The sequence below is a fragment of the Amblyomma mixtum genome, chromosome 3 (genome assembly GCF_055824585.1).
Source record: "Amblyomma mixtum isolate Tamu chromosome 3, ASM5582458v1, whole genome shotgun sequence".
Lineage (NCBI taxonomy): Eukaryota > Metazoa > Arthropoda > Arachnida > Ixodida > Ixodidae > Amblyomma > Amblyomma mixtum.
The window spans coordinates 122,203,653-122,468,156 of record NC_143014.1 but is presented as its reverse complement, the minus strand read 5'-3'; the positions used below and the strand labels follow the sequence as shown (position 1 = coordinate 122,468,156).

The 264,504-nt window shown below is 47.8% G+C and overlaps 4 protein-coding genes across 6 annotated transcripts; 2 read left to right on the top strand and 2 right to left on the bottom strand.

Annotated features, from left to right (window-relative positions):
• Positions 1 to 74,777: 74,777 nt before the first annotated feature.
• LOC149351661 (synaptotagmin-15-like) lies at positions 74,778 to 167,909 on the top strand. 2 transcript variants are annotated; one of them, XM_089580999.1, is made up of 9 exons: positions 74,778 to 74,954; positions 136,177 to 136,336; positions 138,577 to 138,807; positions 147,063 to 147,203; positions 153,559 to 153,689; positions 154,917 to 155,050; positions 156,390 to 156,551; positions 161,158 to 161,275; positions 161,827 to 167,909. In XM_089580999.1, the coding sequence occupies exons 1-9, from the start codon at positions 74,945 to 74,947 to the stop codon at positions 162,171 to 162,173; spliced, it is 1,434 nt and encodes a 477-aa protein (XP_089437125.1). In that variant the 5' UTR covers positions 74,778 to 74,944; the 3' UTR covers positions 162,174 to 167,909. The 2 variants fall into 2 exon arrangements, with proteins under 2 accessions (XP_089437125.1, XP_089437126.1); XM_089581000.1 differs by lacking the exon at positions 147,063 to 147,203 and having other exon boundaries at positions 74,786 to 74,954; positions 161,827 to 166,323.
• LOC149351662 (uncharacterized) lies at positions 119,303 to 120,368 on the bottom strand. The gene has a single exon (XM_089577071.1). The coding sequence runs from the start codon at positions 120,308 to 120,310 to the stop codon at positions 119,453 to 119,455; it is 858 nt and encodes a 285-aa protein (XP_089433197.1). The 5' UTR covers positions 120,311 to 120,368; the 3' UTR covers positions 119,303 to 119,452.
• Positions 167,910 to 171,978: 4,069 nt separating the features above from the next.
• sfl (N-deacetylase and N-sulfotransferase sfl) lies at positions 171,979 to 218,848 on the top strand. Of its 2 annotated transcripts, none has more exons than XM_089580997.1 (17): positions 171,979 to 172,153; positions 177,316 to 177,410; positions 181,445 to 181,530; positions 182,637 to 183,262; positions 184,289 to 184,518; positions 185,866 to 186,069; positions 188,137 to 188,263; positions 188,365 to 188,480; positions 188,634 to 188,819; positions 191,060 to 191,188; positions 195,176 to 195,358; positions 195,769 to 195,865; positions 202,039 to 202,162; positions 203,692 to 203,866; positions 204,620 to 204,790; positions 205,535 to 205,644; positions 208,936 to 218,848. In XM_089580997.1, the coding sequence occupies exons 4-17, from the start codon at positions 182,695 to 182,697 to the stop codon at positions 209,156 to 209,158; spliced, it is 2,643 nt and encodes an 880-aa protein (XP_089437123.1). In that variant the 5' UTR covers positions 171,979 to 172,153; positions 177,316 to 177,410; positions 181,445 to 181,530; positions 182,637 to 182,694; the 3' UTR covers positions 209,159 to 218,848. The 2 variants fall into 2 exon arrangements, with proteins under 2 accessions (XP_089437123.1, XP_089437122.1); XM_089580996.1 differs by having other exon boundaries at positions 181,442 to 181,530.
• Positions 218,213 to 248,433, bottom strand: LOC149351659 (S-adenosylmethionine synthase-like). The gene is made up of 9 exons (XM_089580998.1): positions 247,995 to 248,433; positions 241,436 to 241,513; positions 241,195 to 241,317; positions 235,626 to 235,738; positions 233,363 to 233,506; positions 232,488 to 232,706; positions 230,625 to 230,807; positions 224,678 to 224,811; positions 218,213 to 219,454 (listed from the first exon to the last, which is right to left on the bottom strand). Exons 1-9 carry the CDS (start codon positions 248,116 to 248,118, stop codon positions 219,352 to 219,354), a joined length of 1,221 nt encoding a protein of 406 aa, XP_089437124.1. The 5' UTR covers positions 248,119 to 248,433; the 3' UTR covers positions 218,213 to 219,351.
• Between the last annotated feature and the right edge of the window lie 16,071 nt (positions 248,434 to 264,504).

Below are 264,504 nucleotides of genomic sequence, written 5' to 3'. Positions count from 1 at the left end.
TGTAGTACGCAGGGGAGAGCAGCACAAAACACAACATAAATTTTCAAATTTGCAAACGCCCTCATCAAGTGTTCCTCTGGACGATTCCTTGCCATCGGGGTGCCAAAATTTTTACTTCGGCGCACCCGTTTTGGCCAAAACAAAGAGCTCACTGCCCGCTGAATGCTGATGTGCACAGTCAGCGCTGGCTGCGCATCAACAGAGTTGCCAAGGCCATTAGAGTGCATTCTCGAACCTTCTCGCTGCGCATGGTCCTCTGAGAGCACGTGCTTTTCTCGGGTATCGTGTGCAGTTTGTTTTCGCGGCGTAGTCACATGGTTTGACCATTCGGCAGTTTGTTTGGTGAGCTTGACGGTATTGACGCTGTGCTGGTTTCATGAGGTCAATATTAGTGGCACTAGATAATTGCCGTTGACCAGAACGTGGCCATGATCTCTTGTATTTATGCGATTCTAACGCGCTCCTGTTTTTTTTGGAAAAAACTTGTCTAAAAAAATTTGCAGTGGTTTAGCTCTGGTTAAACCTGGAGGGTTGCGAAAGCAACGAGGAGAGAGAGAGAGGCGATGGAGAGCGCGCGGCAGTGGCGGTGGCCTCGGCACGCTAGCTATGCGCCGCTACTGCGCATGCGCAACTGGCGAGCGCGGTGGCGGCACCTCTGAGTCACCCCCGCAGCGACGGCGGCGGTGCGCCAGCTGTGCGCCGTGTGATGTCACTTCTCCTCCCTCATGTGCAGTATGGCCTTTCCTCAGCTCCGCGAAATGGCCCGGTGACTCGCGTAGTGTTGCTTTTGCAACAAAATGATATACGCGTTAGAATCGAGTACGAGAATGAAACTACCAGCAACACCCTAGTGTCATCGGCATCACAAAATTGCAGCTTGGTACTTATTGCCAGTATACTTACAGGAAAGAAAATCTCCGGTGGGCGCGTAGTCTATAAAGGAGAAAGTCTGTACGTCTCCCACGTGATTGCTCGTGGTGATATCTAAAAACATTGCGCGCACGCATACGCGGACCAGCGCAGCAAACTGGCTGCAGATCAACCTCCTCGCTGCTGGCGCCCGCGCAATGGGCCGCGCAGGCGCGCGCACTGAAACATACTGACTCCAAAACATTATTAGGAGACTGACCCACATTCAGCCTCTGCGCTCAGAATTTCTCCACGACGAAAAAGTAGTCCACTGCTTGAACGTTTCTTGTTACCTAAACAAGAAGCCTATCACTAGAAAAAAATTTGAGCGCTAGAATTTTGATGCATGGATTGTTTGATATAGTCAAACATTTAAAAGTTGATTTCGTTTACTGTTGCGATTGGCCAGTGTAGTAATACAGGACGCCGCGGCCCAGTGTTAGCAACTGTTATTTTTTTTAAGTTTTATGCTATTATAGAAACTAAAAACCAGGGTAGAGGGACCAGCTTCATGAGCACTTTGCTTGCGATGGCTGGCCGCATGACGTCACGCTCGTGAGTTTTTTTTCTCACCATGCCAGTATGTTAACTCTGGCTTATTGTGCGTCGATGCATTAAAAGTTTGTTAATTCGACCCCAGTTAGAAATCCGTATAATTCGAACAGCCGGTGCGGTCCCGGCCAACGCCTTTGTATTGGACACTCGCTAATTCGGACGATACGCGTCTCGAACCGATGCCGCCTTTTTTACCGAATGTGGTGCCCTCTGGGGTGTGGCGAAAATTCGTCTGCTACTGATTGAAAACAAACACGTGGGAGGCGTAGGCGCCATCCGGTTCCATTTGGAGCGACGAGCTGTGCCTGCGAAGTGGAAAGTGTGCGCTTGACAGCTGCCGCCATCTGTCGCATGCACCCGTCACTAATATGAACTGCGAATGCACAGTAGGGGCTGGAGGTTTTGTTTTCAACTAATGGAGTTGGAGGAGAACAGGCGTGCATGCGTAGAGCGACTGTGTGAAAAAGGCGGATTTGAACAGCTTCACGAAGGGAGGCCGCGACCAGGTACGACTAAAGTCCCTTGATTCTAAAGTACTGCCTTTCTGTGAGCTTTGCCGCCACACTGCAGACCCTCGCACATCCTCCTCGCCCGTCTCTCTACTCGGCGCTTTGGGGGGGGGGGGGGGGGGGGGGGGGTAGACGCGTCAAAGGCGAAATCGTTGATATACTACAATGAATGATTTTTTTCTAAGTAACAGTAAGTGAGCCAAGCCAGGCTCACTTGTGCAGTAGTCAATAAAACTAACGCAAAAATTAGAAAATAAAATTCTTCTCTTTCTAGCAGCCGTGAAATTTGTATTGACCAGGCAATAAAACCGTTGCACGTGCTTTAGCTTAAATTTTTTGGTCTGAAACTTGCTTTAAAAAAGTGCTTAACGTTGAAGAAAATGCCCCAGTATTTTCGCAGCCAAAATCGTTCACCTGAAGCTTCACTTATGAAATGACATCTTTGACTAAACTACCGCAATTTTTACCCGCTCGATTGCAAAAGAACAGCGTGATAAACAGTATTTTCGCGGAAATGCAGCGCTAGGTGAAATCTGCATTCAGGGAAGGGTCAGTGTGCTGAACAATATTGAGGAATATACAAATTTAACGTAAATGTTATGCTCATAAAAACTGCCGTATTGAGGAGGACCGAGTACGCTTTTATTATTCATGCCGCAAGCGCTCGTGTTTAGCGCTTTCATTGCTCAAACGAGAAGGGGCTAAATGTGGCTCGTGGTAGAGTCAAACATGTCGCATCACTTTCTATTGGTTGCGTTTTACAACAGAGCGGAGAAAAAAGCGCAAACTTACACGCGCTCAAGTGTGCCAGCGAACACATCGGGCCGGCGAGCGCGCGATGGCTTTCGAAGCGTGCCGTGCGCAGCCAACGCGCAGCGCGCACAGTCGACGGGCGAGGATAATCGAGGAGGGAAACAAGGGGGTGGAGGAAAGTGTCGCTACTTTAAATATCAAGGGGCTTTAAGTATGACGGCACGGTAAGCGATCGTGAAAACAGCCCTACTCAAACATGAATTGCATGCTGCAGAGTTGCCTGCGTACCCCTGATGTGCGCGCCATGGAAGGCGTGACGAAAAACGGACGGCCGCGGCTTCTGAGAACAGTCCGACCGCTTAGTTTCGGTTTCGCTTTTCTGAGCTTCGCCCCAGCCCTCTGCAAACGGGGGCTACCGGCTGCGTGCCTTTCAGAATGCTGATTTGCACCTCTGCGCGTCTTTCTTGCTTCCATCCTCGTGGTTCTTGCATTGCGCCAAAACTGCGCCCTCGTCACGTGCTGTCTGCTCTTTGTGCAGGAAGCATGAAAATCTGGTGCGCGTTATAGTCGAACGCACTGCGCTTTTTTTTTCTTTTCTGAACGTGAAAAGCGGGTGCGCGTTAGAATCGAGTAAATACTCTAAGCGGTTGCATCAGGTACGAAGTGTTAGGTAGTGAAGGACTTTCACGTAGCTCCGATCACACTGTTCACAGTCTTCGGCAACAAAGAAGCAGTCATTATAAGGACGCTGTGGACAAATAGTAGTTGGCCTGTAACAATAGGGTATACTGCGTTCCAATCACAGAAACCACTCTCACCGAAAGCGGCTCAAAAACCAACACGGGTGTCGCTGTCACCGCTCGATTTCGCAAATAAAAAGCGTGAGCTGACAACGAACAACCTCCTTAGTCGACGCAGATTTTTCGCGGATCCCTGACGCTACGCTACATCGCCATTTACTTCAAAACGGTGGCAACCCGTACTCTTGAGTATACGACCACGAGTTTAAATGTAACGGCGGGAAGGTTTTTAAATCCAATTTTCTCGGCGTTAAATGCGTCTTTTGATTCCCGAAAAACTTCAGCGCCGCCATAAAGACCCAGGTAACCCATCTCTACTGAGAACAAGGATTAGATGGAATTCTCCTCGGTGTCCCTCTAACACCGTACCCCGTTGTGCGAAAGGAACAAGGAAGAAGCTGAGATTATTTGCGTTAATTCATAACAGTTGAGGGAGCTTTTATCCAATTAAACGATTAGCCTTCGGTCTGGCCTACTCGTTCTCCACTGCGCACATGTCATGCGGTGAGGGGAAGTAAACCAAAACGGGTGTTCCCGAAGGAATCGCAGCCACGTGCCCACTGTCACCGCGACCCGTATCGGCTTCAGCGCCGCAAATATTCTGGATATGCCTCACCTGTTGTGTGCGACATTATTTCTCTAAGTCTCACTTTTTAAGCTCCGGGGAAAAACTTTAGCGCGTTGGCGGAGCTGCATGACATGTTCGGTTGGTATACGTATATTCCGCCGCGACAGGGGGATCATTGCACGTGTTGAGGGCTCCCTTCTCACAGATTGGCGGCAGGCGGAACACACGGCGACAGGAAGTCAGTTGTGCCCAAGTTCACCTAAGGCGTCAAAGAAGAAATTACAGGTCCCCTAGCTTCGACTTCGGCATAACGAGGTTCAACTGTAAATAAATACCTACTTTAATCCAGGACGCCTGCTCGGAAAAGCTGCGCAGTGCCCAGAAAAATAACGTACAGAAATTCGCGCCTTTTCATCGGCTTTCTCTTTCACGAATCGGTTCACTTCACAATTTTTTTCTCTGTTCGGAAAAGACCAGTTCTGACAGCCTTGACTGCTGCAGTGGGCTTGTGGCGGGTCATGCCGACTAAATGTCCATTTTTTTTTTATTTGCGCATTTGAAAGTTCAGATTTTGCCCCCACTAGGAATGCATTTGGAAGGGGCGTGGTTTGAGAGGTCCATGGACTGATTTGCCAGCCTTGCTGGTTTAAATGAGCTTTTATGTGTGTGTCACTCGAGCCAAATGTCGGCACACATTCATTGCTGTTTTCCTCGTAAAAGTGTCACCACAGCCTGACAGGTTATTCTGAATCCTGCACTGCGTGCTCAATAAGCGGTGAACAACGCAAAAATGTTTTACGCGTGCCGTACTCAAACGTGGGCAGATTGTGCCACTTCGCCGTAGAGCACTGCACGGGCCTCAATCTGAGGCCCGGCCCGGGACCGAGACCTGAAGCCCGAGCCCGGCCCAGGCCCGCGGCTTCAAGCCCGGCCCAGGCCCGCTAAATTATCGCTCTAGTGAGCCCGACCCGGCCCGTGAATCCTGGAGTGGGCCCGGCCCGGCCCGTTTCACAGTAACGCTTGAGGTATACTGCTCACTCTGAGCAAGTAGACTGCTACTAGACCGATAAGAAACTGGCCGACAAAGATTCTGAAACCACAGTTTGGCTTGCAGGTAGTTGGTTCTTTTTAACCCAGAAGGAAGTGATTAAGAGTAGTGCTCGCCAGGCCAGTATTTTGGTCAGTGATATTGTGTAGGTGCGCAAAGATAAACTCGGAAGTTCCGAGAGCCCAATAAAAAGGGCTGCATACGCGCGTAATAGACTACTTTGCATTCCCCCATGATTTTAATCAGTTATATTTTGCCGCTCGGAAGTATGAACATTAAAGCTGCCTAGCAAGCAGTGGGATGACATTTTTTTTAGTGAACGCGATCTCACAGGTTGAACTCATAGCCGAACTGGTCGCCTTTCAGCAGAAACGAAAAGCTAAAAGCTTGAGTATTTCACGGTGTTTGTTTTGAAGACTATAAGCGTCCTAAACTAATATGCTCTTAAGAATGAATTTCTGATAGTGTATAGGTATGTTTTGGGATAACGAACGATCAATGGCCAATTAAGACCGGTTGAATTTTACTCTTACTGGTGGAGCAGAAGATAACGCGCGAACCACGTGATAACTTACAGGGCAAAACACTTGCCATGACAACCAGGCTGAAGAAGCGAGGAGGGATAGATGTGGTTATGAGATGAGATTTACAAACCCTCGCGAGCTTTTGTGGCTATTTCATGTACGAGACGTTACGGTCAGCTTATCAAAAAGAAAACCAAACGCGCTTTAGTTTGTGAATTTTCTCACATGAGAAAAATATGCCTATAAAATAAAAGCTATGTTTTTGGGACTTAAGGGCCCAAGGGGAGTCAGGCTGTGACTGAGCGGAGGGTTCCGGATCATTTCGACCACCTGAGTTTATTCAACGAGCAATGATACTGGCTGTCATGCTTGCCGCTTAAATAGAAATGCGGCCGCCGGGGCTAGGAGCAAACCCTGGTTCCCCGGCTCAATAATCAAGCGCCTTGACCACTAAGCTACCGTGGCGTGGAAATAAGGAAATAAATAAGTAGCTTACTTTTTTTTTTCTCAGCGCGTACTATAACCCATAACTCATCCATGTCGCTGCTCCTATGCCGCAGGTGTGTACTTCACTCTGCAATAATGAATGAATAGTAGGACACCAGCCGTTTCTGTACGGACCCAAGCGCGACTCGAGTCCACAGCTTTAAGCCCGAGCCCGGCCCGGGCCCGCAACTTCAGGCCCGGGCCGGGCCCGGGCTTTCGGGCTGTCCCGAGCCCGTGCAGTGCACTACTTCTCCGTGCACCCTCTGCCGCGAAGCTCCTTTTCCGTGCTTGTGTGGGGCACAGTCTGCTGCCAAAGCGCGCAGCATTCCCACAACTTACTGCTGAAAACTTCGTTACTGTAGAACCTCGTTAGTGTCGTTAGTTCAAATTCTGTCAAAGCGCGTGAAACTGCCTGGAGGTCCGGCAACACCGCGCCCATAGCCTCCGGTTGCCTTCTCGGTTGGGCTGAGCAAGTGCGTCATGGAAGAAGGAAAGAGTTGCGTCATTTGCACGGTCATTTAATTGCTAGCGTGCTTTCTTGATATCGGTGGAGCTGTCATGAATAGCAAGTAGAATTTCAAAATGGAAGCTTCAGCCGCTGCACTGATTATACCGCTCATCTTTTACCAAATGTACTGGGTCAATCACACTTAGAGGGAACACGGCTCCGCGTGGCCACGTGCCTGCGGAATGCCATTGCATCTAACCCGTTCATTAATCAAAGTAATGGCGCACGAGAAGAGGGACCTCGACGTGAGGCCTCGTGTAATATATTAACTCTATGGTGTAATCTGCCCCTTTGCATGGGTTTGCTACCGGCTTGGTCGCAATGGGGCTCCGCGTGTGCGCCGCTACGCGGAGCTGTGTTCCCTCTAAGTTTGATTGGCCCTGTACGTCCTTTGTTGTCGTCTAGTCGGCGCCAGCATGCATCTACCGCTTCCTTTGCTTCGTTTTAAGTTTGGCCCTGAAGATGGCAAGAATCGACACCGGGAAGCGCGTAGAAAAGTAACTCTGTGCCGTTGATGATTTAATGCGCGCATTTAGGCACCGGTGCGCCGCACTTTATCATCACTGTTTTATTTCCTAGTGGGCGAAAATTTGCCTAGTATGGTAGCGAGCGGTTATTTTGTGCTGCGTGCACACGTGTTGGCCTGGAGCAACTTCTGTGGCACTGCGAACTTTCATCGCTGTTTTATTTCCTAGGGGGCGAAAATTTGCCTGATATGGTAGCGAGCGGTTATTTTGTGCTGCGTGCACACGTGTTGGCCTGGAGCAACTTCTGTGGCACTGCGAACTTTCATCGCTGTTTTATTTCCTAGGGGGCGAAAATTTGCCTGATATGGTAGCGAGCGGTTATTTTGTGCTGCGTGCACACATGTGTGGGCCTGGAGCAACTTCTGTGGCACTGCGAACTTTCATCGCTGTTTTATTTCCTAGGGGGCGAAAATTTGCCTGGTATGGCAGCGAGCGGTTATTTTGTGCTGCGTGCACACATGTGTGGGCCTGGAGCAACTTCTGTGGCACTGCGAACTTTCATCGCTGTTTTATTTCCTAGGGGTGAAAATTTGCCTGGTATGGCAGCGAGCGGTTATTTTGTGCTGCGTGCACACATGCGTGGGCCTGGAGCAACTTCTGTGGCACTGCGAACTTTCATCGCTGTTTTATTTCCTAGGGGGCGAAAATTTGCCTGGTATGGCAGCGAGCGGTTATTTTGTGCTGCGTGCACACATGTGTGGGCCTGGAGCAACTTCTGTGGCACTGCGAACTTTCATCGCTGTTTTATTTCCTAGGGGTGAAAATTTGCCTGGTATGGCAGCGAGCGGTTATTTTGTGCTGCGTGCACACATGTGTGGGCCTGGAGCAACTTCTGCGGCACTGCGAACTTTCATCGCTGTTTTATTTCTTAGGGGGCGAAAATTTGTCTGGTACGGCAGCGAGCGGTTATTTTGTGCTGCGTGCACACGTGTTAGCCTGGAGCAACTTCTGTGGCACTGCGAACTTTCATCGCTGTTTTATTTCCTAGGGGGCGAAAATTTGCCTGGTATGGCAGCGAGCGGTTATTTTGTGCTGCGTGCACACATGTGTGGGCCTGGAGCAACTTCTGTGGCACTGCGAACTTTCATCGCTGTTTTCTTTCCTAGGGGTGAAAATTTGCCTGGTATGGTAGCGAGCAGTTATTTTGTGCTGCGTGCACACATGTGTGGGCCTGGAGCAACTTCTGTGGCACTGCGAACTTTCATCGCTGTTTTATTTCCTAGGGGGCGAAAATTTGCCTGGTATGGCAGCGAGCGGTTATTTTGTGCTGCGTGCACACATGCGTTGGCCTGGAGCAACTTCTGTGGCACTGCGAACTTTCATCGCTGTTTTATTTCCTAGGGGGCGAAAATTTGCCTGGTATGGTAGCGAGCGGTTATTTTGTGCTGCGTGCACACATGCGTTGGCCTTGAGCAACTTCTGCGGCACTGCGAACTTTCATCGCTGTTTTATTTCCTAGGGGGCGAAAATTTGCTTGGTATTGCAGCGAGCGGTTATTTTGTGCTGCGTGCACACATGTGTGGGCCTGGAGCAACTTCTGTGGCACTGCGAACTTTCATCGCTGTTTTATTTCCTAGGGGGCGAAAATTTGCCTGGTATGGCAGCGAGCGGTTATTTTGTGCTGCGTGCACACATGCGTTGGCCTGGAGCAACTTCTGTGGCACTGCGAACTTTCATCGCTGTTTTATTTCCTAGGGGGCGAAAATTTGCCTGGTATGGTAGCGAGCGGTTATTTTGTGCTGCGTGCACACATGCGTTGGCCTTGAGCAACTTCTGCGGCACTGCGAACTTTCATCGCTGTTTTATTTCCTAGGGGGCGAAAATTTGCTTGGTATTGCAGCGAGCGGTTATTTTGTGCTGCGTGCACACATGTGTGGGCCTGGAGCAACTTCTGTGGCACTGCGAACTTTCATCGCTGTTTTATTTCCTAGGGGGCGAAAATTTGCCTGGTATGGCAGCGAGCGGTTATTTTGTGCTGCGTGCACACATGCGTTGGCCTGGAGCAACTTCTGTGGCACTGCGAACTTTCATCGCTGTTTTATTTCCTAGGGGGCGAAAATTTGCCTGGTATGGTAGCGAGCGGTTATTTTGTGCTGCGTGCACACATGCGTTGGCCTTGAGCAACTTCTGCGGCACTGCGAACTTTCATCGCTGTTTTATTTCCTAGTGGGCGAAAATTGCCTGGTATGGTAGCGAGCGGTTATTTTGTGCTGCGTGCACACATGCGTTGGCCTGGAGCAACTTCTTCATGCGCTCCAGGTTAGCAGCTGCGCGCGTAGCAGGGTACTCACTCACGACACACAACCAGCTGCGTAGTGTCATCCCTTTAACTATAATGTGCCATGCACATCCCCACATCAGCGTCAGCGTTACGAGCCCGGCGCAGTTCATTTTCCCTGTCGTAGCTTCCAGCAGCACATTTTAAACGAAGTGGAAGACGCGTGTAGCGTGTATTGCAATGTTAACAGTCAATATTGCAAGCAAAGACAAAGTTTTTTTCCTCTATTTGTGATGTGTAGCGACCTTTCTTGCTGCCATGAAAAGCGCGCTTGGCTAGGGAAGCGCCTTCATTTTTAGGACAGACTTACGTTGCGTGGACATCGATTGTAGAAAGCCTGAAATAAAGCATTCGCACATCAATTTTTATACATAGCGTACATTACATGGCAAGGACGCAACAGCGCGCATAACATTCGGGCGCGATCACACGGCAGTAGCGGAAAATAGTGTCTGGCACCTTGCGACAACAGCACGGTCAAGAGAGCTTTGCAGGGCCGGATCAAGAAAAATGGGGGCCCTGGGCTAATGCGCATGTAGGCCCCCTCTCCCTTTCCCTCCACTGAACACCCCTGCTACACTACTGGAATATATCCCATGCTTAATTGTAATTCCACCTAATTAAAAAGAACGAAGTGCGATCCATGGGGTTCATGCAACAGTAACGCATTAGCATTAGTTTTACAGCGCACAAAACACAACGCGACACTTGGAACGCGCGACACGTGTCCGTCTGTGGCCGAGCGCCGAACGTCACGTAAGAACCACGTGAGCCGACTGACAACTTGCGGGGCCGCCTACTCTCCACTTTCAATGACACTGGAGACGGAGGGGTCCTGAAGTTGACTGACTCGTTCAGCCCCGCAGGTCACGGCTCCGAAAGACGGTGTCGAACTCCGTTATGGAGGAAACCGCACAGAAGGTTTATTTTACATATTTGCAGTCGAGATGGGAGTGCTCCGGTCATAAAACAACATCCCGTTAAATAGGGTTCAGATTCCCCAGATCCCTGACTGGGGAATAAAGTTCGGAGAACGATGACCAATCAGGCGGGCAGATGTAGACACTGGTGGTACCACACACGGCAGGGGGCGGTGCTGGGCTCTCTCGCTCTCTCTCAGCTAGGTCGATGGGAAGGGGAATACAGAGTCATCAAACACTGATCCGTCACCTTGACCACTGCGGCAAGTCTTCTGCGCGTTGCCTCCGCGGGAAAGGAGTCTCCTGCAGTCTCCCCGCAGGTGAATGAACGTCCTCGAACTCCCCCGCCGGATGGCCGAAGCACGAGACCTCTGTCGAGGACACAGCCGTCTTTCAATTGGCAGCCTCAGCTTGACCTTGCGTAGCACCACACCGTCCGGCGACCCGAGGACAGACTCGGCCACACTACCGCCGCTGCCATCGTCTGCTTCCGCCGCTGCTGTCGCCAGCCCGCGCCGCATCTTTTCTTTGCGATGAGTCACTTCCGGTACTAATTCTTCCCAGGCCCGTGTTCGCCGATCTTAACACCGTACACAAGCAGTGAGACGGGTTTTTGTTCGCAGCACTGTTGTAATGCGAACGCATGAAAGAAAAGCAGGCTGAGCTAGCTTCCTGCAGTTGAGCTGCGTGCTCCGGCAGCGACTAGGAAATAGGAACACTAGTTAATTAGTGCCCAGAGAGGGTATTATTAAAAGTTATTACAATTAATTTGATTACACGATGAACATTTACTACTGCCCTCATGGGCCACATTTGAATTGCAGAATTTAAGTCCTGGATCAGTGGTGAGCGTGCTCGGCGCTGAGCCGAGTACTCGGGTTCAAACCCAGCCGCACGGCGGCAGCGTTTTGATGGAAGTGAAATGCAAAAAGGTGCCCGTATGCTGTGCAATTTCAGAGCATGTTAAAGATCCCAGGTGGTCGAAATTATTCCTGAGCGCTCCACAACGGCACCTCTTTTTTTTTCTATAGAAAAAGCAGCGCACTAGCACAAACACAGAGAAGAAGGGAACAGACACAGCGCTGACTAACAACTCAAGTCTTATTCAGAGTGCCTCTGTTTAAGTGCAAGTAGTCACATCTGAAAAAAAATCTCTGCCTCTTCCGTAACCGAGAGTAGAGTAAGCATGACATGTTTACGGGCATAACACATTGGTTGTAGATGGTACTAGTCAAAATCTTGAAATGGGTCTAGTGTTCAACACACCACACCACACTCTTCTTGTTGCGTCGAAGCGATCGCCTGCAATAGTGCGGGCTTAGGTCGGTAGCCGCGAACCGTAGCGGCCTTGTCGCTTTCGAGAGCGGTCGCATAATCATGGCGTTGTCGGCAGGGGCGAGCAGTCTTCTGTTGTGGCGTATCACTCGCTAAGCGATCGCTTTCCGCAAGACGCTTCCTACCTCTCCTTTCATCAGGATCCATTGCTCGGCTTAAGCAGCTGCGACGGTGGCGGTATTGAAGTGCAGGACGATGCAGAAGCGTACGCGGACACGACGAGACTCAGGCCTGACAAGAATGTACAGTCTCTGTCAAAAGTAGTCAGGCTCTATGTTTTGCTTCTCATTCGTATAACAGAGCCCTCACGGCTTCCCTAAAGATCAAAAAGTTCTTTGAAGGCGTGAACAGGGGTTCTTCATACACTACAGAGATTTAGAGCTTGAGGGCTGTCATAATAGCTTTAATATACGACTGAGAAGAAAAACGTGCAGCCTGGTTACTTTTGACAATGACTGTACATATATGCATCGCTCGCTCGCTGTCCGGGCAGTTGGTTTGGTTTGGTTTATGGGGTTTAACGTCCCAAAGCGACTGAGGCTATGAGCGACGCCGTAGTGGAGGGCTCCGGAAATTTCGACCACCTGGGGTTCTTTAACGTGCACTGACATCGCACAGTACACGGGCCTCGAATTTCTCCTCCAAAGAAATTCAACCGCCGCGGCCGGGATCGAACCCGCGTCTTTCGGGCCAGCAGCCGAGCACCATAGCCACTGAGCCACCGCGGCGTGGCTGGCACATGCGCGCGCTCTAAGTTCGTGCTTTTTTCACGCTCTTTTATTGAATAAAATCATGAGAAAGACATGCGACACGCTTGACTACCACGAGCCACATAAATTAGCGTCTCGTACGCGCAATGAAAGTGCCAATTACGAGCGCTTGCGGCACGAACAAAACCACTTGCTGCATACATTTCACATTCCTTTTGACTTTTCAATACCATCTGTCTCAACACGGCAAAATATATGAAGCACAATATTTACAATATATTTGAACATTCCTGAATATTTTCACCATACCAATGTTTAGTTAAATGTAGATTCACTTCGAACTAATTATCGCGGAAGTACAGTTTATGAAGTTATTCACGAGTGGAGTTTCAGAATTGGGATGGTAGCTGGGAACAAGCTGGGGCATTAGCTTTGATGGCCGTTTTAAAATTTTTCATTAAGGTTCAGTCTGAGTTTGGCACCGCGCAGTGCACATGCAACGGCTTAATCGCTTTTGTAGTTGAGAATTTTCGCGGCGGCTTGAAAACGAATATGAACTTTTTTCTATTAAGCATGAAACGGCTTTAGCTCCCGCTGTCGGCGACCTTTAGGTGATGTCGAGCCGAAACCGAGAGCCAAAGATCCGCGCACCGATTTCCCGTCATCCAAGGAACACACCCCAAAATTTGGCCCTCTCGACCACCGAAATTTGACCTTGTCCGAATTTCATCAAAATTAGTGTCAAGCCTAATTTTAGTATGACCAATTCAATGGTGACCTCCAAAATTAGGTGGGCTATCCCCAAAATTTGTCTCTCTGGAACCCATAAATTTGACGTCGTCCATATTTGGCCTACATTGGGGTCCAACCTAATTTGACTATGCGAAACTCAGTGTTGGCTTCCAAATTTAGGTAGACCACCCCCAAAGTTTGGCACACTTAGGCATTTACCGCCCACATTCTATTCCTTTTTAAATCCGCTTAAAGAGATGTTACGTTAGGAAAGAAAAAAACTGATAGCAACGACCGTGACAAAACCGAAGAGAAAGTTATAGGGTCTTAGCATTTTGGTCAGCCACAGTCAAGGCTATCCTAAAGCGAGTGCCTGACTAATATCAGTCCTGAGTATAAATACAGTCACAATATGACACAGACAGACAGTTTTTCAGATACAATGTTTATTACAGATGAGTCGTGTAGATTTACACCGAAAATATACATAAAAACCCCGAATAAGCCAGCTGTGGACATCTGTCACCGGTTGGGTGCAGTCCTCAAAACAAAGCACAGAAAACAAAAACATACTTAGGGAAATGAAACAGCTCAGATATAGGCCTATAGTTTTTGAGCGGGTGATGTATTCAACAAAAGGCCACGCGACCATGCTCAACTAAAGCAAATGATCACAAACTGTAGAAATGAATATACAAAAATGGCATGCATTGGATATTTACAATACTTGAGTACATTCAGGCAACACTTTAAAAGCACTGATGTGATTAAAAAATGAATTATTTTTGTGAATGCAATATGAGGTCTTTTCCGAGAATGTGGAATTGATACAACTCACTTGATAGAAGTGTAACGGTTCAGCAAAACAACGAATAAGCGTAGATCGTTAGACAAGTTGCATTCATAAAAAAAAAATCTAGGTTAAATCTCGCTCGGGACATGCGCCGCATTACCGCGATGTGCACTATTACCAGAGGTTCGAAAAATTTACAGCGCCGCCAAGGGCGTCCGCAGAATTTTTTGCAGGGGGGGGCCCCGTTGGTGCCCCGGGGGGGGGGGGGGGGGTATGTTCGTAGCAAAAAGGCGCTATTTGCGGAGTAAATTTATTTATTTATATATAAATAAAAATTAAACAAAATGCACACATGAAAGAAAAATTACAAACAGCAAATTAAAGCGCGGCTAGGAGAGGTACATTGGAGTTTATCAACGAAGAAACAACTAAAATTAATAAAAAATGCAAAAAGATGCTATATCACTTCGTGGAGAAGAGTGCTCAGTCTTCCTGCATACGGGTTCTCGACTCACCCGGATTGATGACCAGCACACAGCACAATATGTTCGCAAACACGCAACTACAGTCACTCAGTCAGTCTTCCTTGAACAGCAACTGTAGGCGCCTCGGATTTTTCTGGGCGAATTGCGTAATTACACGTGTGATAAATTCACTTCTGTGCTTCATTACACGCTCTCGGTGCACACTCATCATACACATTGATTGGAAAAACTGTTGAACGCGTACGTTGAAAACAAAAGATGACTATATATACAACGAAAACTTATTTACAAGATAAATGCACGCTCGCAGCTTCATACACCTCGCTCCATCTTGCTTGCGCATCCGCACAGTCGAGCAACCCCACACACACTGCTCGCCGCTCGTCGTTTTCTCGTCCGCTGTCTTGGTTGTTCTCAGCTTCGCTGACAACCGGCCACTAAAAACACCCAAGCACAAACACAGAGGCGCGCACACGTGCGAGGGCTTACTTGCCGCAGTATCCCCGAATGCGCACTTTGGGGGTGAAAGGAACGCCGCGCAACTACCGAGGGGAAGGGACACTCGCCACTCCGGTCGGAAAATTTGTTTTTGTGTTTTTATGGGGTTCAGAGCCCCAAAACGACTCAGGCTATGAGGGATGGAGTAGTACAGAGTTCCGGGTAATGTCGACCACCTGGGTCTCTTTACCATGCACTGACACGCACAGTACATGGGCGCTGTTGTGATTTGAGGCCCAGCCAGAGGTGACAGGCGAGCCAGGCAGGCGCCATCGGGCTGCGTTGACCAAAGGCGCTGGTTTTCACAGAAGACGCAAAGAACGCTGGTGTGGGGGCGCCTCGGGAGACTGCGTCGCCGTGAACAAAAGCAGCTAATCCCCTTTGCCGGAGATTCTGAAAGCGGCGCTTCTACCGAACTGCGCTACACGTGGATCGGAGGAGACAGCGAGCGGCGGCGGCGCCAACTCATCGCCCGCTTGCCCCTGAGCAGCCCGACAAAGCGGGGGTGGACACGGCTGATTTGTCCTTCCCTCCTTAAGAATTCATCGGTGACCGGCGTAACGACATAGGCGAAAACAAGATGCCCCGTGCACTGTCTGCCTCCGTGTCGCTATCTCTCTAGAGATCAAAGAAACAGACACCCATCTCAAGGCGGCTCGAAACACATGCTCGCCGGTGCCGCTGTATGTCTGGAACAGGTCGCCCTTCAGTAGAGCTAACGATGGCGTGGTTTGAAAACGGCGGAACGACGCACGCCCGGACGCGGCATTTCGCAGATGTGACCATGCGGGGCTGCTTTTACCCTTTTGACTGAGCGCACCACCGCCCCTGGTGTGCGGCCATCACTCACGGTTCGAGTGAGTGATTTTCCAGGGGGGTGCAACCGCCCCCCCTTGCCCCCCCCTCCGGACACCCATGAGCGCCGCGGATACCGCTGCACGCATACCAACACTTTTGCTTCCACACTTGCTAACGCATGCACACACATTATATGCATCAGCCACCGCTATTATAGCACGTTGAGCGGAACCATGAAATGAAAACAATAACACGCATAACGACGCAAAATGATCAGTGAATTAAGTGAGATTGTCAGCTTTGTGATGCGCTTGCATGCAGTTTCAGTATACACAGTCGCTTGGAAGAAATGCATAGTACCTCGCAGAGGTGGGCAGTCTTCGTCGGGGTAAAGTTTTCGCGGCTGATGTTGAGCAGCCGCTATTTAAGCATGAAATGCTTTTAGCTCCCGTTGTCGGCAGTGTGGTGACATCACGCCGAGACCGAGAGCCAACATCCGGGCACTGAATTCCACTCATCCGGGCACTGAAACGAGCCGTGAAACGAGCCGCGCCGTCCCCATGGATGGCGCTGCGGTCCCACGCTCACACATGTAAAAGACCGGCCGCTGGGCCTTCTGCTCATGAAGTTTCCCCCTTTGTAAGGCAGATGTATGCACGCTCGCGGAGTATTCGAACGCGCTGCAGATACATTCTTGTCAGGCCTGCGTCTCGTCGTGTCCGCGTACGCTTCTGCATCGTCCTGCATTTCATTGCCGCCACCGTCACAGCTGCTTAAGCCGAGCAATGGAGCCTGATGAAAGGAGAGATAGGAAGCGTCTTGCGGAAAGCGATCGCTTTGCGAGTGATACGCCACAGCAGAAGACTGCTCGCCCCTGCCGACAACGCCATGATTATGCGACCGCTCTCGAAAGCGACAAGGCCGCCACGGTTCGCGGCTGCCGACCTAAGCCCGCACTATTGCAGGCGATCGCTTCGACGCAACAAGGAGAGTGTGGTGTGGGGTGGTGTGCTGAACACTTGACCCATTTCAAGATTTTGACTAGTACCATCTACAACCATTGTGTTATGCTCGTAAACATTTCATGCTTACTCTACTCTCGGTTACGGGAGAGGCATAGATTTTTCTTCTAATGCTGTCTTTCTTGAAGCTCGGAATCGCGAAAAGAGCAAAGCCTTTTTCACGCCGGCTTGTGCACTAAAATGCGCAGCAACTCGGCATAGTGCTGCACTAAAAGAGCGCGAATAACGCGAAGTGCAAGCGCGCAATGCTAGGGAGCTCGGTCGTAGCCGTGGCGGCTGCCTAAAAAATGGCGCCGATGAAAAATGAAAACACAAAAAGAGCGAACTTTTCGCGCGCTTTTGCCGGAGACCGGCCGCGGAGCCAATCACCGTTGAGAAAAGCGCCGATGGGAGAGGAGGATCGGTGAGGGTGCGCGGCGCGGCGGAATAGTTCACAGAAAGACGTTACTTTCAAATTATCGAGGGGCTTTAGTGAGTGTGGGACCGCGGCGCCATCCTTGGGGACGGCGCGGAAGCAGTTTTTCCGCCCAAAGCTCTCCTAGCCCTGGAGCGCCCCTCTTTTGCTCTAAGCGGCCCTCTCTCAAAGCCCCTAACAGATCATGTACAGATCAGAGTCTCGTTAAATCTCGTACGGTACCCGGATGCTCTCGTTTCAGCTCCCGGATGTGTGGAATTCAGTGCCCGGATGTTGGCTCTCGGTCTCGGCGTGACGTCACCACACTGCCCACAACGGGAGCTAAAAGCATTTCATGCTTTAGCCGCCGCGGTGGCTCAGTGGCTATGGTGCTCGGCTGCTGACCCGAAAGACGCGGGTTCGATCCCGGCCGCGGCGGCTGGAATTTCTTTGGAGGAGAAATTCTAGAGGCCCGTGTACTGTGCGATGTCAGTGCACGTTAAAGAACCCCAGGTGGTCGAAATTTCCGGAGCCCTTCACTACGGCGTCTCTCTCAGCCTCAGTCGCTTTGGGACGTTAAACCCCATAAACCAACCATTTCATGCTTTAAAAAACACGGGAAAACGAGACAATAAAATCTACGATGATACAAGAAACTCGTTTTCTTTTTTGATATGGCGATGGATGGAGTGCTAACGCATGCCGGACCTAGCTTCGCAATTTCTGAAGCCTCACTGATCTCTCTTGTGACCGTATCTTTGTGATATGCGACAACTTCACATTTCTCGACCTGCGGATGACAAGCACAATCACGGCAATTAATCCCTCAGCCTGTCGTTAAGACAACGACTAGTTTTACGAACATAGTTGCCACAGGACAGGAGAGAGTAGACAATGGTGCCTTTGAAGGGTACAAACTTGCTTCTGTGCTTTTTCATGCAGACGGGGACAGTTTTTACGTGCTTTTCCGATGCATTTACACGTGCGCACAAGCTACCCAATCGCAGCGGAGCCGAAAATATAACGTTCACTCCCGCCTTTTTCTCAATACTTTTCAAATTGTGAGACACGGCATGAAGGTCCGGAATGACCGCCACATTTATTTATTTTTTTATTATTAATACCTCAAATGCCTCAGGAATGGGGTATTACATGAGGGATGCGCTGAATGTTTCACTAATGAGAGATTGGATGGCAGCCTTGAAGTGCAGTGGATCGGAGTGGTGCACGGTTTGACTGCTAGGAGAGGAAGTGCCACATTTCAACTTTTTTGGCATCCCCTCAGCTACAGAGGCGAGAAGGTTGATGGGATAACCGGAAGCAGTGAGCCTGTCAGCCTGGATTGAAAAACTGTAACCAATCATATGCAAACACGATTTCTTGAGGGCATTGTTAAATCAGGACGCAGGCCTCATTTTACAAGTTTGGAGTGGCTGGAACAGTACGGAAGTAACGGCTTTCCTCCCCTAGGTTAGAAGAACTAGCACACATGTTGAGCAGTAAAACAAGGAGTCAAATCAAGGAACTTGATGCAATCATTAACAGGTACTTCTTGAATAATAACAAGTGGCTGAAGGACATCAGAGCAAACAGAACAGATCGAATTCACTTCTATGTCAAAAACTACACGGTCACATTCAATTAAAACCAAGTAATCATCAACAAAACGGAAAACCTTTGTGACGTTGGAACCGCAGAAACAATCTAAGTTTTCTATCATGTATAGCTAGATACAAGTCACGGAGCAACGGTGCGATGCACGCTCCTATGCAGACGCCTTATTTTCGGATGAAAATGCGGTCATCCCATTCTGCATAGGTGGATTCAAGATAGGTTTGCAGCAAGTTTAAAAGGTTATTCACGGAGAGGCCTGAATCATTCTGAAAAACTACAGCTCCGTGACTGTCAATCGCGTCACTAATGCAAGTCATAAGTTTGTCATGAGGAATAGAGAAATATAAATCTTTTTCGTCAATGGAAAAAGCACACAACCGCTTGTCTTGGTTATCCTTTAGAAAATCAACTGCGTCGTCAGATTTCTTGACCTGGAAGGGATCGTAAATAGTTAGCAAAGAAAGTTTCTCTTGTCGAAATTTCCGCAAGCACTTCTGCCACGCGCCATTCTCAGACACAATGACGCCTAAGGGGACATCAATTTTGTGAGTTTTTGCCGCAAAGAACATATTCAGGCTTAGTTTTTGGCACTTGTCAATTGAAGAGTACAACTTTTCTAAGTTGAAACTTGAACATAGTTTTTTAGCTCTCTTTTTAGCTGTTACGAGACAGTCACGTTCACACTCTTTTAAAACCGAAGACTGTGCTTCGTTTGCTTTTTTCTTAAAGCCATCCTTAGAGAATACAACAAATCCCTCTTCCTTGTTAGCTGTCAAGAAAACCAAGGAATTGTCTCGCAGATACCTGATGGAATGTTCAATTGGCAGGTTCTTGTCCCGCTTCCTCGGTCTTGACACAACGTCGACTCCCTCAGTGATACACCTGCTCTCTTCGGATTCAGGGGCACGTCGGGATATGCGCCTTACCATAGCTAACAGTTCAGGTGGACGCAAATTTGGCTCAACCGCAAACTTTGACCAGAAGAGTAGGACCCACTGAACGCCTTCCGGGATGGGTACACATCAATGTTGTGAATCTTGTTGAGGATTCCTGCTGCTCTCCTGGGTACGCACCTTCGATGGAGAGGAAGTTGTTGCCGCCACAAAACTCGGTGATGCTGTCTATGAGGAGGCTGGTTCCGTACTATTTTGTCCTCCAAGCGGCGGGAAGATTAGATGACTGTAGACAGAGCCACAAGTGATCCTTGCATAGCCTGACTTGTCGTTGCCATTCAGACCTCAGAAACTTGCACATCCTCATGCCATGGCTCAAGGAAGGCAAAAAGCCTCCAAACAAGGCCAGGACTTCAGGTGGTAGAATGCGCTTGCGGATGCAGCATCCAAGCGTACGTGAAGTCCTTTGAAACTTCAGGAGATGCCTCAGAGAGCACCAGAACGACGCCCGAAACCAAAAAAAATTGGAGGCTTATCAAGGTTAAGCCCAGTGGATGCGAAGCATGTCCTTAGCGTTTGGAGGCATCTTGACCGCATACACGCCCGGCGCAAAGACGCTGGCGCGGTTGCGGGCACAGAGACTGACGCGACGGCGGGCGCGCGCCGCCTCATCCCTGGCGTGACGTCACATATCACGTGATGCAGCGATGGTGGCGCCGCCGCCGCGTCGCGCGCGACGGCGCGAACCGAAGCGTGGAGGCCTCCGCCGGGCGACGTCCGACGGCGCGATATGAGGCCCCATCTGCAGCCGGTGTGACGTCATCACGTGACGTCACATCATGTGATCTCACTTCAAGGTCAATGGTGGCTACCGCCGGCGCGATATGAGGCCCCATCTGCAGCCGGTGTGACGTCATCACGTGACGTCATGTCACGTGACCTACTTGAAGGTCACTTGAAGGTGAATGGTGGCCACCGCCGGGCGTCGCGCGAAGGCCCGAAACCTACGTTAATATGCTTCGCATAAAAGTAACAACTAACGCCATCGCCGAGCATGTGCAAGAAACAGGCCACGAGATTAACTGGGATGAAGTTAAGATATTGTCAAGAGAAAAGAATTAATCAGCATGGCAGAATCTTGAGTCCCTTATCATACAGACATCGTCTAACACGCTAAACAGGAAGGACGGAACTGTGCATCCTATCTATGCTAAACCATTAAAAACGCTGCTGGGAGCTACAAAAGAACGGATCCGTGCGCCGGTTGCTTCATAGTGAACAAGGGAGCCGTAGTGCTCCCGAATCGTCAAAGTTTTCATCTTTATTGACCTTGGCCAGTGACCAGTACTCCTCATCACTTGGTTCAAGTTACGTGAAACGCCCTGTGCGTAGATACATACTTTTAACTTCATACAGCTTTAGACTAGCAGTGACTGTGCAAGTTCGGATATACGAGGTCTGTTAGAAAAGTATCCGACCTTTGGTCGTAGAAAAAAAAACTTGCATAACTGGAGCGTTGCAAACCTAGTCACCTTCAAAGTAGTCTACTTGGGACTCCACATACTTCTCCCAGCGGTGCTGCCATTGTTAGAAGTATTCCGAAAAGGCCCCTTTCGGAATGGAGTTGAGCTCAGCTGTCCCTTAATGTCCTCTCTTGTCTGAAGTCGCGCTCCTTTCAATGGCCTCTTGATTTTGGGAAACAGCCAGAAGTCACAGGAGGCCATATCAGGAGAGTAAGGAGTCTGTTGAACTACAGCAGTCTAGTTTTTCGCGAAAAAAGTGTGAATTTAGTGCGAGGAATGTGCAGGAGCATTGTCGTGATGGATGCGCCAATTTTCTGTTGACCTCAACTTCGGCCTCGTGCGCCGCAGAGCACCACGCAGGCGACGGAGGACATCCCTGTAGTACTCTTTGGTCATTGTTTGACCCTGTGGAGTGCGTACTCGTGGTGTGCCACACAGAGGGTGTCAAAGAAAGCAGTCAGCATCACTTTCACATTGCTGCGCACTTGGCGGGACTTCTTAAGTCTTGGTGACGTGGAATGCTTCCACTGTGACGACTGGGATCTGGTTTCCGGGTCATACCTGTACACCCAAGACTCGTCACCAGTTATTATGATGTTGATGAAGTCAGGGTCACTATTTGCGGAATCCAGCATGTCCGGTGAGACTTCAACACGAAGCTGCTTTCGCTCCACCGTGAGCAGCTTCGGCACGAATTTCGCCGCAACTCTCTCCATGGCCAAATCTTCGGTGATAATGGAATGTGCGGAGAAATTGTTCATGTCCACCTCTTCCTCAATTTCTCGGATAGTCACGCGACGGTCCCGCATCACCATAGCGTTCAGTTCGGCAATGTCCTGGTCATTTTGACATGTTGATGACCGATTGGAGCGTGGCTCGTTCTCCACCGATGTGCGACCATCTTTAAACCAATTATACCACTGCTTAATCTGTGTGCTGCTCATAGCATGGTCACCGAAAGCCGTCTGAATATTTAGAATGGTTTCCACTCGGCTGTCGCCAAGTTTATGGCAAAATTTGTTGCAGTAGCGCTGCTCCTTTCACTCCGCCATTTTCCTTGCAATAAATAACCGACGAGAGCACTGCGCACTGCCTCACTCAAATGCTGCGTCCCAGCGACTGACGCTATCGGCAGGCGGGAAAAAATTCGTGCATGCGCATGAAGGTTCAAGGTCGCCTGAAGCAAGCGCGCTTGTTTCATATCCATCAGGTGTTCGCAAAAAAAAATAAAAATAAAGTCGGATACTTTTCTAACAGACCTCGTATACTGCTCTGAACATATTTTCTTCAGGAGCCGTTTCAGGTATCGGGTCGTAATGCAGGGGCCCATAAGGATCTGGCCATTCTAAAAGCCGATTTAGTACGTTTCCATGGCAGTCTGCCTGGATCAGGAGGACCGTAGCTTCGCCAGTGCCAGCCAGCAGAATGATGATGTTGCGGTTCATTTAGAATAACGCGAACAGCAACTGTTTCTCGATGACTGAGTATTGTGTTGCTGGGCTTTGGTTCCGCCCTCGTTCGGACTTTCACTACCTTAAAAGGCGGAAGGCTTAAATTTGTCGAGACCACAACTTAGTTAGGACTCGCACTCCAGCTGTGCTTGCTTGTACGAGGACTGAGCGTAACCGCAGCTTGCTGCACATTATTCGGTGAACTCTTCACCACATAGACAGATTTTTTGTTTTCCCAGCATTGGCGTTCTCTCATAATCGCCGGGAAGTTCAAATGCACTGCATGTTTGGGAATTCGCCAGAAAGCAGTTCAAGACGGCGACGGTCAGAAAGTATAGCTGTGTTTTCCTTTTACAGACTTTCTATTGGCAGTTAAGTATTCTAGCGTTAAGTGGCTTCCGTCCATCTTGCCGAATAATTAATTACTCGAAGAGACCGTGACTATCGCGAGCATGGTGAATTTGGTAGCAGACCTTACTGTCGGCAAGCCACGTTTAAACCCAAGCGGGTCTCGAATACACAGCGGTCTTCGACGTGGGCGCTTCCTCTTCTTCCGATTGATCACCTGGATATGGAAACCTATAGCTATTCTGCTACCTACGCGGCCATGTAGCAGCGTACGCTTGCTACGTGGTCTTTGTCGTTGTCCAGGTGAGCTTGGACTTGAAGTGTCCAAGCATCATGAAATTATAACCTCGAATTTTCTCATTTCTCAAAAAAAAAAACTCCGGAAAACATTCTCCGAACCCGCCTGAAGATCAATTCCTAGAACAAAGGACACTAGCTATGGCTAGCCTCTGTCGAGGGCGCCGGATTTTTTGCGACCAACTGGGATTCTTTAACGCGCATCAAGTTCCCGACACATGGATGTTTTTGCATTTCTCCTAGTCGAAACGAAGTAGCGTTGGCGGCCACACGACCGAGGTCGAACTAATGAACCTGAATTCTGGAGCCGAATGCCAAAGTAACTAAGCCACCACGGTGGGTGGATCCTTGAGGTTTGCTCGTAAAGGCAACGCTTTGGAAAGCACAGTTCGCAGGTGCGAATAATAATGCCTTTTATAGCCATTGTTTTTTCATTCTAACTTTTTTTTACATGATAATGACAACTAAACAATCATAGCGTGATGATTTGAAGAATTGTTCAAATTCTTCCTTCAGCAAATTAATGCAGAGTGCTCAGATATCCAAATTTCAATTTGGTGACAGCGAAACATGTTCATAAGACTAAATTTCTGCCGATTTTAAGGCTAAAATCGCAAAAAAAAACTGCCGGTTACAGTGTCATCTTTTTATCCCTCCAAAAAAATAATCTCTCGTGGCAGGAATATTTCCCGCCTCTTTTTCCGTGTGTAAATTTAGGAGATATTCCCAAAACTTTTCGATATCAGTGATTTTCAGCCCCTTTGCCCAAATGGCGTCTCTTACTAGATTGCGTATGCGAGCGCTTTTCTCTCTTTTCTTTTTTTTTCTTTTCTGAGCAAACGAACTGGAAGTGCACGCAAACAGGTGGCGCAATGACACGAGCAAGCGCGTTTTTCGCCGCACAACTGATTTTTGTTCGCTTCCGTTACCGACAGCCTGCTGCTGAGCTCTCATGGCGAACAATATGGAGATGGCGCATCATCTGCGGCGCTGCGCACCTGACGGATGTTGGAAATATCGGTCGCCATCCCTCTCCTCCTCCTCTGCTGGCACACTAGAACATCGCTGTGTAGTGGCTCATCCCCTTTCCTCTGAGCACATATAAAAATAAAACACGGTTAAAAAAAGCAGACAGGGGTCTCTCCGACGCCGAACATATTCCGCTCTGAAGCTTGGGCTCGCCGCTCGGCCTGTGCCAGCGAGCGCGCCGCCCAACGAAGCCACAGGGGCGCCGGCCCTCCCTCGTTGAGTTTGGATGGCGCCAACTTCTTCGCGGCTGTCCGGTGAGCAGCTGTGCTGAGCATCCAGCCGACGTCGCCCGCTCGCCTAGGAGTGAGCTTCGTGGCCCTGAGCCTCTTTCCTTTTCCTTGTGTTTTTTTTTTTGAATGCCGTCGGCGTTTTCGCCACTTCGATCTCTCTCTTTCTCTCGCTAGTCACCACGAGTGTGAAGAAAAGCGGGAGATGAAATACTCGAAAGCGTGGCAGTCTCGAGAAGCTGAAGATCATCGTGGCCCTGCTACGTACGAATTGCATTGTTTTACGTTGTCACTTCTTTCTGACCTGTAGGAATGTTGGAAGAAAATTTTAATCTCGCACTGCCCATTTGCGCTCACCGAATCACTAGCGCGGTAAGTGTCTGAAAGTTCCCTCGAATGCGATAGAGCGGGTATCCAGAAAATGAGACAGGAAAACTTTTTGGGCGAACTTTTTGTCAGAACCGTCTGGATGATTAGAGCTGCGGATGACAAGCTGACATGTGCCCTTAATATTCCGGGCGAAAGTTTTGAGAGAAAAGTGCCACAATGACGAAGAAGTTTTCATGTCTTTACAGCAAGAGCTGTAATAAATTTGTACAAGCCATTTAGTAGCAGCAATTTAGGGGGTACAACGGCGGCCGTCTAACGAGTCACGCGTAACGCGTGAGGTGGCCACCGCCGCCTCAAAGCGCGATTGAGGTGTTCACTTACCCAGTGAGCCAAGAACTTTCCGGAAATGGCTATCCCAACCGTCTTGTTGCATGCATTGAAAAGTAAGTATTCCAGCCAAAGACAACTGATCCGAGAAGTCTTTCCGCCAGCGTAGACATTCCTTATGTTCTCGGGATAAGGGAAACTTTGACCGACGTGTTTGCGAAATATGACTTACGCATCGAGCTGGTGCCAACCTGCAAGCTACGGATCATGCTTGTCAACGTCAAGGACCGCCTTCCAGATACTAACTGCGCTGGTGTTGTCTACCAGATTCCTTGTAGCGGCTGCAGCCAGGTTTATATCGGCGAGACAGGCAAGTTCACACGGCCACTCAAGGACTACCAGCGTGACGTCAAAAATGGAGGTATCGCATCAAGTGCACTTGCTGAGCACGCGCACAAGTCAGGACAGCAGATTGACTGGGACAACGCAGTAATTTTAGCTAAAGAACGAAATCTGACAACGCGGCTTCTCCTTGAATCATCCGTCATCCCATCGGCGACCGGGACCAAGAACCGCACGGCAGGTAGCATGCCACAAACCTACACCCCGTCACACGTCACAAACTTCGCTCTTTAATGCCACCTACTCGTCTTGTCCGCCTCATTGTGATCAATGGACACGTAGGTAGTACGTGTTCCGAAACGTCTTTCGTCATCGTTTGACTTGGTCACTGAATGTAAATCGTTTTCTGGTTTGGTTCGGTTTATGTGGTTAACGTCCCAAAGCGACTCAGGCTATGAGAGACGCCGTAGTGAAGGGCTCCGGAAATTTCGACCACCTGGGGTTCTTTAACGTGAGCAGACATCGCACAGAAGACGGGCCTCTAGAATTTGGCCTCCAACGAAATTCGGCCATCGCAGCCCGGTATCGAACCCGCGTCTTTCAGGTCAGTAGCCGAGCACCATAACCACTGAGCCACCGCGGAGGTTGTAAATCGTTTTCTCTCAAACATGTATAGCCCGCGGACTGTGTACCGGAAATTGCAGTAATTGCTTCATTCGTGTATAGCATACGACAGACATTGCAGTAAAATATGTTGGACTGTTTCAACTGAACCGCAGTTATCGCGCTATTGTGGAAAGGGCTGTTGCAGCCATCTATTTACTAGAAACTATTAATAAGTCATGTTGTCATGCGGTTCAGAAAAGTTTCGGCTCATATATTTCTGGGCTGCTGTCAACCGGCTTTCCTTTGATCCTTTTATCTGCAGTGGCAGAAACAATGTTGCGAAAAATTAAGAACAAGGAACCAGCAGTGGATACAATAGGTAAGAAAGGGAATGAAATGAGAACTAAGAAAAGGCCTCAGGTAATACCATACTCTCACCCGAGTGGCCCACAACTTTAAAAAAGTGGCCAACAAAAACCAAATTCGAACTGTTTTTTTCAGCACTCTGCAAGCTGAAAAGCCTATGCTTTAGGGTAACGGGTGAATGAAGAACGAGAGGATGCCTAACGAAGTACAAATTCATATATGTTGGTTGCAAGGTTGGAACCATTTATGAAATATCTCTCACTTGCGGAAGAGTGTATGATGGGCATTCTGAACGTTGTTTAAATAAACGCTTACGGGAACATGAAAATGCCTTGAGCAGGGGACCGGAACGAACTTGATCGTTCATTGTATGTCTTGTGATCGGCTGGGGACATGCGCGCCGTTACTTAAACAGACACGGGTAATCGGAAGAGGCAATGACGAGTCAACGCGGGTGTTGATTGAGGCGTTCTACATCAGAAAGAAAGGGTCTGACTGTGTCAGTAGCCCTTCGGTGAAGCTGTAGTCTAACGAGTAGAAGTTTTTGGACAGGCTTATCTGACGAGGGCGTGTGATCAACAGCCTCTTTGGCGTGTGCGCATGTACGCAGTCTGTGGCATGTGCGCAGTTCTTGTACATGGAATCAGTGTATAAAATGATTGTTTCTTCTGCCTATAACGATTTGTTGAGAATAACGCTCCTTCGTGTCTTGTGTTCTGTCCTCGTCCTTTTCTTAGTTGTTTCGCGCTAAAAGTATTTCTCTTCCCCGCTATAAAGATCGGCGGTTCGCCCTAAATGGCGTTGTTCGACACTGTTCAAGAGCGGTGCTGATATGACTCGGTTGACAGGGAGGGAGTTGCTATAGTTGGCGAAGGAAGATACGTGAGCCTTGATTTCAGACGCAGGTAAATTGAATGCAGAGAACCATGTTGGTGAGACGATGAAATTCTGAGCCAAGCATAGATACGTCAGGTTTTGTGAAGATTTTGCTCAAGTTCTTGTAGTAAATTGCGGGTCGCTTCATCTGCCTCTCCGTAGCTCGAAATGTCATAGTGTGTAATATGCTGGGATCTTCTGAAATACACTTTAGAGGTCAGCAGCGCTAGCAAAATGGTGCATACAACCGATATATCGGGGACAGGTAGGGGATTAAGCGTTCGGTCCGTATTAAAAGGGTACTGCAGAGCTGTACTGGAGGCTTTGAACATCGTCCATCGTCTTGCTATCTGCCGGAGGACACAGGGAATGGCTTCTTTGATTCCATGTAGCTGCGGAGGAAGTGTGTGTAATTGAAAGTGAGTGTGTGTGTGTGTGTGTGTGTGGGGGGGGGGGGGGTGCGGATGAGGTAGAGGTTGTTTTTACTTCTGCCTCCCTTAAGGAGATAACTGTTCGGTGAACCACCGCGGTGGCTGAATGGTTATGGCGCTCGGCTGCTGACCCGAAAAATGCGGGTTCGATCCCGGCCGCGGCGGTCTAATTTCGATGGAGGCGAAATTCTAGAGGACCGTGTACTGTGCGATGTCAGTGCACGTTAAAGAACCCCAGATGGTCGAAATTTCCGGAGCCCTTCACTATGGTGTCCCTCATAGCCTGAGTCACTTTGGGACGTTAAACACCTGTAAACCATAACTGTTCAGCGCCCCACTCAAGGCTACACAGGAGCGTCTTTGGTTTGCTGAGGGCGCACAGAGATTACAAGAGAAATTGATGGTGGTGATGATTATGATGATTGTGATGAATTTCAATGGCGCAAGGGCAGCATTAGCCAAAGAGCGCCGTGGGACAAGGTATTTTTTAGGTGGGGTAAAAAAATTGCCGACGATTATGGTGCTTCCTAATGCGAAATTTGAGCGCAGCTCATCAGCTGTTCCAGCATTTCGATAGATTGAGGCAAAGAATTCAAGCAAGGCATGTATGTGCAATTACATACAACTTGTTATTTTTCACACACTTTCCTTCTTCAAGAAACACTCCACTAACAGTTCTTGATTGTCATGAAGGAAGCTTTGTGGACGGAGGAATAGATGGATATAAGCTCGACTTGCTGCACCAATGCTTGGTTCTCAAAGACGAGGCCTATGCAAGTATTTCGCGAGGTTGTCACAGCCGTGTGAGGCGTTACGAGCGAGAGGAACGGGATGTTCTCCCGCATAAGTGGAAAAAAATTCCTGTTTGTTTTTATATGTATACATAAAAGTCCCCACCCAATCTGCCACCCTGGCAGGTGGCAGTTAATGGTTGATCGCGAGAGTTCGCTCACCGTTGTCAGCGCTAACACATGCAGCGCACATCTCTCTCTCATCAGCCCACGTATGTACCTATAAGCGCGATTCAGGCGTCCACTGACCCAGGGAGCCAGTTATGCGCGCTTCCTTTGCTTAAAATGATCGGAGTGTAAAACGTTGTCAGCGCCAACGCCAATGAACACAATGAACGCCGACGGCCTATGGCTTCAGCGCTGCGTTTCTGGCACATTGTTGTCGATGCCTGCAGCCCACATCTCTCTCTCCTCACCCCATGTACCTATAAGCGCGATTCAGGCGTCCATTGACCCAGGGAGCCAGTTATGCGCGCTTCCTTTGCTTAAAATGATCGGAGTGTAAAACATTGTCAACGCCAACGAAAATGAACACAACGAACGCCGACGGCCTATGGCTTCAGCGCTGCGTTTCTGGCACATTGTTGTCGATGCCTGCAGCCCACATCTCTCTCTCCTCACCCCATGTACCTATAAGCGCGATTCAGGCGTCCATTGACCCAGGGAGCCAGTTATGCGCGCTTCCTTTGCTTAAAATGATCGGAGTGTAAAACATTGTCAACGCCAACGAAAATGAACACAACGAACGCCGACGGCCTATGGCTTCAGCGCTGCGTTTCTGGCACATTGTTGTCGATGCCTGCAGCCCACATCTCTCTCTCCTCACCCCATGTACCTATAAGCGCGATTCAGGCGTCCATTGACCCAGGGAGCCAGTTATGCGCGCTTCCTTTGCTTAAAATGATCGGAGTGTAAAACATTGTCAACGCCAACGAAAATGAACACAACGAACGCCGACGGCCTATGGCTTCAGCGCTGCGTTTCTGGCACATTGTTGTCGATGCCTGCAGCCCACATCTCTCTCTCCTCACCCCATGTACCTATAAGCGCGATTCAGGCGTCCATTGACCCAGGGAGCCAGTTATGCGCGCTTCCTTTGCTTAAAATGATCGGAGTGTAAAACATTGTCAACGCCAACGAAAATGAACACAACGAACGCCGACGGCCTATGGCTTCAGCGCTGCGTTTCTGGCACATTGTTGTCGATGCCTGCAGCCCACATCTCTCTCTCCTCACCCCATGTACCTATAAGCGCGATTCAGGCGTCCATTGACCCAGGGAGCCAGTTATGCGCGCTTCCTTTGCTTAAAATGATCGGAGTGTAAAACATTGTCAACGCCAACGAAAATGAACACAACGAACGCCGACGGCCTATGGCTTCAACGCCGCGTTTCTGGCAGAACGTTTTCAGTGCCTGTAGCCTTCATCTCTCTCTCTCACCACCCCACGTACCTATAAGCGTGATTCAGGCGTCCACTGACCCAGGCAGCCAGTTATGCGCACTTCCTTTGCTTAAAATGGCACGTTTTCTCTGCCAACGCATGTAGCACACATTTGTCACTACCGTCACGTAGCTTAAAGCACGATTTAGGTGTTCACTGTTTCAATAGGGCAGTTATGCGCCTTTTTTATTGCTTTCCAAGCTCCTGCTTTATTGGTTTCGCAGCTTAAAGCGCGAGTAAGGTGTCCACTGCTGGTTACAACGGACAACGGCGACGCCGAGAAACGCAGAAACTGGCGCCAAAGAGCTGCGCTCTAAAACACATTTTCCAAGCTTTTCACGCCATAGAAGCCGAACACCATTGCAGGGGAAAGGTTATATCCGCTAGAAACCGGTGGGTACTCGGTGGCACTGGGGATCGAACCCGGGCACCTCCCGCATACGATGCGGATGCTCAAACCACGAGGCCACGCTTGCGGTCCAAGATGAAGTCCTGTGTAATGTCGAGCCGTCACTAAAGAAGTGGGTATCTTAAATTTCAGAGCATATGGCAAGGGCAGAAACTTGGGCGGGGCAGATGACAAAAGGATCGCGAAAATAAGACGACGGACGAAAACAGAACACACACCATATAGCGCTCATTGCGTGTGTTCTGTCTTCGTCCGTCGTGTTTTCGCGCTCCTTTTGTGATGGACCATATGGCAAGGACCTGCTAGCCGTACAAGCTCTCTCTGCAGTTTGTCCCGTAGATGGCGGTAACGAAAACTCGCATTGCCAGCCAGCGTTCGTGCTTGCCATTTTACTTGTTCGCATTTCTGCGCAGCAGACAGAAACACGAATGAGTAAAAGGAAAAACACGAACGCTGGCTGGCAAAGCAAGCTTTCTGTCAGCGTTCGTGTTTCTTTTTGTTTCTCCTTCCGGCGCTGAGGAGGTCTCCGTCGACAGAGTAAGCCAGTTACTGCGCCTTTCCTTTCCCCAAAACCAAACAGAGAGTCTAGACTACGAATAAGACTAGGCTGGGATCGAGACTGTCTAATTTGCTCCGTGCAAGCGGGCCGCAGGAATAGGCCGTGGATTTGGAACTCCTGTGAAGAGTTTCCAGCAAAAGCAACCACAGCTTCTTGGACGTAAGGGACGGCAGAGACAAGGTACAAGTATGCCCAATAAATGTACAACGATTAAGCCTTGTATACCACTGTGTCGTATAGGAAGTCATCGTGCTTTAGCGACCGTAATCCGTATAGACCACTATCTTTCAAAGATAAAATATTAACACTTAATTTCCCATTGATCAACACCAAAATTTAAAAAAAATCGAAACATTCCCCTATGCTCCTTGGTTTCGGTGACTGTTTGCTTCCTTCATATGCACGCCACGGAGTAAGGAATATGAAATTCTTTCCGCACACGCACACGCGGGTGTCATTTTATTTCCGTGAAGAATGCGGGTATACTGATATACTGTCAATTGAGAGTCGTCTCTGTTGGCGAGCTTCGTTGTGCGTCGACAGGCTAGCGTTTGCACTGTGCATTTGGCCCGCACTTACTTCGCGTCAGTTTACAGCGGCGGCTGCGCTGTTTCAACGATCACAGCTGTCGCTGTCATACGCGTTACGTGAGAGCATAAGTGCTCCATTAATTTGTTCTTTTCTTTCCATTCCTCCCCATAATTCGTGGTTTCTACTACGCATAGATGTTTGCTGTTGCCGCCTGGCCATTTTTTTTTTCTTGCGCTGCAGAAGCGGTGAAATTATCGCATGGCGGTGTTTTGTATATTTTTTTCGACGGTACGTTTATTAACAGGGGCTATGAACTAAACTCCTGGGCATTTAATTTCTTTAACACAACCAATTGACTGGATCCGTCGCAAATGTTTCCCCATATGCTCGGCGCGAACAGATCTTTCTGTGGCCAAGACCGTGACATTAGGGTAGGCCGAGCCGCTCGGTTTTGAAATAAATCGCAGTTCGATCCACAGTGGTCGTACTCATGACGTGAAACGCGACGCCAGGCCACCACATCGCGGGCGCCACTGACCCTATAGTGATGCCTCCTCAATGGGCATCCCCGCCTTTTCACTGTGAGGAGAAATACGGGGGTCATCCCAAAATTAAGGTCTCCTCTTCTTTTATAAATCTAAAGAAACGTTTCTTTTAAGCATTTACAGACCGCTTTAAAGCCAAACCATTCTTCTACTTTTCCACATAATCGCCGTTGCGGTCTATGCATTTTTACAGACGCTGGGGCAGTTTTTGTATGCCCATGTCATACCAGCTCGCCGCCATGCCGTTGAGGAAGCGTTTGACCGCATCTTTCACTTCGTCGTCATCTGTGAAGCGCCTTCCAGCGAGATGTTCTTTTAGCTTTTTAAACAAGCGGTAGTCACTTGGTACCAAGTCCGGACTGCAGGATGAGTGGCTGATGAAGTCCCATTCAAACTGTTGCAGGAGAGCGAAGGTTTGGCAGGCAATGTAGGGGCGAGCGTTGTCGTGAACAAGACTGACGCCCTTGCTCAGCATTCTTCTTCTGCGGTTTTGAATCGCCCGTCTCAGTTTTTTAAGGGTCTCACAATATCTGTCCGCGTTTACTGTGGTGCCATACCCCTTTTCGATCCCAAAAGTATTCCTGAGATACATGGACGACTGCTTTTGTATCCTGAAGAAAAAAAATTGCACGACTGGCTTGGTTCGGTTTATTGGGTTTAACGTCTCAAAGCGACTCAGGCTATGAGGGACGCCGTAGAGAAGGGCTCCGGATAATCTCGACCACCTGGTTTTTTTTAACGTGCACTGACATCGCACCGTACACGGGCCTCTGCAATTTCGCCTCTATCAAAATGCGACCGCCGCGACAGGGACGGAACTCGCGTCTTTCGCGTCAGCAGCCAAGGACTATAACCACTGAGCTACCTTGGCGGCGCACGACTTTACTGTTCACTTGAAAAACTTGGAGCCTGCCGTACAGTTCATACAGTTCACCGTTGAAGAGGAAGTCGATGGTCTCCTCCCGTTTTTGGATGCACTTGTCTCCCGGTACTCCTCGCATCTAAATTTCAGCGTTTCCCGAAAACCCACCCTCACTGGCCGTTATCTTCATTTCAAATTTCAAGTCTGTGCACCCTGATTGCCAAAAACGTTCTGTGGTTTCCTCGCTTCTTCGTCGAAAAAAGCCTGTTCCAGACAGGAAGACCACGGGGCTGAAGCTGAGCACGTACGCCGTGATTTGTCTACTCGTGGCTATCCTGATCACATCGCTGACTCGGCACAGTGCCAACTTGAAGCCCCAGGTGTCCAGAAGCGAGCTGCTATTCCATATGTTCCAGGCATCTGGCGCGTGTATTACACTCGTGTAGCGCACAGACCGTGCATGTGCCAGCTCTAAAACTGAAGAGACAGCGCAAGTAAAGGGCAAGCTGAAGAAAAAAATCCAGGCCTAGTGTATACAATTCCACACGCCGACAGCCCGTCTGCGCATACCGGCGAGACAGGAGACTATGAACAAAGACTACTTGATCACTTGAGTGACGTCGGGAATAGGCGCACAGATAAAAATGCATTTGCCGAGCACTCCATGCCTGCCAAACACAATATAAACTGGGCAGAGGCACGTGTGATTGCGAAAGAAAGGGAGAAGAAATCGCGACTCTATCTTTAATCATTGACTATAATATTCAGACCACAGCGCATACGCTTAATCGCAACGATGGAAATTTACCTCCAATCTACGCAAGATGCCTGCATTCGTTCATGCACCGCATATAAAAACGACGCTGTGTTTTGTCCCATTTTGAACAAGGCTCCCGTGAGCGAGCCAGAACGCCTTTTTATCGACGTTCTTTTGGCCGGCGCCATGTATACTTTCGTCACGACGAGACATGCCGCCAAATGATCGGCGGCCGCGGTATGATACGCTCATTAACACTGGCATTGAACACACTAGAAGTGTATTTTAATCTGAATGCACCAGTGTTTACGCTCTAGGCCATGAGAAGGTATCTTAGCCAGGGAAGAAGCTACAACGCATATTTTGCTTGACATTCAAACTCTGTCAGGCGCATTCTCGAGGCCAATACTCTTTGAAAATATTCCAGACCACCTGGTATGTTGAAAGTTTGATTAAAATCACACTTGTCGAGAATATGAGTGTCAAGAGCACAGCAGACTTACTACAGAAAGTACGGGGTTAAACGCCTGCTGCCGGATGTCAGAATTCGCCCCTGAAAAGGGCAGCCGTCGCGAATTAAAGAGTCCGGGCATAGCACGCGGTAAGGGTCTGTCGTGGGGTCGGTGGCCGCCAGCCGTGCCCTTTTTTTTTTTTTTCATTTTTTCCTGTGAAGATTCACCTCCAGCCAGGCTGAGTGCTTTGCTGGTCAAAGGCCTTTCTAGACATCGATCTTCAACTAATCTTTTTATTTCATCTTTCTGCCTGACTCCCTGCTTCCTGCTCCCCCCCCCCCCCCCGGCTACTTTTCTCTTTCCTTGATATCCACTCGGTTGCTCCCAGATACTCTCATCTGTCTGTTCTGCGCATTACACCTACAATCCAAGCCCGTTTCTTCCTTCTCATTTAAATACGCTCAGCCGCAGCGATAGCTGCGCCGTCCGTAACTGTTAAGCCTAACGCAGAGGGTTTGATTCCGGCTGCGGCGGCTGCATTTTTACGGAGACGAAATGCAGAAACACCAGCGTACGGCTGCGTACCGATGATTTGTTTCACGTTGAAGAGCCCCGGATGATCGAAATTAATCCGAATCCCTCCACTACGGCGTCCTTTGTAAGCCGCGGTGTTGCTCTGCCACCGTGCAGGTCATTCAGTCATCATACAAGCTGGGTAACCATTAACTCGCAATTCTTTTTTCAAATTGCTTTTTAACGCTACCCAGTCCTATCATTTCCTTTTTCATCGCTCGATGCACTGTGCATAGTTTCTTCGGAGTTTTTTCGTTAGCCTCAAGGTTTGCTTTACAGGTGAGCAATAATAGGATACGTAAATATCTTTTTTTACGTATATAGGATAGGTAAAAATACTTAATATGAAGCGAGAGCGAGTTCGATTCTGCTATCGCATTCACTTCCTCGCCATACAGAAGAGCGAAAAGTGAGGAAGTTTGTTAAATTTGCCGGAGCAGTAATGATAGCTCTTCTCTGTCAAGAATAGAGCCCTAAATTTTCCTGAACCACTGTGTACGCTTTTATTTCCATGTTTATTTATTTTCTCTTTTTTGCTTATCTTATTAGAACTAAATTTGGACTGCCCGTTCTTGAATAGCGTTCTTATTTTTGCGGTGTATTGACAGTGATCATAGCATGAGTTTATTTTCAGTGAGGCAGCTCCTCGAGAAAGATGAATGCATTCATAAAGAACACTGTCCGAATGTCAGTGTTGCGGTCGGCAGCATGCGTTTGTTCTCGCATTTGCCACTAGGCATCGGGTTTGACGTTTTTATTAAAAAAAAATATGATAGTTAGAGCTCGGTACAGAGTTATAGCTGTCGTATTGTTTTCACAACTTTAGCAGCAGTTGAATACTCGTTCGAGAGAAGTGGCAGGAGAGCATACATAGAACTCCAAAGCATAGGTACAGCTCATTTGACGTCACTTATCCAGTATCACACCTCCAATGGTGGTATTACTACGCGATATATTCACATTCTTGTCGCAAGCTGGAAATTATCAGAATGATTACAAGCGTAAGTGCATGTAGCTTAGAAGCTGACCAGGCCGCGATTTTTACAGCGTCCGTTGCCCCCCACAATGCCGACATAACACGCCCGACTCGTTCTTTGCACCTCACGCATTCATTTTAGGATCGATGCTTTCCATCGTTTACCTCTGTTCTCGTGTATCGTATTGATGCACTCAGATATATAGGGTTTCACCTGAGCACATGAAGAATACTCTGTGCCCGCTCAATGGTAGCTGTTCATCCTGTTGTACACACTTCAACATACGGGGCAATGAAAGAGCATGTCCAAGTGCGTAGCGCTGTAGGCGGAAGCCATTCTACGTGTACATAACATTTTTCCTTGAAAAAAAAAAACGAAAATGCAATACGCATACTATGAAATTCTTAACGTTTCTTGTGGTCCCAAAACGTCTCCAGCCCTTTCAGCTCTCTATTTTGTTTTTTTTTTTGCAGTCCTGAAGTTTTTTCTTACCTTACTTCTTTACCACCTATGTAACCGAAAAAGTATAAAAATATCGCTCCATTCGCGAAGGTGGTGTAATGGGACGCGGTGGCTCAGTGGTTAAGGCGCTCGTCTACCGAGCCGGAGTACCCGGGTTCAAACCCGACCGCGGCGGTCGCGTTTCGATGGAGGCGAAACGCAAAAGGTGCCCGTGTACTGTGCGATGTCAGTGCACGTTAAAGATCCCCAGGTGGTCTAAATTATTCCAGAGACCTCCACTACGGCACCCCTTTCTCTCTTTCTTCTTTCACTCTCACCTTCTCTCTTCCCTTACGGCGCGGTTCGGGTGCCCACCGAGATATGTGAGACAGCTACTGTGCCATTTGCTTTCGTCAAAACCAATTTTCAATTTCTTTTCACCGTGCCCTGATATGAGAATGTCAGGTTCAAGTGGTTGCACTCGGAATGTATTCCGAGGGCACATGATCTTATATCATACATGCCATTCGGCACAGAAATATTTTCACGGGACGAAACCAACTTCATGATGAACCAGAGCATAACTGATGCTTAGGGGAGCAATGAGCGCGCATGAAAAGTTTTGAAACAGTCTTTTTTTTTTTTCAGATGCTCACGCACGAATATGAATATACTTTATTCAAATTGATCCTGAGTGTTCTGGTAAAATCTTTAGCTTGTAACGTTTCATCTTCGTGCTCGCTAATAGCCAGTAACCGATTTGATCGTATTAAACATCCTCCTTCGTTGACCGCCCAAAAAAAGCTGGGTCTTTTCTCTGGGTGCAGTGGGGACAACTGTCGTTTTCCGATACTTCTGTGCTTGTACTTATTTATTGCCAGTGCGTACACTACACACGCGTTGAATGTGAGCAAGCCCAGTTGAAGATGATGATGATGATGTCCTCAGGCTTAATGGCACATACCCACGGCGGGGGATTGGCCAGTTGCCGACTTTTCCTTCTTTGACTTCTTCGAGTTGTAGTTGTGACTCTTCGTCTTCCCTTACTCCTGGTTCTTTTCTACCTCTACATCTCCTACTAATTCTGCACCTTCTGCAACTTCTACTTCCACAAACCCACGCGTACCACCACGTTTTCAAAGGCTTCTGCTAACTTCACTTGCGCGACAGGATAGCCACGAAGTCCCGATATCATGTTATGAGGACATGTGAACAATCGTGCTCTATATTTGTTATTATTATTAGGGCAAAAGGCTTCGTTGGAGTCTATACAGTATTCGAGGATGCGCTAGTATGTGAGGGGCTCTGCCGGTAGCGCGTATTTGAGGTGTGACCGCCCGTCGCCTGTCGCCCGGCCTGCAAGTTCTCGGGCGAGTGCGCGCTCGTTGCCAGGAAGGGACGCGTGGTCTGGAGCCCGGACGATGCGTGCCAAGGGGGGTGGGCTGGGTTATCGACTACAGTAAACTAAAAAACCAGTATGAAATGATCAGCATGCCTAAAGAGTAGTTAAGGAATTTGAACCTCGTTATAACGAAGTTGAACGGGCCCGGCGATTACTTCGTTATAGCCGTAGCTTCGTTATAGCCCGTGTTAACCGAGCTTCCAAGGGGAATCGTCATTCCTTCACAATATCCATTATTTTGTTATAAACCGTTTCGTTTAAAATCATCAGAACATGCAAGTATACCTACTATTTTTTGTCGTGCGCCATCTTCCTCGTCGTTTTCAACCCCAACAAGCAGCAAAAAAAAATATGAAAGGTGAGCCGATATCAGTAAAAGGGCAATTTTTTGCACCGATTTTAGTTCTGGTCTTTGTGACTTTCATGAATATAAACTTCAAAAAAAACATCGCTCGTTTGTCCTCTATGTGAGAACACCAGGGCTGAGAGGGCTAAGGATTTCTTTTTCTACTGACACATTCGCCTTGCTCAGCCGTCCACCGGGGCTGAGATTTGTTGTGTGCCGAGGCTAAGCCCTATTCCGCGGTTTCTTCGCGGGTTCCCACTTGTGGCGGACGATCAGGCTGTGCTAGCCGAGTCGAAGTTTCATTAACATCCTGCTGCAACCCAGCGAAACTTGACCCTTTATCAGATGTTGGTCGATGGCAGCCGAAGACTGCTGAAGTTGCCGGCTTCAATCGGCTCACAGCTTCGGGGCGAATCACTGAAAACTTACAAGCTTTTCACAAGATCCCTGCGTTCAGCCAAGTAGTTCTCCGGTCCGAACTTTTAGTAATTTTCTACGGCGAAGAAAGTAGTGGAGATACCTTTCTGTGAATTTGAAGTTAACTCAGAAGAAATACCACACGCGCACACACACACACACACGCACACACACACACACACACACACACACACACACACACACACACACACACACACACACACACACACACACACACACACACACACACACACACGCACACGCACACACACACACGCACACGCACACACAAGCACACACGCACGCTCTGTGCCACATGCTGTCCCAAAAGCTTTAATTACCTGGTTACATTCGTTCCAAAGCATTCCGAACAACGTACCGACCGCTTATCGCTCTTTTGGCTCTATTACAAGGATTTGAAACCAAGGCGGCGCTTACTCAGGTCGAGTGGGTGGTCTGTCTGAACGACTTTAACTGTGCGCCATGGTTGCTCGCGTGTACAAGTGCTTAACGAAGGGGGGGGGGGGGGGGGGTGTAACTGAACAAGCAATGGCCACCCTGGTCATTTGCTGTCTTCCACTCTTACACTGCATTTCTCAGCGCTCGCTCGTTTTCACCTGGATGAAAAACACAGTGAAACGGGAATCCGAACATGGGCGAACTTCTCACTTGGTGCTGGCACCACCATAAGTGAGTTACGGATATCAGAATTTGTTTCGAAAAAGCTCAGCGTGGAACGAGCCGCAGCACAAAGGTGCAAAATGTGGCCGCGGGGACTCTTTCATTGGAGAGCAGTTCCATGAAATTTCTGGGTTTCGCTTTACCTGCTTTCTTGATTAGGTATACTAGGATTAATGATTTAATGAATGGATTTGCCAGTGTCAAAGTCACACCGGGGGTGGTGTGAGGCACGCGTTAGTGGAGACCTTGTCGTCAATTCCAAGCACATGTGGATCTTAAATGCACACAGAAATCTCTATGCACGGGCGTTTTCACACCTGACCTCCGTCAGTAAAAATGACACCTCCGCGGCCGGAACCAATCACGCGACCTCGTGTTCGGTGGCAGCTAGCCAGTGAGACGGCTAGCACTGGAAATATGCGACCTCATTTGCATCAGCACGCTACGACTAATGCGAATGTTCCTATAGGCTTCTCCTGCAACGTTCGTGTTTGCGTCTTTACTGTCCTGCAGCGACGGGTGATATATCACTGATTATGCGTTTACTACAACACTTTCTATTTTTCGATAAATTTTGATGAGCGTTCTGCTGAAAAATAAAACGTTGTACGTTTCGAGATAAACTTAACGAACGTGTAGAAATGTGTATTTCCCGCAAAATAATAACGAAGAATCACGATTGGTCATGGTACAATCATGAAGTACAGTGTTTACCAAAAAAGGAACGGCGGTTCTATAGGAGGGCAGTATAATGTCAAATACACCGGAAAATTGGTTGTCCTTGAGTAAAGCTTGCAAGTAGCCACGGCCTTGCAAGTAGGACACGCGAAAGCTTTTGCTCACGGATGGAAGTTCATGGAGACGAAGATGTGCAATGCAGAGCACGAGAGTGCGTTGCAGTTTAACACGAGGCGTGTTCGTCTGCGGCGATAGCGTAGGGCTCTCGTGCACTGGCCAGCGAAGCTGATCTGTTCGCGCTGCCGCGGGTTCGAATCCCAGTCGCAATATTTATTTCATTTCTGAAGGTTGCCCAAGGTCAGCCCCAAGATCATGCAAGCCAGAAGATTATTGGTTGGGTTTGACCGTGTTTAGTAGTGCTTCCGCACTAAAAGAGCTGGGGGACAAATAACTACAAGGACACGAATGAAATAACACAGGCGCAACATTGTTTGTGCAGTTATACTTTTCTCGACATTGGCCAACTAGCCCGCAAGTTGGCTTTATTAAAGGCAACATGTTCGCAGTATTTGTCAAGACGAATGCGACGTGTGTTGACCTTCGTGAGGCTCACAGATTCGCTCCATCCCCGATTTCGTCCCTTCCATTCGCGCGTGTGCCTTCACTTTCTGTTCGCGTGCTTGCATCTTCGAGGATTCGGGAGGTATCCCTGTCACTGGCGCGGCCTGCTGCTGCCACGCACGACCATCCCGGAGTCAAGATGCAGGGACGCCGAAAGGGGTCTTCATTGTCCTTGCAGCCTTTCGCAAAAAAAAAAAAAAAAATTGCGCGTGCAGCTGCAGCAGGCACGTAGCGCGATGCAGGGCAAGGCGCGGGCGATAACTCGGGGCTTCCGCAGGATGCCGCCGCGGGGCTTACGCAAGACCGTGTATGGCGGTCGCCAGCTGTCGCCGAGTTCGAAGCATTTCGCTGCTGCCTTCGTTTTGAAAGATCGGGCCTTGCGACATACTGCTCATCCGTGGGTGTGCCCGCATTGATATCGAATTGTTTCTTGAGCTTATGTTCCCTTTCTTGTTTTTAATTTTACAGCATGTTTTTTTTTTTTCCTGCCAGTGAAATGATGGACGTTATTACACCTATCGACCAGTGTGGAATATATATGCAGGAGAACGTTGTAGGCGGAGACCTTAATGAGTACAAGGTACAAAGAGAGAGTTGGGACTTTTGTGCACGTCGGGAAATTTTATTGTAATGACGTTCGCGCGGCTATCGGATAACAAGACGCGTTGCCATTGATTGCGTATGTCACGAAAGTAGCTGAGGGATGAGTATTTCAGTTCCTTGGACCAATCATATAGTTTGGACTCCTTGCACTTCTGTTCATGTTCGTCCGGCACATGGTACAGCGTTTTAGCCGAGGAATTTACAATTGAACGAAATAGTTTCTTTTTTTTTTTGCGCCGGGATGCCGACGCTCTTACAACAAAACGGCGACTTGTTTGCGCGCCTGACGTCATAAATACAGACTGCTAGGACAAGGATGCGGTAAGTGATCGTGGTACATCGCGGGAAAAACGTGCAGACTATTTATTTTTGTGGCAAAGATGGATATAGTCATAAGAAAATGGAAAAGAAACAGGCCTTGGGAGCTTTTCAGAACAGGCATAACCCCTGCCTGCTTCAACAAAAAAGAAGAGAACGAAGGTTAGAAATAAGAGAAGAAAATGAGAACAGGAGAGAGAGCTTAGAGGATAACGACGTATGCAGCGACGAAAGTAGCGCAGTGCACGTTGGCACAGAATGCATCAGCTGCACTGTTTGTTGTCTGAGAACTCTCTGCACATGGTAACAGCATAAAAGATTGACAGCCGACTGAGCAGGAGTCGCATACCACGTGACCAGCTGTTCCAACAAGGCATTCCAACTTTTCAAATCACTCCCGTTGGTTCAACACCGACCGTGCGCAGAGTACTTCGCTTTCAATACTGCCGCTGTATCGTGCCCACCTCGATTCTCCTACTTTACGCCCATTGTCCAATCAGCACAGATAACACGATTGACTTGCAGGCCATAGGCGCGCGCTTGGCCGGCGGTTATCTACAGTTTCGATGCTGCCTCTTTTACTGCCTTTTTGGGTCGCCATGTTCTCTTCTGGGCGGTGCAACGGGGGTTGAGAGACGCTCATGGGTAGCCGCACTTGCTGGAAGCGCAAGTTTTAGTGAGAAAGTGCTATTAGCCTCCTACTCCGCAAGATACACCTGTTTGCGTGAAGCCTCAGCGAGAGTCGCGAAAAGAAATGAAAGGCGCAAACTGGCTCTCTGGGTCGGTGGACACCTCAATCACGCTTTGAGCGTGGCGGTAGTGCCAGACAGGTTTGCACTGCAGCGTTAACAACGTTATGGCGGGAACGCGGCACTGAAGCCATAGGCCGCCGGCGCTCATTGGGTCCATTGGCGTTTGAGTTGACAACGCTGTAGACTCCGTTGATTTTGAGGGAAGGAAAGGCGCATAACTGGCTCCCTGGGTGAGTGGACACCTCAGTCGCGCTTTGTCGGTGGTGTCCACCTGCAAATAACCGTGATTTCGCTCTATATTCCGTGCTTAGTAATGCTAAACCGCCAGCCAATTTTTTTCGACTCCGGGGCAAGTTTACGGCGCCTTTTCGTTCGCTATAACCGAGCGGTGCGACCGCAATTGTTCGTTCTACCTGAGATGCATTGCCATTGCCCTAAAACATAATTAGACGGTAGCATGTACCGCCCTCGTTCGTATAATAACCGAGCGTTCGCTATGCCTGCGGCCGTTATAAGTGGGCTAGACTACATCCAATTTGCCGCGCCCTTCAGGAGCAGCCTGCGTCTCCTCTCTCTTTCCCCAATACTTTATTGGAACGCATTTTCCTTACAGCTTTAAAGCAGGAATCTTGGTTAAAACTACTGTCTTCGGTTCGTTAGGCTGTGCTGTACTGGGTGAACCGCTGAGAAGTAACGAAGATTGGGGAGGACATTTAAATGGACTATGCAGTAAATTAATTGAGATCACGTGAAGCAGACGAGAGATAGGCATTCCATCACTCGTCACCCACGTGAAAGAAATTTCGAGCTAACATCAATAACAACGCAGTTGTAGACGATTAACAATTACGCTCCTCCCCTCCCCCCTCAACTCGTACACGCGGGGCGCCAGAAAAAAAATAAAGAAAACAGCTCTGGGACTGGGCCCCGCCCATGAATACGTCATTCGCTGACGTTCGGTTTGCGACTTGCGGTTCTCGCACCCAGCGCTGACCCAGCACCCCAGCAGCAGCGTCGGCAGCACCTCTCCGGTCTCTCTTCGCCTTCCTGGATTACGGCGCGCGTCGGATTTCTTCGCTTGTCACTACGACAAAGGCACTGTGAGTGGCTCCCGAACTCCCGACAGAAAGAGGGGGCAGAGGTAAACTGAAACCACATGCGCGAAGGCAATGCCCTGGCTCACGCATGCCCGAGGGGGTCGCGCGGCGGCACGAGCAGACGATTTTCACGGCTACCGGAAGTGTGCCCGTGACGTCGTGGCTGCCGTGGCTCCAGCGAATGACAGCGTGTGGTGACCTGCCGAGTCACGGGACTAGTGAAGTCTATTTTCCAGATTTTAGTTTCAAAATCGGTCACTACGAAAACACCAATCGGCCCGCGAATTTTAAAAAACACGGTTTTTAAAAATTCGTAATAAATTGCCGGCTCAGTTCCGAAGACTCATACTTGGTGTGAATGCTTCTTAGCATCATTTCTAAGCATTGAAAACATTTACAAGCGGCTTTTAATTCTCTGCATAGTCCCTTTAAGCTCCGCCTTAAGGGTATGACGCAATAGCGTTAAAGGGCAACTCCGGTGATTTTTCAGCCATTTTAAGTTAATGGCTGTTTTGTGTTCCTAAGAACCGCCTGTAATGTGTACGATACACGGTTTTCAAAAGCAACCCCAAAATAATTTTTAAACAGCAAAAAACGCAAAACTCGAAACCGAAACCGCAAAACCGAAACCGGAGAGGTGCCTTCGTGCGGTATTGACTGTGACGTCACTAGCGGGTTCGCCGCGCTGCGAAGTTCGGAGCCGCGCTGTCGACATGGCTGAAGCGCGGAGAACAGCTTTTCCTAGACCAGCGAGTCTTTAGAAGACGACTCATTCGACGATTTCGGACTAGACGAGTCGCCTTTCAGGTATGATCCACCGCCGCGCGAGCTAGCCGAGTCACGCCACAGGCCGCGTCACCTGCAGCATGGAGACGGTCTGAACTCGGAGAAGTAAGTATTTTAGTCATTTGTCGTGCATGCAATTCTGACACAGTCGTCAGAAAAAAGTTAATGTGATGCTCCCGCTGATAGCTGTTCGTGTGGCGAGTGCCGGCCGACCCAGCCTGATGAAAGAATCTGCTGCCAAAACGTTGCCGCGGTGCACAACGTCCTTACAGGGGAATGCATAACCAAAAGTCCTCTCTTTGCGAAGCTTTGTCTCGACGGCGAGCTTTTGGAAGTGAATTCACGCCAGCTACAGTCCTACAATCTAACGTACTTTAAGCGCGCTCTCCGTGGTCCGCTTCCTCTTGACGGCCGCGCTTCGTGCAGCTGGCCGCTGCGATGGGCGTTTGTACTCGAATAACGTTGGCACAGAATCTGCCTTCAAGCCCCGGTTGAACGAAGCCTTAGCGAGTTCAAAGCTCCCTCTGAGGTACACGCTGTCTTCATAGCAATCTGGCGCAAACTTCCGAGCACAAGCGGGAATGCTTCCTCGAAGACCAGCTGACACGCCGGACAGCTGTCACCCAATTGTCGCGAAGGTTCTTATCGCTAGGAAACCTATGTTAGATCACGCCCGTTGTCACAGATGAATTTTGCAGCCCACAGCACATCAGAAGTTGCCGTGACCCATCACTCTGGCGTACACATCACATCAGGCAAGTTGAGATGGCGCGAAATTGCACAGGTGGTCGAAATAATTCCGGAGACCTCCACTACAGCACCTCTTTCTTCCTTTCTTCTTTCACTCCTCCATTACGTCCCGGTTCGGGTGTCTGTTACTGCGTCATTTACTTTCATCAAAATCAATTTTCAGTTTTCCCCTGCACTGCCAACGCCGGCGCGCGCCCGACCAGCTTGACACGCATGGAGGAAAAAAAACTGAGGAGGGAGCGTCCGGCGACAACCTTGAAGCCTAGCCTTAATAAGTAAAGATATAGCAAAAAAAAGAGAGTGTGTCCCCCCCCCCCCCCCGTGATCGCACCACGTGATAGCGTGCGGTAAAGTCTAGCCCCGCTGCGCGCGCGCATGCGCCAATAAGCGCGGCAGACTAACTGTAGATCAACTTCCTTGCTGTAGACGCCCGCGCCGCGGGTCGTGCATACGCGCGCACTAAAACATACCGGAATCAAAACATAAAGGACCGGCTCGGAGAGCGAAAAACTGAGGGAGAAAACGACTTCAAAACACTCGGCTTGCGAACGCTGGCCGCGTGACGTCATGCTCCCTCCATAGTTTTTTTTCCTCCATGTTGACACGCATGGAGGAAAAAAAACTAAGGAGGGAGCGTCCGGCGACAGCCTTGAAGCCTAGTCTAAACAAGTAAAGATATAGCAAAAAAAAGAGAGTGTGTCCCCCCGTGATCACACCACGTGATAGCGTGCGGTAAAGTCTAGCCCCGCTGAGCGCGCGCATGCGCCGAATAGCGCGGCAGACTAACTGTAGATCAACTTCCTTGCTGTAGACGCCCGCGCCGCGGGTCGTGCATACGCGCGCACTAAAACATACCAGAATCAAAACATAAAGGACTGCCTCGGAGAGCGAAAAACTGAGGGAGAAAACGACTTCAAAACAACTCGGCTTGCGAACGCTGGCCGCGTGACGTCACGCTCCCTCCTCAGTTTTTTTCCTCCATGTTGACACGCCGCCCCGCCAGTGACGTCACAGTACAGGGTGGCCTGTAGAAGTTGCTCGATCAATGGGTGCCGCTCGCGTCGAGGAGCGCTTGTCTTCAAAATTCGCGTGCGAAAAAACTACGCCGCTTTCAGGTGCGAAATTTTACGTGAGATATCAGACTACCATAAAGAATACAGTCTTAAAATTTCATTTCGATCGATGAACATCGAAAAATCGCCGGAGTTGCCCTTAATGGGTTAGTGCCCACATGTGAGAAATTGGTAATTCTTGAATTTACATTCATAGATCCCTGGGAGTCCTCATGCCACTGCTGGCGCTCTGGTGCAGCGGTTAAACGGTGCGCAACCGCCCTGCGAATGCAGGTGCTGCCACCGGTGGCATTTATGCGACCCAGGTTGCTCTTCCCTAGCGACCAATAGTTAATATAACTGCCGCCTGCCACGGTGGGCAGTTTGCTCACAATCCGGTGGGCAGGTTGGGAAGATGCCGCAATGTCACGTGACCTATAGGTGTGGCCCACCCAGGTTGCCCTTCTTAGGGGATTTTCCGCTCACAGCGCCAACGACGCCAACGCCGACGTCGTCGGATTTTCTGTAGGAGGGGAGCCTAAACGTTGTGGCGTTAAAACGTTCTGTCATCATAGCAATTCTTTCTTTGTCACAATACCCCTGTGCTCCTGGGAGAATCCTATGGCTGCACTGTTTTATCATTTCCATATCAACAGTGGCAACGTGGCGCCTACGATGGATAGTGAAAAAGTGGGGATAAATGATTCTTAGCGTTTTTTTTTTCATCTCTGTTGTAACTGCTTGTGGTTTTTATTGATTTTGCCATTGCCCCTGCGAGTGCTGTCGCAAGGAAGCTAAGATTGCTGGTCGAACGTGAACTCAAGAGCCGCGACGTTTAGTTGGTGCTGCTGGTCTGTTTCTAAAGCAACCCATCCCCTTCCTACAGCTCCAATTAATTTATCACCGCCAAGTGGAAGGGGGATTTATGCTGTTTCTGTTTTTACGAATTTCGTTTGTTTGTCCCGTGCTTCTTGTACAGGGTGTCCAAAATTAGGCTGTGTGCATTTTTAATAACAAACCACGAGGAATACACCAAGGCTGTTTTTGCACTACGTTATCCGACCAGGTGGATACAAATTGAGAGAAAAATAGCCGTCGCCAATTTCATAACGAACAAGAATTCATTGACTTTTAATGCGGCAGCATTTAGGCGGTCGTGTAGGGAGAGGTGTGGGGAAAACAAGGTGGTCACAATCCCGGACTACTCTATTTTGCATGATTCTCCTAGAACGCCCGTTTTCTGAGACCTTAGCCTCCGAACTCCCAACTCATACCGCATAAGTAGGCATGCAGCTCTAAGCGCATTGCGTTTAGTGCGTCAATGGCGCATGGCAGTAGGTGAAGGTTTCAAGCGTTCCCTTTTCACTTTCGGCAAGTGAAATATGTATGAAACGCTAAGCTTCGCCACACCGGGGTGAGTTTTGCGCCGTTCGTCACCGCCTTGCATGCCTGATTTCGCGGATTGAGCTGGAAATTTGGGAGAGCAATATCTCGAAATACGGGCGTGCTGCATGAATTCTACCAAATGGAGTAGTCTATAGGAATACCACGGACTGTTAGTTTCCAGTACAAACATGCTCGCTAACTGCAGGGCAAAAATGTTTTTTTTGCGCCGCGCCGCAGCATCCGAAATAGACAGTCATTCGAGGCAGTATGAAGCAGAAAAGACTTTATTGTTGACTAACCACCGCTTTTAAACGGTGCGGCCGGCATACGCTGTTCGGAGCTGCGATCGCCCGTGCCGAGCCGGACGCTGGCACCGCACGATGATCTGGCGAGATGCGATCGCGATACAGCAATTTTGGTGTCATGTATCAAAATAATTCAGGAAACTGCTAATCTGTTTGTAAAAATTCGTAAAGAACTAATTTTGAACGCCCTGTAATTTGCGCCGATGCTTTGTCTGCTGTTTTAGTCCTGCATCCACGCTGTTGGGCATCATGCATGATACGCGATATAGGTACGTACATCACTGATAAAGTATATTGGACGGTGGATAGTGGGGTTTTAACGACCCAGAGCGACACGGGCTAAGAGGGACGCCGTAGTGGAGAGCTCCGGATTAATTTAGACGACCTGGCGTTCTTTAATGCGCGGTGATATCTGACAGCACACGGGCTTTTTTTTTTTTATTTCGCCTCCATCGAAATACAATACAGGTTATAGGCATATCTGCAGCTCTTAGAGAACCAGGATTGGAAACATTGTTATGCATGGTGTCCCAGCGTGAGCCAGTCAGTTTGTAAAACTGGTAGGTTGGGGGAATTAACCTGAAGCAAACATTCCTGGATATCGCTTAGTGTAATCAGGCGTATGATTCACTGCACAGTTTTGAGACAAAGAATAACTGCGTCAACCTTTAAACGCCTAAAGGCTCTGGGAAGGCAACCTTAAACCTCAGGCAACCGGAAGAGGTTTGGATGAGGAAGTTGTGGAGCGGCGATTATCGGAATGCCCGCTTTTCTTTGGTGGGACATACAGCGCGTCGCACAACGCGCACAGTTCATTTGGCGCCGCGGTGATCCGAAAATGGCGTCGTTGCAGAAAAAAACGCAGAGTAAAGGTCGTACGAATTTTGGATCATGAACAGACTCTTCAATATGTTCGCTTCCGTTTTAAGTTGCGTAGTATCAATGAAAGTGTACGGTGAAAGCGAATTCCTCAAACTGGTTGCGCCAAAGTATACAGGCACGATATGGTAGTTTAGGCATTCGTAAATCATTTCGGCCGCGTGTTCGAAACAGGGGGAGGACTCCACTATGAAGATGAAGAACTACGGAGGGCAAAACGCATGTCTAGAACACGTTCTGAGCCTGTTTCGGGCTGATCACGCGATAGCTAGCGATAAGATTTGGTTAAAAATGGTCTCGATGTAAACATGTGCAGTTAAACTCATAGAATTTAATCGTCAATTTTTTCCTTCTTTGTCCCAGCGGCTTTGGGAACGGCGGAACACGGAGTTTGGTTGTTCTAGGCATGTGTTTTGCCCTCTGTACACAACTTCCAAGATGCTCAAGCATTCGTCTCGAGACGAACATAGCTCGAGGCCACAGTTTGGGACTACGTCAACGTGAGCGTTTCTCATCAAATCTTTCGCAAAGCGTTCCGTACACCGCCAATGGCTGTTTGCTAGCACATCGTCCTTGGCGCGATTGATTTCCTCTTTCTCGCACTCGCTCATTATCCAGACAGCTGGGCTCGTCTTGTTCAAGACGATACGATGCAGATCTGGCGGGGAAGGGGCAGGCGCTGTCTTCGTACAGTTCTGGTGAGGGATGACGACATCGGCGTCTTGAGTGAGAGCCATGGTCCAGCTGAAGAGCGGCACAGCCCTGCGGACGTCCTGCGAAGGCTCCCCGAGAGGAGAACCAGTCGTCCAGAAGACCCACAGTTGGCCCGGGTGCCGGTACGGTGGAAGGTCGGCAGAACTAACGCTGTCATCGAACACGACGGCGTCGCTCTTACTGACGAGGTTGCCGTCCCTAGTAACATGGCAGATGTCGGAATGGCTGGCAGGCGGACATCGGGGTGTTTCGAAGTCAATGTACTGCGGCGACTTTCCTCCTCTTTGGTGAAGCGGCGACCGCAGCAAAATTCGGGGGTGAGATGCATTGCCGTCTTCACCGCGCGTCTGCCAGGGCGACCAATTCTCAAGGATTTTCTTCGGGAGGGTGCAGAATTTAATGGCGTGCGTAAAGCCGTAGCCACCCCAGAACACCACGAGAACAGTGATGAGTGACCAAAAAAAGAATAAATGGTTGGGATGGCGCTCCTTCCACGAACGCAAATAATCTCTGGCTCGTCGTAGTTGTCGTGCAAGTACGTCTCGAGCGTCCTGCATCGCTTCGCACAGGGGATCCATGACAAGGGGTACACCCTGAAAAAAAATGTCACAGTTAGGCTTTCCGCTATTAGGAAGCACCACTGGGTACTGCGCATTCAGTGAACACATGCAGATCCTTGTAGTCGTAGCGATTTGTAGTTTGCGCTCACAACTAATTACGTATACTAGAACCTATTTTTTTTTCTCAGGCACTGTAGATGGTGCAATATAATGCTTCGATCATGACACAGAAGGGGCAGCTGAGACAAAGGGGCTGCGACACTTACCGAACCCTTGAGGAAAGTAGGTTTAATGAAGGTGGATCGACGTTCGTTGTTACTTTGGTGGAAGGCTTGTTTCAAAACAAGAATAAAATTACACGGTATGCTTGAGGGGACTGAACAATGTCGTGCCTAGATGACCCGCTTTCTTGGCTCCTGGAGGGCTACTATTTGTTGTAAATTATCGCCGAACAGAAGTGAACTCACGTTCACGGCACTTTGCATCTACGTGTTATCGCCAACATGGTTTTTAGGCATGAGAAGCGCACGTGATTACGTCAAATAAACCGTGAAGGATGGCATGATTTCTTGAACAGTTATTAAAAAAGTGGAAGCGGAGTTCTCTGGATTTCTGTTATCACAGGTTTAAGTTAAAAAAAATTAAAAAATCGTGACCGCAGAAAGCGGAAGAGAAACGAGAGTCTCAGGGGAAGCGCGGGCGTGGTGTCTCTAGCATTATCAGTGTTATCTGACGGGGCTGCGAAGAACATGCGCACGTGCGCAGCGCGTGTCAGACGCCTTTCTCTCTTTTAATCAGGCATAAGATAACGGAGGAAAGAAGCTTGTTTGAAGCGGGTAGCCTGTCTTTGGGTGCAGTTAAAATAAATTTCCCACCTAATTGCAAATGAATATCATCGGCGCGAAGAACGTGCCCAGAACGCATTTGCCATTGCTTCGTCAGGCAGCACCACTGTAGGAAGAAAGCGAAGAACATGCCCTAGTGGGAAGAGCGGGGGTATGCTGTATGTGAGGTTCAAGGTCCTTTAGTGACATATGGGCGAGGAGGGATGCCGTAGTGAAGGGCTCCGGATCAATTTAGACCACCTGGGGTGCTTTAAAGGGTCCCTGAAACGGTGTCCATGCAGGCAAAGAGAAGTCGAAGTATTGATAGATATTGAACGATCCATCATCCTACCGCAAAAATTTTTGATCTACCTCGTGTGGAACCAGAGATAATGGCTATTAAAAATGACCACCAGCCTTTTCCCTCTCAACTCGTACACCGGAGCGGACCATAAAAAAAAAAAAGATTACAGGCCGGGACCATGCTCCGCCCACAAATACGTCATCGACGAGATCGGTTTGTTTACTTCCGGTTGACGCGCTCTTTCGCTCGCTCGCTCGCTTTCCCGCTGTCTGCTGTGTTCACCTATCTCGCAACCGTCGCTGCGGCTTCTCTCGTACTATGGACCCCGAGCTGAAGGAACGACTTTTGCGGATGAGTGCCGAAATGGGATTTCAGCCTTAAGGCGGGGACATATGTGCGAAAAGTGTGTGCGATTCGCTGCGGCGCGCCGTTGTGAACGACGTCGTAACGACCGATCGCAGCTCGTCTCCTGCGTCCAACCTGTTGGATGTCAACGACGAGCCGCGCGCTGAAAACGCAACGACGGGAAGCGGGAGCCAATACGAGCTCGGAGAGCGGCAGCGTCATGGTGCCGTACAGCGCGCTGCTCAGGGCGCTCGGGGCCGAGCCACGCCGGACCGGCCTGCCAGCCTTGATGCCGGCCGCCTGCGACTGAAAAACGCGCTAGTATTGTTTGTTCTCGTCCATAGCAAGCCCTTGGATAGATGCATGTCAAAAATGCATAATTTCTGACGATCGTTGGCCAATACCGAGTAGCTGGTAATAGTGATGACTGCGATACAAGCAAATTTCATCCCACAGCCGCTTTGGTGCTGCTGCTACTTGGTGCGGTTCGCCTACCGTACGTCTGCTAGCTCCGTTGCTGAAGGCATTGTGGAAATCGAACATATCTTTTATTATGGGACGAGTTCGCAGTAAAGCGATGTGAATAGTAGGCCTTTTATTATAGCGCAGGCGACTTCCGAAGCGCCGTCAGCTGCGGTTTCAATGCGAAACCAGATAGGCCTAGCGACGACTAGGGCAGCCTGGGACCAGCGCGCAGTTCGTCGCGCGGCGTTGCCGCAGGCGGTGTCGTTGCCGAAAGATCCACTTTTGCACAGACATATTTTCGTTGCTCGAATCTAGGAAGCATCCTCTCTGGTATCATGGCTGTTTTGCATTTTCTTGTGCGAACGTGATGTACGCCGAGCATGCCGGCCGGCCGGCCAGCCTGGGTCCCGTCTGCCGGCGTCATAAAAACGAGCTAAAGTGTGTTTTTGACGTAAATAACAAACCCTGGGATAAGAAATGTGAAAAATGTGTCATTTTTGAGGATCGCTGACCAATACTGAGCTGCTGGTAAAGGTAACAACTGTGATACGAGCAAATTTCTTGCCAGAACCGTCTCGCAGCTGCCGCTGGCCCGACGTGGGGTCCGGCTCGCCTGGCGCCCGCTCGCTTCGCTGCTGAAGGAGTCGCGAGAAGTGACCATACTATTATTTTATTGTGAGATGATGCTGTTGACTGCAAAGCGATGTGTAGAGTAAGCCTTTTATTATAGCTCAGGCGACTTCCGAAGCGCCGGCCGCTGCAGCTTCGATGCCAAAGAGGCAATAGGCCTAGCGACGACCACGGCAGCCAGGCAGCAGCAGAGCTCGTCGCCCGGAGCGCCCGCGAGCGGTGCCGTTGCCGAAAGCTCGCAACATAAGCAGGCATGCTTTGTCGCTGCTCGAGAAGTATTTCTGATAACAAGGCGATCTTGCCTTGTGATATTTGTACACCATCCCAAGCAGCGCTCAGGCATTGCTGCACGGCGGCGAAGTGCGACTGCGACACCGGTTGTGAGCGAAGCTTGGGTAGAGTGGCGCAGCGATGCTCACCGCTCCGTGTGTCCCTGCTTGTAGTGGGGCGGCAGTTCGCAAGCGACGATCGGTGCGGCGCGTTGGCCAAGTTTTTAAGGACACGCCGTTCAGAAATCGGGCGCTGAATCCTGACGACGACGACAGCTCGCTGACTTCCATCTTTCGGCAGACAGTGCCGAAGGGCAATATCTTGCCGGTCCCTGGCTTTGCAATCAATGACACAGCACGGCCGATTCATTTCGATTGAGCATGCGACGGAGGTCACGAAAGAAATCAGTAGCGCGGTGACTGAACCGCACCTCGATATTCGATTCGACGGCGACGCCGGCGGAGTGACACAAGCGGTACGAGCAGACGACAACAATGTAAACCGGAAGTGCAGTACTAATTTCTGACACCGAACACACAATAACTGCGTAAACATGCATATAAACGACAACTCTGCTGGCTGAAATGCGAAATGTTTCCGAAAAGAGTAAGAGTGTGAAGTATCTAGAGCTTCTAGTTTGTTAAATGCGTGATTTCACGTTGGCACCGCGAACCAATCATAGCGCAGCACTTGTGACGTAAAGAGTACAAACTGACGTAATGAGTACGGATTCGGGCGGAAGTTCACCGCCGCTGGTCGCCGCGAGGCTCGGGAGAGGTAGTTTTTGAAAATGTATTATAAATTATCTACTCGCCTTTGATGTATTGTACGCGGCATGAACGTTCAGTGGCCTACGCTCTACATAATGCAAGTATTTGTTTGCCAACCTCAGACACCCCTTTCAGGGACCCTTTAATATGCCCTGACATCGCACAGCAGAAAAGCGTTTTTACATTTTGCCTCCGCCGAAATGCATCTGCCTGCGCCGGGATTCAATCCCGCGACCTTGGGATCAGGAGTCGAACGCCATAGACACTGGAGCCACCGCGACGGGTAATGTCACGTTCTATTTCAGCCTTCGGATATACAGGTACCCCCTTTGCCAAAAGTAACCGAGCAACAGGTTTTTGCTTCTCAACCCCGGACCAGGACGAATTTTTCTTTAACTACGAAGTTTCTGAGAAAGCTGTATAGCTTTCCTTTGTAGCCGTATGGCTGCGCTCAGGTGGATGCCAATGAGTAATTACTCCCTTATTACAAATATACTCCACCTTGGGGGATTCCCCTAAAGATTTGATCAACAGTATAATGGAGCCTTTACGGCACCGCTAAAGACCGGAAGGTGTCAGAACGTCAGGACAAGGGTTCACCTTACTTTGCACAGATTCGGAGATTAAAGGGCCACTGCCCAGGGTCCGGACATTTTTGAAAAACAAGCCCACTGCATAGATGAGGCATCGAAGATAACCTCTGCAAAATACTACAGCCATGCGCGCCCCGAAAAGCTGCGAAAATTCAAATCAAAGCCCGCTCGTTATTTCCTTCAACAAAAACGGGCCCGGCCCACTACTCTGAACCCCGCTGACGTCATGGGGGGCTACTTTCGCTAAAGGCACTCCATTGGTGCATCGTTCTGATTGACGGGAGAAGGTTGGGCGTAGCCTTGGCGTCGCGTCGTCTGCACAACGCTTTCCGCAGCGCCTTCTGTTCTGGCTCATGCCTACAAACCCGCATGAAGGAAAAAAAAAACTGCGGAGGGAGCGTGCGGCGACAGCCTTGAATCCTTGCCATAAAAAGTAAAAAATAGTAAAACTGAGGGAGTTGGTTCGCCCCCCCCCCCTCCCCCCGCCGTGATCACCTCACGAGACGCTCTGCGTACGCGCTCCCTTCTCAGATTTTTTTCTTCTATGCAAGCCCCCCAAAACAAGGTTTTAATTACTAGTGCAGCAGAGCCTTTCCCTCGCTCGCCCACTTGACCGCTCCGCACACACACCGCTTATCTTTCGTGCATCTTGCGTACGCCTTGACTCCAATGAATGACATATGCTTTGGAGCGGAGAAAAGACACAAACACACAGAACACAAACACGCATGGAGAAAAGCAAACGGGCGGTTGCCGGGTCCGCGCTTCACCGTGTGTTTCGAACACAACCGACTTCCGCCCCTCCGCTCGTGAAACGGTGGGGAGGCCTAAAAGAAAATGAAGAGGTGGCTCGTTAACTGGGATTGACAAACAGATGTATGAAAGGATGCGCTCGCTAACAAGTCTAGGTGGTTGAGCCGATCGCGCCTCTCGATCGTTCAGTGTGCGGAGAAAATGCAAAAACCAAGAAAAGAATTCTATTGAAGGCGGGGCCATGACGTCGCCCTGTGACGCACTCCACAGACACCACGCCTCCGGCTTACACCGGAGAAGGAAGGGGTGATTTTGCCTTGCCGAGCCTACTCGACGAGGAGCGGGAGAGAAAAATTTCGAGGAGGGAATGGAAGGAGAGGAGGCTCGCTCAAAGTGAGGTAGAGAGGGACGATGGGGTGGGCAGGGGCCCTTTAAAGGGCCCGTGCCCACCCCAGCGAAGCACCCTGTTGTGTTTCACAGATAACCATGTCACTTTTTTCTGTAGTAACATCTTGTAGTAACATTCGCCGTAGCTCAGGTGGCAGAGCTAAGGACACGAAATTCGGAGGTCCTGTGTTCGGATCCCACCAGCGGCATTTGGTTGTTTTTCTTCTGCTTTTTATCAATTATCTTTATGCCATGGAATAATCGGCGGATGCTGGCTTCCGTCATGCGCGTCCCTGAATGGTATGACCTCTGGTTAATGATGCTAAACGCTAAAAAATTCAAAATCTCCTCATTTCATCGCCAGCATCATCGTTGCTGACCGTTATTGTCATACTGGCGATGCGACGCGCAAAAGATGTTCCACTTCGCTTCGAGCCTCTTTAACTTCAGCGGATGTCGCAGTTTAATGCAGCACTGCCTTTCGCGAAACACTGTTCAAGCTCCTTGAGTGGCTCCCTTGTAGCACCGACTGCGCCAGAAAGGTGCTGTATAAACTACATTTTACCTTGGCTTCTTTTCACAGTGGCGTGAAAGAAAAAAAAAGATTGACTGATTGAAATTTTCAGAATTAGAACACCTTCTGAATTTCCAAGCTTCAGCAAGGGCACAAACTCCCATTTACTTCGTAAAGTAACCTCGTTTAATAAAGAATCCGACTCGCAGAGCCGCGAAAAGACATTTCACTTAGAGAATGAGGGTGGAAGTAAAAGCGGAAGAGATAATGAACAGAAACTCGACCGGCATGTCAGATAGGCTGCCCTTTGAATGCGTTCCTTGCAGTTCCGTACACTAATCGGGTCAACCGTGAGCTGGGGAAAGAACCATTTACAGGAGCGACTTTGCATTCTTTTCAGGAAGGGAAACAGACAACGCGGAGTTGTCACCGCATTACTGCCGAATTGAAGCCAGGATCAACGTTCGGATATCGGAGACTTTTTTAGAGCGCAGCGCGTTCCTGGATTGCGAAAGCCAAAAGCACGGTGAAGGCTGGAAGTAGGGCGAGAATTATGGGAGGGCGAGCATGAAAAAGCGGTGGAGGGGCTAGTGGTGAAAGAGAGGAAGGCGGAAGCGTAGTGTGGAAAGCTGAGAAAGACGGTACGGCGCGGACAGGCAAGAGCGGGCGCGTTCAGTTTGTGCGGGCTGTTGCGCAATTACTTCCTTAACGCGTTTACAATAGCCGTCATGCTTAGAACGACTGCCGTGACCCCCTGCGCAGAAGCGACTACTGTGGATTAGAGAGGTTTATTGAAACGAACAAATAAGGTGACTTCAGAACCTTGCGGTTATGAAAGAAACAAAGTGTGCCAAGGAATACTATATAGCTTCACAGTGTATACTTGGAAAGTCGGATGTGTTCTGAAACACGCACGCAAAAACTGCGCACATGTCGGACGCGCTTTCACTCCGTGTGCTGTCTGGAAGCGTCACGAAAGGCAGAGGCGGGAGCGAATTCCTCAGCTGTGCCTGCGTACACGGGACCACGGTGCACGGGACTCAGCACAAACAGATCTGATACCGGCCGCCCGAGCTGGAGCGCGCGGCTATAGCTGCCCACGATGACTGGCGCAGTAGGAAACACGTGATAACCGGCTCTAAGGGCACTCGGGTAATCGCGCATGGTAAAGGAGGTTCCCCCCTGCACTAAACGGATGCGCGCGAGGGTGTCATTCAGTGCCTGCGTTACACGAAGTCTATGGCCATGACCGATCGCTACCAGAATCACGTGCCAGCGAGCATAAAGCGCGTCCCAAGAATCAATGGCGGCTAAGCCCTCGCGCGAAGCAACCAGCGTCGTGCGCAGATTCGCCACACACTGTGGGTCTGTCAGTAGGTTGATGTACTTACGCCACGTACCAGTACGTGGAGTGTCCCCACCACAGTCCAGCCGGATTGACAGAGGTCGGTGATAGGATAAACATCGAGGTCCCGCAGGGAACGAGTGGACCTCACAACTGACAACAAAAGTAAATAGCTATGGTGGAAAAAACTTACCGAGCCAACTGGTTGACCACCCTGTCTCTCACGTCGCTCCAAACGCAACACCGTGCGGTTGCATCTATGCGTCTGGCAAGCGCAAATGAACAGCGAGAACGCGTAGCGCGCGGGAGCCGGCATAGTGCCGACTTTGTCCAGGCCAGCGTAGGTCACGCACAGTGTCCAAGTCACAAAACCTCTGACAACAAAAGTGGAGCAGAATGAAACAAACGAATCAAGGCGGCAAAAAAATAAATCTGAACTAGAGCACTGCGCCAGCGCGTACACAACCAAGGGCCCCGCCCATCACTGGGTAAGAGTAAAATCAACCGCTAGAGCATGGCTAGAGCGCGGCAATCCAGCCCAAAAGTACAATGCGCACCCGCACGCAGGTAAGGGTTTAACAAAAACGACTCCGACGCCAGACGCAACAGAATCGTACAATGAAACATATGCAGAAACAGAAAACCGGGAGGCGAAACTATGCACGAGGAAGGAGCGAAAATTGCACTCTTGTAACTACAGGGTGTCGGTGCTTCTCACCCGAGCGAAGAGCAAAACATCGCTCTGTCTATGAACCGAAATTCCTGAGCCCTGGACATTCAGGGAGAGAAAATGCACAGCAGCTGTCCTGATAGCCAGGAGCACCGACATTTTGGCGCCAAAACTACGGGGCCCCGCCATGGGCGGACTCTGTCGCGCATAGCAATTTTGAAACCAAAGGTTCAGCCTTATCCTGGGGGTCTTCCAAGGGCGAAGAGAGGGGGTGGGTGCGTTTGCGCTCTAGGCTGTTCATGTCTATTCTTCCCATCGCCTCGACGGCGTCTCTGGCAGCGCGCATCGGTTCCTGCGTGGCCGTGGTGGTGCTCAGAACTGAAGCTGAGGAGGGTGGCTGGGTCGCTGATGGGATAAGCTGGCCAGCCGATGAGGGTAGGCCGGGGTCTTCCACTCAATCAGGAGTCTCCAGCCCTGATGCTTGCTCTTCCGGACGGCCTTCGGCTATGTTGCTGTGCTGTTCGCGTTGCTTGCACGTAAGGTCGCCTGGTAGGCGAAACAACGTGTCGCTGGCAGGAACCGTCTCCATGTCGTTATGCTCGAGTCTTCTACGCTGCTCGAGCTGACGGAGGACAACACGACGGGATAAGGCGGCAAGTCATGGCCTGGCCTTTATCGTGGCGACCTTGGGCTCCTTTGGACTGCTGGTCGTGAGCTCCGTGTCCTCAGGTGACGCTGGAACGGCCGCGTTGACCGCGGTTCAATGGCCACGTTGTCTTTGCTTGGGCCACCGTGGCTGATGTGGCCGTCCTGCACGCAGCGAAAGCACACCTTCCGGTCGCCATGGTAGTCGAACATAACAAGGTGGTCCTGGATGGCCATGAAGTTAAACACCTGCGTCATTTCGATAGGGACAAGCCGTTGACCACTGCTGATGTGGCGACAACCCTTGAGGACCGAGTGGGTGATATCGAGCACTTTCTCGTTGGGGTCAGCGCCGAAGCCAGTGTCGCATCTCCCACGAATAGCGGCACTCGAAAAGCCGTCACGTGAACTGCGGAGGGGCCCACGAAGGCTACAGGCACATAGGTGCCGTTCAGGCTGAAGGAGTCTTTCGCGAGGATCTTATGGGCCGCCGCAGCGCGAGGCCATGGCGACGCAGGCATTCATGCGTCCTAGGTGCTGGAGGCTTTCCAGCCCTTTCAGGCCGACAACTGCCTCGATGGCGTCGACGATATCGTCGGCCGAGAAGCCAGTGCTGAGGATGAACTAAAAGCAGTGCGCATACGGGGGCGGTGAACGGAAAACACGTGACGCAGCAGGACCTGCGCCAGCCATGATGACGTCATGGGGGTGGAGACGCCTGGTTGGGACTGCTGCTGGAAAAGGGGCTGCCCGTGACAGCGGCGAAGGCGCGGCGCCAGGGCTCTTGAAAACTGGACGGACTCCCGGGGTCGCAGCGGGCGGCATGTAGGTGGCAGGCATATACCCTTGCAACCCCTCCGTTAAAGGCGGCACCGATTGGAGGATTTATGAAAAAAGTCAGGCACGGTTTAGCCGCGGTTAAGCCCAAAGGTCGAGCGGCAGCTCTGGCATGGCTCGACAAATGGTCCCAACTCCTCTTCTTCCATGATTAATGAGGCATGCGCTGTTACGCGGCATTTATATACGCGCCTTACGTTGACGTCACGTGTTCAAACAAAGACGAATCATTTGTGGCTTCAGCGTTCCTCAGTGAAGCAGTGAAACAAGCACATTGCAAGGCGCTCTCGCCGGGCGAGGCAAACGCGGGAGGGGACGCTGCAACCGGGCAAGAGTTGCACTGCTCCATACACCAGTGAGGAACGTTCGTTCATTGCGAAAGTTTAGGCGGCTTGTGCAACAAATCGGCAACCCTTCGGAAGTTTTCTGCTGCAATATATCACAAAATCAAGCTGCGCTCAAACTACACTTAGGGAGTACCGTAATCGTGGGTCGTTATCTTTTTTCCTAATTTCCGTCTTTTTTGCCATACCATTCGTAGGACCAATTTTTCGCGAGCTGATCGTTTGCGATACGGAAAAAAGGATGAAAATTAATTCGTTTACAGTTGCCAATCTCTGATTACTGTGCGATACTCAGGCACTCACAGCGCGCAAGGCAAAACAATAAGTGAGCACTCAAAGTGCTTTATTCGTGCGAGTGTCTTTTGTCTCGTGCATCTTATGTCTCTTAGTAGCGTGCAGCAATCACAGATGCAGAGCCAACACGTACCTGTCTTAGCACTGTTTAAATTTAACCTATCTTTCCTGCCCATCCATGTTCCAAAGAGTAAATTAGTGATAGTTGAAACTGCGCACGCCCAAGTATTGGCAAACCAATGGTTCTGCATTATTCCCACAACAGCACGCTGTAGAGATCCCCAGTCGTCGGTTTATTGTCAAGGTCGAATCTGCAATCTCGCAAGAAAATAACTGCAGTGTACTATTACCTAGTTAGAGATAGAGTAACGGCATGCTTTAGTTACAGCCCTAAAAGCACTCCAAAGCCGTCCAACACGAGTTATTCCTTTTAAAATCCACGTCGAACTACATCAGCGGCCGGCGCTCTATCCTTGCTGAACCGGATATGGCGGTCGTGCCGGCGTCCCGCCGACGGTCGCGGGAACTTTTCCGGTTATATTTATTTTAGTGCGGCACGGCGCGGTCAGTTACTTTTGTCCCCGATAGTATACATGACAGGACGGAAGCCTCCGCTATTATCAATGCATGTCTGATCATCCTCTTTGCAATGGCGACAGTGCGGACGCCTTGTTCACAGGACATCAGTGATCCGACGTGCTCCTGTGGGAGTCCCGCGTTACGTCACTTCGTCAGTTAGCAGGTTTTATTCAAAATACGGTGCCGCGCTGTTTCCTACACCTTCCGAAAAAGCGGCGCGCTTTGATCAGCCTAAGCCTTGATAGGCAAAAGAGTTAGCGAGCGGGAAACGGCAAGATAGAAGAAGAGGAAAGCGAGTGATTCGCCGCTTTCGCTTGATGTGATAGGCTTTGACAATAGAGACGCTAACAGGGCGCTCCCGAATGTTTGCGCACAAATGGAGCCTGCGTGAGAAGCATGCAAACTTTCTGCCGCGCCCACTGCTTTGATCACAGCAAACAGAATAAGGGTCGCAGACGGTCACCGCTTCAGATGACAAGCAAGCTTTTCATTTGCGCGGTGCTCGCGATTAGAGTGACAACCGCGCCCCGCGTCAGGCCCCTATCACTATCAGAACTTACACGCCGCTCTCAAAGCAACCCGCCGCCATGGGCTGCCTTCTGCTGCCTGAACATGCTCCATTGTATTGAGATTAATAATGGTCAATTGAAGGCCGTTACTTTCTTTTATTGCGGCATACACAATCACTTGTCAAAAATTGGGATAAGATTTTGTTTAATAAGCACTAAAAGCGTTGCACACACACAAACACATTAACTCGTGCAGAAAGAAGCATATATGGGTACCTTTCGTAGCATAATGTCATATTTTTGAGACTGATGTACGTTCTGCAACAAACTTCATTCTTTTAGGCTCCACCGTGTATTGCATTTTGCAATATAGTCACTCTCTTCACATCTTTTCAAGGTTGCGAATGTCGCGAAGAAGCGTGTCTGCATTGTTATGGGGATAGCGACGAAGCATGTCTCCAGTGGCAAGGGGATACACCTTCTCAGCGGGCAGCTCCTTGCACTCCAAGCCCCGCCTCCACCGCTGCAAGACGTCGCTCGTGGTCCGGTTCCTCTTTTCATACAGGGCGTCACACAATGCGCACAGGTCATTTCTGGGCGAAACGATTCCGTAGCTCTCTTTCCACTTCATGCTATCAAGGTAACGTTCGGTACGGACGCAATTGTAAATAATTGCATCCACGACTTCCATCACTGAAGGTGCCGCGGTGGCTTCAAAAACCGAGGATGGTGGCACCGTGCTTCCGAGGCTTGAGCTTCCAAAGTAGATGGGTATGAGGGAGTACTCGAGAGCATCGAACATTATCTGATGCGGGTGTTCAAAGCATGGGGAGCTCTCGACGACAAACAGGAAGAAGTACTCGTTTTGGAAACTTTTCAAGCACACGTGGCGGTTTTTGCACTCTTCACCGCCACAATTGCCGATTATTCTGGAGTAAGGGGCCATTGCGACGAAACTGGCAAACTCGAAGTCGTTCCTGATCTACTTGAGTTTAACGACTGATTGCTCGGCGAGCCGGTCGGCCTCGCAGTCGCTGACCAACCACACGGCAGCAGTGCTTTTCATACTGATGATCTGATTGAGGCTTTCGTAGGAGAGCCCCATCGGCACAGGAGCCCACATTTTGTACGGCACAGTCACGTCAGCGTCGATGCTGTAAGACATTGACCAGTTGAACTTCGCAGCCATACTAACAAGTCGTACGAGGGGATCATCGGAGGTTGACCTCGAGTCCTGATAACCCAGACCTGCCCTTGGTGTCGAATCGCCGGGTAGTCGTAGTTGTTCAGGTTATCGGCATCAAAAAGAATGGCGTCGGCCCGTCTCAGGTATACTCCCTATTCCTGGTGACAAAACAAGTCCTGCGGTCATTCCGAGCAGGACAGGACTGCAGTACGCGCTCAGCGTGGGGCGTCAGCGGCTCTTTTTCCCACTCAAGCGTGGGTACAGACCACAGAAGAATACGAGGGTTGTCTACATCATCGTCTAGGTAATCGCCCGGCAGGTCGCGTTCATACCATGGACTCCAGGGGATGGCGAACTTCGACGTTTCTTCGGCCGCTTTCTTGTAGCGCATTATGACGAGAGGTGCCAAGCTGGAGATGCCGATTAGCAGCGCCCAGGCAAAGAAAGGCATGACGTCAGACCAGCGTACAGCTTCATGAAGCACAAAACGAAGCCAGTAGACAATGCCTCGGTGACCTCGCCTCCGCCGCGAGTCCATGGGATCCCTGCTGCACGGCTACTGAGAAGCTGCCTGCATTGCAATACGAAGGTCACTGCTTGAATGCTGCTGGATTGTAACTGCCCCATAGAGCACCGAGAACGGAAGATGTGCGGGCGGTGAAGCCGTAAAGTGTGCTCATCAAGGTGCGAACAAAGTGAGGGACTTGAGGCCGCCCCCTGTGAAATAAGCTGGCAGATTGTTGCGTGTAACATGAACATTCCTACCAGTGGTCTAGAAAACACAGTGCATTTCCACGAAAACATCACGACCGCTTAAAAAAGAAAGTAGTGCGAATGTTTCAAACAGCTTTAACAAAAAAATTCAGCCGGCTACATACCTCTACTTCGACACTCTCCTTTGCTTATTCGCAGCGCAGCTGCAATCGCACTGAACCACGGTGCGCTACAACACGTAGCACAGAGCCGGTCATCCTTGTCTGGAGTGGTCCGACGGGCGCTACGAACTACGTGTGCGACGCATGGCGGCAGTCACCAGGTTCGAGATCACTTGGCTAATAGTGGCACGGGCGTGGGCGCTGTGTCATTCGCGGCTTACCGAGATACAGGCCTTCGTGATTTTCGGGTCGCGAGCGCCGGCTCTGTATGACTGATAGAGCACCGGTGACTGATCTACGAATGCACATGACGAAGCGCGCACACGTGTTCTCGGCGTAAGTGTGGCGCCGTGACAGCCTAACATTTCACTGAACTCTGTTCGCTCTGAAGAAAGCTCGCGGTAACCCCGAGATGAACAAAAATAAAATGCCGACAATTACGTTACTTTCTAATGCAAAATTTGAGCGCAGCTCATCAGCTGTTTCAGCTTTTCGATAGATTGAGGCAAAGAATTCGAGCAAGACATGTATGTACAATTACAGACAACTTGTCATTTTAACGCACTTTCCTTTTTCAAGAAACACTCCACTAACAGTTCTTGACTGTCATGAAGGAAGCTTTATGGACGGAGAAATAGATTGATATATGCTCGATTTGCTGCACCAATGCCTGGTTCAAGACGAGGTCTGCGCTACGTTGTCACAGCTGTGGGAGCCGTAACGAGCGAGAGGAACGGGATGTTCTCCCGCATAAGTAGTAAGAAATTCCCGCTTGTCTTTATATCTATATTAAAGTCCCCACCCGCCCTGGCAGGTGGCAGCGTTTCTGGCACAACGTTGTCAATGCTAAAACAAGCAGCGCACATCTGTCACTACCGCCACGTAGCTTAAATCACGATTGAGGTGTCCACTGTTCCCAGAGGGCAGTTATGCGCCTTCCCTCCGGTTCAGGTGTCCCCCGAGATGTGTGAGACAGATATTGCGCATTTCCTTTCCTCCAAAAAAATACCGAAGTCACTTTGGAAATTCTAAAGTGTGCTTGGCGAAAGCCTTGTGGTCAGCCCACTGCCGCTTCCCCGAACCGCTTGGCGCGGAATCACTGGGCCGCTTCGGAGCCATGCGTCTCACTCACTCGACTGCAACGAGACATCTGGCGAAGGAGCGGTGGTGTAGCTGTCACCGCCGACGCGCGCGCGCTCGTTCTACCGCTACTGTGTGACGTCACGGTTGCTATGCACAGCTACGTCCCCCACCGGCGCGCCGGTTGCTAATGAGGGGAGGAGGTTGCGCTTTTACCCTCTCCTTTCCAAGCTCCTGGTTACAACGGACAACGGCGACGGCGACAGCGACGCCGCGAAACGGGCGCCGAAGAGCTCTAAAAATTGGCTAAACGGCAATGGCCCAGTTACACAATCGGCGGGAGGCGGTGGAGGCTGCTTCGCGCTGACGCTTCCTGACCGCTCTCGCTCCAGCTTTGCTCTCGTAGCACGAACATGTCCCAGACGGCAGTTTCGGAAGCTGAATGTTCGCCCTCTACGTGTTGTTGCTGGCGCTGCTCTGGCTCCTGCGAGGTTTTCATCGCCCGCTGTTCCTCAGTCTGGCTGCTTCGCCGATCAGCTTCTCGCTCGGCGGCAAGCGCAACTGGGTCTTGTCCGCGGGGAGGCTAGTAAGCACGAGTGCGACAGCGTCCTTTTCATTTATCTTGTATTGACTTTAAGCCTGGAAAGTTCCGCTGGTCCGGGTTCCCTCTTTTTCCTTTATATTTTTCCCTTCCTCCTGAGAAGTCTAATAAAAGGGCAATGAAAGGGCAGCTGCTGCGCTATCCGCGAGCGCTGGCTTTGACGCGATAGAGTTAAATAGCTCGTGTCGCGGAAAAGCCGGCGTCGTCGTCGGCGTCGTCGTCGGCGTCACTGACCGTGAGCGAAAAATCCACGAAGCATCACCAGAGAAGCAACCTAGGGAGCAGGTGGGCCACCTAGGTCACGTGACCGTTTGGCGTCATCACAACCTGCCCATCGAATTGCGAGAAAACGGCCCACTGTGGCAGGAGGCAGTTGAATGAATAACTGGTCGCCAGAGGTTGCTCGCGAAGAGCAATCTGGGTCGCATAAGCCCCAACGGTGACAGCACCTGCCATCGCAGGGCAGTGGCGCATTGCTTAACCACTGCGCCAGGAGTGGTATGAGAACCCCCCCAGCGATCTATGAACGTAGAGTGTAGAGAATGACCAATTCCGCATATGTGGACATTAACAGCCGTTAACGCCATGGCGTTATGCCCTTCAGGCGGAGTTTTAGTACAGGAGGTTCAGAACGCGTAATCTTTCCTTCAGAGCAGCCCGTTATACTTAAATGACACCGGTTAGAGCGTTTTTTTTAATTCCTTTTAATCAAGCTTCACCATAACAAAACTAGAACTTTTTTAATAGCGCGAAAAACTATTTGAAGACAAACCTACTGCAATGAAAACTACACACATTTGTGTTTCGTCTCGACATCCTAAACCTTTCTAGCTAAAATTTTTCGCTTATCTGCCGTGATTTAAATTTTTATTTGTTGTGAGGCAAAAGGAGCGTACTGATCTGACGAGGTCTTGGCCTCGTCGGGCACCCTAGCAGCAATAGAATTTAACAGAGAAAGAGCCAGCGTGTACAAAAATGGTGCATACACTGAAAAAAACAAAACAATCGCAGTCCATACTGGTCGAAACCAGAGAAGAAAAGGCAAATGTCACATCAGTTACTCACAGCTGATACGGTCATATTGTAACGTGCTGGCAAGCCAATGAATACACGATTTCATGACCACACGATGAAGTATGAGTTAATGGCTGTGGTCTTAGCGCGAGCGCTCCGTCGTGCGCCACTGTCAGCTTCCTCGCTTACTGGTCTATAACAATATAACACAGACTATCTCTTTAAAAATCGAGCGTCACGCAAAAACATTGCCCGTACCGCATTGCACTAAGAAAAACTAAAATAAGTGAAAGAAAATAAAATCGAATGAAAAATACACACGTGGTTATACGATGTGATGCAAGGGTTCTGCGTGAGTGGTATTTGTTGTACATTTGGTTTTTACATGGATCGCCTTCCTATTTCACCTTGGAATGTATTTCGCCGTCGCTGTTGCAGCGAAAGCTGTTAAAAGTTTGATTTAGACATAGAGCCCTGCATTATACCAAGGGGTTCCACAGGGCCAACCCTGAGATCTTTCATTGAATAGAGAAATAATTTAATAGAACTTATTTAATTTAAGTACATGTCCGCGCCGTTGGCAAAGTGGAGAGAGCGAAATTTTCCTCTTCACTTTTGGGGATAGGAGGGAGAGGAAAAGTGGCTTGGGAGGTTTTGGTGAGAGAGGAGGAATGCGCAATCTGAGGGTGGTTCCATGGCAGACTGCAGGGCTCTATGGTTAAACCGAAGCGATAACGTCTGTCGCTGATTTACGCGCTAATCCGGAAAGCTATATCTCTGCAACTCTTTCCCTTCCTGAGCTGCGTCGGCTTGTGGTAGGTTTTCTTCTGGATCGTGAAGGTGGTTGGAACCTCTGGAGGGCGGTGGGTAAACTCGTATTTGACAGAGGCATTTTTACCGGTGGGTGCTCGGAGGGCACCGACCAGAACGCGCGCGCGCACGCATGCACGCACACACTGCTAACGCAGCAAAAAAAGATGATCAAAAATCTCTGCCTCTCCCGTAACCGAGAGTAGAGTAAGCATGAAATGTTTACGGGCATAACACATTGGTTGTAGATGGTTCTAGTCAAAATCTTGAAATGGGTCTAGTGTTCAACACACCACACCGCACTCTTCTTGTTGCGTCGAAACGATCGCCTGCAATAGAGCGGGCTTAGGTAGGCAGCCGCGAACCGTGGCGGCCTTGTCACTTTCGGGAGCGGCCGCATAATCATGGCGTTGTCGGCAGGGGCGAGCAGTCTTCTGCTGTGGCGTATCACTCGCAAAGCGATCGCTTTCCGCAAGACGTTTCCTACCTCTCCTTTCATCAGGTTCCATTGCTCGGCTTAAGCAAGTAGCTGGGACGGTGGTGGTATTGGAATGTAGGACGATGCAGAAGCGTACGCGGACACGATGGAACGCAGGCCTGTAAATAATGTATATGCAGCGCGTCTGAAGGCCAAGCGGCCGGTCTTTTACATGCGTGAGTGTAGGACCGCAGCGCCATCCTTGGGGATGGCGCGGAAGCAGTTTTTCAGCCAAAAGCTCTTCTCGCCCTGGAGCTCCCCTCTTGCTCTCATCTTGTCTCGTTAAATCTCGTACGGTGCCCGGATGTTCTCGTTTCAGTGCCCGGATGAGTGGAATTCAGTGCCCGGTTTTGGCTCTCGGTCTCGGCGTGACGTCACCACATTGCCGACAACGGGAGCTAAAAGCATTTCATGCTTAAAAAACCGGAAAGTCCAAGGAACGGAGAGCAGCAAGCACAAAGGAAAATATAACACGAATTATTTGGAGATGCGCCTTGCCCACGATACGCACTGTGTGCTTAATGCTGCATGTTGCTCCGCTGCTCCTTTCAATGTAAGTCGTATCTAGATATACATTGCAGAGCAACCTCTCTTAGTGTTTGTATGTCTGTGTTCCAAAATTTGTTCCCGGTCATCCTGCAAGCTGTGGTGTCTGACACTAGCGTTCACCGGTATCCCTGTAAAGGTATCTGTGGAACTCAGAAAAATTGCGTGTTATTTCATTTCATACAAAAAAAGTTCAGCCTAATAAGGCGGCATTAATCCATAAAGAAGGGAGGTTGTATGTACACATCAGCGTTGAAGCGCTGAGTTGAAACGATATTGCAGCTCGCCACAGCAGCTCAGACAGCTTTTCACTATCGCTAGTTGTACAGGTGTTCCATATCAGCAGGCTATAGCTCATACGTGCCTGGGCAAGCGAAAAGTGCACTTGCGTCTTTAGCCAGACAGGCACCAGGTTAGGATATCGATGCAGTATACCAGCGGATCTTGCGACTTCATTACGAACATCGTCTACATGATGAACCTAGCTGAGGTTCCTCTAAAACATGACTCCTAAAAACGAATCACTATCAGCCTGCTCGATCTCCGAGCTTCGGGATAATTGTGTACTCATTCTTAGCTGTGAAATTTCAGCAGTATAAACTTAAAACACACAAATACCACTAACAACGCTATTTTAATTTTGTGCGCGCTGTCAGTACTAGCTTTCTTTTTAACTCTTGATTTACTCAAGCTAGGGCACCGTATATACGCCTAAAACGACAATGCTGCTCGACTTGATTATTGCGACACTGCGGTGAAGCGATCGCAATAGCGGGCTTTGACCTTTCGACACGATGATGGTGTTTCCCGTGTACGCTGCTGTTCATATTCGGCCCTGAGATGTTTCACCCAAAGAGTCTCTGACGGCTGGTTCGGAGCACATGTGCAGGTGTTTATGGAGAGCTTTGCAAACGTCAAACTATTATTGCACAATAGATGAGCAGGTATACATTTTCTTTTTTTTTATGGGACACATGCCGCAAACCATCCTACATTTACTTCGCTGACGTTTCCAGTCATCAAGAATTCGCCTAGGTGGCTAGCTGTGCCAGACTCTGCATGTACCCCCTTTGCCAAAAGTAACCGAGCAACAGGTTTTTGCTTCTCAAACGTATAACGGAGCATTTACAGCAGCCCTAAAGACCGGAAGGTGTCAGAACGTCAGGACAAGGGTTCGCCTTACTTTGCACAGATTCGGAGATTAAGGGCTGCCTGGCTAATAGTAATAGTAATTATATTACGATGAAAGGAAAGGCGGAGTAACTGCCTCACATATACAAGTTCTACAATCAAATTCCAATACCATACCGATACTAGCTACGCAATAAACAACGGTTTCGTATCATTGAGATGACATATGGTGTTATGCGCAAAAATTTTCAAAGGACCAATGTACAGCGTTACAATAGTGCGCGTCGCGGAAGTAGAGGAAGACATGAAAGATGCTGTGAAGAAAGGAAAGCCGCAGTTCACAGTCGTGAGCAGATTTGTGTATACTTGGAATTGTGCGGTGTTATAGACTTTGCAAGAACCCCAACACGAACGTGGCCCTGCAATCTCGGTGCCTTAACATTTGTCAGTGGAATTGCAGGGGATACAAAGACTAACGTAGCTACCGGCTCTTCTGAGTCAAACACGTCGTCAACAAGCCAGATGTAATTGCACTTCAAGAAACTACCTCACCCGTCCGTCTCGCAGGCTACACCCCTTTCATACCCGCGAATACGGTTCCACATGGAGGTAGTTGTTTGGTTGCGGTAACTCTAGTCCAGAGAAACGTCGCGGCCATACAACATGAATTTGATCTCACGTAAGTAACGCACATGATGATAGAAATCCCGCCAAGAAAGAAGGGGGATGGAAACGTCTTCATTCTTAATATACCTACATACCGGGTGTTTCACCTAAGACTTTACACAATTTTCAAAAATAGGCTTTTTGAGTTAAAAGAGTGCTTTTTTTGGCATAACATTGTCAGTGGCGTAGTACATCAGAATACAGCTAGGACGTGCTAACTAGCAGGCTTGTTAACTAATACTGAATAGTTAACTTTTTAACTATTGCTGTTAGGCTCTCTAATTATTGAGAGGCGTGTAGCCCACCGCAATATCCACATCAGTTTCTAGAATTTCGAAAACGCGGTTACCCTCGGCGCTGTGGCCCAACAAACTTTGGCGACATCGCGCCAAAATACTTGCGCTTTCGAGAAGCTTGCAGGCAAAGCAACCTCTCCAGTGCACGTAACGCGTCGAAATGGCCAAAATTTGTTGGGCCACAGCGCTGAGGGTTATCGAGTTTTCGAAATTCTAAAAACTGAGGTGGATATTACTTACGGACGGTGGGCTACACGCCTCTTAAATATTTAGGGCGCCTAACAGCAATATTTAAAAAGTTAACTATTGAGTACTAGTTAGCCAGCCTGCTAGTTAGAACGTCTTAGCTATATTCTGATTTACTACGCCGCTGACAATGTTATGCCGAAAAAAGCACTCTTTAACTCAAAAAGCCTATTTTTAAAAATGGTGTAAATTATTAGATGAAACACCCTGTTGGTAAAATGTGCAGGGGAATCCCCCAAGGTGGAGTAGATTTATAATAAGGGAGTAATTACTCATTGACATCCACCCAAGCGCAGCCAAACGGCTACAAAGGAAAGCTATACAGCTTTCTCAGAAACTTCGCAGTTAAAGAAAAATTCGTCCTGATCCGGGGTGCCCAGCCAGTTAATGGAGTTAATGTGAAGTTAATGGAGGATACCTTAGCAGCCTCCGCTTTGCTGATGACTGCCTGGATAACTCAGGGGCTGAACTGGAAAGCAGGATCACGGACCTAGACAATCGAAGTTGAATGGTGGGTCTAAAATATAATATGAAGAAATGCAAAGTAATATTCAGCAGTTTCAGAAAGAAACAGGAGTTCACTAAAGGCGCGAAGTGTTGGAAGTGGTAAGGGAATACATCTGCTTAGGGCATGTAATGACCGCAGATCCGAACCGCGAGAGTAAAATAACTATAAGAATAAAAATGGGGCGTAGTGCATTGGACAGGTACTCTCAGATCATGAATGGCACTTAACCAGTTTCCCTGAAGAGGGAAGTATATAATAGTTATATCTTACTGGTACTCACCTGTAGGGACAGAAACGCGGACGCTAACGAAAAAGGTTGAACTTAAATCTAGTACAACACAGCGGGCGATGGAAAGGAAAATTTTAGATGTAACGTTAAAATACCTGAAGAGAGCAGAGTCAGTAAGGGAGCAAACGCGAGCTTAACGACTTCCTGTAGACGCAATCAAGAAGAAGAAATGGGCATCGGCAGCGCATAAAATGCGAAGACAAGATAGCGATATTCCTAGAGGGGGCAAGCGTACCAGAGGGAGACAGATAATCCTGCGGACAGATGAGATCTCTTTCATCTGCACTTTCGCGCTGTTCCTAAATGATATATCAGTAACTCGCCCGCCTAGTTACAGAATAGCAAGTTTGTGTGGGTAAGGTGGTCGCAGCTGGCACAGCGCGGAGTTCATTGGAGGGATATGAGAGTGACCTTTGTCCTGCAGTGGGCGTAGTTACGGTGATGATGATAACCTCAAAATGAAAATACGTCAACAGTGATAACCGTCCGGTGAGTTTTTATTCCTTTACACCCTGCCGGTAAGGTTGGTCGATTAGAGAGTCAGAAAGCGTCTTCAGAATGTGGAACGCGACGCACGTTTGACGCCAGACCAGCGAAGCACTCGACTGCCCGGAAACGGCTGGTGTATGCGGCCGCACGCGATCTCAAGAAGCGGCCCAAAACATCTTTAAGGCCGAACAAGGACGCTCCCTTAAATACCTGGCCTGGACCAATTCAAAGCCGCTGGTAGCCTCTATTACCCGCCTTACAACGTGCGACAAACACTATCGGAAGAGCAGGTCTTTGAAAGAGTTCCCACAGCTCTGTGTACAGCTGTCTGTGTAGAACATCCAGCGTATTGAGGGTCGGCAGTTTTTTAATGCTGCAATGCATTATACTTTTGTACAGTCTCGGAAAAAGTTATATGAAACACGCATTGGCGTTCAAACACTACCCTCGTGTTGCGTAACGGAGATAGGTTTACTGCCTTCATGCGCAAGCGCACAAGCGGCATTTACTTGCATAAGCATCGAACGACCATTCATTTTTGCCACGTAACGCGTCAGAAGTGTTTGAACGCCGAAGCGTAATTCACATTGTTCTATCCGCGACTGCATATCTTGAATCGTGTTACCGTCTGTTCGTAGGTCCACATGTCAGTGCACGTTAAAGAACCCCAGGTGGTCGAAATTTCCGGAGCCCTTCACTACGGCGTCCCTAATAGCCTGAGTCGGTTTGGGACGTTAAACCCCAATAAACCAAACCAAACCTAACTGTCGAGAACAATGCACAGCGAGGAGAGGCGTATGAGGGGGGAAAAGGCGCGGTAGCAAGTCGGCCTAGTTCGCGGGCAGCAAAGAGAAGAGACAGAGGTCTCGGACAGCAGGGAGAAGGAAGAATAAACTTTACTGCAAGAAAGTGGAGATTGATAGCGCGCTCTGAGAGGGCTTCTCAATCCATGAGTCCTTGGTTGATGCGAGTGTTCCGGCATACCGGAGTTTCTCCCGGAAAGGGTGAAGAGGGGTTCTCCCTTACGCAATGAACCCGGTGAGGGAATAGATAGTTTTAGCAAAGTACAACGTCTGCCGTCTACCGTCATCGCTTGCCAAGCAGACGGCCGCCAATGTGTATGCGCAGATGACGCCGACAGGCCAGATGCAGGCAGCTGGTGCCATCCGCGCGTGCGCACTGGCGACGTGGTGGCAGCAGAAAGTGATGGCGGTAGACTTTAGACGCTATTATAAAGCTATCTAATGTCCCGGAGGGCCTCTAGCGCCATCTCCTCCAGAGCTGTCCGCCAACAGGACGAAGGCCGGCGTGTCGTGCAGGCAACGACAGCTGTCGCTGAACGTCACCTGACCAAGATGGCAGCCCCTGGGCCACCTTGAACAGCTAGGCCTAGCCACGTGCGAACAGGGAAGTGGGCTCGAAGGATCCCCTCAAGAGTTGCGATCAGGAGGTCATGAGCGGGGACGGGCGCGGTAAACTTCGCGCGCAGCCCTCTGTGCCCCCACGCTGAGCCCCCCTAGCGTTGCAAGAGGGAGGTCGTGACGCGAGGAAAGGGCCCTGTGGACGGGGAGCACAAACTGCGTACTCTGGCACTCGGGCTCGGTCGCACATTGAGTTTCTAGGAGGAGAATGACGTTAAGAGTGGAGAAAATGCGTACGCACTCTTGCAGCAGTCTCATTCAGCATTCTCAAACATGATGTTTAAAATATATATATATTTTTTTTTCGGGTTTCAGTGCATATTCTGCTTACTTCCTTTAGTGTGAGTTCAATGCCCTTCACAGCTGTTTTCTCGTCATACCCCGTGTACATTAAATGGAAAGCCATATTCTGCATCGTTTGTGAAAAGCTGCTCCACTCCTTCAAAAGGGCTACTGTGAGCCGTCTTTAAAGATGGTTGCATTGTCTAAATCATTACGCCCAAGAGTCAGGTGCTACGCGTCAAGCGCTTAATATATATATATATATATATATATATATATATATATATATATATATGAGAGAAGCCAACAACCACAGAAACCAAGGGACAGAGGGGATTTTTAAATTTATTTATTTTGTGCTGTTGTTCGATTTAGAATATTACTGAATATGCTATCGCTTAAAGCTAATTGATTAGAAAAGCAGAAGAAAAACAACCTCATCCCGCCGGTGGGATCCGAACCCACGACCTCCGAATTACGCGTCCGGTGCTCTACCGCTGAGCTACGGCGACGGCGACGGCTGTATATATATATATATATATATATATATATATATATATATATATATATATATATATATATATATATATATATATATATATATATATATACCGGGTGTCCCAGCTAAATGTAACCAAACTTTTAAAAAAGGCGAAGTGTCCTAGTCCAGTGAAACCACCTCAAGGTTGTTCATAGTCGCGTGGCCTAGTCTTGAGTATTTTTTTCGCTCTTCAAAGTTAATTAATCAGTTAAGTTTAATTGGCTAACTTTTTAATTATTAACTTGAGGAAGAAAGTGTCAATGCAAACGTTTTAGACCACCTCGAAAAACCGCTAGTAGTGCGGTTTCCGTCAAGTTACGATTTACGTAGCTTCATTTATTGGCCTTAAAAGAAAGTTGTCACGTGACCAGCTGCTCGCTCACTTCTCTGTCCCAATGTGCACCCAAAGTCTCATCGAGGAGAGGACTTCAGAAAAAATGGATTTTATTCTTTAAGGCGCGTCTTGGGACGTTGAAGTGGCACAGTTGTCATGTGAAAGCTTTTTCTTATTGTCCGGGTTATAGTTAAAGGCCGGTAAAAAATCTACTTTACGTAAATATTACTTTGCTGCAAATGTCTCAGTAAGCTGTTTCTCAAAGCGATCTACAACTTTTCCATTGACACTTTGTTCCTCAAGTCAATAATTAAAAAGATTGTTAATTAAGCTTAACTGATTAGTCAACCTTGAAGAACGAAAAAAATACTGCAGACTAGGTCACGCGACTCTAAACAACCCTCATTTGGTTTGAGACGGCTAGGACAACCCGTGTTTTTTAAAAGCTTGGTTACATTTAGCTGGGACACCTGGTATATATATATATATATATATATATATATATATATATATATATATATATATATATATATATATATATATATATATATATATATATGCAATTTTTGATTAATGGTGCATTCTCTTGAGCAGGTGTTAATTAAGCCCGTATACAGCAAAACATTTCAGTGCCAGATTTTGAGAGGCGCAAATATCAATGACGTGGAGCGTGAAAAAGAAATATGGCTTAAAACCGCTTAACCTGCGGCTGCATTTCTTGCGCGAATGCGTCGGAATATATGAACCTGAACTCTGATCTTTGATTTACAATGATAAATCGTAGATAACTGCTGAAATCTGAGGAGGATGCGATGCCCATGTGACTACTAGTTACTATGTAAATATTATAATGGCGGCTGAAAAAAATCTCAAACTTTTGCATGTGGTTCTGAGTGTTGTTTTCTGTCTCTTAAACACTCAGTCTGGAACGACATAACACTGCAAGTTGTGTTCTTCTAAGTCTGCGATCTGGAACAATGCAAGAACAAGACGTAAAACCAGAGACTGAGGTGCTTGAGGAACCAATCAGCGGGCTCCTCACACCTGATGCTCGCTTCTTGCTCCACTAACGCGTACTGTGTCTCTGACGTAAGGACGACCGATCCGTATGCATATAGGAGCAATTGCCCGAATGGAATTTTGCTCATTTAATGCAGCCTGCGCATAGTGGAGAGGAAAAAAAATAAATCCGCGTCGCGAAAGTCGCGAGCGCGAAGCGTCGATCGAGCAGCGGGCGGGCCACGTCGCCTTTTGTCGCGACAGACCGCGGGCTGCTATCGTGGCGCTTCGGAGCGCCCCTTGAGACGTTCCGCGACGCCGGCGGTCGGCTCGGAGTGCAGCGTGCGGCAGCGAGAACCTCGCAGCTGTTGGCTCGGCCACGTGACTGATTTAAGGCGGTCCGCGCGGCGTTCACCGGCAGCACCGGCGCTGCTGCCATTTGTGTGGCGAGCCGAGCGCCGAGCGGATGTGGTTCTCCGGATCGGCATCCCCGTCGCCACTTCGTCACTGCCTGCCTTCCGCTCGTCATGTGAATGCGCCGCCTCATGTCACTGTCGCCCCAGCGCCTCCGTTCGGATGATGCCAGGTTGGTGCCCGCTGACGTCGGCTGCTGCCCGCATGTGGCTGCCGCGTTGCTCCTGCTTTGAGCAGCGCGCTCCTGGCCGCTACCGCGCTCAGCTGGCGCGCGCTGGAGCGGATTCGTTTTACCTTGTTGGATGTTTTCGTGCTGCCGCGAATCGCCTGGGCGCAAGGTGCGCGCAGGGGTCTCCGAACGACCTGCTCTGTGCGTTAGCCTCTGCTTTGTGGCGCCTGCATGCTGCTCTCAAATAGGGTTTTTTGAACTTTTGCGTGCAGCTTCCTAGGCTCAGTTTCAGCACTTGTCACGGACCAGAATCCGTTACCATCGCCAAGAAAGTAGAGTTACGTGATTTAATTGTGTCCAAATGGAAAGCGTGTTCGTTTTCTTAGTCATAGCGTTGGTCATAGCCCCACAGCTCAGCTTAACAATGCGCATATTTGAGGTCTTCCATTTTTCATGATAATGCGATCGCTAAAGACTGTTCTGAGAGAGTATAATTAATACTTTGACGCAGACGCGGAAGCAAGAGAGGAAGAGAAAGGTAGTTCGGACGTCATCGCAAGCCCCCTCGCCTCATAACGGCTGTCGTCAGTAGACTCTTTCCTCATTCCTCTGTGCTGTCCGAGAGTGTGCAGAACATCACGGCCGAAATCCAAGCGCACGGTTTCCCGTGTCGCCCTTTTAGTCTGTGGTGGTTTTAGTCGAATAAAAATCTACGAGCGCCGGTTACTTGCACTCATAAAGCTTTCGCAGTACCTATTAAGGCGGGCGCTGATGCTTCGTTTAAAACACGCTAAAATACGCGCATGCCGTGTCAGAGCCTTGACCCACTGCCAGCTGAGCCCGTGACGTATAGTGCGGAGCGCTTCTTGCCTTCTTTTCGCTTTAATGGATGCGCTCTGACACAGTGAGCATGTGTGCATATGCAGAATGCCTCCCGGTGGGTCGAATGAGTGGAGGCTTTTAAATGCTCAGCATTTATGGTGTCAACTCTCAGCACTTTCGTAATAGAAGTCCGGTGTTTCGTATAGCCTCGGTAGAGTTCTGTCCGAATTAGTCGCAGGGTTAGGTCATGTTACGCTGCTTTAGCTGGGGCTAGATGAGTTCAGGTTATGAGACGAAGAAAGACGAGTCGGGTGAGGAATGATTGTGGTGAACGGGGCAGGGAGAAGTGCTTGTGCAGGTGGCTCCAATACGAAAGGGAACACACTATTCGCATTCAACTAACGATTACTCCGTAAGCATTCCTCGGGGCAACATAATGCCTTGAGAACCTTCGTCCGTATATAGAAGTAACAACGGAATTCGTTCTTGTGTGCAAACTGACTGTTCCCTCATATGGTGGAACTACCCGTACATACCTCATGTGGGTGCTTAGCTGCACTCCATTCCTGGAAGCATTAATAGCACCTGTTCCTTGTCTCCTCCTCTTTGCAACCGCTTCGAGGCAAGCGTGAGGGAATTAAGCCCAGGGGGTGTCGCAGCTCATCATATCCCTTCAATCTTCAGACGCCCCTGAGAGCGCGCCGCTGCTTTTGTGTATGGCCTTCCCGATATAAGCTCAATTTTTCAGCACGACGCTTGGCGGATGCGCCTTCTGTTTTTTGCGCACGTCAGACACTTCCGCCGTAACGACTGCTGTAGGATTCGCTGTAAGACCTCGACTCAAGAAACTGCGCTTACTTGCGCACCGCCATCGGATCAACAAGCGGTACCGGAGAACGCAACCTGGGCTCTGGGGGGGGGGGGGGGGGGGGGGGGGGGGGTTGTCGTGTTAGCCTGATCTCAGAAGAACGCGAGGCTGTTCTGCCTTTCGACGCGTTTGCGGTGCAGGCTCGGCGTTCGGCAATATGAATGCGAATTGTTTAGAGAGCCTCTTGTTTATAAAGAAGCCTCACAAAATTCAAGTGTAGAAGTCTCCCTAGTCAAAGTTTCATTTTTGCGTAAAAGTATGACATCGGTGGCAATCGGCAGTGCACTGAAAGAATCGTCAGATGCAGGCCGTCAAAGTTTCGTCTTGTTTATACCTTATGTTGTGGTAAGAAGACAACCGAACCGGCGTACTTGGGATTGCGTACCGCAAGAAAAGCTGGCAGTGGCTCGTGACAGTTAAGTTAAATGGGGGGAGGGGGGGGAGGGGGGGGGGAGGGGGGTTCCCCGGCGCACCAGGGACTAGGTGCTGCATGACTGACGTATTGATAAGGTACTAAGTTGAGCTATAAAATGTGGCACAATAGGTGCAAGTCGAACTGATGGTTGGAGCAGGGTATGAAGGCTAACAAATATTAGAGATCCCCTAAATGTTACGCACGATACTGTACAGCGATAACTGTGGGAACCCTTTGGAGCCCGAAAACCCCCGGCTGGCCATGACTTTGCCCCACCCGCTACGTCTCCTTGCTCTGCGGAACCTGCGTGTACATAGTCGGGCCGGCGACTAGCTTGGGACGGTCTCAGCCTTTGACGCGTCGAATTGCTATATACCAACTCCGCTATTTCAGTTCCGAAATCTCATGTGCGCTGTAGGGCACTCGGGCTGAGAAACATTCTTTAAAATTAGGCGTTTATAGTCCTTAAAGGACTTAAAGGCGTCTATAGTCCTATAGACGCTAAATTTTTGCTTGCGTGTTTTCTTCTTTGAAATGATGTGTTAGACATTAATATTCGCCTGCGACCTCTAGATGATTTATATTTGAAGTTCTTCTTGCCGCTGTTTCGGTTTCGTCGACCAAACGATGGCTGTGTCGTGTCGTTGGCCTTTAGGTCACGTGAGGTGCGAAAAAAATGTCAGCACAACTGCTGATACATCGCTTGTTGTCATTCCAGCTCTTGAAACAGGCTGGCTTCAGTGTTGTAGTGAATTAAAATATTGCAGTTTTTTTCGTACTTTACGTGACCTAAAAGTCAGAGCCATCGTTCGGTTGATGAGACCGAAACAAAATGCGAGAAGTAATTCAATTTTAAATTATTTAGCTGACGTAGGCGATTACCACGTGGTGATCCATATGTATTCTTATGTCTAACGCATCATTTACAAGGAGAAAACACGCAACTAGAATTTGGTGTATATGGTCCTTTAATGTACTGATGTCACACAGCACGCTGCAGTTTTTGCATATCGCGCCGTCGTCGAATGCGGCCGTGGTTCGACCCGCGTCCGCGGGCTCAGCGGCTGAAAATTATGGGTAGTGTTCTTGTTGTAGGGGCCTCCTAAGGAGAAAAAATGCAGTTTTGATCTTTATCAGGGTAGGAATGGCTGACAAAAAAAAGACCGCAAACCAGAATAGTTAGAGGTCAATAAACTTGGCTGATGCCGATGATGATGATGGTTACGACGACGACGGGGATGACTGTAACATAGTTTACAGCCCTTGGGGTCACGACACAGCACCCTGGGAGCGCTGTATTGCGAGCCCTTCCCTTCCTGGGACTGGTGCACTATACCGCCAGCCTTGGTGACCTTCGCCACGCGTCGACACGATGCGAAGCGTCGCCTCACGCTTCGCGCCTAATCGACACGCGACGAAATCTACTCGCTCAGAGGGCGAATCCGCGGGCGCTTCCCGGGAACACGTAGGACAGTTTCCGTACCGGTTACAAGTTATGGAGGGCGAAACCTCTAGGGACTCATACTTTCCGATGGGAGCGAGGGAGACATCGGTGCTTTATCAGCGAGTGAATATTCTGTAAGGATCGCAGACAGTGCGTCGACATGGTTGCTTAAATCAGTGCACTGATGCAGTTTTCATGTGCGAAGAACAAAAAGAAAAACGAGGAGACGCATGAATATGGGGCGACGAAGTTGTGCCAAGGCGAACGCTGCGTCGCGCGCCCTGTTTTACTCCGACTGCTGCTGTTAGGTGCCCTTCGTCTCAGTGCTGAATTCATGGCACATATCTCCACCTGCGTACGTGTTACTCTCGCGATTTTACATCCCTGAAAGAGAGTACGAGCGTGCAATAGAGAAAGGAGATGTCTAAACTGCTCGTTTGGCTTGTACACAACCGGAAACCAGTATGCATTAATGCAAGGCGTCCACGTTGGTGTGCCACGCTGTCTTGGTCAAGTATTCAGTCCGCCCGAGCAACCCCTAGAGGCTCAGTGAGTGGCACCTGATAGAGGGAATAGTGTAAACTTTAATACAGCCTTATCGGCTTGCTTTGAAAATTAAGCTACGCTCTCACCCTCTTTTAGAAACGTGGTGGTGAGGGGGAATGTAGGGCTTCGAAACAGAGGGGTGAGTACAGCAAATGGAATGTCTCACAGTTCGCGAACGGTGGAAGAGATGGAGTGCTGATATAACCAACAAGCGCTGGTAGCGCAGAACGCCTTTTCCCTTTTTCTACTAATTCAGGGTTCCGGAAATGGTACGGAGATGGAGTAAGCAGATCAACGTGCAAGCCTGACATATTCGCGGCTTTTATTTGGCTGCACAGAGCTAACGAGAACAGAACTATGAGGTCAGAGTTGTATTCTAAGGTTTCTAGTCTGAGGTAGGGAAAATTAGGGTCGCAGATGCAGAATTGTACGTATTCACACGATTTTAAAATGTTGTTTTATCTACCTGTCTTATCTCAAATAAACGTGTAAGGTCACACTTAGACGCTGGCATCAAAGCTGATCAATTCACTCTTGAACTACAGCATTGCACCTACATCATATATTCAGGGGCTCGTGCGCTAAATGTACCAGTAATTGTTCCCGTGAACTGTGGGTAAGCGACCGTTTTTTTTTTTTAAAGAGCAGATTCTAAATCCGCGTCTCAGAAGATAAAATAAAACTAACGATATGTACGCAGAATTACCAGAAACCCAAGAAATTCAAGGTTACAAATTTCGAAACCACGTTTTCTATCTGCTGAAAACAACTCGTAATCTCCCCAAGCGTAGACAGCTGCGTTTCTTGATTGGTTCATGTTTGCCAACGGAACGCCAGCCAACTAAGCTGCGCCATTGCGTCTATACACTATATATGCTTACTGTCCTAAGTCATCGACATCAACTACCTTCGCACCAGTGCTTGTTGGCTGAACCACACCATTTAAGGACGCTGGTTGCCTGCTCAGTGCCGCTTTGTGACGCAGCCGCAGTGGCGTTTACAGGCTCGTCCGAGTTTGTCCTCATCATCCTAACCACTATAATCGTCAGTTACGGCCAAGATTATTGCGAAGCAAATTATCACTGTCAATGGTATCAAACTGTCTATCTTGCTTCAAGCATCGTCATGCCATTAAGTTTGTCTCTCCAACTGACTTTCTGCCACCCTTGATTACGTTTACCTCCACTTGGCATCCACTCTAAGTGTCCACCGATTGCCATTTCTGCGCATTGCAAGTCACGCTCAGGACCGTTTCTTCTTCTTAATTGGAGTATCCTCGACTAAATTTTGCTTCCTCCTACACGGTCTTATCTTTCGGCCGCTAAACCGGATCTCCCTGTGCCTTCAGTTTCGCTTCCGTCGCTCAGCTGCATTATCCGTAGTCTCAGTTGTAATCTTTTTATCAGTTTCGTGGTTTCGAACTCATTAGCGAGTTCTGGCAGGACACGTGTGTTGCATACCTTTCCAGGATTGTTCGCAAGCTGCTTACCATCATATCCCCTCACACTTTTCTAAAAGGGACGAGGAGAGTCGGAGAAGAATTTGCTTTGCTTGGATTTTGCACGCCGGAACTGTTTTTTTTTTTCATTCAAAATTAAGAGTGCAAATGTGTCGTCGGTCTTGGGGATTGCCGCCTTTGCGCTGCGGGTGACGAAGACGCTTCGGTCGTGTCTCCCAGGCACGTGACTCATGCACGCCCTGTAAATACCATTTAAATCGTGTGCGTTTACGTGTGTCGTGTGCGTATGTGATTTGTGTGTGTGTATATCACTTGCTACTTCATCTTTGTCACCTCCAGTATCCTGTCAGGCTTACGACCGGTCAAGCCCTTCCTGCATACATTAAAGAGTGACTATCACCCTGCATCTGCGTCGTCCTCTTTCGATGGCTTTGTTTCGCTGTTCGGCCATGTAGGCTGCAGTTACCGCGACCTACTTCAAGCTCTATTAGATACACTGATGTCTTTTGCACCTTCGTGTTTGGAGGATCTCCCAGTGGTCATATAGAAGGCCCGCCTCCAGAGCGCTGCCCACCGGTACTTCATCCGAATATACTGATGTTCTCTACAATTCCATTTTTTTTTTTTTTGCAAGCGGTTAGTGCAAAGTCTCATCCGGCATCTGTGCGCCCGCCATGTGCACGCCTCAAGCACGCAATAATTTTTTGTGCACTCACTTTATTTGCGCGGATCTAACAGAAAAATCAAAGAAAGAAAAATTCGTGTGCCTCGAGTTGTAGTCTCGTTGTTGTTACTACATCGCATTATTCTTCCCCCATCTCGTGTACGCGGATGCACTCTTCCGAGAATGGCAGTATGTTGCTTGCGTATGTGACAGATAAGTACTAGCGGTATACCGTCAGTATACATGCCCTGCACTACTCCGCCAATTTCGCCCTCTTTTAACGTCAAGTGTAGCAGCCTACTCGGTCGTAACAGCACGAACTGTTATCACATTGTGTTTATTTTACTGTTGAACTTGTGCGTCTTTGCTGAGGCACAGGGAGATCCGGTTTATTTCCATGTGCATCGATTAAACTAACTCATTCGTGCCGGAAGCAGCAGCGCAGTTCTGGAGCTCTGTTGGGATATAGTTATTAGGTCGTTATTTTTTTTTTAATCCGCAGCCTTATTATCTGCTCACGTTGACTACTGTGCTTTGTTAATTTTTTATGGGAAACATAATGTGTATGGGTTGCTACCAATGCGTCAAAAAAAAAAAAAAGAAGCCGTGATGATAATGATGATGTTGAAAACATTTTAATTGAACCAATAATGGTGGTCGGTCCCCCTATTCCGAGAGTCCATTGGACCTTGCAGCCGCTCTTACCCTTTCGGTCAGCCCCTGTTGAACTTTCGGGTCGGTGCAGGACAGAATTTCCTCCCATCACTCAATCGTCGGTTCTTTTATCCTTTCTATTTCTGGGATGTTTTGGCAGGCCCATACCATGTCGTGTAGGTCTGCCTGCATGCCACAGTAGGGGCACTGGGGCTCATAGTTTTGCGGGTAGTTGCGTAAAGTATTTTTGGACTCGAGCATGTGTTTTTTTTTATTCTTCTCAGTGTTTTCTTCTGTTCTTTGTCTATTTTTTCATCCGGTGGCACGTATTCCCTTCTGTCTACAGCCTGTAGTATTTTAGGATTTCTGAGTACGTGGTCAGCATGTTTGATTAGTTGTGCTCGTCCGTGTGTTGGCGTGCCCGGGGTGCGCGAGGACAAACACCACTAGTGTCAGTTTATAGACAAACCTTTTGCTGAAATAGCGGCATAGTAACGAAGGCTAGCACTAGGCGGAAAAAAAGCGTTGCGTTCTTTCGGAAAAATTTCTAATGTTATTCACTTACCTTCGTTTTAGTTCATTTACAGTTCATCGTATACTTTACGGTCCATTTCATTTCACTTTATTATTTTAAATGCGCATAAAATGTTATCATTCATTACCTTCATCTTCTATCAGTAACTTCATTGCAGCCGCAACCACTAGTAGCTCCCTGTTTATTACTGCGGAGCAAAATACTTCCTGTTGTACCAGTTTTTGTTTTTATAGCACTTTCTTTTAATCTCCCTCTGACTCCTATAACTAAAGTGGCCCACCACAGAGAGAAAATAATTGACGTGAAGAATTCATTCCGCCAGGCACGTTAAGAAGGTAGACGCCTCTGACTGTTATAGCAAGTCCGCATTCGCCAGGTGACCTAGCTAGACCACGCCTCTCACAGCAGATGTTGAAGATTATCTATCAATAGGTCTAATTGTAGTAAGCTCTCTCGCTGTAGAAGATTTTGTATATTTTCACTCAGTGCACAGCGTGACGCGATGTCCAGATTCTTTGACAGCACGTAAGCGGACCTGCAAACCGCGTCACGGTGCTTCAAGGGTGACAGTCTACTTCGTGTTTCCAATTAACCGCAAGTACCGGCTCTGTAGTGAAGTGAATATTGAGCCTTTCGAAACTGCTTTTAGAATGCCACCTAGATCATTCACTCACTAGCCTCCTTCCAGCAAACGCAAGCGTCTGTGCTTATGCAGGGTCACTCAGACTGAGTAGTGTGGAGCCCGGAGAGCTTGAGCGCCTTTATTTCAGACGACTGCCGAGAACTTTGCTGGCACCGGTCCTTTCATTTAGTTGGACACTGCGCATTGAATCAGACACAGAGCCGCAGTCGCTGCTACTCTTCGCCGTCTGTACACCAGAAATTTAACACCTTTCCGATTACAACGCAAGTCATGGCCATTAGAACGGCAATTCAGCGCAGTACTCGCACCTTCTCCGCTAAGGGAGACAGTATATTACCCGTCTATTCCAACAGTTGTTTGCTCCGGCTCTGTCGACATCGCTGTCTTGCAAGGTCTCACTCTCGTGTGATAGCGGAGCTGTTGAAAATGGCGACGCTGATTTCAAAAAGGCCTGGGCATTCAGCCTTCACCAAGCGCCGCGTTTTTCAGGGAGCGTGGTCTCTCCGTCGAACCTCGTGTTGCCGGGTGTTCCGCGTTACACTCTAAACACGAATACGCCTCTATGGGAGTAAAAAAGGGAGTAATCTGTCTTCTAGCGCACTCCCTTTCATAAAAGGGCTAGAGGAGAGCTTACTCACTTTTTACTCCTTTCCCTTTAGAGTATACGCGATTGCGCCACGCAGGCAGCACGTTGTACGACAACACCCTTTCTTGGCACGGGGTCGCGCGTTTCCCCAGCCGCAAGCGTGTGCAGTCTGCAGCTCATCTTCGCTCCGCGACCCTCTGGGCTCTCCTTGCATAGCCTGTTGCGATCCGAATACAATGGAGCGTGGAGACAATGAAGGACGTTCTTTTTGTGGGCCCAGCTTACTGCACCGGTTGCCGCTCTCTATTCCATGCCTTGAACGCTCCGCGAAGGGCGATTCGATCGTGTTTCCGACAGGAGGTAGACCTTCCACAGTGCCTCCTCCAGAACGTAAGGGAATGTAACCTCCTTTTCCTTTGCATGGAGGCAGTTTGCCCCTGCCAGCGCTTGCGTGTGCCCCTCCTTTGATACCGTGCTCATGTTCTTTTGGCTCTAGCAGCGTCGCAAACAACACCTCCTGCACCCTCCCCCTTTTAACGGAAAAGAAAGAAAAGTGCATTTGAATTCGCGAAAGCTAAACATTGGTATTGGTAGATAATGCGCCATAGTAGAGATAATTTTACCATATAGCGGATGATTTTGATGACTTGGGATTCTGGCATGTTCAGGATTCTTGGACTTCGGTTTTAATTATGAGACACCTGTTAAATGTTATAAGGTACTATTATGGAAGTATTGAAAGTAATAGCCTATTCTTTCGTTGCGTATAGTAAAAGAAAGCTTTCTTTTAAAGTTTGCCTATCGCTCGTATCGTGCAGTTAAAACTCTCATAGCAAACCAATGGGAAACGTTTTGGAGCATAACAAAAATGATAATAGCAAAAAATTCAAGCTGCCGAGGGGAGATCTGCGAAGATAGTGACTAAATTTTATAGCGGAATTACAATTACAGGTGTTACATAGCATCGCGGTAGCTGAGTGGTAGAGTATTTAGTCTCCCTGCATTCTCTGAAGGCACTGGGCCCCATCATATGTGCCCCTCCAAAAGCTCGCGGTTTACTGTTTGGCGGCGTAGTGCCCAACTTTTGTCAGAAGTGCCCAAAGTGTTTCACTCTGGGCCATGCTGTGTCTCGCTGCGCTTCGCCATTGTTCCAGATCTTTTGAAGGTGAGATGAACTCTCATCCTAACACCTCCGAAGCCTATGACTTCCATGAATGTTGCAAGCTAGAGCCCCATTATATGTTTTAGATACAAAGCCCTTGGCCGTTAAGACAGTGTGGCGCAGCCTTTATGCCGAAGTGCTGGCAGCCGCGGTCGCCAGTATCGAGTTCCTAATGGCTTTTTCGAATAGTAATACCACTGTTGGTGCACGTCATATAACAGGTGAATCATGTTAACTGGTCGCTGGTTAACTAATTTTTTTTATTGTTAACTTGTTAATTATCACAATTATGTGCATGGTTGCAACTAGAGATTTGTGACCAGCTGTTAGTAATAGATACATCAGTCTTTAGAATTCTGAAAACGCGATTACCCTCCGCGCTGTGGGAGACAACAAATTTTGTCCATCTCGCGCCAAAAGGCGCATGCGTTTTGAAAAGCGCTCGTCTTTATCGAGCATATTATGTAAATAAAAAATAAGTAATGATCAAACGATGCGGAACACAGAAACACTTCAGATTAGGCTGAATATATAAATAGCAGAATTGCTGGCCAGTTATGCATCTTTACGACGCGCCACTAGGTTTCAAAATTTGGCCCGTGATTTGCTGGCTCCAGTCTAATCCCTCTGTGCCAACAAATTCCGAGGCACGGCACATGTGGCATTAACCGGAAGCACCCGCCTGGTTCCTGGCCCTGCGCGGTATTTCAGGGCGTGTTCGACTCCTTCACGTCTCTCCGACTGAGCGCATGTTCTTTGATGAAACCCTGTTTGTTTTCACTGACGTCTCGTTCCCCTGGTGAACACTTGCATTCTTATCTTTGTTCGCTAACTCACGTCGGCTCTGTGCGCCTCTTTTTTCGTGCGCCATCGGTATACTGCCCTGGGGTGGTATTCTGCCGGTGTCGCCTTTTGCGACATGTCGCATAAGGGCGGGGCCTAAAAAAGTGCGTACAGTTGCTCGAAGAAAAGCAAAACGCCTCCGGCACTTTCGTCGGCGGTGCTTTCATTCACTCCGAGAAGCGACAATTTACCACTTCTGATTCACTAGCAGCAGTAGTTTCGTATTTTTGATAGCAAGAATATTTGCCATCACATGACGTCTAATGTTCAAAAAATACTTGCAAATTTAATATAAACTCGCTTTACTTCATTTAAGTCTATAAAACGCCGCGAAAAAGCTACAAATCTATTTTTGTTTCGTTCCGGACGGTTGTGCTAGGTGTCGGCTGCGTTTCGGGCAGTTGCAGGCGGTAGCAGTGTAGCTGGAGGTACCATTAGGCTTGCGCGCTCCAGAATCGAGAGCGTATCTCAAAAACAAGGGTGAATTGCAGCTTAAACTTTATCGTCGAAGCAAGGTAAGTCATAGCGAAAAGCAACAACACCAGTAGTTGCCAGTAAACATGCCGACCGGAATCGCAAGGACTGCTGAATTGGCTGAAGTGGGCGGCTCTCGCTTGGAAGGACGCCGCCATGTTTTCACGCTAAGGGCGCGAAAGCCGCAACTGGCGATTGCCTTCGTACGCTAACGCTATTCGCATGGCGAGTGGCAGTCCGGCTCAGCAGACGGTAGCCACAGTGCTGCTCTTCGACAGCCGGTAATGCCGCCGACAAGATTCGTCGGCCAAGGCAAACTGGTCGCGATGTCCGCGGACACGCCACTCTTCTTCGCAACTCAAAAACCAGGCAAGGAGAGTGGGATCCATGGCTTCTAGTATCAATTTCGTAGCCCGTCGCCCGCGCGAATCGCTTCAGCGCATTCCGTTGTTGGGGCGACGTCACGATGACGTAGCAGGAAGGCGGATCCGTGTCGTCACGCCGCCGTCACCGCGGCTCGAGCCAATCAGCGAAGAGCGAATGCGACATGTCGCAAAAGGCGACACAGGGAGAATACCACCCCTGGAGAGGATATAGACAGGGATGCAAGACCTTCATGGGTGCCAGTGAGCGTTTTTTTTTTGTTGTTGTTGTTTTCATGCGTCTAGACGATGAAGCAAGCGGCAGTGGGCTTCTTTGTTGTTGTTGTTTTTTTAATGGCAGTAGTTGGGTGAACGATCGGAGCGTCTTGTCGAAACAGTGGCTGGTTGAACGGCGTTCGACACATCGTACTTACTGAGGATGTGTTTGAGACAGACAGTTGCCCCAGTCTCGCTGCGAGTTCAACATCGCTGCCTCTGCTGTCGACGTTTATCGTGATTTGCTCAGCTACTGGCCGAGGTTCACGCCGTCGTGTTTTGTAATGTCACCTGTGGCGCCCGTGTCACACAAGCGGATAAAGATAAGAGATAAAAAGAAAGCATCCGGGTGCTGCACGAACGCTGAGCAGTCAGACATCGCTGCCGAAGTGCACTGCCACAGACAAAGAGTGCCGGAGCACTACATCCGAAAGCGCTCGGGCACTTTTAAATATAGCTCTGCTGTGTATACGTCCGCATGCCCACGCTCGTCCGCAATCTGCGCCGAGGGCGAAACTGATGGCAGGCCGTGGCAATTATTTCTGTTTTTCAGCTCCGCCTGGCTGTCCGTGGAAGCTGTGACAGCAGCGGCGGCTCTGAGTGATGGCGCTGATTTGTTGCTCAAGTTTTCTGCGGGCAGTAATTGTTGTGTTTGCGTTCTCGTTTTTTTTTCTTCTTGTACTGTTAGTACTTGTCGCCATAATAATAGCTTGCGCCTTCCGTAGTGCAGTCGTGATGAACATCGTTTTGGTATTCACAATCGACGCCGAATGCTGAGTTTCGCAACAGGCCCAGTGCAATCATTTCCTGCTCGCAGCACCGCACGAAGCGCGCACTCAGCTACGAAACTGGCGCCTAGTCACTTCGAACTTGATGTGGGCGGGATGGTCCGTCCAATATGGCATGAATGCATGCCACATCAGCAGCGAAGAAAAGAAGCGTTGCGAAAAATGCCTGTCGCAGGAAGCGGCGTCGCTCAGGGGCAGTGGGACGGTACACCCGTGTACGGATTTTCGCCAAGTTCGAGGGGCACGTGTTGGAATATGACCGGGAAACGCGACCGGGAATTACCGTTGCGCGCGGCTCGCACATGATTACAGTTTAGGAGAACACCAGCGTTATCTACCTCGATACCTTTAGCTCACTCCCAGAGTGCGACAACATTGCGGCGGTGTATCACAGGACGCATGGTATATTATATACCGTGACCTGCGTTTCAGGAAAAGGTCCCTTGTTCAGTTGCTTTGCGCGATATGTGTTGACTTGCTGGAGTAACAACAAAGCGTTTAATCGTAGTGCTACCGAATGCTGCTGCCGCATACCGCTACCGGTAGTAACAAGCGCATGCTGTGCTGGCTGGTAACATATATTTTAAATATATATCTTTTAGAATAAAGACGCTCTAAATTATAAAGTAAGCGTTAAATTTACTCAAAACTCATCTGTAAAGCTTGCAGAAGGATAGCACATATCCTGCGCTCAACGTCGATGTACAGGTACTGGCGATGTACATTTTTATTGATTTTATTAGAAAGCCATTCGATGTAAAATATGTTGGGAGCAGTGTTTGTTGAGAGAAAAATTGAAAAGCGTCTGCCTTGTTCAAGGTGCTACGTACCGCACGCTTCCGTCAGGCCGCAGGCAACAGAACAATAAGTGATGGATGCTTGCATTCTGCCGTCTAGAATACGTTCTTTTTTTTTCTCCTTTCTGGAAATCGTTGTCGCGACGTGAAATCATTGTAAAGGCAGGTGTTTTTGATGATACGGTCACGACCCCGCGTCGGTGCCACGTGACATTTTTGTTCATATTTGACGCAGCTGCTTTTGTATTTCGAATTTTGTTGGAAGCAGGTGGCGTAGGTGGGCAATTTATGCACTGGCGCTTAATAACCTCGTCTGGTGCAGCCGGCCCTGTATTTTTGCCTCTTTTTTAATTTTACCTCGTGTTTTTTTTTTCCTCTCGCTCTCCTCTAGCTGATGTCGGTGCATGGTGCGGGAGCAGCCATTTAGTTTTATCCCACTACTCTGCTTCTCTTCTTGCTAAACTCATTACGAGGCCAGCTGTGCCAGTTGTACAGGCAAACAAATACGCTCCCTGTGAACGTGAGGGAAGGAAGTTGTATTCTAACCTGCCGAAACTTTCACCCGAAAGTCTGAAGTGAATCATTTTCCTTTTTTTTTGTATTGAGATATTTTTATTTCGAGGTAACCTTCGACTATTGTTTAGCTGCCGTATCCATACCTGACACGCCTATTTAGAAGACGTCATCCAGCACCCCCCCCCCCCCCCTCTTCTTCCTTTTTGTTTATCTTACGAATGCGCTCTCCTACCTGTCTCTCTCTCTATTCGAGCCACTGCAGCAAAAAGTCGCGCATAGTCGCGGCCTCGATGCGGTCGCCTATAGTGCCGTTGGCGTGATTCTCCTTAATTAACTGGCAGCAATAAAAACCTTGATATTTCCAGCCTCAGAGGCATGTCATGCAGACCGTTGGTCGGTTCCTCTCGGCTCGTTCTTCATGTGTTTCGCTAGGCTGCGACAATTAGCTGGTTCAGGAAGGATCTGTCGGCTATTATTCTTGCCTTTACTTTGTCCGCTTTTATTTTCTTCTTCTTTTCTCCGTGGTCGCCGTCATTTGCCAGGCCAACATGCCAGGTGCTCCTGTTTTGCTCATAGCGAACGAATAACAAAATGTTCAATGTCATTACCATCAGCACCACCAGCCCAACTGCGTCTGGCCTAGGCCAAAATCCTCTCCCGGCCCTATCTTTCGAATTAACCTTGTCTTGTGCCAGCTGTGGCAACATCATCCCGGCGAACTTGTAATGTTTCTGCCCACATGACCGCCCTCTGCCCACATTTTCCTTCTCTTGGAGTCTATCAGCCTGCCCTTGTCAGCATTACCCGTTTCTGCTTTTCACATTACACGCCATGCCCATTACACGACCTGCCCTCTTTTTTGATTGGTGTGGTGTGGTAGACCGGGCATTTCACCTAGGATGTTCTTCAATTTTTTTAAATTAGGTTTTTTGAGTTAGGAGGGCGCGTTTTTGGCATCCCATTGTCAGAGGTGTAGCGCATCAGAATACAGCTATGACGTACCAACTATTAGGCTGGTTAACTAATTTTGAGTAGTAAACTTTTTAGCTATTACCGTTAGTCTCCTTATTCACTGAGAGGCGCGTAGACCACCTTAAGTAATATCCATATCAGCTTTTAGAATCTCGAAAACGCAGTTATCCTCGGCGCTGTAGCCCAACAAATTTTGGGTACAACGCACCAAAATACATGTGCTTCAGTAAAGCTTGCAGGCAGTGCAACTCTCCAGTGCACGTAACTCGTCGAAATGGCCAAAATATGTTGTGCCACAGCTCCGAGGGTCACTGCGTTTTGAAATTCTAAAAACTGATATTGATATTACTTACAGTGTGGTACATGCCTTTCAATAAATAAGGAGGCTAACGATAATAGTTAAAAAGTTAGCTACTCAATATTAGTTGGGTTTGGTTTGGTTTATGGGGTTTGGCGTCCCAAAGCGACTCAGATTATGAGGGACACCGTAGTGAAGGGCTCCGGAAATTTCGACCAGCTGAGGTTCTTTGACGTGCACTGACATCGCACAGCTCACGGGTCTCTGGAATTTCGCCTCCATCGAAATTCGACCGCTGCGGCAGGGATCGAACCCGCGTCTTTCGGGTCAGCAGCCAAGCACTTAAAACCCCTCAGCCACCGCGGCGGCGCCCAATACTAGTGAACCAGCCTACTAGTTACCACTTCTTTGCTGTATTCTGATGTACTACATCACACTGACAATTCTATGCCGAAGAATTCTAACTCAAAAAGTCCATTTTTAAAAATTTCAGAACATCTGAAATGAAACGCACGGTATAGGGTTTAATGTCCCAAAACTAGATATAGGCTAGAGGGACGCCGTATTGGAGGACTCTGGTTTTAATTTATACCTCCTATGGGTCTTCAAAGTGCACTCGCATAGTACAGTCATTAGCAATAAGAAAGAGAACACGCTTCTTGTAAAAAATAGCCAATTTTCTTGTTATTTCTCCATCAAATGTCAGAATGACTTTTGGATATTAAACGGCAATCGAAAAACTAGGTAGAAAAGGAAACAAACGGAGCTTAACACTCATACATATGGAGTAATCAATAAATTAATGCTGAAGATTTGTTCCCTCTCATATCGCTCTCGACTGTACACACGCTCTTTGAGTTCCGCCTCCACGGCTGCCACGGCTGGGATTGAAGCCTTGCCCGGGGGCTCAACAGCCAAGCGCTCTAACCACTGAGCCACCGCGTTCTGTTTATTCTTGATTTCAGCTTGGATACGTGTAGCGTTGCCTTACCCACTCTGCTCCCTCCCTGTATCCTAACGTTATCCGTATCGTTTTCTCTGCTCAGTTTTCAATGCTCGCTGCGTTGTCCGCACTTTAATTTCGTGACTCTTCGTTAGCCTCCCAGTTTCTGCCCCTGGCTGTAAGTTATAATGTACTTTTTTCTTGGTGAACCGAGTGAGATGTTGTAATCAATCAGATGGCAAAAATTCCCTGCTTGCTTTCTAGACAAAATATATCAAAGTTGAGTCGGCTGTGACAATCTGCAGGCTTGTATTTCTTGGCTTCAGGTTCACTTACATCACAGCCGCAATACGAACTGCGGGCGTCACACCGGGGCGTATTCTCAAGTCCAACGTTATGTTGCGCCAGGTTTTATGAGCAGTCATGAAAGCATTCATATTGTGCAGGAACAGGCATGCTGATATAGAAGCACAAACGGTGCCCCTCGCTTGCGAGTACTACGGCAAGTCGTCACCATGGAGTGACGCTTCTCGTAAACGCACGGCGGAAACCTTGCAGATGCGTCGTCAAAACTGCGGAGGTAGCTGTTGAAATGTATTCGATGTTCTTAGGGTAGGAAACGTATTTTCTTTTTTACTTATCGTCATTCCTTTCATTTCTGAATTGAAGCACAGCATACTGCGACCATTTAAGCACTATTATTGTGACGGTGTGTTTAGGAATTTGCGGCTGAACCCAGCAAGCTGTGCTGCCTACTGGAGTCGTTAGCTTCTGGTTCCAAAGGTCAGGCGGAAACCTCGTGCACACACGCCGGGGTGTGCCTCCCGACACGTCGAGGCCTTAAATGAGCTGCCGAGCACGATAGCGCCGCTCAGATTTGACACTGTGGCGGCTTTATTCTTGCTGGACTGAAAACAGGAAGTGTATACGTGGAGGAAGTCAGCGTGAAGAATTGCGCGCACCTCATTATACGTACCGGAAAAGGACATCTTTTTCGTTTTTTTTTTTTAAGTTGCCGTATGTGATGTGATGGTTGCATTGAAAGATAATTCTATACGAACAGTTTTTAAATTGCTGCGCTTAAAATATCTCGCGCAGAAGGCTGTGAGAACGTATTTTTCTCCTTTTGTGCACAAGCCTGCCCACTCTGACCGATAAAAAACAAGTAAAGGTAAGGACGAAAAGTTGGTTGTTTCGCTGAGAGACGATGGCCGCTATGATATCGCAAGGTCGATAGTCTTGCAACCTGACTTCTCAGGTTATCTTAAAGTAACATTGTCAGTTCTTGGTATTTTATGACACCAAAAAGTCAGTCAGTCGTGCAAACAATTCTCCAAGAACAGTGAGCCGTGAGCCTCCAGACAGCGATCTTTGAGCAAAATGCCGGCCTAAGGCGGCTGATGGTCATAATCCCGCATTTCGCGCGCTTGACCTTTGGCCGTGATGTCCGTCTTCTTATGAGCAGGCTTCGCGATCATTTCGCTTCGCTGCGCTCTGGTCAGCGCGCTCTGGATCATTGTCTATCTCTCTCTCTGGATCATTTGTCCCTTCGCAGAAAGACGCATTCACCGCTGCTTTTCTGCAGCGCTTCCAGCTTCGTCAGCGGCGCACCTGGAACAGATAAAAACTTCGCGTTTCCGCTTGCGGGGGTTCTGACGTTGTAATGACGAGAATGCTAAAGACCTCTTTCGCGCAACGACGTCACAGAGAACGACATCAGTGACGTCGGTAGCGATGGGCGCCGCTACAGACGTGTAGGCTATTGTTGTCGGCAAAAGCTTTCGCCGACAACAGTTCGGGCATTCTGGCGCTTTAGTTTGCTGCACTGTGTCCACTGACGAGTTGTATCACACTGCCGTGTGCACAAAGAGCACAAGAAAGCCAAATTTTATGAGCGTAGTTGTAGCACTAAAGAATCTCATTGATTAAAAAAAAATAACATTGTTTACCGAGGGATACGAGGGAAAAAACGCGAGACACGCATCACCAAAAGCAGGCTGGGTGCAGCAGAGTGCTGTAGTGGCGGCATCGCGCTTTCGTTTGCAAACGCGCAGAATGTTGGCGGGATGGTTCGTGCACAATAAGGGGAAAAAAAAAATGTTCCGTGCGCGAAGGTTGCGAGTTAGGTGCCTGAAACTTCCACCAGCTGTTGCTCCTGTTCACCGAGAGCGTGGTCCCGCACGTAAAGCATGCTTGATAGTAGTAGCCATATGTCGCAGTCTAGAAACTGCGCACAACGCATCTAATTGTTCTTTCCAAAACTAACGTGCCTGTCGCGCCCACTCGTGGTCCTTTACTGAGCGCGTGTCGCCTCGGATGTTAACTTTCCGTGACTATCAATACACTCGGTCACCAATTTCAGCGCGGAATACGCTTGTCATAAGAACCATTAAAGTGAACAGAAATTACTGGCTGTCGCGAACTACAGCCTCAATTGCACCCTCTTTGTATGCAGTGGTGTCGGTACTGACTCAGCAGCACGCTATTGTGATGATCGCGCACTATCTTGTGATTGTGAGCGTACGTGGTCTTTACGAAAATTAATAGTTGCATTAACACTGTTTCATGTTAAACCAAAGTACAGAGAGTAGCACTTTTATTTTGTGCAATAATGCTAGCGGCATGTACATATGGATGTGGACGCTGAATAAGCACCTATATATATAGCTCTGCATTCTCATTCTTTTCTGAATGTCATCCGACCATTAATTCGCATTAACGGAAATTAAAAACCACATTAACACCGCTTATGTTAATCGCAGTGCCTGAACGAACTCGTATTTTGATCAGGAACGCGGACGACTGATTTGCAGAAACTGATTGTGCAACGAGGAAAGAGAAAGGGAAAAAAAGAAGCTGAGTGAGGTTCAAAAAGGAGTGTGAAGAAGTGCTTTTTTAAGTTGACAGGTCACTTCTATACGTCAGCACAGGAAACGTACAGTGATGGACTAAACTTCCTGCCGTGTCTCGCTATATAGCCACTCAGCTGGCATTCGTCTCATTGCACGGAGCACGCATGGGCCCTCTTGCTTCCCTTCTGTTCATTAACCTGATTTGGCTGACTGCGCAGAGATACTTTGTTTTTTTTTTGTTTTTTTTTTTGCGCGAACCCGCATCTCATAAGTTTTAGTCCATGACTGTACATGCAAAGTGAACGTAGTGACGCAACTATACAACAACTTCAGCAGGAAACTTTCCATCTGGGTCAAGCCAGAGCTCCGGCAAACGAAGACGCAGTCCAGGTCCCAAGTTACTCTCCTTTCCCATGCTGAAATGTCACCAACTATCGAAGCTCGTCTAAACTATGTCGAAACTATGGCGAGCGTCGCTCTGTTATTTTCGCATGCATGCGTGATCGTTTCGACCGTGTCCCCTGTCACAGGGACGCATTCACGCAGCTAGTCGCTTCGCCGAAATCGCCTTTGCCCCAGTTTTCATTTCCGCCATGTTCCTTCTCTTCCTCCCGGAAGAATAGCGGGGAGCTTTACGCTTCGACCTCTGGCGCCACAACACCCTGCGCCCGCGTGAACGTCCGCCAGCACGCATCGTGCACCCGAGCGAGCCGCGCGCATCTGTGGAATGGAAAACAGCGCCGCCAGTACGTCCGTTCTTCTGCGTGCGTGTGTGTGTTTGCTCATGTACGTGCGTTCGGGGCGCAATTTATCTACGAAACTTAAAACGTGAGCGGGCGGTCGAGATAAAAGGATAAGAGAACCGAATGAGCATAAAAAAAACGCAGGGTTCGCAGCACCGCGCGCGCACTGCACACTGCACCCGGGAAGCCACAGGTGCGCTCATTTAATGCTAGCAGTGGCGGGCGCGGCTTGTTTCGGGAGACTGCAGGTGCTGCGCGGTTGGGCGCTTGTTGAGCGTGTCTGCGTGCGCGCGTGTGCCGTTTTATTCCGCCGCGTACACGGACGCAGTGCTCATCAGGAACCTTGGTGTGAGAGGAAGACGAAGTAAAAAAAAAAAGGCAGGCAAATGTAGCAAAAAAGGAAAGAGAAACCATGATCTTGCACGCTCCTTGAAGCGTCTGCCTTCATGCGCGTGTGTTTTTTCCGCCTGGCTGCGCGAGTGCCTTCTGTTTAGCCTCCCGACAAAGCACGAGAAGATAGAAGCTTGTCCTTACTTTGTTGCTTTCATGAAAGGTGAACATAAGCGAAATAAAACAGAAAGTAAAAGGAATAAACGATGCACGAATGAGAAAATCAGCCTTGAGTGCGTTCAACCGTCACAGTCGGCAAATGTTTGGCGAAAAAAAAGAAGACAACAACAAAGGATTCCGAAAGATCACTAAGACGCATATATTAATGCAAGTAAGCGTCGCGGCAAGCGGTCGCATCTTTCGATATGCGAAGAGCGTTCTATTTGTTGCAGTTATAAAATTCTGTGTTTACGCTACTTTTAATACTGCAAACTTTGAATTCGCGGAGTTAAAGTGAACGAACGCCGAGTCCACCAATGCGTCGGCATTCCAGGCAGTTCACATAACTTTTGTATTTTGCAAAAGACGGCGGTTGGGAGGTTAGTGCAGCTAGGCGTGCTTTGTTATACATATCTCCTCTTTTCCAGACAGCGTCACAGTAGGGTTTCATACGCGAAACGAATAACGTGGGAGTGCCCTACTACAGACTACTGCGAAGTGTTGTGCTTAAGTTCATGACGCAAACTGTTTCACGTCAGAGGAGCGAGAAAATACTGTACAAGATGCACCGCGCGTAATTCGCCGATGCACAATCCACGCAGCGGTGTTATGCAACGTCCTTTGTGCTCTTCCTTTTCTCTGCACGTATAGTGCCTCGTTTGGACGCTGTTGACATTTTTCTGCCCGTTTTCTTTTAAGTAAATATTCCTTTCTCCCCTCTGTCGTTCTCCCCCGCTTTTCTTTCTGTTGCGTTTTTTGTTTGTTTGAAGCAAGACGTAACTTACTCCCGATTCAAATACATAGATACTAAATACGTGTGCCTGTAGTTCACGTAGCAACTGAACTTTTCTGAGAATTTCCGGCAACATCTTTCATTGTGTCCAACGCTTCCATCTCCTTTTTTTTTTTCACGTCACATGCGACGCCGCAAAAGAACGCAATCTGAATCTTCGATCGCTCCAGCTTTCATCGGAAAACTCGCAGCGGGACGCCAGGGAAACGTTGGCGGGGGAAAGCGAAATATATCTGCGGCTTCACGCACTCTAAACATTAATACGCCTGTATAAGCGTAAAAAGAGAGTAAGCTGTCCTCTTGGAGTTTACTCCCTTCTCACTTCTTCCTGTTTCGCATGCATCGCTCCCAGTGCAGTGGTTGTTATGAGGCCTCACTGACGTCATCCCAGTGTACTGGGAAGCAGGTGGTGGACTCACGATGCTTCTAAACGGATCGAGTCAGTTCTTGGCTGGACTGGTTCGCAAGCGATAGCACACTTTGGAGGCAGCCGACTTTTGGAGTGGACTGGGAAGGAATGGAGTTAGAAAAAAGAAAAAAAAACACCGCAGACAACCCTAGAGATCCGTTGCCTGACGAGCGCAAAAACATTTCTGCTCCGGCATGCTGCCGGGAGCAGCGCTGCTTTCTCCTCAAAAGAATGAACTACTCGTTCTTTTCGCGCTGCTCTCGGAACAAACAGGCAGGCAAGCCGCGCGGAGAGAGAAGAGAGAAATGCCTTCGTGGCCTTCCGCACATCGGCTCGACAGCTGCACTGCAGGGAATCCTCGGTCTTGAGCGCTGCGCGCGGGCCCGCCGCGGCACAATAGGCTAGCGTGGCAGCCGCACCCCCACGCACGCTCCATTGTTGCGGTCTCCTCTATTTCTCTCTCGCGTAAGCGTCTTTCAAGGTTTCTGGTGGGCGCACGGGGCTGAAATTGAGCGGCAACCGCGGTTACCACGCTTCTGATGCGCTTGCATGCTACCAGCGTGAAATGAAAAGCGAACAAGATAATTGAAACACCAACTGCAAAATGAGATCGTGTTAAGCAGGCAAAAGCGAAAATTTATTCGCTTAAAGGGCGCGATGACTGTGCTTCAACCGTGTCGGTATTTGCTCTCCGGAAGCTAATATATTGGTGTTTGTGTGTTGGCATTTCAGTTTTCTTTTTCGCGTTTCATTCGACGCTGATGGTACTCGGTGTGTACTCTGCTACTAACGCCAGGTCGTGCCTTGCGTGGAACGAAGAGGGTTCAGCTCAACTGATCGCCGACTTCGCTTTCTACCGCTACCACGATTTCGAGCGGAGCGCGGCCACTGAAGAATCTGCGGCTTGGTCCGCAAAGCGCCTACACGATTGGAGTGTTTACATGATTTGAGGGATTTGAGTGTATTCTGGCCTAACCCGATTTCGAAACTTGATCGCGCCGCCGAGCTACAAGCACTTCTCAGGACGAGATCATTGCTAGTTGTAGCACTGGTATAAATTTGAGGCGTGGATTTTAGAAACGATTGGCGCTCTTCAGGGCCTACCGTAACCAAAACGTAGCGCATGTTAGCGCTGTCAAGCTTTACGAACTAACGCCCGTCAGTTCCAGCAGTGCGTGTGTGGCATACGCGACGACGGCGGTGAGGAAGGCGCCGAACAGACGGGTCCACCGGCAGGCATCGCCTGTTGCATCACAGTAGCTTACTCGCCGATGCATCGCCATTCTTTTTTAAACGAAGAAGACGTTCTATGCCTTAACAATAGGCTTATCCGAATGAGAAATGAAGTCAGAGATAGTGCGATGTTTGTAACAAAATCGCTACACATTTCACCTCTTCGTCCATCGCACGGCATGAAACGGGGGAATACACTATAAGCGCGAATACGCCTATACGGGAGTAAAATGGGAGTGACTCGTCCTCTAGTGCACTCGCTTTTATAAAAGGGCGTGCACTAGAAGAGCGCTCACTCCCCTTCAACTCCTTTCTGTCTAGAGTGTACGAATAGCGCCTGCACACGCGTAAGCAAGTGGGCTACAGATTTGTCACAAATGTCCGCGTGAATCCGTGGTGCTGGGGCGCAGCGCTGTCATTACCTTGAGCACGGATGACTAGTGAGGCCATTGACCCAGGATTCTCTGTCCCGGAAGAAGAAGTGCGATTGTTTAGCCTTGCGGTGCTGGTGCGGTGCGGGTGCGTGCCGGCGTTTGATGCCACGTGTGTGCTTGGTAGGGGAGGCACAAGGTTAGGCCGTGAGATTTGGGAGGCTTATCACATTAACAGGGAAGGTGACAAGTGTGTCAGCACGACGTCACTTGCCCTGACCAGGAAAGAAACCATGTATCTCCGAAACAGTTTGCCACTTCTTGATTAGTTTGAGCTCTTTGTAACCCAGTGTGCGCATGTGCCACTGAAGTGTTTTTAAGTACCTGTTTGTTGTAGTAAACCTTCAGTTGATGTTTAGCGATCGTCCTGTCTCCTTCTCTGTCTTTGTCCTAGTTTTATGCGCTAGTCCTTTAATTAACTATGACACACCACCTAGCCCAGCTTTCCGCCTTGATTGTTTAGCCTTCGGAGTGTGGAGTGAGCGGTCGCCTCTGCCAGCGAGGATGGCGGTACAGAAATTGGCATATCGCCTCCTTTGCATCTGAAGACGTCGCAAGTAGCGCCGTCGGATTTGTATGCACAGAGGTCCGTAATAGAGAGCACGGAGAAAACTCATACAGGAAGAACTGTTGGACCTGCGTCAGCAAAATTTCTTGCATTCACCAACGGAAATGTCCAGACTTGACAAATGGACCGTATACCTCCATTCTAACGCGCACCGTTTTTCCGCAACACCTCGTCTAAATATGGCATGCGCGTTAGAATCGACTACGGAAATGAAACTACGCCAGCAGCAGTCTATTGTCATCGAAATCACAATATGGCGGCTTGGAACTTCATGTGCGTCGATGCAGTAAAAACTTGTTAATTCGACCCCTTTAATTCGGAAATCCACATAATTCGAGCAGCCGGCGCGGTCTTGGCCGGCGCCCATGTAAGTCTAGGGCGTTGGACACTCGCTGATTCGGACCCTACGTGTCTCGCGCCGTTTAGTTCGAATAGCTTCACGAATGGAGGCCGCGTCCAGGTACTGCTGGCACGCAGACGATCGTCAGAATAGCTCCACTCAAGCCAGAATCACATGCTGCTGGCTTGCCCCCGCACCTCTGACTTCCACGCACCTCTGACTTCCGTCGCACGCCGTGCGACGGAAAGCATAACGAAAAACGAACGAGCCTCCAAAAACAGTACGACTGCTTAGTTTTGTTTTCGCTTCCTTGAGCTTCACGAAGGCGGGTAACGACCTCGCATCAGCCGGTCAACCGAACACAACTGCATGAAAATGTGGTGCGCGTTACACTCGAAGACATTGGACTTTTTTTTTTTTACCTTGAAATACGGGTGCGCGTTACAATCGAGGGCGTATTAGTATCGATTAAATAAAGTATCTGAATTACCGCTAACAGCTCGAGCTTTCGCTCGATTCTGACGAGGTCCTTCCCTCCGAGTAGCAGGGATAGAGGTGGGAGCGGAGGAGGTTGAGGGTGTGGTGTGGGGAGGGTGGTAAGGTGTTTTGTCTGGCCCTCTTACCCCCTCCCAAACCGGTCCCGCTTCATCGGAGGGAGGAGCACCTACTTGCCCAGACAAAGACAAGTATTCTTGTCGCAACGGTGGTTGGCGGAGAGACTTCCCTCTCGCCACTTGTTCATTTTGTGCTGTCATGAATTCCATCTTCCCTGCGCTCTCTCTTACGTGGGTCCTCATTTAGCTCACGTCATTCAATAACCAGCTAGCCGTCTTCGAGAAACTTTATGACTAGGCATGACGCTTTTGATTGACCGACGTTACTGCGAAACCTCGTCACTTTTCGTAATAGCCACTGCTACCTCGCTTCTGATTTCGTCGTACAAAGTTTTCCCTTCGTCAGAGAGTTCAAACCTATGTGAAACAGCGCTGCAGGACAGATAGAGTGCGTGCAAGACTTCATGAACAAAATGCGGAAGCTGTTTAGCAGGACCACATGCATCGCACTCTCTCTTGATATTTTTTGGGGAAGGGAAGCTCCTTCGGCCATGCAAGTTCGGCGCGGCGCGGTGTGGCAGCGAAAGTTTTCCGCCGAGTGTTTCAGAATACCTTTCGTTGTCGGGATAGTCGCCAGGGCCTCAGGATCCTGGCTCTTTACTCACCGCTTTTCTACGCGTTAGTAGCCAATGAAACAAACTGACCGGCCCATGGCTCATTCGACAGAGCGCCTGACTAGGCATCTTGAAGTCAGAAGTTTCGTTTGCCCGCTCAGCCAGCTTTGTATGGTTCTCTTTGCTTTACTACCTGGTGACCGGTGTTGAGCCATTTTTTAGCGATTTTTGGGAGAGCTTGACTCACTTCGCGCTTATTCTTTGCTTCTTTCTTGCATCCCCGTTTACGTGCGCACCTTATTCAAAATCAGCAGCGGCAGTAATAAGCTGTCACGCACTTTCATTCCTGCCAGAAGTTGCCGCCGTAACGGCTGATCATCTTTAGTCAGTACCAATGCACCGGTTGGAGCGTGTCTCACAGGGACGCGAGATCACCTCGGTGGCCCATGCAGCTTCCCCCTTTCTCTTTTCCCCCGAGAACCCCACATGTCGTAATCAGCGCGTATTTTTGTACTTTTTTCCCTCCCTATTTCGTCCGTTTTCAACTCTTCCAGCACAGATCAACAAGCTGGACACCTGCATGCTGCTTAACCTTCCTTCCTGCGCGTTGTTATCTCTCTGACCTCGTCCCTAGCTACCCCTTCCATTTGCTCCATGTGCCTCGCAGAAGCAGCGGCAGCTGCAGCTCGTGCTTAAAAACACATCTACGTGGCCTCTATAGGTGGTCTGCCATCTGGCCAACCTTCGATGAATTCACTTGTTTGTCACCGAGCATGTCTCCTTCAAGACAGACGACTCGCAATCCATCCTCTCTAAAGTACAATGCATAGTTCAAAAGAACAGTAATCAGTCTCGCTGCGCCCGGATACCGCGTCGGTGATTCCTTCTTCTGCCAGGGATTGAGTACAACTATACTTCGAGTTCCATGCTAGTCTTTAGGGGCTCCGGTTTTTGAGTTGGAGGGCACGACTTCAGGTTTCTTTTGTTATGTTTAGAAATTATTTTTAAAATTGTTTCAGTGTTAAAGTAATTATTTTTGTTTATATCTGCTCTTATTTTCTACTTTTCAAAGATGTATTTGTAAATGATTATGAAACCTAAATTGAAATGGGCATTTACAAAGATGTACGCGCAAGGAGTGGTCGACCGCATTGAAATATATGCATACAGTCTTTCAATTACGCTAATCATGCTCATGAAGAGAAGAAGTCAGTCAATCAGCTGTGACTTCTTCTGGAACATGACTGGTTTAGGTTACTCTAACGAATTGATTTACGACTTGTCTACGAAGCCAGCTAGCCCAGCTCCACTGTGCTAAATTTACATTAATAACTTCCTAGAATTGATCACAAAAATGAACAAGGGAGGGGAAAACCTCAGGTTGCTAGAGCCAACGTTTCGACAAGGGGACTTGTCTTCGTCTGGGCGTTTCGAATTGAAGCGTTTGTCAGAAATCTTATCTGAGTGCAAGCAGTTGGAATGTTCGGGGAGGGAGGGGGGGGGGGGGGCGACCACTCCATTTGCCCCTGTTTCAGAGTCCCTGCTAGTCTCAACCTCACCTCATCTGTACTGTGTTTTACCGCCGGCGCTACGTCTACCTCACCTCTTTCATCAATTCTACACCCTGCCTGCTATCCTTTTATTTCGGCTGCCCCAGCTCAGGTGCGTACCGTAGCGATTGCAGATGCCGGGGATAGCAAAAATCTTTTCCTTCCTTTTATTATTATTTTAATAAAACCACTACTATTACTACTACTACGTCTATGGCTACGTGTAAGTGTACGCCATGTATACGTCTGGCCCTTCGTTCTCGGGTTTTATTTTATCGAGAATTCGGGGGGTAAAAGTCGGGCGATATTTTCTTAGTCCAAATTCGGGTACAAATAGGGGTTCTCAACAAAAATTTTCATAACTCGGGTTTTTTTCGGGTCCCGTTTCTTTTTTTCAGCAAAAACCAATTTTACTACAAGCGCTCTTTCTTGGGTGGGACACAAAATGCCGTATTTTTTTTTGCTCAGTATTTCGCAAACATGGAGATGACAGGTTGCGCGAAAAACAACTGCTCACCAAATTTTATTTTTGTCCAGAAAATCCGGTGTCAGCGTCGGCGTTGTGAGCGAATCACGAGCACGACTCTGGCAGGTGGTGACCAGAGAGCAGCCTGTGGGAGGCAGATAGGCCACCTAGGTCACGTGACTTTGCGGCTTCATCACAACCTGTCCACCAGATAGTGGGCATACTGCCCACCGTGGAAGGTGGCAGTTACATTAATGACTGGTCGCTCGGGAAGAGCAACCATGGGCCGCACAAGTCCCACCACCGGGAGCACCTGCCATCGCAGGGCAGTGGCGAGTCGCTTAACCGCTGCGTCACTGAACCAGGAGGCGTACGAGGGCTCCCACGGATCTATGAATGTAAATTAGACATACCCTTAAGGGGGAACATAAGTGTCTATTCTAATTTTTTTTTTTCATGTATTACAATCATTTCTTCGCGGAAACATTTCTTTGCGCACTGACACCGTTCCACTTGCAGCAGGGTTACCACACATACCCACAAACCCAGGAGGCGATTTACTATTAGCTGTTGCACACCAGGGTTTCTCAACTCGTGTCTGTTTTTGCGCTACCAGTTTTACTGTTGTTCTTTGGCTGTTTCTTTTCCACTTCTGTTAAAGCCCCTTTTGGGGCTGACAGTATTAATAAATGAAATGAATGGAAGTTGTTTATGAATGCAATTTTTTCGCGTATCGCAAGATTGCACCATAATGATCAATATATTTTCAGATCCCTCCTCGAGACGCTTGTAGTTTTCTCATATTTGTTGTCAAAAACCCCTTTTCTATGGCAGTCTTAACTTACTCGGTGCGAGCGCATGACAAACTTTAAAAGCAAGATTTTGCTACGCGTCGATAGATTAGACCATTCCCATCAATATGTTCATAACAGTGTATTGCAGTATCCTACAGTTGTTTCACAATTAAAAGAGGTGTGCAAGAAAGCTGGGCTTGTTTTTATCAACCGCATGGTTTCAGCATTAATGCATAACTGTAATAAGTAACTGCCGGAGTTAAGGCTTGACCAGCCTTAAAGATATAGCAGCAGCTGTTGTGAGGGAATATCAGTGCTGCACACCAGTTCGACTGTCTTACACTCTGAGAACAGCACAACTCCCTGAAGGGGGCAGTTAAGGCATAATAACGCCTTCGCTTACTGCAAAGGAAACATCGCGTTATACGAGCTCAGAGTGGCATCGGAATAAAGGCACGCGGTGCGTTTAAGGTAGCTCCGTTAGACACTTAAAAGGAGACAAAGACCAAGCCAGGCTGCAGAAAGGGCAGTGGGGAATGAAATAGTTCAGACTCGAAGGGCATGTGTTTGCAGAATTTGAAGTCAAACCTCGCAGCCGAAAAGGCCGAAAAACTTTTAAGGAAACATTCAGAAACGACGCTGCATTAGTCACGCGTTATTTTAGCTGTAGATAGCAGCTTGAGCTTAACGGTGACTTTGTAACTTCATTTTTGCGCGTTCAAGCAGCAGGAATAAAACTGCTATACCGTTGAAAATGTGCGCCGATATGTTTCATTAGTCATACTGCATCTTGCGATGCTGGACATATATACCACCCTCCACAGGGACGTCGGTAGTCAGCAAGGCATGTGAGGTTGGCGATGCGACTTAACGAACCCGAGTACATGAGGTTTGAAACGCAGTCATGCACATACTATATAAGCCGTTTTAATGCGAAAGCATTCTAAGGCTCATCGGCAACGGAACCCGACGTCGGAGTTGACCAGCACCATCGGTCCCAAAACTCCTAGATGACGTCACCGTGGTATCAAAGAAAACTTTCTTCCAAAGAAGCGGGCAGTGGAACCCTTGGACTTTCAGATTGCGAGGTGAGCCCGCAACGCATAGACCACAAAACCGCCGCTGCTTCTTGGCGAACAAAGGTGAACCTAGTATATGCGTTGCATTACGACAGTATGCTAATGAGTAAGTGTGTGACTGGGAAGGAAGAGGAAAGATAAAAAGAAAATAAATAAAAAGGAAGCAAAAAAACAAACGCTTTCGCATTCAAATCACGTAAGTGGCTTTAAGCACCCTCCGTAATTTTGTTCCAGAAAACTTCCCCAGGCTGCCAGGTAAAATCAACCTCGATACCTCCGTACATTCTGCCCTTTACTGTACCCACTTCCCCCCCCCCCCCCCCCCCCCCCGCTTTTCTCTCTTCCATCCCGCGCTTCCCGACAGTTCTGGTATCCGGAGTTTATGCTAAACACTTACGGTACGAGCAGTGAATTTCCGCCTTCATTACAACACACCCTCGGTGGGTGCATGCCCAGGCGGGAAAATCAGGTGATATCTTTCGGACGATTGAAAACGACTCGTCTCGACAACACTGCTCGTACCCTTATTATCATATGCGGACCTGCCTGTAGCAGTATGCGCTTGGACAGCTAGCTGCGCTGCCGGCGAGGGATCCGAACCTTTTCAACGCTGTCGCGTTGTGCTTCGGGACAGCAACCACCCGGAAAGGCGGTACGATCAGTTTCGATCAGGTTAATGTGATTACAGGCGTTGCGTACGCTTCATTTACAGCAATGTTCGACCGAGACATTTATGTACTCAGGCAGTGAGCCCTCCGCTGCGTGGTTGGGGAACTGACCCATCTATTGAGAAGACGCCTTTCATTCTCGTCCCGTGCTCAGTGATCATCTATTAACCACCTTTACTGCTGTAGTCCTTCACTCAGGCTGCGCGTCCGCTCTATCATCGGGCAGACGCGTCATTTTGCAGAAACCAAAGTGGTAAGACGCCGCGCGCTGCGGGAGGACGCTGCATATTCGGGCCGCGTGCAGAGCTCCTGGTTGCCCGCCAGGTGGTCCCTCGAGATGACGACGTAAGCTGCGGAGAAGGCTGCTCTTGCGTCACGCGCCTTCCGGAACAAAAGGGCCTAATTGAATAGAGGGAAGGGGCCCTTGCCCAACTGCTCGTGAGAAGCATGCAACGTGGCACCCGCCGAACCCGCAGTGAACGGTGTTCACTCCCTCCTTATTATCGCCTTCTCACCGCAGACAAAAGAGCGGGAAAACAAGCGTTGCAGTTCTTGCCGGAGCCTGCCCTTCCTTGCTGTCCTTGAATATTTTTGGTTCTCGAAATGTTGTGGCTCGAATATTCGGCCGACAAGTTGTGGCGCCGAACAAGCGAGAAGGAAAACGAGGCGCAGAATTTCCAAGTTGTTTCGCGATCAGTACTCATTCTTCTCGAGCCTTCCAGCTCTTGCCCATGACGCAACGTAGGCGCAACTGGCTCCGGCGAGCGCACGTGTAACCGGCAACTGTCACACGCGCAACTCAAACTCAAACTGTCATACGCCCTGCGGAACCCGCCGCTCGTGTAGACCATGGCTACGCAGACACTACTTTGTCATCTTGGGGTTTCAGCGTAGTCCCAAAGCTTCGATGCAACGGGATAAATTTAAGCATTGCTACTCTCAAAATCAAAGAACATTCAAAACATCGAATATTTGAGCAACATCCAAGCTATTTTTATGCCATGATTGACTGCACGCTACGTTGAGGATGTAGATCATCGTTTAAACACAGATTAGACAATAAGAACATTGTTTGGCGCTGCTGCTGTTGCTGCAAAAAAATTCAACAAAGACTTAAACAGAACCAATCCGTTTTGTTTTTACGGTGCTGTACGAACTTTGTCACGGCGGCTGCTGTCGTTCGTTATACTCCGTTTGTTATTTTTCTATAAAGTCATCAATAAATTGGCCACGTGTGAATCCCTAACAACGCTCTCGGCAGCTCTGACAGGCGTGAAACGATCACTTCTGGGTGTCAGTTATCTTGTGGAAAATAATCGATATTATCGAATGATTAACCCGGAAGACTCGGGAACGAGGTGCGGAGAAAAAAGGTTGATAGCCGCCATAGACGGAAATCAGCATGTCTGCCCGTAGTTGCGAAACTTGGTTTATCATGCTAATTTTCTAACGCCCGGTAGTGGTAGTGTCCAGGCGGCTCAAGAATTTTCCTGGTAACAACACCGGCGCACATGCGATTTTCTCATGTCCAGCAATTCTGGACAACGGCATTTTTGAACGGGAAACCTATTATGAACGCAGTTTTTTTTTTTTCATATAATGTAAGATTTCACTATAACAATCAACATATCCGAAGGTCTCCCGTCGGTAGCCTTGAATTTTTTTGCTATTAACGTTTTTGCTATCGTCGAAAGTGTTTCCCATTGGTTTTTTAAGGCAGCCTTAAATACTTGATCCAAGCGATGGAAAACCTTTAGAGAAAATATTTTGCTACACGTCGGAAAAATGGACCATTACCTTCAAAATTTCCATAATATTACCTTACAGTTTTCTAATATTCAAAAATTTTGTCTAAGAATGCTGCCCATGTCACAGAGTCTTACAGTTGGACTTGGCGGAAATTAGCGATTGGTGCGGATGAAGCGTGTGGAGTTAGCACTTTTCAGTGCCGCCCGCATAGGTAGTGGAATGTAGATAGATTCCATACACGCGACGCATTTCCGATCTTTCTTCTTTGAGGAAAGAAAACAAACTTGCAGTGCTTTTTCCGTACAAAAATTCCTCGCTCTGGAGTGGAGGTCACCCCCTCCCCCCTATCTCCCCCTTCTATCACCCACGATTCTTTGACAGAACCTTATGTAACAACGTTACAGAAGAGCCGTTGTACTCCACCCTGGAACCTACGTCTTCGCGCCCTGAAAGCGCAACCGTTAAGAAGTTGTACCGTGTTTACTGAACACAAATTATTCCTCCCCATTCTCGCCTTACTGATAACTTTTAATGAGCTGCATCCAGCTATTATTCTTCCGTTCGAGACTCGGCAAGGCCTTCTCCGCGGCGGCACTGCTGCGCAGTTGCAAGCGCGCCCATGAGGCTGATGAGGCACGTGCGCGTGCCAGGGGGATTTGGCCAGCTGCACAACCCTGCGTCGACTTTTCCTTCGCTTTTCTCCGTGGTCACGAAGCGCGGGGACCCGCGGTCGCGCGTGACGCGACGGCTGCCCGCCTCTCCTCTGCCGCACCTTGAATAGGACGCAAGCTGCGTTTGCGCACGCTCTCAGAGACGCATGTGCCGGGAGTAAGAGCGCTGCGCTCGCCTGGAGGCAGCCGAAGTGCGCGGGTTGAAGAGGAGGAAGGAGAGAAAAATTTGAGGGGACACTCAAGCTCCGCCTGAAGGGTATACCGGGACAGAGTAGTGGGTTAATTCCCATATGTGCAGAAGATCATTCTCTACATTCATAGATCCCTGGGAAACCTCATACCGCTCCTGGCGCGGTGGTGCAGCTGGTAAGCGATGCGCCACTGCCTTGCGATGGCAGGTGCCTCCAGCGCTGGGTCTTGTGTGGGCCAGGTTGCTCTGCCCGAGCGACCAATCATTAATTTAACTGCCACCTGCCAGGGTGGGCAGTTTGCTAACTATCCGGTGGGCAGGTTGTGATGAAGCCTCAAGGTCACGTGACCTATAGGTGGCCCACCTGCCTCCTAGATTGCTGTCTGTCGACCACCTGCCAGAGCCATACCCGTGATTTTTCTCTCACAACGGTGACGCCGACAACGCCGACACCGGATTTTCTGGTGAACGGGGCCTTTAACGCTACCGCGTAAAAAAAAAAAAAAAAATCAAAGGATGCGGAAAATTAACTATCCAGGCGATCGCTACTGGCGATGGTCACCCGAGAGAGGACTGAGGTGAGGCTATTTGCCTTCCTCTCGCCCTTGCAGAAATAAGAATGAACGCATTCCTGAGGCAAGTGCAAAATGCCCTAGCTGGGTTGAAACGTTCAGATGTGTTGCACCAGGGGGGTTGTGAGCTACCGCGGTAACGCCGAGAGAGGTTCGTTCCAGTTCGCCGGCATTGTGAATCCCCTGCGTGTAATTGCCTCACTCTATGGGAAACAAATGTGTCTAAAAGGGTACTTCGTGCACTGGTGGGAGGCCCTAATCAATAGAAGGACCAGCTGGCGGCCTTTCAGGTGCTAACCAGGGACCCGCGAATGCGAGGCTTACGTCTTCACAAATACTTCACGGCAGCGCCACGCTGGCAGAGAATTAAAAATAATGCACCGTTGGCTCGCTAAATCCTCTTCAACATAAAACTTTCACATAGGTAAACTAAAAGTAATTCCACCTAACATGAAATCAACTCCTAAATGAAAAAAAAAAAAGGAAACCATGCTCATTTACGTATACGGTATCCCATGGCGCGTGGTAGAGACTGGTTGCATTCCGAGCTGGCTGTGAGAAAGACGGTAAGCGTTGTGGACTCCATCGTAGGCAGTGCGACTAGGCATTGCCGGAGGACATAGACGTCGACAGGCGAAGAGATATGAAGTGGTCGTGTTCTAGCAGCGAGAGGCGCCAATGGGATTCCCGACGAATTGCCTCGTACTAGGCACACACTACGAATGGTGCCCCTTACAAGCGGGAAGCTGAGCGCATCGCCAGGCCCCGGACGCTCAGACATCAACATAAGGTTCTCGCAAGGCGGACGTTGAGCGCGAAGTTAATCAAGTGGCCAATAAGCTACTGCAGTGCGTTCCGAGAAAATTCCCCGCCTAGCCGAAGCTGCCTTGCCAACGTATCCAAACCAAGTGACCTTAATTCATCAGTCACAGTGATCCCGCATATCGTGCCGAATCGAAAACCGAATGGTTTACGCCACACGCGCAAGGACGATTATCGGTGCCATATTCGCACGGCATTTACCCGCCACCGCCTTTGATAAATTACTTCACCTGGCGCGAGGGATGGCTAATGTTAAAAAAAAAAAAGTCAAACGCCAAGAACGCACAGACGTGACGTGGAGTGCACCCAGATGAAAATTGTGTATAGCCGTCACACACAGGATGTCGCCGTGGATGCATCTATTTCGAAGGGTGGCCTGCCGGAACCAAAATAATATCGCTCAAACTGGACTCTGACACGAGTCACTCGTCAAAATGATACAGTGTATGCCCGTACGACCAAGATCTATCGACATATATTTGAGAATGAGCAACAAAATCGCGAATGTTTCGCTGAATACACGCTTCACAGTCGTGTTGTGATCAGCTCGTCTAAAAGGACTATTAATCTGAATTTTTCTTCTACTTTGCCGGGAAAGGCTAAAAGAAATTTCTAGCTGACACTAGGTTGACTCTTTAGTACATTTTTTCTCCGAAAAGTAGCATCGGTATAGCCTGGTAAGACATGCCCTAAAAGCGAGGTTTTACGGAAATATTTCGGCTATTTTGTTTGCTGGTAGACGCCCTTAGCAGAAACGCCGCCGCGGTGGCTCAATGGCTATGGTGCTCGGCTGCTGGCCCGAAAGACGCGGGTTCGATCCCGGTCGCGGCGGCTGAATTTCTTTGGAGGAGAAATTCGAGGCCCGTGTACTGTGCGATGTCAGTGCACGTTAATGAACCCCAGGTGGTCGAAATTTCCGGAGCCCTCCACTACGGCGTCTCTCATAGCCTTAGTCGCTTTGGGACGTTAAACCCCATAAACCAACCAACCAACCCTTAGCAGAAAGAGGTCTGATAGCCTTGTTTATCAAGCAAGTGTGTTTTTTCCTACAATAAAAAAAATCCATAATTAGGCCTCCTTAAAGGGCAGCTGCATAGGTTTTAGAAATCGACGAGCTTAAAGGGGTTGAATGTGTGAAACTTGCAGGTGAAGCATGAAAATTCCTTTCGGGCCAGGACTTCAAATGGTGTTGTTTGAAAGCATAGCACAAAAAAGACACGGACGACACAGATGTAGATGGGACAGGCGCTAACTTGCAACGTCGTTTTAGCATAAGCCACCACGTCGAATATATAGGAGCCGATCACCACTATCAGTCGATGATCAGGCGCAGAGAAGAGCACAATCAAAAGAATAGCGCGCGGAAAATAAGAAAAACGTGGTGCCGGGGGGACAAACCAACAAAGAGGAGACAACGCCTGCTCAAACTTAATCAATGCTAAAGTACGCTTTTTTTAAAGGTTGTCGTAGAAGTTCAAAGCCCAATGGTGACGGAATCGCCGAATGAAATCGCGACGTCCTTCCAGCTTCTCCGCAGCGCACAGCACATCGGCGAAAGTTCCAGTACATTTCCAACGCATAAACGCTTGCTTTCAAGGAAAAAAAAAAAAACGCCACCGAAGACAAAGGCATCCGAGCGTTGTTTGGCAGCATCCAACTAGGTACGACAGGGTGTCGCTGGCGGCGGCGCAAATTTGAAATCTTACCTTCCGTGACGTCACACCAAGCTTTTTCACACTCCTTTGGTGATGTGAGGAGAAGCCTAAAATTTATTCCTCGATTGCGTCACTATTTTAAATGATAACGCAAAAACACTTGGCATGCTTTACCTGCAGTCTATATAGATTTGGATCCTTGAATGGCGCGGAATTGTGAAAAAGGGGTGCAGTTGCCCTAAAGCGCTTCCGACTATTTAAGGCGACCATTCACTTCCTGTGCCACGAGTGCTGTAATGTTTCAGCATTGACTGCTGGAGTTTGAATGAAATTTACGGTGACCTGTCATCCATGATAAAAGACAGGGCTTCATCACATGTGTGAGTGCCCTGCCGTGTCCGCTGTGATATAATTCCATCCCTATTTTTTTTTTTTTTCATTTCCGTGGGCACGCTACGGAGGAGGTGACTCTGTCTGTAGGTCTAGAATGCAGAACGTTAGCGCATGCTACTAGAAATGACGCCATTTTCCCACAGGCAGCAAAGGGAAGGTGAGCGTTTTGCCATTCACGAAATGCCTAACTTTTCACGTTTATCATTACATCTAACCCAGCAGATGTTTAGAAAACAGACTGATGACGTTTAAAGCTAGCCGCATGCATCTGAGGGCTATTGTAGGTACGAATTGCGCACAAAAGACACACACAGGAAAAACACGAGGGAGACTGAAAGACTCTCTTTCAGTCTCCCTCGTGTTTTTCCTGTGTGTGTCTTTTGTGCGCAATTCGTACCTACAACAGTATGCACCAACTCGCCCAACAAGAAGTTCTTCTTAACTATCTGAGGGCTACGTCCGCCTGTTCTTCGCTGGACAGCCTTCATTTTATTTCTTGATCAACTCAGAAAAAAATTTCCGGGGAGCATCCATAGCACGGAGTGGTACGAGATGCCTCCAAATATCCACGGGATTGCATTGTTACCCCACTGTGCTGGAGGAAGAAGAAAATTGGCAATTAATCCGAAGCAGTGGGCACGCTAGGATTTAATAGGTGCCAATTATCATCACCCCGATGCTAAGGGGATGCTACTAATCGTCTATCTAGCCAGCTTGCGGGGACGAGCGACGCCGTATGTCTGCGTCTCTCGTCTTCTGTTGGCTGCTCAAGTGGCGCTATTATCGTCGATCGATCACATTATTACGTTACTTCTACAGGAGGCTGGCTTGTGGTGCTCGTTGCTGGGTGCGGTGGTCTGCTCCCATGAGAATGCGGCGTTGTTAGCGTGTATCCATGTTTGTGTTGGCTGCGCGCTCATGCGATATTTACAGGGCTAGAAGATGCCTACAGCAGCGTACTGCGAGACGCCAGTCTGCGCGGTATCTTGAGGCTTCGGTGTCGGCAGGGGTTTTGCGTCGTACCCAGTTGACCTCAGGGGATGCGACGTGACGTCTACCAGGCGGAGACGTGTCTGCGGTGTGGGATGAATAGATGAATACTGGTTTACTGGAGCTTCTGCATGGCCAGTGAATGACGCTGAGTTAGGGTAACTAATGCGCCCGTGGTGTCGTTTTCGTTTCTATGTATCCTGCCCCGTGCTATTTGCGCAGTCCTACCTTTTACTGGGGAAATGAAGGTGTACGCTACCATACACTACGGCTGTCACTGCGCAACTTATTTGCAAAGTGCGGCGAAGAGCTTCGGCTTAGTTCAGCAGCGTGACTTGTTGGGATCGTTTGTGCACAGTTCAATAAAAAAAAAACTGTAGCGCAGCAGAAGACGAAAGCTGTCTTTGTTGTTCTGCTGCGCTCCGGTTTTCTTTTTTTTTTTTTATCGAACTTAAGTTTACTCTTTTTCTTTGAATCCTCGTTGGTAAAGCTCTTCTCCTACGGGACGGAGACGATTCTTTTGTACTGTGAGTTATGCGTGTACTGATCAATACGTACCAGAAGGCAGTGAATATCGATTAAGCCAACTTTCAGTTACTATCCGGCATAGGATAAAAAAAAAAAAACAACTTGCGGTTTTTAGAACGAAAAAATCGCACATTTCTACCGCTTGTCATGAACGGAAACCTATTATAACAAAATATGCCTCACCGTTTATGAACGCTGGTAAGGCGCAACACGAGCTTTACACAAGGAGCTGAAGTAAAGACATGAAGTCAGCTGCATTCCGGACTGCGCATCCCCGAAGGAATCTTGTCGAAACGATCCGAACGGCTGCGGACAGCTGTCCCTGATGACGTGTAGAAAATTTCTGGGACAACTGAATGCAAAATAGGAGCTTCCCATGCAGCACCAAGATTGGAATAAGGTTATAAAATTGTTGCGTAAGTTGTACTAACTTTACATGTTGCATTGGACCGTGAGGCAGAGGTTAAAGGTTAAAAAATGTTATAAGTTCCATGGTAAACATCATTTTAGCGTTAAAACTAAACAGTACGCTGATGCTGTTTGAAATGTTATTTTAACGTGAAAATAGTAACTATAAATAAATATTACAAATTTTAATCTTATTAAAATGTTCAATCATAACCATAACGGGATATTGCCAGTATTTTCAAGCATTGTGCCACAGAACTTTTCCCACTCTTTGTGCGGTAATGATGTTTTTCGACTAGCATAACTTGGCAGCACATCTGAGACTATGCCTGCCATAGATTGCATGCACATCCCCGAAAATTTCTTTAGAAATCATTGCATGTAATCCGTTCACCGCGGTCACTTATGGCACCCTTCGAGGCTTGATATATATGCTTGAAGCCGTGCTATCCGTTAGGAGGTGAGTGTATGAGTGGCATGTATTCGTTGTGGTGTACGGCAGTGGCGCGTTGCCCTCGTCGCCCCTTCCTCTTTGCAAAGTGCTGACTGAAGTTGCGACGGATGACAGTTGGCGGACCCGGTCTTGCACGGTTGTGTTATTACTTTAGCAAAAGTTTTATATGCTTGAACGTTTAATTAAGGTTAGGCAAATATTGTTTCAAAGTTAATTTGAAATGTTTCACAGACGTTATGAAAAAGCATATAACCATATAGTATTAACGTTGGATCAAAACACAGAAAGGGACATTGTTGTAACTTTTCTATGCTACCTGCTGATTCATAACGTTCGCGGCAGCATCGCTGTTGTAAAGGCTCCGAAAGAACGTATTCAACGAAGGCTAACCGAAAAGTAAGAGAAAGAAAAAAACCACCGAACAGCATGGACATGAGGTGCGGAAGTGTGGCAGTGGCTCAAGACTCAATAAAACTACAGGTAGCTCTACCGTGCGCGGGGCTAAGCCCGAATGCCGTAGTGCTGAGAGCTCACATCTTGTTTTCGTTGTCCTAGCTGTGCTTATATCGGGCACAGTTTCACCATACAGTTCCCAACAAGATGCGCCTGCGCTTTGATTTCCGTTCGTGCGTATCAGTGCTTTCTTTCTCTGGCCACCGAATTCATCTCAAACTGTAGCACTCCAAGGATACGTGAAACGTAAACAGCATTCACTGGAAGCGTTGGGAGAATAAAATTGACGGGAACTTACAGCGCGATGCTACTCTCGTGAGCGAGTGTGCTCAGGGGATTATTTGAAGGCTACTTCACGTGGTACAGTGGTCGACTTCACTCCCCCATTCTCGTTATTTTCTGTTTATCAAAATAGCGCATAACGCCGCCAGGTACCGTTGCGGCTTCAACGAAGCCCGGATAACGCGGGGATTACGAGAACACATATTTAGGATTGCAATGAGAATAATCTGGCCACGGCAGGGAGAAGTTGCACTCATAAAGCTGACGTGCAAGCTTCAGGCGTTAACAGGGGTCAAACTACGCTTGGCCCCTCCCATAGCTCAGTAAGTGCGCTTACTCGCTGACCGAAGCTCGCTCTTCTTAATGCGGTGCGTTGCCACGCTGGGCAGCTGTCATCTAGCAGACGAAAAGTCCTCATAGCATGGCGGGCGCGGGTTTTGTGGATGTAAAACCAAGCTTCTGCTCAGTGGAAACAAAGTCTCAGAACAACACGGATTAAAAGATAACCACTGCTAGCGAACGAGGCTCCATTTAGGCTGCCGCGTTTTCGCGCATTACGCGCCATCGGCACTTAACCGAGGCAGTCATGTTGAAAAATCTATCCTTCTCCTGTGTGCAACTCTATAGTGTGTCATCAATTTGAAGTTCGTTGAACTCTCGAATCGTGCCACGAACGACACGTGCCTGTTGTGCTTCGTTTTCTGCGCGTCTGCGCGGATAGACGGCTCTTTCATTTTTTTTTTTTAATGTGGAAAACGGGATCGGAGGGGGAAAAAAAACAAAGAGCATCAGAGAGCAAAAAAGTTCTTGCTTGACGCACCTAACTCTGTGATAAGCAGAGCAGCTGGATTTGCTAGTCGTGTCGCTGCGGGGCGGGTGGCTCTTTCAATTACGAGCGCGGTGCGCTGTGACCGGTGCAGACTCGCAGAGTGCGTTGGCCTGCGTCGCGTGGCGAGCTGCTCGCCCCCTACCCACTCCTGGCTCACTCCCTCCGCAGATGCCTGCCTCGGTCACCGAGGTGTCGGCAGCCGCGCACTCCACGAGAGCTGTAGCCGGCGTGCGGATTCGAAACGGTTTAAACCACAGGTGGCGCTAACCCGCGCCCGCCTTATGCGCTGGGAAACCTCGCTACGTGGTATGTCCATCGGTCTTCGCCCTCGCCCGCGTTTGGCCTCTTCTTGCGGTAACTGAACGCACGCGACTGGTGGCGTTTGAGCCGCTTATTAGCTGCACGGAATGCTCGTCCGGCGCACACGCTACTACAGAACCCCGAAATTCACTCGAGACGTCGCCAAGCGATGTATGCGGTTCAGTGCAGAACACGCAGAGGAGCATTTCGCAGCCGGGGAAGGCGGAGGTCGAAGAGCTGCTATATGAACGCGAGGCTACTGGTACGGTATACCACCCTCCTCATGCATTCGGTATAGCAATGGAAAAAGCGGTGCAGTGATCGGGGCGTTCTGAAATATCGACAGACGTTAAAGAAATCGAGGTGGCCATAATGTATCTGAATCCGACCACTACGGGTACCCGCAAAGCCGGAATGTAGCTGTAAGATGTAGAAATTCATCCTTTTTTTTTATTTCACATTAGTTGCACTTATGGCAGGCGGCTTAAAATTTCTGATAGCCTACGGGGATTCATTTCATGGCAGCGGTGTATCTCCGGCTACTTCTCGCTTCTTGACAGTAAAGTTTCACAGGTTCTTTATCCTCCTCGCACCAGAGGTGCCCCGCCAGAGACGGTTGGTTTAACTCGATGACTGAAGCTTGATCTCTGCACCAGGGGTGCCCCGTCAGAGACGGTCTCAAGATGTGTTGACACGCAGGGATAAAAAAGGGACTGACTGAAGATTTATATGCAAATATTTACAGAATATACAAGTTAGATACAACGGCAAAAAGACAAACAACCAAAAGGCGGAACTGGCTAATACTAGGGGAGGCCCCTACTCGGCATGGCCGAAGATGCGTAGCATCTCACCTTAGCGCAGAACCTCGCTTCCGGCTCCGGGGCCCGGTTTTAAAGCCTTAAAGGCCCGGCCCACATTTGGTCGCTTCCAATCATGTTGCACTATTAACATGATTGGCTCTTCAAGGGCATGGCCAGCCCTCCGGCTTTTACAAGGTAGACGACCCTCTCTACCACAAAATCAAATAAAAACGAACACAAATATACATTCATGCCAGCACGTGCGCGAATCGGTACCGCGGGGCGGGGGCCACCCGTACTTCCTGGCGCGTTCGCGAGCGGCCGCGTTCCGAGAAAGGAGACGCTTCGGTTTGAGCGCTCCCAGCCGCGTTCCGATGACCCCGCGTACACTAACGATCCCTTACACGCCCTTCCCAAGATTCTACAAAGGGCTCAAATGCCACTTTTAGAATTATAACAAAGGGATCGGTACGGGTCACAAAACCACCCTGTGGGTGACATGCCGCAGCTACACCAGCACTGGCGCCAAAAAAACCAAAAACACAAAAATGCACACAGGCACCAACACAACATTACATTACGCTGTAACACAGCGTCCAAGTTGGTGCGTTGCACCCAGTTCGCCACCTCCAAGAACACACCCTCGTCCTGCTCGCGAACGAGCGCACACACACACAGACACTCGCAACTGGAGCGTTCAGTAGCACTCGCACGACGTCCGTAAGTGGCCACGTGAGCCTCCTTAGTCGCACCGAGCGTCCCTGTGTGCGTTTCATTTCATTTCATTTCATTTTATTACCTTAAAGGCCCCTTAAAAGGGGTGTTACATAAGGGGTGGCAAGAGTAAAAACACAAATTCACAATGACAGGAAAGTTTCTACGTTATCGGTGAAAAGACTTGGGCAAGTGATGATTGCAACGTTGTTCGGAAGGCCGTTCCAGTCTGCGGCTGCACGAGGAAAGAAGTAATTAGAAAAAGTGACGGTGCGTGATCGTGGACGGGCAACTTGTAGGCGATGGCTGGTGCGGTGAGATATGCGTGCGGGTGGAAGAATATAAGGTGCGATGTGCATAGGGCTGTGGAAGAATTTGTGAAATAAAGACATGCTGGCAATGCGACGGCGGAGCGATAAGGGTGACAATCCGGATGCTGTTTTTAAGGACGAAACACTGATGTCATAAGAGTAGGATGAGTGAATGAAACGAGCAGCGCGATTCTGAACAGATTCGAGGGCATTGATGAGATATGCTTGATGAGGATTCCAGATGGGCGACGCAAATTCTAGTTTGGACCTGACTAATGACTTGTAAGCTAATAACTTGACATGATGGGGAGCATGATGAAGATGGCGCTTTAGGAAACCTAATGTCTTGTTTGCTGACGATATTATATTAGTAACATGCAGGCTCCAAGAAAGATCGCTAGAAATAGTTATTCCTAGATACTTGTATGATTGAACTAGTTGTACGGGAACTTCAGATATTACGTAAGAGAAGGTTAAAGGATTACGGCGACGGCTAATGGACAAAAGTTTACACTTACATGGGTTAAGTTCCATTAGCCATTTATTACACCACTCCTGAACGGCATTAAGATCATTTTGAAGAGAAGATTGGTCAGCGGTGGTAAGAATAGCACGATAAAGTACACAGTCGTCAGCGAACATGCGTATGTTAGATGTTACATTTGAAGGCAGATCATTAATGTATATAAGAAATAGTAGTGGGCCAAGCACAGATCCCTGTGGGACGCCCGACGTTACTGAGAGTGAGTTAGAGTTCTTATTGTTAACGGAGACAAACTGCGAACGATTAGTCAAAAATTCTTCGATCCACTTCAAAATATGGGGGTGCAAATTTAATCGAGAAAGTTTTATCAGCAGGCGTTTATGGGGTACTTTATCAAATGCTTTGGCGAAATCTAGAAAAATGATATCAGTCTGTAGATTAGAATCAAGGTTAGCATGCAGGTCATGAATGAATGTGGCAAGTTGGGTCTCGCAGGAGTAACCCCGGCGAAATCCGTGCTGAGCAGAATGGAAGAAGTTATTCGAATCAAGGAATGCCATGATGTGGGTATAGATGACGTGTTCCATGATTTTGCAGGGAATACTAGTTAGAGAGATGGGGCGGTAATTAAGCGGCGAGTTCTTGTTACCTGATTTGTAGACTGGAACGACCTTCCCATTTTTCCAGTCTATGGGCAGTTGACCTGTGAAGAGTGACTGAGCGAATAACAAGCACAACAGAGATGAACATATATCTTTGGTATTAATCAGTATTTTAGCGTTGATATTGTCAATTCCAGCAGAGGATGATATTTTAATGTTTTCTATTAGTGACAAAATTCCTGCAGAAGAAAATATAAGAGGAGGCATAGTATCTTGAATAATTGGGGGGTTTTGAGGAAATGTCGGCTCTGTTTCATTAGTAAACACGGATGAAAAGGCTGTGTTGAACATGTTGGCGCATTCAGTTTCAGAGAAATTTGCACCTGAAGCATCAGTGAGGGAAAGAGTGCGTGTGTGCTGGGGGTTAATGACTTGCCAGAACCTACGGGGGTTAGTTGACAACATTTTAGGCAGATCGGAGTTAAAAAAAGTGCGTTTGGCTTCTCGAATACTTGATAAATAAGTTTTTTCGGCTGCATAATATTTGTTCCAAGCGTTCTGACTAGGAAGCAACTTGGCTGATCGGAAAAGACGCTTCTTTTTATTTTCTAGACGTTTGAGTGTGTTTGTGAACCATGGGTTTTGAGGGTTATTTCGTATATTTATGTTTGGAATAAACCTGTCGACCAAATCTTCGATTTTCCTCTTAAACAAGGACCAGTTATCATGGATGGATCTTTGATGAAAGCTGGATTGAAATACTGGTAAAAATGCGCGAAGTTCATTATTTATTGCTGTGTAGTTTCCTTTATCGTACAGTCGGATAGTTCGTTTAGAAGTTACGCGTAAGGACGGTTTAATGGTGAAGCCGGCATGTATGACGTGGTGATCGCTGACGCCTGGTAGATACGTGACGGAATGAACGCATTCAGGATTATCCGTTAATATTAGGTCCAGGATATTAGCGCAGTCTTCAGTTACACGGGTTGGTTCGGATATAGTTTGAACGAGGTTAAAATTAAGGCAGACGTCTAGAAATTCATTAGCATCCTTATTACCTGTAGCGGTTAGATTATGCCAGTCAATGCTCGGAAAATTGAAATCTCCGAATAGGAGAGTGCAGGTGTTAGGGTGCTTAGCTTTAATTTCATTTAATGCGTTATTAAGTTTTCGAGGGAAGTCTGGGTAGCTAGGAGGCCTGTAGCAAACGCCAATCACAACTGATTTAGGTGAAGCATGGCATAAAACCCATAATATTTCTATATCTGATGAAAGGTGAACAGCTGAGCATGATAGATCCCGAGCGGTTGCAATCAGTGCCCCCCCTCCCCTTCGGTCTGGGCGATCTTTGCGAAAAACACTGAAATTAGGCAAGTCAGCAAGGACTTCACTATCAGGAATGTCGCTGTTTAGCCACTTTTCCGTCAAGACTAGTATGTTGCTAGCAGATGAAGTGACAATATGGGAAATAATGTCGCGCTTTGAAATGAAACTCCGCACGTTAGTAAAGATCGCTGACAATGAAAGTGCTTCTTGCTGTGCATGCTTCGAACGATCTGTCGATAGGTGCTGAGATGGTTGCTATTTCACTTCTTTTACTGTTTGTGATGATTCATCGAATATGTAGCGTTTGGGACCAATATGTAATGTTTTGAAGCGCAAAGAGAACTTATCGGATACTGATCTGGCAAAGGTTACAAGATGTTTGCGGGCGTTACGAACGGGAAGGGAGAAGTCTTCGCCAATACTGTAGTTGGTGCCTTTAAGCTTAGTTCCTAAAGAAAGGATGCTTTCTTTAGTTTTCGATGAGGTGAATTTAACGATGATTGGCCTGGTGCGATCAGTTGAGTGGCGCCCGAGGCGGTGAGCACGCTCGATTAGATTGGGTTCGATGGCAAAATCTAGTTGAGTGGAGCAATGACGAATGACTGTTTCTTCCGAGTCTGCATACGTTTCAGTGGGGTTAGTGTCAGGAATATTGTAAAATATGAGATTGTTCCGGCGAGAGCGATTTTCTGCATCGTCCATACGTGCTTCAAGTTTGTCGATCTTGCAGGTAAGTTTGGTGTTTAAAGTTTTCAGGGCGTCTACCTCAGAATGAATAGTGGAAAGTGTGGCGTAGTGTGATTCCAGGGTGTCCATGCGCTTGTTTAAGTCGGTCAAGGTTGTTTCGGTAGTTTTTAGTTGATCTTTAATGTCCTGTAGATCGGAAATTAATGTAGCTTGCCCGGTAGTTAGTTTCTGGAGCTCGGAAAGTATGCAATCGTAACGGTCGGGGCCTGGGTTAGATTCGACATCGCCTGACAATAGTAAAAGAAAACGGAGAACACGTGAACACTCGGCAACAATACTACAGCAGCACTGAGGGCTCGGCAGCTGCATTAAAAAGTAGTTACTGGTTTTTTTAGCATATAGGGAAAACTTGTTACTAACCTGCATTGCGAAAAGCAGAGGATTAGTAGTCTGCGTTGACACACAGCTACCGAGCCCACAGAGCGGCGGCGAGCCACCACACGTCTCAATCGATACGATCAACGCCCAATGGCTACTACGCTCATTAGGCCGGTGCCACAGCGGGGCAAGAATTCAAAAATTGCTGCCCTCCAGGATCGAAAACACCGTCCTGATCCTCGATAAGTCCAAATACTTCAGCACGCGACACACTTGAGGGAAAGCTTTCTCCGGCGCGCCGGTTCGAACCGCGTACTGCGTGAGGAACATAGTCCCTGTCCAGCCTAATCATATCAGTGCGACCACTTTTGCCACACGTGATTTGGCGTTCTGCAGCACGGGATGTACTGCTCCACGCGCTGACTTTCAACGTGAAGGCCACGCACCTGCCTCCAGCTACTCTGCCTCGCTTGGAGCCTTTTGTACCTTTACTGCACGGGCAAACCTTGAAATTGCCGCTCCGTGCTTGATCGGCGCTTGCCGGCTTCGTGGTATAGTCTGAGGCTGCATGAGCTCCCTGGCAGTCGCTTGACCCTAATTTGCCTTGTGGCAAGTCGCCGTGCATTTCCCTGTCCTCGAATGAACTGATCGGACGCCCATCGGGTGCGTTCGACAATTGCGCGGCGCTCCGCCCGGTAGGCGCAACAGGCCCACCTCCGTTCCCTGGCTCGGATGGAACGCTCCTGCTATCACTAATGCTAAGGGGCACTTCACGCCCTATGCCCGACACAGTTGTGCGGTTGCGGCACCGCTAGGTTTCCTGCTGTCACTAGCTCGCCGATCTGACGTCTGTCGTCGCTGGTCGTTTCACGCTGAACCAACTGTTCTTTTTCGCAGCTTGCTTGAGACTGCGCTTTTGAAATCGTCAGGCTCAATTCCAGCGTTTCTGAACTCGCGTCCATGTCCCAGGTGTCATTTGGGGTAGAGCTAACCTGTGCAGCTGGATCGTCGGGGTGCGCGTTCACCGCCTCTAGTACAGCGACGCTGCGTTCCGTCTCGATACTTTCTTCAACTGCGATTCCAGCTTCGCAGAAATCTGGCTCACTTCTTAGTTCTGCCTGGCTGTTTTCTTGACCTGTGCTTGACAGGCATATGCCTTTGCCTTCCAGCACTGGCGTCCTCCCCACTCGGGACTCGGAGCAGTTCTCCCTGGCTAGTTGACTAGCTCTCCTAGACTCTTTGAGCTTAGCCAGCTCGAGCTCTAGCTGCTGGCGCCTTGCTTCTAATACCTCCAAGACGCACTTAACATCCTGAGGTTTTTCCTCGCACAGCGGTGCCTTTCCTCCATTCACTTTCGCAAGTTCAGCCTGAAAGTACGCTAAGCGCGCCTTCGCTAATTCCACTCGGTACCTCACGTCGAGTGAGGGCCGGCATGAATAGCCCTCCATACCGCCGTCTGTACTCCTCAACTGTCCTACCGGCTCGAACACATGCACAGGGACGCTAACAATGCGACGAAGGAAACTCACAGTTTCGATGCGTCGATCCGCATTGCCAGCTCTTTGGCGTCGCAGTCCACCGCCACTTTCACCGGACGCTGCGATGAACTGTCGCACGCCGCTGGTCCTGTGCACGTTGTCACTTGCTGCGACCCGCCGGTGACCGTCAAGTCCTCGACGCGCTGCTTTTCTTGACCGGATGCAGTCCCGCGTCGCTGAACTACTGCCGTGATCCTTGCGTTCCGATGACCCCGCGTACACTAACGATCCCTTACATTGACTTCATGAACAAATCTCCGAAGCTGTCTCGTCGGTCTCTGAAATTACCTGATGTTTCCAAAAGGAGGTTTGGTGTGCATAATTGCGCCCAGGTAAAGGCAGCACCGGCTTAACCCGTAAGTAGAGCGATGCCTTGTCGGCCACCGCAGAAGGAAGTTTGCGAGGACTGTAGCGTGGTTTTGACCATTTTCTCCACAAGAAAAAAGTGCATAGTAAGGGATCTAAATAACAATCGCAAACGCATTACTTGTTGTGGGGAAGTGGTCGAAAGACTCCTCTTCTAATCGCACAGTCAAGAGCCGATGGAAGTAACCATGACACAACATCAACATACTTGATAAATCTATCACTTCTTGCTCTCAGAACAGCTCACACTCAGAAAGGCGAAATAAGTATGGTGTCATATTGCAAATTTGCCGTCGCGTTCTTCAGTCCCCTTAATATGTCCCATGACGTTATTCCTAAAAAGGAAAGAAACTGCATAACCTCTAAATTAACGGAGAATGTACAGCGCAGTAAGAAGGCAGTGCTTGTACAAAATGTCATTTTCTGCGGTTTTCTGAAGAAGCACTGAAGGTTAAGGTATCTTGTAGTTGATAAATTCGAAAGCCAATGCTCCCAATGCTGACCTTTAGTTTGTCGATCAACGGGTGGATGCCGATGAGAGCTGAAGTTATCGAAGCAGCCTTCTGTGCCACTTGTGCTTTTCTGCTCATCGAAGCTAAGCATTGTGCCTCACTCTCCTTTTTCTTGTTTTGAATGTTCGGATTAACATCGTTCACGGAGTCACAGCGCTGCAGCTGGCATCTTTTTGTTCAGTGACGTGATGTGCTCCAGCGAGCTCGCTGTTAATTGTGGGCCGTCTCATAATGTGCAGTGTATTCCCGCCGTCGGGCTTGTATCACGCGGTAGGAGAAGTCTGACAAGACAACACTTTCGCAGAGACAAAAAAAGAGGGTAGCGCTGCATATTTTACCAGCAGTTAAGCATACTACTTGTCCAAAGCGCTAACAATGTTTCTAGTAACGGCAATCAGCATGTGCCTGTCGTGCTAGCGATAATTTCTGCCTCAAGAACAAAGTAGTAGAAACTAACCTGACGGCAAAGCCCTAGTACGAATTATTAATTCGCACGAGAAATAAATACGGTACTGTTAGAGAAAGACCTATAAAGGATGTCATTCGTCCAAGAAATATTCTGGCTACCATACAGTGACAGTGGTAGAACTGACACGAAGGAATTTTTTTTTACATATCGGTAAGAATCCTAAGAACAACCTGAGAATATTTTTTTAAAGCTTTACCTAAAATATATAGATTTACCTTTTAAATATTATAGTAAGGCTAATTAAGAATTTGCAGCTGGCCTATAGTAATAGCGATATCAATTTTTAGAATTTCGATAACATGGTCATACTCGACGCAGTGGAGCAACGAATTCCAGCCATCAAAACTTGTTCTTGCCGTGCGAAATTTGGAGGTCATTGTATAGAGTAGGGATTAACTGGCATAGTACTGGACAAACGTGGTCAACTCTTGTTATTAAGTGAGCATTTATAGTAGGGTTCACCTTGACTACCGGGGCCTTGACCATAGGTAGCTTCCCAATCCTGGTAGTTCATTGTCATTGACACTCGTATTTCTTTTAATCGCGATGGAGATCAGGCGGCAGCGGGGTCCGAACTACAGGTCTCCTTGCATGCGAGAAGGATGCTCTATGTTCATCCATTTCTAGACAAAGAGGAGAATGAGCATGTGCATGTGGTGGAGGGAAATAGGCGCAGAATGGGGCAGACTGTTGAATGGAAGTGTAGAATGGAGCAGGAGTTGGAGCAGAGCGTTCCGCACAGCCAGAATTTATGCCGCCAGGACGTCTGGTGGCTCCTGGTAGCCAAAGCTGTGTTCTTGGGCTCGTATGGTCTCCAGAAGGTACGTGATGCTATGCAAACCGGCACGTGGAGAGCCTCGCATGTTCCAGAGGCTCGCATTTCTACGTAGACGCTGCCTTCAGCACCACATTAGACGTTACGCCCACGGCGGTACATACGTGGATAACTTTATCATTCCAAGTGACACGCGAATTGGGGGAAATTAATTGGATACAGGTCTGGATCTTTTTCAGATACGTTGCGGCAGTTACGGTCGACCTGCCGGGGGACAGCACGGTCAGATTCAGCGACCTCGCCTTTGAATTCTGGCAAGCACACGCGTGCTGGTGGCGCCATACGTGATCGAGCAGATTTTTTTTTCGTTTGATTCATTCCTTCTCGGAATGTCAAGTGGGTGTTGTCAGCCGTCACCGCATTCACGTCGGTGTTGTGGCGTTCTTGTCACCATCATGCTGGCGCATGTTTCATGACAATGGTCACCAGTCTTAGGCAGGCGGGCTGTCGGGTGGAACATTGGTAGTCATCGGCGAAGCTCTGCTATAGAGTAAAACGGGAAGACTCGCAAAGCGTGAAAGGGTATGCCAGTGCTGTGCTGGTGATGAAGATGACGTATTGGCTAGTACCGGTGGACATGCACTATTCTGTCCTGGCCAAGAAAAAAAAAAGCAGAGAAAACTGAACCCCCCGCCCCCCCCCCCCCCCTACCGCCCACCCTTCCTCCCCACCCACCCAAAACAAAAAGAAAAACACTGCACTCAGCACAGTCAAAGAGAATCGTCCCTACAGTTCGCGAGCTACAGTACACCACTCGGCAAGAGGTGGCACCAGGCAGTGTCCCCTATGACCAGCATGGGAAAGTGTTAGTCCTAGCGTGCTCATAGTTGCTGCTCGGCAGCTCAAAGGGAGGGTACTTTTGGGGCTCAAGCTGTCCGCGCACCACACCCCACCACTGGGTCAGCCGTCGCTTGGTAGTCACAGGCCTCTGCCTTCGCAAAGCGCCTGGAGTCTCCTCACACGACAGGGGGAAGGAGAAGCCGAGCGCCTGTGGCAAGGTGGTGCTGTCGACGCGGGAGGAGCTTCTCGCACACGGAGCTTCTCAGAGGAGCTTCTCGCAAAAGGTGTTCAACGTCTTCAGCGGCGCTCTCACACACCTGGCACAGAGCTGTTCGCACGTCGATGAAGAAACGTAGCGGCGTCGGTGCACCTGTGTGCGCAGGGCCCTTGCCCGAGCTTCAAACAAGAGCGGGCTATCAACGCCGTTGTCATAAAGGTGTTCAGCCCTGATACCTGCCTTGTGTTGGCGGTACGTAGCGAGCATGGATATTTCTTGCATCCACTTCAACCAAGCTGTACTTTCTACTTCCTGGACACGTTGGCGCACCTCCGCGGTCCTTTTAAATGCTGAGTCCGCACATAACGGGGTACCAAAAAGGTCATATCTGCCTTCGATGCGGTGGACAACGCGCGCCCAATTTATTCGGTGACAGGTGGCCATGAGGCACTCGAAGACCTTCCGGGCCCATCAGTCGCGGTGCATAAACAGGCGGCGACCGCGGTAGGGCAGTTTACTGGAGGCCTCTCGGGCTTCGGAACTGACCAGCCGAGGTCTCCTTGTACGGCTTCATTTTCAACCGCCTCATGACAGCCCACATCGATTCGTCCCACTTCCCGTTGTCGTCGCTCCAGCCATTCTCGGGTGTCTGAAAAGAGGCAAGCCATCGCATTTTCAAAGGTGAGGCCCGGGATGTGGACCGGTTTCCACACGTCCCGCACCATTTCGGAGCGACTGCATCCCCAGAGACAGCGGTGCTGAAGGATGCGTTGAACCCTGAGTCGTGATTGCGGGAGAGCTGCTTCCTGAGGCTTGTATAATTCGGCGCTGCGCTCAGGCGGACCCCCAGGTACCTGTATTCGTTGGTCACGGGAAGAGCTTCTTCGCCCAGCTTTAGGGCCTAATTTTCGGTCCTGGGGTCTCCGAACTATATCACCGACGACTTTCATGCATTATGAAGTGGAGGCCTAGGCTTTCTGTCTGAGAGACTTGCTGCCTCGCTCTCTGCCGTCAAAACAAGATCATCAGCAAACGCCAGCCCCGTCGCGACTGCAACAGTTTTCTCTCAATCATAGGCACATAGAGGAGGTACAGTACCGGGTAGTCAGTGCAGCCTTGGTGAAGGCCCTTGCGAACTACAGTATGGGCTGGTATATAAACAGTAAGCCCGAAAACCGGAAATTACCGAAGAAACACCAGAATGTGCATAAGGGGTTCTATACAGGATACCATGGTCATGCGAAAATGAGTATATTGGGAAGTCTGATCCTCAATGCTGCAGTACCCACCGGTGATACAATGAGTACACAAGCTTTCCCTTAACCTGTTGCTCGGTTTCTGCGGAGTGAATTGCTTCGGAAATGGGTCTTTGGCTCCACCTTGAGTACACGAAAATACCTTGGCCCATGGTGCTCTCCGGCCGAAGATCCCTTGCGCCATTAAAAATCATCATATTCGGAAATCTGCACGATGCGTGAACGGCAGGAAAAGGGAACACGCTGTATCCTTAAACACAGCGCCAGCTGGACACCTTTCGATTCACTACCGTAACTGCACCTGCACCGCCATGTTCCATACATGCGCTTTCGAGAAGCTTGCAGGCAAAGCAACCTCTACAGTGCACGCAACTCGTCGAAATATCCAAAAATTGTTGGGCCACAACGCCGAGGGTAACCGGGTTTTCGAAATTCTAAAAGTTGATGCTGATATTATTTAGGATGGCTACATGCCTTTCAATGATTAAGGAGCCTAACAGTAACAGTTAAAATTTAACTGTTCAGTCTTAGTCAACCAGCCAGCTAGTTAGCACGTCTTAGCTGAACTCGGATTCACAACACCGCTGACAATGCTGTGCCGAAAAAGGCGCTTTCTAACTCAAAGAGCCTATTTTTAAAATTCGCGTAAACTCTTATGGAAAACACCCTGTAAATTAAATAACCGGCACCGCTTGGCAGTCTAACGATGCGTTACGTCTTTCTGCTTTTCTATCTGTCATTTCGTATAAGGAATGCATTAAAGCCGGCTTCCCAAAGCAACCTCTACCAACCAGCCCAATCAGAAGTAATCATTCATGCATAGCAGCTAGCAGATTCCATCAAAACGTAGGTGTACATTAGTTGTATCTTGGCAGCGCTCACGTAAAGCCTCGAAGTTAAATTGAGGACAGTGCAGCAGCCCATGAAAAGGAAAATGATAAGAATAACGTTGAGAGGTAGGGAGAGAGAAGCGTGGATTATGGAACCAACGTGAAGTGATGATGTCCTACAGCTTAGATCTGTAAGAAGAAATGGGCATGGGTAAGGCATGTCATGAGAGAGTAGAGGATAACAGTGGTCCTTTAGGATAGCGGGGTGTACATCGAGGGAAAGAAGGTGTAGCAGAGGACAGAAGAGATCGGCGAGTCTGTGGGGACAGGGTAGCCGCAGCTGGTGCAAGACAAGGCTAACTGGATATCAGTGGGAGAGGCCTTTGTCTTGCAATGTACGGAACCTGGCCGATGATGTCGATGTACAGAGCAGGAAATAGATCGGGCTCTCTTTCGCTGCTAGATTAAAAAAAAAATTATCAGGTTGTAAACTTTTTTTTGGAGGGTGGTTATCATTTGGCAAGATTTTTTTTTTATTTGTATATGTACTTAAAACAGATAGATGCATGTTGGTCAGACCTGCGTATCTAGAGAGATTTGGAAAAGAATGTGAAGCTTTCACTATGCACGTATTGCAACAGATGTAGCGCTTACATAATAAGTTATTACAATGAAAGAACTGGCCGTGAACAACAAAAAAAAAGAGAAGGGAGAGGTGTTTGAAAGAACTTGTGTTTAATGTCGAAACTTTTATTCCGAATACAAGCAAAGCACATTTTGCGGGGTTATTGGACTTTAAACAAATAAAGAAAGCACGTGTGGCATGTATTACTGACAATATTTTGTTTTCTTTTTACTGTACTGTTCGTTCACCGCATCGAGGAACCTGAGTGAGATTCCCGCTTAAAAAGCAAGAACTGTGAAAAGTCAAGGGTGTTTAGCAGGTCAAGTACCTGTAGTGACATGTCCGAGAGCAGTAATCTGCAACTCTACTGATTTTTTTTAAAAGCATCCTACAGAGCAGTTAGTTAATGATCACAAATGTAATGGAGATCTAGAACGTCTCGGTCCCCAAAGGCACAGTGATGCGGGCCGCGAAGAAGGTCGCGTTTTCCTTTTCTCGAAGGCTGATAGCCGATCACTATTTTCGCGGAACTGTGAAGTATGGTCTTTCATGGAATGCTTCAGTGAGCGGTAAGAGAAGTCTGTCCACGCAGACACGCAAGCTGTATTGTGCTGGTGCCTCCATCTGTTCGACTCTAACCATTCGCCCCGCCAACCGACCGACTCCGGCGCGTCCTGCCCAGCGTTGGCTTCAACCATTCAGGCAACCAACTTCCTAGTGACCGTTCACTGGCTCATCCGCGCTGTAGGGCAACCTGTATAGTGCAGTGCACGCTATGGTTACAAATAATATTAATAATAATAATAATAATAAGAAGAAGAAGAATAAGAAGGAGGAGGAGAAGAGGAGAAGTGGCATTAAGCCTTAGAACATCATCATCATCAAGAGAAATACGCTCTTGCGTGATCTTCAGGAAACCCCGGCTTATCCCCAGTCGTGGGTCACTAAGGCAACAACAACAACAAAAGAAATGGCTGATACAGGTGCATGCTGTCATGACTGCCAGCAAGACGCTCGGTCCGGCCCGCAGGCTCTGTTGAAAGCGCCCGTGACATTTCAGTCCTTATCTCGACTCTGATGAGCACGAACAGCTGCCGTTTTTCGTGCTCAAATAAGGGTTTTCGAATTTATTAGCGGACTTTTCTCAGTCGGCAGCTTAGCTAGGCTATGGCGCTTGCGAAGATGCATCGTCGAGGCGGGGCCATCAAAAGTGGGCACCAGGCATTTGTGCCCGTGCATCCATTGGCGTCTCGAACGGACTAAGAGACAACGCTGGCCGCTGTCGAGAATGAGCCGACTCACCCTCCGACCTTCTGCCGACCCTCTCATTCTGCCTACCCTCTCGGCAGTGTTCGCACCTTAGATTCGCACGGAAACATTTTGCGCACCAAAAGGGGGGGGGGGGGGGGGGGGGAAAGGTCCAACGTGGGGAGGGGACGAAGGGAAGTTGTGTATTGTATCGATTCATGTGCGAGCGTGAAAGCACACTTGACACTCGCCAAGAGGGACAGAGGCGAAGATGGAAGGATGAAAACGTACGTTGCATTTTCACTCGGTGTGTTTCGATCAACTGAATAAAACGTTTGCACTGAATACCGGCATGACACAGCAGAGAAAGGTAACTCCACAAGCTTTAGTGCGGGGCGCTTCCTGCCGCCTTTCACGTTTACGGAAGTCGCTCCACTAAATCATGGCGAGATTTATGGCGCATAAATTTTTGTACCTTGGTTTCGGGACTTGTTCGGAACAGCTGGGAAGTGCTCATGTTCACTGACGAGGTTAGCGGCAATACTGTGCCTGGCGGCAGGAGTGCAGCCTATTGCACAGTTGTTGTTTTCGTGGGGAGGACGGGAACGCGGCTGCGTGTTTACCTTAACGAGAAATGACTGGGATGACGTGGTTGAAAACGTTATTAAGGCTATAGCATTTAAGTTGTTGTCTCACAAAAATTTCCTGCTTCTCTGTCACGAAAAATTCCCTGGTTGGTCGAGAGAGGTCACGTGACCTTCTGACGCTGTCACAACCTGCCCCCCGTGGAAGGTGTCCACTGCGACAGGTGGCAGTTAAAGTAATGATTGGTGGAGATAGGTCAGATTCAATGCAATTGCGCTTACCCACCGTGGTGCTGCGCATGAGCCTTACGGGAGCTCGGGAAGATCAACCTAAGCCCCACCAATGGCTGTGTTTGGAACAGCCACCTGCCGGACAGTGGCACATTGCTTACCCCTCTATGAATGCGATTGAGAGGGTGATGACGTCAACACCACGTGGCCACCAGTGGGTCAATCATAAGGCCCCGCGAAATCTGAAAATATGAGGACCCCAAAATTGTTCTACCCCCCTCAAAATTTCAAAGGACCTCCAAAACTTTCGAAGTAGGCCACACAAGAAAATGGGCTAAGGTGGAATAGTGGGTCGGATTAGTATAATCTCATATCATAATCCAAGAAAGGTACTCGAACACTCTAGAAGATGATGACTCATGCGTACCATACATGAACAATGGAACCGGTTCGAACCCGAGTTCTGGCGGGAAAATCGCAATAAGATTACATACTCATTATAGCCACCATAGCAGGGACCTAAATGCTATGGCGTCTTCTTTAAGAATGTGGTCAAGAAGGCCCCCAAGTTTTTTTTTTTTTCTCTGGTCATCCATGAACAGCTCATGGAAACAGCTTTGTCAACGTAGTACTATCACGATGGAAACAAACGCGAACATCGCGGCGCCTTTACGCTCCCCTCTTCGAATTTTTTTTTTATGGTGATTTTGCCCGGGTGGCAAGAAAAAAACGTTAGAGTCATCCTGGAATGCATTACGGACAACTCAAGTATCTTTTTGCTACCACCGAAGTAAAAGCGTGATTAAACGAAATGCGAACAGCGGAGCGCCAAGGCTCCGCTCTGTTCGCGTTTCTTTCCATCGTGATAGTACTTAGAATTATAATTTCGCTCCGGCCGCGGAATGCACTTCGTGAACTTCCCCGAATTTCAACTTCTGAAAACATTTCTTTCCGTTTTTTTCTTCTTTTTCATGAGAAAGTAAGTACAAAGAAGTTGGGCTGAGCGGATTCTGAACCATTTTTATAAAGCGTGGCACTTAATTCTTGGCTAGAAGAGCTTATCTGAATATCACAGTTCTGTGCTTAAAGGAAAAGCAAAGTGCAAAGCGGAGCCTTCAGGTGAGCCCGTTAATGCCACGAGAGTTCAACGCTCGGTATTGGGTTCGCTAGCTCGGCGATGCCGCACTTCCGAATTCGAGGCGTTCCTTCGCGTCTGGAATGTGCATTTTCCGTCCCAGCGCCCCTTAGCTCGAGCAGTACGCACGGCACGCGACTGATTTCTGCCTGTCCTAATGTGCGCGGCGAAGCTGCACCCGGTGCTCCCTTAAATATTTTCTACGTATGCTACGTACACCACGTATGCCGACAAAAAGCAAAAAAGTGAATGGTGAGTCACGAGCCTTCAGATATTCTGTAATATTTGAAGATTCACAGGATTCGTCTGCACCTGCCCTTTTTGGCCATCTTCGGCCGATAACAACGCATACCGACCGGTGCTCTGCCAGCACTCCGGTGGGCGGCACGTCGCTGCAAGAAGCCCGTCACTAGCGTTGGTGCAAAGTATTCTTCTAGTTTACGCGGCTTCCACCACGTGCCCCGTGGCGCTCAACACTCATAATCACAGCGGGAATTTGGAATGTTCGGTACGTCCCATTGATTTCCTATGGCCCTCAGAAATAGTTAGTGCGAGCGCAGGACGCATTTAGTAAGTCAGATTTTGCAGCCAGGAGGAACGGTTGGCCATGATATTCACCATGTTAGCGCACAATCTCCGGACTCTATTGGTGTCTCAATATTATGTTTGACCCGGTCGCGGCGGCCGAATTTCGTAGAAGGCGAAATTCCAGAGGCCCTTGTCCTGTGCGATGTCAGTGCACGTTAAAGAACCCCAGGTGGTCGAAATTTCCGGGGTCCTTCACTACGGCGTCCCTCGTAGCCTGAGTCGCTTTGGGAGGTTAAACCCGTATAAACCAATCAACCAATAAAATTACGTTTAAAATATTCCCACTGAGTTACGCGACGGTCGTTACTGGAGGTCGACAGATTACGCGAATTGGTGATATATAGGAAAGGTGGGCATGTGTCGTGCTAGCGATCAGCTGAAGAGAAGTTCCTGGCGGCGCATTGGAAACACTTTTGCGGAGCCTTTCGTCTTGCAAGGCTTGCGAATGCGAAAAGCAAAAGACAGACAACAAGCGGAAACGCATTCGCGCATTGGAATATCACACACACGTTGATGCATTGCTTCACGTTGTGCTGCTGTAAGTTGACGTGTAGTCCTCCTGCAGACAATCATGGGCGACAGCGCGCAGTGTGCGTGTGCAGTGTGTTCACGTACAGGTAAAGTAACATCCTCAGTTGCCAGGCTTATTGCCACGTCATATGTTGAACTCCACGTAAGCCGCAGCATGTTAGGGGAGAATTTCGGGGCACTTGCTCTGCAAAATATAAAAAATAACGTATAAACTGAAGGTATATTTACTTTTTTTCGTGAACGCTTTATTATTTCGGTTACTTTTGTGTTAGGTAGGCACAGCGGTTTTATTGTTTGCGTGAAAGTGAGATCATGGATGATTCGCCATGCGATGACGGAGGGGGGACAGAACAGCGTTGAAGGTGCCCGTGAGCGCGTAACTTCTTCAGAGCAGACGACAGTTTCTGCAGTGGTCATCGAATGTGCGGGGTGTCCCAAAAATGTCGGTTGTACTGAATATCCACGCTAGTCTTACATGTCGTGTAAGTGTTCTTTTCGTTCGCGCACCCCACGCCACGACTGCGCTGTACGAGGTCTGTTAGAAAAGTATCCGACTTTATTTTTTTTTTGCGAACACCTGATGGTTATGAAACAAGCGCGCTTGCATCAGCCGACCTTGAACCTTCGTGCGCATGCACGAATTTTTTCCCGCCTGCCGATAGTGTCAATCGCTGGGACGCAGCGTTTGAGTGAGGCAGGGCGCAGTGCTCTCGTCGGTTTTTTATTGCAAGGAAAATGGCGGTGTGGCAGCAGCAGCGCTACTTCATCAAAATTTGCCATAAACTAGGCAACAGCCAAGTGGAAACCATTCGGAATATTTAGACGGCTTTCGGTGATGATCCTATGAGCAGCACACACATTAAGCAGAGGTTCAATTGTTTCAAAGATGGCCGCACATCGTTGGAGAGCGAGTCACGCTCCGATCGGCCATCGACATGCCGAAATGTCCAGGTCATTGCCGAAGTGAACGCTGTAGTGATGCGGGACCGTCGAGTGACTATCCGAGAAATCGCGGAAGAGGTGGACATGAGCAATTTTTCTGCACAATCCATTATCACCGAAGATTTGGCCATGGAGAGAGTTACGGCGAAATTCGTGCCGAAGCTGCTCACGGTGGAGCAAAAGCAGCTTCGTGTTGAAGTCTCACATGATCTACTGAATTCCACAAACAGTGACCTCGACTTCATCAACACCATAATTACTGGTGACGAGTCTTGGGTGTACGGGTACGACCCGGAAACCAAATCCCAGTGGTCACAGTGGAAACATTCCACGTCACCAAGACCAAAGAGGGCCCGCCAAGTGCGCAGCAATGTGAAAGTGATGCTGACTGCTTTCTTTGACTACCTCTGTGTGGCACATCACGAGTAAGCACCCCACAGGGTCAAACAATGACCAAAGAGTACTACAGGGATGTCCTCCATCGCCTACGTGATGCTGTGCGGCGCAAAAAACCGGAGTTGAGGTCAACACGAAAATGGCCATCACGACAATGCTCCTGCACATTCCCCGCACTTGATTCAGACTTTTTTGGCGAAAACCCAGGCTCCTGTGGTTCAACAGACTCCTTATTTTCCTGATATGGCCCCCTGCGACTTCTGGCTGTTTCCCAAAATCTAGAGGCCATTGAAAGGAGCGCGATTTCAGACAAGAGAAGACATTTTGACAGTAACGACAGCTGAGCTAAACTTCATTCCGAAAGGGGCCTTTTCGGAATACTTCCAACAATGGCAGCACCGTGGGGAGAACTGTGTGGAGTCCCAAGTAGACTACTTTGAAGGTGACTAGGTTTGCAACGCTCCAGTTATGCCAGCTTTTTTTCTGCGGCCAAAGGTCGGATACTTTTCTAACAGACCTCGTATATTTTAGAGCGTAGCTCTTACGCACCCGTTCCTGCCAGCCATGGCAGGTGGCGTGAAAAGTACGAAGAGCTGCGCTCAAATTTCGCACTACCGACATAGTTTTCGTATGTACATTTTTTAAGGCCGTATTTTAGGGGACTGCGAAAAAAGTTTTACCTTCCTAACGGCATAACATAAAGCCTTCCATTTCCGACCACAAGAACTTCGCATTTTTCTTTTCTGTTTGTGACAAATTTTCTTGCAGTTCGTAACATGCCAATGCGCTGCGGAGTGATTTTCTTGGCAAGCAAAAGCATGAAGTGCTAAAGCACGTGATCCAGAAGCTAACCGCTGTCAAGGTTCTTTTACTTTGTGACTTTATTTTCTGGTTTTTCCTTGTTGCCTGAACCCCTTGCAGAGAGGTGGTACTAAGAGCTCTGTCGTGCATATAATTTGTACCACTGCTAGCGAGATTGTAAGAGGGGTGTCACTTACCGGCCAATAACGCATGTGGGCATTATTAGCCATGAAGAGGCCTATGAAACTTCGTACCCTTCTTCATATTAAGCTCCTTCTCAAGCAGCACCTTAACTATTCCTCCCCCATTAGCCGTGCCTGAAGCTCACTGCAAACTTGTGATTTTCGGAAGGCGTTTGCTTTGGACTCATGTCTGTGGCATCGGTTGAGCTTGCATTTATTGTTTGTATTTTATTCTCATCGCCTTTCTTTAGCGTACGTTCTACTTAACCTGTTGTGTGTTGCGACATGGTTGTTGTCCTTTTGTTTTACGCACCGATTTCATTTAGTGTATTTTTAGTTCTGTATGCCGCGTTTTGTATGTCGCGATGTTCATTTTTCCTGCTTCGTTGTGCTTCCCGTGCTGTAATTGGTGTCATGTAAAGCATGCATTTTCTTGTTTTTGCTCTCCTTTCTCTTTCTCCTGCTGGAGGCACTCGACAAGTTACGGTTCTCATGTTATGTTTACAACAGCACCGCAATGATGTAGACTGTGCAATAAATAAATAAATAAATAAATAAATAAATAAATAAATAAATAAATAAATAAATAAATAAATAAATAAATAAATAAATAAATAAATAAATAAACATTTATTGAAGCATCCAGGAAACACCTGTTAAACTTTGTTTCTGGCCACTTATAAAAACGGCAACAAAACCAACAAGGATTAAAAGTGCCCATGCCTACACTCTTACGTACTGGTTTTTGTTGTTGGACAATGAGCATCGTCGAAAAGTAAGGATCTATAAAAGTTTGCGTGGAAGAGAGTTGAAGAGCCCAACAGCAATGAGCATGCATACAGACAGAAACAACCGATTTTCAGCAAGTGAAACAGGATGTGTCTAGGTTGGGAATGAGTGCAGGGTTTGCGGTTGCACTCGTCATTTTTCTGATGCAAAAGCAGTCAGTGAGAACAAAACTAGGAGGACATGTAAAATTATTGAGGCGTGTGAGATTCTAAGACATGGGGACCTTTGCGTCGGTGCTCTGGCTGTAAGTCTGGCAGTAAAAGAACGCTTCTCTTTAACAGCGGGTTTTAATTACGCCTACATCTCCCCCTGCTTCATGTTTCTGTAAACGCGCTTGTCACCTTCACTCTGGCAAATCTTTCTTTGTTTTGGTTACCGGTGTGCATTGCAACACGCGTTCACTGAGGCTGCTGTATCAGCTACTAGTCAGCGCCTTTTTACTTCTTTCTCGTTCCTGTGTGCGTTTTCTGTTGTTGCGCTGTTCACAAAGATGTGGAAAGGGCAAGTAGGCCTAGAACACGCAGTAACAAAGCGTAAAACAAAGCCTCACACATTCACAAAGCAGCTTTTCGGAAACAGCTATAGAGTGAAATGAACTCTCCGATTGCCAGCCTCAAGCATGCAGTTTACAGAGCTTCTATTACGGCATCTCAATGACGACTCAGTAGCAACTTGCATTATGAACCGAAGTTGTACACAAAATGCAGGCAGCGAGCTGCGGTATATATCAAGGTATTCCGTGATGCTCTCAGATAATAATAATAGCAAATCAACGGCGGTTATCCTGACAAACGTTGTTTGTTTTTGCTTTTAGAAAATGGGGACAATAGCAATACGTGTGCGTAAGCGACCTTGTCTCGCCTCATTTTGAACAACGAGAACAATCAAATAATACTGAAAGTGTTAGGTCAGCAGGCAAATAAAGAAAAAAGAACAATTAAGTTCGAGGAATGAGGAAGCGTATTCGTTCTCGGCAATAGGGTCCAGACCATCGAAAAAAAAAAGCAGCGCGTGCGCTATAGACTCTAATGGGCCTTTTTTCCCCCCTTGTGTCCGCAGGGGTCTACGTGTGGGCCATCGCGGCTGGCATCGTCACCGGCGCCGTGCTGCTGGCCCTGGTCGTGTGGCTGGTGCTGTTCCGGCTGCGCAGGGCTAAGCGCAAGGGCGACTCGGCCGAGCCGCCGCTGCTCACGCGGGAGCCATGGCACCGCAAGTCAATGTGAGTGGACGACGCGGCGGCGACTGGCCGACCTACAGCCCGCAGCTGCCGCGACACGTTGACCGCGGACTCGAGCCGCGAACCCGGATGTGCGCTGCCACGAAACAATAGGCGCGGCACATGTCGACAGATTGCGTGGGTGTGTTCGTCGAGATCGCTCTTCAAATGGCAGCTCCCCAAAACTTGAGTGGAATTTTTTTTGTGTGCGTGTGTGTGCGTGCGCCTGTGTGTGTGGGGGAGGTGGGGGGATTCTTTACGTCACTCAGAGGAATGCAACTAAATCCAGCGAAATGGGATGACGTTGAAAGGCTAGGATGAAAGGTCAACAGAGTTGAAACAAACCTAATGATTCTAAAGTATACGGTATCAAGAACACCCGGCATAATACACTGGATTGCTGTTAAAACACCCTGCGTACTAACTCCCTCGATAACCCGCAAGTATGACAGATCTGGGACTAGACTTAGAGCGTTGCTTTCGCAAGTCGTGATCACTGTAATGAAACCTACTTAATGTTTTTTTGAAAACTTGACAAACTAGTGATGAGTTTAGTTGGCCACGTTCGATAGCATGTTTCACTAATTGAAAAAAGCTCGGATGGAAGAAAAGAGGCAGTCTTCAGCGCGGGGAGAGAGAAAGAAAGGAAAACCCCAAGTCGTGACGCCCGCGACCATGATGCGGCCATCAAGCGGCGACAACGGCAGCTAGTACGCTGAGCACAGCCGCCGCTTTCAGCCCCTGCACGGAACTCAGCAGACGCTTAAACCACTCGCCTTCGTGGGCAGCTGCGGCAGTGGCTGTGTCTATCTACAGCGTAAATGTCCCTAAGAGGCAACACTGCACACATAAGACCTGCAGGGTCTCGCTCACAGCGTAGACTGGCAACAGTCTTTTCCTCCCATTTTTACTCTTTGAGCATTCTGTTAATCTAGAATTCGAGTAAAAGGAACAGGTAGGCGAGACATGGAGCTAGTTGGTTCGGATTGGAGCCAACAACTGACGCGATTTAAGACGACGAGGAGGAGAAGCAGCAAAAATGGGACTTAGCTGATTTACCACCACCACACCCATCCTTATCGATCCGTGCAGCTCGCATTCTTCGCAGAATACAGTTTAATCTCCTACGTACACCAGCCAAACTTTATCAGTACCGGCACATTTCCACACCTCAGTGCCCAAACTGTGCACACACATATGCAGACATAGAACACTGCCTTACACAGTGCCACGTAGCCTTCCAGTCCCCCGCCTATCCTTTCCCGCCACCCCCACCGTGGCCCATCTGGCTTGCCTCCCGGGACCTGAACCTGCAACGCGCCCTCGTCACCTTGGCCCAGGACCTTTTGAACGCCTAACATAAAGGCTGTTAATAAAAAGTTTCACACCACCACCGCCACCACAAGCTTGGCCGAAAACGCCGAGAAACTCGGTGAAAAAAAAACCTGGAGAATACCTGCGCAAATTTTGTGTAGCAACACGGGCGGAAGACACGAGCCGCTCCAGTCATGTGCTTGTTCTCCGTCCTTTGACTATTCGCTTTTGGCGTATTACTCCTCTACTCGTCTCGACAGAGTCTACGTTGCGGGAAAGTGTACAAACCGCCGGAATACTGTCCCGCTGAAGAAGTGCATGCTTGAAATGCCAGCTATCTCCTGACGTGAAGCGCACGGGAATATTACCAGCACCAAAGCACTTGTCAGCTCTGTTCTTTTCATTATTTTTCTTTTTTTCTAAGGGGGGGGGGGGGGGGGGAGGATTCTGCTCGTCGTCAGACCTCTGGCGTCAGGGGCGTATCGAAGGTGGCTGATGGGGTTGAATGAAGTCCTCTTACTAAAAAATAGTCGTCTGAATGAGGGACACATCATGCTCAATACCCTTCTATGAATCGAACTCATCCCAACCGCCTCTTAATAATAAACAAAGGAAAGGTTGCAGGCTACGCCTGGCAGCCGTTGTCCAGTTCCACGAAAGCGACAACAGCTGGCCTGGTGCAGCGTTCAGTCCATGTGGGTGCCTACAGCATGTTCGCTTGAGTGCACCTAAAGACAGGTAAACGGAAAGCTGGTGAGGCCCAACTAAGAGAAGATAGCCTCTTGGTACACCACTAATCTATCGCAGGTACCCAAAGTGGGGTGCTGAGCGCGAGAAAGGTGGTATCCTGCGGGAAGTTCAGGGTAATGATTCAGTAGCGCAAAATCCGACGGTGCGCCGGGCACTAATCGGAGCACTGGTCGCTGCAGGCTGTCGCAGCCGCTCACCGGGGTGCTGCCGACCAAAGCTGGCGGTCTCGACCGGGCCTCGCCGCCGTCGTTGCTGACGCCGGAGTCTTTCGACGTGCAGCCCGCGCAGCTGACCGTGGCCGAGCCTGTACAGCCTCTTGCGCGGCCGGGCTTTGTCCGCTGGAACTCCTTCTGCTCCCCTTCGGCCGAGGGCCTCGTCGGAAACCTGCTCCCCAAAGGTTGCAACGTCGGGTGAGCCCCGCCGCCGCGCCTGCTCTCGGCCACACGTGACCATAGCAGACTTAAAGAGTGACACCGTCACGAAATCACACGTTCTTTGCTCTGACCGCACGCTTACACCAAAGCATTTTCCCCTGTTGCAACTCTCCGCGGTAGTAGAAATAGGGTCAAATGTGCAGCATGATCCCATTGCAAAAGGAAAACTTATGGCTTGCAATTTATTAAAAAAGCGCGGTTCTTTGCAAAATATATATATATATATATATATATATATATATATATATATATATATATATATATATATATATATATATATATATATATATATATATATATATATATATTTGGTAACAGGAGATCGTAACAGTCACCGAAAAGACGGGGTCCGGCTAAATCTAGGAATTTGATATTTATTACAATACGAATCAGCTGCGGCCTCTCATATGGAGTCACAATGTATGTGTACGTAGTTGGAGAGTACTGCTCCAATGGTGTTTCGCAGAATAAACGAACCTACGTTTCAGTGGGGAACACTGAGCCAGAAGAGTCATGTGTCCGCCAGCGACGAAGGAGGGAAAGGAAGGGGTTATTGAGGGAAAGCTCTGAGGCTTGAGGTCGATATGGCCTTCTACTAAGCTCACGGCTTCTCTTTTAGGTGCTAGGTGGTGCGTAATTGTAGGTGCCTAAAGAAGGTTATCACGCGATGTTCAATTAAAAGGACTGGTGGACGATTTACAAAAAAGGCAGAATCAGCGTACATACGGTGGTTCTGCTCTTCAGATGATTGTCACTTAGCCTTCAACCGGCTGTCTTCGCCTCTTCCGTCTTGCCTGCTGATTTTATCACTTGGAAGGCAAAGCCGCCGCCACCGAAAACGAGAGACAGGAAGGCTTTTTCTGAATTCAAGAATGTTGTAGCGCCAGCATAAACTCGTACCGCGCATTTATTTCATCTTGCGCGCATACCGCCGCATTGTTATCCGAAAGGGCTCCGATCCAAATGCACTGTACCTTGAGCTGGCGAAACATTTCTGGCCTCGCGTGTCCCAGCTGTAAACGTTACGTAAGTCGTCACATATCTTGCAAGCGCTGAGAACTGATATCGTGCAAGTCTGCTCGGAACCTACGCTTTTTTTTTCTTGTCGAAGTGCCGGCAAAGCGTGCCAATCGCTTTACCCTCGTCTTCTGGCCCACAGTTTTCCAAGCGAAATCCCATGCACGTGTGAGTCTGTTTTGGCTGCGCACACTTTCCACTGCATGAAAACAATAGCAAATCTGTCCACGCGCTTATACTCTCGGCTTCGCCAGTAGTCCAGAGGAATTCGGAGCAGGAAGCAACTTCTGCGCACACTCGACCGTACCGTTGTGTAGCAATCGGTGCCACAGCTGCCAAGGACCAGAAACACGAAGCACGGGTACTCAGTGCTAGAAAAACAGTCGCAGGTGCGAGCGTGGTACACGGTTCAATCTGTGTGTGGCGCAGTTGCGCAGTAGACTGCATGCGTGCACATCCAGCTTTTCAGCATTGAAAGAGGTCTACGAACTTCCCTCTCGTGCGCAAGACAAGCCCGGACGCACTTTCGCTTGCATCTGCCCGAGTATCGCTAGGCTGGCATGCAACTCACACGCCTTTCGAAATTCGCCCCTTGATGCACCCGGAACACCTTTCGCAGTGAAAGCGAGGTGCCAATGTGTACAGTGCGGTCACGCCGAGTAGGCACGCGCCGTCAGTCGTCCTGAACCCTCCGTCATCCTGAACGCGCCGTCCTGGACCCACGAGCGCGTCCCAAAGTCCTGCGTCCAGCGTGCGGGAGACCAACAGGAGCTTTTTACAAAGTGCTCCATATCTGCACTGCTTAAACATGACCAAGTGGCTTCTGCAGTCGCAGGTGCGCTCGACTCAATCGACATATGCTGCAGCCGCACACGATCAACCTCATCGAGCATTTCTGCTCGCTTTCGCCATCATTGCTTGGCCTTGATTTGGTGCCTGTCGTTCGCTAGCTGTCTGCAATAATTTTTGTTTATTTTTCGTAACTGCGTCCTTCCATGATATAGTTTCAGGCTGATTTGTTCAATGCCTTTGCGACTGCTGTCGCTGGGTCGTTTAGGGATGTTTTTTTTTTTTTTTTTGTCATAAGCAGAATTGCAAGCCGACACCTCCGCAACTATACCTAGCTAAAAAAAAAAAAAAGCTTGATTCTCTTGACATTTGCTTCAAGACACATCGCGCTTGAGGGAGACGCGATATGGAACGCCTGTGAGATATGGCTAACGAGCGATAGTGTGCGAGCAAACACAAAGAGCGGCGCTTGAATACAGATGTCGCGGGTCGTCGATCAAAACTTATTGCGTAAAAGGCGACGCGTGTCGTGGCTGTTTGTGCTGAGAGAACCCTCTTTTTTTAGGCGATCGCATGCAGTAAGAGTCCGCTGTATCGCCTGAAAATTGCCAAATACTGCGTCCTCTGCCCGCTCCTTCGCAATAAAATAATCTGACTTCTTGCCATCAAGGTTAGAAACCCAATGCGCATAGACGCCGAAAAAGAAGAGCAGGGGAGCAGGATGTTGTACTGTTGTACTGAAACCTGTTGTACTGACGCAGTTGTACTGAAACCCGCCCCTTCTTGACGGGGGGCCAGTGGGGAGAAGATCCTTTTCGCACTATGCTTTTACTGAACTGTTTTTTTTCTTCCAAAAATGGTGGCCAGTGTGGTTTTCTAATTGAACGTTTCGCGCTGGGGGAGATGGGGCCGCGGCTCTTTTGAACCTGCCCTTGGCTTCTGCTGAGTAGAACTGCAAAAAAAAAAAGTAGAAAGCATGGAAAATTTGTTTGAACCAACAAGATTTGTGTCGCGCCACGACTCAATTTGTCGAACGCGTTAATTAGGATGACAACAGGAAAAAAACATCACCAAGCAAATTTTTTTTCATGCAGCTTCGCACTACGGAAAGATGAGCCGTCAAGCGCTTGAAAGTGAAGTGATTTATTCTTTGATTTTTTTTTTACTGTCCCTGTTTTACAATTATAGATACGCTGCCCCGAAAACACGTACACCTCACAGATCCCTCATCGCCTTCGTGGTGCTGGAGCTCTCGTCCAGGATCCAACTTTGTTCTCCACGTTCCAAAATCGCTCCTCGGTAGTTCTGGTCTATAAATTGACTCGTTCTTCGTCATCCCGGTGATAAACGCCATTCTGTCGCAGAGTTATACAAGTGAACAGTATGCGACAGCAATGACACGAGTCGCCTTAGACGGAAGTTTGTCTATGAGCTGCGACATCTGTATTCAAGTGCCGCATTTAGTGTTTGCTCACAAGTCGACCACTGCTTTTAATAATTTTCACGAGCTACTTGCTTCTATGCGGTAAAGTGCCCAGCCTATTGTTCTGCCGCGGGTCTCGGGGGGAAGCGTTTGTAGCGACCGCTCCTCCTTCCCGCACTGAATGGAAACGAAAGACGGCCCTGCGCCTGGCGAATCTTGCGTGACGTTCGCTAGGACTCGTGTAGAGCTTACTTTCAGGGTGTTTTTAGCGACATTGTTTTAGAAAAGTAGCATTCTCGCTCACTGGCGATTCGATTTCGAGTTTTATAAATACATAGTGAGCACGCTCAAAAGCTGCGGTTTTTCTTCCCAATTATATCCTTCGTTCAAATGGGGCAAACTGCCTTCAGAACATCTGGCGCGATGCAGCGCCGTTCGCTGGCGAGTGTTGCACAGGTACGCGTGACATTCCGTCAGCGCGCAGCTTCGATGCCCCAGCGCTGGAGTGAAAGTCGGTTAGGGTGACAATGGTTGGGTAGCGTTTTCGACAAAAATTTACAAACCGCTTCGCGCATGACAGGGGCGGTCGCTGTTGTTAAAGTGCGAAGCGAATAAAGCACAGTTACAAAGCGTTATCGCGACAAGGGTTTCCAAGCAGCTTGGCTAGTTTCAGTTGGTTAGAATTTGTGCAGATGTACTAACTCAGAGTCTCGTCTCAAATGATATATCATTCGCGCTTGGCAGAAACCACACTGCGCGTTGGCAATATATACATATCTATATTATATATAGTTAAGACAGATTCAAAGCTATATTCATGACGCATGGTACATCATATAAATGCTTTGTTTTCTTCAACTATAAGCGAGCTCGAATTCAGTGATCAATGTGTGCGGCGATTGGGCCCTCAAATATTTTTTTTTTTTAGCACAGTGTGTCACCCTTGCTCTTCACCGTGTATGAAGGACGCCGTGTGTGTATACCAGTTCGACGAGACCGTCAGCGCCCAGGGTGGCATTTTCTTATGCGATGCTTGACAATAGCCACCAGATGTATTTGTACTCTGGGAGCATTTGCCCATTTCCTTCGTAATATGGAGATTTTTTCTTTACTCCTTTATCTTCAGTAGTTTAGTTAGTCTCCTCTCAAAAGTAAGTATACAGTTCATTGCCCTTGGCACAGCGCTTTCCAGTCAACTTTTGCTGCATTGCGGGGGGCGGCTTACAGCCCTTCGACGATGGCTAAATCGCCAACTTTCCATTCACTTCAGCGATCGGTTTCAGAAGATTCACAATTGTTTGCATCTTTAGAAAAAGAAATTCTTAATTTTGAAGTTGGCAAGCTGTTTTCTTTCTTTGTCGTTCCTAATTAGTACGACATGTCCGGAAAATCGCTCAGTTATACTTATGACGACCAACCGTAAACTGCCTTCTCGAAAAAAAAAAAATCCACACATAAGACGCATCTTTGTATCGGTCGCATTTCTTTGTGCCGTGCGTGCGACGAAATTCTGTTAAAAATTCGCGCTTGTTTATTGTTATCTTCAAGTGTTCAGAATAATGGGGATAATTCAGCTGCACGTGGCTTGGACGTGGTCTCAGCGTGAGTTGGAATTACAGGTAAATGTAAATTAATAGTGTTTGAATCTTTGTTATTCCAGCGTTACTTAAAGAAATCACGCATGTAGGTCGCGACTTCCTATACAAGTCACGCCGGTGACATTTATTGAAAAAAAAATAATAAAACGGGACCAGTGGTAGTTATTGCTCGAATTTCGCTCGTGCCCTTCACCGAAATAGGGTGACAACCTCTGCGGCCGACAGCTGTCAACTCTGTGCTGACTGAAACGCCGCCGCGTCCTCATTACGTCATATCCAAATACCGCTACCCTGACCCGACGGCGACTGCTGCAGTGCTGGCTTGCGACCCTGCGTTTCTCCACGTGCTGCAGAAGGAAAAAAATGCGCTAAATGGGCACACGTAGCTTTAAGCTCGATAGGCTTTAGTGATTACTTGCAATCAGCAAGCTTCTTCGGTGATTGCCTTGTACAGGGCGCACCAGGAAGGACAGCAAAAATAAAGACAAACTATACAGCGCCTGTTCTCGATTGACGCCGGCGCTCGGCATCGTCGCTGCGTGCTTGCACTGTACGTTAAAGGGAGGCGGCACGAACCCGGGATTTTCAAATTACGTGCAATTGAAATTTGTCGGAGTATTTTGCCGCTCGTCACCCTCATCCGCACTCCCGCCCTCATTCACCGACAGGGGAAACGCTGAGTGAATGCTCTTCGCGAGGCGCACGCGCGCATTATGCGCGATCGTGAACTCCGCAACGGTAACATTCAAAACCGTTCCGACTCGCGTCAAATTTGCGCCCGAGACGTGTACGAACGCTTCGCGAGACGCTTGCGCCGTCTGCGCTGACACGTATACTGCTCGCGAAGCCGCAGGGAAGTCTCAATCCCTCGTGCGCTTCTCCTCTGGCTGGACGTCATTAGTATATGTGCCACGAATGTCGCTTTCCCCATTCACGCGATGCTTGATGACGTGGCTTCGAAGGGAATTCGGTCGAAAGGTTGGCAGGTGCGGAACTCAAGAAACTGGACCAAAACCAAACTTCTCACGGACAGAAACTCATGATGCGGGGCGCTTTACTCGTGTCTTCCCAATGTTGTCAGATGTTTGTTTTTAGACTGTAAAGGTGGTCTTTATGCTGCATCTGTTTCACCCAATAACGCCGCTTGAATTCTTAAAAAAAAAAAAAAAAACCATCGAGACCGGAAGTTCTCGTCGCTTTAATGCAGGCTGGCGTGTACGAAAAGAACAAGTTATTGTTCTGTGCATCAAGCACCTGACGCATATAAGCGCAGATAAAACGGCGTGCGTATGATGTTCGCATCATCGCTCAGACTTTAGCGCCACGATAACGAGGCATCAGCCCAGCAACCGCCGCGAGCCTGAAGTTCAGATGAAGCACTCGATCGCCCCGCCGTCCTCCTACAGGCTTCTGTACGACACTGCATAAACTGCGAGCAGCTAGTGACACTAGAGGACAGCAGTACTACCGTCAGTGGGACAAAGGTCATGGTACCGAACAATCGCCACAAAGTAGACTTGGGACAAAGACCGCATTGTCATACAAGGGCCGCGAGCGTTCGTTCCAAAGGTTACCGAAACCTGAATTAATACCCGCTTCAAAGAAAAAAGCAAGATGTCCCCAGGAGATTTAAACGTGCATTTTTGCTACTGACGTTTTTTTTTTTTTTAATTTATGCTGTTGCAACACGAAAACAACGCAAAAAAAAAATGCTCCGGCGGCTCAAGCACTGCTTCCCTCGCTAGCTGACTTGCTTCTCAACGCGTGGCGCTGCCACAGTAAGCCCGAAGGCAACGGCAGAGAAACCCGCGTTCCAGAGTTCAGCACTGATGAAGAAATTTCTTTACTTGTTTTTTATGCAAATTTAGACAACCTGGTTGACTCCAAATAATTGTGACTAGACAGCCTAAGTTTGTCCTTTGGTGAACTGTTCTGTTGTCTTGTGAAATTTCTTTTTCAGCGTTCAGTTCACTGCGAATCTACGAAGCACCGCGGGAGCCGAGGTGCAACGTCGATGAACTGCAGTTCAGTTAATGTGATCGGGAACTTACAAAGGAGCTAAGCATGACTGTGCACGAAGTACATTACTTGACTGCCAGAAGACACGATTCATGTTCTCACATTTTTTTTTATATGTATACATTGAGTAGCTTAGTCAGTTTTCGTAAACAATGCGCCAACAGAAATTCAGTGAAATTTCCGGCATGTTAAGGTTCATAGCAAGAGCTGCGCATGACCCCCCGCCAACTAACCTGAACTCTTATCATAGTGATAAAGACACCTTATTTCGTCGTCATGAATGACGTAACTTGTGGCTGCCCGTAGCAAAATTAGTGACTAAGCAAAGAGAGTCTAAATGCTCGCGTTTGCCGTCTCTCTGCGAAACTTTTAAACGTTGTAGTGAAAGAAATTTCAACATCGACTAAAATTATCTTAATGTTGCCGACACCTGCGCTTGAACCAGACAAAATCATTGGCTGTCTCGTTATCCGTCGTTTACGAGAATAAGTAGTGTAACGCATCGCGCCTGACCTTTATGATCTATTTTACCAAGCACATGTTAAAAATGTCGGATAAAGACCGGACAACGAAAAAAATACAGACCAAAAGTACTAAAAAAAATGTCCACATTTAACTTTGAAAAGTCAGAGCAAGGCAGGTCAGTGGTCTCATTTTTGAAACCTGTTGATGCCCTTTCGTGGACGACTCAAGTACAGTAAAATGCTTCACTCCGCGGCTGAATTGTTTCTGCGGTTTGTTTTACACGTGCGCCCGAAATGACGTCATAGACTTCAAAAGGCGAAAGAAGCGAACACAGAAAGTGAACAAACGCACTTCGTCACTAATGTCGTCGTGCCTGTCATCCGACGGACGCGCATACAGTGGTGGGCACCGGCAGGCTTTCTCAAAAGTCTGCAGATAACAGGACAGCATCCAACAGGAACAACGCCGAGCTGTTTACCATGGGCAATCGGAGTAGGGTTAAGGAGAGATAAATACATTCAATGATTGAGCAGAAGTACGCCTCAAAAGCATCTCTGGAAGGGTAATCCGCTAGCTGTATCTTTATAAACATGAGACGTGCTGCTCTGGGTCCTTACACCTGAGCGTTTGTGCCAGCACTGGACGAAATCTTCAACAGATCCTGGCTGTCAGCGCCTAGAATCGCTGACAGTTTCGTCCCGAAAAAGTTTGTTTATTTTCGTCTTCTTTTTCCGTTGTTGCGCTAATCTCGGTGGCGGCGGGCTCGTCTGTCACTCGACCTTTTATCGCAACCTCTGTTAACTAGGTATCGCTTTTCGCCTCCGATTATTTTCTCTCTCTCTATTTTTTTTATTCCGGAATGTGTCCTCGTATAACTTTTCTCTGTGATTTTGCCTTTTGTCTGTTTGCACTTTTTCTAGTAGCCCTGACGAAACACGCACCTATCAGTTTTGGGTTCAACACGGCTTTTGCCGCTCCACACGCTACCGCAGCCGTCTTTTCATGCACCTACGTACACCCGCCCTGGACAAACTGGACGGAACGCAAAAACAGTGCCTGCGGTGGGTATGCGTGCACAAAACAGGCCGATTCTCGAGCCACGCCATGCGCTCCGAACGGAATTGCCGTGCACCGTTAATTCTTTTGCTCTCCGCCTCCTTGCTGCTTTCTGGCGAACAGCGCACGTCACCAGGCGCACTCGTACTAAACGCGAACGCCACGTGACTTCGTTAGTTGCACTTTCCGGCACACATCGCGCGACTGCTTCAGGCGTTGCAACCTAGAAGAACGCTTCCCCAAAAGAACCCCGCGTTTCATTGCGATTAGGAATGTTTAAATTGCTCCCGGAAACGAAGCATCTCATTAGTTCAGCTTCGGCCCCAATCTCTTGCGCGGCTCTGCTTGTTTATTACGCGCAAGGCCCAAGTCATCTCGACGCGCGGGTTGATAGACACTTTGGGCGCGTCGCTCTTTACTTAAATGGTACGGCAAAACAGCGCTGACGGACGGGACGGAAGACGATGAGACAAACACATGCGCCGATTCTCGAGCCACGCCATGCGCTCCGAACGGAATTGCCGCATGTGTTTATCTCATCTTCTTCCGTCCCGTCCGTCAGCGCTGTTTTGCCGTACCATTCAACATGAACCAACCAGCCCGACTCAGCCCTCTCCTTGAGCTCTTTACTTAGTTCGCATATGGCGCCTCACCGAACCGTTTTCACAGAGAAGGAAAACGAACAGAAAAGACGCGAGACCTGAGTGGTTGTCCGTTCCATCATTACGCCTGGGCAGTGTATGGTAAGTTAACCGCAATCTAGATAAACAGAGAATTTGAAAGGGTAATTTTCCAATACTTTTAACGGATAGGATATAAGTGAAGTGACGTAGGTAAAGTGACGTAGGTAAAGTGACGTAGATAAAGTGACGTAGGTAAAGTGACGTAGGTAAAGTGACGTAGGTAAAGTGACGTAGGTAAAGTGAAGTATAGGTAAAGTGACGTAGGTGAGGTGACGTAGCTGAGGTGACGTAGCTGAGGTGACGTAGGTGAGGTGACGTAGGTGAGGTGAAGTAGATGAGGTGAGGTAGATGGTGTACGTGAGCTGAGGTGAGAGGGGTAATTTTGTGCGAAGGCGTCACCGAGAAAATAGGGTGACAGTGAGGTGTGTCATAAACTGTCAAAAAAGAGTGCACTAATATACCATGCGAGGCGTGCGCTGTTCTCACCTAAGCGCGATATTTAATAATTTTAAAACACCGTCTGTTGTCACTGTAGTGTATTCGAAACTGTATGGTAGAAATAAAAATTACAAGTAAAATAACAGGACCGTTTGCTTAAAATATGCACTGAACACAAGCAGTCGCACCGATGTGTACCAACCTCCCCCCCCCCCTTTCCAAAAAAAAAGTACACTACGTAGGGTGGTTTTGGCGCATAGGACGAATATACCACCGCAAAAATTTCTGCACGCGTTTCTCTCTGCATGGACACAAGCAAGAAAGAGCATGTGCATGTATGCACCCAAGCAACTCTAATGGTATGGCTACTGCATGTTATTTCTTTTTTTTGTTCTTTTGCTGATGAAGCCCTTCTATTCACATACTTTCAGAAAGTAAGTACGGGAGGAAAACGCAGCACAACTGTGTCCACTACAAAACAAGGAGCGTTAGGGGAACTAAGGGCTCTAATGGAGGCTGCAAGACCTCGCGCTTCAAACTCCGTGTACAAATTCTGGGATGCTCATGAATCCTAACAAAGTTAGCTTCAAACCTGGAATGCTAATGCCCAGTTGTTTCCATGCTCAAAATAGGAATAAACTGCAGTGAATAGCGTAACAGTAGCACACAGGGTATTATTTCGTGCCCGTGTGTACAACGGCACATTTATACGAAGCAATCGCTGGTGTCCAAACCACTGAACATTTCACGAGCACTTTACTTAGTTTCATGATTTTACCATTTGGTTTACATAAGCTCGTTAATTAACAGAAAATGGAAAAATATATTCAAAATCCTTTGCATCTGTAATTTGTGACGTAAAAAATGTTTTTTTTTCTTTTTGGCTGCCAGCGGATGTAATAAGCACCCTACCTATTGCCCCGGCACCGCTGTGATCAGTCTAGCACACGAGTCGCTGTTCGCAGTTGTAAAAAGCACAGCTTAGGCTGCTTGTGCAAATAATTCCTTTCGTCTTGGGTGAGCTGCTGCCAACATCGCTGCAACGGTAAGAGTTCGTAGTGAGCAGCCAACGCATCCTCTGCGGTCGTGTCTCCTTACCCGCTGACATGCCTGAAACTCCGCTGAAGAGGCAAATCGCGTGCCATGAACCTTCTGCCCTTCGCCCAGCTTACCGTTTTAGAATACTGGGAAAGCCGCGGTGCGAGGGGACGACAAAAGCGAACAATAGAAGCATGACGCAAGGAGCCGCGATGACATTTACAAGCAACACACTTGTTGCAGTTGCTGAGTGTAAGTGACGCTTTGAACTACTGGACACGAGGCTGCCCGACGCCCATAGAAATTCGAGCAAGGAAAGAACGCGCGTGAAGCGCTGCAAGGCGTTGTTTGCGATATGCCTTCGACATGTATATATAGGTCCCCACTGATCGTGCTCAACATGAATCACGGAAAGCCTGGCTTGGACTGCCACCAGCGCCGCGAAGCGTAGTCATCGGGTGCGAGTTAGTGCTCTCGGTACGTTTACGGCGGCTGACGATAGCTGGTGTGCAGCTCGCTTTGACTGCTTTTTCGCTTGTGCCCGATCGCTGCGTAGACAGAGCGCTCGTAACGGGGTCGTTTCTCCGCTTTCGAAGCGAAAAGCTTCGCTAGGCTCGTCAACACCGCGCTTCGCGTGAGCCACTTCTCCTCCTCGTCACCGTATTACCCTTCGCCGCTGCCGCGCGGTCGCCACCGCCGTCCCAAGAGGAGAAGGTTCTTTCGCAAGGCGTTGCGAGAACGCGTGAGCGGCGGCGGCGGCCGTAGAAGAGGCGCAGACATTTGCTATGGAAGGAGAAAAAGAAGACCCAGAAGTGGTAGCAAGGGAGTTGTCTCAAAAGCAGCGAACATATGAAAAGTGCAAGGCTTGACAAGCGGCTGAACCACCAGAAGCACGAGAGGCCGTCGTTCGCGCGCTCTGCGCGTGTTTACCGAGTGTGCATCGGCGCGCGCTCGGCTTCCTCGTATGACGCTACTTGCAGCCGCATGCTTACCACAGTTACTACGCATGCGAAAGGAGGGCTATATAACGCGCTTGCCTACACCGTTATCGTGGTGCTCCCAGTGCATTGTGCGCGAACTGCGACAGCCATGACGTCAAACAAAGCATAACTGCAGCTTTTCGCTTGTATATCCAGGCTTAACCAGAGCTAAGCCACTGCCATTTTTTTTTGCTCGCGGATGTGGTCTCGCACGCCCTGCAACGCGCATTGCAGTTTTCTTGTCGCGGGAACCCGAAATTGCGCGCTAAGCTGCCTCTCAGCTCGCGCGCCTTGCGAGTTTGGTCCCGACGCTGGCGATCTAACAAAATACGAGGTCTGTTAGAAAAGTATCCGACCTTTGGCTGAAGAAAAAAAAACTGGCATAACTGGAGCGTTGGAAACCTAATAACCTTCAAAGTAGTCTCCTTGGGACTCCACACACTTCTCCCAGCGGTGCTGCCATTGTTGGAAGTATTCCGAAAAGGCCTCTTTCGGAATGGAGTTTAGCTCAGCTGTCGTTGCAGCCATAATGTCCTCTCTTGTCTGAAATCGCGCTCCTTTCAATGTCCTCTTGACTTTGGGAAACAGCCAGAAGTCGCAGGGGGCCATATCAGGAGAGTAAGGAGTCTCTTGAACTACAGGAGTCTGGTTTTTCGCCAAAAAAGTCTGAATCAAGTGCGAGGAATGTGCAGGAGCATTGTCGTGATGGATGCGCCAATTTCCTGTTGACCGCAACTCCGGTATCTTGCGCCGCACAGCACCACGTAGGCGACGGAGGACGTCCCTATAATACTCTTTGGTCATTGTTTGACCCTGTAGGGTGCGTACTCGTGGTGTGCCACACAGAGGGAGTCAAAGAAAGCTGTCAGCATCACTTTGGCATTGCTGCTCACTTGGCGGGCCTTCTTTGGTCTCGGTGACATGAAATGCTTCCACTGTGACGACTGGGATTTGGTTTCCGGATCGTACCCGTACACCCAAGACTCGTCACCAGTGATTATGGTGTTTATGAAGTCGGGGTCACTGTTTGTGGAATCTAGCATGTCCTGCGAGACTTCAACACGAAGCTGCTTTTGCTCCGCCGTGAGCAGCTTCGGCACGAATTTCGCCGCAACTCTCTCCATGGCCAAATCTTCGGGGATAATAGAATGTACAGAACAATTGCTGATGTCCACCTCTTCCACAGTTTCTCGGATAGTCACACGACGGTCCCGCATCACCACAGCGTTCACTTCGACAATGACCTAGTCATTTCGGCATGTTGATGGCCGACCGGAGCGTGGCTCGCTCTCCGCCGATGTGCGGCCATCTTTAAACCAATTGTACCGCTGTTTCATTTGTGTGCTGCTCATAGCATCTTCACCGAAAGCCGCACTTAATATTCCGTACAGTTTTCACTTGGTTGTCATCCCGTTTCTGGCAAAATTTGATGCAGTAGCGCTGCTCCTGTCGCTCCGCCATTTTCCTTGTAATAAAAAACCGACGAGAGCATTGCGCACTGCCTCACTCAAATGCTGCGTCCCAGCGACTGACGCTATCGGCAGGCCGGAAAATATTCGTACATGCGCACGAAGGTTCAAGGTCGGCTGGTGCAAGCGCGCTTGTTTCATATCCATCAGGTGTTCGCAAAAAAAAAAAAAAAAAAATCGGATACTTTTCTAACAGACCTCGTAAATGTCATGAGCAGAGTGGTGCGCCGCCTGAAGTTGCGTTAACAAGGGTGAACTTGGATGTGCAGCACACCTGCTCATAACATTTATTTTGTCAGATCGCCAGCCTCGGGACCAAACTCGCAGGGCGCGCGAGCTGAGGCAGCTTAGCGCGCAATTTCGGGTTCCCGCGAAAAGAAAACTTCAACGCGTTGCCCGGGCGTGCTAGGCCGCATCGACAAGCAAAACGCAGAGATACGCCCCGTAACGAGCGCTCTGTCTACGCGGCGATCGAGCACAAGCGAGTCGTGGCCTACGCGATCGAACCGCCGGAGCAGTTCGCGGCGGCCACGGGCGAGCGCTTCTAGTTTGTATGGCTGCCACCACGTGGAGCGTGGCGCTGAACTCTCGAAATCATCGCGGGAATTTCGAATGTTCGGTACATCCCATTGATTTCCTATGGCCATCGGGAATGGTTGGTGTGATAGCAGGAAGCATTTAATGGGTTATATTTTGCAGCGAGGAGGAAGAGTCGGCCATGATAGTCACCATGCTCGTGTAGAACTTCTCGGGCTTCCCTAGTTCTCTCAAAATTATAAGTTTAAAATAACCCCGTTGAGTCAGGCGGTGTTCGCTACTCAATACAGCCAACAGATGACGCTCATATGGGGGAACTGTTGGAACTGTGAAACCTTATATGCTGCCAATTATGAGGATGCGCAGCTGCTGCGATCGGGCCCCAAAACTGTATAGTTATTGTCGAAAAAGCTATGCGGCGCCCTCTTTCTTGGATGGACGGGGGGTGGACAAGATGGACAGCAAAAAGATTGGTATTTGAGTGCTGGTATTGCCAAAACTGCCGCTCTTCTCCGAGCAGCGCTAATGTCCTTTATATTCGGAGTAATGGCTCGCAGTAACCTTTATTTCTAACGTTTTTCTATCGGCCTGCTGTACAACAAGCACTGAAACCCGTCTACCGAATGAACGACAACCAAGGCGCCGGCCAATCAAAGATTGTTATCCCGCGCGAGAAGACTCGAGGGTATGCGGTCATATGATTGTCTGGCGACGTCTGCAGCTTTCACAAAGCTGCCACGGTTTCTAAGTTTCTATCGCTCTCTTTCTTTTTCACCGCTCTCAAGCCGCGGTGTAGTTTAATGAAGTACGCCGGCGCCGCAAGCAATGTGTGCACTGTTCCGTGACAACAAAACAAGTCGTGCTTTGTGCATGCACGTGTAGTTACAGCTCATCTTTCTCTTGCAAATAACGACGGGTTCCTTGTCTAGGCCAGTCAGTAAAATGTAAAGGAACACGCCAACAAAACTCAACAGTTATTTCTGCTTCGGTGGCGATGCTGAGGAACCCTAGAGGTCAGCTCAGCTGTGTCCTTTCTCCTGTATTTTACTTCTCTCTCGTTAAAATTTTCCTAAAGATGTTTTCTCTCTCACTACTTCACGTTCAATAAGGCAGTCATCTGGTTGACAAGGCACGAGGGGAGGCGCTGCAGCACAGTTATTGCGGATTGTCATACCGACTCCGTTTTATTCTATTCATTTTTTTTCGTGCGCACAGTTACAGCTGGTCTGATGACGAGGACTCAACGGTACCAAGATGCACTAATGGCAGGCTATGGTTCAGCCTAAACTACAAGCCGGAAAGCGAGGAACTTGATGTGCACATTGTTAAGGCGAAATACCTGCCAGGTACGTTTTTTACTCCTCTTAGTTTTGTTCCTGTCGTGCGGTAAAGTAGTTTTCACTGACACACGGCGCTCATCTAACATGCGGGCTGTTATTTCTAGGTAGGACCTTAGCAGTTACGAGGAGCCCGTCTTCGCTGTGCACCTCTGCTCTTTAATTCGAGTCGACGAGTAGAGCTGTTAGATGCGCCGCCACTGTACGCAATGCAGTGAGCTGCGTATCTTTAAACCCGCGACGATATGACGACGATTTCACGTCGCACTGGGCGTGAGAGCCGACAACGTCGGGTTGAGTAGGTCTGTCGGGCTGAAATTCACCTGCCGGGCTCATGTAAACGTTCGTGGGTCGGGCTGAGTCAGCCTGATCGACTGCAGGAGGCAGGTTGACTCAACCCGACCTGACTGGCATGGTACACGTAAACGTTGTTGAGTCAGAGTCCGGTTATTGAGAGGCTAATGTTCAAACAATCGTACTGCGCACTCATAATTGTCCTGTGGACTGTTTTTTTTTTCTTTCCTCTCGTGGTTGTGTCCAGTTTTGCGGTAATCTTTAAAACTGAAAGGTGAATAACTTGCTGCCCTATGGTCCGCGCTTTTGGAGTACCTCACTGACCGTCCACTTTCGGAATAGACCGGAGAAAGGCGAGAAATCGTTAGCACTTTATACGTTGCATTAACCTGCTACAACGACTCACTTTTAAAACAGCCATTACAACATCGGCCTCTATGCTAATCAATAAAAGTTAATTAACCAATTCAGTTTACGAACGGACTGTGACGGCACACGCCCTTCTAAAGTCCGCCGAGTTTGAGAGAGACAGAGCCAAGGCGAGATTTTCGTAGTACTCCTTAAAAAAAAAATATAAACATTGTGATTTAGAACGATATCTTTTTGGTAGACGCATTTTTGTGTCTCGTGTTCTTGCCTACAGGGGCAGGCCTCCAGTTGTCACACAGTTCTTTCTGCAACACCGGCCTGTCGCGTTATTTTACGGAACGACTGAGGAGAAAATTAACCTCACGGAAAAATTACTATGGTTGAGCGTGCCCGTTTGCGCGTGCGACAGAGCGCTGCAGCGCATATTCATGGGACAAAACAGACGAGCACGGACGGACCTTTTTTTTTTTTTTACCTATTCGCATTACCTCTGTTTAGTGTCACCAAAGTCACCAAAAAGTACCCTTTTCACCCCCCCCCCCCCCCTTCCTGCTTTTTTTATTTTTGCTGCAGGTCGGGGCTTGACGAACACTCCGCGGGATCCTTTCGTTCGTGCCTACTTGTTGCCGGATGAAAACACTTTCCAGCAGAGCTCCGTCAAGACGCGAACGCTGGCACCTAAGTTCGACGAAACCCTCACTTTCAAGGTGCGTTCGTAACTGTGGTTTAAATTTTGAAGGCGCCGGTAGAGGGCGCTGTCGCATTCTCTACCCCATTATATTTCGCGTCTGACAGCAGAGCAGAGTCGCAGTGACGCCGCCTCACCCGCCGCAGTCTCGTTCCCACTCTACGTGATTTGCTTTCATTTTTCTCTCGCTTCTTCTTTTGTGGCCGTCTGCACGCAGTCTTCCCTCCCTCTTCTTCCTCTCATCTTGTTAAGCGACATCGTGCGCAGCTCTTCGGAATGAGAAGTCCTGTACTGCACGCTGCAGGCGAAGCAGAAGTGAATTAGTAACGCACCTGCACGCATCGCTTTGGACTGCGGCAGTTGGGGAAGAGAAGATAACCGATGGTCCTTGGGGAAATGGAGTGGATTCCAGGTGAAGGCAGACGTAGCTGGAGGCGACAAGTGGACGGATAAGAGTACGAAGTTTGCGGGGATAAGGAGGCCGCAGCTGGCGCAAGGCAGGGTTGATTAGATGCCAGTGGGAAGGGCCTTTGTTCATCAGTGGACGTTGTTAGGCTGATGATGATGATAATGATTGCGCGACGACGATGATGAATTACCACGGATTCTGCTGGCTGGCCGCGTTTGCCCGCTGCGGTCAGGCCAGGGCCTCTTTACGACTATGCAGCAGTTCCGAAGCCGTAGAGGACCTTTAAAGTGTAATGAACTACGTTTGTCAAAAATATTTCTACCCTTTTCACACGGCCACCTTAAACTTTCTTGAGCTAAGGGGGGCGTTAACCTGGGGAGATAACAACCTCTTTAGCATCACACGGCTGCCCTTGAACAAAGGAAGCTTCAAAGCGCTCTAGAACGTCGTCGATCTCGTTTGAAGGCTGAAGGGCACATCCTCGCTTACTAGTAAGCGTGTTCCATTAATGACTGATCGGTGATAAACCGAAATTCCGATATTTAGCGGCAATAAAAAAAATAATTTTGTTGTAATAAACGTTTGCATTTACAGCGTACAGTCGCGGCCACAATACTGCGGAGCACGCTTCTGCAGCCGTCCTCCCCTCACGCCTTAACTAGCGAAAATTAGGAGGAACGTTATGCGTGTTAGAAAATGGCGCTGGTGCGCTGGCGTGTCAACCCAAGAAACGCTTGCATTTTTCTGTTCAGGACGCGTGCTAAACGTTCGAACTACGAAGCGTGTCCCGTATTATTTTGGCTGCACCTGCATATTTAAATGTGTTTCTTGCACGCGATACGATGTTTGCGCGATACTCGCAGCCCTCCAACTTCTGGCAGAAAAAGGAGATTTTAGCTCATTTTAGATTTTAGGCGGCCGTGTTCCATCCGTGACCGTGTCTCCGCAGATATCCGAGGCCGAGGTGCGCACGCGGTCACTCCGACTGTCGGTCTACGACATCGACCGGAAGAAAGTGCGCCACTGCCTGGGGCACGTCGCACTGCAGCTGGAGAAGGAGCCGCTCACTCCGGACAAGGTCATCTGGCTGGACCTGGACAACGTGCCCAAGGTGCGCGGTGCCTGCGCCGTTTATTTTTTATTATTATCAGTAGGAAACCACGCGAAAACCCGTCACTCGCACCCCCGTTGAGTAGAAGGCGAAGCCCTTTCAAGTGCCTACCCCAAAGAAAAAAAAAATGCACAGGCGATCATGCGATGTGATGCGACAAATCTGCTTTAGCAGCATTGGCTTCGCTTTAACACTGATCGCCTTCCGACTGCGTCTTTGAATTTGATTTCACCGTTGCTTTTTTGTTCCACTGCTGTGTGGGATTCTGGTGGTTGGAGGTGAGTTAGGGCATGGTGGGTAAAGGCCTTGTGGAGGGTGGAGAACGTGAGAGATGCATTTTTACCTGTGGGTGCCCGGAGGTGTACACACCGCAGGGTTCTCCGGAGGAGGCACTTTCCGAGCCCGGAGTGTGCGCGAAAGGTATCTCGATCCGCTCCGATCCGCTAGGGGGCGCGAGGAGAGAGGGCAAGGTTATTTGTCCAGTTTATATACGAACAAAATATATATACACATACGCACAAGACATAAAGACATTTCAAGAAATGCTTCGGCGCGGCAGACAAGGACAAAACGTAGAATAACACCACAGAGCGCCAACTAACAACTGATTTTATTGGAACCCGCGTCAACGAATATATGCTTTGCGCTCATCAATGACAACAGAAAAAAGATAACATGCAGTGAAGACAGCATTAGGCAAAAAATGATCAGCACTGCTGATCTGTCTTCTGACAATGCTGTCTTCACTGCATGTTATCTTTTTTCTGTTGTCATTTATGAGCGCAAAGCATATATTCGTTGACGCGGGTTCCAATAAAATCAGTTGTTAGTTGGCGCTCTGTGGTGTTATTCTACGTTTTGTCCTTGTCTGCCGCGCCGAAGCATTTCTTGAAATATGTATGACCAACTGGCCTACAAAACAACCCTTCTCACATAAAGACATGTTCTGTGCCCGACATACTGCGTTAGCAACAAGATCAGCTGGAGCGGGAATCATCGGAAAAAGACACAGGAAAGGCTCTGAGGTTAGAGGAATGTAGCTGGTCTACATGACAGCACATCCTTGTCAGTAACTCACGGTGCAAGAACCAAGGCAAAAAGAGGGCGGGGAAGTGACGAGAGAAACGTGACACCTCAAACGCTGCATAACCGGCATCATATGCCAGCTAAAGTCTGCAGCGTCGCGCGTCAGTACACATAGAAGTGCGCCCGTCATTTTGATTGGCGGATCTCGCCTCGCGTGCTCGCATCAGCCAGACATCTTGACCGTCGCCTTTTGTTTCATGCAATGATCCCTGAAGATGGCACAAACATAGAACATTTGCTTTTCTGTTTCTATCTCTTTTGTTTCTTGTTAAGCGTTGGCGTCACTTTCAAGACTCTTGCCTCTCCTGTAAAGGGTACACCGCCACAAGGAGCCTTGTGTCGCGGTGAAACCACCAGATGCCACCGAGGGGTGCGGCAGTTTGCGAGCAGAAATTTTCTTTCATGCCAATTTCCTCGGCACTTTACAAGCAGAAAGTTATTTTGAAGTAAATTCTGAAAACTCGTTTTTCAACATTTCAGAACCTACTGGGTTCCTTTTTCGGTGCTGACTCTTCATAGTGACACTTTGAGGGAAGGCGGACCCTCGGTGTATGTTCAAGTTCCGCGGTGGAGACCTGTGGTGTAAAAACAAGGCAAGAAGTTTAGAGACGCGTTCATCTCTCGTCAAGATGATACTTGCTATTAAATCACTTAGTGTTCGTTTTTCGCTACTACCTTTCAATGAATCATGAGGATATTTTTTTGCAATACGTGCATTCAAAAATTACAGCCGATTTGCAGAGTTAATCAAATGTGAAGTAGTTAGGTGCGCTAGCACTTCTTACCACTGTTATACTTTTCTATTGCATTTTAACATTTTGTTATGGTTCGTTTTGCTCTTGTATTAAAGGTGGGATTATAAGGGGGAAAGAAAGCATGAGTAAAGAGAGATATGTGAGGAGAATGCAAGGCATGAGCAAAGCCGATGCTATAGAGTTTCGGCATCGCCACATCTAGAGCAATGAAAGAAGGTCCGCAGGGCGAGGAAAGGTAATCGAAGAGCAAGGATGTGCGCTTGAAGGCGAACGCCCGTTAAGGCGCAGAGCCGAGGTCTAGGGAGCACCACGCGTACACGTCTGATGCCCGTGAAGGCTGATAAGTGACCGAGGCGAGGAGAGAGAGGCCGTAGTTGAGGGCACGTGAGCGACTAGCTCAGTCCGGATAACACGCGCTTGTACAATGGTGACGGCCGCAACTGTGATGCGCGCCACTCTCTCATTGGCTACAACTGTGAGGCCGCTCCGCCTCCTCACTGCGCCGCGTGACGCGCTCGTCGCCACCTTTTCTTTGGCGCTTCAAGTTCGCGGAGAAAGAGAGAGAGCTGCCTCGGAAAGACATCGGCGAAATCCTTGATTGAGGCTAGATGTGCTACGCACTAAAATACTGCAACGCATTAGGAAGGTAGAGCTGATATTTGTATCGCATCAACGAAAGCCATCAAGTGCGAATGCGATACGTATAATTGCCAACTTGCACTTGCACGCGTGCATCTCGCTGAAGCATGGGGCATGACGGCGCTATAAACGATCAGTGTGAGTATAAAGTATAAACGATCAGTGTGATTGTTGTGTCAGAGTATGTGTTAGCAGTACTGCTCCTTCCGGACTGAGCAGCCGCTGCTGCTGACGGGTTCAGACACTACGAGCGAGTAGCGTAATCCAGTCCGTCAATCACAATTTGACACTCCGTATCCCCTTTGCATTCTCCCCAAACCGCCACTAGTCACCTCCCGCTCTCTCTTCGTCTTTCCTTTCCCACTTTATTTCGCCCTCCTCTCTCCTTAAAGTGGAGAGGGGAATTATACTCTCTCCACCAAGGCTTGAGACGGACGGACGGACAGACGGACAGATTTTCCCAACATGGAGGCTCTGATTCTAACGCATTAGAATAGTGGAAGTAACGTACAACGTGAAGCGAGTGCAACTGAAACTTCTGGCAAGTGTTTCATGAGTGAGACTGTGAGAGGCCCCGAGAGAAAACTGTCCCTTGTAGTGGGCAGACTTTCGCGGGGAATGCGCATGACAGTCTTTCTTACTACTGGCTGAAACTCGGGTAGAACAGGAGCGATGAGGATGAGGGCATAGGGCAAAAAAGCGAACATGGAAGAACAGGGAACTAAACTTAGCTCGTGGTTTGCAGTACTGAAATGGGTAAAGTGAGCGAACCCACTCGGCTGATTAGACGCAAAATGCTCTGAAGTTGGGCTCGATGCATACGCTTACCTCCAGCCTATTCAGTGTGCATGAGAATTTATAAATGTTATATTTTTAACGTGAATTTTTGTTCTTAAAATGTGCCGAGAAACAAAATTAGTGTCTGCTGGAGATAAACCCCAATCATAAAAATCAATCACCACACATTGTGTTCCATTGCGAGCTTCCTGAATCAAAGAACGCTTTCATGTGTCATTGCACCGTTGTCGGCCCAGGCAGCCTGCAGTACCTGATGTTTCGTAGCTGTCACTTTCATGGCGAAGCACTTATTTTTTGCGCCGCGAGACATGAAAAGTTTCTTTAGACCTTTATCTCTTGCGATCCTCTCGTTTTTTTTTTTTTCGCAACAACGACGGTGACTTGTTCTTTTACAACTCTCATTACCTGTCCTCGCAAGCAAATTTTTCCCGACTGCATAGCCACAGGGCTATCTCGAGAGTAGCACTAATATCTTGAGCGCTGCTGCGGGTGAATAGCAATGTATAGAAAGCACTTTTGGTGGGCCGTTCGTTGGCAATTCTTCGCAAGAGTTGATCAAAATGTTCGTTTTCTTTCGTCACAGAAAACGTCCCTTAATATAGCGTCTTCACTATATTTGCTAAAGCTGATACGTCGCAATGGCACCGTATATTTGAGGAAGATCATCCGTCGTTCATGACGCTGGGATACAGTTTATCGAGCTTTTAATGTGTTTGAGTGCTGAAACTGTGATCGCCAATAACTCAATGAAGCCTTTATGTCGCAATTCGCCGGTGTACAAGTGTGAGCCTGAGTGTTCAGCATTGTTGCCATGGCTGAGAAACCCCGACGATTTTTTTAAGGCGTGTGAAGCCGCAACTCATACCTCATCATCATCGTCATCATGGCAGCTCATGATCATGCTTTTTTTATTATTTTAGCTTCGCATTCGGTGGCATGGGAGTAAGTATTCACGAAAGAAGAACATGGAATTGCATTATATTTAACTGTAATTCGCTCTTCTTTAGTATTTTACGGGAGGCAGGAAGTATAGTAATATACCGGCAGCTTCTGCAATGTTCACGGGTCCCTGTCTTCACTGTGTCCCTCTTTGCTATGTCATGTGACTAACAACTGTCGTTGCGTTTCGTTGAACCATCTTTTCAACGGCAACTGTGTCCTACAGGAATCCTTTCCTGAACGCTTGTAGCAATATGATGGCGGGATATGTAAGGCCACGTATACGTCAGAGGGAGCACATCCTCTGTTGAAGAGGAATTTTATCTCTCTCAGGTTCTTCTGTATCTGACTGCGTGCACTGTTTTGCTTCCTCCAACTCATTTTTGCAGAAGAGTTCTCAAATTGGCGAGATCCAGATATGCATGACTTGCAACCCATTCACCAACCGCATCAGGGCGGCGATTCTCAAAGTGCGGAAGTTTTCGAAGCCGGACGACGCCAACAAATGTGAGTGTAATGTTCGGCAATCATATGACGCGTGGGACAAGGTCTCTCTTTTCCTTCGCAACCACCTATATTTAATGCACGGACGACACGCGTGTCGGCGCATAGCATTTGTGAAAAATGCGCAACCCAAGGCGTTCCAAGCACTCCTGGAACTCCACACCGGCGGAAAGTTGAAGACGAGAGTTCGTTTCACCGTCGACAGATTTTGAACGCTGGCGATGCAAAACGAGCCACACTGCATGGCCTGCAGAAGCGAACCCTGCGGGCTGTATTCTCTTTCTTTCCTCTGTCTTTCTTTTATGTTTTTTTACCGCTTTTGAGAGGACCAATAAAAGGGTAAAAGGGCTGTATTCTTTTGACAGAGGGTGCACTCATTTCACTCACCGTAAGCTGTGCATGCGCGGCCATGTTTTCTGGCGTGTGACAGCATATACCTGGCTGGTGCCCTATAAGTGAATGGTGGCCATGAAATGCCAACCAGCAGGAAACACGTGGCTCGCCGGTCGCTATAGCCAGCTGTGGTCTGTATGCTATTTGCACTTCTCGTGCAGGGGTGTACGTGAGGCTGTCGCTGAACCACGGCCGCAAGTGCGTCAAGGAGAAGCGCTCCGAGAGCCGCGAGTGGGGCTCCGGCGACGAGGCGTCCTTCTCGGACGCGTTCACGTTCGGCGTGGCCGGCCGCTACTTCGACTCGTGCAGCCTCAGCTTCACGGTCATGGTGTCGCCGGACGGCGCAGACTACCGGCGGCTGGGCAAGACCGTGTTGGGGCCCTTCATGTACGCCCGGGGCGAGGAGCTTCGCCACTGGCAGGACATGCTCACCAACCCGCGCAGCGCCGTCACCCGGTGGCACGCGCTCGAGTGCCCCACGGGCCGCGACGAGTGGAAGAGCGACTGAGGCGCCCCCGCCGAGCCTCGGAGCGGGGCCTCGCGCGCTCTCCGGCCGCCCCTCGCCACCACGCACGAGTCAGGCTGTGTGCGCGTCCGTGAATTCCTCGCTGGAGACACTGCCCTCCCCCCAACCACCTCTGGTGGCATTGGCGGGAAAGCTTGCGGGCTGGGCTCCGATCCGAAGCCGGCTGCAGCGGATTCCGATAGAGGCCCCATATCACCTGGCATATACCGCGTTCTGAATGCCCAAGCAGAACTTGCTCTTCATCCCGCGATACTAGCCTTTCTCCTTCCTGTATTGCTAATGTCAAAACCATTACAGGGTACTGCATTTTTCTGGGCGCTTAAAGGGGAGTGGGGAGAACAAGGGTGTTTCTGTTCCTGAGCGTTGGTGTGTTGGTCCTAGCCAAGAAATAGGAAACTATTTGAGGGACTCGTATCTTCAAAGAATCAAGTAAAGCCGTGATTACCTCCAAACGATTCGCTCTGTGAAGATGCACCGCAAAATTGTAAATGCTGATGCTGAGAAAACGTGATACTGCAAAAGCGTAAATTGCACTCACATGGGGGAGCGCGTGAGCAAGGATAAATACTTTTCAGCACCCTACTCAAGAGGACTGACTCTACGCGGAACACCCTTGCGCGCCTTTATGGCTGATCTCTATTAACATTAAATCTGGTCAGTTTGTTGCAAAACAACGAAGGAAGAGTGAGCGGGGGAGTGTGTGGTCAGTGAATTCAACGTGCTACTGCTTAGTCATATCGCCGACGTGCACTGCAGCAAGTGCGTCCGGTTGTGTTGATCTCGAAGAACGGCAATGCTCCTCAAATTGGCGTTAACATTTTCTTTTTTATTAGGTTTCCGCTAGACTGTCTCCAATCGCTGTGAAAGCAAGAGTGCACACTAAACATTACTTTGTAGGACGCATAATCCGCATGGTGCCTCACTGCGCTAAGCGAACTCTAAATTTATGGTTTGCCCACGTATTCAACGAAATCCTTGTTCTTATCTGGAAACGTGGCTCCTTTTTACGTTTTCCAGATTAAGGCTAGGCAGTTACAGCAGTTACAGTTGAAGCTGCCGTTTTTTTTTTCCCCTCGACAGCGTGGTTAAAGTCAGAGCACCTTATAAATTATGAAACTGCACACTCTCGTACTAGCCCTGTATATCCAACGATCCCAGGGGCGCAAAATCGTCACTCTTCACATACGACGCTCGGAGGCATGGATTTATGTGGCGTTGACGCTTTTTGCAGGTTCGCTGTAGCATCCACCACACTGACCGGATTATTAGTGAAACAACCTTCCCACCTCGGAATATCCCAATTTGCTCCCTTAACCACATCTTACGAGCATTTTGAAACTACCTATTTTTTGTTTATGTGCTGAGGCTCACAGAAAATTTATTTTTCGCAACTTCACTCGTTTTATAACACCCAACCCCATGCTGATAAATTTTGCTTGCACTTGATTCGTTCGGTACCTTCGGTGCATCGGGGAAGTTCTTTCGCCAATAAAGAAAAAATTGACGGTAGCACCACGAACACACCATCGCTTATTCAAAATTCTCCTTCTTCTTATCGCTATCTTTGCAGGGACTCTGCGCTCTAGTAAAGGCTGTTTTTCATGCATGTGGGCTCCACTGTATGCTTGTTTGCTTGTGCATTCACATGTAGTGGGACTTGCTTCGCGAGCAACTCCTTGAAGCAGAGAGAACAAGTGACAGGTTCCTGCTTCCTGTTATGCTGACCACTGGAGAACCAAGCTGTCCTCAGTAACGCTAAGATCACTGCCAGTTAGGAATTTTCGCTCGATGGCCAGCAGTAGAGAAATTCGTCCTGTTCACATGCCAACATTGAAGTTTGAAGTTTTGCTTGGAAGAATACTGCCAATGGTAACAGTGTCGTCTTCCCTGTCTGCTGATCGATGATTACGCGAGTTAAGAGACCGCGTTTTGTACCTAACAGACAGCAGGATAAAATAAAAACAAACGAAGGAAAGAGCTGCACCTGTGCGACTCATATGCAGGTATTTGGGGGAAGATGGACCTTCCTCTTCCTCTGGAAACCGAAGCGTGCTAGCTCGGCAAATATCGTTGGAGTGTAGTGGCGGTGCACTGCGCTAGGAAATAGGGAAAAGAAATAAAAAGGTCGTGCTCAGCGTCGAAGCTCGAAGTATTGCATACCGAGCCGTACAATTCACAGCGCATTTTCCCTCTTATTCGATTTGCTCTTGAAGCAAGCTGGTATAGGCTACTGAACGAAGGAGACGATCGCGTGTGTGAAAACTTCCTTTCATCCGGCCACCACGCCCTTCAGTGTAGCTTATTAAGCTTTACGCTTTGCAGTCAGCATTTGGAAATGTCTCGTAAAAAATGCATTCAATTTTATAAGGTTGCGAACGCGCTTATTGTTGTGTGGCGCGCGGAGTAGCAAGTGAAATCAAAATACAAGATTCTCTGTGCTTTTCTTCATGGGTGGCATTACTTTCTGTGCGCGAAGACAACTCGACTTCTACCGAACATGATACCAGGGCTTCGAAATATTTCGAGCCATGTCGCGTGGATAAAACTCGAGTAGTATTCATAGCGGTCGCCTACTGCACCGAAGAGCATTCTTATTTCTCTATTAACCAAATATTTAGTCAGGATTAATTACTGTCTTTTGAACCACTGGAGATGTGTGAAGTCATTCAGGAAGTTTTCAAGCAGCAGTAGAAGCCCCTTTCCGAAAGATTTCGGTTTTCGCGTTCACTATTCAAAAAATTATTTTCGCTCTCTGGATAATGCTTCTGCTCCAGAAACATCGAGAGGGTGTCTTGCTACACAGCGCAATTTACTAACTGCCACTTTTCGGGTATTTCTGACGGTTTAAATTTCAATTAAGTGCCATTATTTCAGGTATACAGTCCGCGGGCTATACAAATTCGAAACTTTTGCGCGTTGCGTACTATTTGTACAGTATTTATTTTTTCGATGTCGCCCAATGTAAAATGAAATGGCCAACGTCTTTCAGTAAGGAAGTTTTGTGATACTTGGCGCTGTGCTTCGAAGGATGTGAACCTACGCACAAGTGTGCAAGTGGGTGGTGGAATCCTGGAAAGTGATTCCTTGTCAAGTTATCGTCAATGAGTTCGCTAAGGCCATCCTGCGGACGTCTGCACTTGATGAAGAGAGTAACAGCAAAGACGCGGAAAACAATGGTGACTGTTGTTTCGACGTAGAAGGGACAGACGTCTTTTTGCCCCGGCAGACCGGATCATACTAATGAGCGCGTGCGCATACATCGCATACCTGTTTCTTGCGGTCTGTGTACCGGGTGTGGACATTCTAATAAGAAAATGATCTTTTTTTCCGGCCAAGGTTGAGCCCTGTGGACTGTATACCGGAAATTACGGTAATGTAATTTCCCAATTAACTAGTAAATATCACCGTCCCTAATTGAACGAGGCAACTGCCAGCAATACTCCTTGAGGTTTATTCTTGAGTGGTACTCTTTCTATGAAACTATGGCTCAGGTTAGTTGAGAAGCCCTGCACAGCCTTTCTTTTCAATGTTGGCGCATGATGGCCTTAGTTGCCTATGTGCCATTAAACCCAACACAACACAACACACACTTTCTTTTCAATGCCCCGTAGGAAACAATAGCTCAGGCTAGGTTAGAAGACCTGCATAGCCTTTCTTTTCAATGTTTTGTAGCAATGCTTTTCCGTCTTTCTTTTGCATTGTTCATTCACTCGAGCATATGCTGTTACCCGCTGCAGTGGCTCATGGTTAGAGAGCGCTCGGCTATTGAGCCGGAGTACCCGGGTTCGAACCCGGCCGCGGCGGCCGCGTTTCTATGGAGGCGAAACGCAGAAGGCGCCCGTGTGTTGTGCGATGTCATTACACGTTAAAGGTCCCCAGGTGGTCGAAATTACCCCGGAGTCCTCCGCTACGGCACCTCTTTTTCCACTTCTGTTTCTCCCAGCTCCCTTCCTTCCCTCACGGCGCAGTTGAGTTGTCCAAGGAGAAGTGAAGCCCTTACTGCGCCATTTCCATTCCTCAAAAACCAGTTTTCATGCGCTGTTCCCGTGGACTATTGCAGAATTTCGCGACATTCTCTGAGACAATATTGTGGCTTTTGTTCTGGTTGAAATAAAGTCGCATGGACAAGGTTCTCCTTTGCACGGTCTCTATTGGTTTTACCCACACTCTGGTTTCATCACGGCGACCGTCAGTATCGCGCAAACTCGGTGTCCTGGTCATAGGTAGCGTTCAGCGTTCTGGAAAAAGTGCGCAAAGCTCTGGTAAACTCTCGCCAGGGAATTTTTTTTTATTATTTCATATTTTCCCGAAAAGCTTCTGTTTTGGAGAAAATCTGATCTCGAAAATACCACACTGCTGTCCTCTTGACTTCGGGGTTCATTTCGTCGCGAACATTTCAGTGCGTGGCACCTTGCGACAAGCTACGCGGCAAAGAGCAAGAGAACAGGGCTGTAACTACGACACATGTCCTTTGAGTACCCCACCCCAGTCGTCTTGGTACCAGGAAAAAAAAAACACAAACCGGAATGCAAAGGCCGAATAATCGCGAACGTTAGATATTTGTGAGCCGTTTGTCTGATCTCGTTACGCAAGAAAATCACTATCTTCCCCGTCTTTTAAAATACAGTTCTGCCTATATATCAAGCCTACACTGTGAAGGAAACGAACGCTGCTGCAGTACCGTTCTGGCGTATGTATGTCATAGTTTGGTCCGTTCTTTACCGTTGCTCTTCAAATGCGGTAGCTTTTCTTGTGCAAGTGTAGACGTCGAAAGATCATTCCCGAGGCTACGTGCTTATGACAGAAAAAAAAATTGTACCGCAGCTATGGATCAAAACATGGGAAAGTAGGCATGTATATATAAAACAAGTTATGAAGAGCCACGTAGCGCTTCTATCGCTAGTTGTTTAATAAAGCTCTTGTAGCGACACTCCATACTTGTGCATCAGAAGACTTGTCACTTGAAGCTTGGAAACGAATAAACAGCGGCACTGCTCGAGATCTTGTCTATCACAAATTGATACTCCGCTAATATCTAAATTTCGTGACAAAAATAAACTCCGAAGCACACCCTCCGAATCTGTCAAAGAATTAACTCCGAAAACGCAAAACCCTAGTCACGTACGTGCTCACGAGGAAGAGAGAGAAAAAAGGGGGGGGGGGGGGCATCGGTAGGCGGATTCACGTAGGGGTGATCCCCCCAAACAAGAAATTCTGCTGAAAGATCCCTTTGTTTCCTACGAATAGAGTTTTAAAAAAAAAGCATTATACATGTGGAGCTGCCCCTTTCTCCTCCCTGATGCTCTTGCTCATAAATCCATCTTTGGCCGTGGCCCCCCCCCCAAGGAAGAAAAACGAGGGGGGTTGGGGGGAGTATTCTTTCACTTCAGTAAGAGTTCTTTTCAATCAAATGACCTCTTCACAATTTTTACAGTTTCTGCCATGCCCGCAATGAGCCGTTCATGCAAAAGACCGCTTCCGAAGCTAGTGCTTGAAAGCGGTGCTTGCTTTAGGAAACATGGACTGAGAAATTAGTTCACATTATCATAGAGACGCTTACGCTCATTCTGAGAGGCCGCGGTGTGCCTGCACCAGCATCTCCTTCATTTCTGCGATGGCAGCTCTCACTACAAACCCAACTTGTTTCATGGCTGAGCGTCAAATGCTGCATTGATCCATATTTCTGTGCATAAATAAAGGTAAACCTGTCAGTGCCAACCGTTTCTTTCTGATGATAATGAAAACAGTACCTGCAATGCATTTTGGCGTGGCCTTATATGTTGCACAAAACAAAAACCACTGCGAAAGTAAATTTCGTAGTCTTTAATCATAATATGAGTAAAAGTGTGCTTAATAACATCTGCGCGCGCATAGGATAACGATGGCGATTACTGGGGAAGGGGCAGCTTGACCAAAGAGCACCGTGGATAAGGCGTTTGGTCTGGTCGAGGTATACGGTCAAACACCCATTTTCCTCAAGCACTTCACCCCGGAGAAACAGCACCCGGGCAGGTGATAGCTTGTACCCATTCGAAAACCAGTGGGTGCCCGAGGGCCCTTAGGATCGAACTCCCCACCTCCCCCATACGAGGCTGACCCTCAGACCACTAGGTCATCGCTGTGGCCCGGGCGCAGAAATATAAAATTTTGCGAATATCAAACTGAAGAGCGGCATCATGGTATGGAAGAACTGAGTGGTAAGCTTTAACGCTATAGGCGTGATTCGGATCAGTAAGATCACAGATTGAAAGTGCGTTCAGAGTCCAGTGTGAACAGTTTCATGTCTAGTGAGAGAAGAGACCCGGCGAAGCTTGGGGGGTTTAAATTGGGGGAGATAAATTCGTTCTCCCCGTTTAAGCACGGCTGACATAGTTCAAAACCGCGCGGACCCCACCCCGTGGTCGCGTACGCTTCCGAGCGCACGGCGACCATGGCGGGCCTTGCTCTGCGGGAACAAAGGAACGACACACTGGCTGACACAAACAAGGCATTTATTGCTATAACAACAATAACGCCAGCTAGCAACAAAATACACTGAGGAATCGAGGAAGTCCGACTCACCAGCACGGTTACGAGCGAATTTTCGCCGACGGTAGGGCAAAGGGATAAGCTCCGAGGCCAGACGGGACGGGGTGGCGGGAGTGTGTTCCGACCACAAGGCGCCCGCGGCGAAGAGCGGAGCGGTGCGCGAAACGTCCGCGAGCTATCCCGGTGCCGAGCAGAAGAGAGCCAGCTATCCCTCGCGCGCGCGCAGCAAAACGCCATCCGTGGCGCTGGTGTCGCTTAAAGTGTCGCTGCGACGCGAGCGCCCTCCCCTGTTAGTTAAAAGTAACCGAACCGAGAGGAGTGCTTTGCGGAGGAGCTAACCACAGGGAACTAGTGAGTTGAGGGAAAGCGAACGCAGGGGACGAAGGCGTCCCCACAAGCTATATATATATATACTGAATATGTTATCGCTTAAAGCTAATCGATTAGAAAAGCAGAAGAAAAAACAACCACATGCCGCCGGTGGGATCCGAACCCACGACCTCGGAATTACGCGTCCGGTGCTCTACCGCTGAGCTACGGCGACGGCTGTCAAAACTTCTGCTTTCTGGGGTATTTATGTTTTACAAATAACCTAACCTTGGGAGCGTTCACCAGCGCCACCCACGTTCTTAAGCGGCGGACGTAGCACGTCCTGAGTTACCGCTGATGTGACGTAGAACGTCATCGAACGGCGAGGGTGGAAACTGTGTGAGAACCAGTGTTGTCGGTAACGCGTTACAAGTAGCGGCGTTACCGGTAACGCGTTACTTTTTTTCGGTAACTTAGTAACGTACTCGTTACCATTTCGGAACTGTAACGGGTAACGTACTTACGTTAACATTTTGCGGTAACGTGGGGTGTCACGTTACTAGTTACTTTTTATTTCAGTTGTTCCCCTCCACCTCTTTTTCAGAAAAAAAAACGCCGAAAATGATGTTGCAAATAAACAAAATCTACAGGTGCTTTCGACGACCCTTGTTGCAGTTCGCATGCATGCCAGAAAACACCTGGCCTTGACGACGCACTCAACTAAAAAAAAAGCACGAACATGCATTCACACACTTGTCTTCAATCCCAAACCACTCGCACACACACAACTCTCTAAAGAGTGGACGTATGCCGAGCCACCAATGGACCATTTGCAGAAATCTGAAAGTCAGCTTCTCCGTAAGCTTGTTTTCCAACCAAAAGGTCTCTTTCACAGGCGACAATCTCGCATTCTTTGTGGAAGCAGTTCCCTCTTCTGAGTAAACTCAGGAATGTCGCCAGTTTACTTAAAGATGGCCCCAAGAGAGCCGTCGAAAGAGTACAATGGTACGGCACAGAAAAAAGGATTGCAGTCAACCGGCTGTACCACCAAATTAGAGGAAAAAGAAGGAAATGGGCCTTTTATGCTGTGCCGGCAGTAGTGAGCTACCTCATGCTAAAGTTTCTAAAAATTTTCTGTTCAACAACACTGTCGCTCCAACTTTCTCCCGTCATAGTCATACCCCCCCCCCCCCCCCCCCCCCCCCCCCCCCCCCCGTTCTCCCCTAGCCAGAACAAGGAACAATGCACTCCCCACAACACTGTGACAAAGGACGGTCTCCCTCCTTTTCCTGCCTAGACTCTGTTGCAAGCAAAGTGCGACCATCCGGAGTTTCCATTCACTTGAAGAATATGAGCGTGTCGTCAGGGTTTGAGACGTTTTGGTTGGAAAACAAGCCTTGCAGAGAAGACGAGTTATAGGTTACACTTACAGGGAAGACGCACTGATTAAAATTGATGGCCATGGAGTAACGGCAAAGTAACGAGCGATACTTTTTTTCGGTAACGGTAACGGTAACGCGTTACCTTTTTTTGTAGGTGACGTAGGGCGGTAACGCGTTCTTTTTTTTTTAGCGTAACGAGTAACGCATTTAGTTCCTTTTTTTCAGTAACGTCTACAACACTGGTGAGAACCCTCTTATGCTTCCTAAGGCATCAAGGCTGCCAATACCGAGGCCCTCGTTAAGCAATTAAGCAGACAAGGAAATGGGTATGAGGGGCTCGTTATAAATATGAGACCATCCTCTCCCTTTCCACTATCCTCTCCCTTTCCCTTTCATTTCCGCCGGCTGCAGCTCGGGTGCTTAAGATATTAGATAGCAATTGCCGCGGCCGGCAACACTCTTTTTCTTCACTTTTTTTATTTTTAAATAAACCACTACCACCACCAACGTGATTCGAGATACTGCATGAAAAAGCTACCTTTGGGCGCCTTTTAAGTTTGCTTTCTCACGTTGCACATTCATCAAATGGTTTTACACTTTACAATGGCAACGTTAGCGTTACGTTACGAACCGCGTAATGTAGAGTGCATAATGCATTTCCTGTGGTTCGAAATTCAAGCGACGTCATGTGATCAATGCGCAATGTGGAAAACCCAACGTAAACAGTTTTCAAGCGTGTTTCTTGCGTGCGATAACTTGAACCGCAATGCCGATTCCGGCATTTAAAAAAGAGTGCTCGTCTTCGATGTTGACGGCCATCAATTTTTAATATCATCTTGCGCCCTAAAACCAAAAACTAAGCACATTTGCCACATAGCGCTAAACAGACTCGGGCACAGGGAGACAAACAGGACGGGCGCCAGGATATCGACAGAATAGCGAGACAAACAGGATAGCGCCCGTTCTGTTTGTCTCCTTGTGTCCGTGTCTGTTAAGCGCTATGCGGCAAGTGAACTGTCACCAACTCGCCCAAGCTTCCATTCTGGCCAAAACTAAGCCCTTCACCTCTCCCTGCTTGACCGCACTTACGCAGCGAAGAGGAAGCGGTTATGATGAGGGGACAGGCGGGCATTCCCGCGGTAGCCTCGTCCCGCATTACAGAATGCCTTCGCGTCAGCTGCTAGGCTAGTTTTATTCCGAGTGATGGGCGAACGTGCTACAAACCTACTTCAAACCATTTTTCCTTACCCACATAGCCTGTGGTTAGTCGCACTACTACGGTACTCGCGACGCCTCCTTTTTCTTTATTGAAGCCATGGAGGAAATTGAAGCCATAATCAATGCGATTCCTACGACTTTCAGTAGCTTCACTTCTGGATACTCTATTGTATCGCCATCCCCCTAGAAGTTAGCGCACAAATTATTTGGCATTAACTGTCTGGTGTGTAATTAAGCGGTTCTTTTTGATGACGGAAGTTAGCAGTGCATTTGAAGTTCGCTCCCAAACTAATGCACCAATCGCATTTGACCGTAGTTTGCCCCTTCTTTAGCGGTTTTCTGTTGAGGTCTTGGCAACACTGTTGATACCGCAGTGACGCTTGTGACGAATGTGTTTGCAGTTACTAGTTTGCTTTTGCTCGTGCACTTTCCGCGTTTTCGCGTGTGTCTTGTTTGACTGCAAAGGAAAAGTTGCGAGCAAAAGTTACAGCAGCTGACATGTGAAATCGCCTTTACCAGTATCGTGTGAGCCGCTTTCACATTTATTGCTCTCATTGGGACTCGGGCTTTTAAGCCTAAGTTATATTTTGTGGGAGGGCATCCACGTATCCCATTCATAGTCCAAGTTTTTGTTTGTCGCCCGTATCGTTCATGTTAATTATTTGCTGGAAAATAGATTGGATGCCAGCAGGTAGGAGTGAAAGTGTTAGCCTCTCGATTGTTTGAAGGTTTGCCTGTCCGGAATCGTCGGTTCGGGTGTGTGCCTTGCTGCATGTGCCGTGATGCAGGATATGACGGCAGATTGGTTCTTGAGAAGCCGATTGTCTAAGGGCGTATGCTTCTTGTGGTACTTTCTTCCGTTGCTGGTACTTCTGGTCTGCAGCCATAAAGAGAAAGCGCGAGCATCTTGTATTATCATCTGCTATCTGCGCGTGTTTGGTATGTCTAGAAGCGCTGGCGAATGGCTATGACGCTCGCGCCTCTAGGCTTTGCCGATACGAAAACAAACTGCAGAGTGTCGGTGACTACCTTGTTTATGAGAGCGCGTACGGATTCTGGATACCGATCTCCTACAGAACGTCTAAACACCGAAAATTCGTTCATTTCATGTGTATGATATCCGCACTCAGCGCGCTCGTTCGTAAATACAGCGGTCGCCTGCAGGATAAACAGGGAGTGGGAGGCCAAGCGTCTTGGTTGCAATGAAAGTCACAGACGTGTTCTGCGTTCGTTGAAAGTGTCTTGCCTCTTTACAACTTGTCTTTAACTTGTGTTCCCGAGATGTTTCATGTGCATATGAAGCAAACCTTTCTTGCTTCATTTGCGCATGTTTGCTTACATTATAAGCTTGTTTCGTGCACTTTCTGCCGAGTGAATTTTAATACAAAGCGAGAATTGCTTTCTCCGGTGCCACTTACAGCAACTAAACTCCCAAAGCCACGCATACTGACTGACAACTTAGATTTATTTTCCTGCTTTGGTCGTAGGTGTAACAAATGTTTCGTTTGTTCCATCTACTTTCAACTGTTTTAAACATGTACTAGCCGTTCACATGGTTGAAGTGCTGTCTGTTTCAGAACTGTATGAGATATCTTTTCTTTGAAAAAAAAAAAAAAAGCATTGTGATGGAACTACTGTCGCACTGAATATGACTTGCAGTGCACTTGGACTAACCAAACTAACATTTCTCTTTTGTAGTAGATCTGTGTGCATTCACTCAGAGCACCCAACTTATGCAAACATCCAGTTCTTTTTTCTTTTTGCATCGACAGCTAAATGTTTCCAGCTCCGCAGGGCTCGCACTGCTTCGAGAACTGAGCTCCTGCCACACCTTGTGTGTTTGAGCGCAGTAGTACATTAGCTTGTGTACAGGAGTTGATATTCACAAAACCTAGCTCATTTCATGTAATTAGTTTAGTATGCCTAGGTTTTTTGTCTGCTAAGGTGTGTTATCGGATTTCAAGTTGCAGTTATGTCAACCAATTTCTTCATTCTGTGAAAGGCTAGCACAAAACTGGCTTTTGTTTTAGATAGATGCAGCAGAAGTAATCTTACAAATAACGTGCAACATTATTTTTATGGTTCAAGCAGATTTACTTTAGTGGTTTATGCAGGTCAAGTTATCTTGTTGCTAAATGGTGCGACTGCATGAGGCTTGGCCTTGGCAAGACACCTTTGAAATTGAAAGTTCCTTTTTCTGAGGGAAATGAAAGTACACACATCCACACAAACTAAAGTGTCCTAACAGGTGGTGAGCGACGGTGGTAATCTGCTTTTGATGTCAAGTGTTTAAGTGAGTGATTATGGTTCTACAGCTGTGCTGCATCATGTGTAGTTGTAGGCTCTAATCTGTTTGTTGGGCCGCCAGTGGTATATGATAAGAGATCAGAATTCTTGGGCAAAGCCGTTAAAAACAGAATGTGCACTTGTATATACATACTGTACTTAAAAGGTATGTTATAATGATGACAATGTACTCTCATCAATTAGCCTCTGCAGTGGCTTAGTGGTTATGGCGCTCAGCTGCTGACCCAAAAGACGCGGGTTCGATCCCGGCCGCGGGTGTCGAATTTAGATGGAGGTGCAATTCTAGGGGCCCTGTGTACTGTGCGATGTCAGTGCACGTTAAAGAACCCCAGGTGGTCGAAATTTCCTGGGCCCTTCATTACGGGCATCTCTCATAGCCTGAGTCGCTTTGGGACGTTAAACCCCATAAACCAAACCAAACCAATCTCATCAATTAGCTATGTGTAGCACTTGTGCACCTGTTTCAGTACATTTCATAACTAGTTTCTTGTAAGTTGGGTGAACTGCACTAAGTGTTAGCAAGCAGCAGACGCTCATATGGCCCACTATTTTCATTACGTATTTGTGGTCACTTAATGTGTGCGCATCTGGTGTGCAGTTCACTACCACCCAGCCACATTTATAGCTTTCTTGAGGTGTACAGAGATGAAACTGGTTGTTATTTATACCTTACAGCAATTTTCTTTTTGCTGTGGCTGTTTTTTTTTAACAAATTTGTTCTGATTAGCTTGAAATTTCAGATTAGTGCTTTAGTTTTTTTTGTTTCTGTAATTTCTGAACAGAAGAATGCAAAGTTAAAAAAAAAAAAACTTTGTATAGCTCAACTGTAAAGAGGTATGATCAGTACTTTCTTCTGCTGCTTTTAGGCTGCTTCCTCCCTGACAATGTCAATGACCTAATGGCTGTTTCACTTCTGATTACACAGCCCTTGAGATAAAACTGGCAGCAACAGCCTGAAGGCGGATGGGTGTTTTCCTGAAACACAGCTGTGAGGAAACAACTCTGGTGCCATTAGGAGTTTTTAGAACTGCGCCTTAAGGCTTGTGAAGTATGTTGGTGACTCTGCTCTACTGTGGTAGTTCACACATCAGGATAGAGCACCACAGAAAAGAAATGGACAAAGAAAAGAAAGAGCGCAACGACATGAGCGCTGACTTTCAATGTCGTTGTCGTCATGTTCTTTCCTTCGTCCATCTCTTTTCTGCGTTGCTCCGTCCCAATGAACTACCATGTTCATACGTCGTAGCAGAGTTCACACATGCTTTTTGCATGCACAATGCAGTGACCTAAGTAGTCGTTGGCATAGAAATTTTACCTTTAAAACATACTGTTCCCATTGTCTTACTTTTTTTTAGTTCTTGTGTTAAATTGTTGCTTGTACTAGATTTGTCTCACTATTTTTAACTGTAATTATGTGCTTCAGCTACACAAGTAAAGAAAAAGTGGACACGAATATCTTGACTGTGATATAGAAGTCTATATATATGCCAATAACGACTCCTGCATTAAAAACAATGTCCCCCTATTTTCGTGCATTTTCTTAGAAACCTCATGGTGTTACGAGAGAAGCAAAGTGTCCTTTTTTTTTTTTCTGTGCGACTACAAGTGGCTTTCAGGTGTGCCATTTGTGTTTATGCAGAGTGGCTTCTTCTTTTTACTTCTTTTTTCTCTATTACAAACTGGCGAAGCAAATCTTCCACTTGCCTTAGTAGACACATGTGTTTGCCTTTAACTTGGTTGCACCTTCTTGATGGTTCCGGCTGCGCTCACCTTTCGTTTATTTCAAACTTTCATCTTGCTTTCCTTATGCTGTTTCCCTTGGAGTAAGCAACTCCCTGTTTTCTGTGTGGTTGTCGTATGGCCCAAATTACGAAGGCCGAGTTGGATGACACTGAGTGCACTGATGAGCGACTTTACACAGTTAATAGGTTCGTGGCATTCTTCACAGGAGGGTGGTGCTTTTCATCTCCCGTGGTTGAAGCTGTGACTTTTGCATTTTTGTTTTTCACTTGTGCTATGCCTATTGCATGAGTATTTAGGGTTAGGTTTGGTTTGGTTTATGGGGTTTAACGTCCCAAAGCGACTAAGGCTATGAGAGACGCCGTAGTGGAGGGCTCCGGAAATTTCGACCACCTGGGGTTCTTTAACGTGCACTGACATCGCACAGTACACGGGCCTCTAGAACTTCTCCTCCAAAGAAATTTTACCGCCGCGGCCGGGATCGAACCCGCGTCTTTCGGGTCAGCAGCCGAGCACCATAGCCACTGAGCCACCGCGGCGGCTATTTAGGGTTAGAGAGTGAGAAAAGCACTTTATTAAAGGGTGACATATTAAGTGCTCGAAATATCCTGGGCATGGATATTTTGCATGGGTAGATCATGCTGGTCATCCAGCTGGTCCGACGCGAGCCAGGTACTCCAGGTGGGAGGCGGGGGGGGGGGGGGGGGGGAAGAGAGGGAAGAAAGGTGTTTGTAGGGATAGTGGGCACTGAAAGAGGCAATGCTGCAGGGTGACGTAGGGTGAGGAGGAGTTGGGGCAGGAGCGGTCACACTGTATGTGAAAGAAGTGCAGGTGAGCTGCAGTAAAAGGGGTGTTGGTGTGAAGCTTGTGGAGAGTATGGGCCTGGCAATGCTGAGTTGAGGGTGGTGTCTATGGAGCGTCTGAAAGGAATTGTGGAGCTGTGTGTTGTGTTCCTTAATTATGGTGCATTTGTAGCACACAGCCTCGTCACAGGTCGGAGGGTTTGACTATTGGATCAGAGGCACCCGGGTAAGAGTTTCATGGGAGAGCTTGTGGACCAGCTCATTGCCTGTGATCTAGCATGGCAAGGGATCCACCTAACTGTGACCGTGGGGGTTGGGGGGAAGAGATGGTATGAAGGGCTTCAGGGAGGTGTCATGGAGGCCTGGAGGGATTGTGTGGATTCGAAAGGAGCGAATGGCATCCATGGAGTCTTGTGTATATTGTGTATGCTGACGTTGGTGGTAATTGAGTGAATGAGGTGATGGTGTGCACAACAGGGGTAATTTCCAAGGTGAAATCGGTAAGAGATCATCTGTATGGGCTGGAGGTGTGTAAATGCGGTGAAAGAGTGTGACATTTGTGTGTAGATACATTTATATAAATATACATATGCTCACTAATATTTTTATGTGCAGTAGTATTACATGTTCAGTGTGTTTGTTATTGCAAATGGGCAAGAGACTTTAGCCATCTGTTAACTTAAAAACTGTAAACTTTCATGACATGTTTAAGTGCCCTTGGCATTAAAGCTGCAGCTTTAATAAAGCAGCTAAGTTTTAGGCAAGGTCCTTCATAGACGCATTGTTAAGCCGCATGAATTACATTTGGTTGACATTCCTTTCTTGTTCAATTCGCAGGTGAGCAACGGAAATGATACCTGTTAGAAAACATTCAGGGACTGCATTGTGTTGCTGATGTGACTTTTGAGAAAACCAGCACACATAAAACAAAGGTTTGGATATGCCTTATATTTTGCTTCTTGTTCCGTGCTTCTTACTGCTGTCGCCATCGGAGGTCAATTTGCTTATGCATCGAGCATAAATCTGGCCAATAGTTATCTCTGAAATGCACATTGGAAGCTCCAGGTACTAAGGGGGTGGAAGCCAGTGTGGTACTTTGAGTGGAGCTGCATGTATACATGGTCGCATTGCTCTGCTTACAACTAGTGTTCCATGGTATTTTAGGTGTCTATTCGAAACTAACCTAGGGGCTCTTCAAAGAGACTGCAGTTGCAGCACATGATAAGAACTATAAATAAACAGTAAGAACTGTGAATCTCTTCTTCAAGAAATTAGTTGCATTCAGTTTTTTTTTTTTTTTTGAGGGGGGGAGTGCTAAGCTATCTTGGCTAAATAGGGCGGTTATCTGACCAAATCCCAGTCATCACGCCAGTATGTGTGATAAGCTGGAGGAGCCCTTGGATATATTAGAGTAGCTGCTTGCCAGTCACATTTATAATTGCCTCTTTTTATATGTTTATTGTTTCTTAGTGGCTATGATAATTGATTAAAGCAACCGCTTTAGTCAGTTCTCACAGCTTGTGGTACATCTTCTCTGGCAAGTGTGGCTGGTGCATGACCTGCTCTGAATGTAAATTTGTCTTGGACTAGAAACTTCGTTTTCTTCTTATAGATCAGATGATGCATGTGGCTGCAGATAGGTCTATTTCATGGAATCTCTTTGATTTCACTGTTCAAACAGTGGCAGTAATTTATAATGTAAAGACAACCTTACTTTGATAGCATTTTATTTTGACACATGCTATACTGTTTGTAAGCCCCGCATGCATTTCTTGTATTTTTTGTTTATAGTGCCAAATAGAATTCCAATCACATTGCTCTCAGATCTTTCATTCCGCAGGTTTGCAACACAGATAAAGGGCGTGCAGAAATATTGTTCCTAAACTCCAGAATCAGCACAGCTGCTAGTTGTGCCTCATTAAACTTATGCTTTCAGCCGATCTCGTTTTTTGTCAAAAGGCTGACACTAAGCTTTTGGGCAGATTTCAACACGGAGCGGTATGAGGCTTTCGGAGCAGCGATATAGCTTTCAGGAAAAGCTACATCGCAGCTCGCAGGAGCTGTCTTGGAAGAGGTATGGTATATGAGATTAAAGGTCCCAAAGCAACACATGGGCTATGAGGTACACTGTAGTGGAGGACTACAGAAATTTCGACTACCTGTGGATCTTTAACATGCTCTGACATTGCACAGCGCATAGGCACCTTGTGTGTTTCACTTCTTTCGAAACACTGCTGCCATGGCCGGTATTGAACCCAAGTGCTCCAGCTCAATAGCCAAATTCTCTAATCACTGTGCCACCGTGAATGGTTCAGAAAAGCCAAATGCCCTAATCACTGTGCCACTGCGAATGGTTTAGAAAAGTCAGGGCTCTGCACTGATACTGATTATTTTTTTTTTAAATGCATGCTACACTGCTAAAATAAAAACATATGTGCCTATCATGTTTGAGAGCACAAGGGCAGTGTACTTATTTTTTTTTGTATCGTGTTGAAGAATAATTTGTCACCTTTTTATTAGTCTCTACATATATTGACGTCGATCAGGAGCCCAATGAAAGAGATTTCTTGTCCTTGCAGGAAGGACATGCTAGGCATAATAAGCTTTTCAGAACAAAGATTACTTTGTGTGATTTATTTTAGTTAGGCACAAAGTTTGCAGTATTTGTAGTTTTAATCAGTATGTACTGAGCTGAAGCTTAATGTGCTGCACTTTTTTTTTTTTTTAGTTAGGCACAGAGTTTGCAGTATTTGTAGTTTTAATCAGAATGTACTGAGCTGAAGCTTAATATGCTGCACTTTTTTTCTTTTTTTTTGCATGTGACCCTACCTGGATTAAGTAGCCATGTAATACATTGCGATGCTTCAGCAAAGTGATGATGCATGAAGCACAGCTGCCCCGCCGCGTTGGCTCAGTGGTTATGGCGCTCGGCTGCTGGCCCGAAAGACGCGGGTTCGATCCCGGCCGCGGCGGCTGAATTTCGATGAAGACGAAATTCTAGAGGCCCGTGTGCTGTGCGATGTCAGTGCATGTTAAAGAACCCCAGGTGGTCGAAATTTCCGGAGCCCTTCACTACGGCGTCTCTCATAGCCTCAGTCGCTTTGGGACGTTAAACCCCAATAAACCAACCAACCAACCAACCAGCATGCAGCACAGCTGCTTTTGATGTGGCCTTGAGGTGATAACGCTCTGTTTAAAACCTCGCATGGGGTTGAGAGTTGCAGTGGTGTGAATGCAATGCCAATTATGCCATTGTGTTAAGCCTGCTTACATGGTGCTGCAGATAGGTGCTTACATGGTTCTACAAATAGGCACTACAAATAAGCGGGAGTTCTTAAAATTGTATTGCAAATTATCGGCTTGCTTTTGAAATCTTGTACGTGGCATGAACGCTCGGTCATCTCTGCTCTACATAATGCAAGCATTTTATAGCCAACCTGTATAACACCCTTTTCACGGAACCTTCAAGGGCAGCGGAGTGGATTCCAAGAGAAGGCAAGCGTAGCAGGGGATGGCAGAAAATTAGGTGGGCAGATGAGATTAAGAAGTTTGTGGGGATATGGTGGCCACAGCTGGCAAAGGACAGGGTTAAATGGAGAGTCATGAAAGAGTCCTTTGCCCTGCAGTTGGTGTAGTCAGGCTGAGGATTATGATGATGATAACAAAGCCTGCTCCAAATTGGTCTTGACCATTCTCAGATGGCTTGCAGATGGCTCTGCAAAAAAAAAAAAAATAATAAAATGTATTCATGAAGTATGTCTAGAGTGCACTGATTTGCATGATTCAGACCTGCTATATGGCATTGTGCAGAGGCCAGTGCTTTTCTTTCACACATACCAGCAAGAGAAGAAAGCCATAACTATACCCTTAGATTAGAGCTGTTTTCCTCCTTGCTGGGAAAACTGTGTGAAACTGGTCAGATTTCCAGCATTGCATAATCTGGAGGATGTTCCTCTTGTCTTTGCGGTTAACTACTACTGCATTTTTGTTGGCTGTGCTGTAATAAGGCAAACAACATTTCTTTTGAGGCCCGTGTGCTGTGCGATGTCAGTGCACGTTAAAGAACCCCAGGTGGTTGAAATTTCCGGAGCCCTCCACTACGGCGTCTCTCATAGCCTGAGTCGCTTTGGGACGTTAAACCCTATAAACTAAGTAACTAACTAAAATTTCTTTTGTAAAATTGATTTCAATTATTGGCATGGTGGATGGTCGGATTCAACTTAACACAGTGGCTTTTTTCCATGTCAAGGGACTGCCTTCCAACCAATGGCGTCGGCCGATTCTCATGACCCCACTAGCCTGACAATGTAGGGAGCAGCACAACAATGAAGAGAGGGGTTTATCCCTGGCCATAGAGCCAAGGGATTATCCCCTTTCATCTACCACTTCCTGCTTTGTCACACCAGCAGGGTCATGAGAATCGGCAGACACCATTGGTAGGAAGGGGGTCCCTTGACGTGGAAAACCCACTGTGTTCTTAAGTTGTGTCTGACTGTAGCAGTATTACACTAATGTTACAAGCAGTGTTGTAGTTTGAAACATAATTAGTATTTTTTCGTACGAAGTTATTTCCATGGAAGATAAACAGCAATACCAGTCGCCTTAAACTGGCGCGCCTGTGCGCATCCTTATATGCATTGCTAACATTTTTGTTACTTTTAAGTATTATACCATATTTTATCAGGGTCCTGTGGCTCGATATCTAACCTAAGGCAGCCTAGATAGTCAAGGCTGTTTCACGGGGCTTTGGAAAAGCGGTTGAATGAAGAGAGATATGCTGTTATTTTGCTGCTTTTCGCAGTTTGTTGTCATGTGGTATTCTTAGTACTGTGATGAAGGTTTCAAAAACGTACCAGTTGCAAAGACCTCTGTAAAAAGACTACATATTTAATGTTTTGCAGTGAGATATTCTTGAAGTTTGGTGTTGCAGAATATGCCATGGTCATTGTTGTTTTTATTGCAGCAGTGTGGAGCTACACATTCCCACTGGCATTTACCTGCCATCAACCTTTGTAACCCTGAATTGCCACAGATGATTGCCTTTTTTATAAGGTGAGATGCAGTCTCTATGAGTAACGTAAAATAAAGTGTTATGTGTTATGGTTGTCACCCTCCCCCTCACTTTTTATCCACCATATTCTCATGTAGAAGAATGACGAGTTGGGCTAGTCAGATGTAGTTCATCTTGAAAACAAAATTCAGTAATAAAAGCTTAGTTACGAGACAGTGGTTGTGCTGTCTACTCTTCCTGTGTCTTTCGTCCATGTGTTCTGATTTTTTGTTTTCAAGAAATTCTCATGCCCTGCTTTAGTGTGGAGTTTGTTCTGTTCTATACAGCAGAGTATTCATCCAAACATCACATGAAAACCTACTTAGTTGATATATTTGCGTGTTTTCGTTCATTAAAAGAAGCAGAAAAACTCTTGCATGGTATTTTTTGGAAAAAAGTAGCATGAATGAAGAAGGAACGCAACAAGCGCGTTGTTGCCTGGATTGAAACCACAAGAATTAACAGGGCAGATAAGTTGCCAAGAAATCTAAACTATGTCTGAGCATGTGAATATGAAAATTGCTTGGAAATGAGAGGCAGGCGTGTTTTTATCACAACCTGCAACATTACACAAAGGCACTTGTGACAGGCGCAACGTCGCTCGCGCACTTGTTGTTGAATCATAGGTGTTACAATTTTGATTGAACTCTGTTTCGAGGAATTGTGCTCTGTTGTGATTTTGGTCGTGGTGTAGTCCTTCCCACAGTGCGTGTAGTATCTCAATAAATGTGACTAAAAATAACTGTCTCTATTTTTGTTAACAAAATAAAAACATTTTAGTTTGGCATCTTGGCTTTCACAAGCATCTTGATTACCTTGAAATTCAAATTTTTTGATTACCTGAAGGTAGGATATTTGTTTTGTTGATATTCTTGGGGTCCGAAAATGGGCAGAATTGGAGTGATGCTCAAAGGGTTGGAAGTCCATGACAAAGACATCTTGCTGTAAAGGGATAGTTACTACCCCTGATTGGTTTCTTTGGTTCTAGCCCAGATTGCTTTTGTTCGGCATGTCGCTCTTGTTGCTAACTTAATGCTCATTTCACTGCATTTGATTAGACCTGTGCGCTACAATTGTGAAGTGTGACATTGTGCCCCTGTGGCTGCAGGATGTGAGAGGCACAGCCGGCGGGTGCCACCTGGAGCATGGCTCCTGGCGGCTGAGCCATGCTGCTGGAAAGCCTGAGTGCCGTGTCCCCCTGGTGCCATGCCAGCCAGCTCAGCATCCGGCGCTGCATGCTTGGGGCGGTGGCCCTGGGCCTCTGCTCCTTGCTTCTCTCGGTCTACGTCATCAACCACAACTCACTGCGGGGTCTCCTGCGGTCACCGTTGCCACCACGCCCCACCTTCCAGTGCCGCTCGCAGCTGGACGGCAGTGGGCCTCGGGAGCAGAGTGCAGCAAATGTGCATGCGTCCAGTGCCCAGCTGCGCCTCGACCCTCGTGTACTGGTATTTGTGGAGACACAATTCTCCAAGCTGGGCAAGCAGATCTGCGAGATCCTCGAGGGTAGCCGCTTCCGCTTTAAGGTGGAGACAACGGGCAAGACATTGCCTGTGCTTACAAACCTGGACAAAGGCAAGTTTGCCGTGATTGTCTTTGAGAATTTTGAGAAGTACCTGGCCATGCACAAGTGGAACCGGGAGCTCATCGACAAATACTGCCGCGAGTACAGCGTTGGCATTATTGGCTTCATTCGACCACGCGAGGACACATATACGGGTGCACAACTGTCTGGTAAGGGAGTTTCTGCTACATCTGGGGTTCTCAAACTTGGTACTGCGGAACCCATGGGTTCCTTGGGTGTGCTTTTTGGGTTCCTTGAGCACCTAAACTCTTCTGCTTCAACCTCCACCTTTTCTTTACCGACTTTATTCTGGGACTAATCATGTAGTAGCTCATAGCAGGCTGTTCCACTCCATAGCAGGTTTTTATTAAGTGAATTTGGGTGCTCTTTGAGGGGGTGCTCTCTTTGGGTGCTCTCTCGACCCGTTGGTCGAGAATGGGTGAGGAGGTAGGTTAACACCAAAAAAGCACTATTTGGGGTCTAAACTACCCACATGAAACAAAAATTAGAAACAGCAAATTAGTGCTAGGCTTGGAGAACATACATTAGATTTTATTAATGAACAAAGAATTAAACTTAAGCAAAATGCGAAAAGTTACTATCACCTGAGTTTGCTAATCAAGCTGTCTAGTTGTTTTCTGCTAGTGTATAAAAAATATCCGAAATTGCTCCCCTGCCCCTCCCCTCCGGATGCCCATGCATGTGCGTTGGTACATTTTGTGCTGGCTGCTTTCTAATATCGTAATATAAAGAAAACAACAATTTCAGCAATATGTTTGTAAACTTTCTTGAGGCTTTGGAAATCTTGTTTCATTTCTATTTTTCGGTTTGTTGTGCATAAGGGCATAAAGTTCATATATACAGAAAAAACATTTTGTACCCGAAACATAATGCATAAGTATGTGTGTAATGCTCCAGGAACTAAAGTGATCGTTGTTAGTAATATTGTATCAATAATCAACATGCTCTGTATGCTAGTTCACAAAGGCATCGCTTGTCTTAAGTTGACATTATCTCATTGAAAGGGCCTGGTGAGCGAGCCAGATCATGCACTCCGTTTCTTTCTTTTTTTTTTTTACCCATCTTTGACATGATGACTGAGCAGGTTGAGGCTTGTAGTTTTTAAATTTGCCTGTGTGGGGTTATTTTAACAAATGCTTCTTGTTTTTTTCTTTCCCCTCCCCGCTTCTGACTAGGTCTTCCTTTGTATATGCACACAAACATGGCCCTGAAGGACTACCAACTAAACCCTTTGTCGTCTATATTGAGGATTGCTCGGGCTGGAGAGACGTTCTCTGGTAACTTGCCTGGTGAAGACTGGACAGTGTTTCAACCCAACCATTCTACTTTTGTCCCCCTGGCACAGGCCAGGTCACAGCACGATGACATTGCTGATGGCAATGGGCCGCATACCACTGTTGTACAGGTAATTGTGTTGGCTTCTACTAATGTTCAGTGACTCCCCGATAATTACTTTTACTGCAGAGTGTAAAGGAGTTCATAAAATAGTGCCTTATTTATCAGCCTTCTCATTTGTTTCCTTTTACCTTTTCTCTTGGTTACAACTTTCTTGGAAAATGCATTTTTTTGAAGGGAAAAAATGTAATACGTAATTTGGGTTGCTTGCTTGCCATTCAGTGCAATTTCTGCCTTCAGTGCAATTGACTCGCACATAGTGTGTGGTACAGTGATATGTCATTAAGGCATACCTCACGGTACCGCACAAAGACTGTGCACAGTGCGGCAAGTCACCCTGACCGAAAACTGCTTAAATATATCCACTGACCTGGTAAAGGATGATACCTGAGGTATTTCGTGAAGGAAGGCACACACGGAAGCTTTTATTCACATAGGACCACAGAAATATATTATTTATGTCTGACGCCTGGGCAGGCTTGCAGCTCCTACTGCAGCCTCAAAGGCAATTAAACCTGGTCCCAAGTGCACTAACTGTCTCACTTTGTGGCGAACACCTTATTCACGCTGCGTGGGAGATGGAGGGAGTTAAAGAAGAAAGAGAGAAAGAGGCACCATAATGTAATGCTCCAGATAAATTTTGACCACCTGGGTGGGGTTCTTTGACGTGTACTGGCATTGCACAGCACATGGGTGTCTTTTGCATTTCGCCACCATTATAACACAGTCACCCCAGCTTCGAATGAACCAGTGTCTTCGAAGGACCACATAATGCAATATGTTATGATTCGCACACTGGTTTAAACATGCAGGGAAATGAAATAGACTGCATTCAGGGAGTTTTTGTACATGCAGTGCCCATAAGCATTGACTTAGCAAACTTTTCACAGTGACTGTAGCGACTCGTGGAGGGGAAAAATAGTTTCGGTTTATCAGCTACAGAGCTAACTTAGGTACGTAATGCATCAGACAGGCCGGTCATCGGACCTCACAGGAAGGTAATATACTCGCCGGCTGTTTCACATGAAAAGTTCTTGCTATGGAAAATGAGGCAAATAAACAGCATCATTTGGTGCAGGTTAGCATTGCCTCTATGGTCTGGAAATTGTCTAATGGTCTGGAAATTGACTTTGGAGAGTATGTGTCTTTGGCCAGCTAATTTAGATAGGAGTTGTCCGTGACTGTAAATGCTACATATATTTGAAAATCGATTTAATTTATCTGACTGATTGTTTAGTTGATTCAAACTTCAGATATTTGTGTACCCCTACTGTTTTTGTTTTCCAGTTGCAGTTTGTGGCATGTCTTTGAAATTCACTGCAAGAAGTGTTCATACTCTCTCTTCTTGCATTTGCAGGACATAGGGAAATTCGACGGCATCCAAAGGGTTATTTTTGGAAATGGCTTTGGCTTCTGGTTGCACAAATTGCTTTTCTTGGACGCCATTTCCTTTCTCTCGCATGGAAAACTAAGCCTGCCCCTGCAGCGTTATCTGCTCATAGACATCGATGACATCTTTGTGGCTGAACGTGGCAGCCGCATGATGACCCATGATGTGCAGGTTATTACGTCTTTCTTATTACTTGGTGTCATTGTGAATTGTTGATGTATTTAAGCATATTAGAATGTCACTTGAGGACTGTAAACACCAATGTAAAGCCAGTCTAGATCAGCAAGTTATTAATAACAGATAGGCACAATGCACCAAAAACAGAGGTTTATTTAAAGGGACACTAAAGGGAAATATCAAATTAGGCAAGACAGATAGACTACTCCTCGGGAACACTACCGACATTTTTACTGCATGGATAGGTGACTGTGCTGCTGATTAAATCGGAAAGTCCCAAAACTCTTCCACATTCAAACCACCTGCGAAAAATGAGCATAGTTATGTCACTTGTGTGACGCATTCGCAATGGAGCTCTCCACAATTAGAAGCGCCACTTTCAAAGAGCAGAATTGTGGCCAGAAACCAGAAAAGTGCAGGCTACCTCGGCTGTCCCACTATCCCCACCCGCCCTCGAAAGTTGGATGCTCTCCGCTGCATCGCATGTGGCTGTGTCTCGTCGCAACACGCGTGTGTGGTAGAAATAGGCTCCATGGGTGAGAAGAAACTGTGTGAAGTTATCGAGAGGAGACGCAGACCTCACACCAAACTGCTGATGCTCTCACGCATGTTTATATTGGCGGCAACGACACGAGCGAGTGGCCTTCATTGTGTTGTGTGCCGCCGTGAAGTGTACACACAAGCTTTAAGGGGTCCTAAAAGCATGCGAGCAGCAGACACGCTCTAACTCCAATGAAATATTGGAGTGAAAAAATGCATGCGCTTTGCATATCAAAAGGCGCACTGTGCTCTCAGTTATTGCATGTTTGTTGACTAACTACACACTAAGTGCTGCTATGTACTTGGCTTGTACACCAGAACGGACAAAAAATGTGTTAGCCTGCTGCGTAAGAGCAAGGATAGGGGTCCACCCATGCTAGTGACACATTTCGTGCCACGACATGCTGCCCACTGGCACACCAGCAATGGAAGGTGGTAGCATGCCACTTGCTCAGTGTTGCTAGTTCTAGCCATGTTTCACATCGAAGCTGCAGCAGACAGTGCTTTGGAACTGGCCGCCATTTGCTTTAAAAGGTCTGTTGTCACCAGTATAATCGCACGTTGAAGTGAAGCTACAGTCTGTTTTCACAGTACTTTTGGCAGCAAAGTTGGCGAGCAAGCAGGCCAGGCGAGACTTGCCCTGCACACACATGTGGAGCACAGCTTGACAGTTAGCCGAACTGTTGTCGTGGCCGGTCGTGGGCTAGATAGCATCATTATATATGCACGTTTCCACCTTTCTGATTTATATTTTTTATTTGAATGTCAAGTTGTACCCAGATCCATTTTTTTTACAAGACCACTTGCATCCCATTTTCGACATTTCAAATTTTTGCTTACTTATTCCCCTGTTCACCCCCAAATTTCCATAGGTTTCTTAGCACAGCCAGCCACTTATTCATTCCAGCTAGAATTCAGCTCTCTGCTTAGCTCCGCTTCCATTTCTGCGTAATTTTCAACTATGCTGCCTAGTCAAAGAGAGAGAGAAATGGACGGAAAGGCAGGGAGGTTAACCAGGCGATGCCCAGTTGGCTACCCTACACTTGGGGAGGGGAACAAAGGGGAAAAAAGGAGAAAGAGCGGCAATGAAATGAGTTTAACAAGTGTCCAGCGACCACTGTGTCACGGGGACAGGGGCGCACACTGAAAACTTAAAAATTATAGATGGGAATACAACCCCGAGTCCGTTAAGAATCTTGGGAGCGCTTTCACCGCTTTCCTTTGTGAGAAAGGTTGTGTCCAAGGCCCCAGAACGTTGGACTCTGTTAGAGGACGCGAGTCCAAGCGGTACAGAGTACAGAGTGTGATGTCATTTGTTTGGATATTTTGATGAATGCATACCACTACCTGAAAAAAAAAAAAAAAGCTATCTTTGTGTTGAGTTCCTGTTCATGCTATACAGTCAGAAACTTTTGGAATATTGTGAGCAGCAGTGTAGTGGTTCTCTTGGTTATTAGGAAAGTTGTATTTGCCTTGCCTGTGGAAATGTAGGTAGTCATTAAAGTTCTGGAAACCTTTCAGGCACTACTAGAGGCACAACAGCAATTCCGCAAGTTGATTCATGGCTTCCGCTTCAATCTTGGTTTTTCTGGTAAATTCTACCACCGTGGCTCACATGAGGAAAACAATGGAGATGACATGCTGCTGTGTGAGTCCTGGGATCATTTTGCTGCCACTCACTGCAGCTGGTGTCTCTTTGCTAAGGAACAATGACGATCTAAAGTGTGGATTCTCATGTTTCTGCTCCAGCTCATGCCCACGAGTTCTGGTGGTTTTGTCATATGTGGAGTCACAGCCAACCCCATCTGTATGACAATGTAACGCTGCTAGAGACTGAAATGAGGCTCAACAAAGAATTTGCTAAGGTAAGTTCTTGGCACTTACCTGTCACTCACCTAGCAGCGGCATTGTGAAAGTTCGGTTGTGAATTGTAGATATGTTGTTCAAACATCAATTCCTTATGGCCACACAGTGTGTTGTAGTATGCGTGACTAGTGGCTTCCTTCTTTTTTTGATAGAAGCACCGCATCCAGACTGACTCGGGATATTCAGTGGCACCCCACCATTCGGGAGTGTACCCCATTCATGAGCCTCTGTATGATGCTTGGAAAAAGGTCTGGAACATACGGGTCACCAGCACTGAAGAGTACCCACATCTTAGGCCAGCCAGGTTACGCCGAGGCTTTGTCCACCGCAACATCATGGTGAGTCTGCAAGAAAAACTGAAAGGGGCTCCAGTGTTGTGATGAAGCTGCTTTTCGCTCTCTGCTAGTCTCCATCAGTGTTCTTTATGCGCGCACGCACACACACACACACACTCTCTCCCTCTCTCTCTACACTGAGAAAAATGACTGCATTATTCTATTATGTTGCTTTTAGTTCAGATGCTTGCGGCTTTTCGAATTCCATAGCCTTTAGCCTCCCTTTGATAGCTGCTATATTGAAGGCCCCTAATTTTCTGCGGCAGAAAATTTTAAATTTTGCGAAGTTAGGGCAGAGATTCTGCAATATTCCACAGGCAGCCTCTTTCGCATTAACACATGCTGCGTTTTGTGCAGAAGCAGCCTTGCCACCTCACCTCGATGGCCCACGGTCGTTTAAAAGTTGGCTTTTCACACAGCTCATGAGCCTAGTGGGTGAGATGCTGTGGGTATATCGAAGGACAGCGGGTTCGAACCCGGCCGCGGCGGTTGAATTTCTTTGGAGGAGAAATTCTAGAGGCCCGTGTACTGTGCGATGTCAGTGCACGTTAAAGAACCCCAGGTGGTCGAAATTTCCGGAGCCCTCCACTACGGCGTCTCTCATAGCCTTAGTCGCTTTGGGACGTTAAACCCCATAAACCAAACCTAAACCAGACCAAGCAAAAAAAAAAACAAAATTGTTTCACATTCATAGTTTGGTTCCAGATATTACACAAGGTACTTTCTGAGATGGGTAATTCAAGAAAAAGAGGCTCGCATTATATTTGTACAAAAATATAGCTCGTTGCTTTTGGCAGGTTTCAGTAATGTGACTCATAGAAGCGTGCTGGCACATTGCTTGCCAGAACTGCAGAACTTGACACACTAGCTTGTTTGAGTGGATGGGGAGCAAGTGTATTAAGGCGTCAACAGAACTTTATTTGTTACCAGATTCTGTGTCTAGAGAATGCAGACAATTAAATTAATCGCATTTCCATCATTCTATTATTCCTACTGATGTCCACAAATACACTACCATAAAAAAAGGTGTGAGTGTTTGCTAATACAGAATTCCTCGAAAAATACTAAAATTGCATTTTTTTACGGAATCGCTGGAAACTAGGGGGCTTAGCTATGATTTAAATGTTCGTATGCAAAACAGTAAATATTAGTAAAGCACATTTATCCTTTTACCAGCCTGAGTATTGCTTGCCGTACAGTATTCTCATTCCTGACCAAAGAAAAACTCCTACCTCAGTTAAATTTTCTCCACAATTTTGTTGTTGTTTAGTGTACACTAGTATGTTGTTTGTTTAACCCTGCTGATTACTCTTTCACTTTGTACTCAGTGCCTGGCTGTGCCTCTTCATCAGCCTTTTCATATGTTACTTGTCATGTATATTTCCTTTTTTTTTTTTCCTGATACTTTATTCTATGCAAACCTGAAAGAAGCCAACTAACATGTTTTGCGGCGCAAATTGTCCGCAGTTCTTTTTCTAGAGGCATATACACAGTTGTGCGCAAAGTGTCATGGCGGTCACAAAATTGTAATGCACTTCTGACAAATGTAGGATGCAGAAGCAGTTGCCAGACTTTTTCAAGCAGGGTGATCTCACAGGATACTCTGGATTCATCACTGTAGTACTCTGATAGCCATCATATCACCTGGGGTTTATTTCATGTCAGTAGCGAGAAGCCTACGTGGTAGTGGGGCATATTCGCTCAAGGTTGGTTCACCTGGGCCTCCATTTTTTTTTTCAAAGAGGCATGCAGTTATGGGGCCTCCTAGTCATGCAGCATTATTGTCCTTTCAAACCACTGCTGCCACACCCATCATTGGTATCGCAGCCAACAGGCAGTGTGCATTGCTTTGCCAACATGTTCAGAGTGTTGCTTCCTGCAAATCCAGCTACTTGGAAACTAGGGTTTGGAGCTAATATAGCAAGTGAAGTATGTTAAAATCCAAATGAGTTGTGCAATAATCTTATCTGGTTCCAATAAGGTGTCAGGTTTTTCTTTGGACTGTGGTGTGGTGGTGTTGGTTCAGGAGTAACAAAGGTTCCTTTTTGTATTAAAAATATTTCAGTACATCTCCTGCACCCAGGCTCATAATTATGTAATGAAATTATTTGCAAAACATGACAGTAGTGCCTTCGTTGAGAAGATGATTGATATTTGGTGTAAAATTATTTTGTTATTGCTTTTAATGTTTGTACTGTTCATCTGTCCTGTGGCAACATGAGCTCTCATGATTAAACTTGCAGGTACTGCCTAGACAAACATGTGGCCTCTACACACATACCATCTTTCTTGAGCGGTATCCTGGGGGCCGAGAAAAACTGGACAGAAGTATTCATGGTGGTGATCTCTTCTACTTGTTTGTTTACAATCCGGTAAGTAGCAGGATTGTTTATATATTTTAGAAAAATTTGTTTCTTCTTGGGATCACAAACAAATACCTTACGAACATGTAGTACCGTATTTACCCAATTCCAACGCGCACCTTTTTTCGGGGAAAATACGTCTCAAAATCGCATGCGCGTTGGATGCGAGTGCAAACCGAAACTGTGAGCACGTTTGCTCGTCGTTTTCTGCGTCGCAGGAGCCGTTTTCAACCGGTGTGGCGCTTGTCATTGGTCGCGTGCTCAGCGACTACGGACAACGTTCACGGCGACGGTATCCTGTGCACTGCCGCGGGCGGATGCCTCATCACTGCCTTTGCACGATCGAGATACGGTTGTCGGAAACGCGTCATTTCGGCGGTAAAGTTCCAAAAACGATGAGAGTCCTTTTTGTTTTGCGGTCGATTCTCTGACAGTGATTACATCATCCGCAGGCGGGGCACGCCGCGCCGCTGGCGAGGTCGTGCATCATGCCGATCTCACAGATAACAGCGCTTCCGCGCTCGTTTGTACGCTTGTTTTGGCCGTCGAACATTTTTATCTTTCGCTCAGATGCGCTGACGAAGTGATGGATGCTCCGCAAGAAGCTTGAAGGATCCAAATGGTGCATCGCCGTTGCCGCAGTTACGCCTAGCAGCAGACGAACCTCCCGTTACCGGAGCTCTCCGCTTGCGCTTGGGGCGTCTTCCTTTATACTGATGCTTTGTCAGGAACTTGCGTGAACGAAAATCTCGTTTCTCTGTCATATCCATAGCGGAGAAAGGAGAAAAACCCGAATAGAAGCGTTGGTTCACGCCTCGGTGGCGGCAGAACGAAGAAAGAGCGTCTGCATCCGACCGTGCGGTGGAATGCTCGTAGCCAATGGAAGGGCTCCGATCGTACCACGTGATTTGAAGGGCCAGTCGCGGCGCTCGACTCGGGCGGGAAATGATCTTTTCTTTCGTATTTTTATCAAGAATGCGCCGCTGGCTTCTGGTAGAAGATGGGTAGGCCTACTCCCCGCGAAAATTCAAGAGCGGGTGACGCCGTGGAGCGAAATGCCACGTTCCTGAAATTCGGTCCAATTCGCACTTTCGCGAGCCACCGCGAGTGCTTTAATTGCATTTTTTACCAACTTCCCACTGATTATCGGCTTTGATTCTTTTTATACATGAAAGAACAGGCTTGGGGGAATACAAAACGCAAGAAAATACAAAATCGACTTTATCGAAAAAAATCGCGGTTTTTTTCACCCGCATCTCTCCTTAAAATATAGAAACGATTGCAAATTATTTTCATTCGTGGAAGTCACATGAACGTTAGAAGCAGGGCTTGTAGTTTTTTTTTTTTTTTCATTACCAATATCGGGCACGCGCTAGAATCGGGGCTTGAATTTTTTTTTTTTTTGGTGCTGTAAATTGGGTGCGCATTGGAATCGGGGGCGCGTTGGAATTGGGTAAATACGGTACCATACATTCCTGCATTTGGCTGCAACTTTCTGTGGCTCTATGGTTAAAGGTATGGGTGTAAGGGAACAACATTTTGTACCTTTGTGATTACCTCATGGATACATGCAAACTTTTCACTCTTGGAAGTCATTCCATTGTGATAGTAGTTTCTACTGTGTAGCCACATAAAGTAGTCACCAAAAATGAATGTCTCCTCACCGAGAAAGCACTGTATATATGAAATGGCTTCAGCAAAATGGGAACATTATACAAACTGCCTCTTTGCGGAGTGGGAACATAATGCATGATGGCCTGTGAGTGTTATGTTAGATTAGGGCCCCTGTGATGCAACAGTTGGGAAAATACAGCAGAACCTTGTTCATATGTTTCCAATTCATGCATTCAAAATCGTGGGCACTAGGAATAAACCATACGGTTACAATGTTCCAGTAATACACTCCAGTATTCTTCCAGTTATACACTCCCAGGTAAAGCGATTTTCTGGCTATTACGTAAAAAAGTCACAAATTCAGGTTATATGATATGTTTAGCTACCAACTGCACATGTGCAAACATATGAGTGGGCCGAACCTGGGGGCACGTGACTGAGCTGGTATGTAGCGGTAGTCATTCACTGCAGTGTCTTCTTTGTGGTGCCTAGGTCCAAAGGGGCGAAACATAAAAAAGAAATGCGCAAATGTACGAACGGGCTGCTTCCACAGGGATGTGACATGCAAGAAAAGACATGCAGTGGCTTCTACGCTGTGCCTAAGGGCATGAGGGTAAAACGTATGAGAACTACAACTATGAGCTTGCATTCAAGCGAACAGGATCTGGGGAATGCATCATGAAGAGCAAGAAGACTGCAAAAGGCAGCCGCCGTGACGGCTTCCTCGCGGTTCATTGGTGCAAGGGGGCTAAGCATCCGAAAACAATGAGGAGATATCGTGGCTACTTTCACCATTGCTGTCGCCGGACTGGATGTGTTGCGAAGTGCATTCCACATTTAGGACAACACAAATTTGCCGCCATGGTGGCTCAGTGGTTATGGTGCTCGGCTGCTGACCCGAAAGACGCGGGTTCGATCCCGGCCGCGGCGGCTGAATTTCGATGAAGACGAAATTCTAGAGGCCCGTGTGCTGTGCGATGTCAGTGCACGTTAAAGAACCCCAGGTGATCGAAATTTCCTGAGCCCTCTACTACGGCGTCTCTCATAGCCTTAGTCGCTTTGGGACGTTAAACCCCATTAACCAAATCAAACCAAACCAAATTTGGAATTAACTTTGTGTGCACTGGAAAAGAGCTGTCTGGACTTTGTGCCAAGAAATGTTAATCAACATTTTTTTGAAGTGCAATTGTTAATAAATTTTGTTATACCTCATTCAACAGTTACATTTTTCAGAATTAGGTAGTAGTTGGATCATACTTTCTGCAAGATAGCATGTTTCCCCCCCCCCCCAAACACACACACGCACACATTTTTTTTTTTCAACTAATCAACAAGGTTCTGCTGTATGTAACCACATGGACCTTATGAACAGGTCCAGACCTTCGCAAGTGTGAATGCGCTCAGGATGTTAAAACACGCACATATTCAGGGTAATTGCTACGACAAACTCAAACATTAATTATGCTCAACCTGTTTCTATTTTCACCTTATCCGCATCCACACAGCAGTGGCACATTTGCTGTATTGAGCGGGTAGACATGGGAACAATTTGTTCTAGAACAACGTGTTCAAAACCAACAAAAGCAAGAAAAAGAACAAGCATTAATCTGTTAGCAAAATGTAGTCAATAAACAAAATCAATTGGCATGTGCACATGGTATGGTTAAGCAGGTGTCATCGCGTATAAACTAAATCGAGAGAAAAAGATGGGGCTGTGGTCAAAACTAAATTAACCTTTGTTCCCAGATGTAATGTGTCTGTCTGATTACTTTTATTACCCAAGTACCTAGTTCATAGGTGCTTAATTTTGATATGAGGGCACACTTGGCAGTAAAAATTTACTGAATAATTTTAGACTTCAGTATTTGCCTGCTTCATGTAAAGCAAAGATCCGCTGTAAGCAGCAGCTCTTCTTAACTAAATGGGGGGGTATTTGTCATGCAGTTATCTGTCTGCACAGCAACAAAGCAGATGGTGATCAGCTGTGTGCAATGTTAATGTGCTTCATTTCTCCTCCCTCGTGTGACACTACTGCCGAAATTTGTGGGGCATGCTAAATTCTTGCTGTTGTCTGTGCGTTTGTCTCGCACATGAACAGACGAGAAATCTCACTGAACTTGGTGTTGTCAATGAATCCTGCCTCTGAATTTCATCTTTCAAATTTGAAATGTCATAAGGAAGCAGAGTCAGGTTGGCAAAGTATGCATACCTGTTTCTGATGGAAGTTAAGTGTTATCACAGCGTTTTATTTGCATGGGACCTCATACTTAAGGCTTCAATGCATCGTGATAATTACTTGATTATTGTCCTAGCTGCAGAAGCCTTGTATGATTTATGTTGGTTTAATAACTTGGCTGGGCCCTTTTTTTTGCTTGTTTCCAGATCAATATCTTTATGACTCATTTGTCAAATTATGGAAATGACCGCCTCTCTTTGTACACATTTGAGTCTGTCTTGAAGTTCATCAAATGCTGGACTAACCTCAAGCTGAGCACAATTCCACCTCTGCAGCTGGCTGAGAAATATTTTCAAATGTACCCCGACGAAACAGATCCTATCTGGATGGTGAGTCAGTAACAGAGCTCGTTATTGTATGAAGTTACTCTGTATTCATTTCGAAAATTTGGTGCCATTGTCATCAAGAACAGTTTTGCAAATGCCGGGGTGATATGTAAACAAGGCAATTACAAGGACAGCATGCAACATTTGAATTTGTGGCTCCTTGTTTTGTTGCGAACGTTTCGAAGTTCGGTTAGATTTATTTACACTGCTTGTATCAGTCGTCGTGGATAAGTGCATGTATGTCTTTTTGCATCTTGTTCTGTAATGTTCAAAATAACATTCTTTGTGATTCACAGCTATTGCTACTACGTTATGCTTTAAAATTCTGTCTCTTTAATTGGTACATATTCCATTTTGCCCATATGGTTTGATTATTGAACCACTGTGCTTACTGTTCAATCAATTTTTTTTAGAACCCTTGTGAAGACAAACGACATCTATCTATCTGGTCATCTAGCAAGTCTTGTGAGCAGTTGCCAAAATTTCTAGTCATTGGTCCTCAGAAGACAGGTGGGTATTAGGTTTTGTTGTAATGAAAAAAATGTTCAGCACCACTAAATGGGGCTGTAATTGGTGTTACATTGGGCATGGAAGGCTACAGTAGAATCTCGATGATACGAATCTTGTGGAGCCGTGGAAAATATTTGTAATATCTAAAATGAAAAAAATTCGTATGCAGAAGCACTAGAAGTACATTAAGCAGATCTCTCTTCGGCTGTTGGGAATTATTTACAAGGGAATTTATTAAGGGTGTGGTTGCAGCTCGGATATTCGTTTCGCTGCCGCGGTGGCTCAGTTGTTATGGCACCCGGCTTCTGACCCGAAAGACGCGGGTTTGATCGCAGCGGTCGAATTTCAATGGAGGCGAAATTCTAGAGGCCTGTGTACTGTGAGATGTCAGTGCATGTTAAAGAATCCCAGGTGTTCAAAATTTCCGGAGCCTTTTCTTAGCGTCCCTCATGGCCTGGGTCACTTTGGGACATAAAACCCCCATAAACCAAGCTAAATCTGATGTTCATATCATCCTGAGTGGGTTGGGAGAGTGTTCACGACATCCGAATTTTTGCACATTGCACACATGCACTCTGGACAGGAAATTTTACGAAGTGATATCATCTCAAAAGCCGACTGGGATCGTATCATCGAGATCCTACCGTAGTTTCATTTCTGTGGTAAGATAACTTTGGTCCAAGTGCTGCTTTTCATAAAAGTTACTTGGCTCCAGCTTTTAATTATGCCTTATGATGCAGTTACACAAGTGCCCCCTCCACAGCTGCTTGTGCATTTAACATACGCTTCTGCCTGCTATGGGCATGTGTTTAGCATTTGTTATATGTGTTAAACATAACAAGGACCTTACAGTGTTATTAGTCATGAAGTATTGACGTTGCATTGAAAGAGTGGCCTCATAAGAGTGCATATAAATTATATGTAGTGTTGGAAAAAAAGAAGTGTTATGAAAATAATGTAACAGGTGAATGGGTGGGGAAACATTTTTTTCTTTTTTTCTCTTTGTCACTTCTCAAAAGCTTATGGTAATGCTATTGTGCAGTATAGAAGGAGCATGTATACCACAGAGATTATTCACTTTCATATTTGACTAGTGGCAGCAGGCTCCCGTGAGTTTAGAAACCCTTGTGAAGACAAACGACATCTATCTATCTGGTCATCTAGGAAGTCTTGTGAGCAGTTGCCAAAATTTCTAGTCATTGGTCCTCAGAAGACAGGTGGGTATTAGGTTTTGTAGTAATGAAAAAAATGTTCAGCACCACTAAATGGGGCTGTAATTGGTGTTACATTGGGCATGGAAGGCTACAGTAGAATCTCGATGATACGAATCTTGTGGAGCCGTGGAAAATATTTGTAATATCTAAAATGAAAAAAATTCGTATGCAGAAGCACTAGAAGTACATTAAGCAGATCTCTCTTCGGCTGTTGGGAATTATTTACAAGGGAATTTATTAAGGGTGTGGTTGCAGCTCGGATATTCGTTTCGCTGCCGCGGTAGCTCAGTTGTTATGGCACCCGGCTTCTGACCCGAAAGACGCGGGTTTGATCGCAGCGGCAATGCCAGCAGACACCATATTGTTGGGAGGGTCGTAACTAAAATACAAAAACACTCGTGTGCTGTGCGATGTCAGCGCACGTTAAAGAACCCCAGGTGGTCGAAATAATCCGGAGCCCTTTACTATGGCGTCCCCATAGCCTATGTGTCACTTAGAGACTTTAAACCCCAAATACCAAACTAACAAGCAAGTGTTCTGCTTTCACTGTACCGGGCCATGAGCTGCTCACTGTCTATAGAGCCCCCACGGGTGCTTATAAATCAGATTATTTTATGCAACTGGATTGTCCTGCTCTTGGTTCCTTGATGCCACGTGATCGCTTTTGCATTTTACTGCCGTATCACTATGGGCCATGGTTGCCTGCACAGGCGCACTGTTCACTTGACATCACATGAATAATCCCTGTTGTTACACACTTGCCATGCAGTGAACACTAGCCCGGGTCACACGTTCAAGCACCCATGAATAAGGCTCTCGTACACAGCCTGCATGCATCTGGGGCTTTTGTGAGCAGTGTGAATAAAAATTTATGGGTCCATAGTGCTACCATGTTACTGGTGTGGCAGTGACAGCTTTGGGAGTTGCTGCACCGTAGTCTCTCTGAAAGGATCATGGAGTGGAGGCCAGAGGTGTGGTGCCAATGCGTACTTGCGCCTCTTGCCGGGCAGTGTAGCTCGCCAGAAGAAATGCTTCCCATTTGGCAGTTTTCTTTATTTCTGTGGCATCACCTCTTGCCAGTAAATGAATTGATGCCTGTGTGATATGCGTTTTACATTGTCTATTCTGTGGCAGTGATTATTGCCGTATGATCACTAAAGAGCAGAGGTCGCCGCGGTGTCTCAGTGGTTACGGCGCTCGGCTGCTGACCCAAAAGACGCGGGTTCGATCCCAGCCGCGGCGGTCGAATTTCGATGGAGGCGAAATGCTAGAGGCCCGTGTACTGTGCGATGTCAGTGCACGTTAAAGAACCCCAGGTGGTCGAGATTTCCAGGGCCCTTCACTACGGCATCCCTCATAGCCTGAGTCGCTTTGGGACTAAAATGCAGCTATGGGACTTCTTACAGTGGGGTAGTACAGCACTTGCACTTTGCTGTATTTTGTGTGCGCTTGTGCATATTTTATTCCTGCCATTGCTTACATTCAAGAGCCTGTTATTTGGGTTGGTGCTCTTCAGGAGGAATCCAAACTGGATGTAACTTGCCCATAGTATGCTGCAGCAGCAATTTATTGGTGCTAGGAAGTGGGTAGTGAAAACCATAATGGTTTAGCCATCTTTGATCACTTACATAGCATACTTAATGGCAACCAAGATTAGTTACCAGATTAATAAACAACATTTTGCCAATTTGGCTCAAATTTTCATATTAAAGGGGCTAAGACAGTAAATTTTGAGGGTACAAAAAGCCTGAGATGGGCTTCCTCTGTCCGCAAGGGCACTCACAGCTAGGTGTTGGACACAACAAACGTTTAAAAAATATTTTAATTCGGTTCCAAAGAATGCCTGAATTCTCATCCTGCGATCGAGACCCATCGTAGCACGATTAATACCGACGTCACTGTGCTGGAAGAGTAACCGAAGTTCTAGTGATGCCATACCATATTAAAGGAGTATAGACACCTATCTTTTGGGTGCGTGTTTTCTTCTCTGTAATGATGCTTAAGGCATCATTATACATGGACTACCGCGTGGTATTCTCCTACAACTGCTAAATAATTTAGAACCTAATTTCTTTCTTGTGCTGTTTCGGTTTCAATTTCAACAGCTAAACGATGACTGTGACGTCGAAGTGTGGTTATAAGTCACATGAGGAATGAAAGAACTGCAATATAATCGCTTCTACATTCGTTATTATTCTGCCTCTGGTTATAAGTCACATGAGGAATGAAAAAACTGCAATATTATCGCTGCTCCTACATTCGTTATTATTCTGCCTCTTGAGAGGCTGGTTTCAGCGCTGTAGTGAATTTAAACGATGAAGCAGCGATTATAATGCAGATTTTCTATGCCTCACGTGACATATGACCACACTTTGACGTCACACATATCGTTCGGCTGTTGAAACCGACGGCTGTTGAAACCGAAACAGCATGACAGAAAAATTCGATTATGAATTATTTAGCGGTCGTAGGCGAATACCACATGATGATTCATGCATAGTAGTGTCTTCCACATCATTGTAGAGAAGAAAACATGGCATCAAAATTAGCTGTCTGTACTACTTTAAAATGATGTGAAATGAGCGGGCATAGCCATGGCACAGCTGTACAGCCCTGAGCACACGCTTGATGTCTGCATGGGAGTTGGATTAAATCGGAGCTGCTAGAGGTAGCCATGCCGTTGTTTGTTTGCGTGCGCTGGTACAGCGCATGTGTGCGAAAGCAGGCGGTGCAGGTTTGTCACAGCTTTGTGGGCCCTCATGACCAGGCAGAGTTGTCGAGCTTCCTAGGCAGTGACGTCATTGTCCAACTCAGCACCCAGTAGCCCAACCGAAAATCATTCACATATAAATGCAACATTAAATTACCGTATTTACTCGCATAATAGGCGCACTTTTTTTTTCCAGAAAATCCGGCTCAAAGTTCGGGGTGCGCCTATACGCGGGTAAAATTCCGGAAATTTTTCGACTCCCAAAATTGAACATACCGCATAAATGCACCCGTGTATGGGCCCCATCCTGTTTTCCCGTAGGAAATAATTTTAACAAATATCCGTGTAAGGGCCGCAACCAAACTTTCCACGATCCACGCGGGAATAGCCTTCGAAATGCATGCGCCGAGGCCTCAGCGATCAGCTCCGGCTGTGAGCAACGCGCGCTTGGTCGCGGAGGCCACACACACGCATAGGAGCTTCCAGGTGCCACCCACGGATGGTGCCCAAGGTCAAGCTTATCATCATCAACTTTTTTGTCCGCCGCGAGCAGCCGCGGGCTTTCACTATCCATATCGACATCAGCATCACCAGCTCCAGTTTTTTTATGGCTGTCAAAGGGCTGGTTTCTGTCGTAGCGTGTTAGTTCATCGTATATAGTTGTGGCTTTCTTGCGCTGCCGCCGAGCGTTGCTATTTTAGCACGACGGACAAGTGCCTTAATAGTTACACAGCTGGGAGTTAAATCTCGAACACAGCAAGCGTGCGGCAGACCGAAAATTTGATGTGGACGAGAAGTGCGGCAGTTGCGACTGCGGTGTGCCTAAATTTTCCCATGCGACTCCTATCGCCACGGTTTTCGGGGTCCTAAGTCGGGAAGGTTTTCGGCTGATGAAGCTTTCCAAACAGACGTTTAAAGTGAGCATCCCTGAAAACTGTGTCCGGCTGTTTCACGCGATGTCGTTGTACGTGCTGTGGGTCGGCAGCATCTGCGACGGCAGCAGCACTAGTGAGGACTAGTACCGCGTGTTCCGCATTTATCTGTCCCTGTTACGAAAAATTCTCCTGCGCAATCTACTGAACTATATGGGCTGAAACGCAGACTACAAGGTAGCTTATGATGGTTTTCGTCTTTCGATAAGTAATTTAACATCTAAACTTGCCTGCATTATTAGGAATTGGCGAAAAGCTGCATTCGGCTGCAGCAGAACTTTTCATCCAGGCGAGCAAAGACGCCAGTTTGAGAGGCTGCGCCACCTGGCGAGCAGACGACACGCACATTCAAAGAAACCGCGTGAGGTGCGCATTCCTGCCCCAAGCCGTGACATTGGTTGCCTCACCACTCGCCAGAAGGCGCAGCCTGTCAAACTGGCTTCTTTGCTCGCCTGGACGAAAAGTTCTGCCACAGCCGAATGCAGTTTTTCGCCGATTCCTAATAATGCAGGCAAGTTTAAATGTTAAATTACTTATCGAAATACGAAGACCGTCCTAAGCTACCTTGTAGTCTACGTTTTAGCCCATATAGTCCAGTAGTTTGCGCAGGAGACTTTTTTTTAACACGGACAGGTAAATACGGAACAGGCAGTAGTAAGTTCAGCAAAAACTTTGTTAAAATAAAGATTGTGGGGGTGGGGGGGGCGTCGGCTTGCAATCGTGTAAACACAGTACTGATCACAGTGCCAAGTTCGGGGTGTGCCTATTATGGGCGGAAATAAAAAAATCTGATTTTTCGCGACCGAACTGGGGGTGCACTTATTATGCGAGTGCGCCTATTATGCAAGTAAATACGGTATTCACTCTGAATATATGAATCTTCAAGTGTATCATGCTTCCTGAAGCAATAAGGAACGTTTGAAACAAAGAACGCGCAAATCATATATTTGGGGTCTCCACTCCTTTAAAAGACCATACTCGGCACATAACTTAATAAAATCTGTGCATTGCTAACCAAGACATACCCATGAGAGCCTGCAGTTACACTTGTGGTTTAGTTATGGGTGTCATGGAGTTTGGCTCCTGATTGCATGGAGTGTTAGCTTGAAAATTTCACTGATGTCATATGATTCAAATTTTGTCGCTGGGTGCTTGATTTTGAAGTTGTTTTGGGAGCATTGTAAATTATTTATGTTGGTAATATGCAGAAACAGTGTGTAAAACTTTATTGTATTGAAGTTTATATGCCTGCCTACATGTGTAACCGTCAAGTGTAGGTTGTAATATCAATATCTTGGCAATGGAATATTTTTTCAGGCACAACAGCACTTTACACCTTTTTGACTCTGCATCCAACAATAGCAAGTAATCACCCCAGCCCAGACACCTTTGAGGAGGTACAGTTCTTTAATGGAAAGAATTATTACAAGGGCCTTGACTGGTAAGTGGTGCACAAACTTTAGCAACATACCACCCCTGTTACTTGTTATGTTTAGGCAATCCCTATGCTTGTCTGTTTGATAGTGCGTTCCATATATCCTAGTAAGGCCCGTCACTTTAATACAGTCGAACCTCAGCCGCCGCGGTGGCTCAGCGGTTATGGTGCTCGGCTGCTGACCCGAAAGACGCGGGTTCGATCCCGGCCGCGGCGGCTGGAATTTCTTTGGAGGAGAAATTCTAGAGGCCCGTGTACTGTGCGATGTCAGTGCACGTTAAAGAACCCCAGGTGGTCGAAATTTCCGGAGCCCTCCACTACGGCGTCTCTCATAGCCTTAGTCGCTTTGGGACGTTAAACCCCATAAACCAACCAACAGTCGAACCTCGTTATAACGAAACAGTTTATAACGAGATAATGGATATAACGAAGAAATGACGATTCCCCTTGGAAGCTCTGTCAACATGAGCTAAACGAAGCTGCGGCTATAACGAAATAATTGCCAGGCCCCTCCAACTTCATTATTACGAGGTTTAACTGTATTTGAAAAACTTTGGCTAAGGAGTCGCTTCTTTGCATAGCTTTCGTCTTGGAAGTGGTTATTGCTAAAATACTTAGCTGGTAGCAAGCTCAAACCGAAATGTGGCTGACACCGCCGTGGTGACTCAGTGGTTATTAGTTGCGTGGCTTTTTGGGCTTGTTGGTACATAGTTCCAATACACTGTAGCGCAGCAAAAGACGAGAGACCTAGCGCTCGTGGTGTTCGTCTCTCGTCTCTTGTGTCCTCGTCTTTTGCTGCGCTACAGTGTATTGGATCAATGGTTATGGCACTCTGCTGCTGACCTGAGAGACGCAGGTTCGATCCCGGCCGCAGCGGCCGAATTTCAATAGAGGTGAAATTCTAAAGGCGTATTACTGTAAAATTGAAGTACACGTGGCAACAACCTTCAGGATTCCTGTAACTGGGTTTGGTGGCTTGAATTCTTCTTTGGTTTGCAAAAACATTTTGGGGTGAAACTTTCGTTGTAAATTTTAAGCCATATGTAGTTTCTGTTACTCTGCTAACATCTAATTGAAACTGAATGTGTACTCCTGGTGTTTTCTGGTCAACTAATTTTAACGATAATTATTAAACAAAATAAAAATCACTTATGCTTGTTGCAAACAACTTTCATTATTACTATTAAATTTTCATTTCTACGACATGCAGCAGTTTTTTCTCAACCTCCTGGCTTTCTTTACATGTGACATCCTGTATATTCTGTACAGTCTGGAAATAAAGCCATTTTTATTGACTTGCCCTCTGATGCGCCTTCTTGTTAACGAGCTGACGGACCTGCTGTGGAGCTCTTTCCTTATCTGCTGCAAAGGGGTGATAAGCTACATGGTTCTTTTGACCTTCACTAGTAAGATTTGGGTCCTCTTTAGCCCAAATGCTCACTGTGCATAGTGAAATGGAGAATATTTCTTTAGTTATGAAGTTTGAAGTGGATGATGCTTTGGTTCTAAGCTCGTCCCATTTTTCTGTGCCGCAGGTACCAAAGCTTTTTCCCGGCACCCAAAAATGGAAGTGCACCATTTTTGTTTGAGAAGAGCGCCAATTACTTTGATGGTGAACTGGTACCCCAGCGCGCTCACGCCCTCCTGCCTCGTGCCAAGCTGGTGACCATTCTTATCAGCCCCACAAAAAGAGCGTATTCCTGGTATCAGGTGAGTTGAGGTCTGTTGCTTCATGTCTGTATGTCAGCTCATATGCATTGCATCTTTTGTGGTAATACTTGCAGTTTCCAGAAATTGTAAGTTTGGGTAACCAGGTCAGTTGTCAGAATTGGACATTTTGAAAGCTGCTGCATGTCAGGCAAGGACTAATCACCATTTTGGTGAGCATAGATGCGTTAAGGTCTTCATTTTCTTTTGCCTTGCTGAGGTCTCGAGACACCATGTGAGCTAGTGCTCACTCCAGGAAAGGCCAAGCCAGCAAACCTGGTTCGGAGTTTTGTTCGATAGCCACAACCGTCAGAAATTGTTTAGGTTGAGGAACGAAGTTGGTGAACAATTTGTAAACTGTTGCATGGTAGGCAGGTACTCACGTCGTTTAGTTGCAGCACGTCGATGTGGTGAGATTTCATGCTTCCTTCAATCTGGGGGTGATGTTTAATGCTGTCTGGACTAGTACTGATTCCAGCAAAAGCTGAGCCAGCAAGTCCACTTTGGGGTCTTATTCAGTGTCGTGATGAGAGGCGAAAACTGCACATGTGTGCAGCTGCCTGCTGCCGTATGTTTTATAAGGAACTTTTTCTGAGTTGCATGCTGGGGGTAGCGCATTGTTTCAGAAAGGCTATATTGGGACTTAAGTTTAGTTTTAGTTGTCACTTAATTGCAGTACATACATGCTCTAGAGTTCTGGGCAGTCTGCGTTTCACAGTAAATTGGCACTTTTTGTGCATAACCTCTTCCACACAGCACCAGCGGTCCCATGGTGATGCGGTCGCCCTCAATTATAGCTTCTATGATGTGATCACAGCCAATGATCATTCGCCCAAGCAGCTGCGAGAGCTGCGTAACCGGTGTCTAAACCCTGGACTCTACGCACAGCACCTGGAACGCTGGCTCAGTTTCTACCCACCACAGCAGGTATAATGCATATTGTTTTGGTTTTTAAAATTAGACCAGTCCCGTGATAATGAAAACGCAGGGAAGGGCGGAAGTGTGCATTTCACTGTTGTAGAAGGCAGTATTGAGTTTGGACCCTTAAGAATTTAAATCAAACTAAACGTCCCAGCTCCCGCCTTTTTTTGAACTCTCCTCCGAAAAGAGGAGGAGTCAGCTAATGCGTGCAGTTCCTTTCAGCGAGTAGCATGGCGGCTTCGCTTTTGTATTTTGTTTTTTAGGTTTCCGTGAATAAATAGTTTCACTCGCAGACTACATAGCTGCAAATTAGGCCCATGGAAATAAAAATTTGCATGGACTCTTTGCTTTCACCCATCGCTACGTATCACTCCGCCGATGGCAGAGCGGCAAGCCGCCACGCGACTGGTTGAAAGGCACTCCACGCGTTGACTGACTCCTCCTCTTTTCAGAGGTGAGTTCAAAAAAAAAAGGTGGCAGTCAGAATGTTTGATTCGATTTATTGGGGAAATCGGCTGCACAGGACAATAATTCAGAGTTTCTTGGGATGCTCGGAGCATGCAGATTGAGTTCCCGCGGTAAAAGATTTGCTTAGAATCCTCTTTAGTGCACCTTTAAATGCACCATTATACAGTAGCTTAAGATCTCCTATTTGGCTTTCTAACTTGTGTAAAGCAGTCGATGGGCATTTGATTATATTTCCAATGTACTTCTGGGATGGAAATGCAGACGTGTTAATTTTTTTGGCAGCTCATGATTATTGATGGAGAGGAACTCAAGTCGGACCCAGTACGTGTCATGAACAAGCTCCAAACCTTCCTTGCCATAACTCCATTCTTTGATTACAGTGGATCGCTGAGGTAGGCCATCTTCTTGTAACTAAGTGTCCTACTGCTGATGATCCATCTGTGCTGGTTTTTTTTTTTTTTTAGGTTACATTAGAAACACATTCTGATTGTGCCCTGTTGCTACTGGATTGATAAAGTTAGGCCTTCTACATCTTCTTTGTATCTACTGGGACTTTGTCGTCATGAATGTGACAGACATGTTCTGTGCCACGGCCACATAGTCACTTTTAATAATAACGAAGAAATTGTAAGCCCATGAAGTTAGTATAGAGAAGCCTCGAAGGGTGCAAGTGTGGTGATTTCACCAAAAACAGAGCTTCTTTCAAGAGAAAGAGAAGTGTAAAGGTTAAATATCTGTAGTGGCTGGCTATGCACTTTTTTCACATTAGGGGTGATAGTGATTTTGGGACGAGCAGTAAGATTGGGTGAGCCTTATAAATGTTTTGTAAATGCTGCAGACTCCCATTAAGATACTGTGTTTACATGATTGTAAGTCATCTCGAATGTAAGTCAACCCTCCCATGTCACATGTCAGGTAAAAAAAGAAAGGCGTGCCTGTGGGCACATTCCAAGATGAAAATGTATTAGTCACTGGACTACTCGTCCACGCTTCCGCCTTCGTCCTCACTCGTGCTGCCATCATCTTTGCTGCTGCAATCCTGCTGCACGTCGTTTTGACGTCATTGACCAGCGAAATCCCCCACTTCGCAAACAACCACACCCCGACATCGCCTGGAGCAGCTGAAAATTTTGCCTCTGTGCAGCTGCCACACCTGCATCACCCCTTCTGAATCGTCTAACTTGCAGCCCGACGTGCAGTTGTTCATTTCTTCGGCATAAAGATTGACAGCCATCTTGAATGTAGCCATGAACAAACGTCAAACGCTTACCAGCTCCGGAGCACAAGCGGAGATTAATGTAGCACTACATTAATAACTGGCGAAACATGGTCAAATTCATCAAACAGAGCCAAAGAGAAACTATGCGTGAGCGGCGTTGGCTCTTCCAAAAGCTACTGACACTCCCCGGAAGCACTGCCGTTACGAGTGGTGGCGCCGTCATGACTGGAACAACGGCCCCTCCATCAGCCATCGACACTCCCATGAGGGCCAAGTGCAGGGTTAAAATGTAAAAAAAAAAAAGAAAGAAAAACCCTTTTGAACAAGCATGCAGAATAGCCAAGTGCTAATGGGTAAAGAAGTAGAGCAAAATTATATGGCAGCCACGCTGTAGCATCCCTGATATCTCGTTTGTCTCGCCTTTATTTATGGTGCCAGGCTCTGATTTCGATTGTAAGTTGAGCCCCCCCCCCCTCCTGCACTTCGGATTTTTCAATTTTAAAAAATGTTTACTTACAATCGTGTAAATACAGTAGACATGAGTCTGTTGAATTCTCAGATATGATGAACAGTTTCGGAACATCTGGTTGGCTTTCCATAGACTTGGTGTAAAAAAGAAAAAGCTCTGCTTAGTTCAGATTACTTTACATTTGCTTCTTGGTTGATACAAACTTTGACATCAGCCACAGTCCACAGTGGCCGCATACAATGGTACTTGGGGCATCTGTGTAGCACTCTTAAAATGAGGGAAATTAAGACAGCAGAAAAAACTCAGCACAACAGTGCAAGTAAAGTTCCTGGTGCACAGGTAAATCAACCCCTGCTCTTCTGCACATGCCTGAGGAATGCTTGCCACATGTTGCTTTTGGTGCATGTAAGGATGCGTAGCTATGAAGTATCACAGTGCTCAGAGTGGGATAAAACAAGATGTCTTGTGGCTTGGAGCCATTTTCTTAGCTTTGAGAATTATGGAATACAAAGCCTCTGAAGAAATCAAAAGTAGTGGAAAAGAAGGTTCCAATTTGTTGTCACAGCAGTCCTTGCAGCAGGCTACATATTGGTGGCATGTGATTCCTCCCCTTACTTACTATAGCACTGAGATACATCCTGTAAGCATTTCTACATGTACTCTTTAGAATTCTGCACTCATTGGCCCCTCTAAACCAAAGTATGTGCATTTCAGCCTTGTTGGCCAGGGCCATATTTCCATTGGCAAGGCAAGGCCCAAAGGAATTCAATTTCAATTTTCAATTCAATTTTCAATTTATTTCGAATTTCTTTTACAGGAAATACAAACACTTTTTGGACCCATAGCCAACGGCTAGTTCGAGTCCAAGTACTCAGATATGAGTACTAAGAAATACTAATACTAAGAAGTACTAAGACTACTAAGAGATATGAGTAGGAAGAAAACTGCTACGTAATCACAAGTTGTACTTAGTCAAGAGCATGGTGGGGGAGTGAGCTGTCGTAAAGGGGCTCTTAAACACCTTCTGAGCAGAGTACATAAACTTGCTCGATCATTATGTTCTCTCATCATGAACACCTGAGCCAAACAATACACTTAACATGCAGCAGAGAACCCGCAATTCTAGGTGAAAGTTGGCGAGTCCTTTCCGGTGAATTTTTCATGCACGCACCCTCCTCTGTCGCGCGTTCCTGCGTAATTCTGTTCAGAGATGGCTATTGCTTAGATTCAGGCACTTCCATGGCCGCTTCCGGTCAGCAGCGTCGCTATGCTGGGTCAGGAAGCTGTGCCCTCCACGCGGAATTCCCACATGCATTGGCGGTGGGGCCAGCAGAGGAGCATCAACTTTTGAGAGTGCAAAAAGTGACGAGCGGAGAAGGAAAGGCACGAAGGCACTGAAATTCAAATAACTCAGCTTCTACAAAACGCATTAAAAAAAAGTCTTGCTGGAGGATCCTATGAGTACTGCACCTTTATTGAAAGCCCCCTTTCAGAGCCCCTTTAAGCAACAAATGAATAGCCCTTCTCTGCTTTCTCTGTGCGACGCAAGCAAACGAGATTTTCAGCTTCTTAGGGCCTTCAAAAACTGCAATTTTTTTGGCAATTTCTACACACTTGTTTTCAGTTATGACTTCTTGGGGTTAGCTTAGACAACAGTGGCTGTTGTGTGAAAGGCTGTACTTTCTCAGTTTCATTTCACTTAAACCACAAAGTGAAATGAATAATTTGCCACGGATCACACCCAGTGAAAGCAATAATTGGAATGGGGGTGCTCCATTAGCTTGCATAAATATTCTCTGCCCGTAAAGATGACATCACTGTCATGGCTCATGTCTGCTTGAGCTATGTGGAACACATCCGTACCGGGTCTGTTTGAGCCATTCTGTCATTGGGAGGCATCTGAAACCAGTTTGCTGCTGTATGTGCTCTTCTTTTGGTCGCTGCAGCTGGGGCAGCCAAAGAGGCAGCAGGGCCTAAGCTAGTGCCGTCTTGCAGGTTTGACCCGCACAAGGGCTTCTTCTGCAAGGTGCTTTCCCAGAGCAACCGCACCAAGTGCTTGGGGCAGGGTAAAGGGCGCCTCTATCCACCCATGGACATACGGGCTGAGAAGTTCCTCAAGGCTTACTATCTTTCGCACAATGTGGCTCTCTCCAAACTCTTCAACAACCTCAGGCAGCCTCAGCCCCATTGGCTCAAGGAAGACCTTTCACGAGGATGAGGCTGGTCACCTTTCGCTTGTGCTTGCTGTCATTTCTAACCGTTCTCAACGGACCTGACAAAGTCGGTCCCCTTCCTTCTGCTGCGCAAGGACACCTTATGAAAGGTTGTGCCATGGAACTGAAGAAAAGCACAATGTCTATTGTACACCTTATTGTTCTGCAAGATGCAAGGAGTGTTTGCAACAAGGCATGCATGGCTTGCAGAAGCCATATTGAAACTTTTTCATGAATGGGGAGAGGAAAGAGTTGTCTACCGGGCTATCTGTCGCGCGGTTTTTGGTTTCAAAAGTGGTGAAAGCACGTTTCTCAGTATTTCGGAAGGGATCAAGAAACTGAAAAAGCAGTTTCACTGATAAAGCATTGCTAAAGAGCTGTCTTTTTTTTTTCGTGCAATTGCTAGCGTATCTGCAAACATTGCAGTTTACACTTTATCTTCGTACTGCTTTTTAATCATCTTTAAAGTCAGGAGGGGGGATCTGTAGCATTTTCTAATCAAACCAGCACTCTTAAATGAGTCTGACATGATTTCATGCTTGGCTGTTTATATGCTTAGTCTGATTGCAGCATGACAGAAAAGCTAATACATACTGCAAAGCAGTGTTTTCTTTGTTGTTTTTGTAAAAATCGTGTTTTTTTTTGTTGATGCTTGTTTCCTGTTATACAGTTAAACCTCATTGTGATGAGTTTAAAAGGGTGCTGAAATTGCTCTGTTTGATTTGTTGCATTAAACTTTCATTCACTCCACTCTCATATCGGGAAATATCAGGAAAGTCTTAACATTTTTCATGGCGCATATCAAACTCCAAGTTGCACCGTATGCTTGTTGCTGTTTATCTCAAAAGGATTTTGTAATGAAATTATGATTTCTCAAAATGTGGCCTTCAAAAAATTGCTGTCAGGCTGTGGTTTTCATGGCCCACAGGTCGCGCCACAAACCAACGAACAAGACTGCACTAGCATGTTGCAAAACACACTGCTCACTGCCACTTTGTATCGTTCTGTAGTTTGCTTGATTCTGGCATCTCTCTCATGACTTTGAAGCTTGGAAAATTTGTGATAAAGATGCAAGATAGAAATAGTCAGTTTTCCTGGGTGACGACAACTGGCAGACCAAGAGGGGAACCACGCAGAAAGAAGAGGGGGATTTCAACCCCCTTCTGCAGGTATGCTCCACGACTTTTCTTGGCAACACTGCCAAAGCTACAGAGCTGGAACGCCTTCTCCTCCTAACACAGCGGAATATATTCCCCAGTTGCAGTGAATACTTTCATCTTAAAACACAGATATTTAAAGCATACTTCGAACGAACTCCACATTTTAATTGTTCGATAGTCATGTCAAAAACGGTCTCTTCAATTACAGCTAATCATTTAAGGATGTCCAGTTACAAGAAGCTTCCATAGATGTCACCATCTGCACCAGTGACAGAGCACAGCAACTGCGCAGCAAGCAATGTGCCAGGCGACTCCTGCGGCCAAAATATTCTTGGAGTGACGTAGTTGCAGACATAGTAGCTTTCTTTTCATTGCCAAAAAATGTTGCTGTTGAATATGGTCAAACTCAGATATATTGATCTTGAAGTTGTGAAATAGTTCTGTATATCAGTGATTTGATATGTTAAAAATGGCAATAGATAAGCTTACCTGTAACCTAGAAGAAAGAGTACATTGTGTCCAGGATAGTGATGCAATTTAGCGACGTGCTGCTAGTCGGCGTTTTGGCAGCGCACCCCTCGCTTGTCATCACTAGGCCTAGCCTGCTTTTTTTTGCATCAAAGCCACAGCGGACAGCGCTTTGGAACTGGCCTCTGCTTATCATAAGACGTCTAATCTTGTTACCAGTGCACTATTCATTAAAATTATGGCACAGTTGGTTTCCCCAGTTCCTTCAGCAGAAAAATGAGGGCCATCTCTAAGCTTTACTTAGGTTGGTGCCGCGGCGGTTGAATTTCGATGGAGGCGAAATTCTAGAGGCCCGTGTGCTGTGCGATGTCAGTGCACGTTAAGGAACCCCAGGTGGTCGAAATCTCCGGAGCCCTCCACTACGGCGTCTCTCATAGCCTTAGTCGCTTTGGGACGTTAAACCCCATAAATCATAAACCTTCATTACATGGCAGCTCTGTGGTGTGGAATACGAGTAGAAGAGACTGAAGGCCACCCTCAAGCACACCCCTTGGTCACCTCGTCCCATGGTTTCACAGCGCTAGGCCTGCCAGCAAGTGCCCAAGGCTGCACAGTTGACCTATCTCCGCGCGCGAAAAGTGATCAAAGAGTAAGGAGAAGTGCCACTTGCAAGGGTGTGGCACACTGTTCGATTTATCGAACGACTGGTGATTTGGAGTTTGATATACTGCGTGACTTACCTACACTTTTATACACAGGAGATTGTCAAGGGGGGTGTGCTCGATATATCCTATAACTCTAGATATCTGGGTTTGATATATCCGGGTTCGACTGTACAGCATTGTCATCTCAGCCGCGGCCGAGTAGGTGGTGGCCACTGCTGCCATAGCGTTACCAAAACCATTTAATGGCTGTATTTCTTGTGCAGCAGTGCCCTTTAATTTGACTTTCTTTTTAGTGCAAAATAAGGTTATATAAAGGCTTAAATTTTTATGGTGCGTGGTCAATACAATGCACGGTTTGGTACTTTCCTTGCCGCAAAGTTTCGTTTATCTTTAAATATTTCTCTGTTTTTTAAGGCTTTCGAGTTAGCCAGGGTGTGTTATGTGTCTAAAGTGAATTGTGTAGTGCTATGTTTCAGGGGGAATTGCATTTGCCTTTTATATCTGTTACTTTGTTTTGAATGTTCTGGCATAATGAGGTTTAACTGTATTTTTTTGTTTGCTTTCTACAGTAATATTAGGTCTTTTTAGCACATGTGACTGGGGCTTGCAGCCATGCCATTAGTAGTAAGGGTGTGCACTTCTGCTTGACTGGTATATGTGTAGTGCAGTTGTTTACCTCTTATACAAAAAAAAAAAAAAAAACTGCTGATGCTTGTTGCCAAAGGCCTTGAGACTTGCAGTGTCTGGTGAAACATCGATGTTGTTTGTACCTATCTGTGTGCTGTGTGCTCTGTTTGTGAATGCTCTGCCAACTAGGGAAACTGATTGTTGCTGGTATCATTGGACTCATGCCATCTCTCCTGAAGTGTGTCATTAACCTTTAAGACAAATTTCAGCATAGGAAAACACATTGGCCTGCTAGGTGTTCGTCTCCTTCAAGTGTTAGCTATGTAGACTTGGCATTGCAGACATTGCAGATCACTGTTCAGCACCAAAAAGGCTGTGTGCTGCAAGAAAGGGAGGACCTTGGGCAATAATTTTCTGCCTTGTTCTTGCTTTCTTTACTGTGGCAGGGACATGCGTTGTAGGTCCACTGGAATTTTATTTACATTTCAATGCACCAGTCAATATTTGCTGACAGGATTGCTGAAGAAAAGCATTTTCAGTGTGACATGTAAATCTGATTGTTGTAATAAGCGTAAAGGTTTACTGAACCTTTCTATGTTCTGTGTGCTCTGAGCATATTCCAGTTGCCATTTCTTTTATTATATGTTGGTTGCAGAATTAATGTAAATACAAAAGATGGCTAACGTGTAGTTCGTATATGTAAATATTTTGCTATGTCATTTTAGTTTTGTAGAAATGTTTACAGGCATTTTGCAGATCAAACTTCCTTTTGTCTTGTTCATGTTTTGTGCCTTTTACTCAATTGCACAGTCCAAAGATGTATGTGTTGCACTGCAAAGTGCTGCATTTTTACATTTTATGAAGAGTTTGCTTTGTTTCATATTGTTTTGATATCGCAAAGCAATTCAAGACATAATGTGCCGCATGCTTTCTTGGACAGAATATAGTCAAACTTGTTTATATCAAAATCAGGGGAAATAACATCTTTTGTACAGTAGACTGTGTAGTATATGATAATTACAAGTTTCGGTGACTAGGAATTGTGCTGAAAGTGTGGTGGAGTGGCAGAACATGTTTTCAATGAACTACTTAAGATGTGTTAAAGAGAAAGATAGTCATATATGTATGTTTTTTATTTTCAATTATGTCATTTACACGCTATTTTTCTGTCTTGTCAGTAGTCGCACATCTCTTCCAATGGAAGAACGTTATGGAGTAGTAATAGTAAAATTGAACTTTTCATTAATGTTGCTGCTCATTATCCATTCTCTCATTCATGCCGTTAGCACCTTTTGCAGAGGCATTGACACACAGGTATTGCCAGTAACAGCCTTAGTGGTGATATTGTGACGCTATATCATGACAGAGCTACGATGCATCTGAACTGTGCGAAACAGAAGTGGAAGCCACCTGGCTTCCTGGTGAAGCATGGCAACTGTACTCACTTTTATAGATGCTACTACTAAAAAGAAGGAGCTTTAGGCTTCTAAAGATAGGTTTGATCGAATGAACTGTACTTTTGTGTTCATAATAGGCAAAAAAGCATTTTCAGAAATTTCATTGTTTCCCCAAGACAAATGCATTAAAAATTTGAACTGTTACATTTGAACTGTTACATAGCTGACCTCCTTGCTGTGCTATTTCTTGCAGTTTCAATTTATAAAACTGTTAGATGCGTAATTCAGAATAGGATATAATGTACTCAAGTTTGAGTGTGGGACATAAAAAAAAAAAGCTGCTTGAGATGATGCAATTGTTTTTGAGGACTTGTTGTTGGTTGGAAAACAAGGCTAGGATGTTAATGTCATCTGCCTTATCAACAATTTCTCTATATTCCTGTGAAAATCATGTTGCACCTCTAAACGAAAGCCCCTTCTAAAATGTGGTCATGTCGAACATGCACCCGCAGATAAATTTAGCAGGAGTTTAAAATCTGAGTGTGTTTGGTTTTAATGTGTCTGTCTTGAGCGCCTGCTGTACATCTTTGGCATGACAGCTGGCTGTAACGCAGTTTACGTGAATACCGGTTGTTTACTGCAGCTTTGTTGAGTTGCTTGTCTTGGACACCACTGTCCAGTGGCATTGCTTATCACCATCGATGAATAGTGGTAGTGCGGATACTACTAGTTTCAAAGCTGCAAAATTTACAAATTTTCAGCTCATATAAAACCTGCTTTATAATTACGGGTTGGAGTTATCAGTTTAAACTGAACAAAAACTATAAACCTATGCCGTATAAATTTTTTGAAATTCAGTTTTAACCAATATCGGTCAATATCCTTCGGATGTACACCATAGCTTGCTGGCTATTGAGCATGAGTTACAGTCTGTCACAAGAGGTAAATAACAAAGTGCTGAAGCTAGGAGCACAGTGAGAAAACAGGATCGTTGGATTAATTGGTGCAGTTGTATGTCTTGAGGCATTCCTCCGCTACTTCACACAAACATCGGGTGCAGCCAGAGATGCTCTACTATCTCATCAAGTGTAGTGCCTTCTGCTCACAGACTTGTCATCAACTGATTTGCGCCTTTGCTTGGTTGAGGAGTTTTCGCACAGCATGCAAAGTTACTGATAACGTTTGTGTGACCATAAGCCACAATCAACTCAAAACCATACAAAAGCATCATGAAAAAGTGTCATGTTCTGGCTTCTGCAATGAGTCAGTGGCACTTCAATCGCTGCCGTCACGCTGACTGCAAAATCAGAGGCCCTTTTGCTTCTTCTAGATTTTGTCCGTGGTCACCTCTTCTATCTTTCTGATCCGAAACTTTGTTATTATTAGGCGTTTTCTGCTTCCACAATTCCTTCCATGACTGCAGGAGTGAGCAGTGTGTTGCAACAATTCACCTGCATTTATCACAACCAGATGAAGTTATTCAGACATGAAAAAGGCCTGGCTCTATCAGTATATATGCTCATCTCTTGTTCCTTTCATTTGTATTTTTTCCTGTTGCTTGTTTCTTTCATTTCTGTTTTTTCTTGTTAACTTGTGTTTTGCACAACCCAGTTCTTAGAAATGAAAGCTTCTATTTACTTTTATCTCTCAGGGTCCAATCACATAACTTTTGTGCTCTTAATTTTTTTTTATGCTGATAGTATTGCATACTGCAAGTGCTGCTGTAAGCACAACCATTTATCTGTTAATTACTCCTACATAAACTACTATTGCTAACAAACAAGCCAAGATAAACTCTATGGTACTTTGAGCACACAAGGGTGTCACATATACCACCGAAAAAAACTTGTAATGGTTCCACAGGAAATAACTGCCCCCAACCCCTCCCCCCTAAACAAAAATTGCTCTCTGAAATGAACGCCGAAAAAAGTTGGCCGAATTTTGAAAAAAATAAAAACCAATAAGTCCAACCTTTAATTATAATGAAAGTAGTGCAACCGGAAACAACTGCGCAGAGCTGTAATTTCTTAAAGGGAGGAGGACTTTGCCACCATTGACTAGCCTCGAATGCACTCGGGAACACTGAACAGCCTGATGGTATTAAAGCAAGCACATGTTTGTGTTCAAATGGTAATGCTTTTTCTATTGCTGTATAAGAACTAACATACCTAAGTAGAGTCCTGTTGAATTTTATTAGTTGGGCCTCGTCTCGCTACTTCAGGCATCATATAAGGGTGTAGTCGCAACTCCACTCTCCTTTTTATGCAGTAAGCAAAAGATACTTCCATTGTGGTTGGTGTCTCAAGAAGGCGTGTATTCATTGGCTGGCTTTTTCATCTGGGTATTTTAGACAGTCATTTAAAATGCCTAGAGATACCTAGTGTCTTGGCATCCACAGCAGAGGCAGCAGTAAGTCTTCTGTTGTTGGCAGAGCAGAGTTTTTCAAGTGCTTCAGAGACTACTCAAATGTGGCATGGCTGCTTCTCTTTATCTATTCAGTCAGTGATGGTCTCTGTCAAGTAGTAAAATTTTCACACTGGCACTGGTGGGGCTGTTTACAAAGCAACTTCCCTAAAATATTGTAGGGGAACCAGCTGTACCACTTTTGTTCTGTTGCTTGCCCCATCAAAAGAAAAGGAAAGGAAGTGCATGTCAGTGTGTCCCTACTAGATTTAGGGGCTTGTTCCTTCCTCCTCTCTTCTTTAAGACAATGGACATGGCCTGGTGACATAATTTAAATAATGCTTTTAAAAAGCAGGCCTTGCGGTCAGTAAGCCAATATATATGGACTCAATATGTGAAATTCTTTCACTGCAAGAGTATTTTTTTTTTTTTTTTAAGATAAAACTGGTTCAGCGGAGGAGGCACGAATCTACGCTCTTGCCATGTGCTTGCCTGTGTCTTCTCTGCTGTGTTGGTGCTTTTTCTGAGTTTTTCAGTGACTCGCCCAACTAAACATCTTGAATAGTTTTCTAATATCAGTGTAGGTAAAGCTTGCCTTCATTTGTGGCAGCTTTATTTTTTTTGCATTTGTGACGTCTACCCCAAATCTAGCCATTAGAATGTTGAACAAAATGTCATTAATCATATGGCAGTTTTATGTAATTCAGATCAGTTTACTGGCAACATGTCCTCAAATTGCCTTACCTCAAGTGTTCTGTTCTGATTTCTGTTTTGGTGAAAAATTTCTAGAACATTTTGCAGTTGCATATGGCTCATCAAAGATGGCAGTAATGCTGCTTTTTATCCTATAATCATGAACTTGGGAACCAGAGGCCAATGCTTTACAAAGCTGCTCAGTGTCAATGTCTGTTACTTACCTGATCTAAATGAGGGTTTGAAGGCTGGGGCACTGTTTATACAAACTGTGTTTATATGCTTTCAAAACTGTGCCATAATGAGATGTTTTGTGTGGCTTTTTTTCTGCTTGAAGCCCATACTTTTCCATGGCACAGGAAGTGAACTTTTGCGTTCTCTACCTGTGTAGTAGTTGTCAAATGAATGGCAGCATATGGAGCCGTATGCTGGGATTTGTGTGTTTTCCAGCAGCCAGTGCCTGAAAGCAAGGATCCAGTGTTCTGCCTCTTTGAAGCGAGCATGTTGGCAGCATTGCACAGTGCTATCAGTGATGGTGCATATAATTTGCTAACACGCAGATGCAAAGAAACACAGCTCATTGCCAACAGTGGCAAAGCACAAGCAGTGTGCATCTCCCTGCAGGGTGTGTTGATGACCCTGTGTTCACTAACAAACCAATAGTCTTTCAGGGTGACATTTGCGACAGAAGTGCCATACATTAAACTGCCAGTGAAGCTGTCTTACGTGCCTCGTCATCCAGAATTTCTCTCCCTTCCTCAAACCCTCTTTCTGTGTAACAAGTCCCGTTTTCTTGACTTGGGACAGTGTCGTTCGATTGGCCTGCGTACTGGGCTTTTTCTTCCTTTTGTCTGGCTTCACATGCTTTTAAAATTTTCTTGCATGGTGCTAGCACGAGCGCTTTCAATTCAATATGAAAGGCAATAGGAGATTCTTGCTGTTGTGTTGGTCATAGTGTACATTCATTTCTTGCTGGTAGCAGACATTTGCAATGGGATAAATGCGTTACTATTTTTTTTTTTTAGTTTTGTGTTGTGGAGCTGTAATCACGGGGTACTTTCTTGCTTGCCAGTTTGGGTTCGTTTGTCTCAGGGTAGTTTGTAATGTTTAGTGTAGTATTCTTTGTCATTAATTTAATGACTGACGTATGTGGCGACTTTTGGTTTGGTCTCATTACTTTTATCTATATATATTTAGAGGAAAGCATTCTAGTGAATAGCTGCAAATTGTATTGAAATATGAGGCCACAGCAAGAACAAAAGCATTAAAGAGAGGAGAGACACGTTAATTCAAAACCATCTGCCTGGCTTTCTTTACAATTCAGGCTAGTGTCTCGCATTGAAATGAGAAAATTGGCCATTTGTTTCTCTGTTGGCTGCAAAGTGCTGCCACAGAAGTTGTATGAAATCCTGCCTGCACAAATGCCACCCATCTGAGTTTCTACTTGCAGTATTTTTTGGGAATGCTATTGTTCTTATATTTATACACTTGTCGTAATTACTACTTACTGAGTGTCTGCAGATGTAATGTGTGTCCTTAGGCAACTTGTGGTACGGGAAAGGCACTCCTGGCACCAGCTGGCTCAGGCTCTGTGCCAGATGCGTCTTCTTTCTCACATGGCCGTCCCAGTGAAGAAGCGCGACAAGGGATTTTTACTATTTATTCATATTTTCATGCATGTGCAGAAAAGTACGTTCTTTATTTTAATTAGCATGGTGCAAACCACAAATGAATTTTGGCACCTTATTTTGCTTTTTGTTTTTTGTACCCTCATCTGTGAAACCAGAAGCTTGTATTCACTATTAAGCTTTAGGGGTTGTATGGGTCTGAAAAGCTTGAATGGCACCTCGGGTCTGCATGACTTTGTTCTTGTTGGGGAAAGGGGGGGTTCCCAGCTTTTTAGGAGTCTTTTCAGCAGCTAGTGTTTGGACTGCAGTTCTCATACAGCAGCATGTTTCAAGGGTGTACAGAAAATTTACTGTTATAGCATCGTAAATATACTACAATGTTTCCCATTGTTATTGTACTTTGTTTATGCTGTCTTTTTATTTGCTTTCTGTGAAAGCTTCATACACTAGCATGTTGTAAGAAATGAAATGTGTGCATATTGTACAATACAGCTTCCAGATGTGTGTTACTAATTTGCAACATTTATTTCACCCTTGTATACGATGTAAATGTGCTAAATTGCAACAAAAATTATTGCTGTTTTACAGCCATGAGTACCTTTGTTCCCTGTGTTCACTGGTTACATTGTCCACAATAAAGGTGAAAGAAGTTGGCGTTAGTTTCACTTGTCATTTTATTGAATCAAAATTGAACAGCGGTCTTACAGTCAGGTATACATTTGGTGTTTGTGACTGACTCATTTCCAGTGGAGTGGCTGAAAAGTAATACGAAGATTTTTGCAAAACCTGCCCCAGGCATGGCTTCTATGAAAAAGCTGTCTGGGGAAAACCAGCTGTGTGAAACAGTGCAGTATTATGTAGCTGCGTACTGACTGTGTTTCTGCTGTGTTCCACAGTTTGTTTCACCCAGTCTTGTGCATGAGGGACAGCACTTCGGCATGAATTTTGGTACATGATGTTGGTATGGAATGTTGAAATGGAATGCCAACATTATTTCATCGATATTTGTGAAACGAGCTCCATGGGAGCCATGTAGTAAAAGCGAAGTAAAAAGTAATGGCCTTGTGTGCAACGAGGCCTACAACCGCATCACATCAAAATGCAAGCTGTCTTGTGCAGCAGGAACCAAGGACAAGAGGCTTGCGGCGCTCTCTCGCCTAAAGGATCAACTTCTTAGGCTGTTCCCATGTGAATTCTGATCGGCCAAAGTGTCCGTAGGCACTGGTTCTCCTGTAGATTGGCTCCTTCAGCTTGAGCTCTCTGTAACATGGCCAAATGTCACAAGTTACAAACTTTAAAACCGTCGTCCTGTGGCTGCTAAGCACTTTTAATTTTGTGGCAGCCTAGACACCTTTTGGTAATGGCAGAATTCTCTTGGGCATTGTTAAGGATGCTTTCCTTTAACATTAGTTTGCATTGGTACAGGAAACTAGCCACATTTGAAACCAAATGTGAAGACCTCTGAACACTGATTGGGATTGGTACTGATAGCTTGCCATTTTTGAAATCTAACACAGACCGCTGAACAGTAACTTTGTTTGGTCTTGCATAAGAGTTGCATATTGTGGAAGTGTTTGTTCTCTGCTTCTTGCTCACAGTTCTTTCTTTGCTGCGTCGTTGATGCTATTCTTGAAGACAACAGTTGCCTGTTTCATCTGCTCAAATTTTGCAAGTGTGTTTTCGTGTAAATGTCGGACCTCTACGGTTAATCCAAATTCGCGGGACAAAAATCGTGCGCTGTTGAGTTGAATACTGGGTAAAAAATGGTGCTTTAGGGCGCGTACAACTCAAACGGCTGCTTCTATGGTTTCCGTATCGTCTCGCTAAATTGTGTCCGCAGTTTTACATGGACAGCTGTTAGTGCCTCATTCCCCGAGATCGCGGTCCCGTCGTCGTGGTCCGCAGAAAGGAGGGAAGGGGAAAGTGAGGAGAGGGGTCGCAAGGCGTGCCCAGGGGAGAGTACGCAAGTGCCAGGGATGCCGAAGCAAGCATGAGTTGTGGTTAGTCGACCCGCCGCGGCGGCTGAATGGTTTTGGCTTTCGGCTGCTCAGCCAGTCCGGGCTGTCTCTCTCATTTGTTTTTTTTTTTTTTTGTCGTTTTAGAGGACCATTTCCAGAGCGTTTGGCTACTGAGCACGAGTATGCGGGAACAAATCCCTGCCGCGGCGGCCGCGTTTCGATGGCGGCGAAATGCAAAAGACGCCCATGTGTTAGTGCGTTGTTGGCGTACGCGGAAAAACCCCAGGTGGTCGAAATTAATCCGGAGCTCTCCACTATGGCGCGTGTTCTTTCACTTCGTTCATCACCCTTGATGGCTCGGTTGGAGTGTCAGCTGAGTGGTACAGTTACTGCACATTTCCTTTCCTCATGACCAGTTGTCTGTCTACAGGAATCAAAGCAGCCGCGCGTAGGAGGCAAGTACGTGGAATCACCCCGTCCCCACCAAAAAAAAAAAAAAAATGTTCCACGGTTTAGCATTGCAAAGTACGAAATATTGCGCTAAAGCACTGGTTTTTGCAGGTGGACATCACCGCTACGTATCTCGAAGCGTGATTGAGGTGTCCACTGACCCTGGAAACCCGTTATGCGCCTTTACTCAAAATCAACGGAGTCTGCAACATAGTCAGCGCCTATGAACGCCGGCGGCCTATTGCTGATTAATTGGTTTGTTTTTTTTTTTTTAAGGAGATGGCGCAGTATCTGTCTCGCATATCTCAGTGGACACCTAAACCGCGCCTTAAGGGAAGGGAAGAAGGAGGGAGTGAAAGAAAAGTGCCGTAGTGGAGGTCTCCGGAATAATTTCGACCACCTGGATATCTTTAACGTGCACTGACATCGCACAGCACACGGGCGCCTTTTGCGTTCCGCTTCCATCGAAGCGCGGTTGCCGCGGTCGGGTTCGAACCTGGGTGCTCCGGCTCGGTAGATGAGCGCCTTAACCACTGAGCCACCGCGGCGGGTTGCGTATTGCCCCAGTGCCGCGTTTCTGCCACAACGTTGTCAACGCCTACGCATGCAGCGCACATCTCTGTCACCAACCTCCACGTAGCTCAAAGTGCGGTTGAGGTGTTCGCAGTGCGCCTTTCGTCACTTTCTCAGAGGCTTCACGTCCAAAGAATTGGTTTTTTGAAGAAAGGAAATGGCGCAGTAATTAGAGATTTAGCATACCGGAGACGTATACCGGGTTTGCGTACGCCTGTTGTACATGCGCGCAGTGGTCCTACCCGGCCACGCGCTTTCCACTGCGTATGCGCAGCTCCGTTACGTAAAAAAAATTGGAGGAGATACTTAAGCTCCGCCTTAAGGATATGACGCGATAGCGTGAATGCGCATATATGCGGAATTGGTCATTCTAAACTTTACATTCATATGTGTCTGAGAGTCCTCATACCACTCCTCTGACAATGGTGCAACGGTTAAGGGATGCGTCACTGCCCTGCGATGGCAGGTGCTGCCGCCGGTGGGGCTTGTGCGACCCATGTTGCTCTTCCCGAGCAATCTCTCGCGATCAACCATTAATTTAACTGCCACCTGCCAGGGTGGTTAGTTTGTTCACATTCCGGTGGGTAGGTTGTGGTCGGCAGCGTAACTCTAAGGCGCAACGTTCCCCCTCTCATGCAACGGAATAGCCGGCGATAGCACGTTACTTCGCCGTAATCGTCGGGTGAATTTTATGTTCGTAGCTAACCGTGTCCGAACCTAAGCATGTCCTGTATCATTGGAAGTGTGCGAGCAGAGAAGTCGAATGGTAAGTTTCATCTCGATACGATAAGACCACCTGACACGACACAAGCGATTTGGGAGTTACAGTAGGAGCGATCCATAAACGGTTGCTTTAGCGCCGATGAGTCGAAACAATGCGCAGTTGCGAACAAAAACGATTGGCGCAAGTGACCGACCACCGGAACGACGCAGTGGCAAGCTCGGCGTTACGGTTCTGGAACATGCCGATAACGAGAGTTCTAGGCCGTTGCTACATAGAGAAGCATGTTTCTCTGTGGTTGCTACTCTTCAGTCTCGGGGTATTCTGCAGACAATCATCGTCTGCGATTTTTTTTTTTTTCATGAATAGCTTTCTTGCGATAAAAAAAAAAAACATATCCCTGTTCACTATGACACTACTGAAATTAGGGGCGATCAACTGGTTTATGCGGAGGAAGTGCGATAGCATTTTTCTTTCTCTCGCCAATCTGTTCCAATCTGTTCCAATTCTGATTCTATTCTTATCCATTTCTATCCGTAATCGCTTTTATCTATTTTCGCTTAGTCATTCTTAGTCCATGCTTTCGTGATTTTCGTGATTGGGCTTTTTCCATCGAAAAGAATAATGGGCACTCGTTCTGCTGTGGGATTCGAAATGCCTTATTCCCGGAACAAGCTGTTAAAGGTTGGTTGCGCTCACGGAGCCGTCTCTGTTGACAAGAGACGCGTCTAATGCTCATGCTTGCTTGTACGAGACCTTGTACGAGCACCTTACACCGCACTGTAGGCGAATTACATTACAGAAACATTTAGTTGATTAGGGTCACTAATTAGCGTCACCAATTATTATAGACGACGGTGTGTAATAAAGCAGTATGTGATGGCAACAAGCGTGTCGATGACCATGAATGGGTGGGCCAGTGGACTCCGAGCCACCGTGGGGACGCTACCGCGTCATGTCTCCCAAGTTTTTGTTTCACAGCAACGTCGAAATTGGTTATGACTGGAATGGGAAGGCGCAGTAACTGTCTAACTCTTGGTGGACATCTCAGCCGTGCTGTAAGGGAAGAGATGAAAGAGGGAGAGAAAGAAGCACCGTAGTGGAGGGCTCGGGAATAATTTCGACCTCCTGGTATTTAACGTGCACTAATATGGCGCAGCACACAGGTGTCCTTTGCTTGTAGCATCGTCGACAGGCGGTGCGTTTAATTGACCTGGGATAAGATGAGGGTGGTGAAAAGGGAAAGCGTCCTCAAGACAGATCAGTGAGAGAAGAGGAGCGGAGGGAGAGTACAAGGAAACGCTCAAGCATTATCGGTGTGTTTCGAATGCATGTGCGGCGCGCTCGAGTCGGCCTCCGTGGTTGCACCCCTTATCGAGTCATTTTATTTATTTTCTTGGTTTCGTTCACTACTTTCTTTTTTAGCTCAGATTGCCATTTGTACCACAATCTTTGTTTCCAGGACCATGCGAGGCTTGCATGCGCACTATGTCTGCTGCGAAAATTATTGAATGCCTCAGCTACCATTTGCAATGGTACTGTATGGGGTGTCAACGTTTAACGGAGGGTTTAATGACGGGCGCCGTAGTGGATGGTTCCTACCTCTCAACGTGGCGCGGTCTGGCGCGATGTTACGCCGACGCTGGTGCCGCGGAAACGGGAAACAAGCCCCAAACAGCTGTCGCTTTTAAATGAACATAACTATCAATAGCTATATAGTTAGGAGAGCTCCACTGAGGCCTCTTTCCCAGGGGGCGCGAGCTTTGTCACGGCAAGAGAGCAAGTGTGGTTTGCCCACACCTGCTCGAGTGGTAACCGGAAGCGGTCCATGACCTTAGTGCATGGTTGGTAAATGTGTCGACGCCCATGTTTTTATTGTGGAGCTGTCTGTGCAGATTAAGTCTGCAGTAGCACTTCGTGCCGTGGTATAACCGCGTTGTCTGTTCATTGTTGCTCTTTGGCGGCCACTGTTAAACCTTAGCTGGAGAGTGAAATTGGCCGGCTTCATTGGAAGAAGGATCAAGACTTTCATCTTTTCGTGTAAGTTGAGAAATGTGTGCTACTGATGCGGGGCGGAAAGCAGCAAAACGGCGCATTGAGTAAAGCCACAGTTCCAAAATTCGCGCCCGACGTCATCAGTGCATATTTCGAACAGCGGTAGTGGGTGGGCAGCTCAAACTTTACCGGCGCTGTTGCAACACAAAGCCGAAACGCGCATTATCTTTATTTTTGTGGCATAGCGGTTGAGAAAATAGTGTCAATCGCTGGAAATGGAAATTCCATTTTCAGTCTCCTATGCGAGCAGACACGGCGCAGGTATTCTCGAAAACGACGTGGAGGACATCGGCAAGGGCCATCACAGCAAACATGGGTGGGTCACGGGTCAAAAGGGGTGAACTGCGGTCGGCTGCGGCGTCCGCGAAAAAGCCCACGAACACGGCGGACGCCGGGCTAGCACCCCTTGCGGATGAAGTGAAACCGTCCTGCCACCTTCCGTGCAGGGCTTTATACTATTTTTACTCGCAAAGTTCATTTTGGAAGATGACTTTTCTTGGAACAACTGGGTTCATCACAGTTTGCTAGGACTCGCTGAGAGAGCAATAATACCACAACAAAGCAAAAGGTTTTGCCCGAAAACCAAGGGCTCTGTATGTACAGTAATAATAATGACGCTATAGCTGCCAGTAAAAGTAGGAGCAGTAGACATACGTCGGCATGTGAAAAAAGCTGCTGTGCTGTGCGGCGTTGAATTGATTCTGTTCGACGATCTACGTCACTTACTTGATGATTTTGCCGGGCCTAAGGTCAAAGTTCTCCTTCACGATGTGGAGCAGCTCCCGAGGCGTCTTGGTGCCAGTGCCATAGGTGAAGATGGAAATGGAAACCGGCTGGGCGATGCCTATGGCATACGACAGCTGCGAGAGGAATGTGGCTGGTTATTCGGTGCTTGGCACACGTTGTTCACACTCATATGTACACTTTGCCAAAAACACATCGCCTGCTTGGAAGTTTGTTCTAACAGCTTTAACGCCATGGTTACCTCTGTGGCGCGGCTTGCACTGCAAAAACCAAAGTGTAATGGACAGAAAGGTTTCCATTTGCAGCAGCGGAACGGCAACAGCGTCCAAGAAGGTGTTCGCAAGACAGCCGGAAACCACTTGAGCCGGTTCAAAAGAGGGCATTGCAGTTTTAACAGATGTACATTCGTAATCAGCAACATTGGATAAGCAAGCAACGATCAAACAGTTGCAAAAGTGTTTTAGCACTTGTGGGTGTCCCAACCCTTCAAGAGCACCACAGCGCGAGAAGCCAGAGATGAAGGCTGTAAAGCCAAACTTCTCACTCTGTCGTAACCGGCATGGAAACCATTGATTATTTTGGTCGGTTTTTCGGCAATTTTTCAAGCTGTAATGCCGTGTGTACTGTACACGATACAGGGCACAAATGTCGCTTCTTTCTGTCGCAAAAAAACTGTGTAATGTCGCGTATGGTCCAAATCGCAACCAGAGTGTCTTCAAAGTGTGGGAATGGTGAAAATGAAAATAAAATCCCGCCATTGGATGCTTGCGTTGCACGAAAGGAGAGCATGCTGACAGCTGCCTCAGAAAAAAAAAAGTAATTAATCAACCCTGTTAGGAACACTCGGGAGGGTGCGAAGCATATTGGCTGACATTGAATCAGGGGAGTTGTGAAAGTCATTTACTAAATACACGGTGACTACAGTCATTTCACTTGCACTCGCGACTGCCTTCACTTCCGATTGTCTCCGCTAGGTGCGCAGGTATTGCTCAAGAAGAATTTTTTCTCGCTTTAGACTGCCTTTGAAGTACTTATATGGTACCTAACTTGACCATGTTTCGTGTGGTTACATGTTCGTCTTAGCGGAGAAACCTACATCAAACTACTTGCGATAACGAGGGGAAGAGATTTTATCACCAAAATAAAATTCCAAGGAATGCAGAAAGAGAGCTAGAAGAGGCTTTATTAATGCGATATCATTAGAAACCTCATCGGGAAAAAAAATGTGTCGATATATTTTCACTCGAATGTAACTAATGGCAATTTTTCGCAGGCATAGTACTTCCCTCGCATTCAAGCAGAGAGAGACTTCTACAGTAGTTTCGTGCTAACTCCAGTGTATTTAGTTACCCACTTTATTCACTGTAAACTTCACTATACAGTTGAACGTTGTTATAACAAAGTGGAAGGAGCCTCTCAATTTTTTCGTTATAACCATTGCTTCGTTATAGCGGTACACGACCTTGGTTGCAACTGCCACATGCCAACGGGCTTATCTGCCACTGTGTATGCTGAGTACAACATAGCTGGTGTTTAGAGAGAGGGCGATGAGCGTTGCAGGAGCCATCAACACGCGCACAGAGAGCCAACCACGTGGTTTTATCTGCGTCAATATGCGTACACCAGCCGAATACAGGCGGACCTTGATATAACGAACACGGATATTGCTTATTATTTGCTATATCGAACACTTCCTAAGCAATTTTGATAAAAAAATGCGACTTTCACTTGATATATCGAGCGCGGTTGGCCACAAAACATGAGTATCGAACTCCTCAGCGCCAAGCGTGCCTGTTCGGATGGCAGTGGTAGGCTTTGCTGAACTACACAAGTGATTGGTGGTGATGCGGCAAGCGTTCACGCCAATATTCGCGCTTTTATCTCGCACTAGTATATACTTATCTCGCAGTCGCCTGCAGTGCGACAGAAGGTACAGTGGTATGGACGGTTGTAGCCTTGCAGTAATCGTTATGCGCTCATGTCGGCGATGAAAACGGCAATGGCTTTCGCTCTGACGTACTTTTTCTCACGCGACACGGCTGCACCAGGGGGGCAACCCTGGCTGGCGCTTGACCTGCCGTCGCTGGGCCGGTGGTGCTGTGCGAAGAAGCCAGCCTAACTGGCGCTTGACCTATTGCAGCCCCTGGAATAGTTTTTAGTTTAGGGGGAGTTTAACGTCCTAAAGCGACTCAGGATATGAGGGACGCCGTAGTGAAGGGCTCGGGAAATTTCGACCACCTGGGGTTCTTTAACGTGGCACTGACATCGCACAGTACACGGGCCTCTAGAATTTCGCCTCCATCGAAATGCGAACGCTACGGCTGGGGTCGAACCCGCGTTTATAGAATCAGTAGCCCAGCGCCATAACCACTGAGCCACCGAGGCGGCTGCAGCCCCTGAAATCGCCGCGAGCATCTTCGAAACGGCAATAAAACTTCGGCAAAGGTCTCCCCGTTTCTGTAGCAAGATTGGCGTAGGTTACCATCCCTTCAGTGACTAAACTGCGTGCTCTTGCATGCATTTTTACGAAATTCTATGCAATAAATTTAGGCAGTATTGAACTATTTTACGATTTTTTTACCAGTTCGCTATAACGAGGTTCGACTTCTTTGCATGCACGCCCATGTCTTCCGTAGTCCGCATGGGCTTCAGAGCCTGGAAAACGAATCTTGGAAGAATATTGTTGAGGGCAGGGAGAGATGTTTAGTCGCGTTTTCTAACTTCTGAAGCCGAAACGGGCCGCTGTAAAAGAGGGCGCGCGGCGACGATCGTCGCGAGTAGCTGTTTTTGCTGGCTTCGCCGCACAGCTCACAAGCACGCGGACCATAACACTTCTTCGCATGACGGGAGCGTTTTGTGCTGAACGTGTATGCCAGAACTAGGGCTTTGTTAAAGGTCAACGAGAATTATTTAAGCTGTCGTTTTTCTCCGCTTGGCCCTGTGAAACAGGTGGTACCTCGATACCGTCAAGCCCATCCAGCGCACTGGCAATTGGTTTTAACCATGCGACCATGCTACGGAAACGTAAACTAAGCTCACAAGTGACCAGAGAAATAGATAGTACCCGCAGTAGGGCGCGCTTATACAGCGAGGAGGTTGGAAAACGGGGAAATGCAATTTGACATATCGAATCGGTACGGACGTGTTTAGGTACCGTTACAAGTTGACGCTCAGCGCGAAATGGGCCGTATAGGTTAATTTGAGGTTCTTTATATCTCGCTGTAAGAAAATTTTGCTTTGTCGAAGCGAGATATCATGATATACGGGGCTTCTAAAGGAATTATGGGGGGTGACTATTCCTTCGTTATATGCTTTAATTCGTTATAAGCCGTAATTTGATGTTCATGATTAGCTTCGTGTAGCAGATACATATTACTTTACATGACGCTATAAAACCTCTGCTTGTGAGCGGTAGCTATAGTACAGATGCTTCGTGTGAAAGGCATACGGGGAATGTGGTGCAACATGGTCATGCATGGTAACCATAAAAAAAAAAAAAACGATGATAGCGTGTGCTTCACCGCAGTATGTATGCGTGTATGGATCTGCCAGCTCGCTAGCGATGTCGAGAAGACAGGGAAACCCGTGGAAAAACAGACGGCAGCGTCGGTGCAGACTAGGTGTCCCTCAATACGAAATTCGCTCCTTAGCGGTACACGCAGCGCTACAAAGTTAGCACACTCCTTCAGTACGAAATAAGTTCAAAAATCTAGCTGTCTAGGCTTTTTGCCTTTAAACAGAGGCAGAAGTGCTACAGATGGACAGCTCATGCTCGAAGCTGGCGACTCCTAGAAAGCGCAAAAGTCGCCTGATAACCCTATAGTCATGGTAAACGTGCCATTACGGCTGGTAAAATATGTGAACCGCTTCTCTTCATTCGACAATGCCCTCCATTAATACAGACAATAGTACGCGACGCATCTACATCTTGTCACAGAATGTGGCAGAAGGAAGGGAGCGGGGAGGAGAGTTGGGCGGAATCGATATAACACCCCCCCCCCCCTTTCTTATTTCAAAAAATGCCTCCCTGCGGGATATTTTACGTGCGAAGACGTCTCGGTACCTAGCCCTTTATTATTTTTTTAAATACAAATGCGTTCTTGACCTCGCACCGCATTTTCCGCGAATGTGTGCTGGTTCTGAGCTCACCCGTTAGTTGCTGCTGGGGTGCCTAGATGCATGTGCACCTCCTGCCAGCTAAAACACTGCGCCATTTTGCCCCCCCCCCCCCCCCCCCCCCCCCCCCCCCCCCCTTGACGCAGTTTCATGCCTCTGCGATGTTAGAGACCTTTTGGATAGCGCGTATCGCTATCGTTTATCGCGCAGCGTGCGCCGGCAGTGCGCATGCGCAGAGCGCCTTGAGTACGCCAGGCGGAGCCACGTGTTGGCCAGATGTACGCTCGCCTGTCACGTCGGGTTATCGGCGCGTGCTCACTGGCGACGCGGGATGCGCGCTATGCTAAGAGTCTCTATTGCTGCAGATGGCAGCGGCTTTGGATACGCGCGCTAAGACGCCGTACCGTACTGCTGCCTGGCGTGGAATTCTTAGTTAAGATACAAATTTAATAACCCCGTGTCCACGCTGCAGCTCTTTGCAGTATATTCCCGTTGGCCACGATCTCTTCTTCGCGATCTGGTGACCACCCCATGCAACGAAGCGCATGCAACCTTCGTGTCATCAGATAGAACACACTGTCGTAAGACGACGCCAAACGTTAAAAAAAAATGATGTTGTTGAAAGGAAAGGCACAGTAACTGCCTCACTTCTCGGTGGACACCTCAACCGCGTCTTGAGGGAAGAGATGAAATAGTGAAAAACGTAAAAGGGAAAGAGGCGCTGTAGCGGAGAACTCGGGAATAATTTCGACCACCTGGGGTTTTGTAACGTCCACCGACATCGCACAGCACCCGGGCGTTTTTTGCGTTTCGTCTGCGTTGAAACGCAGCCGCCAAGGCCGGGATTTGACCCTGCCTTCTCGGCTCGAAAAGCCTCTCGGGCGCTCTGTGCGCGTCTGTGTGAGGGTTATAAGTAGTTAAAAGGAAAGGCGGGGCAGCAGTCTTACAATGGGTGGACACTTGAACCGTACCGTGAAGAGGTTAAGGAAAACATGACGCGGACAGATGAAAAGAAAAAAAAAACGTCTCTTCACAAAACTTCGCACAATCTCGTGCAAAATATCGCCACGATGCGTTTGTGTATCAGGGGGCTTCAGGGCAGCGAAAACTTGCTGTGTTGTTTTTTTTTCTGGAAGCGTGCAAAGTTCTAGATTCTCAACATCGCAGACCATGCGCGTTAGGTTTTTAAATGGCATATTGAGCGCTGCGCACTGCTACTATATATATGCGGTCCCTCCGTATGCTAACCTCCAGACGCTGGTCACAGGTTATGCCATTAGGGCTGGCGTACGTGCCCTAATGACAGTATCTTGTCATTCTACACTGCTCGGTTCTTTTCCACCGCTCCTGGTGTACCTCAAAGAGCACTGAAGACCCGCCTTGGTGAATTTTCCGATGTACTCGCGAAGTACTAATTTGTCCGCACGTTGTGCTAGTCACATCGTATCGACGACATAACTTGCCATGGTGCTGCCCCAGTAACAAACTGCACTGTCCGACGATTATACGCCATCACTCTGATGTATACGATAGTTGCAGAGCTTCGGCGCTTTCTCCGTGCCGTTTTCATCACTAAGGTGATCCGCAGTGAAGAGAAGAAAGGCCTTTTTTGACGCCTTTCGGCGACTGAACGATCTGTGAGTCGTACAATTTTTTTTACACAAAATCAACAATGGCTGCGTGGCTGCATGCAGCAGTCTAGCCCTCTAGTGCATGCAAATTATGTCGCCATGGCGTCTGACGCTCACCACAGGAAGTGAGCTGTGCAAAGCACAGCATTTTACGGGCAGGTAGAGAGGAGTGGGATGCCGACCTGTACGAGGCATCGCTTGCAGAGCCCAGCCACCACGAGCGACTTGGCCACCCAGCGGGCGGCGTACGCGGCCGAGCGGTCCACCTTGGTCGGGTCCTTGCCGGAGAAGGCTCCGCCTCCGTGCGCGCCCCAGCCGCCGTACGTGTCCACGATGATCTTCCGACCCGTCAGACCCGCGTCGCCCTGCGCACCGGGATGGAAACGGATCGTTCAGGGCCCCACTACCTGCGCCCGCGGCAGTGCGGTGCACTGAGCTTGCCAACCGCGGCGCAGTCTTGTTAGTCGAGAAGTTTCGTGATGCCTTACGGGCAGTTGCAGACCAGCGTGTCTTTCCGTTACGCGTAACCTTTCAGCTTTCTCTAGACTGAGAGCCTGGCTCCGGCCTGTGGATTCGGAGCCGTGCATCATGTCCCACGGTAGTCAAAGCGCGCTTTTGCACATCTCAACTTGTTGACAGTGAAATACTAAACACCTTGCACCACGCTCATCAAGGGCTGCATTCTTAAGGATGTCCGCCCGTTGGGAGGTATACAAGGGTGGGTCGAACTATCGAGACTGTCAAAATGACAGGCACGAGCGGACCATGAACCGTTCTTACTTGCGAGACACATTAATAGGTCAGTCCCTGAGTTGCTGGCGCTAGATAGCTTCCCTTTCCAGTGCTAACGTACTGCGAAACATTCTGTCCCGTCCTTTTCATGGAAAGCTGGAGCACGGCAGAGACATTCGTCTGTACCCAACACGACGTGTGTCTCCTGAAGGCCACAGTATTATTTTGAGGCTGTCCTCGAAAACATTTATCTGCTAACTTTCCAGCCGGCGTATACATCCATACGCGTATTGCATACCTTCGGCCGTACGGCTTCTTCCTGGCGCGATGAGATTAGACTTTTTATATGCTTAAACTCTTATTTTCTTGCCACGATATATTGAGTTGAGCGTTATATGGAAACCAAGCTAGGCGTGGTCAGAACGCATAGTCATGAGTATTTATAGTTGCTGTGTAGCGCATTTGGTTACGATTGAAACTGCGCGCTTTTGATAACAAGGTCCCAGCTTCAAGCTTTGGCTATAGACGACGCATTTTGGTGGAGTTGGAACTCAAAAGTTTTCAAGAACGTTTCGACCCCATGTTAAGAACCTAGCGTGGCATGGCCATGTTAGCGTGGCCGTGAGCAAAGTCGGCGCGATGTAATGCCACCGCGACAAACGTGAGGTAATCGTTTCCTCTTGCTCTTTCCATATAACATCATTTGTTTCGCGTAGATCTTTGTACGTTGCGGGCGAAAGTTTTCTAGGACACGGAGACGGCTAACAAGAGCAACCCGGAGTGCAACCGGAAGATGAGTGCGTTGCGCAGTCCTCTGCACTGCTCTATTTCTGGCTGCGTGCTCGAGTAGCGGGGAGTGTCAGCCAATTCATGGCCACAGTGCTCCGAAAACTTTTTCGCGCGCTTACGTATTAGCCGAATTATCCCACAGGTTGCCGCTGCCCAATTTTTTTTTTTGTATTCATTTCTGAGTGCCATGTAGATTTAGTCTTTTTATAATTACAAAACAGAAGCTGATGGCGGCAAGTAAAAAGGCTAAAGGAATGGCTTGCCGCCGCCTTCCCGCTATAGGTCCTGCCTCTTTTATACTGACTAAAAAGAAGCAATGAATATCGTCCAAGAAGAGAGCGGGCGGCAACTTGAACCACGCCAAACAGTTTAACATCTGGTCCTCGGCTGTCGATATGATGCCCAAAATGCCCTCTGGGGAGTTCTTGCGACAGCATACCAAAACTTGCCGCCCCAGACGTAGGGTTCAGTCCTGTGCAGTTCACTATGCGGTGCCGGTGAGCGTGTGGAAGGGTTTTGCTTACCATGGGTCCGCCTTCGGTGAAGCTGCCGCAGGGGTTGATGTGGAACACGGTCTCATCGTCCAAGTACCGCTCAGGGACAACAACCCGTATCACCTGCTCCATCACCTGCTTCCTGATCTCCTCGAGCGAAACCTCGCCCGAGTGCTGCGTCGAGACCACGATCGTGTGCACGCGCTTGGGAACCGTGGCGCCGTGCCGGAACGTGTACTCGCAAGTCACCTGCGCAGCGGGGAACGGTCGTGGGCAACGTTGCGCATCCAGTATAGCAGGCACTCCCCACGCTTCTCGTTAGCCCGACTGCAAGGATCCCTCCTGCCGCTTCGAGATGGACAGAAGATATGTTATCCGACGACTCGGGTCTGAAACGCTTCAAGGACAATGCATGCTTCCGTGAATGCCTCGGGGACGCATGCTTCAGGAGAAAGCTATAATTTTTAAGTTACTGGGTTTTTGCGTTTAAAATCAGTGCTAAGGGCTGTGAGCGTGGAAGAAGGAACGAGGCACGCCGTACGAAATGTTCAGAACGGTGACAACCAGCCAAAAAAGACGCTAAACAAGACAACGGAGAGCACGGGACAGATAGTAACAAATAAAATGCGCGCCTGTTTTCAATAAAAATTTTAGTCTTTAGCCTAGCTCTTGCCCCGTACTCTCCTTTGTCTTGTTTAGCGCCTATTTTGGCTGGTTGTCACCATTCTGAACATGATTCACCAACTGGCCTACCGTTCAGCCTTACGACGTAGGAAATGTGGCCGCCTTGTAGCCTCTAAGGCCCTCGCGCGGCGTGCCTCACAGCAGTGCACCATTTCCACCAGTTCTGCTGTGATTGCAGCATCAGGGCGGCATTGACACCCATGCATCTGGCGGACAGTCACCTGGGACTTGGAGTCGGGCCTGGCCCACCAGAAGGTGCCGTTCCTGCGCAGCTCGGCGAGTCGCTCGTTGAGCTTGTGGGCCAGAACGACGGTGAGCGGCATGCATTCGGGCGTCTCGTCGGTGGCGTACCCGAACATGAGGCCCTGCGCGAGGCGAACACAAGGAGATAGCGACTGTGCGTGAGACGTCCTTTCCTCTGCGACGCACTTTGCGCTGACTGCGGCACATGCTTGCTGTCGAGTCCGCGGACGGCTGCGGGCGGTGTGTTCTAAATATGCGACTGCATATTCACAAACATAGAAGTTATTATCATTATTATTTCTGCTTGCATTTCGTTGGATCAGAGCTTGAAAATCCGAAGCCAAATAATGGTGGTTTTCAATACACCCGGCAGGAACAAAGAACTCGTCGGCGGTGGTCACTTTTATTGTGTTGTGTAGCGGTTGCGTGCAAGTGGCTCAAGTGAGCGCCATACATGACTTCAGGCTTTTGTTGAACGTACGTGTGAATGATTAAAGCAACAGTGAGCCACGAGGCGTGGGAGCAAAACCTCCTTGTACTCATGTACAGTGCGGTGAGAACGCACTACAGGACACATTTTCTTCCTGGCTCTGACAGGCACAAAAACAAAAGAAAAACTGAGACCTTCCGGGGGGTTAAGCTGAAGGGATGCGAAGCATTATTGATTCATTCGCGCAGCGAGTGTTTGGTGTTGCTCCTGTTTTCTTCCTTTTGCTTCAGACGTAGTTTGCCGAGTAGATAATTTTTAGCGGCCAAACGTGACGCAACCTGTGTCAGAGTAAAGGCTCCTTTTGACAACCATTCGTTTTCCACAGAGCCGACACAGATGAACACCGCGAACAACTCCATCCACCTTCAGTTGTGAACAAAAATCTATAGTTTGCCTCTTTCTGGCTGTTAATCTAATGACTTGAAGACCAATAAGGACTCTGTGATCACCGTTTGAAAGTAAATGGCGGTGCAGCCTGTATCCTCAGGGATCCTCGCGGGAAAAAACTATATCTTGACGCCACCGCAGTTAGCTTGCGAAAAGAGCCGGTGGCGGCAATACCTGTGTTTCATTTTTCTCACCTTTTCTAGCTTATAAATTAACACCGTTTTCAGTGACAGTGCCCGATTTGTCGTTAAAAAGCGATAATCTATTGTTAAAGCGATAATCTGTTAACTTCAGTTCGTCCGCAGTGTCCTTTAAGGTACTACGAAGCATGCTTTCGGCGTTCGTTTTGGAAGTGCGGCAGTTTTTTTCTTTCTAGCGAGTTTTGCGGGTAGTTTTTTTCACTGTCCAACCGAGGTAAATGGAACTAGGTAGGTGGTCGGATGCAACTCAAGAGCGAAGCGGCAGATGCCCCTCGAGTGATGCCGTCCAGGCAATGGGATCGAACGGTTGTCATGACGTCGTGCGTAATCCCCTAAGACCTTTTAGCGTGGAATCGCAACCATTATTTAACTGGATTAACCATGAAAACCGGTGGACGCCATTGGCTGGAGGGCCTCCTTTGAGGGGCGTCTGCCTCTTTGTCCCTGAGAATTGTATCAGACTTTAGACTGCTAAAAGTGGACACGCATACTTTAGCTTCTTCAGCCGGTCGCCACAACTGGAGCATGTGGGAAGGGCTTCGAAAATGCGAAACTGCAAAAGCTGGGGGTTGGGGTTCGCCAACAGGCGCTGCTTCGCATATAAAACTAACCACTATATAGTGTGTGTGAGCCGTAGGGTGCACTAGTGCACGATGGTATGTTTAGCGTAGCATCATGGGCACTTTTCCTGTGCAACAGCTGTGCATGCTTTAAAAGGGATATAACTGAATAGATTATACTCGGAATGGCATCCACGCCTTTGTACCTGTAAATACACGCTGGCCATAGTACGTACTTCTCACCGTTACCGATGCGCGTTGCGCGCAGCGCTCCTTGCAGCTGTCCGCGGTTCGCCTACCAGATTTACCGCAGGATCATGTACTACTGTTTTTAAGAATTTGGTGGGTCGCTACACCACAGACCCGTACACATCGAGGGTGGATTCGCAGCCGCACCTAGTAAACAGCTGCCCAGGGCGGACCCAACCTGGAAAAATTTCTTCCACTCATTCTGGCCCTGTCCGCTTCTTTTTCCTTTCCCGCACAACTCACGATATTTCGGGTGTCAGCGATGCTTACCAGACCGCTATGGTGCGGACGGAGGATTTGCCTCTTGCACTACAATCTCACGCAGGCAGACGCACGCACACACCGGGATGCCTACCTGGTCACCTGCTCCCAGGTCGTCTTCTTCGCGGTTGTGGTGGACACCCCTGGCAATTTCTTGCGCCTGCTGCTCAATCGTGACGACCACGTTGCACGTCTTGTAGTCGAACCCTGAAAGTGGGACACATGGTATCAACACTAAAGTACTAAAAAGCACAAAAACTGTTGTAAGTGTGATCCTATGCAATATTTTTCAGCAGTCATTGTCATCAGGAGTGGTGCCGGAAGACTGGAAAGTGGGCAAAATAGTTCCAGTCCCGAAAAAAGGTCCTTCACATTTATGTTCCAGTTATCGTCCCATTTCACTAACAAGTGTTTGTTCCAAGGTAATGGAACACGTCCTCTACTCTCACATAGTAAAATTTTTAATATCTGTTAATTTTTTCAATCCTAGACAACATGGCTTTCGCAAGGGCCTCTCATGTGATACACAGTTAGCTTCATTCATAAATGACATAAGCTCTAACCTAGACCTGAACATACCTGTAGACGCGCTGTTCTTAGATTTCGAAAAGGCCTTCGATAAAGTTCCCCATCAGAGACTACTACTTAAACTCTCAAGATTGTGCATTAACCCCTTTGTATTAGATTGGATTTCTAATTTCCTTACGAACCGAAAGCAATTTGTGTACGCTAACAACCGCTCCTCGTCTTTTTCTCCAGTCCTCTCCGGAGTCCCCCAAGGTACAGTACTCGACCCATTGCTGTTTCTAATTTATATTAATGACCTGCCTAGTAACATATCCTCTAACATCCGCCTTTTCGCAGACGACTGCGTACTTTATCGCCCCATCCACACCACCTCTGACTCTAGAATTTTACAGGATGACCTTAAACGAATTGAAACTTGGTGCGACAAATGGTTAATGTGCCTAAACACTAAGAAAACGTCTTTACTTTCCTTTCACCGTCGGAAAAACTATCAGGCATCAAGTTACACCATTTGTGGCTCGGTAATCTCATCTGTCCACTCTTACAAATACCTTGGCGTCACCCTTTCAGATACACTAACCTGGTCAGAGCATATAACGAACATTACTAACGAAGCCAATCGCACTCTTGGTTGCCTCCGTCGAAACTTGCGCCTAGCCTCTGCATCCGTCAAAACACTTACTTATCTTACATTTATCAGACCTAAAATAGAATACGCATGCTCAGTCTGGGATCCCCATCAAGCTAATCTTTCTAACACCCTCGAAGCTCTACAAAATCGCGCTGCAAGGTTTATTTTCTCAGAACTCCTATCATTCCAGTGTCACTGCACTCAAATCACGGGCAAATCTTACTAATCTTGAAAAGCGACGCTGCATCTTCAGGCTGTGCCTTTTTCACAAGTTCTACCATACGCCACTCAATGTTTCAGCAATTTTACCACTTCATCGACAGTCAAGCCGCACCAGCCATCCTAAAGCCGTCTATCCGCCCCCAGCACAGACCACAGCTCATCTTCGTTCGTTTTTTGTTCAGACCGCTCGGGACTGGAACAAACTGCCTGTCGACGCTGTGCACCACTCCGACCCACATTCCTTCAAGACTGCCATCGAACCACTCTTCACTTGAACATTATGCCCATCCCTCATGTAATACCTCACACCAAGGGGCATTTGAGGTACTAATAATAAATAAATAAATAAATAAATAAATAAATAAATAAATAAATAAATAAATAAATAAATAAATGTTTTTAATTTCGTGTTTTCATCATTAAACTTCGTAAAAATATTCGGCTTTGGAATGATACAATGAGACTCTCTGTTGTGGGAAGCCTAAAGGCAGGTAAATGTGGAAACGTGTGATATCTGGTTGAGCATTTTTTTCTTTCTCGACATTTTTCATTCGTTTTCCTTGAGGTGAGAAGGGGGGGGGGATGTTTTGTGAGCCAATTCCGTGAGCAACAGAGTTTGATGACGTTAATCTGGCCAACGCCACCATAGCGTCAGTTTGTTAACTCTTACGTAACCGCGAACAATGTGAATGCTACGTCCGTCCAGGCATCTCTAAACTTCAGCCAGATATATGGCGCACTGTGTCGGAACTTACAAGCATCAAAACTTTGCTTTTGGACTTGCATTGTTGCAGACTTTGCAAGTCCGGCATTTGTAAAGGAATAAAGAAAAAAATCTGCGAAAAGGATCCTTTAATGTGTCTGTGTGTTCCATGTTTAAATACTCAATTTTAGTATTCATTTGACTATGTTTTGTTGGAATTAGGCTCATCCTATAGATTGATAAACGCAAGAAAGATGAGAACACATTTATTTTATTTATTTATTCAAGTTACCCCTAAAGGCCCTCCAGAAGAGGGTATTACTAAGGGGGGGGGGGTACAATCATAAGTAATCGCGATACATTTTAACAAGTAAGTGTAACAATAAACGTTAATTAAAACATAAGGCATCACACAAAGAAAAATTGAACACTAACAAAAACAGCAAACATTTACACATTTCCGTCACAGCGAAGAAGCTCTTGGAATTTTTTATTGTCAGTTTCTGTGGCGATGACTGATGGCAAACTATTCCATTCAGTGATAGTACGGGGAATAAATGAATTGGCATAAGACGATGAATGACAGTTTACGCGTTTAACTTTGAAAGAATGATCACGGCGTGGAAAGAGAGCATCAGGTGACTGAAACAAATCACGGCGAAGGGATGGGTGGTGATAAAGCTTATGGAAAAGGGTTAAGCGAGCAAGTTTACGGCGATATGACAAATCTTCCAATTCGGCACGTTTTTTTAATGCTGAAACGCTTGTGAAGGGCGGACTGAAGCCACATTATCAAGCGCTGTCACGAATCCGAACTCATCAGATAAGAAATTAAGTTGATCCTGAGAGCCGGGCAAGCTGGTATTGGTTCACCCCAGACTCAACGACGCCAGAAAAACGAAAACGTAAAGCTTCAGTGCTTTAGTGTTCTGGACTTTGTTGCGGAGTTCAATATGAGGCGAACCATGATTCATCCAATCTATTCAAAATGGAATTGTTTATTTATTGTTAATAAATAAACCAGCAATAAAGCTATTCATCTTGGATGAGCATTTCGTGCAATAACACCGATGAGTACTTCACTGCAGCACTTCTGTCTTTTGCTCTGTTCGTGTGGTTTTCCAGAAAAACGAAGTGCTGTCCCAGTGACGTTTTGAATGGAACACATGCATAGTACCATAAGCGTTAAATGAAACGCGAACAAAACAACTAAAAATATTAGCGGCTGGAGAGGAAATGTAGGTATGGCCTTATTAACACTTCCAAAGAGCGGTCTGCAAGCCTTCGATGCGAAATCAACCGCTCTGGTATTCTGCCTCCTTACCGTAATATCTTCCAGTCTTGCAGTTTGCGTTTAAATTCTCTTTGATTGATTGGAAAACGTTTATTGTCAGCACTGAGCCCTAGTGGGCATTATACTAGGTGGCTTCGAGCCCATGGCTCTTGGCGACCTTGTGAGCCCACTCAGTGGCCCGGACTTGCGTCAACGGGTCTGAGCTGGCCAGTATAGCCTCCCACCGCTCTAGAGAAGGGACTGGTAGTAGGTCCGCCGGTGGCGGCGCCTTTTTGCAGCTCCATAAAATGTGGTCATATCCGGCTATCTCGCCGCATTGTTTGCAAGTAGCGTTGTATTCTGTTGGATACATGTGTGCTAGTCTCGACGGGCTAAAGAAGGCTCGCGTCTGGAGCCGACGCCACGTTACCTCCTGGCTTTTGTCGAGCTTTTTGTCTGGTGGCGGATAGATCCTCCTTTCCAGTTTAAACTGATTGGTGTATTCGTGAAATGATATGAATGCATCTCTCGTGAAATTTGGGGACTCGACCCGGCTCACTGCTCGGCTGACATAACCTCGAGCTATACTGTGAGCCAACTCGTTTCCCCTGTTCCCCGAGTGTGCCGGCACCCATATTAGTTCCACCTCTCTTTGGTCCCAGTCTTTATGTCTTAATATTCGTTCTGCCTCCTGGGAGATCATACCCCGCGCAAAATTGTTGATAGCCACCTTGGAGTCGCTAATTATGGTGACTGCTTTGGTGCTGGCCATTGCCATGGCGATAGCCGCCTCCTCCGCTGTCCCTGAGTTTTTTGTTTTGACCGAACCGGCCGTTAATGCTTCACCCGAGTCGTTCACGGCCACGACCACAAAGGAGTCGCCTCCTTCGTATTCCGCCGCGTCTACATAGGTTGTGTGTTCCGAGCCTTCGAGCTTGGCTTCAAGGGCCTTTGCTCTGGCTATCCTCCTGCCTTCGTGAAAAGCAGGGTGCATGTTTTTTGGAAGTGGTTTAATAGTGAGTAATTTTCTAACTTTGGTCTGTAATTTTGCCTGCGCGTTTCTTTCCGGAATTTTATCATGTAATCCTAGGTTGCTCAGGATCTTTCTCCCCGGGGGTGAGGTCGCAAGCCTCCTTAGTTGCGCAAATATATGTGCCTCGCATAGTTCCGTGGTGGTGTTGTAGATCCCCAGTTTAAGAAGTCTTTCCGTAGGAGTGCAGTGGGGCAGCCCCAATGCTGCTTTATATGCCTGCCTTATGATCCCATCTATTTTGTTCTGTTCCGCCAGCCCTAGCTTGAGGTAGGGAACGGCGTAAACTATTCTGCTTATCACGAAAGCCTGAACCATTCGGCAGAGATCTTTCTCTTTGACTCCCCGTCTTTTGTTAGCTATTCGCCTTATGAGCCTGGTTGTCATGTTAATTGTGGACTTAAGCCTGTTTATTGTCTCTGTGTTCTTTCTATTGTCCTGTATTATAAGTCCTAGGACCCTGATTTTGTCAACTCTGGCTACCGGAGTCTCATTTACCAGTACGTGAATGTCTCCTGCGTTGGTATCGCGTTTGCTAGCCCCCCGGATCACCAGAAGTTCGGATTTGCTTGGCGAGCATTTTAGTCCTGCCCATTCCGCGTATTCCTGGACAATATCGATCGCGTGTTGGAGATTTTGTTCTATTTCCCCATCATTTCCTGTATGCGTCCATATTGTTATGTCATCCGCATATAGCGTATGGTTTATACCTTCGACAGTCTTCAATAGCGGCGGTAGGTTCTTCAACGCCACGTTGAATAAGAAAGGAGAGAGCACTGAGCCCTGCGGAGTTCCCTTATCTCCCAGCTTAATAGTTTCTGACTGGATGTCTCCTAGATTTATTTCTGCGGTTCTGCCGGTTAGAAAGTCCCTTACATAATCGTAGGCCCGCTTTCCAGGGGCAATCTCCGCCAGGTTAGTTAGTATGACCTCGTGTTTGACGTTATCGAAGGCTTTATGTAGGTCTAGGCCCAGTATAGTTTTGGCGCCCCCTTTGTTGGGCGGGTCTATGATGTCTGCTTTGAGCTGGAGCATGACGTCCTGCGTGGACAACTTGCTCCTGAAGCCTAGCATCGTTTCAGGAAATACCTCCCTTTCCTCTGCGTATTCCTGGAGTCTGTTGTTCGCGTTTCATTTGACGCTGATACATGCCGTTTCCATTAAGGGTATTACAACCACATCGTCTGCATCTGATACTGCGATATAACGCGCCGTTCGGCAGGCTTGGAAAAAACTTGTTTTCCTGGAAAGCAGGCCGTGCCATGTGCAAGTGTACCTTTAGAAGAATCGTCGTAGCCGATGTGCTTGATGGTATCCCGGACAACCCTCTGGTAGTCGATCGTGTGGCACGAGGTAATCTCACCGGCTAGAAGAATCATGCCTGTTTTTGCAACCGATTCTGCGAGGAAATGAGAAAAAAAGGACGCCATTTTTTTTACTTCGCATTGCAATTTACTTTTTTTTTTTCCATATAATGTTGAGCAGAGTAGCAGCCCTCTTGCAAGCTGTGCACTTACCGCATGCTACCTTGGCCTCTGGGTCCTTGGCCAGGTACGCGTCCAGTACTGCGTCGCTGATGAGGTCGCAAATCTTGTCTGCGAACAAGAGAATCCCCATGAAGCACATGGTTATAATAACGGAAAGCACACAGTGCAGCAACGTAGTTCCTGAATTCGCCGACACGCTAAACAGCTCGATGATAGGTGGCTTGCGCATTGCGCTGTTCAGTTGGGGATCGCTCGTTAATTCGTGGCCGCGTTTGAGTGAAAGAGCAACGCTCAGTATTGGGCATTAGATAGCACCGGCTGCCATTATGCTCGTGTACATGTGTACGGCGTGTCCCACTGGCCGAGACTTGCCCCCTAAAGTAAAACAAATATTATCATAAACATTATCAGCATGGGGCGCCTAACGCGTGTGAGCTTGTGTGCTTTTATGTTGCCAGTGGTCCTCTCGACCAGTTACAGGAAGTAGGCGTCTGGCAGGTTTCAATCACAATGGAGACGCAGTTTTGTCATTGATAACTGTGGTTCGTAACATGCTTATTGATTTAATAGCAGCGCCAGCAACGATACGAATACAGAAAATTCAAGGCCACCAATCTCAGCAGTGGCTTATCTCAATGGCCTCGGAAGGAGCTGTCCTTTGCGGGCGCCTACGTTCAAGATTTTTTTTTTTTTTCTGCCAGGGGCGATTGTTTGAAATGACGTCGAGGGAAATTTCAAGCGATTTTTCGCGGTGCATCATGCAGTCACAATTCGTTCAATAATCATCGAGAACTGGGTATGGGAATGCATAGCCAGAGCCAAGGCGCCAATGCATCTCTCACAAAAATTGTCTGTAGACTTTCTATAGACTTCTTATAGACTCTGTTCCCTTCCTATAGATATTTCCTTTAGTCTATTCATAGTCAATAGACTGTCTATAGACGAAAGCCTACTTAAAGTGCATGGTTATAAATCCATAGGTTGCTTATAGACTGTCTAAAGTTATTTTTTGTAAGGGATAGTCAAGGTAGAAGCGGGTAGGTGTGTTCGATGGAGCTTTCTGTAACGGGACACTCAAGCCACTGTCCACGCGACCTGGCACGCCCAGCATAAAGTCTGTTAGAGCACAAGTCCGCCTGTAAGCGTAGCTTTCCGCAGTGAGTCCACCGTTCGAGCGTTCCACACAGGTGAGGTGTTACGTGGGCTGCATACTGTCGGGATAAAATGAAACACGCGCGGGCAGAAACGAGAATACGGTATACGCGTAATTGAGAGCACACTATGCGCATTTTGGCGTGGCGTCGCGATGAGACTCCGCTGTGTAGCCGGTGTTTTAGCTTGTTATAGCCATCGTTACTGCGTGGCACAGCGACGAACGTCAAAAGCGCTCGCCATCCAAAATGCCCGCTGCGGCAAGAGCGGCTGTTTCGAACACTGCCCGCCTCACGGGGAACAGCGTTCGAAACAATCCGATCTTTATTATTAAAATTGCACCGTCTGTTTTTTTTCTCTTAACAGCTTTCAAATTTAACTTCTAGAGTATGTCCAATGATTTTGGTGGTTATTAATTAGTAATTCATTAGACTGGAGTGGAGTAAAACTTAATACCTCTGTTTTTGTGAACGGCCACCAGCAATACTGTTTCAGTCTGATTCCTCTCGACATGTACGGGTTTGTTGTTATAAACCCTCTGCCTACGCTACGGGGGATATGCTGTGTGGTACTGGCTTCAGCGCCCATTTTTCTTGAAATTCGTTTTTATGTTTTTAAAGGAAAGGAAATGGCGCAGAAATTGTCTCGTATATCTCGGTGGACACTCGAACCAAGCCGTAAGAGAAGGGAGGAAGCTGGGAGTGAAAGCAGAAAGAAAGAAAGAGGTGCCGTATAGTGGAGGTCTGCGGAATAATTTCGACCGCCTGGGGTTCTTTGACGTGCACTGACATCGCACAGTACACGGGCCTCTAGAACTTCCGCCTCCAGAAAGGTGCCCGGTTGCTGTCGAGGCGCCCGCTCGCGTTTCGTATCAAGGGTGTGCTCCGTCGCGCAGTGTTTGCAAAGCCAGCAGCGGAAGTGTCCGCGGGGAGGCATTGTTCCGACTAGACACCCTCCCCCTCCCGACTCTCCAGGCCGGCGGGCGAGGAAGGGTGTAGACGTTGGCGCAATCGCTCTGTTGCCGTCACCTCGACAAACTAGCGGCCGCAGACAGGGTACTACCAGGAAAAATCGATTAGATAGATGCTGCTAGAACGGCTTGTGACCCGATAAGGACGCTCTTGCGACCGAAGGTTCGTAGAGAAGTGTACGGATTTCTCTGCACTCATCCCGAAATGATGCGAACCTGATGCGACACGCACTCGCTCATGGGCCCCGCGCTTGCAGCACTTCAAGCGGTGAACGTCACATGAACGAGAAAACCGTAACTAAACAGGACGACACCATCTCGAAGCAAAGCTGGCGTTATCGCTAGCACTTGCATGCATGTGGGCGTCTCGTGGGCTCTGACAGCTCAACGGGTTTCAAGAGGAGCCTTGGACTGTTTACCTCGCAAAGTGCTGCGCGGCGCGAGGCAGCCGCACCAACGACGACACCAAAGCAGTCTACAGCCGATCGCTTTCACCGTTCGGCGTTTTCGTGCCACTTGAATAGCGGGCGCTTCTGGTATCGCATAGGTCGCACTCTTTCCGACTTCTCTACTCTTGGTGCTCAGTGTCCGTACCGCCTAAGCTTACGGTAGGCTCTTACGCTTGCGCTACGAGGTCTGCGTTCGAAAATTTATTCCAGAGCAGTGAAAAGCTTCGAACAGAGTAGACCTCAGTGGCTCGATCTCACAATGCTCCCTCTCCTTTTTGTTCTTAGTGTTATAGAAGAGCTTAAGGAGGAGTTCAGAGCCGCCACTGCCCAACGCACCCTACACGAGTCAAGTATAGAGTGCAGGCATTCTTTAGGTTTTATATTCTGTCGCAGTGAACGTGTACGAACATTTTGGTTGTATGGTATATGAGCGTGCGCACGTAAGATCGCCTCGCTTCTAAATTTTACAACAAATATCAGTCCACAGGAAAACTGAGTTCTCGTGGCTGTAGCAGTATAGCGACGAGGAGTAGACGTAAGTACATCGACGCTTGGGTTCGTGCAAATTGCGTCCAATAATAATCGACGAAAATTCTCAGTGCTCAAAATAAGGCTGGTCCAATAAGGCTGGTCCAGGTAGAAGGCTGGATAAACCAGCGGCACCAATGGGCTTCGGAAGGTATCCTGAATAAGATACGAATGCTCCCGCTGAACGGCATTTTGTCACAGCAGCGCGGTGCGCCTTGATTTATGTTATTCGATGCGTGGTAGTGTGTCTCGTATGGGACTCTTGTTGGCGCACTTCAAGCGTTGATGAAAATCGCCGTGCACTGAGGTCGGCTACATGAAGAGTGCATCGCGACTGAGGGCCAATGGTCAAATGTATTTAGGTTGGTCATCAAGAAATGTGCTCTTTCCATTCCCGCGTGTGTAACACGTTGGGACTAGAATCGACGCCAGCGTTTCTATTATTTTATCTTCTTTATCGGCGACCGCGTGTCTGCTGTGGTGTGACGCTGCAGACTACCTGGCCGAGTGCGAGACCGATAATGTGCGCGTTCAACGCGTGAGATTAGCCGTTCACGCAAAAACAAAGGCAACCGTATGTGGAGTTGCGGCCAGAAAAACATGAGCCACGCTTCGGCGGTCAAACTCTTCTGACGCATTAACTCGAGATAAGCAAAAGGCGCTCTATACTTCTGCAAGTAAATGCCCCTTTTGGTGCTTGCACATAATGGCATCAAATCATTCTCTTTCCGTCGCGCGACGTGAATGAAGAGTTTGAACGGCTAAGCGTGGTCCATGTTTTTCTATCCGTGACTGTACATGAGCAGTCACTTCAAAGCGGGTGTAACATCAGGCGAGAGCAGTGAAGAGAGGTTCACAGATCAATTAGCTGTTGTTTTCCTCTTAGGCCTCCTTGCGAGATACCTTTAGCGATCATCATTTTTTTTTTCTTACTTAGCAATCGGGCGCCACAGGAAGATAATAAATACTTGACGAAGCTTACACATCGGCTTTGTAACCGGTTAGAACCTCTTTTTATCGCTACAGAGCTAGCTGTTTCTTTCGGGGAGGCAACGTAAGGGAAAACAGCTTCGAAAACATGTCTAGAGGTCATGCAGTGCAGTACGTACGCTGTTCAACGCAATAGGAACTAGAAGCTTGTGCAGGTAAAACTGGCATTTTTTACCAGCGTCACTTTCCGCCCTGTACTACACCACGAAGGGGAGCGAAAAAATTTGAGAATTGATTACGAGGAAAGGAAAGGAGGAATCACGGTCTCGCTTCTCGGTGGACACATGAATCGCGCCGTGAGAGAAGGTTAACGTCCCAAAGCGACGTGAGCTATGACGGACGCCGTAGTGGAAGGCTCCGGATTAATTTGTACCAGCTGCGGTTCTTTAGCGTGCAATAGCAACGCACAATGCACGGTCGCCTTGCGTTTCGCCTCCGAAACGCGGCCGCCGCGGTCGGGATCGAACGCTCGGCCTCGGATTCAGCAACCGAACGCACCGACCACTGAGCCATCGCGGCGGGTCACGTGAGAGAAGGGAAGAAGGATGAAGTGAAAGAAGGAAGAGAAGAAGAAGAGAGAAAAAGACGCCGCAGTGGAATCAGACATTTGCCAACGCGCCATCTTCTGTTCTGCGCATGCACGAATATACGCCAATATTTTTGAGAACGGGTAATACAACAATCAAAAGCCGCTTTCTGCGTTGTTCATGTGGCCCAATGGATTAATGCTGCGTTTCAGAGCGCGCAGGATAGTGGCTCGAGCCTTTTTTTTTTTTTTTGCCGATACTTTTTCTTTTTTTTCCCACCAAACGTTAAGAACACGAAAATTAATCATCATTTACACCTATTGGTAAGCTTCCTTTTAGGTAGCATTCTGCGGTGCTTTCGAACCAAAATCGCCGTTTAAACCAGGCTCTCGAAATATATTCCACCCTTTTTTTTTTATGTCCCTACAATTATCTGCGCGCAAACCAATTAATCTCCAGGCAATGTGCGTTACCGTATAGGTTGTATTTTGAAATATTTCTGATCGAAATTTGCGGTTTAGAAAGCTTTCACATCTGCCGGAAGGCAAAACCAGAAAAGGCTGCACTGCACTGTTGCGCACGCGCAGAACACTAGATCGCGCGTAGGGGAATGTCAGGTCGCAGTATAGGGCTCTGGATTAACTTTGGGCACGACTTTCGAAACGCGGCCGCCGCGGCTGAGATTTGATCCCCGATACTCGTGCCCGTCAGCCAAAAGCGGAGACCGCACAGGCTGACTTGTACTGTTTGCCACAAGATGGCGGAAGTTGGTTGCCGTTCATTACTTGTGGTTTCTTAGGTTTTGAAGAGGTTGAGTGTTATTCCGTATAGTCTGCTCGTTTTTTATGCATTTATTTGAACTCTCATCAAACAAGCGTGTAAGATTTTCTGTTGGTTCTTTCCGCTGCACTCTTTTAGAGAAAGAGACACATTGTATGTCCTAGAGTAACACCGTTCTGGGGCAGTATTTTTGTTACAAATCTTTTTTTTCTTTTTCACACTTTCGCTCCACTATCATTGGTAGGGTATTGCCTGTGATGTCAGGGCTGATAGCTGGCAGGCATTGTCGTCTGCCAGCTCCGGTATCTGAGACGGGGCTGAACAATGGAGGAGAGCCAAAAGAGTGAAAGGGGGAAGAGTCGTTTCAAAGTACGACCCCTGGAATCCCGCCGCTTCTACCGCACATGCTAACAATCTCTCATCCTGTCTTAAGGGAACATAGACAGGAGTTCTTTGCCAACAGAAGAGGCTTCTTCAGGAATAACTGAAGAAACCTTTTCAGGACGAAAGCTTTAAATTGTGATGGCCGTGCACGCTAAGGGATCGCGCGAACTACGCAGTAGCGTGGCACGTGTATTGGCGTTTTGCCGACTTGTAGATTCTCTGCTAACGGAGCGGTGCTAGCTACGCTGCATCTTTTGAGGTTTCACTACAAACGTGAAAGCGATTTTTACATAGTGCACCGTTTGTTTGAAAAGATGCTTTGCAGCGAGGGAGCACTGCCACTGCGGTAAGCGGGTGTCCTCAGGGCAGGGGCGTTGCGAGCGTGTGGATAACTGACCAGTTGCCTCAACTCCGAAATGCTGCCACCTCACAGAGATGCTGTATATTTACAGGCTCACTTGTCCCTTTTTCCCAAGACACGGGTATACATGTAAGACACCTCCGAACAAAAAATTCTATTGAAGTCACTACCTGAGAAGAAGGAGGAAAAAAAAGGACTGGGTGATGTCGCCATTAGCTACCGCCGTTTGCACGAGCTGTCCATGCGGACCAGTGGAAAAACCGTGTCTCGGGCCATGGCAGCGCGCTATCAGTGCGCTGCGCGTGGCACTTTGAGGACCCCGCGCGACGCACCCATCAGCGGTCGCCATGGCAAGTGTCTCGGGTCAGCTCAGCAGCCCGCGGATGCGTGCGGCGCCTGTTGCGGAATAAATAAGCGGCCTGGGCTCAGTTATTCGCGTAAGGCTCACCGGGGTGTCCCTCTCCGACCGACTCGGAGGTGAATAGGAAGGTCTCCTCTTCACCGGGCATCTCCTGCTGGCCGTCCACGTAGCGGACTCCGTTGAGCGCGTTGGATCCCTGCAGGGTGCCCATGCTGGTGTCTCTCTCCGTCGCGAGGGGTCGTCGACTACACACGCCTGCTCGGAACGCTGTGCCGCACACTATCGGCGACGACACTGATTTGGAGTCCAGCGTCCCGTCTTGCTCGCTTTATACTGATCGCGGCGGCAGCTTAATCACGTGGCCTCAGGTTCCCAGCCTGCGATGCTGTCCGCTGACTGGGCGCCTTATCGTGTGTTTCCCTTCTCTACAAGGGAGGGCTTACCCTTCGCGGTTGCGGCGAGGGCCCTGCCGCCGCTGTGGACGATTCTGCCGGCCTCCGGCGGCTTTCCCGCCGCGCTTCGTCGTGAGTGGCCCCGCGTGGAAGTGCAACAGCTCATCCACGGGCACAGCAGGTGCTCAACTGGCGCCCTCGGTCACCGGCCTTATCGGTTCCCCATCGGTGGCCGCCCGACCGCCGTGGGCGTCCGGAGTAGGAAACCCACTGCCGTGGCACCTTGGCAGCCGCGGGCCGGTGTGGTGTGCGCCGAGCAAACGCCCCGTCTTCAAAAGCAGCGCCTCCGTGAAGAGCTTTGCGGCTGCAGTAGACCTGTGGTGTATACGTGGAATTTTCTACCTTCGTATGCGTTGAAGAGAAGGGTGACACCCTGGGGACCAATGTATTAAATTTTGCCATTAACTGTCGGTTGCAGACTGGACTGTTCTTGTTGAGGATTTAGTATTCAGGAAATGAAAAGGATCACTAAGAACCAGGACGACAAAATAAGATGAACAGTTTTCAGAACTGCAAGATCCTCGTACTTCTTGTGTGGCTAATGCACCAAAAGTATTATAATGCCTATAAATGGAACAACACTCTTACCCAGTTCCTAAAATAGACATGATACTGTCATTCATTGTGCGTGGTCTATGCTGGCACATTTAAGCCTGGGCGCTCTCTTGCGCTCAAGGTGCTTATCCAGGGTTCCGATGCTGGGGTGTGTTCCGTGTGCGTTGGGTCGGGTCGCGCCGTTTTCCTTCCTCGATGAAGTGGCTTACCGTCAGTGACAATGAACGTAAAACATTCGTGCATAATGAGAAAATATAGTGTATCTTTTGCAAATCAAGACTTGGATTATGTGCGTGATATTCACTGAATGAAGAACTTCAATTCTGCCACGGCGCCCCATCACCAAGCCGCCATTTTGAAAATTAATCCCGAGCCTTCCACTACGAGGGCTCTTTCCCTTCTCTCAGCACCTTCCTTTTCAACGTCGCCATGATAAGGTTACCGGGAAACCTGGATCAAATCGCTGACCTAAAATACACGCTATATGACGATGACATTACGCTCTGGACCACCAAAGAATCATTAGGGCAAATCGAAGACAGGCTGCAAGATGCCACTAGCATCATACAACAGTGCGGGGAAGACTGCGGGCTCTGTTGCTCCCCGCAAAAATCCGAACTCAAAAACTCAGTCAGATCAGGAAGCAAAAATCCAAATTTAGGTATCCGGCACGCTCATACCAGAGGAGCACAAATGCCGAGGCTTATGCTTCAATCCAATGGAAATAACACTGAAACCATCAAGAAACTGACGGCATGTGTACACCAAACGCAGCGTCTAATAAACACTCTGGCATGAGAGGTGACCATCTCTTATGCCTCGTTAAGGCCTTCATAGTCAGTAGAATCGCTTACATGAAACCCGACCGCGGCGGCCGCATTTCGATAGAGGCGAAACGCAAGAGGCGCCCGTGTGCTGTGCGATGTCAGTGCACGTTAAAGACCCCCAGGTGGTCGAAATTATTCCGGAGACCTCCACTACGGCACCTCTTTCTCTCTTTCTTCTTTCACTCCCACCTTCCTCCCTTCCCTTACGGCGCGGTTCAGGTGTCCGCCGAGATATGTGAGACAGATACTGCGCCGTTTCCTTTCCTCAAAAACCAATTTACCAATTTTTTACATGGTACTGTATCTCAATTAACGAAGACGGAAAAGGAGAAAATAGAAGTCCTCCTAGAAAGAGCTTACAAGAATGCACTAGGTACATGGAAATCAGCCGCTACAAAGAAGCTGCCCGCCGTGGCAGTCCACAATACAGTAGACGAACTGATATGGAGTCCCACACAACGGCACGATTCGAAAGACTTGCGATGACCTTTCGGGCGGGAAAATATTAAAATCGATCTGGATGAAGTACGAGTTTATACGAGGCCGAAAAGTGTCAATTCCAAGAAACATCACCAAGATAATATGCGCAAGGCCGCTGCCTCAGAACACGCATTCCACTACAGCACAGCATCTCTTGCAGGGTAGGAGTCGCGTATACGTGGATGCCGCCTGCCACAGGGCTTACGAGTAGGGGTGTGCGAATAGTACTTTTTCCAAACCGAATCGAATAGGAATAGATTAACTGAAAACCGAATAGAATGCGAATTGAGTAGTTATAGAACCGAATCGAATACGAACCGAGTAGTGATAGAATCGAATCGAATACGAACCGAACATTTGTGCTAATAATCAGTACTTGTGTGAATATTTGTACAAAACGAGCACTCGTGCGAAACATTGAAGCGTCGGCGAAGGTGCCGCGCTACGGTGCCATAACTTAAAGCCGCAACACTATTCTCCACTAGGGGGTCGCAACGCGAAGCCAGCATATTAACTGTATCGCCGTCGAGTGGTATACGTATGGGACAAGTGCATTTTGCTCCTGTTGACAAACGAGAAACTGGAGCGGACGACAGCTACATATGAGCCATGGCCTCCGAGATAAGGCATCAAGGCATGGTTCGCTGAAATTGCCTTAGCCATGCCGCGACGTCCAGTGCTCGAGGCCATGTGTGAGCATTCTTAACGCCGCCTCACGAACTGACCGCGACGCGACGCGGAACCCTTCGTCCCATCATCCCACGCATTATTATCGCGGCAGGATGGCATACGCGGCGTCGGTGGGGGCCTCGTTTATGAAATAGCCGTCGCAGGTAAATACGGCGGGCCTTAATCGAACTTCGTTCCAGTTATTCAGTTTTGAACATACCCTATTGATTCGTTGGAATAATTGAATTCGATTCGCTATTTTCGAACATTCGCACACCCCTAGTTACAAGTGATCGTCGATTGCGGTGGTGAATGAGGCAGGAAACCTACTCAGAGGCGCCTCTCTAAAGACAAGACAACCCCGAGAAAGTGGAGGAAATGGCTATAGCGCTCGCTGTAGCCACCACAAACTCCAAGATAATAGTAAGCGATTCCAAATCAGCAGTCCGAAATTATATCCGGGGCAGGGCATCTCCAGCTGCCCAGCATACGCTAGACTAAACCAAATAACCACGCATGATTCAACTGATATCGACCCCCGCCCACACATCCCTTCTCGGCAACGAAGCTGCCCTCAAAGCGGCTCGAGAATTTGCCAGCCGAGCCGCGGGACGGCTAAAGTAGCCGGATGCGCGGGAAGATATAAAAATGTTATCACGTGCCAGGAGACCCTAGAACACTACAGAATAGAAAGGCTGACGTATCCACCAGCGCACACATAAATCACCACGGCACATTCAGTAACATGGAGAAGGTTACAGACATGTTTCCACACCCTACACTGTATCATAACGCATACTCGGAGCACTGTAAGAAGTGTCATCAACCAGCAAATATTTTCCACGTGTTATGAGCATATGTCCCCAAAGGACCACCGACATACAGCACAAACATTACACAAGAGCAGTGGGAGGGCATATTGTCCAGCTCCGATCCTGCCATTTAAGCCAGGGTCACAGCACGAGTGGAAGCAGCCGCCGCGGCCCAAGGGCTACCGGTTGGCTAAGAAAATCATCGTCCTCCGTCCATCCGCAGCAAGACCTCCCCTTTCCCAACACCTGCCGGCATTTTATGTACCAAAGCACACACGCAGCGCCTCCTTCATCCCTTCCTTTCGGCGAATAATTTCGACCACCTCGGGATCATGCACTGACATCGCGCGGTACACGGACGCGTTACGCCTCCATCGAAGCGCAGCTACCGCGGCCGGGTTCGAGCCCGGTTACTCTGGCTCAGTAGCCGAGCGCTCTAACCACTCAGCCACCGCCGCAGCCCACCCCTAAGGCACCTATTTCTCTCTTTCTTTCACTCCCACCTTTCTCCTTTCCCTCACGGTGCGGTTGAGGTGTCCACCGTCAAGTAAGATAGTTGCTGCGGCTTTCATCTCCTCAGAAACAAATTTTCCTTGCGGCGATATTTGGGTGTCCACCCTAAGTGAAACAGCTACTGCGCCTTTCCCTTCCTCATAACCAGTGATTATTATTAATTGTTATCATTCCTTTGTGCATGCTCTTCGTGTAATGTGCACCTGTAAATTAATTTTTAGGGCATTCATTCTGTACGACACACCTCCTTACTGACATCCTGTCTTGGTGTTATTTCGTTCTTCTATCTGTTGTAATTTCATGTAACATATATTTGTGAGTTTTTTTATTTTCTCATTTGTGCTGCAGCACCAAGACCGCATGGTTGTTCCTGCGCACGCTAAAGATCGATCGATCGATCGATCGATTGATTGATTGATTGATTGATTGATTGATTGATTGATTGACTGATTGATTGGTGTCATTTTGCTGCGCACTCTTCGCATTTGGTTATTTGATGTGCCTTACATGCGGCCATACATTGATTTCATGGATGCGCAATACTTGCACATCAAAATTCTTATTTTGGCCAATTATTTTTAGAACCAAGCTGTTCCAACATCCCAGCTTATGGCTAGATCTTTCCTGAAAATAACCTTTCTCTCCATTTAAAGCCCATTATACCGATGGATCCTATGAAGAACTGGGGAGATTTTGAACAGCTCTTTTTACTCCACGGGTGTGAATGCACGTTCATCTGGTAGACCGTACCTGAAATTTAAAGTTTCACTGGTGGATTCTGAGCGACTTCGTTTCGAAACCTACCCGCAAACTCTGTGATATTGAACCGAACCTACAACACGAACGCTCGTTCTCACCCGCCTAGCTAAAGCAAGGAAACTGTTCGAAATAGGCAAGCTCAATTCGCGATTAAGCAGCTGAGCGCGACTTTGTTATTTGCGCCACATATCAGCCACTTTATAACGCAACCGCTTGTCAACAAACACAGCTGTCCAATCGACTGCATACCCTGGCCTGGTATTAAACCTGAAGCTCCCATAGAAGTCCTTGTATTCTATCGAGCCTATTTTCTTGTGGTATAACTCCCATAGTAGCCCATTTATTTTATCTAGGGTACCTTCGTCTTCGTTATCATTTTCTTCCAGTCAAGTTCCCCGGATGACATTGTATTCTATTTCCTTCCAGTCCCGCTTATTCTTACAGTTTCTTGTATTTTGTCGAAGCCATCTTCTCACGGCAGCTCCTACGGAAGCCCATATTACACACCGCCAAGCTTACCTCTTCTCCATCTGCTACTTCACCTGCTCGCAGGCCCACCTGGATGTAGATTTTATGCTCCAACATAAAATCACGGACGGGGTCCGCGTATGTGCACGTTAAATGAACTTTTGCATTAATAGCTGCATCTACTTCCAAACTTCCTTATCGTTGCTTGGACCAGGAGGAACGACCGAGGGATGCGGCAGCCCTCAACTACGCTTCAAACGCTCTGGTCGACCTTGATGTCCAGACAGACGCAGCCAGGGGCCACCAGCCGGCAGGGTGGGAGCAACTCCTTTCAGTGAAGTTTCCTAGCAGCAAAAACACTCTGCAGAGCCCCACCTTTCGTTTCATTCTTTTACAGCGTTAGCTGTTCTTCTTCATCATCATCATCAGCCTGACTGTACCCACTGCAGGGCAAAGGCCTTTCCCATGTCTCTCCAATTAACCCTGTCCTTTGCCAGCTGCGACCAATTTTATTTCAGTGGGCCTAATTTGCAGCTATGTAGTCTCTTACTGGATCTATTTATTCACGGAAACCTAAAAAACAAAATAAAAGCGAAAGCAAAGCCGTCGGGGGACTGCCTGAAAGGCACTCCACGCGTTGGTTGACTCCTCCTATCGTCAAGGGTGAGTTCAAAATAAGGCGGGAGCTGGAACTTTTAATCCGATTTAAATTAGGGGAATTCGCCGCACAGCACAATAATTCGAAGTTTCTAAGAATGCTCGGAACGCGCAGATCGAGTTCCCGCGGTAAAAAGATGAGTTCAGATTTCTCTTTAGTGCACCTTTAATGTCGCACTTATAACTTCCGTTCCGTAGCTCACGGCGCTGTCCTGAACTTAACTTTAGCCCTCTTCGTTTGCCTATACAAGTTTCCGCCCATAGGTGAGGAGGAGGAGGAAAACTTTTATTCCTATTTACAGTGAGAGGTCGATGAGCACCGGTAATATAGAGCTGTTCCATAGAAGAACTTTCCGCAGAACCTTCCGTCGAAGAACTGCAGATTGGGCTAGTTGGTGTTGATTCATAATGGTGGTTCAACAGCGCAAACAAACACACACCAAGAAAGAGACAGGGCAAACAAACCAGCGCTGATTTCAGCGCTGGTTTGTGTGTCCTGTCTCTTTCTTGGTATGTGTGTGTTTGCGCTGTTGCTCTCCTAGTTATTTCACTGTCGTGATCCACATCTACGGCCACTACCTGCCCTAAGTGGATTATTCCCTTGCCACTTCCAGCGCTCCACTGTATACCTGCCATAAACTGCTGTTTCCTTCCGAAACAATTGGTCATCACTTTAGTTTTACTCATACTAGCTCTTAGACTATCATTAAGCTTTTGGGAGTAAAAAAGGAGAGAAGGACAGGAGAGAAAGAAGTGAAAGCAAGCGCACCACAGCGGCTGTGGCTCAGGATAAGCGCCGCCAAGAACTTTCGGCATACCTCGGCAAAGACATCGCTGTGAATATTCGCGAAGTTTTAGGCTTAAGAAAGAGGGAGGAGGCAAACTTACTCAGTGACACAGGTCTGAGTCGTGTAATTAAGTAGGTGGCTCCCCAAGGAGCTGCTGACAGCCAATGTCACAGAAAACCTATGATGAGTATATATATGTGGATAACGTTTTGAGCGTTGGCTTTGCGCCGACCGTAACCGCCTTGCACGTCTAATTATGCGGATGAAGTGGGATATTTTGATCTTGACAGCAGCTCTTCATTGAGATTGTTTGTCTAATTAGGCTGCTTTTACGACATAGTTTTCAACACTTACCTGCCATACTAAGCTGTAGGTGGTCGTGTGCAAAAAAATTGGCTATGATTTAGCTCTGGTTAAACGTGGAAGATTGCGAAAGCAACATCTGCGTGTAGCCATATATTGTTGCGTAAGCTACATTGCCCACAGTCTCGCCGTTTCGCGTGCTCTTGCACGTTCATACTGGGCATGCGCGAGGAGCAAGTGACGTCACTACGCGCAGTTGGCGTGCCTCGCCGCACGCGCTCGCCTTCCTTTCCTTAAAATGATCGGAGTGTAAAACGTTGACAACGCCAATGAACGCCGATGGCCTATGGCTTCAGCGCCGCGTTTCTAGCACAATCTTGTCAATGCCTGCAGCTCACATCTCTCTTTAATCACCCCACGTACCTATAAGCACGATTCAGGCGTCCACTGACCCTGAGAGCCATTATGCGCACTTCCTTTCCTTAGAATGATTGGAGTGTAAAACGCGGTCAACGCCAACGCCAATGAACACAACGAACGCCGACGGCCTATGGCTTCAGCGCCGCGTTTCTGGCACAACGTTGCCAATGCCAACGCATGCAGCGCACACCTGTCACTACCGCCACTTAGCTTAAAATATGGTTGAGGTGTCCACTGTTCCAAGAGGGTAGTTATGCGCCTTCCCTCTGGTTCAGGTGTCCACCGAGATGTGGTCACCTCGCCCTCATCTCACGACGTATATCCTGGCATAGCAGAGCTAAGCCATTGGCAATTTTATATACACCACAAACCACGCAGATGGCGATGCGCAATCACTACTGCACATCAGAGAGGGAGAGAGACAGAGAGGGAGACTGTCGGCGAGGCGATGGAGAGCGCGCAGCGGCGGCTCCGGCGGCGGCCCCGGCGCGCCAGCTGTGCGCTGTGTGACATCACCCGCTCCTCGCGCATACGCAGCTTGGCCTTTCCAGAGCTCCGCGAAATGGCTCGGCGACTAGCATAGTGTTGCTTTCGCAACAAAAAGAATGTCCCAGTCAAGCGCTTCCTACCCAACATCTCCACCATGCCTCACTCTTTCGGCAAATGCAAAACATAGGAAGAAACCAATGCCTGTATGCGCTTACCTCTAATCCAGTACTGACGCATGACTCTGACGGCCAAACGGTTACGCAGACGCGACGAAAAATAATGCTCAACTCTATCACACATACCGCCTAACCATATTCTCTTCGTTTGGTGACACTGAGTATTTATTTTTTAAATGTGGGTGAGTTCTAGCCGGGACACCCAATGAAACTGCGCTTGCACCGCGTCTCCTTCTCCCTCCTTGCTCTCACCACCGCGTTGTTTGACTAACATTTCCGTTCCCTGATCTTGTTAAAACGTTGTCTGCTGGCTTGTCGTGGTCGCCTTGCAACGCCATATCGCCTCGCTCCACTCGCCGTATAGCGAGGGCAAACGCTGCGCTTGCTTTGCCACCATTATCTTGGCTGCGGCAACGGGACCTCCTTTGGCGTCCAACAGGGGAGCGTCGATGCGCGGCTCTTCGACCGGTTGCCTTCAGCGGACGCGAGTGTTATCGCAGTTTTCACGGATGTTGACACATGCTGAGGATCCGGAACAAGGACTGCCGGAACGCGCCTCGTGGCACTGCGCAGGACGATGCGAGTCCTTCGCTGGCCTCGCGAGGCTTTCTTAGTTTTGAGAAAGCGGAACCACGAGACAGCTTGAATATCCTACACAGACCTCTTTACGAACTCCTCATCGCAGCTATCCATCTAGCACTCGCACAGCCAAAGAGAGGGCTTGAAGAGGAAGATCCGCTTTGGCGAAGAAAAGTCCTAGCCTTCCGATACCGTGCGCCCTCGGTGATAAGAAACTTTTGCATGTCTGGTGCACTCCAAAGCAGCTATTGTCGCTAGAAGAAGAAAAAAAACCCTGATAATGGCCGCGTGATTCCGCGTTGTGCCATTCTACTTGAGGTTTATAGAAGGATATAAAGATGAAAATTAAGGCAGCGAGGTAAGCCAGGTATTGTGTTCGGTTTGTTACTCATGAAGAGGAGGAGCACGCAAGGACGGAACGTTTGGAGAGAGGAGCGAATTTCAGGCACCGTAGTGGCTGTGGGTGTCGCAGTAAAAGGAACAAAATCGTTGCCCTTGGTTAGCAATATCGGGTTCCTCTGCCCATGTGAAAGCGCTCACTGGCTATCTGTGCCTGAAGCATGCAAGAAATTATCGGGAGGAAGAGCTGAGTCTCGGGTTGTCGCTTTTTTTCGCAGGCTAGGGAGCGGGTTGTTGGACACCGTCAGGCCAGCAGGTGAGAGTCCGTTCAGTCGCGCAGGTAATCGCTTGTGTCGCGACACATCAGCACCGATCGGTGGAGGCCTTTTGTTGTTGGAGGACGCGCAGCTTGTCAACAAAGAGTGTCTGTTTGCACACAGATAAACACATCCTCTGCGCGCTCCTCTGAATGCGGCTTGGCACAGGTGCGCGGTATCGCGCCCACCATTTGCGCAGGCAGCCCGCGGAGATCCCTGCGACCTAAACGCTGCGACGCGGGTTCAACGAACGTCGGCGTGCTGCGCACACTTTCGCGCTGCTAAAGAGCGTTTAGGATGACGCGTGACCTATGTGTGGCTGCATGCGACTGAACGGCATTTGCGGCGGTCCTTGCGGGCAGGGCAGAGGTCCCCGGGAACGCGCTGCTGTTTCTGTGCTTAGGGGACCATTGTCGGGGCTGTGGACGGCCGAAAATCCCACGAGGCCCGTCCGGGAGCATCCAGAGGGTCGGACTACCGAAATGAGGAACTTGGCGAAACGGGATGGGGATGCTCGCTTTTCCACAGTGCTTATGCAGTATACGGGGTTGTAGATGATTATGCATCGTCGGTCACGTCTCGCTGTTTGCCCGCCTTCAGCGTTTGTCTTATGTCCTATGCATTCTTTTCCCCGTGTCTGGCGCTCTTGCTCTTGTGTGTACTCGTACCCGCCACGACGTGGTGGTCACTCACGATCTTTTGTGCTCGTTGCGTGAAAGGGACACTTATCGGTGCGTGCGCAGACCGTTTCTGCGGCCAAGAAGAAAGGCGACCATCGCGCCCAAGGTCGCCGGGAGTCGTCAGAATTGTGCGTGATAAGAAACCCGCAGTTGCTTATCTCGTGCTTCGTACGAGTTAACGAGAATACGCCTCAGGTGAGCAGGACGCGTTGAATGAAAGCATACCTTTTAAACACTATTTCTTTTCGTGCCTGCGTATATGTACTGTTTATTATAAAACTCGGTAACAATACCCGTACGGCACAAGAGGAAATAAGAATGAGAGGGTACACACGTATTTTAGAGCGGTGCGGAAGCGCGTATAAACGGGCATGAATGGTTACCAAAGGCTGGTTTAAGCGGTCGGTTCAGAGCAGCACGCCGCCTGACAACTGAACCCCAGCGCTGTAGCGTGCTCAAAAAGATGCAACCACATATGCTTTTAAATTTTCCCACTTAATACATGCAGTGTTCTGTTAAAGCCAGTCTTGCATTCGCGTGTGCTCGCTTCCGCTGAAGCTATTTCGGTCAGATGTATGCGCACTGTTTCCAAAGGTGCGTGGCTTGATGGCGGCACTAATAATAACTCGCTGCGACGTGACAGTCGTCTACGTGCTTCAACAGGTAAGGTACTTCCGGCCATCAAGCGCAACTTCCCGTTTACGAGGTTTTGTCATTCTTTCCTCTTTTCTTATGACTTAGAAATCTCGGCCATTGTTTCCTCTTCATCTGCTGCATGGCGGCAGTTGAACAAACGCCTCGGAATGCATGGTCGCATCGATTGCACGCTCGTGTTCAGTTGGGGTCCACATAGTTCTGCGCTATTTTTGGAATCAAATAGCAAAACACTTTTTTTTAATGTATGAAGTGGTGCGTCCGTTTTGTCCGACGGAAAATGTTGGGAAGAAAATAGCTAAAACCACGCAGCTGGCGCTTCCGTTATTGGCAAGGTGGCTACGCACTGCAGAGAACCTGTTTCAATGTCGGCGATCTGGCAAACAGTTCATGGACAGAAAGTGACCAAAAAGGAAGTCCGACCACGCTCGTTAAAACCGAAGGTATTGTCTTCTAAGCGTACTACATCAGCGGGGACGTCAGCAGTGGCGCTGGTTATATCGAGCCAAGAGAAGGTTGGGTGAATGAACTGTGGGAGCGAAGAGCTCCTGCAGCTTTTGAGTATAGGAAAACGAAGTCATTGTGTGGATGTTCGAACCCGCTCTATGATGCAGATGCATGCCGTTCACATGCTCGAAACGCCAGGGATATCGCGCCATGGTGGACTCCTAAGACAAACGTGCGCCAGAGTTTGCCGATACCGTTTATCACTTTGCGGAAAAGACAGAGAGATAACCTTGCATTTGTTTCCGCTACATGCCCAGCTCTTGTTTCAACGTGCAGCTTCAGCGTGTGTCCCACAGTACTTCGGAATGGAAGTCGCGTCTGAGGTCTCCAAGAGATAAAAGTTGCCCCAATACCGTGGTTTTCGAAGCGCCGATAACAGCCGCCAGCACGCTGTTAGAAGCCCTCAAGCGCGTGCGCATAGCTATACGAGCCGGGGGAAAAAAGCTGTCCGACACAAAGGGCCCTTTTGAATGCAGGGGAACTCTAATGATACGAAGTGTCTGAGATTTCAAGATAACTCTGAATACACGGCGCTATGTTTTGTGCACCTCTCCACGGAAGACGTTTCTCACCGCTCCGACCTGCAGCCTCAATCCACGAACTTAAATCAACGACCCTGGCCAGAAAAGCGTAATGAAATTTTAAAGCGAAAGCTTTACTGGCTTAGTCAAGCCAAGGTCATCGGCGCCGCAATTTGACCTTCAAGTGGAGGCGCGGTGGAGGTGTGGCATCCACGTGACATATCTTCTTTGATTCCCTCCTTTATCTCTTCCGCGGTTGAGGTGTCCACCGAGATGTGACAGTTACTGTGCCATTTCTTTTCCTCAAAAACGAAACCAAACAAAACAAGTTGGCCGCCGGCGTTCATTGGGTTCATTGGCGTTGGCGTTGACAACATTGTAGAGTCCGTTGATTCTGACGAAATGAAAAGCGGACAACTAGCTCACTGGATCAATGGACACCTCAATCTCGCTTTCACGTACGTGGCATTGGTGTCCATCTGCAAAATCCTGCTTTCGCTCAATATTCCGTGCTTAGCAATGCTAAACCGCCAGCAATTTTCTCTCTCTCTCTGTTCCTACTATCACTTCGAGCTCATCTTGCGGTCTTCCTGAGAACTCTGTGACACTCTGCGATAAGCCACGAACTATGCTCGACTATGGCCGTAAAGAGAGCCCTGGTGCTCTAAAAAATTACGCCCACATAGTCGGCAATGGCTATCATTTTCCTTTCTCCATGCAACGATGCGCCGCCGCGGTGGCTCAGCGGTTATGGTGCTCGGCTGCTGACCCGAAAGACGCGGGTTCGATCCCGGCCGCGGCGGCTGGAATTTCTTTGGAGGAGAAATTCTAGAGGCCCGTGTGCTGTGCGATGTCAGTGCACGTTAAAGAACCCCAGGTGGTCGAAATTTCCGGAGCCCTCCACTACGGCGTCTCTCATAGCCTCAGTCGCTTTGGGACGTTAAACCCCATAAACCAAACCAATCCATGCAACGATGCAAAAGCAAGTGCATGACGGGGTACAATGCGCAGGCAGTTTGACGCAGTGGACACTGCAACACGTCATCGGCGGACGCTGCGTTTGCACTGCGCGTCCTGCGCGCTTCTTGCGCTGTTTTCTGTGGAAAAAAATCTCCGGATTTTTTGGCGCTGCGGGGCTTTTAGAGAACTTTTCTTCGTTTCTGATACGGCGTCTTGTCCGTGGTACAAACTCGCCATTGGCCCTAACCACCAGACTGTGTTAATGGACACTTAATTAATACGTAATAGTTAGCGAGTAATGCAATTAGTAAGATTTTTAAGTAACTGACACCTGCCGCGGCAGAGCGTGTGCTCCTAAAGAATTTGTTTTCTATTTCAAACACCCCACTCTTGGGAATTTTCGAAAGTACCCAGTACAATCTGCCAGCAGGTAATACAATCTGTTTCCCCAATGAGAGCGGGATTCTTCATGGCAGAACAATAAAAACAATTTACGTGCTTTCCCTTAATTCCGAGAATATTGGTCCAGCATCGATTCAGCGTTTTTTTTTTTTTCGCGCCGTCAACGGGCTCTGTGCGTAACGGGTCTTGACCACCACTTATTGGTGCTTTTTATCTCTGTTGATTTTCTGTCCTCAAGAGAGAGAGAGAGAGAACATTTCATTGAGCATGCAGTGGTTGGGTCCCCTATTCCAGGGTCTCGTTGGATTTAGCCATTGAACAGGCCCTCTCCATCAGCTTGTTCTGGTGCTCTGTGCGTGTGTTGGATCCAACACCCCCTCCCGCTGCTCTTCAGGGATTTCCTGGCAAGCCAATACCATATGACACGGAGTTGCAGCCCCTCCATAGTGCGGGCATTCTGGCTGCATTGCTAGCCTACTCGAAGCTGCACTGGCAAGCCTGGAGGAGCACCTGGCGCCTTAGAGGCGCTCTTGCCGACAAATCTCGTGGGACACTGACGTGCCTTTAAACGCCGTCGAGTGGTATCCAAGCCAAGTAATGCTCCTCCTGTCTGTGTCCATCAGAAGCCACGCAAATAAAATCAGAACAGATTTTTACGTTCTGCGTAACTGCTACCGCACATGTATATCGATTTTTTTTTTCATCCCCTTTCTTGAGGATGTAGTCACGAACGCGCTCTCCTCTCACCTCGTCCATACGCGCCGGTCAGCCGAGTGTCGAACGCTATGTTAATGCGTAGAAGGAGGACGGCTAGCGTTGGAAGAAACGTGCGATGACAGCCTCTGTACGGGTGTTTTGAGAAAATCGTTCCTATTGATGCTTTCGTGTTTGTTTAACAACCCAAGGTTGTGTGGTATGAATGATCGAAATTAGCTTTCGAAATAGAAGACGACAACAATATCACGATAAAACGGAAAGCACAAGAAAAGCTCCTTGACTCATATATGCCTTGATCGCGCGCCTGATGCAGCGCCGCTAGGTCTATTGCGCAAATCCAGACACCCCTCCCCCGCCCCGCCCGGGGTGCGTGCCTGATCGCAGCGGCCACCGTGTTTGGGGCACGTGGTTTTGGCCGCATGCCACTGTTTTCGTCGGTGTGGTGACGGGCAAGCTGGCGCGAGGCACGTGCGCCCCTCTGGCCAAACACTCCACGCTTGTCTGGCGAAACTGTTTACAGGGCACCCTTTGTCTCCAGGTGGGCCGCACCCTCGGACGACGCTCCGCTCCGAGGCATGCGACGCACGCGCCCCTCCTCCGCTGTGCGAGGGGCCGCTACCTTCGACTCAGCGACGCGGAAGCTGGGCATCACGCCGAAGCGAAGGGACGGCTCAAAAGACGTGCGCAGGCAGTGGTACCGAGTGCATTCGCAGTCGCGTAGAGAAGCAACGAAACCCTGAATCACAGCAGTGCACTCGCGTTCTCTGTTGTGTGCAGTCAGAATCGACAGTGAAGACGTAGTTAGCCCTCCTTTGCGCCAGGAACCAGAAACCGTCTAAACTGCAGGGTTTATTGTCCCCGTATGAAGAACTTCCGAAAGTGCTGTGAGCAAAAAGAAACTTTCGGGGCAGAACTACGCTTTCAACGAAGAGAGCTGCAGGGCCCTTTTTAAAACGGACAACGGACGGAACGGGCACGACAGCGCTTAGCTGACAGCTGTTAGAGCGCTGTCGCTCCTGGGTTTTCTCCAAGTCTTTCTGCCGGACTTACGGCGTTTGGTGTTTGCATTTCGACGGTGGCGAAATGCAAAAATGCCTGTGTAATGAGATTTTAGAGTTCTATGCGGTTGAAGTAGTAAAGCCGGAGCCCTCCATCACGGCATGCCTCGTAATTAGGGGTGTGCGAATATTCGAAATTTTCGAATATGATTCGAATATTATATTTTTAGTATTCGCATTCGATTCGAAATCCAAGTATTCGCGTTGTTTCGAATATTCGACACGACGCGAATATTAGTATCTAGCCGAATATTCTATTGCGAGCACCGGCGTTCATTTCGGTCCGCAAGTCCTATCGAGAGAGACTTAACAACATGGCGGCGCCCAGAGCAATGCGTAACGTTGGGCCATGCAGTAGCTGACTGCACTGGTGAGCTTCTTTGTGGCTATACCTGCGAAGCTGGTATAGTCAGAGCTGTGCACGAAATACCTCGCCATGCGAGCCAGTTCAGTGCCAATTGAGAGGGCATTTTCTGTGGCTGGAGAAGTTGTTTCAGCTAGAAGGGAACTACTTCTGCCTGACCATGTGGAGCAGCCGGTTTTCCTTCACGACAACCTTTTATGTTCATCCCAGCAACGCGCTTTTGTGCTTATGGCAAGCTAGCCTTGATCACTGCTATGTACTAGCCATCTTCTCTGATATTTCCACTCTTCTAAGAACAATGTTCGAGACTTTGATGCTTTTTGTGCAGCCACACAAACCTTTTGTGCTCATTTCATCACTGATAGTTGAACTGTGATGGTCTTGGGTGCTCAAGTAAATGTTTTGTAGTGGTTAAATGCGTCTGTCCTTGATTATTCGATATTCGATTCGATATTCGAAACCAAGTATTCGTATTCGATTCGTATTCGAAAAATTTGATATTCGCACACCCCTACTCGCAATCAATCAATCAATCAATCAATCAATCAATCAATCAATCAATCAATCAATCAATCAATCAATCAATCAATTCCTATATCGTTCGCTGCTTAAGGTTGTGTCAGCTCGGCTGGATTTCTGCGATGTTGCTCAAAATACTCTGATGACAACAGCCAAGTGAAGCATCAACGCGCGCTTCGCGAAAGGGCGCGCTCTCGAGCGGCGGGTGGGCGTGTCAGCTTCCGGCACATGCGCTTGTTTAGCTTGTTTACATGCGCATTATGCCACGGGCCGGTGCGCGCATCGTCGATAGCTACATTCGTCGATAAGCGCCTATCTTGATCGCCCGGACAGCACATACATTTCGATATCGAGCTCGGAAACCCGGACTGAACCGGCTGGCTATTGCGCACGAGGACGCCCACAGCCAGCTGGAACCGGCTCGGTTATCGGCCCTCTCTTGCTGCAGCAATTTGCAATTGAGAATGCCCACAACAATGCTCGGCGACGTATCGCCAGCCGCCGCTGATATACCCGTCTGCCGTCCGTGTTTGTCGATCTGTTTGTCGAAGACTTCGCGGTGTAAAGGTGCCGACGGTGCGCGTATCGGACGCGTGAGGCAAAGCAGGGTTG

Coding starts and splice junctions, on each gene's coding strand:
- LOC149351661 (XM_089580999.1), top strand. Junction 147,204..153,558: donor ACGCAAAAACAGTGCCTGCG/GTGGGTATGCGT, acceptor TCGTGCGCACAG/TTACAGCTGGTCTGATGACG. Junction 153,690..154,916: donor TAAGGCGAAATACCTGCCAG/GTACGTTTTTTA, acceptor TTTTTGCTGCAG/GTCGGGGCTTGACGAACACT.
- LOC149351662 (XM_089577071.1), bottom strand. CDS start 120,310: ATGCAGGTTAGTAACAAGTTTTCCCTATATGCTAAAAAAACCAGTAAC.
- sfl (XM_089580997.1), top strand. CDS start 182,695: ATGCTGCTGGAAAGCCTGAGTGCCGTGTCCCCCTGGTGCCATGCCAGC. Junction 188,820..191,059: donor TTGTCCACCGCAACATCATG/GTGAGTCTGCAA, acceptor TTAAACTTGCAG/GTACTGCCTAGACAAACATG. Junction 195,866..202,038: donor CATTGGTCCTCAGAAGACAG/GTGGGTATTAGG, acceptor ATATTTTTTCAG/GCACAACAGCACTTTACACC.
- LOC149351659 (XM_089580998.1), bottom strand. CDS start 248,118: ATGGGCACCCTGCAGGGATCCAACGCGCTCAACGGAGTCCGCTACGTG. Junction 241,318..241,435: donor AGAGGCCAAGGTAGCATGCG/GTAAGTGCACAG, acceptor ATTTCCTCGCAG/AATCGGTTGCAAAAACAGGC. Junction 230,808..232,487: donor TCACCGAAGGCGGACCCATG/GTAAGCAAAACC, acceptor CCCGGTGCGCAG/GGCGACGCGGGTCTGACGGG.